General features: G+C 44.3%; 2 protein-coding genes across 6 annotated transcripts; one reads left to right on the forward strand and one right to left on the reverse strand.

Moving 5' to 3' along the window:
• Positions 1-18,287: 18,287 nt before the first annotated feature.
• banp (BTG3 associated nuclear protein) lies at positions 18,288-162,321 on the reverse strand. 4 transcript variants are annotated; one of them, XM_055649056.1, is made up of 14 exons: positions 162,168-162,321; positions 142,966-143,062; positions 138,945-139,051; positions 125,146-125,345; positions 114,374-114,496; positions 104,894-105,069; positions 75,007-75,246; positions 69,173-69,340; positions 67,742-67,879; positions 64,268-64,338; positions 57,987-58,031; positions 23,281-23,424; positions 23,148-23,182; positions 19,053-19,190 (listed from the first exon to the last, which is right to left on the reverse strand). In XM_055649056.1, the coding sequence occupies exons 2-13, from the start codon at positions 143,033-143,035 to the stop codon at positions 23,165-23,167; spliced, it is 1,500 nt and encodes a 499-aa protein (XP_055505031.1). In that variant the 5' UTR covers positions 143,036-143,062; positions 162,168-162,321; the 3' UTR covers positions 19,053-19,190; positions 23,148-23,164. The 4 variants fall into 4 exon arrangements, with proteins under 4 accessions (XP_055505030.1, XP_055505028.1, XP_055505027.1 ...); XM_055649055.1 differs by lacking the exon at positions 23,148-23,182 and having other exon boundaries at positions 18,288-19,190; positions 64,268-64,330; positions 67,743-67,879; XM_055649053.1 differs by lacking the exon at positions 23,148-23,182 and having other exon boundaries at positions 18,288-19,190; positions 67,742-67,876; positions 162,168-162,320.
• A 699-nt stretch (positions 162,322-163,020) lies between these two features.
• ca5a (carbonic anhydrase Va) lies at positions 163,021-226,010 on the forward strand. Of its 2 annotated transcripts, none has more exons than XM_055649058.1 (8): positions 163,021-163,213; positions 187,699-188,124; positions 188,442-188,630; positions 201,182-201,300; positions 210,238-210,333; positions 211,614-211,676; positions 219,128-219,283; positions 224,729-226,010. In XM_055649058.1, exons 2-8 carry the CDS (start codon positions 188,010-188,012, stop codon positions 224,885-224,887), a joined length of 897 nt encoding a protein of 298 aa, XP_055505033.1. In that variant the 5' UTR covers positions 163,021-163,213; positions 187,699-188,009; the 3' UTR covers positions 224,888-226,010. The 2 variants fall into 2 exon arrangements, with proteins under 2 accessions (XP_055505033.1, XP_055505032.1); XM_055649057.1 differs by having other exon boundaries at positions 163,025-163,213; positions 188,439-188,630.
• The last annotated feature ends 11,656 nt before the right edge of the window (positions 226,011-237,666 follow it).

Here is a 237,666-nt window from a genome sequence, read left to right on the forward strand (position 1 = left end):
GATACACAATTTTCTATTCAATCATATACTTTGCATATTAAATACCATGAACAATCGCAGATCCAGAGACATTTTATCTTTGAAACATTTATTGCATCCTAAAAATTAACGGACCTTCCCATTATCCCTAATCTGTCAGAATATTTTGACCAGGTTAATAATTCCTCCTTTGTCACAAACTTTAACTTAACAGCCTCCTGTATCAACTGAAAATGTAACGTATTCAGTCCTGAATTATAACTAATCAGAGACCAGCAATTTTCCATCCACAGATATTTGGCTAAACGTGTTCATAGTTTCCCAGTTTATTCCGATCATTTTTCTTAAACTGTCGAGTGACATCTGCCATTTTTCCAGCGTTTTTTTCATAATGGTAAACATTTTTGGCATCTGCCATGTTCTAACTTGCAACCAGTGGAATCGCAGTGTACTTCACAACCGTAAATATATCCAGGTATCAATTTATGTACTTCCAAGAAATTTTAGGTTATGGTCCTCATGATTTTTTTTAGGCCTCTGGTTTGCCATTCAGGTAACCAACCCACACTGTGTGCAAATGTCATTCCATATCAGAAAAGTAAGTACAACCATGTCACTTAACTGTTCAGTATTGCAGTCCACTTCACTGTGGAAGCAACTCTGTTCAGCAAACTCCTTGAAACCACAGACAAATCACAAAATGCACACACCTAGCCATTTGTGACAGCTGTAAGCATAGTCCGACCTCCTCCTTCACATCCATGCAGGGAACCCAGCAGCACTTACAGGCGAAACAGAGATCACGTACACCTCCTCTAACCGCATCCACTGCCGCCTCCTTAACACCTGCGAGACCAAGCATAGACTAGGGAACCATTTTGCTGAACACTTGCACTCAGTGGCGGACTGGGTCTAAAATAATCGCTTGCTGGAGACAAAGGGGGCCCACTTCATCAGTGGCCCACTTGCCATCGGGCAAGCTGACACCCTGGCCAGTCCTCCACTGTTTGCACTCTAGTGCACCAATTTCTCCCAGTATTCCCCCACCCTTTCCCCTGACATTTCACACCTATTCTCTCTTTATTGTCAGTCTTTAGTTAGCTTTCTCATTCTTGTCAACTGCCCTCACATGTAACACCAATCAGTTGCCTGGCTTTGTCTCGCCCCCACCTCTCACCCAGCGTTTTCCCTCCTACTAGAATCAATGTGAAGAAGGAAACTGACCCGAAACATCACCTATCCTTGTCCCCTGGAGATGCTGCCTGACCCGCTGGTTTCCTCCAGCACTTTGTATTTTTTGATGAAAATTCCAGCATCTGCATTTTACAAGGATGTTGCTAGGACTCGAGGGGCTGAGCTATTGGGAGAGGTTGAGCAGGCTGGGACTCTATTCCTTGGAGTGCAGGAGGATGAAGGGTGATCTTATAGAGGTGTATAAAATCGTGATTGGAATGGATCGGATAGATGCACAGAGTCTCTTGTCCAGAGTAGATGAAACGATTTAATAAGAATGTGAGTGTTAATTTTTCACACAAGGGGTGGTGGGTGCATGGAACAAGCTGCCAGAGGAAGTAGCTGAGGCAGGGACTATCCCAACATTTGAGAAACAGTTGAAGGTAGACAAAAAATGCTGGAGAAACTCAGCGGGTGAGGCGGCATCTATGGAGCGAAGAAATAGGTGACGTTTCGGGTGGAGACCCTTCTTCAGACTGATGTGGGGTGGGGGGCTGGGGGGTGGGAAGAAGAAAATAAGAGGCGGAGACAGTGGGCTGTGGGAGAGCTGGGAAGGGGAAGGGAAGGAGGGAGAAAGCAAGGACTACCTGAAATTGGAGAAGCCAATGTTCATACCACTGGGGTGCATAGTACCCAAGCAAAATATGGGGTGCTGCTCCTCCAGCCCGCAGTGGGACTCACTCTGGCCATGGAGGAGGCCCAGGACAGAAAGGTCGGATACGGAATGTGAGGGTGAGTTGAAGTGCCGAGCCACCGGGAGATCGGGTTCGTTAATGCGGACTGTGCAGAGGAGTCGGGCCAAGCCAAGAAACAGTTAGACAGGTACATGGATAGGACAAGTTTGGAGGGATATGGACCAAATGTGGGCAGGTGGGACTAGTAGAGCTGGAACATGTTGACCAGTGTGGGCAAATTGGGCCGAAGGGCCTGTTTTCATGCTGTATGGCTCTGTTCTGTCTGCAATCCTTTGTGCCCACAACTAATTATGCAAGTTTATTTAGCTTACATGTTGTTGGGCTGAAGGACATATTTACCAAGATAATGAATTGCAGCATCTAATCCGTCGGAAGGAGGGTCTTGACCCGAAACGTCACCTATTCCTTTTCTCCAGAAATGCTGCCTGACCCGCTGAGTTCCTCCAGCATTTTGTGTCTATAATCATTCTTTAAGATAAGTATTAAATTACAATGGAAAACCATTACTGCTGGTAGGATAAAACCTAATTGCTCTCTTGACTCATTGTATTTATGCTTTTGTACTCCGTAAATGTATGTAAAAGTTCATCAATCTGTTAAAAGTGCATTTTAAGGTTTCCAGATTGATCACTTATGTACTCTGACTAAAAAGCCCAAATGCAAGAAACAGCAGCTGACTCCAGCACACGGTTTGGCTTTGAATAAACTTCACATTTTTGGGGGCAATTTGTTCAAATGTTTCTAATAATCCCACAAGTTGTAGAAGTGATTGTCACAGCCCACAAATGGATCACTAAACTCCTGACGTTTTCTTGGTTCACCTAACAAAAATAATCAGAGGAAGAAAATCACAATAAATGTTACAAACATGAACACAGATGCAAAAAAAAACTCGATATAATCAACTAACCAGGCTATGGGTGTGACGAAGGCCTCACTGCCTGCTCTAGGAATGGCAATTACATGCTCTCCTCTACAACACAATTTCAATTTGTTTCCCTTTTCCTCATTTCATGTTCAGTATTATTATTTTACTGATTCTGTTCGATTGTTGCTTGCTGAGATTAGTCACAGAACCTTTAAACGTGTCAGATTGATTACTTTTCATTAAAACTAAGAAAGCTTAGAAATCTTAGCTGCTGCCTGAGGTGCTAAGAACCCAAGAACTTAGAGTAACAACGTTAGTTGATTTCAAAACTTAATGATGTTAAAATAATTGGTTGGCAAGGATTTGATAACATATTAAGATTGCATAGCAATTATCACAACTTAACACAATTACCACAACGTATCATAGCATTGCTAAATTTCTGGAACAATATTTCTTTCAGCTAACAAAAGTAATTAATAATTAGTCTGAGTTAGTCAATTAGTTAATGGTGCAGTAACGCTTGGCTAGCAGTCACCGTTGAACGGTATTCAATGTACTAGTTAAGAGGGAGAAAGGATGTCAGAAAACAAGTCTCTAAATTTATGTAAATTTTGGGAAAGTGAGGAAGAAGAGTAGACTATGCAGAACATTGACAAACAATGTGAAATGTTCCAAGATCATCTTGGTGATAGACGTGTATATTTTGAATTGAATTGAAATTATTTGTCGTTCAAAATGAATGAAACGAAATGAATGTTATCCCTAACAACTAAGTTCAGGTAGACAGTAACATGGACAAGGGAGAGCCAGTGGATGTAGTGTACCTGGACTTTCACAAAGCCTTTGATAAGGTCCCACACAGGAGATTAGTGCGCAAAATAAGAGCACATAGTATTGGAGGTAGGGTATTGACATGGATAGAGAAGTGGTTGGCAGACAAGAAACAAAGAGTAGGAATTAACGATTCGCTTTCAGAATGGCAGTTTGTGACTAGTGGGATACCTCAAGGTTCTGTGCTGGGACCTCAGCTATTCACAATATATATTAATGATTTAGATGAATGAATTAAAAGTAACATTAGCAAATTTGCAGATGACACAAAGCTGGATGGCAATGTGAATTGTGAAGAGGATGCTATGAGGATGCAGGGTGATTTGGACAGGTTGGGTGAGTGGGAAGATGCATGGCAGATGCAGTATAATGTGGATAAATGTCAGGTTATCCACTTTGGTAGCAAGAACAAGAGGCAAATTATCATCTGAATGGCAGGTAGATACAAAATGCTGGAGTAACTCAGCGGGTCAAGCAGCATCTCTGGAGCAAAGGAATGGGTGACGTTTCGGGTCGAGACCCTTTTCAATGCTGATGTCAAGGATGAGTCAGACAGAGATAGAATGCAGTCGGAGACAGTAAGACTGGTGGGTGGGTAGACGGAGGGGATGGACAGAGAGGGAAAGCAAGGGCTATTTGAAGTTAGAGAAGTCAATGTTCATACTGCTGGGGTGTAAGCTGCCCAAGCGAAATATGAGGTGCTGTTCCTCCAATTTGCGCTGGGCCTCACTCTGACAATGGAGGAGGCCCAGGACAGAAAGGGCAGATTGGGAATTGGAGGGGAATGGCGTGAATTTGCAGCTTTATCCTGCGCTACTTAATCCAAGGGCGAGCGAACGAGACAACAGACGGACGAAAGCAATGATCATAGAGTGGAATAGATGGCATTTCGGGCCAAGACCTTCAATTTTTTAGAAAGGTCCTTACCCCAAAGAGCAGGATTTGTGGCTCTGAGGCCGGTGTTTTGCACAATCCTGCAAACTTCGGGTTGAGGGCAGGTCTTATTATCTCCTGACGGAGGTTGTTTATCTCGTATTGGGTGTTGCACAGCAGAGCTAATGTATCACCTGGTTTGTGGTCATATCCACCCCATCCACGGAACGAGCATAAGAAGTAATGGCTGACGTCAGGAACCTGAGAATCCGCTGTCATTTTAATTCTTGGTTGCGGATGTTCTGCCCAACGTACCCCCAGATTTGGCTGTTGACGGCCGGTACGTTGAGCGAAGCGCAGTTTTCTGGGGACGAATACGCTCTAGTGCCTCATTGACTACCTGCTCTTGTAGGGGTTTGAAGGACAGGTAGTCTATGCTGGCCGCCTGTTTTGGCTCTAATGGCCGTCCTGCTCGTGGTACAGCCACGTAGCGGTTGACCACACCCAGCAGCTCTTCCTGTTCCTGTACCCCAAGCGTACTCCCGACATCTTCTTGACCAGCCCAGCCCTGGTCCCCAACGCTGCCCTCGGCTGAGGGAGAAGCGATGGCCAGTGCCTTGTAAGGCACTGTGGCGGGAGTGCCTGAACTCCCTTGGCGAGACTGCTCCAGCTCCCGAAGCAAGTCTCGCTGGAGCATTTGCTCCATGAGCCGTTCCATGTGGCTCAGGCGGCTGTGTCTGCCACTCTCGGGCGGCGAGACGTCCTCGTCGGAGATGTAGGACATTACCGGCCGGTTTGTCTTCTGTGTAGATTTACTTCCAGCCCGCTGCTCAGGCTGCGCTAGCGGCACTGGGCTCGGCTCGGTGTCAGAAATAGCGGACCGCAGCGTGTGCGGTCCTGCCGCCTCTCGCCCCCCACTGATGGAACGTTCCTCTGTTGGAGTCCAACGGGGGGCGGTCTTTTTTGCTTGCCTTGCTTTGCTCATTTTTCCCAGTTGTCTCGACCTGGTGTAGACAAAGCAAAGCAACGTTTTCGAATACGACCTCAGAATAAACTTACCTGACGGTCCGTCTTTTTAAGCTTGTAGCGGGAGCGCCCTGTACTCCCGTTCGTCGCTGTAGCACTGTGTGTACGCTCATGTCGCGCGTGCGTGCTGGACGAATTCTTCACGTAGTCACTCAGGTGACTCCAAAGTAAAATGGCCTCATTCTGCTCCTAAACATAGAGTATCTTCTTTTTCAAATATGTACTTAAACAATATTGGCTTGTGCTGTTGAGATAGATTTAGAAGTTGCTTCGCTGAAATCTGTTTACATTCCTGCAAAGGTGGTCTATAATTGAATTACTAGTTTTGGCATCAGCATGCTCCTTGATCCAAAAGGATATGGACAGTTCAAGCAATTTGGCAAAAAAATTCACAGATGGAGTAAAATGCAAGTAAAATGGACAAATGCGTGGTTATTCCTATGTTGGAAAGAATAGAGAGAAAATATATATATATACATATATATTAAAAATGGAAAATAAATATCAGTAGTACATTGAGAGATTTTGGCGTCCTTGTATATGATAGGGTGGTAAAGAAGGCTTTTGGTACATTGGCCTTCATCAATCAGGGTATTGAGTATAGAAATTACATTTACACAGGACATTATGTTACAGTAGCAATGTTACAAAATTTTGAGATTTTAAAAATCAAGTCTGCAATTTATCCCATCAGATAAAGCATAAAAAGATGTTTAATTTGACACCTAATTCACTTTCATATCTCAAGTAATTAAACGTTCTGGCCATTTTCATACTCGGAAATTAGCATCTTGTTCCCTATTGATTTTCTATGGACATAACAAAAAAGCTGTGATCGTGGGCAGTCAAAAGCCCATTACTTTCTTAAAAATTAAGATAACTGAATGAAATGTTCAGTTATCATAGATTGAAGCATTCTGAAACAAATATAAAATAATCTTACTTGGATGACATGAAATTAAAGCATATAATTAGTTAGTTACCCAATTGTAGCTAATTCCAAACTTCAATTACTAGATCTAAACATCTATCCATTTCTTAAGAAATGATTAACATTTTTAAATAGCCTAAGTGTCCAAATAATATTCACAATAAAACATGATTTTTTAATCTCATTTACATTAATTTATAGGCCAAATGGAAGGAATTTAGTGTTAAGCGCTAGCATGGTGTTGTGGGCTGAAGAGACTGGTTTCCAAGAGGGTTAGTATGGACATTGTGGGCCAAATGGATTCTTGGGCTGGCAGCTCAGTCACTGGGACCACTCACACACACTCACTCACACACGCACTCACTCATACACTCACAAAACACACACACATTCACTCACAAACACATATACACACTCACAAATAAAGGCACACACACACACACACACACACACACACGCACACACACACATATATCTGAGGAATGACATTCTTGCCATAGAGGGAGTACAGAGAAGGTTCACCAGACTGATTCCTGGGATGTCAGGACTTTCATATGAAGAAAGACTGGATAGACTTGGTTTGTACTCGCTAGAATTTAGAAGATTGAGGGGGGATCTTATAGAAACTTACAAAATTCTTAAGGGGTTGGACAGGCTAGATGCAGGAAGATTGTTCCCGATGTTGGGGAAGTCCAGAACAAGGGGTCACAGTTTAAGGATAAGGGGGAAATCTTTTAAGACCTAGATGAGGAAATCTTTTTTCACACAGAGAGTGGTGAATCTCTGGAATTCTCTCCCGCAGAAGGTAGTTGAGGCCAGTTTATTGGCTATATTTAAGAGGGAGTTAGATGTGGCCCTTGTGGCTAAAGGGATCAGGGGATATGGAGAGAAGGCAGGTACAGGATACTGAGTTGGATGATCAGCCATGATCATATTGAATGGCGGTGCAGGCTCGAAGGGCCGAATGGCCTACTCCTGCACCTATTTTCTATGTTTCTATCTATATACACACACACATACATACATACACTCACAAACATACACACACACACACACACACACACACAGACACTCACACACACACACACTCACACACTCACTGACTCACACACCCATATATATGGCAGTAAACTTTCTTGAATACTCATACGGTTGAGCGCGGCCTCTCCACTTTCGGGCTTCCGCAGTCAGCGGCACTTCCGCAATCAGCGTGACCTCTGCACTCTACCGGAAATTATGCAATCAGCTCGACCTATCCACTAAGCGGAAGTCACAAAATGAGCGGGACTTTCGAACTAAACACTGTTGGACCTAATAAAGCATTTATTCCATCCAAACACAGTCGGACCTAATAAAGCATTTATTCCATCCAAACACAGTCGGACCTTATAAAGCATTGCAGTTTCAAGCACAGGCAGGGCAGCAGGCCAAGCAACTCATGGCATTGTCATTAAGGGTAACAAATCTTTTATTGCAAGTACATTGTTCAAAGTTCAGTTGATTCACAGCTTAGAGTGAGAGTCATGGCCTCTCCCTCGCGATCTTGCAGAGTGACTGAGTCACGTCCAGGCATCCGGGGTTTTATAGTCCAGGCCACACCTCTGCCCCCCGGAAGATGCGTTACCTTAATCGCGGTGATTGACAGGTTAGAGGATCTCAAGGTTTTTTAAACACTCATAATTTTTTATTTCTCATCGATGAGAACAATCCTCGGGGCCTGCTCAGCGGAAGAGGGCTGTGAGTAAGATGGCCAAATATCATAGCAATATATGGTAGCGTTTTTTTCCTAAAATCAATACACAGCACAGACAGGAAGTGGTCAAGATAAGACTTTTAATTATATAGATTACCAGATGCAAATATTTTTAGCCAAAAACATAATTAGGAGTTGGCCACCTTGCTCCTGGGGTTTACTCTCCCATTTATAACATAAAACATAGAATCTAGCACCAGAACAAGCCCTTCAGCTCATAATATCAGTGGTGAACATGATGCCAAGCCCATCGCTTATCTACCTGTGTATAATCCACAATCCTCCATTCCCTGCATCTCCATTTGCCTATCCAAAGCCATATTGAATGTCACTATCGGACCTATTGCAACCTCCACCCTGACAGCATGTTCCAGGCACTCACCACCCCCCGTGTAAAAAAATTGCCCCGCAAATCCCTATACTTATAAAACTCTGATCTTGGATGTGTATTTATTTGTTTGTGTGTAATCACATCTTCGTGAAGAAACGACGTGGTAAAGGTAACATTTTACATACGGTATGATTTTTACCGTGGAGCCCAAAATCGTCTCATCTGACTGAACATTTCAGGCTTCATTTCTCGAGTTATTACTGAAAATGTCAAAAAATCTGACAAAACTTTGATGCCGTCACAATGGGTCTGCTCCGTGCGCCCTTCATCCATGCTTCAAGTGATGTCAACCCCCCGACCAATCCCACCCAACCCCCTCCCCTCTCTTTCCCTCCCCCTCCCCCCTTTCCCCCCTTTCCTCCCCCCCTCTTTTCCCCCCCTCTTTCCTCCCCCCCTATTCTCTCCTCACCCCCCCCCCCCCCTCTTTCCCCCCACCTCTTCCCCTCCCCTTCAATCCCCCTCTTTCCCCTCCTCTCCCCCCCAGGACCAGGGAGCACAATTTAAAAAGCATTTAGGTCTGAGAGGAGGAGAAATGTCTGAATTTAAAGAGTGTTTAGTCTTTGGAATTATCTAGCCTGGATCGTTGTTGAGGCTGGGTCATTTTCAACATTCAAATATGCCCTGCCAGTCCTTAATAACAATTTGAAATATTGTTATCATGACATATGTAAAATTAACCAGCCTGAAATGTTCTGTTCACAATCCCTCTTGAATAAAGACGTTACATTTATTATTTTCCACCAATGGAACTTTCCTAGGGACTTCTGTAAAAGTTTAAACGATGTAGGTTAATTGGCTTGGTGTATGTGTACACATTTGTCCCTAGTGTGTGTAGGATAGTGTTAATGTGTGGGGATTGCTGGTCAGCGTGGACTCGGTGGGATGAAGGGCCTGTTTCCGCAATGTATCTCTAATCTAAACTAAAATACATCAACTATCTCACTTGCTTTAGGATGTATTCAAGAAGGAATTGCAGATGCTGGAAAATCGAAGGTACCCAAAAATGCTGGAGAAACTCAGCGGGTGCAGCAGCATCTATGGAGCGAAGGAGATAGGTAACGTTTCGGGTCGAAACCCTTCTTCAGACTGAATGTAATTCATCAAGATCCAGAAATTTGTCCAGTATTAGTGTGCTGATGGTTATATTTCTACTCAGTTCCTTGCAATTCCCAATGTACAGCTATTGCTGGGAAGTTACTTGTCTCTCCTTCCTGTCACAGTATATTTACCATTTCTCATAAACACTGCCCTCTAGTCTTGATAATCATTTTTGAATGATCACATCTGCACAATTTCATCTCCATGTCCCTACGACTTCCTTCCTATTTTCCAATTATGCAGCTCACGAGCACACTGGTTTCAGCCTTAGAGCTTTTCATGGGATAGTTCTTATTTTCCCATTACTAAAATCTGTAACTAGCACATCAGTCTTTTCAGCCATGCATTTAACTCACTATTCACATTTGCCTTAATCTAACTTTCATGTAGTAATTGTTCTGAGAATACTTTCTTTGAAGGTCTGTTTACTCCTTAATTTGATGCCCAGCTCACACCATATAGTCTCAACTTCATGTTCAATCAATGGATCTACCCCCTCCCACTGCATTTAGTGTTATATCGCAATGACATCCACAAAAACATCTGCAGTACCATCTGCAATACATGGTACTAACACCATCATCAAGTATGCAGATGATACAACGGTGATTGGCCTCATCAGCAACAACGATGAGCTGGCCTACAGGGAGGAGGTCCAGCACTTAGCAGCATGGTGCGCTGACAACAACCTGGCCCTTAACTCCAAGAAGACCAAGGAGCTCATTGTAGACTTCAGGAAGTCCAGAGGCGGCACGCACACCCCCATCCACATTAACGGGACGGAGGTGGAACGTGTTTCTAGCTTCAGGTTCCTGGGAGTCAACATCTCCGATGACCTCTCTTGGACCCACAATACCTCTACTCTGATCAAGAAGGCTCATCAGCGTCTCTTCTTCCTGAGGAGACTGAAGAAGGTCCATCTGTCTCCTCAGATCCTGGTGAACTTCTACCGCTGCACCATCGAGAGCATCCTTACCAACTGCATCACAGTATGGTATGGCAACTGCTCTGTCTCCGACCGTAAGGTATTGCAGAGGGTGGTGAAAAGTGACCAAACAACTCCCGGTTCCACGTTACCCTCTATTGAGCCTGTCCAAAGCAAGCGCTGTCTGCGGAGGGCGCTCAGAATCGCTAAGGACTGCTCTCAACCAAACCATGGACTGTTTACCCTCCTACCATACGGGAGGCACTACAGGTCTCTCCGTTGCCGAACCAGCAGGTCGAGGAACAGCTTCTTTCCGGCGGCTGTCACTCTACTAAACAACGTACCTCGGTGACTGCCAATCACCCCCCCCCCCCCCCCCCGGACACTTATATATTTTTTTTAATTCAAATCGTTTGCTATGTCGCTCTTCAAGGGAGATGCTAAATGCATTTCGTTGTCTCTGTACTGTACACTGACAATGACAATTAAAATTGAATCTGAATCTGAATCTGAATCTGAATGTGTAAGAATTAAACACTTAATTGCTTTCCTTTTCACATACTACCTAGCAACTCCACTCATCACCTCATCAAAAACTGCACGGTGAACAGCAAAATTCTTGAGTACCACTATACCAGCCTCATACTGTGCGTCAGGAATCCCATTTTTAAACATCTAAGCTAAATCGCATATTTCAATTGATTTGTATTCAATAGTCCCAGGCTCCCAAATGGTGGGGTAGGATGTCACTCTTAAGGCTATTGGAAAAAAAGTTAAAAGTTAATTGTATCTTTAAATTAACTTTGACTTTAAAGTGACGTGTGACTTTAAACTAGACATTACTGATAATTTAAGAGAATTTAAGAGGGCGGTACGGTGGCGCAGCGATAGAGTTGCTGCCTTATAACGCCAGAGTTCTTGGACCCCAGTTCAAACCTGACTAAGGGTGCTGGTCTCTTTTCTTTGTCGGGTCTCCGTTGTCGTTGGGGCTGCAACGTGGAGCGGCCTCCAACAGGAAGACCGGGGGCTCTGGTGCCGACTACTCACCTCACTGTCGCGGAGCTGGCCGAGTCCAGAGCGGGTGGAGCGGTGGTGGAGCGCTGCTGCGGCCCGACCTCCGGAGATTCGGAGGCTGCAACTGCGGGTCTGGCGGACGGTGGCACCGGGGGCCCGCGGGTCCCTGGAGGGAGACCGTTTTTCAGGGCTCCCGCAACAGCGACTTCTCCCGCCCGAGTTGCGGGGTTGAAGAGCTCCTGGAGCAGGGCCTTACAGCACCGCCCCGCGCGGCTTGGAATGGCCGCGGGACTCTGCGAGCGCACGCCGGGGGCTCTAACATCAAGAACCCGGTGTGCGACCTTGCATCACCCGGCGTGGCTTTAATGGCCGCGGGACAATCGCCATCGCCAGCCGGGGGCTTTGACTTTGACTCTGACATCGGGGGGGTAGAGGGCAGTGGAGAGATAAGTTGTTTTGGCCTTCCATCACAGCAATGTGATGGATGTTTATGTAAATTATGTTGTGTCTTGGGTCTATTTGTTTGTAATGTATGGCTGCAGAAACGTCATTTCGTTTGGACCTCAAGGGGTCCAAATGACAAATAAATTGAATCTTGAATCTTGAATCTTGGTCTGAACGGAGTTTGTACATTCTCCCTGTGATCTGCCTGGCTTTTTTTTCCGAGATCTTTAGTTTCCCCCTACACTTCAAAGACGTACAGGTTTGTAGGTTAATTGGCTTGGTATAAATGTAAATTGTCCCTAGTGTGTGTGGGATAGTGTTAGTAGTGCTGCTTCAAGATTATTATCTGTAATCCAATTATACGTTCTGGATTTGGTGACCTTCAGTAAAGAGAACGCTTGCTCACAAATGAATGTACTGCCAAAGAAAACAAGCACATTCCATGATTCAATGTCGTACTTTTGGAAGCTGTTCTGATTCTTAACTGTAGAAATTAAGCAGATTTCCTTTCTGGTGTTTTTTGCAAAATAAGCAGACATTACAGGTCAACAAGTTCAAACAACAACCTTGCTTCCCACTGCCTCTGACTGAGCTGAGAATGTATCAGCAAATAACTTCAGTTTTCCTTCATCTCAACAAAGCTTTGAAAAAGCTTTGTCTCAACTTCAGAACATGCCTGCAATTTGGCAGGTGAGACCGATTCCACTCTGATCCACGATCACCTGTTCACTAGTTTTATTCTAAACACTACGGACAAGTTACAGAAGCCAATTAACCTACAAACCTGCACCTCTTTGGAATGTGGGCGAAAACCGGAGCATCCAGCAAAAAACCCACGTGGTCACAGAGAGAACATGCAATCTCCGTACGGCAACACCCATAGTCAGGATCGAACCCGGGTCTCCGACGTTGTAAGGCATCAGCTCTACCACTGTGCCAACTCAATGATTTGGATCATTATATTAAGTAATAAGGTCAAAAAGGAAAGCAAGATCTTACAGTCCATGAGCATCCTCTTAAAGGTTCAAAGGTTATTTTATTGGTCATATACACCTAGGTGTAGTGAAATGCTTCTTGCCAATACAGCACATAAAGAAAGAATACAGACATAACAGTAATAAAGAAATTTAAACATAAAAACATCCCCCCACAATGGTTCCCTATATGAGGGAAGGCACAATGTCCAGTCCCCATACCCAGTTCACCCATAGTCGGGCTTATTGAGGCCTCCACAGTTGCCTTTACGGAGGCCCGATGTTCCAGGCTGTTCTCGCCAGGTGATGGTGCTCCGGCGTCGGGAGAATCCTCTCAGAGGCTTGGGAACGGCCGCTTCCCTTGCCGGAGACCGCCGCTTCCGAAGCCAACAAGGCCGCGCTGGATGGAGCTCCACCACTGGTGATCTCGGCGAGAGATCCCAGGCTCCCAATGAAAAGTTCAGCGCCGCCGCCCGCAGCTCTGCGATGTTTTACTCGGCGGTCTCAGCTCACCAAGTTCCAGCTCGGCAACCCGGGCAAGGCATCGCCCACTCCGCGATAGCGCTCCAGCGCTGTGCCGCCGCCGCAGCTGAGGTTCTGGGCGGTCCCCGACAGGAAACACCGCTCCAGGCCCGCTGGTAGGCCGCAAGGACGGGTCGACGGTGCAGCCCAGAGCAAAAGCTGCCTCTCCGACCAGGTAGGGACCCTAGAGAGGTAGTTTCCCCCTCCCCCCCCCCCCCCACATAAAAAAAGCTAGAACTCCGAAAAACAAAAAACTCGACTAACTAAAAATAAAAAAGAGGAAAAACGGTCAGCTGCAGGCTGGGCAGCCATACCCGTACAGGATGGCGCCCCCTCGGATGGCATCACTCTTAGCATCATAGGTTTTGCTGGGGCTCATGTTGTCGACCTCCCCATGGCGAGCCCTGTCAACTGACCTCAGTCAGGCGAACGACAACAAACAGAGGCAGCAGCAGCGCCGCAGCTTGGCGCCAACCCGGAGCGTGCGCCCTTATTAGGGCGGGCACCTACGGATGTCAAACCGGATGGCATCACTCTGCTGCCTCAAACGCAAGAATATATTCCAGAAGAGAGGGTCTGTACATCTGGCCGGCCGCAGCGGCGACTGCGGAGGTTTATGGCCCCGACCACGGGGGAACAATGGAGGACTGACTGTACTTTGTGCCTTCCACCAGTGAAGGATGCTGTGGTGGATGTTTGTGTTTAATTTGTATTGTGTATTGTGTTCTTTTTGATTGTACCACTGCTGGCAAGTTCATTTCACTGCACTTTATTGTGTATGTGATGGCTTTCACCATCAAGAAAGCCTTGATTTCAGCAATGCCACCAACCGTTTCAGCATCTTAACCTGCTACAGCCACTTCATTTCTGCATGATGAATGACATAATATTGCTCAGCATCAGTTCTTTGTTTGAAACTAATGGCGTTGTAGATAATGTAATTTCATGAAGTTGACAATGGAGGTAACCACATTCATTATATGTGCAAAATATATTGGCCTCACTAATTTTGTTGAAGGATAATGGCGACACTGAATAAGAAGCTTCTCTTTGTCAAGTTGATACTGTTCCAGATGCGCAGAAACTTAGTTAGGGTCTGTTGTAAGAAAGAAAATGAGAGAGGTGACCAAACAGAAATCAATAAAATGATGAAATATATATATATATAAATATTCACCTGGTAAAATATCAGCCCCGTTATTCTATTCCAAACCCAAAAACTCAATTTTAGTAGAATGGATTGCTAGAAAACTTCAAACAAAGAAAGCAGACACTGAGAGCAAAAGGTAGAAAAAGCCACAATGGTATTCCACAAAGGTCATTGCTAGTATCAGGACTGTAACCATTGCTATTTACATTTTGCTGTCTACATTTTTCCGGATAGTCAGTTCTAAAAAGACACAAAGACGTTAATAAAGTTGAAGAATCACTAAATAAATTAAGGATAAAGCTCGGTACAGATAATCATTTGATGTTACATTTTGGGCCAAAGAATAGGGTGGTCACATATAACTTGGAAGTGGCAAGTATAGTGCAGTCCAGAGGATCCTGATGTACAAAACACCAATTCCTGAAAGATGCTTCAAGGGCAAGACAATGAAAAATAAATCAAACATTTTGATATATTTCTAGAACAGAATAGAAAATTAGGACAGATCTTGTCTTTGCTACATTTAGGGAATTGAGCATATTTCTGGTTGCAACTTTGATTTTAAAATAATCTAATAGTAGCGAAGAGAGTTCAAGGGGGATTTACGAAGATAACACAAGAAATGCAAGGGTAAGCATGTCAAGAAGGAAAGACACGTCAAGGTCTGTTGTAAGAAAGAAAATAAGAGAGGTGACCAAACAGAAATCTATAAAATGATGAAATATATTGATCTAATTATACTTGTCTCTGGGAGAGAACAGAATAACAAAGATCATCACTTAGAAATCCAACAGGGAATTCAGAAAAAAAACGTTCTTGATCTGAAGATCCTCAGAGATCTTGATTGGTGAGTATCAATGTGCTTCCTCTTGGAGAATCTAGAACAAGGGGTCACTGGTTTGAAAAAACGGCTAAGGCTTTTAAGAGAGAGTTGAAGAAAAAAGTTACTCTGTCAAAGGGTCATGTGCATTTGGAATTATTGTTTGTGGAGGCTGAGTCTATGAATATTTTTTAAGACGGAAGGAAATAAATTGTTGAGAAAGTACTGGGGTTAGATGGATGCACCTTAAACCTGCTCCCAATTTCCACATTCATACTTGGAAATCATTACCGCAATGAGGGAATGAAACAAATTGGATAATTTATTTTACGAGGAGAGTGAACAAGCAAGTGTGGAAGACAAACACCACGGGTTCTGCTGATTTCGATAGGAGGCTTGAGTGGGAAAAAAAACACCATCATAGACTAATATGGCTGATTTAACTGTTTCTGCGTTATGTATCCAATGACGTCCCAGACAACAGAAATAACAGTTGATGAATTATTCCTGAATCTACAAATAAGACTCTACACTGGACATTTTCTGTAATGCATTTAAGTTTATCACCCAACAAGGCATGGAAAATGGAGTCTGAAGAAGAGTCCCGACCCTAAACGTCATCTATCCACATTCTCCAGGGATGCTGCCTGGCCTGCCGACTTACTCTAGCATTTTGTGTCTTTCAATGGAAATCTTTGCCATTGTGGTGAGACATTAATAAAGCAATTCATTAAGAATGTAACAAAATTAAACCAATACTATTCGGTCCTTTGTGCTGCATTGCCATTCAGTAAGATAATAGTTGATCCTTTACCTCACTGCCACTTGCTTACAATGTAATTATCAGTATCCAGCCAACCCCTTTAGTCCCAATAATTTCCCCATTACTAGTTTTTGACCAATGCTAATTTATTTGAGCATTCTTTGCAGTATTCCATTATCTCTAGGAGTTTCTGTGTAGGCACAATATATTTATTTCTCAGTCTTTTTCTTATATGACAATATTATTATTCTTGTCTCAGTCTCTTAAGGAGCCACATTAGCATGTTAACCTTTTTTTGTTTCACGTATCAAGCATTCTTAGTTTGCTTTGCTTTTTGCTAGTCTCAAAACCTGGTTGCATTCTCAAAATCTAAGCAAAGCATCTGGCTGTTTTTGTTTGCCGACATCTTCAACCTCTCACTACTGTGGACTGAGTTTTCCACCTGCTTTAAAAGGGCATCAATGATACTGGTGTCCAAGAAGAGTAAGATGATGTGCTTCAATGACTATTGACTGGAGGTCTAATATCCGTGGTGATGAAGTGCTTTGAGAGGCCTGTCACGGAGCATATCAACTCATATCTCAGCAAGAACCTGTACCCATTACTATTTGCCTGCTGCCACAGTAGATTTAAGAATAAGGTGTTTAGAACGGAGACGAGGAAACACTTCTTCACACAGGGAATTGTGAGTCTGTGGAATTCTCTGCCTCCGTGACAGTCCTCTCAACGCACTTCATCACCACGGATATTAGACCTCCAGTCAATAGTCATTGGTGGAGGCCGGTTCTCTGGAAACTTTCAAGAGAGCTAGATAGGGCTCATAAAGGTAGCAGAGTCAGGGGATATGGGAAGAAGGCAGGAACGGGGTACTGATTAGGGATGATCAGCCATGATCACATTGAATGGCGGTGCTAGCTTGAAGGGTCGAATGGACTACTCCTACACCTATTGTTTATTATCAACGGGATGCGATCATGCCGACTCTCCACTCGACCATTTGGACAATAAAAACACATACATCTGGCTGTTGTTCACTTATACAGCTCAGTGTCCAAACTTGCTACCTGCTCAGGGAACTGAGTCTCTGGATCCTTAACTGCTTCATCAACTCAACACAATTGGTACGATGGCAACAACACTTCAGTCTTAAATGACCTCCCCTTTATTCTGAGACTGTGGCCCCTGGTTCTGGACTCACCCAACATTGGGAACATTTTTCCTGCATCTAGCTTGTCCAGTCCTTTTATAATTTTATATGTTTCTATAAGATCGCCCCTCATCCTTCTAAACTCCAGTGAATACAAGCCTAGTCTTTTCAATCTTTCCTCATATGACAGTCCCGCAATCCCAGGGATCAATCTCGTGAACCCTGTATCACCAATATCATTTAGGAGTCTATTCATAACTCTCAGCAATTTTGCACCATTTGTTGTTCCTTACCCAAATCGATTCTACTTCTTGATTTTCTAAACTCTGACTCTTCTTTTCTCTTCCATTCTTTAACATCAGGGAAGTTAAGAGCCAACAAACCAACCAATGCTAAATGCTAATTTAAACAATGATCTAATAACACCTATTTAAAAAAATCTAATTTAAGTGCAATACTAAGTGACTACTAGTTCCACATTGCAGATACTGAAAATTATACATTCGAAATATTCAAGAAAAATTAAATAATTTTATCTTACCAACGATAAACAATATCAGTAAGTTCTAAAAATATGCCTACTTTGAAGAAGTTCTTAAAATGAAGGCTCCCGAAACAAAACGGCACCTATCCATGTTCTCCAGAGATGCTGCTTGATGCGCTGAGTTACTCCAGCACTTTGTGTCTTTTTAAAAAAAACAAAATCAGTATGTTCTTCTCCGCATGGTAAATGAGACATGAAGCAAAAAATGACAGTAACAGAAACTAGCAATGCTTCAGCAATTATTTTTTTGGTCACGTTCCTGCTCGATGCTATCCATGTTAAAAAAAGTCAGGAGCATTGGCCTGAGTTTTGATTAATTTAATTGATATTTTTACACAAATGTTTCTATAGCACAACTGTCATTTAGTCAGATTGCAGAATATTGTAAAAACAGCATTTGCCATTTTCCTAACAAAATAGGCTGAAAGTAATACCTAGCTGAGACACTCAAAATAAGCAGTACATTGTTTTCACTGAAGGTAGAAAGGACTGCTTACACTTGGCTATTTTTTCATAATAATTGAAATTAATTTCCTTAATTATCTGCCATATTGTCTGAACAAAAGAAGTTACAAAAACAAATCTATTTGGTTCTGCCTTAAGTGTCTGCAACTGCAAATGATACCAACTAAATCAATTCCCTGAATTCTGGATATAATGTATACAATTCATAAATATCTCTTCAAAAGTTCAGTGTCATTCAGTATTTCAGACTGAAAAGTTCCGTAGCAGTGATGACAAAAACTATAGTTGTACCAACCCCTTGAAAATACAATGAGTATTAAAAGCTAACATGGTATTGTCCAGTTACAATAAATGTTCTTGTTTTGTACATGGTTAATAGCTGATCCCAATATCCAAAACAGTTAGATGTATTTTCATACAGAAAACAAATTCGTCAAATGATTGGAAGTCTGTTTATGCTTCTCAACAGGGCACAAAATACTTTATTCTTTTGTAATGTGATGGGCTTCAGGCTTGGCTGCTTTGTGGTGTAAACCTGCTGATTCAGGGCTGCTGTTTGTTTTTTATGCAGACTGTCTTTGTTCTCTCCTTTAGAGTTCCGATTGGTTATTTTTAACTACTGACAGAGTTAACTGGCATCTGGATTTGAACAGCTTCTCCAATCTCTCCTTGTTGACTTTGCATTGCTCCATGTTCAATTTGTATTTCAGGCTGAATTGTGGCGGCAAGAGCTTCTGTTTCCTGAAAAAGGGTAGAAAATACAAATTATGTCAAATTCCCCATAAAACTGTTCCCAAAGTCATTCAAAATCAGAAGTCCTTTCATTACTTTTATTTTATGTGATTTACATGGATTATATGCACATGTTACTGTTATTACTTTGGGTTTTATAATAAATAATCATGAAACTAAGGGATCCACTTTATGATGGTAAATTTATAAAGCTAATTACAAAATAATGAGAAATGTTAACAGAACATGTTTGATCTTAAATGTACCAATACAATATCTGAAGAATCCTGCTATAAAATGTATAAAATACGGCTTACACAAGTTCCTGCACAGAAGTATTATTTATGTACTTAGTTTTATAATACATCACATTCAGTTCCCGAGGGATTGAGATTCAAGACAGAGAATCAAAATTATGGAGACATATTCAAAATAGTATATCAATAATGAGAAGTGAAGCCTGTTAATGATTATTTATGCAGTCCTATTTAGAAACATAAAAACTTTTAGATTCAAATATGCCAAATTAACATGGAGCTCGATTCCATCTACGAGGACCTTCGAAAATATTTTGTCATTGGAGGAGTGCAGTTTCAGAAGGTTACCAGGAGTTCAAGGGTTAAATTATGAAGTAGAGTCACAGAGTCATACAGCACAGAAGCAGGCCCTTTGGCCCAACTTGCCTGTGCTGATCAATATATCCCATCAACATGAGTCCCACCTATCTGCATTTGCCCATATCCCTTTAAACCTTTCCTATCTATGTATCTGTCCAAATGTTTTTAAAATGGTGTTATAGTACCTACCTCCTCTGTCAATTTTGTTTAGTTTAGAGATACATTGCGGAAACAGGCACATTGGCCCACCAAGTCTTCATCGACCAGCGATCCCCGCACATTAACACTATCCTATACACACTAGGGACAATTTACATTTATACAAAGCCAATGAGCCTACAAACCTGTATGTCTTTGGAGTGTGGGAGGAAACCGAAGATCTTGGAGAAAACCCATGCAGTCACGGGGAGAATGTGCAAACTCGTCTCCGGCACTGAAGGCAGCAACTCTACCGCTGCACCACTGTTCATTCCATATACCCTATGTGAAAATGATGCCCCTCCGGTTCCTATTAATTTTTTCCGTCTCACCTAAAACCTACGTCCTCTGGTTCTTGATTCCTCTACTTTGTAAAAGACGTGCTTTCATGCTATTTATTCCCCTTATGATTTTATACATCTCTATAAGATCATCCTTCATCATTCTGCACTCCAATTAATATAGTCCTAGCTGGCCTACCTTCTCCCTATGGCTCAGGCCCTCAAGTCCTGGCAACATCCTTGTAAATCTTCCTGCACTCTTTCCAGCTTACCAACTTCATTGTTATAGCAGGGTGATCAAAACTGAACACAATACTCCAAATGCGGCCTCATCAACATCTCGTATAGCTGTAAGATAACGTCTATTCTCAATACCCTGACTGATGAAGGTCAATGTACCCAAAAGCCTGCTTTTCCTCCCTATCTACTTGTGATGCCACTTACAGGGAACTGTGTACCTGGACTCCTGGATCCCTCTATAACACATCTCAGGGCCGTACCATTCACTGTGTAATTTTGACTTTCAAAATTGCAACACCTCATATTCATCTGCATTAAAATCCATGAACCTTTCCTCAGCCCACTTGCCCAACTGATCATAATCCTGTGGTCTTCTTCTTCTTCCGTATGGCATGCACAGCCTAAAGTTCTACACACCAAAACACTACATCCATTTGTTTGTGCACATTGGGTTGATTGCATTAGTTGAAACAGGGTGGACCACGTGAAGGTTGCAATCTCCCACCCCAATCCTGTGGTAATTCTTCATTATTTATAACACCACCCATTTTCTGTGTGCAAACGTAGTAATCATGGCTTCCGCAATCTCATCCAAATGCGAATGTAAACCACAAAGTGCAATGCGCCCACCACCGATCTCTGAAAAAAAACAACTTTCCACCATCACCCTCTGCTGCCTTCCATGAAAATAAGCGAGTTCAGTATTCCGACTGCACATGCCCAGGCCAAAGGTCGCTATGCATAAACAGCCTTCGAAAGCAGTGGAGCAGTGGACCTTCATTTCTTCTGTTTTTTCCAGCTTTGATTCTACTAGGTACTTCTTCTAGGTATGAAAATATTGCTTTCAAATTATGAAACAGTTGTATTTATTGTTCTTTTGTTAAAAGCTAAGATTATTTTGACATTTTTATCGCTTTATTATGCTTTGGTGAGTGAGCGAGATCGTGCTTGTCCGTGGTCGGTGTTGGGTCCGGGTCTGTTGAGTTGCTGTTGGGCCATCCCTGTCCGGGGGCGGCGGGAGGTGTTGGGCCGGGCCAGGCTTGCAGCCGGCGCGGGGGGGAGGCCGAGTTGCTACAGTGCTTTGTGTGTACCCCTGCTGATGACTGGTGCTCGGCTTTCGCCTGCGCCGGGGGCGTTGGCTGGCGGTCCCAGGCCCGTCGGGGAGTGGGGTTGGGCAGGAGTCGGTCCGGGGCTGTCGGTTGGCCCAGCGGGAGTTGAGCTGGGGTGATGCCCGTACGCACTAGCACTATCCTACACACACTCAGGACAAATTCAATTAACCTGCAAACATGGAGTGTGGGAGGAAACCAGAGCACCCAGAGAGAACCCACGTAGGTACAAACTCTGTACAGACAGCACTCGTAGTCTGGCGCTGTGAGGCAGCAACTCTACCGCTGCACCACCGTGCCACTGCTTCTGTGTTGCAAAGGCAAGTTGTACAGGGTGGTAGCATGGGGTGGGGAGTGGAACGAAGGGGAGGGGGGGAGCTAGTTGGCAGCAGGGCCAGCCAAGGTCTGCACTTTATTGAAGTGTGGGAGAAAATCAGAGCAGCCGGAGAAAACCCATGCGGTCAGTGAGAATGTAGAACCTCTGCATGGACATCACCCATAGTCAGGATCAAACCCGGGTCTCTGGCGCTGTACGGCAGCAACTCTGCCGCTGCGCCACCCCCACATTGTAGCCCCTGACAGGACGTGCCTTCTTCATACGGCGCGACTAACAGGACGCGCTCGGTCACCAAGGGCTACCTCCCGTCTCACCAGCTGCGGCTTCATCCTGACGCTAGCGCTTTGTCCACATGGCCATCCCCTACCCTCGTTGCTGCCTCCTCTTCCTCCCGTCGCTTTGTCCACTCCGCCGCTCCCTGCTCCATCTCTGCCTCCTCCCCCTTCCCCCGGCACTTTCACCACTTGGCCTCCACCACCACCTCCTGCACCTTCTCCCCCAGAGTCGCCGACATATTCCACCTTGCAAGATGTGGGCAACTTCAGCGGACAAAGAGGAAGAGGTGGTGGGAGAGTGGACAAAGTGAAGGGTGACGGGGAGGATGCCCCACGGTTACCGAGCGCGTCCTGTCGGTGGTGGTGGCCTAAAGAAAGCACATCTTGACGGGGGGCTACAATGTGAGCCCCAACAACAGTCACACCAAAGAGGGCTCGCTGGTTCAGACCAACGGTATCAGCGCCTAATTTTAAGGTGAGACAATACAATGCGCTGGAGTTGTTCAGCAGGTTGAATCAGTTTCCCCAGAAATGCTGCATGACACGCTGAGTTACTCCGGCATTTTGTGACCTTTTGTGTATTAACCATCATCTACAGTTCTTTCGAAGATAGACACAAAATGCTGGAGTAACTCAGCGGGACAAACAGCATCTCTGGAGAAAAGGAACGGGTGACGTTTCGGGTCGAGACCCTTCTTCAGACTGATCTACAGTTCATTGTTTAATTTTGTGTCCTTTTGTGTATCAACCATCATCTACTGTTCTTTGTTTCAACTACATACAACAATACCGTACTCGATTATAGTGGACAATCGGCAATAGTGGACATGGTGCATTATGACAAGGATTTACTGTTATAATTTTATCAAAATTCCAACCAGAAGATGAAATAGAATGATGTATCTTTACCTATGTATCAGTTCCAATCACCCTTTCATCATGGGCTGTAATTGAAACTAAAGTTAAATCATTGTCTCTGCATTATGGCAAATAATGATGAATGGAAAGGTAATACACTGACTTAATTTGTATTCTTACTCACTTGAGCTGGTGTGGTGTGGTCTGTTACTGGAGCAAGCTGTACATATTGCACCTGAATGTCACTTCCCTGCAGTGGCGATCCATCAACTCCACTGGTTGGATGGTCAGCAGAAGCCACTGCAATTAACTGTGCACCTTGCAACACCTACAAAATACAAAAATTGCTCATGAACATAGTCCGTTAGCATATGTAGCTTAATACATTTTTAGGCTCATCTTCAGATTCTTGTTAAAACAGTCGATCAACAGAATGAAAGAAAAAAATTATTTGAATGTTACCAATAAAAGTGAAAGTCAACGTCCATCAAATGGCAAAATATTCCAGTGTTTGGAAAACCAGATGAAGATAGTTCTGATTGCTGAAGTTGAATAATTCACTCCTCATCCTCACAGGAGCTCCTCAATACACTGTTTTACAGCCAACCAACCTCTGCTGCTTCATCAAATCAAGTCGAGTAGGGAATGATGATGTAATGTTCATTTCTATTTGCAACTCCTCAGTAAATGAAGCTGCTGATGCCCACAGTAACATCACCTAGATAACATTCAGGAACCAGGTTGTGAACCAGGTTGTGGTTCCCCAACAAAAGGGAGTCAAATCATCGGCCCTTGGCAATTAATGGCATTGGCATTGCAGAGTTCGCACAATCAATATTCCAGGCGTCACCCTGAAGCAGAAACTCAGTTTAACACAATGAGCATGTTAATGACGTGGTAAATACCTCCAGATTCAGGGGCAGTTTCTTCCTAGCTGGTATTGGACAAATTAGCTGTCCTATCACCAGCTAGAGTGCGGTCCTGACTTCCTATTTACCTCATTAGAGACCTTTGAACTATATTTAATGGACACCGGATTTTATCTTGCGCTAAACGTTATACCCTCTATGGAGGACATGATTTTAATCATATATAGTCTTTTCACTGAATGGATAGTACACAACAAAAAGCTTTTCCCTGTACCTTGATACATGTGAGAATAATAAACTAAATTAAACTAAACATTTAACATCATCACTATGTTTACAAGAGCTGGATGAGTGCAGCGTGAACAAGAGTAAAAAAAAAACACATCACCATTCAGGATAAAGCAACCTGCTTGCTTGACATCATATCAACCACCTTAAACATCCATTTCCACCACAGAGGAGCATGGGCCATCTACAAAATGCACGTTCACACAGGCAACACAAAATGGTACATCCCACCCTGATTCCAAGAAGAACAATGTCAGCTCCTACACCATCCTGACTTGGAAAGGTATCTCCAGCCCCTCATTATCGCTAGCTCTATATCTAGGACCTTCCCATCCATTAGCATATCGAAGAAACTTCAGCAGAAAGGTACAATAGTTTAAGAAGACTGCTCATCACCACCTTTGCAAAGTCAAACAGGGATGGCCAAATCCCTAAAATGAATTAAAAATAATTAAATCTATAATTTAAGATGGTGATTTTGATTGCATAAAATGATAGTTCACTATTTGTTAGGTTGGTGAAAATACATCTTGGAAAGGCTGAGACCCAGTTACAAAATCAAGCAATGATTTTGATTAATTGAAGACTGCTCACTCAAAGCATAGAGTCGAACTTTTACTAAAATTAACACAAATAAATTGCCACAAATTTGTAACAAAATAATGTCCTATAATTTTCCTATAATGCATAGTTTACTTGTTAAAGTTACAGTAAATTTAATTAAGAATTAAACTGAAAATAATGTTACCTCCATAATCTTTATATCTGCCCTGAACTTCCCCTTCTTCCTCTCTACAAGTTAATACACAGTTGTCGTCCAATGTTTTCAGTTCTGATGAAGGATTATAAACCTGAAACATGAACTCCACTTCTACTATCACAGATGCTTTATGATCAGCTGGATGTTTCCAGAATTTTCTGGTTTTCTTTTAGATATGCAGTTTCTTTTTGCGTTAAGAAATAGTAGACCCTTACACAGAGCTGCAAAGTTTTGTCACAGCATTTCAGTATTCTAGTACCTGAAAATCAGTATTTTGCTGACGAAATGTCTATGTTTATGTTTCTATGAAATCAGTATTTTTACGCAGTGCCATTTTGCTGAAGAAAAAGTTTGTTTTTTAATAAGCCGTCATAACCATGTAAGAGTACAAGAATGCATATCTTTGCTACCAATTGACATGTCTTCTATGCACCTTACTTCACAGTGCATTAATTGCCATCTCTTTGTATACTGCTGTTTGAACGGCTGTTTCCTGCTTTTAGCACCAGATGATGATGTAGAATCCATTTTGGAAGCCTCCCTCTCCCTCCCTCGCTCTCCCTCCCTCTCTACTCCCTTTTTTCTCCCTCCGTCCCTCCCTCTCACTCCCTCTCCTTCCCCCTCCCCGAACGATCTGTGACCCATAGCGCTGTGGTCATAGCGCTATGTGTAAAGCCCATAGCACTATGTGTAAAGGCAATAGCGCTCCAGCTGGTGGCGCTATAATTAGAACCCATAGCGCTGTTTGTTTAAATTCTCATGCACTAAACTGACAGCGCTGTTTAAACCTGTAGTGGGACAGGCAGATCAAAGCATACAAAAATAATTATCCAATCTTGAAATATAAAATACTAATAGATTTAATCTGGTATAATTTTTAGAGGTACAGTATGACTTTTTATATCCTTGCATTCTTTAAGCAGCAAGATGAAACAGGAAGTCGGGCCGATTTTAAAAAAAAATCCGTATTTTACAAAGCAAATCCGTACATCCGTATTCTTATCGCATTTCCGTACAAAATACGGAAAATCTGTACTACTTGGCAGCTCTGCTTACAGGTCAGTACTGGAGAGATACATGAAAGTAGAAAGGTGCAGGGCGGCACGGTGGCGTAGGGGTAGAGTTGCTGCCTTACAGCACCAAGGACCCGGGTTCGAACATGACTACGGGTGCTTGTCTGTACGGAGTTTGTACGTTCTTCCCGTGACTGCGTGGGTTTTCTCTGAGAGCTTTGGTTTCCTCCCACACTCCAAAGACATACAGGTTTGTAGGTTAATTGGCTTGGTATAAATGTAAATTGTCCGTAATGTGTAGGATAGCGTTAGTGTACGAGGATCGCTGGTCAATGTGGACTCAGTGGGCCGAAGGGCCTGTTTTCATGCTGTATCTCTGAACTGAACTAATCTAAACTAAATTGAATTGTCATTTTGCGGAAGCCAACAATGGTCACCACTAAGATCCTCATGATGTAGAGGCTTTCTACATTGTAGTGTTCAGTATTTATAAACTCTGATGCCACCTCATTGTGCTAGCTTTCCACATAAGCTTGGAACAGTTCCACATCATATCACAGTGATCTTTCTAAGTGTGCCACGGCTGCTGGGAGGCTGTTCCTTACCTGGGGTAAGAAAAGCAGATGCAGATGCTGAATGTTCATGATGAGCTTCTGCTTTTAAAGGAAATTTCTGATTCCCAATTTCAAAAAGAAGCTAAAGAAAATATGAGTGCGAGACACAGATGAAGAGGCACTTGTAGGGGCCATTTGGCCTGTTTTGCATGTCATTGTGGATGGCATGTTCCTTTAAATTTTAGACTGCCCGTTATAATGTGGGTGGGATTTATGACGTGTCTTTGGGCGTGTTTATGCAGCTTAACTGCATGCGTGGTAGTTTAGTGGGTTAGATTCGTTTTGGAGTGAAGAGGGAGAATGTTAATCCTTCGACCATGTCAAGCCACATGTCGAGCATGTCGAGCCACATGTCAAGATCATGTGAAGCATGGCGACACGAGGAGTTTTCTAGTATCCGAAGTAATGAGCTGGAGTTCGAAGAAGATTGCCGGAATAAGTCGGAAAAACCTTGGATGTATCTTACTGTTTTATATCTACAATAAAGAAAATATTCATTAAAAGTCTGTGTGCTGAAGTTTTATGAAAGGAGAAGCTCTGAAGGTCTCTGAGGCAGCTTGCATGCGTACCGAAGATATTCCCCTTATCCCGTCTCACCCAATAAGTGGCTAGGGAGTTAATTTCCTGAAAGATTTGAAAAATCTGCCGCTACAGCACTGTCTGAGACCCGGTGATGACACAGGGAGGAGGAGTAGGTAAATAAATGGAGTAGGCCAAATATGAATGGATACATGCTACCAGTCCAACCTTTCATCAGAACACTTACCTATTCCAAGTATTAGTTGAGAAAGCCTGCTCTAAACAGCTTCCAGTAAAACAACATCCTTCCTTAAATATGGAGGCCAATACCTTGCACAATACTCCAGAAAATAGACACAAAATGCTGGAGTAACTCAGCGGGACAGACAGTATCTCTGGAGAGAAGGAATGGGTGATGTTTTGGGTCAAGACCCTTTTTCAGACTGAGAGCGAGGGGAGAGGGAAACTAGAGATATGGAAGGCTATGATGTGAAAATGGCAGATCAAAGCAGACAGTGATCAAGGAAATATAGAATGGCTGGGGAAGGTGACAATGAGGCACAGAAACAGTAAAATTAATCTGGACAATGAAGCCAGTCAGAGAACTAGGGTGGGGGAGAGACGGAGAGAGAGGGGAAGCAAGGGTTATTTGAAGTTAGAGAAATCAGTATTCATTCTAGGGTGTAAGCTGTCCAAGCAAAATATGAGGTGCTGTTCCTCCAATTTGTGTTTGGCCTCACTGTAACAATGGAGGAGGCCCAGGACACAAAGGTCAGTGTAGGAATGGAAGGGGGAATTAAAGTGTTTATACTCCAGAAGTTATCCCATCACTTTATCAATATATCTGAAGTATAACCTCCTTAAGGGCCTGTCCCACTTGGGCAACCTAATCCACGAGTTCTGGCGAGTTTGCCCTCGACTCATACTCACAGCATGGTCGACACAAGGTCTTAGGGGGTCTTCTTAACTCTCCTTCATGCTTGAGAGTGGACTACGTGTATTCGAGGCCTCAGCTAGGTCGTGGCGTTTTTTTTCAATATGTTAAAAAATGCCCGCGAGTAAAAAAAGGTCGCCATGGAAAAAATCGATACTTTTTTTACTCGTAGGTTTAGTCGTAGTAGGCCGGCATGTTAGTCGTAGGTAATCGAGGGTAGTCGTAGATAGTCTTCATCATAGTCGGAGGTCGAAGGAGGTCGTCATCACTCTCCACTATTCGGTGTCCAATTTTCCCGAAGTTAGTCGTAGCTAGTCTTCAACATATTCGAAGGAGGTCGAAGGAGGTCTTCTACATAGTCGAAGGATGTCTTCAGCATGACATTTTTTCAAACTCTTCTAAACTCGCCAATTAGGTTGCCCAAGTGGGACAGCTTTCTGTTAGCTCTCCTCAATAATTTTTGTACTTTATCTACTAAAAGCCACGATGATTAAAAAATCCTGCACTATCACTAAAATTATTAAGTCAAGAATGTTTTAATTGTAACAAGCATGCTTGCTTTCTTCATCTGACAATGTTACCATTTCATTACCTTAATAATGGACAATCAGGTATATGTTACTGCAATAATATATGCTACAAAAATATTTTGTTTATTTTAACCAAAGTACATATTTGGCCAGTTTTTAAACTATGTGCACAAATATGGAAGCTTATGGAGCTTGTGTATATGTATGTATATGTAAGCTTGTGGATATATATGTATCCCAAGTTTTGCTAGCTTGAATAATCAAATCTCAATTTCACAAGTATTCATTCCCAAATATGCCTAAACACAGTACTTGGCTAACAGGAAAGCACTGCGGCTGCTACAGACTGGTAATTGAGTAAGTGATAATGGTGGAGCCAAGATATTGAGTATTTATGTCCCTCATGCTGACAAAGATTTTAAAGCTTGCACCCCTTCTGATCCTGACAGATGTGAGGCTGCAATTCACTCCTCTTCGATATCACTATGCCCCAACCAATATATTGAAACAAGAACTCTGATGGGATACCAGGTCATGTTCTTAAAGCCTGTGCAGACCAACTGGCTGGAGTTTTTGCTTTCATTACTGAGGTATGAGGTTCCCACCTACTTTAAAAGGGCATCAATAATAATAAAAAGGGCTCAAGAATAGTAAGGTGACCTCAATTTCTTCCGACCGGTGGCATTAACGTCTGTGGTGAAGAAATATTTTGAGAGATTGGTAATGGCGCATATTAACCTCTATTTCAACAATAATCTGGACGTCTAGAATTTGCCTACTGCTAAACAGGTCAATGGAGGATGCAATCTCACTGGCTCTCCACTGGAGCACTTGGACAATAAAAACACATACGTCAGGCTGTTTTCATAGACTACAGCTCAACATTCAATACTATCATCGCCTCCAAACTGGTTACCAAGTTCAGGGAACTGGGTCTCAGCACATCCCTCTGCAACTGTATCCTCGACATCCTCATCAACAGACCACAATCTGTACGAATTGGCAGTAACACTTCCTCCTCAATAACCATCAGCACTGGAGCACCTCAAGGCTGTGTGTTCAGCTCCCTGCTCCTTCTCACTCTATATTCATGACAGTGTAGACGGATATAGTTCCAACTCCATCTTCAAATTTGCCAATGACACCACTACTGTTGGATGAATTACAGATCACGATGAATATTGGTGATCGTTCAATTGACCAAATGGTGACAGAGCAACAACCTTGCTCTCAACGTTAGTAAAAGCAAGGAAATAAATCCTTCCCACACATCGAAACAATTGTTGACTTTGGAAGAGGAAAGTCGTGGATCCACAAACTGTCTTCATCTACAGGAAGGTGGTGGAGTAAAAACCTACCATGTCCTGGGCGTACATATCTCTGAAAATCTGTCCTTGACCCAGTACATTGATGCAATCATAAAGAATGCCCATCATCCTCCACTTCCTTAGAAGATTGAGGAGATTCGATATGTCAATGAATATTCTCTTGAACTTCTACGGGTGTACAGTAGAGAACATGTTGGCTAGTTGCGTCATGGCCTACTTCCACAATTCGAATACCCAGGAATGAAGAAGATTGCAAAAAGTGGTCAACGCTGCCCTTCCATCTAGGGTACTGTCTTCCCCACCATTGAAGGAGTTGCTGCCAGCATCGTCAAAGAACCACACCACCCTGGCCACTCACTCATTTCACTTCTACCATCAGGAAGAAGCTATAGGAGCTTGAAAACTGTGAAGCCCAGGTTCAGGAGCAGCTTATTCCCTACAACCCTCAGTCTATTAAACACTACTACCTCCAAATAAGCTCCAAACCATATAGATTTGGGGCATTGTTTTTGTCTTTGCTCTGTTATTGTTTCTTTGATATATATATATATATATTTATATTTATATTCTGAGCATATTTTGTTATTTATTACGGTGTTCACAGAGTACTACATTTATATATCTGTTGTGCTGCTGGAAGTAAGAACTTCATTGCTCAGAACATATAACAATAAAACACTTTTGACTATCTTGCCTCTTGAAGCATGAGTTTGTTCAAGGACTCCCAATGCCATTTACATCAAGGCCTAATTCTACCTTCACTCAGCAACCATACGAATTATGTAACTGGAAGGAACAGAAGGATTTCATTTATTTTTCATCCAACTCCAATTATAGAACATACAATTTTGGTAAACCTGCCTTCCACAGTTAAAACAGAAGACCTACCATCGACAGAGAGAAGAGTGGGAACGGGAATTAATGATAAAAATTACGAAGGTTAAATGGGAAAAATACCTGATATATATTCACAAATGTTCAATTAATGTAAGACATAATCTAATACAATTTAAAATTGTACATAGATTATATTATTCAAAAACAAGATTGAACAAATTTTATCCAAATATATCCGCCACTTGTGATAAATGTCTAGCCCAAAAGGCAACTATAACACACTCCTTAGTTTCCTGCATAAAACTTTATAGATTTTGGAATGATATTTTTGAAATACTTACAAAATTATTCAAGACAAGAATGGAACCTAATACTGAAATGATTATATTTGGTGTAATGGAAGATGGGAATAAATTGAACACATCTCAAAATCTATTCCTTAATTATGGTTTAATAATAGCAAAAAAATTAATACTTAAATTTTGGAAGGGTACATCAATACCAACGCTTAAAATGTGGATTGCAAGTATGTTGGACACCGCTCATCTTGAGGAAATGCGATTCCTCCTAATGGATAAATCAGACCAATTCATAACGAGTTGGTCTCCATTCGTCGTTTTTTTGGAATCATATGGTGCAACACAATTGTAAAAAATAACTGTTTCAGGACTGGACGAGGGTTGGTCAAGACTATAAATAATGATCTCCTTTTCTTTTCACTATTTTCTCTCTCAACTTTCTTCATTTACTCGTTTTCTTTCTTCACACACTATATATTTCACATTTTTCTATCCTTTACTATCTAACCTCTTTTTCTTATTCTCATCTTTTTTCAATGTAACAAAAAAAAAAAGAAGTTGTACATAAAATGTATTATGAAAATATATATTAGGCACTTTGGTGCCATATGACTGTGCTTACTTCTAATAAAATAAAATTAAAAAAAAAAAAAAAAAAAAAAAAAAAAAAAAAAAAAAAAAAAACAGAAACCTTTGACGGTTTATTATATATGTGCACATACTTTATATGAACATAATTAAAAATATAAATATCATTTGGCCAATGGTATCTTTTTGTTCATAAATTGGAAAAAGCTCCAACACAGGACTACTGATAGTGGATGCAAATAAAACATGGGCTATAAATTCTTCTACTTGGGGGGGTGTAAAGTGGGTCTTTATCTGGTGGCATTGTCAGATTTGTGCAAGATTCCCAGGCAAAAAAAAGTCAATCACAATATGGAATATTTGGCCCAGATTATAGAGTATTAGAGGCAATCGGAATCATGGGTTCAGGATATAATTGAATGATGATGACAGTTCAGACATACGATTAGCTGGCGGAGGAGCTGGCTAGGTGGGGCGGAGACAAAACTGTAAAAATAAACACACGTGTTGAGGTGCAAGTCAAGGATGGGATACAGCAAGACTACATAGAACATAGAATAGTACAGCATAGGAACAGACCCTTTTGCCCACAATGTTTGTGCTGAACATGATCACCCAGCTGAACAGATCTTTTTCACTGCACAATCTCTATCTCTCTATTCCCTACACTTCCATGTGCCTTTCCAGAAGCCTCTTTTAAAACCATCTAATCCAGGTAGAATTCTGGTAAACCTCCACTGCACCCCCACCAAAGCATCCGCTTCTTTCCTGTAAAGGAGCGACCAGAACTGCACGCAATATTCAAGTGCCCTGGTTTAATAATGATGTGAGGTTACTATGTAGGAAGAAGTATGATGCATTTAAACATGGAGACATGGTTCAATACAACCTGCTGAAATATGAATTTCAGCGAGCTGTGATCAAAGCTAAAGCTTCCTACAGAGTAAAGCTAGAAAACAAATTACAAGCTAATGACATCAAAGGGGTGTGGCAAGGCCTGCAGGTTATCACAGACTATAAAACCAAGCACCATGTTCTAGACAGCGACCCCTCCCTCCCTGGGAGGCTCAATGACTTTTATTGTCGTTTTGACAAGGGCAACCATCAGTCTCCCTCTTTAACCACAGAGCTGGGTGACACTACTCCTACTGTCTCACAACATGACGTCAGAACCCTGCTCCGCCAGCTTAACACCAGGAAGGCAGCAGGGCCTGACGGTGTGGCGCCTGCTACATTAAGACACTGCTCTAATGGACTGACACCCGTCCTCACCTCCATTTTCAACTGGTCACTTCAACTCTGATATATATGATATGCCATTTATTGTCACTATACATGTACAGTGAAACTGAAAGCTGCTCGTACTCAGTGCATACATACAATTTTACACAAAAAACAAGAAACAGAAAAACAAAACAGAAGGGAGATGGGGGGGGGGGGGATAGGTGCAAAAATTCTACGGCGCTACATACATATATACATATATACAGATGGAAGTCCGTGTTGGGCGGTTGTAGTCAGTGCATGTGTGGATTTGAATTTATGGTAGATATAATTCTCGGGAAGCAGCTATTCCTGAGTCTGTTTGTCCTGGATTTGATGCACCTATAGCGCCTTCCAGAGGGCAGCAGGTCGAACAGTCCAAACGCAGGATGGGAGCTGTCTTTGGTGATCTTCTTTGCCCTGCTAAGGCAGCGGGAGGTGTAGATGTCCATCAGGGAGGGGAGAGGGCAACCAATGATCCTCTGCGCTGTCCTGGTTACCCTCTGAAGCCTCTCCCTGTCTGCCATGGTGCAGCTGCCATACCATGCTGTAATGCAGTATGTCAGCAGGCTCTCGATGGACGAGCGGTAGAAGGTCAGCAGCAGGTTAGAGTCCAGGTTGTGCTTCCTGAGGACCCTCAGGAAGTGCAGCCGCTGCTGAGCCTTCTTGATGACCGCCGTCGTGTTGTCCGTCCAGGAGATGTCAGCAGCGATATGGACGCCGAGAAACCGGAAGGTGTTGACCCTCTCCACACACTCGCCGTTAATGTGTAGGGGGACTAAGTCGGTGCTGTGCCTCCTGAAGTCGACAATGAGCTCTTTTGTTTTCCTGGTGTTCAGAGCCAGATTGTTTTCTGAGCACCAGGTTGTCAACTTCAGGACTTCCTCTCTGTAGGCTGCCTCGTCTCCCTTTGAAATAAGTCCGACCACAGTAGTGTCGTCAGCAAATTTGACGATGCGGTTGTTGTTGTGGGCCGGACTACAGTCGTAGGTGTAGAGACAGTATAAGAGGGGGCTTAGCACACAGCCCTGTGGGGAACCGGTACTCAACCTGCGAGTGGAGGAGAGGTGGGGGCCGAGTCTCACAGTCTGGGGCCGGTTTGTGAGGAAATCCTTAATCCAGGCACATGTGACAGTGGATTGTGCCTGCTTGTTTCAAGTCAGCTGTGATCGTACCAGTCCCCAAGAAAAATAACATCACTTGTCTTAACGACTATAGGCCTGTTGCCTTAACTTCAGTCATCATGAAGGTTCTTGAGACTGGTATGCAAACATCTTTCCAGCATTACACTTGACCCCTATCAATTCGCCTACAGAGCCAACAGAAGTGTAGATGATGCAGTGTCCCTCTGTGTGCACTCCATCCTCCAACACCTGGAATCCAGATCCACATATGCTCGCATTCTTTTTGTGGATTTTAGCTCCGCTTTCAATACCATCGTTCCTGTAAAGTTGATACACACTTTACAGGAACTGGGGGTCAACTCATCTCTATGTAAATGGATCTATAGCTTTCTATGTGACAGAAAACAGGTGGTAAAAATTGGTAACCATGTCTCACTGGCTAGGTTCCTGAACATCGGCGCCCCCCAGGGTTGCGTTTTATCACCTCTTCTGTACTCTGTATACACACATTTTTGCTGTTCACACTCTGACTCTTGTCTTGTTATTTAAGTTTGCAGATGACACATCTGTGGCAGGTCTTATTACTAATAACATCAAAACCGTTTACCGTAGTGAAGTAGAGGAGCTAGTAAGGTGGTGTGAGAACAACCTCATACTTAACATCTCAAAAACTAAGGAGCTGGTTATTGATTTCAGAAAGAGGGCCACCCCCCTCCTCCCTCTCTTCATCAATGGAGAGGTGGTTGAGAGGGTCACCTCCTTTAAGTTCCTCGGGACCACCATACATCAATCCCTATCATGGGAGCTCAACACCAGTCTCATAATCAGTAAGTGCCACCAGCGACTCTACTTCCCGCGGCAGCTCAAAAAATTCAGGGTCGGTCGACCAGCCATGACCCACTTCTATAGGTCTACCATAGAAAGCATACTCACATTCTCTATGCTTGTCTGGTATGGTCACACAACCTCGCAGGATAAGATTCGGCTGGAGAGAATAGTGTGCCGAGCTTCTAAGATCATCGGTTGCAACAGACTTCCCTCAGTGACATCACTTTACTTAACAAGACTCACCAGAAAGGCCAAAAAAATCATAGCAGATCACTTTCACCCGGCACATTACCTCTTTAATCTCCTCCCATCAGGAAGGAGATGTAGAAGCATTAAAAGTAAAACATCTCGCTTCAGAGACAGCACCTACCTCCAAGCCATCAGATATTTGAATTTGCACTAATCACTTTGCACTTTCTTTTACACTTGCACTTACGCTTAATATGACGCTGCTGGGTACTGTCCTTCCTGTATATATTGTCCTTCGTACGGTATTGTCTATTATTTATTGTGGTGTATGTGGTGGTTATATTGTACTGTATTGTATCTGTCTAAGAGCGAACCAAGACACATTCCTATCAACTTGTTGACATGGCAATAAATTTCTTGAATCTTGAAGTGAGGCTTAACCAAAGTTCTATTGAATTGAATTGAATTGAATTGAATTGAATTTGAATTTGAATTGAATACCTTTATTGGTATTCAATTCAAATTCAAGTTGCATTATGACTTCCTGACCCTAGTAATGATGGCAAGCATCCCATACGCCTTCTTTACCACCCTATCTACTTGTGTTGTTAGTGAGCTATGAACTTTGACACTAAGATCCCTCTGCACATCCATGCTGTTAAGGGTCTTGTCATTTACTGTATACTCCCTCCTTACATTCAACCTCCCAAAGTGCAACTCCTTGTTACTTGCTCACATTAAACTCCATCTGCCATTTCTTCACCTATCTCTGCAGCTGATCTATATCCCGCTGTAGCTACTGACAGCATTCCTCACCGTCTGCAACTCCTCCTATATTGGTGTAAGAAGGAACTGCAGATGATGAAGCGGACGAAATGTGTAAGGTATCTTACACTGCAACCGCAGAAGATACAACACCTGGTATTTTGTTGGTTCACATGCTTGATCAATGGTGTTTTATCATTAATGTTTTATTATTATTAATGTGTAGTATTTTCTGAGTCATTCGTAACTATCACAGCATGTCATGTTGTTACTTGTGGGCGGAGCACCCAGGCAAATTCCTTGTATGTGAATACTTGGCGAAAAAACGTACTTACTTACTTTAACACCTGTCCCTATAGCTCCTACCTCGACTCTGTCCAGGGACCCCGACAGTCCTTTCAGGTTAAGCAGAGGTTCACTTGCACCTCATCCAACCTCATCTACTGTATCCGTTGTTCAAGGTGTGGACCCTGATGCATCGGCGAGACCAAGCGCAGACTGAGCAATCGTTTCGCGAAATACCTTCGCTCAGCCCGCCTGAACCTACATGATCTCCCGGTCGATGGACACTTTAATTCTCCTTCCCATTCCCACACTGACCTTTCTGTCCACGACCTCCTCCATTGTCAGAGTGAGGCTAAATGCAACTTGGAGGATCAGCATCTCATATTTCGCTTGGGCAGCTTGTAGCCCGGTGATATGAATATTAATTTCTCTCACTTCGGGTAGCCCCGGCATTCCCTCTCTCTCTATCCCTCCCCCATGCAAGTCGCACTAGCTTCTCGGTTTCACCCTACAAACAGCTTACAATGGCCTGTTTACTTTATCATCTTTACTTTCTTGCATATCTTTCATTCATTGTTCTTTATCTCCCCACATCACCGTCTATATCTCTCATTTCCTGGTCTGAAGAAGGGTCTCGACCGGAAACGTCACCCATTCCTTCTCTCCAGAGATGCTGCCTGCCCCGCTAAGTTACTCCAGCGTTTTGGGTCTACCTCCAATATTGGTGTTGTGGGCAAACTTACTAACGGATGCATCTTCATTTACATCTGGGTTATTTAAATATATCACAAGCAGCAGAGATCCCTGAAGAACTCTACTGGTCAAAGACCTCCAGCCAGAATAACACACCACAACTCTCTGTCTTCTATAAATAAGCCAGTTACGAATCCATAGGACCAAGTTACCATGAATCCTGTATATCTACCATGAGGGACCTTATCAGAAACATTACAACATCCACCATCCTACCATCATCAATATCCTTTATTACATCCTCAAAAAGGCCAATTAAGTTAGTGAGACACTACCTGTCATGTACAAAGCTGTTTTGGTTATCAATTAGCCCATTCTCTTCCAAATGGGAGTAAATCTCTCCAATAGTTTTCCCCGCCACTAATGTGAGGCTAACTATAGTTCCCTGGATTCTCTCTACTTCTTTTCTTCAACAAAGCAACAACATTGGTCACTCTCCAATCCTCCTGGAACCCAACAAAGAAACAAAGATCCTCATCAAGGCCACCGCAATCTCCTCCTTCAATAACCTGGGATAGATCCCATTAGGGCCTGAGGATAGGGCCACCTGAATGGCATTTCATGGCCCCTTCTAATCGCCCACGCGTTCTTTCTTACTCACTTTGTATTCCTCATGAGCCATATTCAGTGCCACCTTCTTAAACCTGTCATATGCTTCCCTTTTCTTCGTGACCATGTTTACAAACTCCTTGGTTATCCACGGTTCCCTTACCTTACCATCCTTATCCCTCCTCCTTACTGTAACTCTCCTGGATAAGCCCAAGGTCGTCCAGCTGCAGCTCCAGTTCGCTAACGCGGTCTTTAAGAAGCTGCAACTGGATGCATCTCCTGCAGATGTAGTCCTCATGGACACATGAGTTCTGTGTTCTGGGATGTGGTTGGGTTTGCTCTCAGGCCAAAATTTGAGGGAGTGTGAGAGAAAGATTTGTCTGGAGAGTGACGCAGTTGCACTATTGACATGAGCATTGAGGGAGAGATGAGAAAACAAGGAAAACACTAAAAAGTTCTACCTGCAACAAATTGATGGATCTAAGATCCAGGTTTTTCCCCACTCAACTAATGGTGAAGCAGGCATTAACTCCCCAGTTATAGTTTACTAATAGCCCTGTCCCACGGTGCAAGTTAATTCCAAGATCTCTCCCAAGTTTGCCCTGATTCGGACTCGGAGATTTACAGTAATGGCCACTTGTCGGTACTCGGGACTCTCGTGGACATTTTTCAACGTGTTGAAAAATCTTCACGAGTCTTCCTGTGCTTACCTGCCATTAGCGAGTCATCCCGAGTACCTGCCGTTAGCGGTGCGAGCCGCTAAGAGACGTCCCCGAGCTCCGACGCATCCGCTACGTTCATTCTCCGTGCTTACCACGAGTTTGATTTTTTTTAAACTCGGGAGAGCACTTGAATGAACTCGCATCGGGGGACAGGACTTTTAGTGTGATTGGTAGAAACATAGAAACATAGAAATTAGGTGCAGGAGCCTGCACCGCCATTCAATATGATCATGGCTGATCATCCAACTCAGTATCCCGTACCTGCCTTCTCTCCATACCCCCTGATCCCCTTAGCCACAAGGGCCACATCTAACTCCCTCTTAAATATAGCCAATCAACTGGCCTCAACTACCCTCTGTGAGAGAGTTCCAGAGATTCACCACTCTCTGTGTGAAAAAAGTCTTCTCATCATCTCGGTTTTAAAGGATTTCCCCCTTATCCTTAAGCTGTGACCCCTTGTCCTGGACTTCCCCAACATCGGGAACAATCTTCCTGCATCTAGCCTGTCCAACCCCTTAAGATTTTTGTAAGTTTCTATAAGATCCCCCCTCCATCTCCTAAATTCTAGAAAGTATAAACCAAGTCTATCCAGTCCTTCTTCACTTTGATCACTGGAATTAATTTTGTATTCGTGAGATGTCTTTATCCCAACATTCTGGTGCTTTAATAGTTAACTCAAACCTAAAACCAGACAAAATATATCATATCCTATTTGTCAAGATATCCTACAAAAGGAATTATTTGGACAGAGATGTAAAATTATCAAGCTGACTTGAAGGCGATTACATTCGAGAGTTTTCACAGACTGCATAACAAGAAACAAAAACACACATTTTAATTAATTGTTTGGACATTATCGGACAGAGAGCAAAGAGTAGTAATAAATAGATCTTCATGTTGGCAGGCTCGTTTAAACACTGGGACAGATAAAGCCCCAAGCTATTTTGTGATCTACATCAACAAATTGGCTAAGATGAACATATTTCTAAGTTCTGATGACACAGAATTTGGTGGAATTGGAGACGGAAGGTAAATGTAAAATAACCTCACGAATGCAAAGTTTGAAGAGGTCCCGACCCGAAACGTCGACTATCCATGTTCTCTTGAGATGCTGCCTGATTTGCTGAGATACTCCAGCACTCTGTATCTTCTAAGGTAAATGTAAAGAGGCTTTTAGGGGATGTAGATAAGCTAAATAAGGGGGAAAGAACAAGGCAGATGTAATACGTAGGAAAATGTGAAATTATCCATTTTGGTGCAGTAGATATTAAAGCTGGGTATTTTTACAATGGCGAATGATTTGGTAATGCTATGTGCCTGAACATTGTCATCGATAGCCAACGTGTAGGTACAGCAGGTGATCAGAAATCATAGAATGTTGTTCTTTGTGAAAAGTACATATTTACCATTGAGAGTGTGCAGTGAAAATTTACTAGACGGGTTCCATGGCTGGCAGATTTTCCATACGAATAAATTTGATAAGGCAGATATTTGTTGGAGTTTGAAAGAATGAGAGGAGACATCATTGAAACTTACTACATTTTTGTAGGGTTGAACAGGCTCGATCGAGGGAGGTTACTTCTTCTGGCTTAGAAATTGGAATCAGAGTCTCCTGATAAGTGCAAATTGCTTCACACAGAGAGATGCAAAGGTTTAGTAATTAAGTATTTAGTATTCAAAACAAAGATCAGTAAATCTACAGGGACGGCATGGTGGCGCAGCGGCATAGTTGCTACCTTATAGCGCCAGGGACTGGGTTCAATCCTGATTATGGATGCTATCTAAATGGAATTTGTACATTCTCACTATGGCCATGTGAGTTTTTTGTTTGGAGAGACCGGGTCTGTTTTGTCTGGAGAGGAGTTTGTTAAGAGGGGACATAATTAATGTATAGAAAATGATGTAGGGTACAGCCCCTATGTGATGGGTAGAGCCAGGATGTTTAGGCGCTAAAAATCTCTGAAATAGGCAGGCAAAAGGGCAAAATAAAATTACAAAAAAGGCATTTATTGACAAAAAAGGCATGTATTTCCACCACCAAAATATGGTTAAAAATGATAATTACAACGGTATACTATATTGCCTGGTTGCACATAATTACTAGCATTTTTTTCAAATAATCTGGTGTTAAACTATGCTGTCTGTCACACAGAATATGCTTCAGTTGTGAAAAACTTCTTTCTACCCCAGCTGAGGTCACTGGTGCATTCCTGAAACAAGCTACAAACTCTACATTCATGTTGATATCTTGCGCATTACAACTACCTTTGAGAAATTTAGCTATGTTTTGTACTTCTTCAAGATCTTTGTTAGCTAAAATCCCCCTCTCACATTTTCCTTTACCAACATCGCCAGGAACTTTAAGAACAAAATACAGCAAGTGTAGATGTAAACAACTGAGCAATAGTTAAGCTGTTTGACTTCTCCAATACTTCCGATGTCAACAAATGCTCCTTTGATTGTTGACCTGCCTCCAGTGTACCAATGACCACATTGGCAACATATCTCCCCACAGCATCGATTGTCTCGTCTATTGAGATCCATATTTTGTTGCGTGCAACTTCATCTCTAATTTTCTGCACAACAATGTTGAAGTTGCTATCAACATAATTTTTCCGTAATGATGACTCGCTCGGTATATGTTCCTCTGGGTGTTTCTCTAAAAAACCTCTGAGAGATTTGTTTTCCAATTTCCACAGTGGAATTCCAGCATCAATGAATGCTTTGCACAGGTCACATGAAAACTCAGATTTGCGACTGGAGCCAGCAGTAAATGTTGTGAGGAGACAAGCTTGCGTATTTCCCGCCTTCAGTTTCTCTGCCGCCCGACTTGTGTTTAGCTGTCTGTACATGCTGGGAGATGAAATATTTCTTCTCATGATTCACTGCTTTCTCACATGCTTTGCAAAACAGCACACAGTTGGCTGTAGAGAATATATCACTCCCGTACACTCTCACCAAATTGTTCAGTTTTTTACAAGGCGTTGACTTGACTTTAGGCATTTTGACGTTTGCAGGTGTAGATCCCACAGGAACGGGGATGCAGACCTCTACAGGCAGGCCAAGTACAAGCTGAGAAGAGGAATCAGAGCTGCCAAGGAAAGGTACTCTGAGAAGTTGAGGGGCAAGTTCTCAGCAAATTACTTCTTCAGTGTGGAAGGGCTTGCAAGAAATCACAAGGTACAAGGGGAAAAAACTCTGCTCCTTGGACAATCGTCAGCTGACCTACGACCTGACCGAGTTCTACTGCAGTTTCGATAAACAGAAACTTGGGGAGGGGGTGTGTGATACCCCCACACACCCTCCCCAACCAACACTTCACAGCCTGACTCCAGTTTGAAAAGGCACGAACCTTCCCCACCTACATCTCCCCAATCACCACTTCGCACCTACTTAAAGCATGACTCCAGTGCAAAGTGGACCCTTTCCCATGCAGCCTTTTCCAATCACCACTTAACACCTATTTACAGCCGGGTTTCACCCGGGTAGTGTAGAATTTCTTGTAAGTTACGTTAAAAAAGGCAAAAAAAAGTCTGATTTAGGCACTCAATCGTGAAAAAGGCATTATCTTCCTGAAATCATCAAAAAAGGCATGAAAAGGCACATGGCATTCATGGCAAAATCCTGGCTCTAGTGATAGGGAACACTGCAAGACCATTTTCCCTTTATCAGGAGTAAATAAAAGTAGAGAGCACAGATTTAGGGAGAGATACAAGAGATTTAGAAGGTGACTGAGGATGACCTTTTTGAACTACAGGGTGGTAAGGATATGGAATGCACTGCTGCAGAAAGTGGTGAAGAAGAGTCGCTGACAGTATTTAAGGAGTACCTCGATGAGAACTTAAATTGCCTACGCATAGAACACTACGTGTTGGATGGGTGGTCACGAGTCACTGCCTAACCTGCTAAATATTTCCAGCACTTGTGAAGGAAGGAACTGCACAAATTGTTTTACAATTTACACTGAAGATAGACACAGAATGCTGGAGTAACTCAGCGGGACAGACAGCTTGACTCTGTCCAGATCCAGAGCATCTCTGGATAGAAGGAATGGGTGACTGTTCGGGTCTTCAATCTGAAGAAAGGTCTCGACCTGAAATATCACCCCCAATGCTGAGTTACTCCAGCATTTTGTGTCTATTTCCAGCACCTCCTGATTTTATAAGACTGACAATCCTCAGCCCAGGACATCAGGTCAAGCTAACAACAAAGTTCCCAGACCCACGAAGTGTCAGGTAAGCACATTTTAAAATACCGTGAAGCTTTGCTCCGGGACTACAGAACCATAGACCATATCCTAAAACGTGAACTACACCTCTATGGGTACTATTGGTGCCCGAGATTTCAGTCCTCCAATCTGTTTCCATATCGCCCTCACTTCAGCTAGAAGTAACATTGAAGATTGCACTTCTTCTTCTTCTTGCGTATGACATGCACAGCCTAAAGTTGTAGGACAACTTGTTGTATTTGATCTTATTTGATTGTGCACACCAGGTTGATTGCATTCGTCGAAACAGGGCGGACCACATGAAGGTTGCAATCTCCCTCCCTGAAGATTGCACTGGGGTCATGACAGTGGCTTCCACAATTCTGCTCCAATTTAAATCCAGGTTCACATTGCTCAGGTGATCAAAAACAAATAGACTCATTTACAAATGTTCAATGAAAATTTGTAGTCCACGTTTTAGCACAAATCCGACTGTCAAGAATGTTCATAGATGCATAGTTTTGATTCAGCCCATATGGGTTTTTTTTCAAGCAAATACTTTGGAACAGAGCTGAGAAAAAGCAATGGATTTTGTTTTCTGGAAAGGACAGTTAAAATTGAGGAGTCATCTGAATAATCTAGATATTATTTCAAACTGTGAACAAAGCACTCAGTAAAAGAAAAGAGATAAAAAGTATAGGGAAGGAGTTACAGACAGGGCAACAATTGAACTCTCCGCCTTGACAATACTAAGAACATGTTATTCCATATAAGCCATAAAACAGATTTCAGATCTCAGATGTGGATTAGCTAGAAAAAGAACCATCTGTTTTATGGATCTCTTCCCCTCACTCGTATCACAGCCCCTTGTTTCCTGTCCCCACTCAGGCCTCATCCTCCCCCTCTGCCTCTATCACAATGCTTCACTGGCAGTTTAGGTTTCTGCATAACTGCAAAAATGATGAGAAAATGTTATTCTAACATGGGAGGCAACATTGGTTAGCCTGTGGAGGTAAATCCAAGGATATCTTCAATGTTCACCAGACTACAGCCAATCCAGCCCTCACTACTTAATGCTATTCTCATTACAACATTTTCTATATCATGCCCTACCATACTGTTCTGCCACGGGTCATAAACAGGTCCTTTGGCACAACTTGCTATGCTGACCTAGTTGCCTCACCAAGTTGATCCCACTTTCTTATGACCGGCTCATAACCCTAAAAAACCTTTACGATCCATGTACCTGTTTAAGTATCCTTTAAATGTCATAATTGTAGTCTCCTCTACCACTTATCCTGGCAGCCTATTCCATGTGTGCACCACCTTCAGCTTTTCTATTCTCACCTTAAACATATGTCCTCTAGCTGTACACTCCCTACTCTGGAGAAAACAATGTGTATTGTATTGTATTGTATATCTTTATTGTCATTTCCTGAGTATTCGCATACCCAGAGGAAACAAAAAAACGTTGTTCAACCAGTGTCCATTCAGTGTGCATGAAAAATAAATAGAAATAAAAAAAAATACATGTATCATGAACAAATTTAACACTCTACTAAACATTCAACAGCCGTTCCGACCGGCAGCGGCACAACAGTGGCTCTGCTGCAGTGTGGGGGTTTGTGCGCGATACTTGGCAGGGGGCAAAGTCCATTTAACAGTCTTATAGCCTGTGGGAAGAAGCTGAGGAGCATCCTGCTGGTTTTGCAGCTAATGCTCCTGTACCTCTGCACCACCATGTGGACCTCATGATTCGATATACCTCCACAAGTTCACCCTTCAGACTTCTAAACTCCAGGGTGAAATTATCCCGTTTGTTCAGCCTCTCCTGATAACTCAAACCCTCCCGACCTGATAACATCCTTGTAAATCTTTGTTGCATCTGTCGAGATTTCCAGAGCTCCATTCACCAAGATTCTCTTGTTTTTTGCCCATGGCATGCAATTAATTATTTTATAATAATAATAATCTTATTTATATAGCACATTTTCAGTCAACTTGCATTGACCCCAAAGTGCTTCACATAATTACATTACATTACACACAGGCAAAGGTGGGTGAAGTGTCTTGCCCCAAGGACACGACAGCATGCACTCCAAGCGGGATTCGAACCGGCTACCTTCCGGTCGCCAGCCGAACACTTAGCCCATTGTGCCATCTGTCGTCCCTATTTTGTCTATATTTATTTAATTAAAGCCATGTTCTATATTTGATGAACATAAGATCGGTTTCAAAATGTTCATGTGGAAGTTCATCCCAGTTTCTGAAATGTAGAACATGTTGCAGCCGATAAAACACACCATAATTATTGATGCCGGAATGTTTGTGATATTAAACAGCTTTATTTCATAATAAAGTTTTCTGGTTCTGATTATATTGCGACTGGAAATAACTGATTTAGGAGAAGTCATACTATTATATTTCATAATATGGAGCGTGTTCCGAACTTTAACAGCAGTCTGTGAAAAACAGAAGTCTTACCCGAGGTACCAGGAAGATCTCCATATTACCCAAATCTATCTCTATCTCAACTTATCAGCTGCAAAAACATGCTTATTTATCTTTTTTTTAATCTACGAACATTACTATTCCAGTGTAAGCTTGGGAGATCTTGATCTACCCACTCTTCATATAAATGAAGACATTCTAATAGTGTCCTGATGAGACAATTTTAAGTGTCATTTTTAGTGGTAGTAGTATAGTGTAGGGCTTCAGCAGTGTACTGGAAATAATTGATGTTTGGGTTGGCCTCAAAATATGTCAAGCACATCCCAGAGGATTGAAGATAGACACAAAAAGCTGGAGTAACTCAGCGGGTCAGGCAGCATCTCTGGAGAAAAGGAATAGATGACGTTTTGGATCGAGGTCCTTCTTCAGACTCAGGGGAAGGGAAACGATAGATATCGATGGTGATATGGAGAGATATAGAACAAATGAATTAAGCCCCTGACTCTCAGTCTGAAAATGGGTCTCGACCCTATACGTCATCTATTCCTTTTCTCCAAAGATGCTGCCTGACCTGCTAAGTTACTCCAGCTTTTTGTATCTATCTTCAATTTAAACCAGAATCTGCAGTTCCTTTCTACACCAGAAGATTGAAGGCTTATTTTGTGCTTCTCAGCTTTGCATTGTGATGAGGCACAATTTGCTACAGAGATGGTTGAGGAACGATAGCAGCAGATTAATAACAAAATGTAGGGACTTTCTCGGTCCAGTTGCTTACAATATCAAGAATGCACTGAGTCCATGATCGGGGCATCATGAATGCTGATTACACCAATCGCTCTGCTAGTACAATTGAAGAAAACAAAAAGCAAGCAATATTCTAGAAAAAGACAGGTATATTCCGCAGAGACAGCTGCCATTCAACCAGATATGAGGGAGCACTTTGTGGAATGTACATAAACTCAATTATTGTTACTTGTTTCTTTTCCACGTATCTATTGATGCCCCAAAATCAAGTCAGGTACTAATTTATTCCAAGGTACACAAAAATGCTGGAGAAACTCAGTGGGTGCAGCAGCATCTATGGAGCGAAGGAAATAGGCAACGTTTCGACCCGAAACGTTGCCTATTTCCTTCGCTCCATAGATGCTGCTGCACCCGCTGAGTTTCTCCAGCGTTTTTGTGTACCTTCGATTTTCCAGCATCTGCAGTTCCTTCTTAAACACTAATTTATTCCATATTGGGTGGAAACTCGCCATTATACATGTGCTTAGTTAATATCATAATCCATGAAACAATTCTCTGTGGTCAGCCTCATTTCACACTTTTTTGAATAGATCAATGGAGGGGTATTTTTCTTTTTTTAAAAATACAGCGAACAGATTGCAAAGCACGTGTTAAATGGCTCCTTGCTATGCACTGTTTGTATCAGTACATTCAATGGATGTAGGGTTGCTCCGCTGCTCTAGATGTCAGCAGATCTATATCGGTGAGACCAAGCGGAGGTTGGGCGATCGTTTCGCCGAACACCTCCGCTCGGTCCGCAATAACCAAGCTGACCTCCCGGTGGCTCAGCACTTCAACTCCCCCTCCCACTCCACCTCCGACCTCTCTGTCCTGGGTCTCCTCCATGGCCACAGCGAGCAGCACCGGAAATTGGAGGAACAGCACCTCATATTCCGTTTGGGGAGTCTGCACCCCAGGGGCATGAACATCGAATTCTCCCAATTTTGTTAGCCCTTGCTGTCTCCTCCCCCTTCCTTAGCCCCCCTGCTGTCTCCTCCCATCCCCCAGCCTTCTGGCTACTCCTCCTTTTCCCTTTCTTGTCCCCCACCCACCCCCGCCCCCGATCAGTCTGAAGAAGGGTTTCGGCCCGAAACGTTTTAATGTATTTGCTAATAGTGTGTTCATTATTTTGTAAAAGAAGACTAATGAGAATGTTTCTATCTATTTGATGGTTATTTTGGGTACAAAGGAGAGGGCCATAGTGAAGTATATGTAGGTAGGTTGGTGAGTGCTGAAGACACCAATATTGGAGGAGTTGCAGACAGTGAGCAAGGCTGTCAGAAGATACAACAGGATATAGATCAGCTGCAGAAATGGGCAAAGAAATGGCAGGTGGAGTTTAACCCAAGCAAGTGCAAGGTTTCACAATTTGGGAGATTGAATGCAAGGAGCGAAAATATAGGTTTGCCAGGTCGGCTGAGGAATGGTTGATGGAATTTAATACAGAGAAAACAAGAAGCTAGTGCAACTTGGGTGGGGGAGGGATAGAGAGAGAGGGAATGCTGGGGCTACCTGAAGTGAAATAAATCAATATTCATACCACTGGGCTGTAAGCTGCCCAAGCAAAATATGAGATGCTGTTAAACGCAAATTGGAGGAACAGCATCTCATATTTCGCTTGGTTCTCGTTTTCACCCAACAAACAGCTTACAATGGCCTGTTTCCTTTATCATCGTTACTTTTTGTGTATCTTTCATCCATTGTTAATTATCTCTCTACATCATTTATCTATATCTCTCGTTTCCCTTATCCCTAACTAGTGTGAAGAAGTGGCTCGAACCGAAACATCACCTATTCCTTCTCTCCAGAGATGCTGCCTGTCCCGCTGAATTACTCCAGCTTTTTGTGTCTATCTTCGGAGAAATGTGAGGTGTTGCATTTTGGAAAGTGTAACATGGACAGAACCTACACAGTGAATGGAAGGGCTCTGGGAGGTTTTGTAGAGCAGAGGAATCTAGGAGTGCAGGTACATCGTTCATTGGGGTGGCCTCACAGGTAGATAGGGTGGTCAAAAAGCTTTTGGCACTATGGCCTTCATCAATCAGAGTATTGAATATAGAAGCTGGGAGGTTACGTTGTAGTTATACAAGGCGTTGATGAGGCTGCATTTAGAGTATTGTGTTCAGTTCTGGGCACCTTGTTATAGGAAAGATGTTAACAAGTTGGAAAGGGTGCAGAGAAGATTTACAAGGAAGTTGCCAGGCATCGAGGGTCTGAGATATAGAGAGATGTTGAGCAGAATGGGACTCAATTCCCTGGAGCGCTGGAGGGTGAGGGGTAATTTTATAGAGGTGGATAAAATCATGAGAGGAATAGATTGGGTAGACACAGCGTCTCTTGCCCAAGAACCAGAGGGCATAGGTTTAAGATGAAGGTGAAAGATTCTATAGGAATCTGAGGAGTAACGTTTTCCCACAAAGGGTGGTGGGTGTATGGAATGAGCTGCCGGAGAAGGTAGTTGGGACAGGGACTATCGCAATGTTTAAGAAGCAATTAGACAGGCACATGGATAGGACGGGTTTAGAGGAACATGGGCCAAACTCAGGCAGATGGGACTAGTATAGAGGGTGTGGGTAAGTTGGGCCGAAGGGCATGTTTCCAGTGCATGACTCAAAGATAGACACAAAATGCTGGAGTAACTCAGCGGGACAGGCAGCATCTTTGGAGAGAAGGAATGGGCGACATTTCGGGTCGAGACCCTTCTTCAGACTCAAAATAGTTGACACCTTTAATTTTAAACTATGCTTTCCTCAGACAGGGAAAACATCCTTTCGGTATCCATTTTATCAAATGCTCTTGGAATATGATTCGTTTAACTAGTGCAGTGATGGCTGTCTCACCTCTGGAATCAAATAATTGCTTTGACAGTCAATAATTCACTGCATTAGTTCCATGTCTCCTTCCCCCTTCCTACCTCTCAACAATTGATTATAATGGCTGAACAATTGTAATGTTTCAAAGAATGTTGGAGAATATAGATCAGAACAGCATGGGAATATGTCTTTTGGCCCTCAATGTCCCTGCCGAACATGATGCCGAGACAAACACTTATCTGCTTGCACATTTTCCATATCTCCCCATTTCCTGCATATCCGTTTGCCTTTTTACACAAGCCTCTTAAATTCCACTATTAAATCTGCCTCCACCACAAGCCCTTGCATTATTTTCCAGGCTCCCACCACTCAGTGTAAAAAAAAACTTGCCCCGCATATCTCTATTAAACTTTTCCCCTCTCACTTATCTTCCCTCTTGTATTTGATATTTACATTCCAGGGAAAGAGTTCTAACTGTCTATGCCACTCATAATTTTATAGAGCAATTGGGTGGAAGTGCCTGTTTCTGTGCTTTATGACTGTGACATATAAAGGAACCTATGTGAGTCAGTGCTTTGCTATTGCACCATATAATAATCCTTCACCCATGTTAACTTGTTTTATATTCCTTGCAGAATCAATCAATCAATCAATCAAGTTTTATTGGGCTCTTGCAATGAATTTGCCAGCAGCGGTACAATAAAAAAGAACACACAATACACAATAAAAAAATTTAACACAAACATCCACCACAGCATTCATCACTGTGGTGGAAGGCACAAAATTTGGCCAGTCCTCCTCCATTTTCCCCCATGGTTGGGATCTCAACCCTCCGTAGTCGCCGCTGCGGGCATCCAGATGTACAGATAACGTAAGTCCAGGTAAGTCCTGAATCGGTGCCTCCCCACCGGAGACCGCGGCTTCAAGTTGGTGTAGGCTGCAGGCCGGCGGTTGAAGATTTAAAGTCCCCGCCGCTCTGCAGCAAGAAGCACCGCAGACTGCAGGGCCGGCGGTCGGTGCTCCTCGCCAGGGATTCCCGGCGAGGGACCCCGCTCCGGATGGTAAGTCCCCGCCGTGCCCGCGGTGGAAGTAAGCCGCAGGCCGGCCTTCGGAGCTTCTTCTCCTCCGGGGTCCCCAACAAGGGATCCCAGGCTGCGGACTCTGCGTCATCTGGAGCTCTACAGATCGCGGCTTCAGGCTGCCGCGGGCCAGCGAACGGAGCGCTCCCCTCCGGCGACCCCTGGCGAGGGCTCCCCACTCCGCGAGAGTCCGCGCTGCGCCTGCAGCCTAAGCCCCAAGCGCGTCTCCGGGAAAGGCCGCACCGATCCTCGATGTTAGGCGACATGGAAAAAGTCTCCTCTCCGTGGAGGAGGCGACTGAAACAGTTTCCTCTTTACCCCCCCACACCACCCCCCACACAACACACCGAGAAACATTAAAAACATACATTAAGACATACTAAAAAAAAGTAGAAAAACAAACACGCTGCTGGCAGGGCTGCCGGCTTGCAGCGCCCCCACCAAATATGTTTAACCTAGTTGTGACTTACCAAACGTACTGCTGAAAATCTCAAGAAAATTAAGAAAGATTAGGCTTACATACTGATATGGTGGGCGGCGCGACCGACGTCACAGCGGCCTCTGCAGTCTGTCTGGGGTTTTTTTTGTCCCGTTGAGGGTATAGTTTGTAGTGGGCTTTTAAATGTGTATGTGTGGGGGGCGGGGGAAACTTTTAAATCTCTTCCGTGCACGGGGACCCGACCTTTTCCCTGTCGGGTCTCCGTTGTCGTTGGGGCCTAGCACCGTGGAGCGACCTCCAACCGGAACGACCCGGGTGTTCAAGTCACGGAGCCTGCGGAGCTGCGGACCTACCATCGTAGAGCTGGCCAGCTTCGGAGCGTGAGGAGTTCGGAGCGTGGAGAGCTGCGGTGGCCACGGGCTGCGACTCGACTCCAGTGGATGGTGACACCGGGAGCTCGCGGGTCCCCAGTGGGAGACTGCTTTGCGGGGTACCGGCAACAGCGACTTCTCCCGCTCGAATTGCGGGGTCGAGAGTGACCTGGAGCGGGGCCTTACATCGCCCGGCGCGGCTTTAAATGGCCGCGGACTTGCTAGCGCCCGCCGAGGCTCCAACATCAAGACCCGGGGCAGGGCCTTACATTGCCCGGCACGGCTTTAAATGGCCGTGGGACTTGCTAGCATCCGCCAGGGACTTTGACTTTGACCGGGGGAGGAATGGAGAGCAGGGAGAGACAAGACTTTGCCTTCCATCACAGTGAGGAGGAGATTCGCGGTGATGGATGTTTGTGTAAATTGTGTTGGTGTGTGTCTTGGTTCTTTTCTTGTATGGCTGCAGAAACCAAAACCTCATGTGAGGTTCAAATGACAAAGAAATGGTATTGTATTGTATATAATATAAAAATTAGGTGCAGGTGATGAAGTGGAATTTTAGTTAAAAATATAAAAAGATATTAAATTGGCTTCTGGGCTAGCTTACAGCATATATTTAGTCTCAAATTAGGCTTGCCTCAGGTTGCGGTATGTGAGATAATAAATACTATAACATTGTCTCCCAAGTGATAAGCAGAGAAGGAGCTACAGTCATCTCTTTGAAGCAAGATGTCATAAACCAGGTTTCCTATGTTTATGAGGGAGGAGGTGACAAGAGATGAAGCAGAGAAGTAGAAAGATAAAATGTCGTAAACCAAATGGCCAATGATTTTAATATATCTTGTACCATGTGACAAAATGCCTTTGATGTGATGCATTCTGTAGAAACCTTTTCCTGTACCTCTGACCGTGACTAATGTCTGTGGAATGTGCTAAGGTGACAAAGAAACACTATATAATGCAATATAATTCTGTTGTTCAGAGAAGTGGGGGAGGACACGGTGAAGTGTCTGTAATTGCTCACTTGACTTAGAGTTCTTCCTCCCTTTCATCGGCCGATAATAAGTAAAGTTTTGAACTGGTGTACCAAACAGTTTGTGTGGTGTCTGTTTTAAGAAGCGAACCTGTTTAGTGGTTATAAAAGTAGCTTTTTCACAGGAGTAGGCCATTCGGCCCTTCGAGCCAGGAAGTATTTGTTTTAATGGTTAAAATAATGGTATTTTTCTCCGCTGCAGGAAGAACATATGTTGATGAGAAGCAGGAACAGTAGTCGATTATTTGGCCCCATGAGCATCTATTAGATTACGTCTGATCCAGCTTTGGCTTCAACACCACTCTCTCTTTCTCATATTCTTGTGGTCTAAAGCAAAAAGACAAAGTGCTGGAGGAATTCAGTGGGCCAGGCAGCATCTGTGAAGGGAATGGACAGGCGGCATTCTGGGTCATGATCATGGTTCAAACAGATCCTGACCCAAAACCTTGTCAAGATTCAAGCATCTGCAGTCTCTTCTGTAGTTTAAGTATCTGTAAAGAACTTCCCTTTTAAAACATGAAGATTAAAATGGTATAAACTGCTCTTGGTATGTTTTCAGCAGCACCTTGTAAAGTTGTACCAAAGCCCTCCTATTTCATACTCCTTCCAATAAAGCACAATATTCCATTCATCCTCTGATTTACTTGTTATTCCTGCAGGCTAACATTTTATGTTTATTGTACTTGAATGCCCAGAACCTTTTGGCCCAGAGAATTTTGTAGTATCACATGTTTAAATTTATCTTCCTTTGTGTTCTTTTGTCTGATGCTTTTGAAAAACAGAATTCAATTTAATAACTGCAGAAGTAGAATATTCTTGTATTTTGAAGTGCACCGAACTTGCATTTTTCTTTGCTTAACTTCTTAATATTCATTAAAGTTCCACGGGATATTCACCAGTGGAGCAATTTTACGGCGTGGAAATAGGCCCTTTGGCTCAACTTCTCCATGCCGACCAAGATGCCCTATCCACACTAGTCCCATCTGCCTGCGTTTGGCCCATATCCTTCTAAACCTTTCCTATCCGTCTACCTCTCCAATGTCTTTTAAATGACTCAGCTACCTCCTCTGGCAGCTTGCTCCATATACCCACCATCCTTTATGTGAAAAAGCTGCCCCTCAGGCTCCTATTACATCTTTACCCGCTCACCTTAAACCTATGTTCTCTGGTTCTTGATTCTCCAAACTTTGAGTAAATCTGTGCATTTACCCTATCTATTCCCCCCATAATCTTATGCACCTCTATAAGATCCCTCCACTTATCCTCCTGCACTCCAAGGAATAAAGTCCTTGCTTGCCCCACCTCGCCCTATAGCTCAGGCCCTCGAGTCCTGGCAACATCCTTGTAAATTATCCATGCGTCTCTACAGTGACCAAAACTGACCATAATACTCCAAATTTAGCCTCACCAATGTCTTGTACAACTGTAACATCCCAACTTCTAGACTCATTACTCTGGCTGTTGAAGGCCAATGTGCTAAAAGCCTTCTTATTCACCCCATCTATCTATGACGCCACTTTCAAAGAACCAGGCACCTGCACCCCGACATCCCTCTGCTACTAAACTGACCTGAACTCTACAACACTGACCAAGGTCCTGTCTTTCACTGTGAAGGTCCTGCCATGGTTTGACTTCCCAAAATGCAACACTTCACATTTATCTGTATTAATTTCCTTTACCTATTCCTCAGCCCACCCGCCCAACTGATCAAGATCCTGCTGCAATTTTTCATAACATCTTTGCTATCTACGATGCTAGCCATTTTTGTGTTATCTGCAAACTTAGCAAATAAGCCACCAGCCTTTAGAACTTTCCTTGCAGACCAGTCAGTTGAACTTACGGTTGAAAGCGTTTTTTCCACAGGAACTTTGCAATGAAGGGAAGGTGGTGTGGTAAGGATTAAATAAATGAAATATTGTAGTCTTGGGGTAAGTAGAACCTCAGCACATAATAACATTTTGTGTTTGAATACTCTGGCTCTTTGTACAACTTGATGTAACCATACACAATGTTAGTCATCAAACTGAGGCCTATGTTGGGCATGTTTCTCCTCCTTTCATTGGAGACCAGTAGAGGCATCGAGTCAAACAGCATGGAAACAGGCCCTTTGGCCCAACGTCCATGCCGACCAAGAATCATCATCTAAGTTAGTTCCATATCTTTCTAATCTTTTCCTCTCCACATATCTGTCCATATGTCTTTCAAATACTGTCATAGTACCTGCTCTGGCAGTTCGTTCCATACACCCATTGCCCTCGGAGTGTAAACGTTGCTCCTCAGGTTCCTATTAAATCTTGCCGCTCTCATCTTAAACCCATGTCCTCTGGCTAGTCATTCCTCTACCCTGGGAAGACTGTGCATTTACTCTATCTATTCCCCTCATGATTTTATATACCTCTATAAGTTCAGCCCTCAGCTTCCTGTGCTCCAAAGAATAACCATAGACCATACCAAACAGTACAGCAAAAGAACAGTCCCTTTGGCCCTCAATGTCAGTGCCAAAGCAGCTTTTATCTGCCTCCACATAATCCATATCACTACATTGCCTGCATATCCATTTTCCTATCCAAAGTGGTTTAAATGCTGCTATTATAACAGCCTCAAGTCACCATCCTCATTGTAACAAAAACCTGCCCGCACATCTCCTTTAAACTGCACTCAGCAATGCGATGAGTTGCCTACTTCCTATTTCTGATAGCCTCCTTCTCACCATTCTGCTTGTGTGAGGGAGATGATGGCCTTCCCCTTGGTTCTTACACAATGCCAGTCGAGGCTGAGCAATGTACACATCCAGTAAATCGGGACCCATCCAATTCCATCAGGCCAAGTACAACTTAGACAGTTAGTTGTTGCTTCCGGAAGTTTTATTTGACTTAAGGGAAGCGGTGGAACATTTCAGCTCTCCAGGGTTGGTGGTGGCCCAGTCTCTCCCGCTACTGAGGATGGGTCACTCTGTGTAATTGTAAATTTTGGTTTACATTGTCCTTCAGAATTTTGTGCAATCATTGGCATTTGTCCTACCCCAACATCATTTTTAGACCAAAGTGCTGGAGTAACAACGGATCAGGCAGCATCCTGAGATGTAGTCGCTCGTTTCACCATTTTTAGAATGTTTAACTTCAAATTAATTTGTGAATCCTTTTCTCCCTTTTTAAAAAGTAGCAGAACATTAGCAAACATTTTGTCTTCTTGGTTTCATTCCTCCACCCTTTCTGTAATTTAAAACTAAATAGTTTTCCCTCTTTCCTAAGGGACTTTCACCTGAAACATTAACTCAGTTTTTCCCCCACAAATGCAGTTTGACCAAATCAGTGATCACCTAATTCTCAGTTTTTATTTCTGAAATCGAGCATTTGCAGTGTTTTACATTTCGCTGACAGTGGAAGGAGAGAACAGAAGTTCAGCAGCTCACCCATCGATGGACAAGACAGGCACAGCTCACTTCATAGATTACAAGTAACATCTAAGGAATCCAAATGTAGATTCAGTCCCGGTTTACAATAATGACAAGCTTTTCAAGTAATTTTGTGTGGCTGATTGCAATCACCATCACTTCAAGGTAATCAATCACAGCTGATTAGCACAAAACTTTGTAAATTATATTTACAATGGCCTTCATGATTTTATCCATGACCAATTGCTCCTCCGCACGACTCACACCGAATGTTTTAGGTTGACTATTCTTTAACTGTTTGGTATGCCCCTTGTTCAATTTCAAACCAATTGTACCACACTTGTAGAATTCCAATTCTCTGACATTATACTTGTGGTCAAATGTGATTGAATATGAAGGTTAGAACCATTGCCATTTACTCCTTACTTCCCCGTTTACTGGACCTGGAATCCAGAAGGGAGAGAGGCGAGGATCAGTGCAGTCATTGGCCATGGCCTGCGGGTGGTTGTAGTCTAAGAAAGGGTCGTAATTCGCGGTGACAGCAGCGTGGTGATGGTGGCGTTGGTGATGCGGTGGTGACAGTGGTGGCAGCGGTGCTGGTATTACGATGGTGGCAGTGGTGCTGGTAACTACGATGGTGGCAGCTGTGGTTGTGGCAACAGTGGAGGGCATGGCCGGGGCAGTGACAAGGGCTGGGGATGCTGCGGCAGCCTAGTCTGGCACTGAAGACCGGCAGGTCAGTCCATTAACCCGAATTCCGTTATATAGCGATCCGTAAATTGATGCTGCCTGTCTCGCTGAGTTACTCCAGTATTTTGTATATCTTCAGTAAAAGCAAGTGTTTACTGTACATTTAAAATTCCTAAATCAGTTAATATTTTTTTTAAACCAAACCCAGGTCTACACTTCTTCCCACCCTGCTTCCTGTAAAGACTTGATCCCCTACTCCCAATTCCTCCCTCTATGCCGCATCTGTGCCCAGATGAGGCTCTCACTAGGGTCTCCTCGATATCCCGCAGCTCCGCTCTTGCTCCCCCTCCCCCCATTCGTAACAAGGACAGAGTCCCCCTTGTCCTCATCTTCCACCCCATCAGCCGTCGCATACAGCATATAATCCTCCAACATTTTTGCCACCTCCCACAGGATCCCACTACTGGCCACATCTTCCCATCTCCACCCCTTTCTGCTTTCCGCAGAGACCGTTCCCTCCGCAACTCCCTGGTCAACTCGTCCCTCCCCAGGTACTTTCCCCTGCAACCGCAGGAGATGCAACACCTGTCCCGTTACCTCTCCCCTCGACTCCATCCAAGGACCCAAACAGTCTTTCCAGGTGAGGCAGAGGTTCACTTGCACCTCCTCCGACCTGCATCCGTTGTTCCAGGTGTCAACTGCCCATCGGCGAGACCAAGCGCAGGCTCAGCAAACGTTTAGCTGAACACCTCCGCTCGGCCCACCTCAACCTATCTGATCTCCCGGTTGCTCAGCACTTTAACTCCCCCTCCCATTCCCAATCTGACCTTTCTGTCCTGGGCCTCCTCCATTGTCAGAGTGAGGCCCAGCGCAAATTGGAGGAACAGCACCTCATATTTCGCTTGGGTAGCTTACACTCCAACAGTATGAACATTGACTTCCCTAACTTCAAGTAGCCCTTGTTTTCCCTCTCTCTCCATCCCCTCCGCCTTCTCCCCCCAGTCTTACTGTCGCCGACTACATTTTATCTCTGTGCCGCACCCTCCCGACATCAGTCCGAAGAAGGGTCTCGACCCGAAAAGTCACCCATTCCTTCTCTCCAGAGACGCCGCTTGTCCCGCTGAGTTACTCCAGCATTTTGTGTCAACCCAGGTCTTCCCGCATGGCTTACCCACTTGTTCATTTATTATTCCTTTGGTCTATATGTATTTCTAGAATATGAGTTTTCCTTGAGTTTACTTGCAATTTGTAAGTACTTTTTGGTATCTCCCATTTTAGTTTGAATTTCCTTGCCAAATGTTTTATATTGCTCTGGCTTCCTGTAGTATTGACCAGTTCCCATTTTACATAATATTCTCTTTGTTTTGCATCATCTTACCCTGGTATTACTTCAGCATTTGAATAGAGTCTCGCTCTATAAATTCTTGGGCTGCCCCTTAAACTATGTTGTATGGTTTTGTACTTGAAAACATCTGTTGCTGCACAAGGTAGCTAAAAGCTGGGGCTCATGTTGTCGACCTCCCCATAGTGAGCCCTGTCAACTGACCTGACAACAAACAGAGACAGCAGCAGCGCCGCAGCTTGGCCCCAACCCGGAGCATGCGCCCTTATTAGGGCGGGCACCTACGGATGTCGAACCGGATGGCGTCGCCCTGCTGCAGACTTCTGCTGCCCCAAACGCAAGAACAAGAAGAAGCTAAAAGCTAAATAAGATTAAGACATGAAATATGAATGAAAGGTGTTCTATTTCAGGCTCTTTGTGAGGCATGACTGCCACCAAGGACCGTAAACAAGGATGTAAAGTACAAGAAATATTTAGATATAGGTTCAAAGGGTTCAAAAGAAGGTTACAAATATACAGGCAGTCCCTAGGTTTCCTAAGGGTTCTTTTCCTGAAAACTGTCCAGAAGCAATTTTTCCATAAATTATAAATGTCAATTTTATATAGCTACCCATATCATATCACTAGACATACACTTTCCATAATGCTTTCATTTCATTGAATGCTGATTCAATTAGCTAATGCTAATGAACCCTAATGCTACCAATAATTAAACTAATGGAATGAACTCTGTACCTTGCCATTAATGATTACCATGAAACATTTTATTATTATTATTAATCACTTGAAAGATGCTTTAAAAAATATCAGACAAACTGCGTAAAGTCAGATTTTGACATGTCAGGACATCTAATACCCGGAGAGCTCCTGGTTACATGCATTGAAAATTCTGCTTAGTCAACCCAATAAAACTACTGCCTCCTTAATTTTTATCCACTTATGTTTTGATAAGTTATTTACTGAGTATAATAAGCCATTGTAAGACAGCACAATGCTATAAGAGATCAATGAGATGAACAATATGGTGTTGATCAACTCAATAAACAGCGTACCATTGTTTTTCCTTTATTTGAAGAAATCATTTTAAAGAAACAACACTGACTTTATTCCATAAAAGTGAAGTTTTTTCCTGCAAATTCTACTAGAAAATTTACATCAATTGGCAAAATATGTTTTGAAAATGGGAACTGTTTACTGTGGAATACTTGTTCAAGTATGTAAAACAACTTACCTGGCCATCTTGACTAACATGGACCTGATGTATTTGAAGATTGCCCTACGTAAAGAAATGAAAAAACAAACTTATTTTAACATTGATATTGATTACCCCTTTAATCACCTTATTTGTAATCTTTTTGATAATCCATTAAAACATTTGGTAAACTTAAGAAGATAAGGGATTGATTTCAGAATGAGGGAAAGCACATGGCCTATGTTCACTGCCCAATCAATGGGCTGAATCATGCTGGCAGGGCTTGGTGGTTCTGAAGATAATAGCTGGTGTTCTTCCACTCTCATTCTGTAGGCCTAAAATACATTGAATCATGCATGTTAGAGCATCTCTCTCTGCCTCGTTACCGGTTTCCACTTCGAGAGCTGTGGTTTTGCAGTGATTCTTAGCATCATGCTGTGGAATCTGCATCTCTCAGCTTGGATAATGAAAGAGGTTAATGCATTTTTACAGTAATAATTTATTGATTTATAAATGTTTTAATAGCATTTTAAATAGCTGTTTTATTTATTTTTTCAGTAATCATTTACATAAATGTTCATGTATTTTATATTCTTTTGGCAGGGCAAAAGGCCTGTCTCTGGGGTGTAGGTCGCCATGACATGATATACCAAAGATCTTTATCACAGATTTTAAATAAGCCCTCCAGATTTTGACAGGGGACAAAACTCTATCGCCATCCTCACCTCCTGTCAAAGGATTCAAGAGGCCAAGCCTGTGCAGGACACACCTACTGTGACCTTGCTGAGCCTCATAAAAGACTGCTGGCTGTTAGGGTGTCAGGGCCACTGCAGGAGGCAGGGACCAAGTGAGATGAACAAATCCAACACAATTCAGTACACAATGTTAATGAATTACACTTGCACTTAGATTGAAATCTTGACGAGTGGTTCAATTTTCAAAAAGCTTCACCAAAAATCACAACAGCACTCTACAATGATGAATCGACTATGATGTAGTACTGACAACTCAGCTGTGGCTCACAACTGCTGGAATTCAATAAAAACAAGAAAATATTGAAAATACACAGCAGGTTAATCAGGATATATGAAGAGAAAATCCGAGCCTCGTTCAAATGTGCATCCTTCATTGATGTTATATTTTGAGTTCAGTAACAAGCCATTATTTGTTAGGTAAACAATAAAATGTGCTATATTACTCAGTTATCACACTGGAGAGCAACCTCCAACTGTGGAACTCAAGTTCTGTATTAAGGGGAAAGAATAGTAGCTATATGACATATGTGCAAATCCTGATGTTTTCTAAATGAATTTGCCACCAGTGACAAGATTCACGAATAAAATAATTTGGCTGAACATCCAAAAGATTATGAGCTTTTATGGAAATTATGGACTCCACTAAGGGCTGTAAACTCGTACGCCTCCAGACCGCTCCTGCCACCGACACTCCACAACTGGACTGCCTGCAGGCCCCGGGCCTCAACGCTGCCTGCCCGAACACCACCTATCGCCCCCTCACCGATAACGCCGACCCTCGCTGCATCCTCGGTTCCCCCGACTATCGCCGCCATAATGGGACCGCCGAACCTCGCCGGGACCGCTGAATCTTGCCGCCTCACCGGGACTGCCGAACCTCGCTCCCTCACTGGTACCTACAACTAACGGTGCCGCACCGGGACCGCCTAACCTCGCCGCCTCACCGGCCATCCGCTGACCGGGATTTCCGACGCTTCGCCCGCTGACCACAGGCCATTCCCCACAGGCTTCCACCAGTGACTCTACCGACCCTCGCCACTCCACCGCCCTCCAGCAGGCCGCAGCCTTATCTGAGTCCTAGGCTCAGTACCGGGCCTGAAGTCTCCACGCTGCAGACTCTCACATCACGGGGTCTAACTGTGCTGTGCTGGGCCCTAGTGCTCCCCCCCTAACCCGGGGAACCTCAGTGGTCGTTCCACTTGATCTTCCCCTTCCCCCTTTAACCATGTGACTCCAGCTACTCCCCATCCACACTATGGTCCTCATGTCCCCCTCCTGACGACCCACCACCCCCCTACTAGACATCGCCTCGGCCTCCGTCTACTCACCTGCCTTCCCCCATCCTTGCCCTGTGTTCACCATCCCCCCTGACCTCCCCCTCTCTGATACTGAACGGTCTGTCCTCAGCAGAGGCTCAACTTTGTTCCTCTCCATCCCCACCTCAATGAGTTCCGCGCCCGCCACAATGTGGAGCTCTTCTTCCGTCGCCTCCGCATCCAAGCGTTTTTCCATGGGAAAGATTCCTCACCCCTAGTGATGACCCCCTTCTCCTGTCTCCTACGGACCCCCTCCTCTTGGACTCACCCTCATGGCCATCTACCTGCTTTAGACCTTTTTATTTTAAACTGCCAGTGGGACATCAACCGCCTCAAATTTGCCACTCCCCTTTCTCACTCTAACCTCTCCCTCCCTGAACATACAGCCATCGACTCACTCTGCAACAACCCAGACTGGATGATCAAACCTGCCGACAAGGGAGGTGCCATGGAAGTCTAGTGCACTGATCTCTACAAGGCTGAAGCCACGCGCCAACTCTCAGCCACCTCCTCCTACTTATCCTTGGACCATGACCCCACAGATGAGCACCAGGCCACTATCTCTAGCATCATCAACTCCGGTTCCCTGCCCCCCTCCCAAACCTCCAACCTCATCGTTCCCCAGCCCCGCATGGCCCGATTTTACCTTCTCCCCAAAATCCACAAACCTGACTGTCCTGGCAGACCCATTGTTTCTGCTGGTTCATGTCCCACCGAACTTATTTCCACATACCTCGACTCCATCCTATCCCCCCCCCGGTCAAATCCCTCCCTACCTATGCCCAAGACACCTCACACGCTCTTGACCTCCATGACTTCCGTTTTCCAGGCCCCCATTCCCTCATCTTCACCATGGATGTCCAGTCACTCTACACCTCCATCCCCCACCACGAGGGTCTAAAAGCCCTCCACTTCTTCCTCGACCGCAGAAGCAACCAATCCCCTTCTACCGATACTCTCCTCTGCCTAGCGGAGCTGGTCCTTACCCTCAACAACTTTTCGTTTGACTCCTCCCATTCCCTCCAAATCCAAGGCGTAGCTATGGGCACGTGCATGGGCCCCAGCTATGCCTGCCTCGTTGTAGGGTACGTCGAACAATCCGTGTTCGAGGCATACTGTGGCCCTATCCTGAACTCTACCTCCGCTACATCGACGACTGCATTGGTGCTACCTCCTGCACCCATGCAGAACTCACTGACTTCATCCATTTCAGCACTAACTTCCATCCGGCACTCAAGTTCACCTGAACCATTTCCGACATCTCCCTACCATTTCTAGACCTCACCATCTCCATCGCAGGTATTGACCGACATCTACTACAAACCCACTGACTCCCATGGCTATCTGGAATACACTTCTTCCCACCTGTACTTCCTGTAAGGACTCTATCCCCTACTCCCAATTCCTCCGTCTACGCCGCATCTGCACCCAGGATGAGGTGTTCCACACCAGGGCATCGGAGATGTCCTCATTCTTCAGGGAACGGGGGTTCCCCTCTTCGACTATAGATGAGGCTCTCACCAGGGTCTCTTCTATATCCCATAGCTCTGCTCTCACTCCCCATCCCCCCACTCGTAACAAGGGCAGAGTCCCCCTTGTCCTCACCTTCCACCCTACCAGCCTTCACATACAACAGATAATCATCTGACATTTTCGCCACCTCCAACGGGATCCCACCACTGGCCACATCGTCCCATCTCCTCCGCTTTCGGCTTTCTTCCACAGACCGCTTCCTCCGTAATTCCCTGGTCAATTCGTCCCTTCCCACCGAAACCACCCCCTCCCCTGGCACTTTTCCTTGCAGGAAATGCTACACTTGTCGCTTTACCTCCCCCCTTGACTCCATCCAACGACCCAAGCCGTCTTTCCAGGTGCGGCAGAGGTTCACCTGCATCTCCTCCAACCTCATCTATTGCATCCGCTGCTCTAGGTGTCAGCTGCTCTACATCGGTGAGACCAAGCGTAGGCTTGGCGATCGCTTCGCCCAACACCTCCGCTCAGTTTGCAATAACCAACCTAATCTCCCGGTTGCTCAGTACTTCAATTCCCCCTCCCATTCCGAATCCGACCTTTCTGTCCTGGGCCTGCTCCATGGTCCCACCGCAAATTGGAGGACCAGCACCTCATATTTCGCTTGGGTAGTTTACACCCCAGCGGTATGAACATTGACTTCTCCAATTTCAGGTAGGCCTTGCTTTCTCCCTCTTTCCCCTCACCTTTGCAGCTCTCCCCCAGCCCACTGTCTCCGCCTCTTCCTTTCTTCTTCCCGCCCCCTCCACCCCCACATCAGTATGAAGAAGGGTTTCGACCCGAAACATCACCTATTCTTTCGCTCCATAGATGCTGCCTCGCCTGCTGTTTTTCTCCAGCATTTTTGTCTACCGTAAAATATTAGCTACTCTCTTTCTGCAACAAAGGATTACGCTCGCCAGAACTTCACATGAAATAGGTAGAATATTCCATTTTCCATTCTATACTGCCATCGTAGAGTCTGTCCTCACCTTCTCCATCATTCCTTCACTCGTTTATTATATTGTTTACAGTGTACTATGCTTACATATTCAGTTGTACTGCTGCAAGTAAGAATCTCATAGTTCTATCTGGGACATGAAAATAAAACACTCTTGACTTGATATTCAGCAGTTATTTTTAATTTTTTGCCAAACATCAAAGTCACATGAACTGAATATATAAATTTTGAATCATATGCCTCCAACAAAACAAGAATATTATATAGTGTAATCATGCCCACTCCACCCATTGAGGAATTAAAGAATTACAGCAATTTAAAATTGAACATGATAACTTTGGAGAATGTATACAAAAATTACTTCATTGTGAATCATAGTGACAATATCTGCACCCGCACAAGTTAATAAAGCTGGTATTAAGGTCACATTCGCATGTAAGCCAACACCACTCTAACATCAATACAGGTGCACAACCTTTTATCCGGTGTTCCGGAAACCGAAAAACTCCGAAAACCGGCCATTTTTTCCAGGATGTCGTCTGCACACCAAAGCTCGCGTTTGGCGCCAAACTTGACCCGAAACGACCCACGGTCAACCCAGGTCTGTACTACTGTAGCGGCTGCCTCCTCCCCGGAGACCGGGGAGACACTTAAACATCTGTAAATCATTGCTTAAATGTTAGTCAGTTAGTTTGGAGGGCTTTTATGTGAAGGGGGGGGTTTGAAGGGGTAAACTTTAATTCTTAGTCCCCTACCTGGTCGGAGAGGCAGGGAGCGGTCAATGCCTTACCGGGTCGCCGTGCAGTAAGCTCCGCAGCGCTGTGGCCGCCAACTCCCAGCTGGGGCTGCGGGCGGCGCCGGTTGTAGCTCCGACCCCGGCAACTCTACCCCTGGCTGCGAGGCGCTCCAAATCCACCGCCGCCCGCGACCGGACGCCCGCAGCCCCAGCTCCACAAATGTTGGGAGTCGGCGGCGTCGCAGCGCTGGGATACCAGCGGGAAGCGGGCAATGCCTTACCGGGTCGCTGTGCGGTAAGCTCCAGGGCGCTGAGGCCGCCTTCTCCCAACGTTCGCGGAGCTGGGGCTGCGGGCGTCCGGCCGCGGGCGGCGCTGGATTTGGAGCGCCTCGCAGCCAGGGGTCGAGTTGCCGGGGTCGGAGCTACAACCGGCGCCGCCCGCGGCCGGACGGAGCCCCCAGCTCCGCGATGTTGGGAGTCGCCGACCAGGTAGGGGACTAAGAATTAAAGTTTACCCCTTCACCCACCCACCCCACCACCACCACATAAAATCCCTCCAAACTAACTGACTAACATTTATGCAATGATTTACAATGATTCCCCGGTCTCTGGGGAGGAGGCAGCTGCTCCAGACTTTTCAAGCCGCCCGCGCTACCTACCTAATCTACGCTAAAAATCTTCCATTCGGAAATCCGAAAATGTCCGAAATCCGACAAGTGTCTGGTCCCAAGGCTTTCGGATAAAAGGTTGTGCACCTGTACTAAGAATACAATTCTTGTACGTACCAATCTGACAACAACATCTGCAGGTAATCCTGATGGACGTTATTATAAACAATATTCATTATGCAAATTTTGTGGTTTACCAATGGTATAAAATTAGTGATAAAAAGCTTGATTTGATTGTATTTATGTATAATATTATCTGATCTGATTGGATAACATGCAAAACAAAGCTTTTCACTGTACCTCAGTACGTGACTATATTGATCCTGAACCTAAAGTGATCTAAAAACGCAAAAGAGAGAATCTTTGAAGTCTTACCTCACTATCCTGAGTGATTTGTACTTGTTCTCCCTGTGGTACCTGTGCGATATGCAGGTGCCCCTGTACAGCCAGTAGACAGAAAAGGCATGGAAAGGAAAGAGGAAAAAGTATTACTGACTGAAAATAGATCACAAGGATACAAACGTTACCAGAGGAGAAAGGCTGAAGGAACAAATTAATCAAAAATGTATTTAACGATGATTTAACAATACAGATGCAAAATATTATAAATGGCAACCACAAAACAAGACCACTTTAAAACAAAGAGATATTGCAAATATTCCATTAATTTTCTAACCATTCACACAAAGACTAAAATATTTCACGTGACAATGAATGATGGAAAATCAAGTGTACATGTTACATCTGCATAAAATTACGTCCCATATTGGAAGCTTCATTTTATAGAAAACACATTTCTTGGAAACCCATAGCATCTCTTTACATACTGTCCATTTGATCAAAAGCCACTCTCTAGGCAAGCCATAAACACAGGAAAACTTTTAAAGGGCAATTATTGGCAGTCCATTGCTGCTGCCTAGGCCATGTGGAACATAGAAACATAAGAAAGTAATGAAAGTAAGCATGCAGGTACAGCCAGCAGTGAAGAAAGCGAATGGCATGTTGGCCTTCCATAACAAGAGGAGTTGAGTATAGGAGCAAAGAGATCCTTCTGCAGTTGTATAGGGCCCTATTGAGACCACACCTGGAGTATTGTGTGCAGTTTTGGTCCCCTAATTTGAGGAAAGACATTCTTGCTATTGAGGGAGTGCAGCGTAGGTTCACCAAGGTTAATTCCCGGAATGGCGGGACTGTCATATGCCGAGAGAATGGAGCGTCTGGGCTTGTATACTCTGGAATTTAGAAGGATGTGATGGGGTCTTATTGAAACGTATAAGATTATTAAGGGTTTGGACACGCTAGAGGCAGGAAACATGTTCCCGATGTTTGGGGAGTCCAGAACCAGGGGCCACATTTTAAGAATAAGGGGCAAGGCATTTAGAACGGAGATGAGGAAACACTTTTTCACACAGAGCGTTGTGAGTCTGTGGAATTCTCTGCCTCAGAGGGTGGTGGAGGTCAGTTCTCTGGATACTTTCAAGAGAGAGCTAGATAGGGCTCTTAAAGATAGCGGGGTCAGGGGCTTTAGGGAGAAGGCAGGAACGGGGTACTGATGATTGTGGATGATTAACCATGATCACATTGATGGCAGTGCTGGCTTGAAGGGCTGAATGGCCTACTCCTGCACCTAGTGTCTATTGTTTATAAAATGTCTTCCCTGTTAAGTTATTTTAAACACTGAATGACACCACGTATAACCTGTAACAAATACACTGCCTTGTAATCTTTAATGTGGACAAAATGGAGCAACCTTGGAATTAAAAGTAATAGTTGATCTAGCAATCCTGATGAGTGTTTCTACAGATAACATTAACTCCTGAAAGACCTGACTTTAATTTTCAGATTCTGTACCTACCTCTTCTCTATCCAAACTGCAGAATTATTTTCTTTCTACACCATACCTCGCTCATCACGCAGGCTGTGTTCCCATGAATGATAGTACTGGAGGACTGAGTGTTAAAACGCACAGTGCTGCAGGGAAGCTGGCAGAGCGCCTGCTCTTCCGTTTACTGCATGCTGTGGTAACGAGAAGGTAGATGATGGGGGCCGGTGCAAACCGCCATCATCCTGGTTGTCTGTTCCTGTGCCAAGTACATGGCTCTCCTCCAGTAATAAATCACCCATGGCTCACTGTGGAGATGTTAGACAGTTTAGTGCAGGCAACACTGCTGCAATGTTGGGCTGAAGGTTAAATCTCAGCTAGCATGTTGTGCATGGACCATTATTGGGGAAGGGGAGCAGCAGCACCAAGTGTTGAAAGACTGCCTAGATCCTTGGATCTCGACCAACACTTGTGAAAGAGGTGCCACAAGAGCACCTGCAAATACAAGGTTCACAGCTGTAGACCAGCACAGCATCAAGCAGCAGCAGTAAGGACACAGCAAGTATCTGGCACAAAGAACAAGGTCATGTACCTCTGAGTGATTAATCTGAAGATCAAAGGCGCTATAACAAATAAGCACTCTGTGGAATAATGCTCAGCAGTGTACCAGAATATTCATCCCATCAATTCCCCTTAACAAAAAATAAATCAACACAATTATCCCTATTTGTTTTAAATTTCAGAAAGTATATCCCAGGTTTGTGTAACTTCTCATAACTCAATCATCACAGACGAGGTATCACTGATAAATCTACATTCCTCTCCAAAGCCGATGTATTTCGTCACGGGTATAGCGTCCAGAACTCTTCATTTATTCCATTTGCGATCTAAGAAGGGCTTCGGATACCTGCAGCATAGCTTTCATCTATATGGTTACCAGTTTTCTAAATACTCAGATTACTTTTCCATCCTTATCATTCGAATGATCTACCCCATATTAGGGCAGGGTGCCATTTCTGAGAAATGATCATAACCCAGACAGTTTGCAAGTTTGAGTTGCAGCCGTGAACTTTTATTTTGAAATAATTTTGTTCCATCCTTATAAGGTCCATGGTATTGGATGACCCCACATTAATATCCATCAGTTTTGTTAATTTTGCTCAATCTATTAACATCTTTATAATTTAAATGCTCCCATCTACACTACCTACAATGTCAGCAGTCCATGTGCTATCATGACACTTAATCCCAATCATCATGTCATTTACAAAAAGTGAACAATGAACTGTTTTGGCTGATCTGTCTGAAGAAGAATCTTGACCCGAAACGTCACCTACTCCTTCGCTCCATAGATGCTGCCTCACCCCGCTGAGTTTCTCCAGCATTTTTGCCTACCTTCGATTTTTCCAGCATCTGCAGTTCTTTCTTAAACAGTGAACTGTTATGAATTTCTCAATTTAAAGGAAGTATTCCAAAATGAACAGAAATTTTAAGATTGGAACAAAGACATCTCTGATGTTTAGTTTGGAGATACGGCGCGGAAACAGGCCCTTCGGCCCACCGAGTCCGCATCAAGCAGCAATCCCCGCACATTAACACTATCCTACACACACGAGAGACAATTTTACATTTGTACTAAGCCAATTAACCTCCAAACCTGTAATTCTTTGGAGTGTGGGAGGAAACCAAACTTCTTGGAGAAACCCCACAAGGTCACGGGGAAAACGTACAAACTCTGTACAGACAGTACCTGTAGTCAGGAGTAAACCCGGGTCTCTGCCGCTGTAAGTGCTGTATGGCAGCAACTCTACCTTTGTGCTACCGTGCCCCCGTAATGTAATGTTCTTAACCATTTTTCTATAACTGAGAAATGGAAATTAATTTATCCTGGGGATTTTTTATCTTCTTTGACAATTTATCAGTGGACTACACATGTGTAGGGATCATGGAACAAATTGACCGATTAAGCCCCGACATGGACTGGTAGACTAGATTAATTTTACTGAGGTATATCTTGACAATACTCACTACTTGTTGAACTTGTCCATCCTCTCCGATGCGATGGATGTGAACTTGCTGAGCATTTGCCAATGCATAGTGTAGTGTTTGGGCCTGGTTTTGCTGTGAATCTCCTGATGATGGCACTGACCCTTGCATTCCCCCTTCAACAAAGGAAAACAATTTTCAAATTCACGTTAGATAAAATTAGAACCACTCAAGATTCATACAGCATGGAAACGGGACCATCTCACAGCAAGCAAGATGCCCTATCTACACTAGTCCCACCTGCCTGCATCTGGCCTTTATCCTTCTAATATCAATAATAAGGCCTTTCATAACTTGCAGCCTATAGTTAAACACATGACATGTGAAATCCTGTTCACTGCCACAGCATTTGGAAAGCTAGACACTGTGATCTAATTATGAGAAAATCCTTGACCAGCCAAATAATGTTGAGTATTATCGACGTTGTGAATTTTATACTTGTTTCAACTATATTTAGCATAGATTTGAATCAGTAAGTAGGAATTAAGTATTTTACATCAGTTCCTTACTCCAAATGTTGCTGGGGACTCAATATAAAGGAATATGTGAAGAAAAGGCAGAAAACTGATTTAAAAAAAGCAGGTTCAAGATGGCAAACTTCTTAAACCTGGTGGAGAAAACACTAAAGAGGTCCTGGCCATAATTTTAAGGAGTAGAGAACTGTAAGGCTGATAAATATAGTAACTACAACCCAGTCATTTTAGCTTCACTGGTGGGAAATAATAATTATGGTTAGAATTAGTAACATGAACAGGGATCGATTGATATCGACAAATATAGGGCATACAGGCTATTAGAGGCATAGATAGTGAGAACCTTTCTCCCAAGGTGGAAATGTCCAACACTAGATGGCATAGCAATAAGCTGAGAAGGGAAAAATGTAATGGAGAAGTGTGTGCCGTTTTTTTATACGATCGGCTGCAGGAGGCGTCCCCTGGACACGAAGATGGCCAAACGGGCCGACGAGACTTTGAATAATGGCGTCAAAAATGGTTGTGCCCGCAAGAGTAATATATGCAAAAAGCAGTTGCTAATGTGACAAATAAAACACTATTGACTATTGAACTTCACCCCCTGCTTGCTTTGTTGAGTTATGTCAGCAGTTTGTTTTTTTGCTCACTTATACAGTTAATGGTTTAAATATTTCATGGACTGACATTTTCCTTTGTAGTCGACGGCAACTTTAGGTTTTTCATGATGTAAAACCCCAATTTGGTCATCACGAGGGCACAGGAGGAATAACAATGATGACAGAGCAAGTCTGCCTCAGTGATATGAGTCGATGGAAGCCAAAGTGCAGTAATGAAAGAAAGAACAGTTGAAAAAGTATTTAAACTCTGCATGAAAAATCCCGCTTAAAGTTATATATCATGGACTGAAGTCATTAAGCAACGAGAATTTGCCTCATCTACCTGATCCGCTCATGACCGAAGATGAGGGCGTCCTTCGGGCAAAACCTTTCACCGCCAAGCTTTGTCCACGCTGTTTTCTGCGCCATGCAGTTCGACATTTAGAGTCTATGCTCTGTTTTATTCGGTACCAATCCGATTCAGTGATTCCAAATTTATGAAAAAGATGACCTACAAGTGTTAAAAAGTTGCATATTTAACTTTGTACTAGATACACGATTACAAGCAAATTAGTGTAAACCTGGTCAGTTGAAAAAGCATCGCCACCAGTTGATCACGATGATTATATTTTATTGTCACTTATACCTGGCCAGGGCAGTGAAATTCTTTGTTTTTGCATACAAAGTACACAAAAGAGACGCCACAAAGGCGTTGCAAAGTTAAAATAAGTACTCATCCCTTCTTTGTCCCCCTCAACCTCCCCACTAGGTCCCTAGTTCTCAGCAGTCCCCCTCCCCCCCACGTCCCCCTTTGTTCTGTGGAGGTCAGTTTTGGCACACCCTATGTCACCCAGGTGCCATTAAATCTGAATCCACCTATGGCTATCCTGCACACCCAAAGTATTACAATATGCCGTGGCCCAAAAATCCAATATCAGTACAGCAAACAAGGCACTGGTGACCTCTGATCCCTTGTCTGTCTAATTTAAAACAATCTTCGAAAATGTTCACAACTTCAGTTTATAAACATTGAATCATAGGTGCCTTCATGTAGATAGTGAAGAGAATCTTGATACTAGTGCACTAAATGGAGGTGATTAAAAATATATATATATTCTGGTCATTTTGCAATGGACTGTGCTTGGGCTAAGGGCAGCCAATATTATAAACTATTCCAAGTTACAAATTCAGACCCTGAAACTAATAGCAAATGATCTAGGTCATGCATTGTTCATTTTCACAGGAAAATAGATGGTATAGCAATCTCACAATACAATAAAAATACACAAAAATAAACATTTTCGGTCATCATTAAGTAATGGCCCTCAATACAAAAAGCTGAAAGAACAGAAAGTCATCCCAGAACAAAAATCTGGCATTTGCAAATAATAGACAGAAATGCCCCTGGTCATGATGCTTTTGTTGAGACACAAGGAACTCCAGATGTTGAGCAAAACACAAAATGCCGAAGGAACTCAGCAGGTCAGGCAACATTTGAAAAAGTGTCTCGACCCGAAACGTCACCCATTCCTTCTTTCATGAGATGCTGCCTGACCCGCTGATTTACTTCAGCATTTTGTGTCTATTTGTCAGATAAGGATGCTTTGTCTCCATTTCACTTCTAGCCTTTGTCATTTCCTACACACATCTGCCAATCAAACCCCTCCTCATCTGTATCCACCTATCACTTGCCAAACTTTGTCCCATACCTGCTTTCTCTCCCCCACTACTATCAGTCTGAAGGAGGGTCCCAATCCAAAACATCATCGCCATTCCCTCAACTGACATTGCCCAATTTTATGGTAGACAAAAACACTGGAGAAACTCAGCGTGTGAGGCAGCATCCATGGAGCGAAGGAAATAGACAACGTTTCAGGTCGAGACCCTTCTTCAGACTCACTCTTTGCCCAACTTTATGATGCTTTTGTTACTTACTTCCTTGACATAAATTTTTTATGCGACTTTAAAAATTTTTTAAATTATTTTAGCTTAGAGATACAGCATAGAAACAAGCTCTTTGGCCCACTGAGTCCGCACCAACTAGCGATCACCCATACACTAGTTCTAACCTACGCGCGAGGGACCATTTACCGAAGCCAATTAACCTACAAACCTACATGTCTTTGGAATGCAGGAGAAAACCGGAACACCCGGAAAACACCCACGTGGTCACAGAGGGAACATACAGACTCTGTACAGACAGCACCCACAGTTAGGATCGAATCCAGGTCTCTAGCACTGTAAGGCAGCAACTCAACTGCTGCATCACTGTGCCGCTCATATTTGTTTTCCACCTGTTGATCTAGCTGGCACCACAAGTCAATTCCTAATTGATACTGAAGCGGAAAGTCATTGAACAGCCAACCACATAAGTGGGTTTGGAAACATAAATATGCCAGACGAGATAATGAGGGCAGATCTCATTTCCTGAAAGGCATTGGAGATCTGGTATTGTTTATACAACAATCCACTCATTTCATGGTTGCTATTACTGAGTCTAGCATCACTTTTCAAGTGCAAACGTAGTTAAAGTCTCCAATTAGCATAGTGCAAACTGGTTTTATGCATTTGGATTAACATGACAAAACTGTGGGTAATAGTGCAGTAACTTAGTCACTCTGTCAGCACTCCCCATGAGAAACAAGAAAACCAAATATTTAAATGCTGACAATAGTGTGTGATAGTTGTATACTTGAAGTTTAATATACATCTAACACAAGTTAATATTGGCTGCAAAATGGTGTGGGGCTGTATACCAGTCAACTTCAGTCAATAACACTTTCAGGCTTAGTGTTTTGTCACACTGACAAACATTGACATCAGTCAAATGCTTTATTCCTGGAATCATTTTACATAATTCTGGCATCCTTCTATTGAGAAAGCAGAAAAAGGATTTGTTCACATATCGTGGTAATGTCCCATTATCAAATATAAATGAGCACTCCAAGCAAGTTCCATTAAGATTGGCAGCCAAGTGAAATTCAACTCAGCGAGCCTTGAGTCAGCATATCTCCTGGAAGTCAGACTCACAATCAAGTAACAGTGATAAGACTAACATGACTGAAAGAATATTGTAAGCAAGCTTCCTTGGAGAACTTCATCCATAGCAGTACAACGGACATCGATCCTCTTAGTCCGTGCCAGTTCTCCTCAGGAACATTGAAGCTCATCACATTCCCCAATATTTTCACTGTAGTCCTGATTTTTTCCCCCCAATTGATCAAATTCTCTTTTGAATCGACCTTCACCACCCTCAGCTGATATATGGTAAACGCTAACCATTTGTTCTGTAAAAAGGTTATTCTTTTGCCAATCACCATAAATCTGTGCCCTATAGACTTTGACCTTCCCACCAACTGGAACAGTTTATCTCCAGTATTCTGACAAGACTCTTCATTAGAACAACACATTTACCCTAATATATTTGCCAATAATACAATTATTACCAAAGATCCCATTCCAAGGCAGATGTAAACTCAAATAGAGAAGAGTTCCAGGTGAAGGTATAGACCCAAAACATTGACTGCCTATTTCCCACATAGATACTGCCTGACCCATCGAGTTGCCCCAGCTGCTCTCTTTCATTGCTACGAATTCCAACATGTGTAGTCGCATTCCACAGCATAGTCATGCGGTATCATTCACAGTTAATGCTGGAAACATATCGCCTGCTCTGAAAAAAGATAGCATGAGACGTGCTAGGCAAATTACATCTCCCACCCTATCAAGGAACCCTTTTACTTCTGCTAATGACAACCCTTGATAGCCCAGAAATGAAGCAAATCACAGGCACTCCAGGATAAGCTACGAAATGTGGTAAGATTGGGTCGAAGGGTGGGAAGATAAACTTGTGGAACATAAACAGTAAGATGCAGTGGCTGGGGCCAGTATCTTTATTCTGTACTTTTCATTCAATATTACATATATTCTATTCTGATAATTCAATTTGATAATTGACAGCATCAGCGTTGACCTGTCAATAAAAAGTTCTAAAAGATTTGTCATGCTTAACTAGTAGAAATCCAAGAGACAATGGGAAGTTTCATGTTTAAGAAGGAACTGCAGATGCTGGAAAATTGAAGGTAGACAAAAATTCTGGAGGAACTCAGCGGGTGAGGTAGCATCTATGGAACGAAGGAAATAGGCAACGTTTTGGGTCGAAACCCTTCTTCAGACTTTTCATGAATAGTTTCATGAATGGTTGTTGTTGTACATTCATTTCTCAAAAAAATCCAAATCCCGAGAAATTTGGACGTATATCACATTGAGGATTCCACACTTGAGTACTTCTACAAAAAGGACACTAGATGTAGAGTCTAACTTAGTGCGCAACTTGGAAAAGGCAGTTAAGTTTGAGACTTCCTTGATCATGCACAAGCAAGCTTGGTGATATTTACTCATACCTCACACCATGAATGGTCAGGCTCTGGGGAGTGTTGGAGCAGAGGGATCTAGGATGCAGGTACATAGTGTCTTGAAAGTGGCGACACAGGTAAATAGGGTGGTCGGTGCACATCAGTCAGAGTATTGAGTATAGAAGTTAGGAGGTCATGTTGCAGTTATATAAGACGTCGGTGAGGCCACATTTACAATATTGTGTTCAGTTTTGGGAAGGATGTTGTCAAGCTGGAAAGGGTGCAGAGAAAATTTACAAGGATGTTGCCAGAACTCTAGGGCTGAGCTTTTGGAAGAGGTTGTGCAGGCTGGAACTTTATTCCTTGGAGCGCAGGAGGATGAGCGGTGATGTTATAGAGGTGTACATAATCGTGAGAGGAATAGATCGGGTAAACGCACAGTCTCTCGAAAACTAGAGGTCAGAGGTTTGTGAGGTGGGGTGGGGGGGGGGGGGATATTTAAAAAGAACCTGAAGAGCAACTTTTTTTTTACACAAAGAGTGTTGGGCATATGGAATGAGCTGCCACATGAGGTAGTTGAGGCAGGCACTATCGCACAGTTTAAGAAACATTAAGGTACATGGGTAGAATATGTGTGGAGGGATATGGGCTAAACGCAGGCAGGTGGGACCAGTGTTGATAGGACATGTTGGGCGGAGTGGGCAAGTTGAGCCAAAGGGCCTGCTGCCACGCTGTGTGACTCTGTGTGACATGATTTCTGAATCTACTCCATTTTCTCAATACTAATTCACTAAAGAAAGTCAGGCATGTTTCATTGCTGTTGTTAAGGTCTCAAATGTTCACTTTCCATGGGATAACTAACCTACACTTGGTCCTTTTCATAAAATTGCAATAAAAGCTCAAATACTTGTATCTGAATATTCCCTTTCACAAGTTCAAGGCATCCCAGAGCACTCTGATGTTAATAAAGTGCCATCGTTTGTTTCAAAATAGGAAACCTAGCAGTCAATCTGCATGCAGCAATGTGAACAGTGTCATCCTTAGTTTAGATCAGGGGTCGGCAACCTTGTTCTGCATAGGAGCCAGGACGCATGTCTGTGAGCGGAGGGCCGGCCGCATCTATCATGTCTACACGTGGATCCCGCCCCGGATGGCAGGCATCAAATCACGTGTTCACAGAAGGAGCACGGCCGTGCCGGCAGTTTTGCGCAGGATGCGGTATAGCCAGAGTTCGGCACTCGGCCGCTCTTCGGCGCGCCGGATGATTACAGGAAAATAATCCGCCTGCGGGCCGGATGATTTCGGCCGAAGGTTGCCAACCCTTGGTTTAGATGTTTGAATAGTAAACAGTAAGAAATTACTATTTGTTTAAGAATGCCATGGAATCTTTGGCATCCACATGAAATAGGTTGAATGCAATTACTAAATTAAATCAGAAGATAATTAAACAACAAATCTGGAATTACTGATTGGTAGAATAATATTTAAGATATAAACCAGCCTGAATTTTTGCCCAAAACAAAAATCTTTCTTTTTTTTCTTTCTTTCATTCTCAGTTTTTACCAATTTGAACAATAAATTTAAATGGCAAAGATATGATGCATATTGTTCACAGCAAATTATCTTTCGTATTTGTAACACACTTAAGTTATGTTCATACCAATTAATCCATCCCTAGTACTGCAGAAAAAATATTTGCCAATACTTATTATAATAGTTTATTTTATACTAAATAATAAATAGGTTAATGTAAAAAGAACACTATAATAGATGCAGAAAATAGCATTTTAACAGGTATGTAGAAAAAAAAATTGATGCATACATCTAATTCCGTAAATCATTAAAGGATCCAGCTGCTTTTTGCCATGTTTTCCTTGCCCTGAGAGATTGGACACAGCCTGTATCTCACGATGGAACAGATAATCCAAAAGTGTCAATGCCACTTTTTCGGCCGTTCTGCAGTTTGTGGCAACATGTTGCATATCAGCAGGAGTGATAGGACATCTGACTCGCATCTCGGGGTTGTTCTCATCACCTAACCATGTTCCATTTGGGAAATCCTCTGTGGAAAAAAAATTATGAAAATCAGAATTCAGGAGAAATACATAACAGCACCAATTAAACTATTTTAAAAACAATTCCTAAATCTTATTCCATAAAATTTGATTGGGTCTTGATTTGTTTTTCAGTATTATCCTTTTAATAAAAGCTTATTCATATTCATCAAATCAATATTGATTTTTATGGAAGTCATGACTATATGTAACATAAGTTGCTGGAGGAACATTGGGTAAAAAAAAGCAGCCATAATTCTCTTTAACTGATTGTTCAACAATATATTTTCTTGGAAATACATACATACATAGCATGATTAGATATGGCAAAATTATGATAAAATGAATATGAAATAACTGCAAAACTGATCAAAGCAGTCCAATTGTGTTGCCCATTCACCTCGCAAGGCATCATTTGGCCACTGCATTCTTCAAAAGTCCAGAATATTCCTTTCAGAGTACTCACCAAAAATCAAGATCATCAGTAAAACTAAGACTCAGATAAATTTCTTCCTTGCAGGCAAAACATATGTCTACACTCTGATATACATTTGATATTCATGATTTACAAAGATAATCAACCACTACCTCAGGGCATATAATTTCTAAGACAAAATCAGAAATGAACTTCAAGAGTATTTTGTTGTCATATGTACCAAAACGGAACAATGAAATTCTTGCTTGCTGCAGCATAACACAGTACTCAATAGATAATATAATAACAATTAAATAGTTCAATAAAACACCCAATATAGTGCAAAACAATAAGCCCAAAGTCCCTGGTGTAAGTAAGCAAGGTAATTTGGAGTTTAGTTGAAGTTCGTAGGGTTGTTGGGAAGAAGCTGTTCCTGAAACTGGACATTGCAGTTTTCAGACTTTTATACCATCTGCCCAATGGCAGGAGTAAAATGACAGCATGGCCAGGATGGTGTGGGCCCTTGATGATGCAGGCAGCCATTTTGAGACAGTATCTCCTAAAGATGGGTAGGTCAATAGCCATGAAGGACAAGGCTGAGGTTACCCGCCCTATCAGCCTCTTACCACTGTCAACCTGCAGATGTCAGCTCGCCTTTCCTGAGGGGATCTTTTTAGAAACATATAAAATTCTGAAGGGATTGGACAAGCTAGATGCAGGAAAAATGTTCCAGATGTTGGGAAAGTCCAGAACCAGGGGTCACAGTTTAAGAATAAGGTGTAGGCCATTTAGGACTGAGGTGAGGAAAAACTTTTTCAGCCAGAGTTGTGAATCTGTGGAATTCTCTGCCACAGATGGCAGTGGAGGCCAATTCACTGGATGTTTTCAAGACAGAGTTGGATATAGCTATCAGGGTTAGTGGAATCAAGGGATATGGGGAGAAAGCAGGAATGGGGTATTGATTTTGGATGATCAGCCATGATCATATTGAATGGCCTACTATTACACCTATTTTCTATGATTGTCTGAGAGTGAACCCATGGAAAGCTACTAGCCCATATGGAGATCCCAGCCACGTCCGCAGAACCTGTGCAAATCAGCTAGCAGAAGTATTTGCGGACATGTTTAACCTCTCCCTACTATACTCTGCTTAAAGAAGACCACTATCGTTCCAGTGTAACAGGTACATGGTCAAATGATCAGACGTTGGGAGACATAAAGTAGATCATGGAATTGTTTTTTTTAACAATTCTATTATTCTGTTATATTTAAAAAAGTCAAGATCAAAATAAGTCTTTTGAAAAGTTGAGATACTATAAAATGAAATTAAAAATTGGCAAACACGTTGGATGATTACCCTGCATAGGAAATTGAAAAAAAAAACAAACATCCTCAGGAAATTAATACTAAATCAGTAACAAGATTCCCCAAAATTAGCATAAACAAAACTTTAATGATGAAAGTTGTGGCAATCTTGAATGACAAATCTCAAAGACTGCATCATTTCCTAGAATTTAAAAGGAAGTATGTAGGAACAATGTAATGTCTAATTATAATTCTCCAAAGTTCTCTTGATGCAGTAAAAATATATTATATTTGAAAATGTATTTGTATCACTTCTCTTTTTAAAAAGTACAAGGGCAGAAACGAGGAAGCATACATAAGTTGCCTTAATATTTTTTTTGTTGGAAATTTAGTCAACATTAACAATAGAATGCCCTGACACCTTTAAAATGATCAACTGATCAGAAAGTGCCAATATGAATATTATTGAACAAGCGATTAAAAGTCAAGTATTTAAACAACAAACAATTTAACAGAACCATAGACGTAACACACAGGTAATATACAATAATCAAAAATACAATAAATTAATAACTGTAATACTAGATAACTATAATAGTGCAAAAACCAAAGTCAGTAGTGCAATCAAAGACAGTCTACACCAACCAAGATGTCCCATCTAAGTTAGTACTATTACCCGCATTTGGCTCATATCCTTCTAAACCGTTCCTATCCATGTACCTATCCAAATGTCTTTTAAATGTTAAGGCACCTGCCTTAACTACTCCCTCTGGCAGCTTGTTCCATCACCTCATGTGTAAAGTGTGGAATGGAAAGTAATGGATATGGAAGACTCTATACTTGTCAATTAACTGAAATTCCAAAATTTGATGCAGTCCATCCTCGGAGACTTGGCTAAGTTTGAAATTCATTTTATTTAGATAAATTATTGACCTGGTTAAAAAATAAGCAAATAGTCAGGAAACAGGATTTGAGCATCTTGCAAAATGTGATGATTGCCGTCGCAAAAGTATCTGTTTTGGTTTCAACCACTCACTCTCGGGATAGATATTAATGAGCTAGGGAGGACCTATATTCAGTTATTACAACAAATTTACCTGCAATTATTTAACCTATTCCTATAACACTCCAACCTTAAAACAAAAGTCTTGAGGATCTGTCACTCTTAAATCTAACAATTTTCCACCAGGGGGAGCTACACGGTGGCTGCCTCTCCAACGTTCTGTCTTCGTCTTTTCATTCTTTGTGTTATTAGTTTGTTGTAAAATGTATGTTTTTGCTTATCTTTAGTTTTTGTATTTGTGCGGGGTGGTAGGGGAAACGTTTTAAAATCTCTTTCCTCGACGGAGGTGTGACTTTATCCATGTCGTATCTCCGTCTACACTGTGGCCTAACATTGTGGAGTTGGCAGCCTCTTGTTTGGGACTTCTAGTGCTCCAAAACCGCGGAGCCTGCGGGCTTTAACATCTTGGAGCGGGCGATCCCTTTGCCAGGGGTCGGCCTTTGGTGCTCCAACCTGCGGGAGCTGCGGACTTTCACATCGTGAAAGCTCGCGTGCCCTGGTTAGCTGCCGATTTCGGGGACTGCAAGCCGCAGAAGTTTCAACCGTCCCAATGCGGGAGCTCAAACCGCCCCAAAGTGAGAGCTCGATCACCGGCTGCGGATGGTTCAACTCCCCCGACCGCGGGAGGAAAGGAGGAAAGAAGATAAGACTTTATTGCCTTCCATCACAGTGGGGGAATGTGGAGGAGCCGCTGTGGTGGATGTTTATGTCAAATTTTTTATGTAGTTGTGTGTCTTGTTGCTTTTTTGGTATGACTGTATGGCAAACCAAATTCCTCGTATGTTGCAAAACATGCTTGGCTAATAAATTACGTTTATGATTATAATTATTACAATGTTTTACTGATAATAAATTAATTAAACATGTGTTGGTTTTCTACCACAACTCACATGTATCCACCTATCAATTGCTAGGCTTTGTCCTGCCCCCACTTCCAGCTTCCTCCCCCCCCCACCCCCTCACCACAATCTGAAGATGGGTCCCCGACCCTAAATATTCACCAGGAATGCTGCCTGATGTTTTGTCTTTTGTCTTTTCTACCACAACATATACGTTAAATATTTACAATTTGCTGGTTTGTCCATTAACGATTCAGCCTAGGAATTGTTCCAATCAATTACTTCCTCATTCTTTCAAAGGCTGCTTTAATTAAATTTAAAATCTTGCTATCTTTCCCCACTCCTCATTCTCGTAAACCGAATACCGAATTTAATAATATTATGGTCAAACACTGCAAGCTGCAGTAAAACTCACATTAGCAATATTCCTGGCATGTTTCTGAAACTGATCCAATTTTGGTCATAGGCTATAATGCTGAGGAACAAAAATAGAACACTGCAATAGAGACAACACAAGTATGACATGTACAAGGTGTTGGTGAGGCCACAATTAGTGTAATATGTTCACTTTTGATCACCCTGCAATTGGAAAGAAGTTGTTAAGTTGGAAAGAGTGCAGAGAAGATATACGAGGATGTTGCCAGGAAAAGGGCCTGGGTTATAGGGAGAGGTTGAGCAGGCTAGAACTGCATTCCTTGGAGCATAGGAGGATGAGGTGATCTTATTAGTGTATAAGATCATGAGGGGAATAGACAGGGTAAATGCACCCAGTATTTTACCCAGCGTAGGGCAATCAAGAACCAGAGGACATATATGGTGAGAGGGGAAAGATTTAAATGGAATTTGAGGGGCATTTTTTTCAAACAGAGGGTAATGTGTGTATGGAATGAACTGCCAGAGGAGATAGTGGAGACAGAAACATTAACATAATTTAAAAGACAGTTGGACACGTACGTGGATGGGAAAGGTTTGAGGGATATGGGCCAAATACGGGCAGGTGGGACTAGTGCAGATGGGGTACTATGGCCGGCATGGGCAAGCTGGGTCAAATAACCTGTTTCTGTGCTGTATGAATCAATGACTATTTAATATTTAATTCCACATTAACATGGCCAACGTTAATTAATTATAGAGGAACAAAAGATTGCAGCGGGTGGGATTTGTAGCAAAAAAAGGAGAGCTGCAGGAGGAAATCAGACAGTCAAGCAACATCTGTAGAGGGAAATGGATAGTCAATGTTGCATAGAGGGAAGTAGCCAGGAGAAAGAGGCAGGACAAAATGTAGCAATAGCTGGATACAGGCGAGGGAAGGCTAATTGGCAAATAACTCTCAGGTGGGAGAAGGAAGCTCATCAACTTTGCTACTAACCTCCACCCTGTCTTCAAACTTGGACCATTTATGACGCCTCTTTCTTGATCTCTCTGTCTCCATCTCAGGAGACAAACTATTCACTGATACCTACTACAAACCCCATGATTCCCACAGCCACATAAACAACGTCCCTCCCCATCTTCAGACACAGCTCCCACACTGGGTGACGATTTATAGAACACTAGCTAACAATTTGGTGCAAATCAAATTCAGTCGGACTCTTCAAAAATAATTGGATAAATATTTAAAGGAGAAAACATTTACAGGGATGTTGGAAAATAGCGATGCCAGTGGGAGAAGTGGGAGTCACTTTTTTAAACAGTAGATGTAGATTCAATAAACCAATCGCCACCTTCTGTGTAGTTTTTTCTAAAACTATGGCAGAAGGTAGGAACCTGCTTCTAGACTTCTGCCAAAACCTTTCTGGCAAATTTACACATTTTATTCTCCCCATTGGAAACTAATTTTGAATCAGCACCCAATAAAAGTTTTATGATTTTTAGTCAACATTAAATAATAAACTACTTTAAGGTAAAGAAATTAAACCAAAGTAATTAAAAGCTTTCAGTTAATGTACATTAATGATTATTAAATAAGACAATTTTTGAAAGATACATTAAGCTATGGTTTCTATTTTCATTAGGTAAGTAAATAAAAATTAAATGCACACATGCGATTAACATTAGTATAACGATAGGTTCTATAGTATACCGGAGAGAAAGATCGCAACAATAAAGAAACATTGATAATAAAACAATTTGACAACAATCTATCATATCAAACAATGTTTTTTCATTCCAACTTAAAACTATCATAACCATGTTGTTAATTATAGTAAATTACTCTTGTGGTATAGATCTAGTGTTGACATCTTTTGCCATGCTGGAGTGGTCAGCTGTGCACTGGAGAATGAAGCAACATCGACAAGCTACTGAAGAACCAAAATATTCATTTTTGAAGTTATCACTGCATTAAAAAAACACTACAAATCACAATAAGGAATTTATGAAACTGCACTATTTCACATCGAATCTAGCACCGTGTCAAAGATACAAGACCCAAGAGAAATTATTGTTATGACTAGTATTGTTGCAGACAATAAATATTTCACAAATTCAATTCCTCCCTGAAATATTACTGTGGGCGCCATAGATTAAAAACGTGCAACATTACACACATCATGGCTAATCCCTCTATTCAGCAGCTCCGGATATTAATTTTGGTAACCAGAGAATATTGCAGGGCTCAAAGATCCTGTGAAGCTGGCATGTCTCTATTGGCCTCAAACACACTAAAACGAGTAAACTGGTAAAAATCCATGACTGGTAAGAAGGTGATGCATTGTTCTGCTTCGTGTGACAATTACATGGATGGTTTAAGGAATGTACCTTATCTAGGTATGTTACAAAACCTACCTGAATCTGAGATGAGAATCTGCCCCCAGGCAGTGTGCGCGATTTTGGCGCTGTTTAGAGGGGGCGGGTTTAAAACGCGATTTTTACTAGGCTGTTGCAATCGAAAATGTTCAGCCTAGTAAATCATTAACGGAAAATCGCTGAAAGACCCCGTCGCAAATGGTATTATTAGTTTTTATGGCCTTGTATAATAGTTATAGTAGTTTAAAATCACTCTCTAAACCCGCGACCTCTTGCAGCCCCAGGGTTTTATAAAGCAAACAATTAAAGGTATGTACCTTATTTTTACATTAAAAGGGGCTTCTTAAGAACCCTGTATATAAAGTTGTCTATAGCGAGTAGCTCATTTTGGGCTCTTTATATCCCGCAGTATTTTTCTGGGCATTTGAGGGCACAAATCCAGCGCAATGTGAACGTTCTAAACCAGCGCGTTCCACAGGAACCCACTAGAAAGCCGATTTAAAATAGACTTTAATTTACAGCAATTGAACACTAAATTCCTTCCATTTGGCCTATAAATTAATGTAAATGAGATTTAAAAATCATGTTTTATTGTGAATTATTTGTGAATATTATTTGGACACTTAGGCTATTTAAAAAATTATTAAGAAATGGATAGATGTTTAGATCTAGTAATTGAACTTTGAAATTAGCTACAATTGGGTAACTAACTAATTATATGCTTTAATTTCAGGTCATCCAAGTAAGATTATTTTATATTTGTCTCGGAATGCTTCAATCTATGATAACTGAAAATTTCATTCAGTTCTCTTAATTTTTAAGAAGGTTATGGGCTTTTGACTGTCCACGATCACAGCTTTTTTGTTATGTCCATAGAAAATCAATAGGAAACAAGATGCTAATTTCCGAGTATGAAAATGGCCATAACGTTTTTATTACTTGAGATATGAAAGTGAATTAGGTGTCAAATTAAACTTATTGTTATGCTTTATCTGATGGGATAAATTGCAGACTTGATTTTTTAAATCTCAAAATTTTGTAACATTGCTACCTTATCTAACGGAAAAACAGTCTAAATATGGGACATGAACACTGCTCTTAATTTTAGTGATGGTAATGGGTCAAATAATTCCATTATCTGGTGCGTCTTTAGAACCATTCTGAGAAAGTGTCTTAGCCCTGAAATGTTAATTCTGTTTCTCTTTCCACACGTTGCCTAATCTGCTTGGTTTTTCCATCATGTTTTGTTTCAGTTTGAGATTTCTAGCAGTCGCAGGATTTTTACATGTTTACACCTTCAGACCTGTTTAATCGCTTTGCCTTCCACACTTATCTCCTTTAATCACTCCTATCCTGCACTCCACCTTTTCTGCCCATTGCCTTCCCCAGCTTTTCAACAGACCACCATGAACTCCCACTTTAACTTTCATGTTTTCCTGGCTCTGCTCTAGGTTGTAATTGGTTGTAAATTATTCTGTCAAGATGAATGACCATCATCAATCTGAAGCATCTACTTCAGATTTACAGGTTTAGAGGAATTTCAATTTTGGCTTGCATAGCTGAAACAACTCCTGTTGAACACAAACAGAATGAATTTATTAATGGACAATATCTACAGGAGTGCCTGAGGTAAAAGGCAAGTGGGACCCTTTTCCCAAAGCTTAAGCTACTTGCCAAATGCAAAATGATAAAACTTTGTAAACTGCAATAGAAAATGAAAGATCTTCTTCTATGTGGGCAGTATCCGAAATATCTCCCTAACTTATCCAAACTAGAAAAAGATTAAAAATGCCCAATCATATCTTCCATTTTAATAAAACTGCACAATCTTTGCAATGAATACAATAATTTAGTACTACGCTTCTTTTGGTTAACTGAACCAACTAAACAGTGAAAACAATTAAAATTAAATTTAAAAAAGTGACAGGTTAATTAATTTGCTTAGAAATATTTAATATAATCTTCTTGAAATATATATCATTAAATGGTATTATTATCTTGCTGCCTCCCATTCCACATCAATTGAAATCAAGGGTGGAACAGTGACGCAGCGGGAGAGTTGATGCCTTGCAGCTCTTGCAGTGCTGGAGACCCGGGTTCGATCCCGACTACGACTGCTGCTGTACAGAGTTTGTACATTCTCGCTGCGACCGCGTGGGTTTTCTCCGAGATTTTCGGATTTCTCCCACACTTCAAAGACGTACAGGTATGTAGGTAAATTGGCTTGGTAAATGTAAAAATTGTCCCTAGTGTGTGTAGGATAGTGTTAATAGGCGGGCATCACTGGTCGGCGCAGACCCGGTGGGCCGAAGGGCCTGTTTCCGTGCTGTATCTCCAAACTAAACTAAACTAAACAATTGTTACAGGGCAATTTCTCTTTCAATTAAAGTTGGGATACTTTGGGAAATTCATTGTCAAGATCCTCAACTGTGTCCTCCCAACAGCCATTGAGTTGCTCTTCAAATAGCAAAGTGATTTCCATCCATATAGACACAATAAACATGAAACTCACCATGCAATAATTCTAACAGAAATTCAAGGACCAAATCAATCACTGTACATGGCCATTTTTGACCTCCTGACCCTGTCAGTACAATACAATACAATACAATACAATATTTATTGTCATTTGAGCCTCAGTGAGGCTCAAACGAAATTCCACAGCCATACAAACAAAGACAATTTCCTACAGACATACACACAATTTAATTCACACAAACATCCATCACAGTGAACCCACTGTGATGGAAGGCAAAGTCTTTTCTCTCCCCTGTTCTCCATTTCTCTCCCGATGTCCAAGCCCCAGGCCTCAATCAGAAGGGACTATGGAGGGGGAGGGGGAGAGGGGGAGGGGGAGGGGGAGAGGGGTAGGGGGGGAGGGAGAGGGGGGAGAGGGAGAGGGAGAGGGAGAGGGAGAGGGAGAGGGAGAGGGAGAGAGAGAACAGGAAGGTACACAAAATTGCTGGAGAAACTCAGCGGGTGCAGCAGCATCTATAGAGCGAAGGAAATAGGCGACGTTTCGGGCCGAAACCCTTCTTAAGAACGATCAGTCTGAAGAAGGGTTTCGGCCCTAAACGTCGCCTATTTCCTTCGTTCCATAGATGCTGCTGCACCCGCTGAGTTTCTCCAGCAAGTTTTGTGTACCTTCGATCTTCCAGCATCTGCAGTTCCTTCTTGAACATGAGAGAGAACACGAAGATTGGCGCTGTAATTAAGACGGCTAGCACAGTGTACGGTAAGTTCTTTAAAAAGAGGGGAGAAAGGGAGAGAAGGAGGAAAAGGGGGGAGAGGGGGGGAGGGGGGGGGATGGGGGGTGGACAACTTTTAAGAAGCCAGACAACTTTTAATGCCAGAGATACACAGTTGTGAAGTTCAGCGGGCATTTAACATTACCTGTCGGTTATTCGTTGGTTCTGAAAACTCGTGCTTACGTTTTTTTCCCCCAATGAGCCAATGAAAATGACTCAGCAAAGGCAATTAACTAAAACTACCTACGACTACCTATACCTACATGGCGACCCCACTACAACTGCACCTACGACTACAGGATTATTGAATTTCTCCATGACGACCAATTTTTGGTCACAGACAAATTATCAACATGTTGAAAAATTTGCGGCGACCATACTGAGGCCTCGACTAGTTCCCAGAATGCGGGAACTCCTCGCGACCATGAAGGAGACTCACCAGAGACCACCAGCGAACATGTGGCGACCATGTGGCGAGCGCAGAGTCTCCTGCACTCGCCTAAAAAGTCACCTAAGTGGGACAGGCCCACCTGTTTGCTTCATTGTAACATGCGAGATGTGATCTTAATCGATAGATGCAGAACAGGTCCAATCTCAATGCAGATTAGTACCCAACAAGGCATCTCTTGTCCCTATACTTCCTCCCTCACATCCATCCAGGGAGTCCAGCAGTTCTTCCGGGTGAGACAAAGGTACACATGCACCTCCGCCAACCTCATCTACTGGATTCAGTGTTCCCGATGTGGCTTCCTTTACATTGTCGAGACCAAGAATAGATTAAGTGACTATTTTGCTGAACACTTGTGCTCGGTCCATCAAGGCCTGCTGGATCTCCTGGTTGCTAACCATTTTAACTCCCCTTGCCACTCCCATACTGATCTTTCTGTCGTGGGCCACTTCCATTGCCACAGTGAGGCCACATGCAAACTAGAAGAGCAGCACCTCATATTCCACTTAGGTGGCTTACAATCTAACGGTATGCGCATTGAATTCTTCAATTTGAGGTAAATAACCTACAAAAAAGACCCCTACCCTTGCCCACCCGATATACACTACCACATTTTACTCTCACTCTCTTCCCTGTGCTCACCTGCATTCAGATACTTTTCTCCCCTTCCCCCTCTCCCATCCCTCTTCCATCTCCATTCGTTCTTCTGGCTTCACAATCCCCAGCTCCTCTATCCTTATCTCACACTTTCTGTCTTCATCTCTGTCATTTGTCCAACCACCCGCCAATCAAAGCTTCACTCTCACATGTATCCACCTCTCACTTGCTAGGCTTTGTCCCTGCCCCCCCCCCCCCCCCCCCCCCCCCCACACAACCAGCTTCCCCACAACCCCCCCCCCCCCCCCCCCCCCCCCCCCCCCACAATCTGAAGAAAGGTCCCAAACCCAAATATTCACCAGGAATGCTGAGTTACTCTGGCACTTTTTAATCTATAAGGAGAAGTTGTACATGCTTGGATTTTCTCCTTTGGAGTGCTGGAGTCTGAGTAATGACCTGATCGAAGAATATAAGATTATAAAAGGCATGAATAGGATAGTCTTTTTTTTCCCCCAGAGTACGAATGTCAAATACCAGCTTAAAGGTGAGCGAGGATAAGTTTAAAGGATATTTACAAGGCAAGCTTTATACACAGAAACTGACAGATGCCTGTAATGCGCTGCTGGGGGTAGTTGACAGAAGCAGATAAGACAGAACACAAATACATGAATAGGTAGGGAACAGAAGGGGGCTCATGCACAGGCAGAAGTGGTTACTTTAACTTGGCATTATGGTCGTCACAGACACAGTGGGCTGAAGGGATGTACTTTTCTATGCATCTATCTATAAAAAATCCCAACCTTGAAAATGTAATTCTCCAGTAATACCTTTCATGCGATTTTCTGTACTAATTTAGACAGTTTGAATTTTTCTTTTGGGTGGGAAAGCACAGTTAAACATCCTGGAAGCCACTGAAGTTAGATTGACAAATGTAATTCAGAAGCACCCTCTCCGACCTTTGCCTTGAGCATGCCTTTGATTTTGTATCCTGCAAGTGATGTGTTTGGGTGATTCTATTCCAATCATGCAGATATAATGTCTTTGCTTTGGCAAATAAAAGTGACTTTTGGCTTGTAGAAACTGAATGAGAAATATTTTAAGTGTGAAACATAATTCCTGTGTTATCCAGTAGCATTAGTCAGAGGGGATAAAACAGAGGGATGAATAGTATTGGTTGTAGCTTATGGTTCCAAAAGGTACCTTTGGTATTCAGCCACATCTACCCTAGTCCGGGGTTTGTGTAGATCCTCTGCAGATCCGTGGCATTTGATTAACATTCTTTTGTGCAATCTGTCACTCCCCTCCATGACTGGAATCACCAGGAAACCCGTGAATGATTCCTTTTTTGCGGAATCCTTTTCCCATGAGAATCTCTAATAATCTTCTCATAATTTTATAGTTCCATCAGGTCGTCACTCAGCCTCCACCATTCCAAGTTTGTGAAATGTCTCCTAAGAGCTAATACTCTCCAATCCAAGAAACATACTGGTGATGGAAAGAGCTGCTGATGCTGGTTGATACCCAAGAAAGACACAAAGTGCTGGAGTAACTCAGCAGGTCAGGCAGCAATGGGATCCCACTAGTCACATCCCACCATCGCCGCCCCTTTCAGCTTTCCGCAGAGTCCGTTGCATCACAACGTAGGGCAGCACGTTGGCGCAATGGTAGAGTTGCTGCCTTACAGCGCCAGAGCCCCAGGTTCAATCCTGACTATGGGTGTTTGCCTGTGCGGAGTTTGTACGTTCTCCCCTGCTTGGGTATACTCCGTGGTCTCTGGTTTCCTACCACACTCCAAAGACATACAGGTATGTAGGTTAAATGGCTTGGTAAAATTTGTAAATTGCCCCTAGTGTGTGTAGGATAGTGTAAGTGTGCAGGGATCGCTGGCTGGCGCAGACTCAGTGGGCCAAAGGGCATGTTTCCGTGTTGTATCTCTAAACTAAACTCACTGATTCGCTCATCCCTTCCCACCCAAACCACCCCCTTCCCGGAAATTAGCCCCTGCAACTGCAGGAGATGCATCACCTGTCCTTGTACTTCCTCCCTCGAGTCCATCCAGGGACACCTTTCAGGTGAGGTAGAGGCTCACTTGCACCTCCCCAAATTTCATTTACTGTATCCATTGTTCTCAGTGTGGGTTCCAATATATCAACGAGACCAAGCTCAGACTGGGCGATCATTTCACTCCCATTCTGTCTTGGCCTACGCTATCTCCCAGTTGCCAAACATTTTAACTCCCCTTCCTATTCCCACACTGACCTTTATGTCCTGGGCCTGGGCCACTGTTAGAGTGAGGCCACGCACAAATTGGAGGAACAGCACCTCATATTTTGCTTGGGCAGCTTACAAATCAAGTAACCCCTGCATTCCCTCTCCTCCACTCCACCCCACCCTAGACCTCTTCCCCAGCCAACAAAGGGCCTTAATGGGATCCACATTATATATTATGGGCCATCTGTTGCTGGCCCTGATTTGTTCTGGCCTTTTCCTACTGTCAGTCCCCCCCTCCCCACCTTATACTTTCAGTCTGAAGAAGGGATCTGACCCGAAATATCACCCATCTTTTTTCTCCAGTGATGCTGCCTGACCCACAGATTCAGATTCAGATTCAATTTTAATTGTCATTGTCAGTGTACAGTACAGAGACAACGAAATGCATTGTGCATGACCCACTGTGTTACTTCAGTGCTTTGTGTCTATCTTCAACCTATTGGTGAACCTGTTTTGCACCCTAAGTCTCCACATCCTTCCTATAATGTGGCCAAATATAGCCGAACAAATGTCTTCTACAGTTGCAACATGATGTCCCAACTAAATTCCCCGACTAAAGGGCCTGTCCCACTTTCACGACCTAATTCACAACCTTTTTTACTCGTGGACATTTTTCATCAGGCTAGAAAAACGCCCCGACCTACTTGATGCCACGAGTACGACTATCATCACGGCCTGCTATGACCTCCTACGACCTCGTGACGACCATGCTGCGAGTATGAGTCAAGGGCAAACTCGGCAGAGGTAGTGAATTAGGTCGTGAAAGTGGGACAGGCCCTTAATGAATGCAAGCACACCATAAGCCTTCTTTACCACCCAATCCACTCGTGCATCTACTTTCATGGAGTTATGAACTTGCAGGCTAAGATTCCTCAGTGCATTCATACTCCTGTATTTTGCCATGCACTGTATACTTCCCACTTACATTTGACCTCCCAAAATTCAACACTTCTCACTTGTCAGGATTAAATTCCATCTATCGTTTCTCCATCCAAAGTTCCAACTTACCTATATCCTGGTGTATCCTTTGATAACCTTCCTCCATATCCACAATTCCACCAATTTTTGTATTATCTGCAAACATGCTAATAGATCACCTACACTTTTAAGTCAAATCATTTGCAAACAGTGCATTGCAAACACAGAGGCCTCAGCACTGATCATTTGCTCCACCAGTCACAGTCACACAGTTGGAAAACATCCCTCTACCACCATGACCAAGCCAAATCTTGGATCTAATTTACCAACTCACCTTGGATTCCCTGTGACTTAATTTTCTGAACAGCCTACCACGAGGGATCTTGTCAATTGCTTTACTGAAGTCCTTGCAGATGCCAGCCACTGCACCACCCTCATCAATCATGTCCATCACATCCACAAAATTCTCAATCAAATTTGTGAGATAAGACCTCCCCTGCACAAAGACAGGCCGACTATCTGTAATAAATCTATATTCTTCCTTAGCATGAATTCAGTAAGGATCCTCTCCAATAAAATTCCTCTCACTGACGTAGGGTTCACCAGCTTATAAGTTCCTGGATTGCCCTTCTTAAACAATAGAATAACACTGGAGTGTTCTAGCTAAAGCGGATTCAAAGATCTTTATTAAAGCCTCAGCAATTTCCTCTGTTGCTTCCCTCAACATTGGGGAAATCCCACCTTACTGTTTTTTCAAAATACCAAACACCATCTCCTTCTTAGTATCAACATATTTTGGATTTCAAAACATTTATCCTTCATACGACATGATAGTTAACCATTTCTTCATGTTTTTCCCTTTTCCATTCTGTGCGTTCTTTATGGACTACAGTGCCAATATTACGTCTGGGTAGACAGCTGGAATTCTACTCCAGAGACTCTTCAGTAGATACATTTGTGAAGGGAAAGGGACTCGTGTTAAACCTCATCATACAAGCAGGGGTGAGAAAATTAGAGAAAGTATTGGGTTAATATTTTTCTCTCTAAAATCCAAAAGAGGCAGAAATCAGGAAATGAAACCCAGGCCAAGATCCAAGTCCTACATCTGGCAAACAATTCCAGTACCCAAGGGTGTAAATAATGTGGGAGTCTGAGACACCCAGACAGTGCTACACATCACAAAATTGTATGAAAAAACACCTGGCAAATCGAATGAGCTAAATTTCTGCTCAGTTGGAAATATATTCCAGCTGAAATGTGCATTATAACTTGCCATTGTTGCAACAAGGTAGTTTGCCTTTAGTATTTTGAACAAACATTCACAGCAGAAATGACTAAATATTTGCAATGTCTTCAATGGAAAATTGTCAGACATAAATCCTGAACTGATTTTATGATCTCAATTCCTTTTCCTTGGCAGAGGCATCTAATTTACACCATCACGTCATCAAGAGTGGAGTGAAGCCGACTTCCTGACAGTTTTATCTTTTTAGAAGCATAGAATTGTACAGCATAGAAACAGGCCATCCATCCACCTCAGTATCCAACATCTGGTCCACAGGTTCACCGACATCTCCCAACCGTTTCTTGATCTCACCAACCTCATCATAGGAGATAGACTATCGACTAACATCTATTATAAACCCACTGACTCCCGCAGCTATCTAGATTAAACATCTTCCCACCCTGCCTCCTGCTAAGACACTTTCCACTACTACCAATTCCTATGTCTATGCCGCATCTGAGCCGAAGGTGAGGTATTCCATACATAGATAGATACATAAAAAATAGGTGCAGGAGCAGGCCATTCGGCTCTTCAAGCTAGCACCGCCATTCAATGTGATCATGGCTGATCATCCACAATCAGTACCCCATTCCTGCCTTCTCCCCGTAACCCTTGATTCCGCTGGCCCTAAGAGCTCTATCTAACTCTCTTTTGAATGCATCCAGTGAATCGGTCTCCACTGCCTTCTAAGGCAAAGAATTCCACAAATTCACAACTCTCTGGGTTAAAAGTTTTTCCTCATCAGTTCTAAATGGCCTACCCCTTATCCTTAAACTGTGGTCCCTGGTTCCGGACACCTCCAACATCTGGAACATGTTTCCTGCATCTAGCGTGTCCAATTCCTTAATAATTGTATATGTTTCAATAAGCTCCCCTATTGTACTTCTAAATTCCAGAGTATACACGCCCAGCCGCTCCATTCTATCAACATATGACAGTCCCACCATCCCGGGAATTAACCTCATGAACCTATGTTGCACTCCCTCAATAGCAAGAATGTCCTTCCTCAAATTTGGAGTATAAGACCTCTTTGCAGAAGGACCTCTTTGCTCCTATACACAAATTCTCTTGTTATGAAGGCCATCTTTCTTCACTGCTGCTGTACCTGCATGCTTCCTTTCAGTGACTGATGTACAAGGACACACAGGTCTCGTTGCACTTTCCCTTTTCCTAATCTGACGGCATTCAGATAATAATCTGCCTTCTTGTTCTTGCCACCAAGGTGGAAAACCTCACATTTATCCAGATGTCCTCATTCTTTAGGGAACGGATGTTCCCCTCTTCCATCATGGATGCGGCTCTCACAAGGGTCTCCTCGATATCTCGCAGCTCCACTCTTGTACCCCTCCCCCCCCCCCCCCCCCAGTCGCAACAGAGAGTCTCCCTAGTCCTCACTTTTCATCCCATCAGCTGTCGCATACAGCACAAACCTCCGACATTTTCGCCGCCTCCATCCGGATCCCACCACTAGCCACATCTTCCCATCTCCGCCCCTTTCCGCTTCCGCAGAGACCGTCCCATCTGCAACTCCTTGGCCAACTCGTCACTTCCCACCCAAACCACCCCCTCCCCAGGCACCTTCCCCTGCAACCACAGGAGGTGCAACACCTGCCACAATACCTCCTCCCTCGACTCCTTCCAAGGACCCCGACAGACTTTTCAGATGAGACAGAGGTTCATTTGCACCTCCTCCAACCTCATCTACTGTATCCGCTGTTCCAGGTGCAGACTCCTATACATCGGCGAGACCAAGCGCAGGCTCGGCAAACGTTTTGCTGAACACCTCCACTCAGTCTGACTGAACCTACCTGATCTCCAGTATGCTAAACACTTTAACTCCCCCTCCCATTCCCGTACTAACCTTTCTGTCCTGGGCCTCCTCCACTGTGAGAGTGAGACCCTGTGCAAATTGGAGGAACAGAAACCTCATATTTTGCTTGGGCAGCGGTATGAATATTGACTTCTATAACTATAATGGGGATTGCTTTCCCTCTATCCCCATTCCTCCCCCTTCCTAGTTCTCCGACTAGTCTGACGGGCCCCGATTAAATTTAATCTCTGTAGGCTTCGATGTCACCTTCTCCTAGCTAACAATGATCTATTCTACAATTTCCTTGATCCTCATCCCCTTTGATATCTCGTGTTCACGCCTTACCCTTCCTTATCTCTGTGTCTCCCTCGCCCCTGATTCTCAGTCTGAAGAAGGTCGACCCGAAACATCACCCATTCCTATCCGGAGATGCTGCCTGTCCCGCTGAGTTACTCCAGCATTTTGTGTCTGCCTGATCCACAGCATGCTGTGCTCAAGTAAGTCAAGTGCTCAGTTGGGAACCTCTCAAATGTTGTCAGTGATTCAGTTTGAACCACTCAGTCAGGCATTAGAGGTACTTACTATTTTGGGTGAAGAAGATCTCCTTCATATTTCCTCTAAATCTTTTACCTCTTACCCTGATACAAGATAGTGCACATGACTTGGACTATGTGGAATTTGTTCACAATGACAAAGTGCTGGAGTACATCAGCAGGCCAGGCAGCATTGTTGGAGAACGTAGTTAGGTGACATATCGGGTCAGGACTCTTCTTCAGGCTAATGGTGGTGTGGGGGGGAGTTGGGAAGAAACTAGAAACGAGGTGGGGGTAGTCAAAGTCGAGCAAGTAATTGGTGAATAGAGGTGAGGGCTTTTTTTTATTGGCGGATGCTTGAACAAAGGCCAGAGATGAAAAGACAAAATAAATGCACCAATTGTGAAGCTATAGGAAGGAATATACTGCAGGTGGAATGGATGAGGGAACAGGAAAATGGGAAATGGGGCACATCCAGGTCCCATAGCGAAGAGAGGGGACAATAAAGGTAGGAGAGGTAATTGTAGGGTAGTTACCTAAAATTGGAGAATTCAATGTTCTTATCATTCATTTGTAAGCTACCCAAGTGGAATGAGAGGCACTGTTCCTCCAGTATGTGTGTGAGCTCACTCTGGCCATGGATAGCAACTGGGTGATCCAGAGGGCCTTGACAGACTGAGCACAAGTGTTTGGCGAAACAGTTGCCTAGTCTACACTTGGTCGTACCAAAGTAAAAGAAGCCACATTGGGAAAACCGAGCACTAATATTGGGTGTGTAATGGACACTGAAGAAGGTTGAGAATGAGCCAGGTAAATGGGCCAAGGAATGGCAAATAGTGTCAATTCTGTTAAGTCCAAAGTGTTGCATTTTGCGATGTGAAACCACTGTACAATTTTCACAGTGTACAGTAAAGCCTTGTAGAACACTTAGGAGTAAAGGACAATCTACTCTCGTTATTACAGATCACTTTATAACAGATTTTGGTTGTAGTGGATTAACGTGTCTGTTTGTGGTGGCAGTTAGCGGGCAGTGCACAGTGCAGTGTTTGGCAACAGAAAGGCGGCAGAGGGGAGAGAGTGAGCAGTAAAGCAGTAAACCATGGGGAAATGACAGGCTGGGAAGCAGCAGAGCCTCTGGCCCTACACATGGTGCACTGGGGCAGGCCCGATATTCACACCGCCTTCATGATGCTTGCTCTCTCCGCTCCCGCAACCGGAAGCATGCCACGTGGCACCAGCTCGATGGTTATCTGGCGGCAGATGGAGGCAGTACAACGAGAGCCTGGCATGGTTACCAGGCGACTGCGGCACGCGTTGTCACGGTGATGCAGATCCAGTGGTGTGCTCAGTGGCGGACTGGCCAGGGTGTCAACTTGCCCGATGGCAAGTGGGCCCCTGATGAAATGGGCCCCCTTTATCAAGTGGGCCCCTGATGAAGTGGGCCCCCTTTGTCTCCTGGCAACCAATACTTTTAGACCCAGTCCGCCACTGGGTGTGCTGCATCTGAATCCCTCAACTGGGACTTTGTTTTGTTACAACCGCTGCAAACCCATGTCAATGAAACGCTCTTGATGGTGCTCGGTGTCTTTTTGAGGCAGCGCCTCCTTTGGAATTTTATGTTATAGTTGTACATGACACTGATGAGTTCCATTTGAAGTATTAGGTTTTAGATTAGGTTACTCTTCTCCAGAAATGATGTAATTAAGCTGGAAAAAGTGCAATAAAGATTTACAAGAATGTTGCCAGGACTCAGGGGTCTGACATAGGATCTACCATTTAGGATAGTAGATTTAGGCCATTCGGCCCATCAAGACTATTCCGCCATTTAATCATGGCTGATCTATCTCTCCCTCCTAACCCCATTCTCCAGCCTTCTCCCCATGACCACTGACACCTGTACTAATCAGGAATCTATCTATCTCTGCTTTAAATATATCCACTGACTGCATCCAAAGCTTTCTGTTGAGCAGGTGGATTGGGGAATAGTTGATGGAATACAGTGAAATGTGAGGTTGTGCATTTTGGGTGTACAACATAGGCAGGACCTACACAAGGCTCTGGGGAATGTTGTAGAGCAGAGGGATCTAGGAGGACTGGTATATAGTTTGTTGTAAGTGGCATAGGTGGATAGGGTCAAAAGGTATTTTGGCACATTGGCCTTCATCAGTCAGCGCATTGCGTAGAAGTTAGGAGGTCATGTTGCAGTTGTATAAACGGTTGGTGAGGCAGCATTTAGAGTATTGTGTTCAGTTTTGGGCACCATGTTATAGGAAAGATTTTGTCAAGCTGGAAAGGGTGCAGAGAAGATTTACGAGGATGTTGCCAGGACTCGAGAGCCTGAGTTATAGAGAGAGGATTAGCAGGAATGCTAAATTCCTGCGTTCCAGTAATTCTATTCCTTGGAACGCAGGAGGATGAGGGGTGATCTTATAGAGGTGTACAAAACCACGAGAGAAATAGGTCAGGTAGACGCACAGAGTCTCTTGCTCAGACTAGGAGAATCAAGAACAAGAGGACATGAGTTTAAGGTGAGGGGGGAAAGGTTTAATAGGAACCCGAGGATAACTTTTTCACACAACGGGTGGTGGGTGTATGGAATGAGTGGCCGGAGGAGGTAGTTGAGGCAGGTATTATCGCAACATTTAAGAAACACTTGACAGGTACATGGATAGGACAGGTTTAGAGGAATATGGGCCAAACGCAGGCAGGTGAGACTAGCATAGCTGGGACATGTCAGCCTATGTGGGCAAGTTGGGTTGAAGGGCCTGTTTCCATGCTATTTTCCATAACCACTTTAAAATATACAGTGAAAATTACTATCTCAAAAGTGTGTTGCTACTGGCACGTTTTTAACTTGACCAACTGCAATACCCAAGTTTGAGTAATGCTTCTTCCCATGACCTACATACTGCGTCAATCCCCTCAAAAAATGTTGCTACCCTCCAAGCATTTAACGGTATGGCAATCCCAGATAATATTTAGTTATAGAAATTTGCCCAGTACAGAATGCCAACACCCTTTTTATGCCTCATCTTAACGCAAAGGGCCTTGTTTGATGAGCCTTCTAGGAAATCCTCCCTAAATAATGAAGTAATGCAATTTTTGATTGTGCAAGTGCAAAACCTCCACTCCTTTTACCTTCAAGCTGCAGCCCCCCACCACCATGCATTAACCTTAACACCAGGGTGCAGCATAACAACCTGAAGTCTCTTGCCTGGAAATTATCCAATGTGGGATATGAAGTTGCCAGTCCCACCCATCCTTCAGCCATATCTCAGCGATGGCAACAATATCATGCACCCCCATGTTAATTACAACTTTGAGTTCAATTACCTCAATTATACTCTTTGCATTATTGCATTAAAGTAAATGCAATTTAGCTTTGAATTCTCTTGAAGTTTACTCACTTGTTCTGCTTACTGGGCTTAGTATTTCTCCTCAAGGTGATGATATCTCTCCATTTGAACAACTACTTTGAGCCCTTTTTCCCTGCCAGCTAAGTTTAATTTATTTACCTTGATTAATCTTGTCCAGTTTATTTTTTCTTACTTTAACAGTTTATGTATCTTGACTCCACCATGCACCAAACATCTATCTTTCTTGGCTTTCAATTATTCAATAATTTAGCCTTCACAGCTCTGAGCTAGAATATCTTTGTCAAGAATATACCCAGTAAATGAACCACCACAGTCCTCTTAAATAGATAATCCCAAAGGTACATGCTTCTCTGCGAATAAAAAAATTCTTTTCATTTCAATCCCGATCAACTAATTATTGTTTTGAAACTCTTCCTTACTGTTATGGACACCCCAGACATGGGAAAACTTCATACCTAAAAATACTTTATCAAGATCCAGAACAAATTCAGAAATGAGATCACTTCTTATCCTTCAAAACTCAAGTATTGGCCCAGTCTATTTATGATGACTACCAAACCCCATCGACCTCCTTTACCAAGTACAATGTGCAGTTCTAATTTCTATTTTAAGGGATAACCTGCAAGAAGGTTTCTTGATAACAGAGTATTGCTGAGTAGATTGCATCTTTATTCATTGGAGATTTTAAGAATGGAAATTAACTATATTGAATCATGCGATTCTGATAGTGCTAAGGGGAGGTTTTCACTAGCATGGTAAAACCTGGCAGGGGGAGGAGCTAAGGGTATGATAAGGTCAGTCTTGATCTTATCATGCGGTGGAAGAGACTGACATGGTCACATTTCTAATGTCCTTAGGTTCAGTAGGCAAATCAGTTGCTGCTGAATCTTTGAATGGCTTTTCCTTAACTAGCGAACATTGATGAACATTCTGAAGAAAGTGGTGAAGTTCTGCTTTATCTGCCTTTGGTGGGCGGTGAATCCCAAGATTTGGGGAACAATCGTTATGGTCTTGATGTTATAGTGTGGTAATGTGCAGTAGTGCAGGCTGGGAGAGCACCTTTGCCTACTGAATTTTTTATTGGAAGGTTAATCCTCTTATCAGCTTCAGTGATGGGACGTATTTAATTATGCACATATGCAAATATTTTTTGTGTTCTGTAAATTGATATCTGAAATTGGACTGATCCAGGTTCTCAGATGAAGGAAGTAAATGTTAAACAGGTCTCTGCTCATCCTGTAGATTAAATCCACTCCCGAGGAGAATGTGTTGGAGATCAGTTGTAGCATTCCATCAAGAATAATTGAAAAGGTTGGCTTGGACATCTTTTCCTGACCCCAGTCTGTACTGGGATCAAATCTTTGGTAAAACCATTAAGGTCACAGCTTAGGTGACATTATGCATTTAAGTGGAATGATAATGAAATTATGTGGACAGCCAAATAAGAGGCATATGAATGAGGATAGAATGGTTAACTGATGGAACTTGGTTCAATGTTAGCTTGACAAACTGAAACTGGAAGGATTCTAGGGGGATCTCTGCCGGAGCTGCAACTATTTTCAATCTATAGGGTGATTTCACGAAAGGTCACTGGAGCGTAGATCCGCACCCACGTGACCGAAAATCTCAAGTGGAGGACATGCTAGACATCCGGTACATGTTAGTGGATGGAAAAACACGCACTTTCCCACCCGTTAAAAACATAGAAAACGGCCAGGTTTTGATCTGCAATTTATTGTGCCAGTCGGGGTGACCGTGAGGCACAGCTACCTAGATTTACAGTTAAAAAAAGATAGAAACTAAGGTAAATTAAAGAGGGAGCTGAAGGTGCCAATCCAGCAGAAGTGAACAGCGGACATTTGCCGTGGAGATTTAAAGGTCCAAAATATCGGGAATTATCGCGTTTGCTCGCTGAATTTCATCAAAAGTAAGTCAATAATGCCTTGCTTTTGATGAAATTCAGTACCTCTTTCCTGTTTTTTCCCCATATCCCTTGATATTGTCAGCCACAAGAACTAAATCTAACTCTCTCTTGAAAACATCCAGTGAATTGGACTGCACTGCCTTCTGTGGCAGAGAATTCCACAGATTCACAACTCTCTGCGTGAAGAAAGTTTGTCCTCCATCTCGGTCCTAACTGGCCCCCCCTTTATTCTTAAACTGTGACCCCTGATTCTGGACTCCCCCAACATCGGGAACGTTTTTCCTGCAGTTACAGTAAGTGAAAATCTAGCAGGCAAGCAGGATGCTTTCACCAACCACCACCCCCATTTGAAGTCCACTATCTTCCACCGTTTCTACTCAGTGCTTGGTACTTACTTCCAGCAGCCACTGGTTGTCCTCCAGGATGCACTCTCTTCTCCTCCCAACCCCCCTCTCTCTCTCCCCATCTATCTCTCCCCTCCATCTCTCTTTCCCCTCTCTCTCTCCCTCTCTGTCTCTCCTCTCACCCCTCTCTCCCCTGCAAATACACGTCAGCCCCGCAAACTCACCAGCCCTGGCTCCCCGCATCTGTATCCGCCCGCTGCTTCCATCCCTCCCTCAGCCCCGGCTCTCCAACACCCGCGGACCATGCAGTTTATCTGAGTTTTTAAATTTTTGTTGATCACAAAATTTCTCACCACAGAGCGTGAGAAATTTCTGATCAGCGTGAGGGCGTGAGAGTTTGCTTGAGGGCGTGATTCTCACGCTCAAAGCGTGAGAGTTGGCAGCCTTGTAACTTCTCCCTATAGCTCAGACCCTCTAGTCCTGGCAACATCCTCATAAATCTTCTCTGTACTCTTTCCAGGTTGATAACATCTTTCCTGTAATAGTCAAAAGATGGGTCTCTCCAGAGATGCTGCCTGTCCCGCTGAGTTACTCCAGCATTTTGTGTCTATCTTTGATTTAAACCAACGTCTGCAGTTTTTTCCAACACACTCTTTCCTATAACACATGTATATTGTTCCTCCAACGCGCGGCTGGTGGTGGGGGGGGGGGGGGGGGGCTGTGGGGGGCTGGGCATGCGGCGTCACACGCACTAGCCGCCCCCACACACACACTAACTGCCCCCCCCGCGCACACGCTAACTACCCCCCTTGATATTATATTAATATTATTAATTTGCTCCTTTACCCCATATCTGCCCTATCCACTGACGCATAGCACCCAACGGGCGAGTGAATGGGGCTGCGAAATGCGGAGGGAGACAGAAGCGGCTTGACTCTCTGGAAACCGGCAGCTGAGTGAGCAGGCAGGGGATGGGATGGGAGGGGCGGGGCTTCACGAGCTGCACCGGCAGTGAGGAGAAAACTTCTTCAGTGCGTGGGCGCCAGTGACCCCGCGATCTGCAGACCAAAGATCCTATAGCGGAGTTGAGCAGTAGGATCTTTGCTGCAGAACCTTCTCGATCTTTCTGCGCCTTTTGAAGAACATGGGTGGGTTAATGTACCTTCAAGCTGCAGCCCCCCACCACCATGGTTAACCTTAACACCAGGGTGCAGCATAGCAACCTGAAGTATCTTGCCTGGAAATTCTCCAATGTGGGATATGTAGTTGCCAGTCCTACCCATCCTTCAGCCATATCTCAGCGACGGCAACAATATCATGCACCCCCATGTTAATTACAACTTTGAGTTCAATTACCTCAATTATACTCTTTGCATTATTGCATTAAAGTAAATGCAATTTAGATTTGAATTCTCTTGAAGTTCACTCACTTGTTCTGCTTATTGGGCTTAGTATTTCTCCTCAATGTGATAATATCTCTCCATTTGAACAACTACTTTGAGCCCTTTTTCCCTGCCAGCTAAGTTTAATTTATTTACCTTGATTAATCTTGTCCAGTTTATTTTTTCTTACTTTAACAGTTTATGTATCTTGACTCCACCATGCACCAAACATCTATCTATCTTGGCCTTCAATTATTCAATAATTCAGCCTTCACAGCTCTGAGCTAGAATATCTTTGTCAAGAATATACCCAGTAAATGAACCACCACAGTCCTCTTAAATAGATAATCCCAAAGATACATGCTTCTCTGCGAATAAAAAAATTCTTTTCATTTCAATCCCGATCAACTAATTATTGTTTTGAAACTCTTCCTTACTGTTATGGACACCCCAGGCATGGGAAAACTTCATACCTGAAAATACTTTATCAAGATCCAGAACAAATTCAGAAATGAGATCACTTCTTATCCTTCAAAACTCAAGTATTGGCCCAGTCTATTTATGATAACTACCAAACCCCATCGACCTCCTTTACCAAGTACAATGTGCAGTTCTAATTTCTATTTTAAGGGATAACCTGCAAGAAGGTTTCTTGATAACAGAGTATTGCTGAGTAAATTGCATCTTTATTCATTGGAGATTTTAAGAATGGAAATGTAACTATATTGAATCATGCGATTCTGATAGTGCTAAGGGGAGGTTTTCAATAGCATGGTAAAACCTGGCAGGGGGAGGAGCTAAGGGTATGATAAGGTCAGTCTTGATCTTATCATGCGGTGGAAGAGACTGACATGGTCACATGCTCCCATTTCTAATGTCCTTAGGTTCAGTAGGCAAATCAGTTGCTGCTGAATCTTTGAATGGCTTTTCCTTAACTAGCGAACATTGATGAACATTCTGAAGAAAGTGGTGAAGTTCTGCTTTATCTGCCTTTGGTGGGCGGTGAATCCCAAGATTTGGGGAACAATCGTTATGGTCTTGATGTTATATGGCGGTAATGTGCAGTAGTGCAGGCTGGGAGAGCACCTTTGCCTACTGAATTTTTTATTGGAAGGCTAATCCTCTTATCAGCTTCAGTGATGGGACGTATTTAATAATGCACATATGCAAATATTTTTTGTGTTCTGTAAATTGATATCTGAAATTGGACTGATCCAGGTTCTCAGATGAAGGAAGTAAATGTTAAACAGGTCTCTGCTCATCCTGTAGATTAAATCCACTCCCGAGGAGAATGTGTTGGAGATCAGTTGTAGTATTCCATCAAGAATAATTGAAAAGGTTGGCTTGGGCATCTTTTCCTGACCCCAGTCTGTACTGGGATCAAATCTTTGGTAAAACCATTAAGGTCAAAGCTTAGGTATCATTATGCATTTAAGTGGAATGATAATGAAATTATGTGGACAGCCAAATAAGAGGCATATGAATGAGGATAGAATGGTTAACTGATGGAACTTGGTTCAATGTTAGCTTGACAAACTGAAACTGGAAGGATTCTAGGGGGATCTCTGCCGGAGCTGCAACTATTTTCAATCTATATTTGGATAAAGGAACCAAATGTATTATACCCAGTTTACCATGCAATACAATGCTATGTGTAAAAGATAGATGAATAAAGGAATCTGTAAAGATATATAGTGATAGAATTATACAATAATACAGCGTGGAAACAGGCCCTGCTGACCAGCATGCCCACACCGGCCAACATATCCCAGCTACACTAGTCCCACATGCCCGCGTTTGGCCCATATTCCTCCAAACCTGTCCTATCCATGTACATGTCTGTTTCCCTGGGGGGTGGGAGGAAGGTGTCCCCCTCCCATTGGAATTGTGCAATATGGCGCATACTGTAGCAAGTCTTTTAACTTACACTTGAATACAATATATATGCTTTAAATTGGATTGGAGCGTTTTTGAAAGGGGGGAGGCTGTGCGATCACTGATCACTGGCCTTGGGGGTACCCGGTGAGGGGGTGGAGCAACCAAGTGGGGAGAGGGTGTGGAAGAAGGGGGTCCCCCCTCCAAGCGTAGGGACTTTTTGAAATTTGATGTATTAAAATCATGTTTTAGTGCCCTGTAGAAGTATGATTTCAATGTTGTTTGTATGAAGTATTTTTAAGAGGTAACTTTTTAAGGGGTAACTTTATCCACACAAAGGGTGATGCGTGTATGGAACAAGCTTACAGAGGAGGTAGTTGAGGCAGGGACCATCCCAACATTTAAGAGAAAGTTAGACTGATACATGGATAGGGCAGGTTTGGAGGTATGGACCAAAAGCAGGTGGCGTAGCTGGGACATGTCGGCGGGTGTGGGCAAGTTGGGCCGAAGGGCCTGTTTTCACACTGTATCACTCTATGACTACATTATACCTCCACCATGCATGAATGCTTCAAAATCAAGTGATCGAGTTTTATTGCCATATACTCAAGCATAGAAACATAGAAAATAGGTGCAGGATCCAGCACTGCCATTCGAGCCAGCACTGCCATTCAATATGATCATGGCTATTCATCTAAAATCAGTACCTCTTTCCTGTTTTTTCCCCATATCCCTTGATGTTGTTAGCCCCAAGAACTAAATGTAACTCTCTCTTGAAAACATCCAGTGAATTGGCCTGCACTGCCTTCTGTGGCAGAGAATTCCACAGATTCACAACTCTCTGCGTGAAGAAAGTTTGTCCTCCATCTCGGTCCTAACTGGCCCCCCCCTTTTATTCTTAAACTGTGACCCATGGTTCTGAACACTCCAACACTGGGAACATTTTTCCTGCAGTTACAGTAAGTGAAAAGCTAGCAGGCAAGCAGGATGCTTTCCCCAACCACCCCCATTTGAAGTCCACCATCTTCCACCATTTCTACCCAGTGCTTGGTATTTACTTCCAGCAGCCACTGGTTGTCCTCCAGGATGCACTCTCTCTCCTCTCAACCCCCCTCTCTCTCCCCCCCCTCTATCTCTCCCCTCCATCTCTCTTTCCCCTCTCTCTCTCCTCTCTCCCTCTCCTCTCACCCCTCTCTCCCCTGTCTCCCCACCTCCTCTCTCTCCCTCCCACACCTCTCCCCTCACCCCCCTCTCTCTCTCCCCCCTCTCTCTCCCCCCTCTCTCTTCCCCCTCTCTCCGTCCCACCTCACTCTCCCCCCTCTCTCTCGTCCCCTCTCTCCCTTCTCCCCTCTCTCCCTCTCTCTCCCCTCTCTTTCCCCTAACTCTCTCTCCCCTCTCTTCCCCTAACTCTCTCTCCCCTCTCTTCTGCCACCTCTCTTCTCTCTCTCCCCCTCTTCTCTCCCTCCCCCTCTCTCTCTCTCTCCCTCCCCCCTCTCTCTCTCTTCCCCCTCTCTCTCTCTCTCTCCCTCTCCCCGTTTCTCTCTTTCTCCCTCTCCCCCCTCTCTCTTTTACCCACCCCTCTCTCTCCCATTCTCTCCTACCCTCTCCTCCCCTCTCTCTCGTCTTCCCTCTTTCTTCTCTCACCCCTCTCTCTCTCCCCCCCCCTCCCACCTCACTCTTCCCCCTCTCTCTCCCCTACCTCTTTCCCCCTCTCCCTCTTCTCTCTCTCCATTCACCTCACCCCCCCCCTTGTCTCTCCCCTCTCTCTCTCCTCTCTCACCCCTCTCTCTCCTCTCACCCCCCTCTCTCTCTCCCCCTGTCTCCCTGTCTCCTTCCCCCCTCTCTCTTTTCCACCTCCCTTTGAGAGTCTGTCCCTTCGGCACAGAGACTCTCACGGCAGCGGCACTTCCGACGCCTCCGACGGCCCGAGACACTCGCACTGTCCGGAGTGCTCCATGGCCGAAGCTGCAGCGAGCGACTCGCTAGCCGCGCAAATACACGTCAGCCCCGCAAACTCACCAGCCCCGGCTCCCCGCATCTGTATCCGCCCGCTGCTTCCATCCCTCCCTCAGCCCCGGCTCTCCAACACCAGCGGACCATGCAGTTTATCTGAGTTTTGACATTTTTGTTGATCACAAAATTTCTCACCACTGAGCGTGAGAAATTTCTGATCAGCGTGAGGGCGTGAGAGTTTGCATGAGGGCGTGATTCTCATGCTCAAAGTGTGAGAGTTGGCAGCCCTGTAACTTCTCCCTATAGCTCAGACCCTCTAGTCCTGGCAACATCCTCATAAATCTTCTCTGTACTCTTTCCAGCTTGATAACATCTTTCCTGTAATAGTCAGAAGATGGGTCTCTCCAGAGATGCTGCCTGTCCCGCTGAGTTACTCCAGCATTTTGTGTCTATCTTCGATCTGCAGATTTTTCCAACACACTCTTTCCTATAACACATGTATATTGTTCCTCCAACGCACGGTTGCGGGGGGGGCTGTGGGGGGGCGGCATGCGGCGTCACACGCACTAACCGCCCCCACACACAATAACTGCCCCCCGCACACACGCTAACTACCCCCCTTGATATTATCTTAATATTATTAATTTGCTCCTTTACCCCATATCTGCCCTATCCACTGATGCATAGCACCCAACGGGCGAGTGAATGGGCTGCGAAATGCGGAGAAAGACAGCAGCGGCTTGACTTTCTGGAAACCGGCAGTTGAGTGAGCGGGCAGGGGATGGGATGGGAGGGGCGGGGCTTCACGAGCTGCACCGGCAGTGAGGAGAAAACTTCTTCAGCGCGTGGGCGTCAGTGAAGGGGGCACGAGGAAAGGCATTGTGAGGTCAGCAGCTGGGCAACCTTAATATTTTTTTTAAATGTCAGTTTGTTGATAAATGTTAGTAAATACTAGATAGATAGATATATGATATATATGATGATATATATATGGTAAATAAATGGTGAAAAATATGGGGAAATGCACAAATATCAATTTTATTGGCAAGAATACTAATGCTGCCAGTGGCTTCTTTGCAGTAAACATAAGAGAAACAAACTGCAAGGAGTAACAGAATCAACATCTAGATGACATAATTGATAGATTAGAGGATGATTATATACTATGACTTGTTCACAGACATTGATTAGAGTTTTCCAAATGAACTATAAAGCTTATATAATAAGTCTTACCAATTTATTAAATCGTAAATTTATAAGTAAATTCTAAAATTATTAATATTGACTGTGCTATGCTTTTTGAAAGTTTATTTTGCCTACCTTCAGAGTTCAATGTGATAAGTGTGACATTTGGTGCCAGATTCTGACCTCCTGATTGACCACTATTGGAGACAGTATCACTTGTTTCAGATCCACTTTCTACATCTTCCGTATGGCTATCTTCGAGGCCTGGAATCTTCACAATTATTGTGTTCTGTCTCCTCCCTGGCAGAGAACTTTGTACCCAAAGAAAGAATGCAAAATTAATGCGGAGACCTTGCTAGGTTTCAAGTTACTGACTTACAGAAGAATCAGTAAGAATCAGATATATTTTTGGAGCTGTATAGTTCATCGATTATAACCAAATTACAACTCGTTAACGTTCGATTGTTCAGTCAATGTATTTCAGTGAGCGTGCAGTAGCGGGAGATTCCAAAAGGCAGCAATTGGATTGATTGAGTCTATTTCAGTGTCCGAGCCACAGCGAGAGATTTAAAAAGACATCTGTTGGAATGGTAGAGTAATAAAAATTGGTTAATTGAGCGGCCAATAAAAGGAAGACAATATGCAGCCTATTGGGAGTGAGGCTGTGTTGAGGGGGAGTGTGAGGCTTTGACTCAAGAGATTAAGGTAAGGAGGCTGAGCCCAGGAGGTCAAGGTAGTCTGCTATTTCTTGTGCGTGATTATGCTTTTTCTTCTCTTGGTTTTAGTCAAGTAGCAGTTGCAGGGGGAATGGTGCAATGTTCCTCTTGCAGGATGTGGGAAGTCAGGGAAACTGCTGGTGTCCCCAATGACTAGACCGGTTGTAACTGTGGCCAGGTCCAGCTCCTTACAGGCCGCATTAGGGATCTGTAGCTGGATGGCCTCAGGATGATCTAGGAGCATGAGAGCTTCATAGATGGGTGTTATAGTGAGGTGATCATGCCCATGGTACATGAAGAGGGTGGCTGGGTGACCACGAGGAAAGGGAGCAGACAGAGTGCAGGTGACCCCTGTGGCCATTCATCTTCAAAACAGGCATATCCTTTTGGATACTGAAGTGTTGGAGTGACAGCGGTAGTAGTTCGGCCTGGCTCTGAGGCACAGTGCGGAAGGGTAATGCCAGACAGAGCCATAGTGATGAGGCTTGTTAGTTGGGAGGGCAGACACCAGGATGATGTGTTGCCTCGCTGGTGCCAGGGTCCAGGGTGACAGAGTGGCTGCATGACATGACAAGAGTTAGCAGCCAGAAATCATTGTGCTTATTGGCACACATCACATGGGGAAAACATCAAATGATTCTGCAGAATAATTTTCAAAATGATTACAGAGAGTTAATCAAAAGGTGAAAAAACAGGACCTCCAAAGTAATGATCTCTGCATTACTCCCGATGGCATGTACTAGTAAGGATAGAAAGAGGAAGATGGTACAGGTGAATGCATGGCTGAGGAGTTGGTGCAGCGGGCAGGGATTCAGATTTTTGGACCATTGGCATCTCTTCTGGGGCAGAGGTGACAAGTGGGATGGGCTGCACCTGAACTGGAGGGGGAGATACAAAACAGGACTGAGGCAGTTAAGAGATTGGACGCCAGTATGGAAAATTATGAAAGAAATCTCAGTGGACAAAATAAGCAAGAGTACACCCGGGAGCAACAAAGAACCATTTGGATTAAATTGCAATTATTTTAATGCGAGAAGCCTGATGGTTAAGGCGGATGAACTTAAGCGTGTGGAGGGCTATGTGTGACCGGGACATTGTAGCCATTATGGAAACCTAGCCAAGAAAGGGACACGATTGGCAGCTAAATTTCCCTTGGGACGTGTTACAGGAATACAGTTTGGGATCAGAGGAGAGGGTGTAGCTTTATTGATTAAGGAGAAAGTCACGGTGGCAGTCCGAGATGATATTACTGATGTTTCGTCCTGAGAGGCAATATGGGTGGAGCTCAGAATAAAAATGGGATGATCACCTTGTTGGGAGGCGCCCAAATAGTCAACGGGAATTAGAACTCCGCGTGGGTTTTCAGGTGCTCAGGTTTCCTCCCACACTCCAAAGACATGCAGGTTTGTAGGTTAATTGGCTTCTGTAAATTATCCCTAGGTAATTAGTGTACGGATGATTGCTGGTCAGTGCGGACTTGGTGGGCCGAAGGGCTTGTTTCCATGCATTTCTAAACTAAACTAAATTAAGAGCAAGTAAGCCAGGAGATTGCAGACAGCTGCAGGATTAATATGGTTGTCAAAGGGGAGTTTAACTTTCCCAATGTAGACTGGAGCTGTCATAGTGCCATGGGCTTAGATACGGTGGTTTTGTCAAATGTGCTCGGGTAAGTTTCCTCAAGCAATATGTAGAGGGCTCTACATGGCGGAGGGCAAAGCTGGATTACGCTTGAGAAATTGGGCAGGGGAAGTGACTGAATTGTCCATGGGTGAGTCTTTTGGGACCAGCGAACACTCTTCTAATAGCTTTAAAATAGTTATGGACAAAGACATGGAGGGTCCTCAAAATTCTGAACTGGGACAACACCAATGGCATTAGAAAGGAACTTGCTCAAGTTGATTTGAGTAGGTTGTTTGTCGGCAAAGTCCGGTATATGGGATGTTTTTACAAGTGTGATGACGAGAGTTCAGAGTATGTATGTTCCTGTTAGGGTGAAGGACAAGGCAGGTGGGAGTGAGGAAGCTTGGATGGCAAGTGAAATTGAGGCTCAAGTCAGGAACAAATGGCATGAGACAGGTATAGGCAGCAGAAATCAAGTGTATCCCTAGAGTTTCAGGAACTAAGGACCATACTTATGAAGGAAATAAGAGGGTAAAAAGGGGGATGGATGGGACATAGCTCTGGCAGATAATGTTAATGGAAATCCAAAGGGATATTGTCAATAAATTAAGGAGAAAAGGGTATCCAGAGAGAGAATGAGGCACCTCAGGAATCAAAGCAGTCAACTCTGTGTGAAACCACAGGAGATGGGCAAGGTCCTTAATAACTATATCTCCACGGAAAGATGAGGACCGGGGAACCTGGTGCAGTCAATGGAAGTGTCTTGTGGGCAGTCAGTATTACATCGAGAAGGTGCTGCAGGCCCTAACATGTATGAAGGGACTGTACCTATATCTCTTGAGCATGGCCAGTCTCCGGCAGGCGAGTCAGGCCTACTGGGTGGGTGGGTCTTCAGTCCGTGACGGGCCAGTCTCTAGTCTTCGGCGGGCTAGTAAGGCCTACTGGGCAGGCGAGTCTCTCGATCTAGGAGCGCAGTTACACAGTTCCTTAAAAGTGGCATCACAGAATGATAGGGTGGCAAATGCGGTTTATGGCACATTGGTCATCATCAGTCAGAGAATTGAATATATAAATTCATGATACAGTTGTACAAGGCATTGCTGAGGCCACATTTAGAGCATTGTGTCCAGTTTCGCTCTTCCGTAGGAAAGATATTGTTAAGCTGGAAAGAGTGCAGAAAAGATTTATGAGGATGTTGCCAAGACTCGAGGGCCTGAGCTGCAGGGAGAGGATGAGCAGGTTATGACTTTATTCTTTGGAGCACAGGAGGATGAGGAGTGATCTTAGAGGTGCACAAGATCATGAGAGGAATCATAAGGTAAATGCAGTGTTTAACAGAATTGGGAAAACAAGAACCAGGGGACATAAGTTTAAGGTAAGAGGGGAAAGATTTAATAGAAACCTGAGGGGCATCGTTTTCACAAAAAAGGGGGGTGGGTATATAGAATGATCTGCCAGAGGAGGTAGTTGAGACATGTACTATAACAGAATTTAAAAGGCATTTGGACAGGCAAATGGATTGGAAAGATTTATAGGGATATGGGCCAATGTAGGCAGATGGGACTGGTGTAGATGGGGCATCTTGGTCAGCAAGGACGAATTGGCCCGAAAGGTCTGTTTCTGTGTTGTATGACTCTAAATGCTCCTTTAAGAAACTTCACCTTCACAAAATGGCTGTGAAAACATATTCAGATGTTGAATATTTCAAATTAACGACACCAGTAGTGCCATGAACGACAGACAAAAGTACACTTTCATACCAAACTTTAAAAAAAATGAAATAACAAAGCTTTGAAATCAGGATTAGATGATTAAGAAGTACCATCAGAATGCTAGAGTCTTTGTCGTATAATTTCAAAATGTTGTTCCATTTAAAGTATTAAATAAACTTTACTTTGAAACTTGTATTGCTGGACTATAACAGCATACTAATATTTAAAAGTCACTTGGACAATGATAGGAAAGGTTTAGTGATATTGTCTAAACATGGGCGAATGGGACTAGCATAAACAGGGAATGGATGTTTGGCTGAAGAGCCCGTTTTCATGCTGTATGAAATACTGCCATTTTATAAAAGTGATATCTCTATATAACTAAAGTCCGTCTTGTTTGTGCGTGTGTGCGTGTGTGCCAATCTGGTTCATTCCTATCTTCTTCCAAACACTAGGCCACAGCCTTCCCATTTTCACACATCCAACACACATTTAGTCCCTGGTGGCGATAAACATCTTCCCGTCGCATTTCCAAAGTTATTAATCATTGAAATTTTAAAAACAGCCCAAACCGTCTTCTCACAGACAGCTTCCAGTCATTCTCACAGTGATGATGTCACAATGCCTCTCACAGTGCACCAATCACAATGGACTCTCAAGCTGGCTTCCAACTGCCACAATGACATCACAATGGGACGTTGCCAATGGTAACGAGGTTGCTACCCCTCTACCAATATCTGAAGGTGCTGGTCACCAAGTTCTGGTTGTATTTTGGTCCCACGATCCTGGTGTTTGGGCACATGGCAGAAAGTGGGAAGGGCCAATCGGAGGGGGGGGGGGGGGGGGTAACTCTCATCAGTCCTCCCCAAACCCCCCACCCACCCGATCATTCTTGAAGGTGCCAGCACAGGAGGATAACATGGTTAAGTACAGGAATGTCTTGCCTTTGGAGATTTGCATCAGATACATGTTACTTTGATAACAAACAAAAGCATTGTTAATTATTACGAAACAGGGTATGAAGAGATGCTGATGTAAATGAAATTAACTGTATCTTGGTCTGAAGAAGAGTCTCGAGCCAACACGTCACCCATTCCCTCTCTCCAGAGATGCTGCCTGTCCCGCTGAGTTACTCCAGCTTTTTGTGTCTATCTTCAATTTAAACCAGCATCTGCAGTTCCTTCCTACACTTAACTGTATCTTAGACTTATTGTTTGCAAAATATGCAGTTGCATATGTGACAAATAAAGTGCAATTGACTAAGGAAATCAAAGGAGCAATAAGGGGGCAGGAGATAGCTCTGGCAGATAATATTGAGGAAAATCCAAAGAAGGGTAAGAGGGTGACTAGAGATAATAGTGCCCCTTAAAAACCAAAGTGGTCATCTCTGTGTGGCTCTGACGGAGATGGGCAAGGTTGTTAAAGAGCATTTCTCCTCTGTGTTTACTGTGGAGAAAGATGTGAAGACTGGCACAGTTAATGGAAGTGTCTTGAGGGCAGTCAATATTACAGTCGATGAGGTGCTGAACATCTTAAGGCGTATGAAGGTTGATCAATCTCCCAAGCCTAATCTGACAAATACGGGGACTGTGAGAAGCCAGGGAATTATGGGTGTCCAGCTAAGATACATAAATTCCAGGGTGAGGTGCTGGTAGACTGGAAGGTGGCTAATGCTGTGCCTCTTTTCAAGAAGGGCTGCAAGGAATTAGATGATTTCTTTTTGAAGAAGCAACTAAAAAGATTGGTGAGGGTAAAGCCATAGACATTACCTATATGGACTTCAGCAAGGAATTGCATACTGTTGCACATGGTAGGCTGCTAATGAAGGTTAGATCGCATGGGATCCAGAGAAAGCCAGCTGACCGGATAGAAAATTGGCTTCGTGGAAGGAAGCAGAAGATGATGGTGGAAGGTTGTTTTTCCGACTGGAGGCCTGTGGCTAGTGGTGTGCCTCAAGGTTTGGTCCTGTTTGTGATTTATGTCAGCAATCTGGATTGGAAAGGGTATATTTAGTAAGTTTGCAGATGACACAAAAGTGGGTGGCATCATATATAGTGATGGTTGTTATGAAAAATTGCAGCAGGATCTAGTTGAGTAGGTGGGCTGAAGAATAGTTAATTGCGTTTAATACAGATAAGTGCGATTGATGCATTTTGGGAAGTCAAACAAGGGCAGGACCTTCACAGTGAATGGCAGTGCTCTGGGGAGTGTGACAGAGCAGACAGATCTATGAGAGCAGGTACATATTTCTACTTACAAGTTTGCAGAAGACACTACCAGAGTCGGCCAGATCTCAAATAATGACAAGATAGAGTATCGGACGGAGACAGGGAACTCTATAGCATGGTGTCAAGACAACAGCCTCTCTATTTCAATGTCAGCAGAACGAAGGCGTTCGTACACATATTGGTTTATACTCCTACACATTGGTTTATACTCTCTAGAATTTAGGAGATTGAGAGGGGATCTTATAGAAACTTACAAAATTCTTAAGGGGTTGGACAGGCTAGATGCAGGAAGATTGTTCCCGATGTTGGGGAAGTCCGGGACAAGGGGTCACAGCTTAAGGATAAGGGGGAAATCCTTTAAAACCGAGATGAGAAGAACTTTTTTCACACAGAGAGTGGTGAATCTCTGGAACTCTCTGCCACAGAGGGTAGTTGAGGCCAGTTCATTGGCTATATTTAAGAGGGAGTTAGATGTGGCCCTTGTGGCTAAGGGGATCAGAGGGTATGGAGAGAAGGCAGGTACGGGATACTGAGTTGGATGATCAGCCATGATCATATTGAATGGCGGTGCAGGCTCGAAGGGCCCGAATGGCCTACTCCTGTACCTAATTTCTATGTTTCTATGTCTATGTTTCTATATTTATTTTTACAAGTGCACCGTAGAAAGCATGCTGTCAAGATGCATCATAGCATGGTATGACAACTGCTCTGCTCAAGACAGCAAGAAGTTGCAGCTTGTAGAGAATGCAGCCCAGCCCACCATGCAAACCAGCTATCTCCCCATCAATTCACAGAATCACGGAGTCATACCGCACAGAAACAGGCCCTTCGACCCAACTTGCCCATGCCAATCAAGATGTCCCATTTGCCCGTGTATATCTCTCTACAGCGTTCCCATCCATGTATCTGTCCAAGTGTCTTTTAAATGCAGTCACAGTACCTCCCTCAACTACCTGGTCTAACAGCTCATTCCATAAACCCTGTGAGTGAAACAGTCATCCACGAGATTCATGTTAAATCTTTCACCTCTCATCCTAAACCTACGTTAACCTCGCGTTTTGAATTCCCTTATCCTGCGTTCACAATCTATTCCCTTCATGGTTTTATACGTCTCAATAAGATCATCCCTCAGCCTCCTGTGTTCCAAGAATAAAATCTTATCCTGTCCAAGCTCTCCTTGTAGTTCAGGCCGAGTCCTGGCAAAATCTTCGTAAATCTCCTCTGCACTCCTTCCAGCTTAATGACATGCATCCTACAGCAGGGTACTCAAAACTGAACAAAGTACTCCAAATGTGGCCTCCATGCCCCTGGAGAGGGAGCAGGCAGTGCCCACAGGCACCTCGGCCGCTTTCCATGAATGCTGGGCGTTGCAGGAGCTTGAGTGCTTCTTACATGAATGTAACGTTTTGGTTTGATACTCAGATGTATTTTTGTTATTTTAGATAGATGTCTCCTGAATGGTGTATTCACTGTAATTTTGTACCTGTAAATAAACTTACTCTGGATAAAAAACAAGTGGCCTCACCAATGTCTTGTACAACTGTGGCATAACGTCCTAACTTCTGTACTCAGGACCTGACTCATGAAGGCCAATATACCAAAAGCCTTCGGGAGCACCCTATCTGTGACAACACTGTCAAGGAGCTATGCACCTGTACACCAAGATCCCTCTGCTCTACAACACTACCCAGAGCCCTAACATTCACTGTGAAGGTCCTGCCCCGGTTTGAATTCCCAAAGCGCAACAACTTGCACTTATCTGCATCAAACCCCATTAGCCATTCTTCAGCACACTTGCCCAGCTGATCACGATTCTGTTGTAATTTCTGATAATCATCTTAGCTTTCCACATTACCACCCGTTTTAGTGTTATCTACAAAATTATTAATCATGCCTTCTATATTGTCATCCAAATTGTTGCTATAGAGAGGCCTGGATAGAGTGGATATGGAGTGGATGTTTCCACTCGGACCAGAGGCCACAGTCTCAGAATAAAAGGACGTCCCATTAGGAAGGAGATTAGGAGGAATTTCTTTAGTCAGAGGGTGGTGAATCTGTGGAATTCATTGCCACAGAAGGATGTGGAGGCCAATCAATGGATATAGTTAAGGCAGAGATAGATAGATTCTTTATTAGTATGGGTGTCAGGGGTTATGGCGAGAAGGCAGGAGAATGGGGCTGAGGGAAAGATAGATCAGCCATGATTGAATGGTGGAGTAGACTTGATGGGCCGAATGGCTTAATTCTGTTCCTAAAACTTATGAACTCATAAACTACAAAGATCAATAGGCCCAGCACCAATCCCTGAGTCACACCATTAGACACAGGCCTCCAGTCTGAAAAACAATCTTCCATCATCACCCTTTCTCATTCCAGTTGGCTAGCTGTCCCAGGATGCCAGGTAATCTAATCTTCCAGAGCAGCCTACCATGCAGAATCATATCAAATGCCTTGCTGAATTCAGAACTTTAACCAAGGCCTTGTCCGTAATTATTTTAAATCTCAAAAACTGTGGACGATGGTCCCGAAGGGCTCACTCACTGACTTCAGTCACTTGCCCTTCGCAAATTCAAGCTTTGCCCTCATCTTTGTTGGGCACTCTACATATTGCCCAAGGAAACGTTCCACCCTGTCCAAACCCTTATCATCATGGCAGTCCCAGCCTATATTGGAAAAGTTAAAATCCTCTCCTGTGACAACCCTTTTGCAGCTGCCTGCAATCTCCTAGCATGATTGTTCTAATTCCTGTTGACTCTTTGGGGGCTAAGAGTACACTCCCAACAATACTCCACCGATACTTCACGCTGCTTTTGGAGAAGCAGTTAACATCATTAAAGATCACTCATACCCAGTCATTCCTTCTTCTCCCATCTTCCACAAGGTGGAGAATACAAAAGCTTGAAAGCACATACCACCACCAGATTCCAGAACAACCTCGTCCCTGCTGTTATCAGGCTCTTGAACGGACTCTCAAATGGAAAGAATGAATTCCTAATCTTCCAACCTATCCCGTTCAGCCTTTACACTTTTTTTTGTCAATCCACACTTTCTATGTAGCTGTAAGACTATTGTCTGCGCACTGTTTCTCTTTTGCACTACCGGATACACTCATGCATTCTATGATTTTCCTGGATAGCGTGTAAAACAATGTTATTCCACTGCATCTTGGTATATGCGACTACAATAAGCCAAAACCAATATATTAAATGTAACAAGTCAGACAATATTTTAGATGAATTAAAAATTTAACATTCTTACAGAGTGTAATAATTTAAACAGTGTAACTTATCTCTGCTAAATTATCAGTCAAATAAGAAAATAAATGAAAGGTTTACTAACTTGCTGAGAATATTATCCAGGGTATCTGTTCCTCTGAGTATACTTTCTTCTTGAGCAGAAACCTTGGAAACGAGTGGGTTCTGACAATCACTATTTAATATTACGGTCGTTTGTGGAACAGTGCTGCAAAAAATGTAATTGAAAAAGACATTTGAATACAATATACAGTGCATACTAATCGAGATCATAATATAAACATTTGATTTAACAACTATGTTTTCATTCCACTTTCATTCAAGGGGTAAAGATTTTATAGGAATCTGAGGGATAACTTTTCACACAAAGGGTGGTGGGTGTATGGAATGAGCTCTCGGAGGAGGTAGTTGAGGCAGGGACTATCGTGATGTTTAAGAAGCAAGTAGACAGGTACATGGCTAAGACGGGGTTTAGAGGGATATGGGCCAAATGCAGGCAAGTGGGACTAGTGTAAACGAGACATGCTGGTTGGTGTGGGCAAGTTGGGCCGAAGGGCCTGTCTCCACATACATGGAGATAATATTTTGAGAAATATGATGGGCATTGAAACTATGCATAATAATCGTAATTTGATCTCATACCAGTATAATCTCAGATCTTTATCCCCACTAACCCGCGGCATCTAAATAGGACTCAACTGTTGTTTGGTCCGCCAGAACAGTTTCTTGCACCTGATCTAATTTTCTTTTCTTTCTTTCATGCAATAATTGTCTAAATTTACAGTTTAACTATAACTTAGTGTAGTGCAGGTACATATTTCCTTGAAAGTGGCATCATAGGTAGGTAGGGCATCAGGGCGGCTTTTGGCACATTGGCCTTCATCAGTCAGAGTATTGAGTATAGAAGTTGGGAGCTGTATAAGACTTTGGTGAGGCCACATTTAGAGTATTGTTTTCAGTTCTGGGCACCATATTATAGGAAGGATGTTGTCAAGCTGGAAAGGTTGCAGAGAAGATATATGAGGATTTTGCCAGGACGAGAGGATCTGAGCTATCAGGAGAGGATGAGTAGGCTGGGACTCTATTCCTTGGAACGCAGGAAGCTGAGGGGTGATCTTATAGAGGTGTACAAAATCATGAGATAAATCAACAGGGTAAATGCACAGTCTTTTAATGTTCTTAAGCTGGAACGGGTGCAGAGAAGATTTACAAGGATGCAGCCAAGTCTGGAGAGCCTGACTATGGAGGGAGGTTGAGCAGGCTATGACTTTATTTGCTTGGAGCTCAGGACGATGAGGATTGATCTTATAGCGGGGAGCGGATAAGGCCACAGCTGACAGCAAGAAACAGCACCAGGAGAGAGGGGCTTGCTGGTGCACCTTGCGTGCCGGGAGTGGGGTCGAAAACCGCGGCTCTAAATGTCAGGGAAACAGAGCCTGGGATGGGTTGACAGGTCATTCCATTCACATTCAGTTGACATTTTATATTTGTTTAAAGTTTCTGCACTCCATGGTGCTTTAGAGACACAGGAGTGGTGTCATTAGTGGGCCGGGGGTGTATTGTCCTTTCATTATCACATGACCCCTGTTGGCTTGGAAAACGGATCATCCAGAAAGGCTCGGCAACCTGGGGCAACCTGGGAAAAACAGTTCAGCCTGTATATCATTGAATTAATAAAACTTCAGTTATTTACAATTATTATCATGGTACAACACTTGAAATACTTTTAAAAAACTCATAGCCAACTTGAGCGAGTCTGAACATATATTCAAATTAACTTATATTCACTAATGTGCAATGAAATTCTTGCTTGGGTGAAGATCAGAGCAAACAATATATGTGATAATGGTAAATACAACATTGAATGAAAAACAGCACAGTGGTGCAAAGATTGTGGCATCATTCAAAGTAGTGCAAAAGAATACCAAAGTGTTATTACAAAACAGAATGAGAGTTAAGAGCATGAGTACGTGGCAACACCTCTGGGAAGGGCATGTGAGAGGTTCAGGAGAATGACAGCACAAAGGGATTCTCCCTTCAATTGGCTGACTGTCTAGGTGATGCCAATCCTTCGCAACTTTGGTAACATCTGGGTCCAATTAGCCGATATTGGTTGGCCACAAATCTTGTCAGCCTACTCCCTATAAAACCCAGGCATTCTAACCAGAGGAGAGAGAGAAAAAAAGGTAGAAATAGTGAAAGAAAGGGGAGGGACGAAAGAAAAGGAAGAGGTGGAAGAAAAAGAAAGAAGAGTGAGGAAGGGAGACACAAGCACCTGAAGCTAAGGTTGAGCGACCTGGGCAATCCTGAGATACCACAACCTCTTCCTGCCCAGACGACGAGGGACTGGGCACACACACACACAGCACCCCCAATCAGTCCTGATCTTTCTTACCACTGTAAATAGAATCAATTGTGCATGCTCGCCATAACGTGAGTGCCAGTGTGATTACTGCTGAACCGCACCCCCCCACAGTGTCATAAAACACACAGCCAGCATGTCGGTGTCGCACCAAAGGCCAATAGAATTCCGCCAATGTACAATGTGAGGCAATATCCATAAATAGTTTAGGACTCGTTATTATCATTGTAGAGAGTTAACTGTGATGTTCCCGTCAGTAAAAGCTATATATGAAGAAACGTTGATATCTGTTGGGTCTGTTTCATTTAGAGATTAAAATAAAAGACACATGTAACTTGACAAGGTAAATCCTGGGAGGTTGTTCCCCACACGGAAGTCTGAAACCAGATTTCATTGTTACAGAGGCACTAATTTAAGACTGAGATAAGGAAGAATTTCTTCTTCCAAAGATTGCTAGCTTTTTGGAATTTCTTGCTCCATAAAATTGTGAAGGCTGAATCTTAAATGTAATCAGAGCTGATTTTTATAATTAGCAAGGAAATCAAGAGTTATAGACAGAGGGCAAAAAGTGCACTTGAGGGAAGTTGATTCAGCCATGATCTTACTGAATAGCAAAGGAGACGATAGGGACCAAATGACCTATTCCTGTACTTTAATATATATCAGTTTCACATCATTAAAAATAATATCCTGTTCGGTATTGGGTGGCACAGTGGCACAGCAGTAGAGTTGCTGCTTTATAATGCCAGACACCCTGATTCAATCCTGACTATGGTTGCTTATCTGTACGGAGTTTGTACGTATTCCCTGTGATCTGTACAGGTTTTCTCCAAGATCTTTGGTTTCCTCCCACACTCCAAAGATGTACAGGTTTGTAGGTTAATTGGCTTGGTATAATTGTAAGTTGTCCCTAGTGTGTGTTAATGTTCAGGGATCGCTGGTCAGCGTGGACTGGATGGGCCAAAGGGCCTGTCTCCACGTTGTATCTCTAAATTAAACTTTTATTCTAGCCACAATGTATATTTCCCAACATGACTCCACGTCATCTTCTTGCCACATACTTGTCTACATTCCTTTGCATATTATTTGCAGTCTTCTCACACGTTCTTCCATGGATGCCTTTTCTAGCCATGTGAGCAATTCCCATGAAGTCAAATGTTATATTTGTAAGCTTGTTATAGGTGATGCTGTAGTCATATGTTGGATTGTAATTACCCGATTTTTGTGACAAGACAAAACGTCCAATTTTCATGGACAAATGGCAGTGTTGTCACTGTACTGGAACATCTGGCTTAGCGGCACTGTTCTACATCATTGCTTGAGCACTTAACCATTCCAGAATTTCAAGGAACAGCTAACTGCGTTGAATACTGCAGGACAAATCAAATTATATTAAAGATTGGCTTTGCCATGATGGGGAGCAAAATATTCATGATAGCACTTTGGCCAAAACGTGAAAAACTGCAGATTAATATTCATTTCATTCATTCATCATCGTTGAAAACATTAGCGACGCAGTGGTGCTGGTTTCCAATGGGAACGGTGACGGACGCACCACACATCTCTGTCCTCCAGTTCCTGCGGGCTTCTGCCTCTGGAAGTATAGGAATCTTGGTGTGTGTGCTTTATCATCATTCCATACAATGCTGTGTACAGTGATCGCAACTTCTACTGAAGTGTGGATGGCCGTTGGCTCGCAAGAAGCTCATCCGCCCTTTGACAGGTCTTGTTTTTTGGTCCTGCTGGGGGTCCACAGCCCCCTCCTCACCTGGCAAACCAGGTGGGGGAGACAGTTTAGTCGCCGACTATCCGACCATGGAGCAGGTAGCACGGGATTACATGGTACCCATGGCGGGGGAACTCCCCCTGACCTGACCTGATGTTGAAATTGTTCATTAGGTTAATAAGCATCTGTGCTGATAGAAATAGAGCATCTCTGGCTTTAAACTGATGTGAATGCATTGTGATGCATTAAATTTGATTTTATTTCCCCAAATGATCACTATTGTTGATACAGATAGCCTTGGAACCTCGTGTCCTAAGAATTGTGGTTTTGACAGAATGTGGGTAAACTCAGAGATTTGATCTGTTGAGTAGCTTGAATGGTTACTTGGCTTTTGGCCTCTGCTTCTCGGTTTACTAACGTTAGAGGAGTTTAGAACATTCACCAAAAGATATAATTCTGTAAATATGGTATAGAATGGATCTTGGAATTATACCTGCCATTTTAGAGGTTGTGCTTCAGAAGTACTATTGAAGAAGCTTGGTGAATAAGCAAGTTCGGTATCTCGATAAATGCAAGGCATCATGGGATTTGTCGAAAATCAACACAAGGAACTCTTGAAATGTGGAGAAAAAATACATCCCGATCCCGTGAGATGGGTGGCTTGGAGAATCGAAAGGACTAAACTGCTGGCCTCCCACATTCATCGTCGACTGCCAAATCATCTTACCAGTTATGATGAGGTGAACCAGCCAGCTACTTCATTGAAGTCTCGCCTGCTTAGCGACTACAAAGGCAAGGCCCATAGCTATTTTGATGCTAGATGGCTGAAAGAAGTCTTCTTTCATCCCATATCTGATGATTCGGCAATGTATTTTTTGAAAGCAGACTGTACACCTTCTGAAAGAGTACGGTAAACTCTTCCATGGGTGTGCATCAAGAAGCCATCTAGGATTATTCACTGCTTACTGCAGCTGTCTTGCCGGGTAAATTGCAAAATTTGCGTCTTCATTCACTGGTGGTAGGGTCATATTGTTTGTCGTGCCATCTTGGGGTATTGTGCGCATCACATCAAACCATTTCATTTTCAATGTTTCCAATATCTTTCAGGCTCTGTTCTGTTTTGTACTACACAACTTTACTTACACATGTACATTCAGAACTCATTCAGAAGTCAACAAATGTGCATACAGCCCGTGGCCGTATAGTAAGAGGTGAAAACCTCCGCTCGCACTTTTTGCTTTCTCTGGCAATTTCTCATTTTTTGACTCCTCTTTGGGTGAGCATCCCAACAGACTTCCAGCTTGTGCCTTGGTATGGCTTCAGAATGAACTGAGGAGAATCACTCACTGCCAAATACTCAATCTCTGTCCTTTTACTATCTGTTCCCTGACCCTTGTATTGTGGTCAGTTACATTTCCTATCATAGGTGATACCCAGCAATTTGATGGTGGGCCAGAGGTTAATACAACTGAATTTCAAAATAAGGTGGCTAGACAGGGGGAAGATGTTTAATACCTACTTTTTCAGTGGTAGAAATGTTTCTTGCCAATTATCAAATTGATAAGGCCACCCATGTCATACTGCATTTGGTGTTAATTACTCCATTGCCCACTCATCAAAGATTCCATTGTGTGACTTCCTAATGAGAATAATGTCCACGATGAAACAGTTAATGTTGCAAGACCTGAAATGCTGCTTTGAGTAACTCCATTGGTGTTATCACACCCAAAGTCTAGGTGGTCGCCAGATTAGAGTGGGCTTTAGACATCCAACTTTATACAATTTCGCCAAAGCATTTTGAAAACATTTAAGCTAGTAGCAATTAGTTTAATTATGCGTAATGTTAGGGTGATTAATGAATTAAATGAAAAAGTTATCGCAAGTGTATACATAGCAATATAATATGGGTTACTAGAGAAAATGAACATTTATGGCATATGGATAAATTGGCCTATGAATAGTTTCCAGGAACTGAATTCTTACATAACCCAGAGACTGCCTGTATGTTTTGTCCAACCCACTACTAAATTCAATGCAGGATCAATTCCTCGAGCAACAGTTGATTTACTCCCTGGTAAGTTATTCATACCGTGTTGCTAATCACATATGCGGTTGCGCTGAATTACCAAATTCTTGGGTTCTTGATATTGTGGAAATTCAATAAATCGTTTCAATATCAACATAAACCATGACAGGAAATAAAAATCATTTCCAAGTACAGTAAAACTCTGATAATCCACATCAGATTGTTTGGAACTCCTGACAGTTCACCACCGGATTCACTCAACAGTCCAGATTGTGAGGCTGGGGTCCAGAGTACCGGTGGAGACTGGAGATAGAGATAGGGCGAGCTGGTGTGGCCAAGATTTGTCACAGTCATGCTAATAGTCAGGAACATGGATTGGTTTGCGGCAGGTGCCAGAATCCTGGGTGCTTATATATTTCCCACTTGCTTTAAATTCATCATGTTCACTGGAAAAATTATAATACTACTGGGTAACTGCAAAGAAAAGGTGAAACAAAAATAATAGAGTCATAGAAGTTGGGAGGTCATAAAGTGTGGAAGCAGGCCCTTCGGCACAACCTGCCCACAGTGGCCAACAATGTCCCAGCTACCCTTGTCCCACTTGCCCGTGCTTGGTTCATACCCCTCCAAACCTGTCCTATCCATGTCTTCCAGCATCTCTCCTGTACTCTCCAAACCTGTCTAACCGTTTCTTAAACGATGGGATAGTCCCAGCCTCAACTACCTCCTCTGGCAGGTACACAAAATTGCTGGAGAAACTCAGCGGGTGCAGCAGCATCTATGGTGCGAAGAAAATAGGCAACGTTTCGGGCCGAAACCCTAAAGGGTTTCGGCCCGAAACGTCGCCTATTTTCTTCGCTCCATAGATGCTGCTGCACCCGCTGAGTTTCTCCAGCAATTTTGTGTACCTTCGATCTTCCAGCATCTGCAGTACCTCCTCTGGCAGCTTGTTCCATACATCCACCATCCTTTGTGTGAGAAACTTTCCCCTCAGATACCTATTAAATATTTTCCCCTCCACCTAGAACCTATGTCATCTGGTCCTCCATTCCCCAACTCTGGGCAAGAGTCCCTGTGCATCTACCCGATCTATTCCTCTCAAGATTTTGTACAACTCTACAAGATCACCCCTCATCCTCCTGCACGCCATGGAATAGAGACCCAGCCTAGTCAACCTCTCCCTATACAGTAGCTCACACCCTCTAGTCCTGACAACATCCTCGTAAATCTTTTCTGAACCCTTTCAAGCTTGACAATATCTTTCCGATAACATGGTGCCCAGAAATGAACACAATATTCTAAACGCGGTATCACCAGCGTCTTATACAACTGCAACATGACCTCCTCTATTCAATACTCTGACTGATGAAGGCCAAAGTACCAAAAGCCTTTTTGGCCACTTTATCTACCTACGACTCGACCATCAAGGAACAATGCACCTGTACTCCTAGATCCCTCTGCTCTGCAACACTACCCAGAGGCCGACCATTTACTGTATAAGTCCTGCCCTTCTTCGACGTCCCTCACATTTCTCTGTATTAAATTCCATCAACCGCCCACCTGGCCATCGATCCAGATCCTGCTGCAATCTTTCACAACCATCTTCACTATCTGCAAAACCACCCACTTTAGTATCATCAACAAACTTGCTAATTTTGTCCTGTATGTTCTCATCCAAATCATTGATGTAGATGACAAACAGTAACGGGACCAGCACCGAACCCTGAGGCACATCACTAGTCACAGGACTCCAGTCTGAGAAGCAACCTTCCACCATCACCCTCTGCTTCTTTCCATGGAGCCAATTTGCTATCCATTCAGCTATCTCTCCTTGGATCCCATGCGATCTAACCTTCCAGAGCAGCCTACCATGCAGAGCCTTGTTGAATACTTTGCTGAAATCCATGTATACAACATCTACAGCTCTCGCCTCATCGACCTTTTTGGTCACGTCTTCAAAAAAATCAATCAGATTTGTGAGACATGACTCCCACGTACAAAACCACGCTGACTATCCCTAATCAGCCCTTACCCAACGAAATGCCCGTATAACCTACCCCTCAGAATACTCTCCAGTAACTTACTAACTACAGATGTTAAGCTCACTGGACTATAGTTCCCAGCATTTTCCCTGCAGCCATTCTTGAAATGAGGCACAACATTTGCCACCCTCCAGTCTTCCAGCACCTCTCCTGGATTTAAGGACGACTCGTAAATTTAAACAAGGGCTCCCGCAATTTCCTCTCTAGTTTCCCGCAATGTCCTCAGATATATCTGATCAGGCCCTGGAGATTTGTCTACCTTCATACATGACAGTACCTTCAGTACTTCTTTGATGGTAACACTGACAGCTCTCAAGACACTTCCATTGACTGCCCCAGGTTCCTCCGTCCTACAGCTTTCTCGGTAAATACAGAGGACAAATACTCATTGAGGACCTTGCTCATCTCCTGTGGCTCCACACAGAGGTGACCACTTTGATTCCTGAGAGGTCCCACGCTCTCTCTAGTTACCCATTTCCCCCTTATGTATTTATGTCTCTCCTGAAGCTCCTGTAGCCGGATCATTGAGCTGCCAGTCCTGCCCTTCCTTAACCAGGTTTCAGTCATGGCTACAACGTCCCAGTCGCTCGTACCTATCCATGCCCTAAGCTCATCTGCCTTATCCGTCAGGCCCCTTGCATTAAAATACGTACAGTTTAAACCAACCCGCCTTCCTCGCTCTCTGCCTTTCACCTGCCTGTTCTGTCCACTAACCTTTCCCACACCACCCTCTATATCTACTTCTAGCCTCTCACGTGTCCCCGTCCTGCACGAGATCCCACCCCCCCTGCCAATCTAGTTTAAACCCTCCCGTGTAGCATTAGCAAACCTGCCTGCTAGGATATTGGTCCCCCTCCAGTTAAGGTGCCATCCGTCCCTTTTATACAGGTCACCACTGCCCCGGAAGAGATCCCAATGGTGCAGAAATCTAAATCCCTGCTCCCTGCACCAACTCCTCAGCCACACATTCATTTCCCCTATCTTCCAGTTCTTACCTTCACTAGCACGAGGTAGTGGAAGCAATCCTGAGATCACTACACTGCAGGTCCTGCTTTTCAGTCTTCTACCCAATTCCGTAAACTCGTGTTGCAGAACCTCCTTCATCTTCCTACCTGTATCGTTCGTTCTAACAAGCACAACAACCTCCGGCTGCTCCGCCACACTCTTGAGGATTGCGTGCAGCCCCTCCGAGACATCCTGGATCCTGGTACCAGGGAGGCTACACACCATCCTGGAGTTTCACCTGCTGCCGCAGAATCTCCTGTCCGCACCTGACTATCAAGTCCCCCACGACTACGGCTCTGCCTGACGTCACTCTTCCCCGTTGAGCCTCAGCACCAGGGTTGGAGTCACCGCCCTGGGTACCATTCAATCTTGTCTAGTCGTCCGCTCCGACAGCTCCCAAGAGGGTGTACCTGTTTTCAATGGGCACAGCCACCGAGGGGTCCTGCACTCCATGTTTACATCTTTTCCTCGTTGTCACCCACTTGCGCTCTTCTCGTATCCTCAGTGTGATAACCTCACTGCAAGTCTTGTCCAGGAAACATTCCTTTTCCCGGATGGTCCTGAGGCCATCGAGCTGCTGCTCCAGTTCCCTAACACATTCATTCAGGAGCTGCACCTGGACACAATTTCCCGAGGAGTAGTTGTCTGAAGCACCAGCAGTGTCCCTGACTTCCTACATCTTGCAGGAGAGACACTGTAACAACTTGCCTGCCATTACTTCAGTGGACAAAATCACAAATGAGACACACTCAAAGGTGAGTGAAACTAATTCCCTTCCCTGCTGCCGATAGCCTCCTTCTGCACTGCAATACGTCACAGGTTTAAAATATCGGGGGGGGAACAGAACCAATTCAAGTGTAGCCTCCTTGTTCAGCCTCCTCACCGAAGACTCTTGAGCCAAAGACTCACACTTTACCTCCCAAGGCCTCTCCCCAATTGGGGTAATATCCAATAGGCTGAAGAAGGATCTCAACCCGAAACATCACCCATTCCTTATCTCTAGAGATGCTGCCTGTCGCACTGAGTTACTCCAGTATTTTGTGTCTAGGCTGATAAATCTGCTAGTTTAGCAACACCAATACTCTAAGGGCTCCATGTTATTGAAGTTTATCTATCATATGTATTTGTGCATACATGTATTTCATTAAGATTTCAATTAAGATTTCAACACAAAATTCAAAACTTATCTTGTCCAACTAACAGGGTAAACTGGATTTTCAGTTTACAACACAAAATATCTAAGAAACAGTGGAGAACTAAATCAGATGATTTCAGTCTATTTAATTTGGAATATTACTTTCTCAGATAAATCACATTTACAAAATGTGTGTTTTTATGCCAGTAGACTGCTTTTCAACCAGAACTCTGCATAAAACATTCCTTTTTTTGTGTGAAAAGAAAGGTCCCGACCCGAAATGTCACCTATCCATGTCTTCCAGAGATGCTTCGTGACCTACTGAATTTTTCCAGCACTTTGTGTTCTACACAAGACTCCAGCACCAACATTTCTTTTTGTTATGTGCCAAAGAACATTTTTCACCACACAGTCGCTCCTCTACATTGTAAAAGCTTCCATTTTTTTAAAACTTTGATGGAAACAGTCAAACTATTTAAATGTCATTGCTCTGTAAGAGTTGTATTCTACATGTTTTATTATATTATTTATGAAAGTATGTTTTTATTACATGTGTCTTACCTGCGCACTTTGTTCCATGTCTGTGTAGCTCCCAGTGGCGATCCTGCCACCATTGGAACCTGGATAGGACTATTTTGTTTATTAAGAGCCAAATCTATCTTTTCTTCAATAGCTTTACAAGTTGCTTCAACAGCCTGAATTTTGGCTTCAATGTTATCAAGCCGCAAACAAATTGCCTGATTAATGTCAAAGAGAACAGACTGTAAAAGAAGAGAGACAAAAAGAAATCAACATTTCTTCAAAATTAGACCACAAAAGATGGTAATTTGTAACAATTCAGCATTAAATTCAATAAAAACAAAGATATAATTAAGCATAATGAAACATTCAATTGGCCCATACATTATGTGCTCACAAAATAATTATTGAGAATCAGCTCATTTTGTTTATCTTGACAAATCTTGATTTTTTTAAATTTCCTTTGATCCATGTTATCAATTAGTTCCCACTTACTGACATTTGGCCCCATTTGAGAGCAAGATGTGCTCCAGACCATCTCCAAAAGTAGAGATTTCAAATTCCTAGGAGTCAATATCACCAACAACCTCTCCTGGACCATCCATATTGAAGCAACGTCCAAGAAAACACACCAACGCCTCTACATCGCGAGAAGGGTTAGGAAGTTTGGCATGTCCCCTACAACTCTCACAAACTTCTACAGATGCACCAGAGAAAGCGTTTTATCGGGATGCATACCAACTTGGTTTGGGAACAGCTCCATTCAAGACCATAAGAAATTGCAGCGAATTGTGGACGCAGCCCAGACCATCACACAAACCAACCTCCCTTCTATTGACTCCATTTATACCTCACGCTGCCTTGGCAAGGCCAGCATCATAATCAGGGACAAGTCGCACCCTGGCCACTCCCTCTTCTCCCCTCTCCCATTAGGCAAAATGTATAGAAGTATGAAAATGCACACGACCAGATTTAGGGACAGTTTCTTCCCAGCTGTTATCAGGCATTTGAATCATCCTACCACAACCAGAGAGCAGTGTTGAACTACTATCTACCTCTTTGGTGACCCTCGGACTATCCTTGACCGGACTTTGCTGGCTTTACCTTGCACTAAACTTTATTCCCTTATCATGTACCCATACACTGTAAATGGATCAATTTTAATCATGTATTTGTGTCTTTCTGCTGACGCAACAAAAGTTTTTCACTGTACATCGGTACACGTCACAATAAACTAAACTGAACTCGAGTCCTTATGTCTGCAATATGCCCAGATGGAAGATGAGCCATTGATATTGGCCATTGCTGGGAAAGTGTAGACTCCAAGACAGAGAGTACAGAATTGGAGTGAAATGGAGAATTAACATGCCAAAGACCTGGCAAAATCAAACATAGATTGGGAGACAACTTTGCATAAACCTCCATTCAGTGAACACGAGTGATCCTGAATATTCAGTTACTCATCACTTTAATTCTCCATAACAATTGTTTTTATCAGACCTGAGTTCATGTAAGGTCATTGGCCTGCAAAATTAACACATTCTGTCCTTTCTTCAGAGATGTCAGCCATTCTGCTGGGCATTTCAGGCAATGTGTTTCATGTTTCATGTGTTTCATATTTCCAGCAACTGCGATATTCTGCATCTCCGTTTGGGCATGCTCCTCTGTTTCGGTTTTTTCTCTTAACTCCAAACACTGAAAGTTTTTATATTTCCTGGCAATCTTGCTCTGCGTACGGTCACAGACATCCACCCTCCATATCTTCCCTTCCTGCAACTTAATACATGCTTGCTTGTAAAAAAAAATTACAGTGAAGGGTGATGGAACTGAAATGTTGGCACTCTCTCTCTCCACACACTGATACTACCAGACCTGCGGATTATCCCTAATCCATGATTATGTGTTTTTTTGTTTCAGATCGCATACATCTGCTATTTTTTGTTTCAATTTCAGCTTCTATCTGTATTTTTCCAATTCTCACTTTCTTTCATCTCCAGTTTTATCTTCTCCACCATTGATTGCTATCCTTCTAGTTGCTGAGGTTCGAAGCTTTGGAATTTATTCCACAAACTTCTGTACTGCTCCATCTCCCTTTCCACTAAAAGACTACAAATTCTTACTTACAGTTTTTCAATGTCAAATTGTGTTTCTAAATACTCCCTTGAAATACCTTGCTACTTTGGAGGCATGTCAACATTCATGACATTACTGCTAAAAATTAGCAAGGGAGCATTATTGTCATTGCAAGAAATGTTCAGAATTGTGCAGTCATTGACAACCAGAACAAAACTGGTGAAAAGAATCAAGAAAATCTCATTAGCTGTAGGAACAAATTGTATAAATCATAAATGTTGGTATCAAAATTAAAATATTATTTTGAACGATTGTGTTTTTTGAAAATTGAAGTCGACAGAAGAGTTGAATGCACAATAAACGGTAAAACACTAATAAAACATGCCCAAATTTTCCAGCAGAAAATATTTAAAGGAGAATATATGTGCTGATGATAAATTTTGCAAACCATTGTATTTATTTGCAATAGAGAATGCACAACTATCAGGTTTTTAAATTACACCCTATTATATGATGCTGCTTTAATGAGAACAAAATTCATTATATTTTGCAATTACCTTCTATAAAATATGATGTTAGTATATTTAGAAAGCAAAGTATTTTAATGCTTATACAGCTATTTGCAAAAACAGTGCATAAACAAGGACCTGCAGATGTTGGTTTATAAAAACAGACCAAATGCTAGAGCAACTCAACGTGTCAGACAGCATCTCTGGAGAACATGTAGAAGTGACTTTTTGGGTTGGGACCCTTCTTCAGACTGACACTTTCCCCAGCAACTGTAGGAGAAGTAACATCTGTCCCTGCACCACATTCATCACCTCCATCCAGGGACCCCAGCAGTTCTTCCAGGTGAGACAGACGTCCACATGTACCTCCTCCAACCTCATCTACTGCATCTGGTGTTCCCAATCTGGCCTCCAGTACGTCGACAAGACTTCAGCATTGTGTCTTGTTTTTAAACAAAAATAGTCTGGATATGTAGCAAGGTCGCCATCTGGTGTTTTAAATTTAACATGCAAGGTTACAATCACAATGCTATGGGTTTAGAATCTGCTAGGAAAATAAAAGGCACCAAGTCATATCATACAGCATGGAAACATGCCTTTTGGTCCAACTGATCCATGCTGACCAAGATATCCTATCTAAAGTTGTTCCATTTGCCCATGTTTCTAAACGAGAGTAAGTCTGAGGTCATCCTTCTCGGCCCCTCAGACTCAATCAAAACGATAGCAGGCAGCCTTGGAAGCCTTACCCCACTACTCAAACCTCACGTCAAAACCTTGGCGTGATATTTGACTCAGCACGGAAATTTGGCAAACAAGTCAATGCCATGGTAAAAGCTAGTTTCTTTCAGCTTCGGACGATAGCTAAAATAAAAAAATTCCTCCAGTTTGATGACCTGGAAAAGATCATCCACACATTCATCTCCTCCCGCCTAGATTACTGCAACTCCCTTTACACTGGCATCAGCCAATCTTCCCTGACCCACCTGCAACTGGTCCAAAACGCCGCAGCGAGACTCCTGACGGGCACCCGATAAAGGGACCACATCACCCCGATCCTGGCCTCTCACCACTGGCTCCCTGTGCGGTTCTGTATACACTTCAAGACCCTCCTCCATGTCTACAAAGCCCTCAATGGGCTTGCCCCCACCTACATAAAAAGTCTTCTCACCCACCACTCCACCTCCAGGCCCCTCAGATCGGCCGACTTGGGGCTGCTGAATACCCCGCGGTCTAGGCATAATCTCAGGGGCGACCGCGCCTTTGCGGTTGCAGCCCCTAGACTGTGGAACAGCATCCCCTTTCCCATCAGAACTGCCCCCTCCATCGACTCTTTTAAGTCAAGACTAAAGACTTATCTATACTCCCAAGCCTTTCCTGACATCCTCTGAGTGAGGGTTACATGTATATATGTATGTTGTTTGTTTTGTTGTGCTATTCTTATAACAAATGTAAAGCACTTTGGCCAACGAGAGTTGTTTTTTAAATGTGCTATATAAATAAATGTGACTTGACTTGACGACATGTAAGTATCCAAATGATGTTTAAATGTTATGGTAATTGCCTCAACGACATCCTCTGGCATATACCCACCATCCTCTGTGCAAAAAAGATGCCGCTCAGATTCCTATCAAATATTTCTCCTCAAACCTTAAACCCATGTCCTTTAGCTCTTCATTCCCCTACCCTGGGAAAGAAACTACTGTATGTGCTTTCAACCTATCGATACCACTCATGATTTTGTAAGGCCACCTTTCAGTCTCCTGTGCTCCAAAAAATAAAATCCTGGCCTTCCCAACCTATGTGCGGCACAGCAGTACACCGATAGATTTGCTGCCTCACAGCGCCAGAGACACGTTTACAAGCCTGGTATTAATACGGGTGTTGTTTGTACAGTTTGTACATTCTCTCGGTAACAGCATGGGTTTTCTCCGAGCGCTCTGGTTTCCTCCCACATTCCAAATATATGCAGGTTTATAAGTTTATTGGTTTCTGTAAATTTCTCTCGTGTGTCGGATGGAACTGATGTATAGGTGGACAGCGTGGGCTCGTTAGGCCAAATGGATAATTTCCACACTACAGGTGCACAACCTTTTATCCGGTGTTCCAGAAACCGAAAAGCTCCGAAAACCGGCCATTTTTTCCAGATGTCGTCTGCGCACCAAAGCTCGCGTTTGGCGCCAAACTTGACCCAAAACGACCCACGGTCAACCCAGGTCTGTACTACTGTAGCGGCTGCCTCCTCCCTGGAGACCGGGAGACGCTTAAACATCTGTAAATCATTGCTTAAATGTTAGTCAGTTAGTTTGGAGGGCTTTTATGTGAAGGGGGGTGAAGGGGTAAACTTTAATTCTTAGTCCCCTACCTGGTCGGAGAGGCGGGGAGCGGTCAATGCCTTACCGGGTCGCTGTGCAGTAAGCTCCGCAGCGCTGTGGCCGGTGGGGCCGCAGCGGCGCCGGTTGTAGCTCCGACCCCGGCAACTCTACCCCTGGCTGCGAGGCGCTCCAAATCCAGCGGCCCGCGGCCGGACGCCCCAGCTCCGCGAATGTCGGGAGTCGGCGACGTCGCAGCGCTGGGATACCAGCGGGGTGCGGGCAATGCCTTACCGGGTCGCCGTGCGGCAAGCTCCGGAGCGCTGTGGCCGCCGACACACAACATCGCGGAGCGTCGCTGGATTTGGAGCCGCGCAGCCAGGGGTAGAGTTGCCGGGGTCGGAGCTCCAACCGGCGCCGCCCGCGGCCAGACGGAGCCCTCAGCTCCGCGGCTCCAAATCCAGCGACGCTCCGCGAATGTTGGAAGAAGGCGGCCACAGCGCTCCGGAGCTTGCCGCACGGTGACCCGGTAAGGCATTGCCCACTCCCCGCTGGTATCCCAGCGCTGCGACGCCGCCGACTCCCGACATTCTCGGAGCTGGGACGTCCGGCCGCGGGCCGCGCTGGATTTGGAGCGCCTCGCAGCCAGGGGTAGAGTTGCCGGGGTCGGAGCTCCAACCGGCGCCGCCCGCGGCCGGACGGAGCCCTCAGCTCCGCGAGGTTGGGAGTCGCCGACCAGGTAGGTAGGGGACTAAGAATTAAAGTTTCCCCCTTCACCCCTACACCACCACCACCACATAAAATCCCTCCAAACTAACTGACTAACATTTATGCAATGATTCTCCCGGTCTCCGGGGAGGAGGCAGCTGCTCCAGACTTTTCAAGCCGCCCGCGCTACCTACCTAATCTACGCTAAAAATCTTCCATTCTGAAATCCGAAAATGTCCGAAATCCGACAAGTGTCTGGTCCCAAGGCTTTCGGATAAAAGGTTGTGCACCTGTATATCAATAAACTAGACTAAACTCTACATATAGTTCAGGTCCATAACTCCTGGCAACATCCTCATAAATGACTGTACTCCATAAGGCCTTACCAATCAATGTCTTGTACAACTGTGACATTGCAACCCAATGCTCAATTCCCTGACTGAGGAAGATCAGCATGCCAAAAGCTGTCTTCACCACCCTGTCCACCTGTGACACCACTTTCAGTGAACAATGCACTATGTGCTGGGTCTCCAGGATTCCTCTGCTCTACAACACTATACAGAAAATGTTATAAGACTTTCACTGTGACGGTTTTGCCCCAGTTTAAATTTGCGTACCCGATAGCGCTATGATTTTTCGCCTCCTTCCGCACAATTCTCCTGTGCTGCAAGTGCAATAAGTTTTATTCCGATCGGTGAAATAGTACAAAAGTTATGAAGGTTTAAAAATCGTAAAAAATGCCCCTTCCGGCACCCACTGTCAATCACCGGCGGCAAGGAGAATAAAAAGGTGAAGGAGTGGAGTGTGTTGAGCAGCGTGCGGAGAGTGAGCAGCGTGCGGAGAGTGAGCAGCGTGCGGAGAGTGAGCAGCGTGCGGAGAGTGAGCAGCGTGCGGAGAGTGAGCAGCGTGCGGAGAGAGAGCAGCGTGTGGGCAGAGAGAGCAGCGTGTGGGCAGAGAGAGCAGCGTGCGGGCAGAGAGAGCAGCGTGCGGAGAGAGAGCAGCGTGCGGAGAGCAGCGTGAGCAGCGTGCGTGCGGAGAGAGCAGCGTGCGGAGAGAGAGAGCAGCGGCGGAGAGAGAGCAGCGTGCGGAGAGAGAGCAGCAGCGTGCGGGCAGAGAGCAGCGTGCGGAGAGAGAGCAGCGTGCGGGCAGAGAGCAGCGTGCGGAGAGAGAGAGCAGCGTGCGGAGAGAGAGAGCAGCGTGCGGGCAGAGAGAGCAGCGTGCGGGCAGAGAGCAGCAGCGTGCGGGCAGAGAGCAGCGTGCGGGCAGAGAGCAGCGTGCGGGCAGAGAGCAGCGTGCGGAGAGAGAGCAGCGTGCGGGCAGAGAGCAGCGTGCGGAGAGAGAGCAGCGTGCGGGCAGAGAGAGGCAGCGTGCGGGCAGAGAGCAGCGTGCGGGCAGAGAGCAGCGTGCGGAGAGAGAGCAGCGTGCGGGCAGAGAGCAGCGTGCGGGCAGAGAGCAGCGTGCGGGCAGAGAGCAGCGTGCGGGCAGAGAGCAGCGTGCGGGCAGAGAGCAGCGTGCGGGCAGAGAGAGAGAAGCGTGCGGAGAGAGAGAGCAGCGTGCGGGCAGAGAGAGAGCAGCGTGCGGGCAGGAGCAGAGAGCAGCGTGCGTGCGGGCAGAGAGAGCAGCGTGCGGGCAGAGAGCAGCGTGCGGGCAGAGAGCAGCGTGCGGAGAGAGAGCAGCGTGCGGAGAGAGAGCAGCGTGCGGGCAGAGAGCAGCGTGTGCGGGCAGAGAGCAGCGTGCGGAGAGAGAGAGCAGCGTGCGGGCAGAGAGCAGCGTGCGGAGAGAGAGCAGCGTGCGGGCAGAGAGCAGCGTGCGGGCAGAGAGAGCAGCGTGCGGAGAGAGAGCAGCGTGCGGGCAGAGAGCAGCGTGCGGGCAGAGAGAGCAGCGTGCGGAGAGAGAGCAGCGTGCGGGCAGAGAGAGCAGCGTGCGGGCAGAGAGCAGCGTGCGGGCAGAGAGCAGCGTGCGGGCAGAGAGCAGCGTGCGGAGAGAGAGCAGCGTGCGGGCAGAGAGCAGCGTGCGGGCAGAGAGCAGCGTGCGGGCAGAGAGCAGCGTGCGGGCAGAGAGAGCAGCGTGCGGGCAGAGAGAGCAGCGTGCGGGCAGAGAGCAGCGTGCGGCAGAGAGAGCAGCGTGCGGAGCGGAGAGAGCAGCGTGCGGGCAGAGAGAGCAGCGTGCGGGCAGAGAGAGCAGCGTGTGGGCAGAGAGAGCAGCGTGTGGGCAGAGAGAGCAGCGTGCGGGCAGAGAGAGCAGCGTGTGGGCAGAGAGAGCAGCGTGCGGGCAGAGAGCAGCGTGCGGAGAGAGAGCAGCGTGCGGGCAGAGAGCAGCGTGCGGGCAGAGAGCAGCGTGCGGGCAGAGAGCAGCGTGCGGGCAGAGAGAGCAGCGTGCGGGCAGAGAGCAGCGTGCGGAGAGAGAGCAGCGTGCGGGCAGAGAGCAGCGTGCGGGCAGAGAGCAGCGTGCGGGCAGAGAGCAGCGTGCGGGCAGAGAGCAGCGTGCGGAGAGAGAGCAGCGTGCGGGCAGAGAGCAGCGTGCGGGCAGAGAGCAGCGTGCGGAGAGAGAGCAGCGTGCGGGCAGAGAGCAGCGTGCGGGCAGAGAGCAGCGTGCGGGCAGAGAGCAGCGTGCGGGCAGAGAGCAGCGTGCGGGCAGAGAGAGCAGCGTGCGGGCAGAGAGCAGCGTGCGGGCAGAGAGCAGCGTGCGGGCAGAGAGCAGCGTGCGGGCAGAGAGAGCGTGCGGGCAGAGAGCAGCGTGCGGGCAGAGAGAGCAGCGTGCGGGCAGAGAGCAGCGTGCGGGCAGAGAGCAGCGTGCGGAGAGAGAGCAGCGTGCGGGCAGAGAGCAGCGTGCGGGCAGAGAGCAGCGTGCGGGCAGAGAGCAGCGTGCGGGCAGAGAGAGCAGCAGCGTGCGGGCAGAGAGCAGCGTGCGGGCAGAGAGCAGCGTGCGGGCAGAGAGCAGCGTGCGGGCAGAGAGAGCAGCGTGCGGGCAGAGAGAGCAGCGTGCGGGCAGAGAGAGCAGCGTGCGGGCAGAGAGCAGCGTGCGGGCAGAGAGCAGCGTGCGGGCAGAGAGCAGCGTGCGGGCAGAGAGCAGCGTGCGGAGAGAGAGCAGCAGCGTGCGGGCAGAGAGCAGCGTGCGGGCAGAGAGCAGCGTGCGGAGAGAGAGCAGCGTGCGGGCAGAGAGCAGCGTGCGGGCAGTGAGCAGCGTGCGGGCAGAGAGCAGCGTGCGGGCAGAGAGCAGCGTGCGGGCAGAGAGAGCAGCGTGCGGGCAGAGAGCAGCGTGCGGGCAGAGAGAGCAGCGTGCGGGCAGAGAGCAGCGTGCGGGCAGAGAGCAGCGTGCGGAGAGAGAGCAGCGTGCGGAGAGAGAGCAGCGTGCGGGCAGAGAGCAGCGTGCGGGCAGAGAGCAGCGTGCGGAGAGAGAGCAGCGTGCGGGCAGAGAGCAGCGTGCGGAGAGAGAGCAGCGTGCGGGCAGAGAGCAGCGTGCGGGCAGAGAGAGCAGCGTGCGGAGAGAGAGAGCAGCGTGCGGGCAGAGAGCAGCGTGCGGGCAGAGAGAGCAGCGTGCGGGCAGAGAGCAGCGTGCGGGCAGAGAGCAGCGTGCGGGCAGAGAGAGCAGCGTGCGGGCAGAGAGCAGCGTGCGGGCAGAGAGAGCAGTGCGTGCGGGCAGAGAGCAGCGTGCGGGCAGAGAGCAGCGTGCGGAGAGTGAGCAGCGTGTGGAGAGTGAGCAGCGTGTGGAGAGTGAGCAGCGGGCGGAGAGTGAGCAGCGTGCGAAGAGTGAGCAGCGTGCGGGCAGAGAGCAGCGTGCGGGCAGAGAGAGCAGCGTGCGGAGAGAGAGAGCAGCGTGCGGGCAGAGAGCAGCGTGCGGGCAGAGAGCAGCGTGCGGGCAGAGAGAGCAGCGTGCGGGCAGAGAGAGCAGCAGCGTGCGGGCAGAGAGCAGCGTGCGGAGAGTGAGAGAGTGAGCGTGCGGGCAGAGAGCAGCGTGCGGAGAGAGAGCAGCGTGCGGGCAGAGAGCAGCGTGCGGGCAGAGAGCAGCAGCGTGCGGGCAGAGAGCAGCGTGCGGAGAGAGAGCAGCGTGCGGGCAGAGAGCAGCGTGCGGGCAGAGAGCAGCGTGCGGGCAGTGAGCAGCGTGCGGGCAGAGAGCAGCGTGCGGGCGAGAGAGCAGCGCGTGCGGGCAGAGAGCAGCGTGCGGGCAGAGAGCAGCGTGCGGGCAGAGAGCAGCGTGCGGCAGCAGAGAGCAGCGTGCGGGCAGAGAGCAGCGTGCGGGCAGAGAGCAGCGTGCGGGCAGAGAGCAGCGTGCGGGCAGAGAGCAGCGTGCGTGCGGAGAGAGAGCAGCGTGCGGGCAGAGAGCAGCGTGCGGGCAGAGAGCAGCGTGCGGGCAGAGAGCAGCGTGCGGGCAGAGAGCAGCGTGCGGGCAGAGAGCAGAGCAGGCGTGCGGCGAGAGAGCAGCGTGCGGGCAGAGAGAGCAGCGTGCGGGCAGAGAGAGCAGCGTGCGGGCAGAGAGAGCAGCGTGCGGGCAGAGAGCAGCGTGCGGGCAGAGAGCAGCGTGCGGGCAGAGAGCAGCGTGCGGGCAGAGAGCAGCGTGCGGGCAGAGAGAGCAGCGTGCGGGCAGAGAGAGCAGCGTGCGGGCAGAGAGCAGCGTGCGGGCAGAGAGCAGCGTGCGGGCAGAGAGCAGCAGCGTGCGGGCAGAGAGCAGCGTGCGGAGAGAGAGCAGCGTGCGGGCAGAGAGAGCAGCGTGCGGGCAGAGAGAGCAGCGTGCGGGCAGAGAGCAGCGTGCGGGCAGAGAGCAGCGTGCGGGCAGAGAGCAGCGTGCGGGCAGAGAGCAGCGTGCGGGCAGAGAGCAGCGTGCGGGCAGAGAGCAGCGTGCGGGCAGAGAGAGCAGCGTGCGGGCAGAGAGCAGCGTGCGGGCAGAGAGCAGCGTGCGGGCAGAGAGCAGCGTGCGGAGAGAGAGCAGCGTGCGGGCAGAGAGAGCAGCAGCGTGCGGGCAGAGAGCAGAGCAGCAGCGTGCGGAGAGAGAGCAGCGTGCGGGCAGAGAGAGCAGCGTGCGGGCAGAGAGCAGCGTGCGGAGAGAGAGCAGCGTGCGGGCAGAGAGCAGCGTGCGGGCAGAGAGCAGCGTGCGGGCAGAGAGAGCAGCGTGCGGGCAGAGAGCAGCGTGCGGGCAGAGAGAGCAGCGTGCGGGCAGAGAGCAGCGTGCGGGCAGAGAGCAGCGTGCGGGCAGAGAGCAGCGTGCGGAGAGAGAGCAGCGTGCGGGCAGAGAGCAGCGTGCGGGCAGAGAGCAGCGTGCGGGCAGAGAGCAGCGTGCGGGCAGAGAGCAGCGTGCGGGCAGAGAGCAGCGTGCGGGCAGAGAGAGCAGCGTGCGGGCAGAGAGCAGCGTGCGTGCGGGCAGAGAGCAGCGTGCGGGCAGAGAGCAGCGTGCGGAGAGAGAGCAGCGTGCGGGCAGAGAGCAGCGTGCGGGCAGAGAGCAGCGTGCGGGCAGAGAGCAGCGTGCGGGCAGAGAGCAGCGTGCGGGCAGAGAGCAGCGTGCGGAGAGTGAGCAGCGTGCGGAGAGTGAGCAGCGTGCGGAGAGTGAGCACGTGCGGAGAGTGAGCAGCGTGCGGGGAGTGGGCGGTGGGTGGACGTGCGGGCAGAGAGAGCAGCGTGCGGGCAGAGAGCAGCGTGCGGGCAGTGAGCAGCGTGCGGGCAGAGAGCAGCGTGCGGGCAGAGAGCAGCGTGCGGGCAGTGAGCAGCGTGCGGGCAGAGAGCAGCGTGCGGGCAGAGAGCAGCGTGCGGGCAGAGAGAGCAGCGTGCGGGCAGAGAGAGCAGCGTGCGGGCAGAGAGCAGCGTGCGGGCAGAGAGCAGCGTGCGGGCAGAGAGCAGCGTGCGGGCAGAGAGAGCAGCGTGCGGGCAGAGAGCAGTGCGGGCGGGGCAGAGAGCAGCGTGCGGGCAGAGAGCAGCGTGCGGGCAGAGAGAGCAGCGTGCGGGCAGAGAGCAGCGTGCGGGCAGAGAGCAGCGTGCGGGCAGAGAGCAGCGTGCGGGCAGAGAGAGCAGCGTGCGGGCAGAGAGCAGCGTGCGGGCAGAGAGCAGCGTGCGGGCAGAGAGCAGCGTGCGGGCAGCAGAGAGCAGCGTGCGGGCAGAGAGCAGCAGTGCGGGCAGAGAGAGCAGCGTGCGGGCAGCGGGCAGAGTGCGGGCAGAGCAGCGTGCGGGCAGAGAGCAGCGTGCGGGCAGAGAGCAGCGTGCGGGCAGAGAGAGCAGCGTGCGGCAGAGAGAGAGCAGCGTGCGGGCAGAGAGCAGCGTGCGGGCAGAGAGAGCAGCGTGCGGGCAGAGAGCAGAGCGTGCGGGCAGAGAGCAGAGTGCGGGCAGAGAGAGCAGCGTGCGGGCAGAGTGAGCAGCGTGCGGGCAGAGTGAGCAGCGTGCGGGCAGAGAGCAGCGTGCGGGCAGAGAGCAGCGTGCGGGCAGAGTGAGCAGCGTGCGGGCAGAGAGCAGAGTGCGGGCAGAGTGAGCAGCGTGCGGGCAGAGTGAGCAGCGTGCGGGCAGAGAGCAGCGTGCGGGCAGAGAGCAGCGTGCGGGCAGAGTGAGCAGCGTGCGGGCAGAGAGCAGAGTGCGGGCAGAGTGAGCAGCGTGCGGGCAGAGTGAGCAGCGTGCGGCGGGCAGAGAGCAGCGTGCGGGCAGAGAGCAGCGTGCGGGCTGCTTCTGCTGCGACCAGCACAACGAGCCGGGAGCTGCTGAGTTGAACCGGAAGTGTCTGAGTGAAGCCGGAGTGGGACCGGGAGCTACCGCGTGAGGCCAAAAGCTGAAGGTGCGGAATGAGCAGGGTCATCCCCACACCCCCCTTCCCCCCCCCCCTTCCCCCCTCTTCCCCACCACTCCTTCCCCCACACCCCCTCTTCCTCACACCACCCCCTCCCCCACACCCCCCCTTCCCCCACACAACCCCCCCCCAGATGATCAAGTTCCCACTGTAATCCTTTCTAAAAGCTGACAGAATTTTACAAAATCCCCTATAAATGGATATATTGTGAATTGCTATTCGATGCAAATTGCTGCCCAATTTATGTCACACAGATGTTGGCCCTGCAACCAACTTTACTGTGCATTTCAAATAACTGTTGGATTGTTATGGTAAATGACTCAAACCAGCTGCAGAAGAGTAGTGTGGAATGAAGCAATAATTTTAATAATTAGATTCATGTTCTTGTAAAACAACTTGGCCCAATAAAGGAACAAATGGAACTCTAGTGACTTACTTCGATGACTAGTAAATCTCTCCTATATGTTCCTTAAACTTAATCTTGTTTTACATTTCCTATATGGTTCTTGTTTCACTCTCACGCCATTCTTTTCATGATTTCACTTTTTCCATTACCTTGTTTGTCATTTTTTCTGTTTCTCTTCCCAATCAAAATGTTAATAAGTTAAACAGGAACCACTGGTCCTAACTTATACGGTTTATACTCTCGGTTGCCTCAAAAAACACTTTGCATCTTCAAATAGCTGGATGCAAACAGTGATCATACAGAAATTAGCAGGCCAAAGTAGTTAAAACCAGGCATCCTTTTATCTCGGTTTCACATTTTCACAAAAATGACACAATTAAATCATTCACATGACTGTTAATCCATAGTTGCACAATTCATCAAAGACATCAGTGAATATGTGTATGTTGAATGAATGCTTCTAGACAGAGAAAATAATAATAATAATACACTATGTAGCTATATAGAGTTTGAAAAAATGACATGTTGAAGACCTCCTTCGACTATGTAGAAGACCTCCTTCGACCTCCTTCGACTATGTTGAGGACCAGCTTCGACTAGCTACGACTAACTTCGGGAAAATTGGACACCGAATAGTGGAGAGTGAAGACGTTCTCCTTCGACCTCCCTTCGACTATAATGAAGACCATCTACGACTACCTTTGACTACCCTCGATTACCTATGACTAACATGCCGACTTACTACGACCTGCTACGACTAAACATACGAGTAAAAAAAAGTATCGATTTTTTCCATGGCGACCTTTTTTTACTCGCGGACATTTTTTAACATATCGAAAAAACCACCGCGACCTAGCTGAGGCCTCGAGTACACGGAGACCACTCTCGAGCATGAAGGAGAGTCACGAAGACCTCTTATAACCTCCTGTCGACCATGCTGCGAGTATGAGTCGAGGGCAAACTCGCCAGAACTCGCGGATTAGGTCCCCCAAGTGGGACAAGCCCTTAAATTTCCAAAGATTCATACGTTTGAGCCATAACTTTAAAACCGTAATTCTTAATTTAACAAAATAATACCTTTATCGTGCCATCTGGGACAGACTGTCCATTTGAAATTTCGAGATGTGGACGTTTAAGAGGCGGTTGTACAGCTCCATCCTCAGGCTGATGGTTCTCCAAAACTTCTGAAATGGATGGAATTGTTGTACATGTTCAATGTTTCATATAACGTTATCCAAGTATATTTATCCTGTGCATTTCATCAGTTATAATATGAAGTCTTTGGGCATCATATACAAAATGAATTGCTTCCACAAATGTATATAATAATTTAGAAATTTATATAATAATTTAGATACTAATGCAGCAGTGTTCCATAGTGCCCATGTGGAAAGCTTAGAGACATAGAATGAGAATTGCACAACATACACACCTCGTTCATTGTCCTTCGGTATACCACACAACACCCATGTCAACCACAGTGTACCAAAGCCAATTACCAGCATTTCACTGATAAATGCCTTGGCAATTCAAGTTCTTATCTATGTAACTCCTAAATGTTGTGAGAGTATCTGCATCAGGCAGATTCCACGCACTCTCCAGGTGGAAGAATTCTTATTGATCTCACCTATCATCTACCCTAAACATACACCCTCTTAGGTCTCATTCATTGACTCATCTGGTTTCCCCTGCTCACAGGACCCATGCAAGTCTGCCTGGCAGATTAAAAAAACTATTACTTACCTGTTATTTTTAAATATATACTAGACCAAGTACTCCCCCAACGCAAGATTAGACCACTCACCTGTTCTCCCAAAGCAAGCCGTTCCCCCAACGCAATATTTCCCCATATCCCCCAGCACTCTCTCCTCCTCCCCGTCACCCTCCCTTTTCAGGTAGAGGGAGGGGGGGTAGAGGGAGGGGTGGTAGAGAGTGAGGGGATACAGAGGGAGGGGGTAGAGACGGAGGGGGGCAGAGAGGGGAGGGGGCTGGAGAGGGAAGGGGGCAGAGAGGGAGGGGGGCAGAGAGGGAGAGGGGGGCAGAGAGGGAGGGGTAGAGGGAGGGGGTAGAGTGGGGGGGGGGACGGAGGGTAGAGAGGGAGATGGCGAGGGAGGGAGAGGGAGAAGGGGTATAGAGAGAGGGGGGTAGAGAGGGTGGGATTGAGGATAGATATCCTCCTGCCCTCCTATTCCCTGCCCCAGGACCTACCCAGGTGGTAGAGCAGCGCGAGGGCCTGGAAATCGGCCTGCCTCTCGTACTCGGCCCAGCCCTGGCTGTAGACTCCAGCCATCAGCTCGGCCGCCGCCTGAGCTCCAGTGCAGGGCCCGACATCATCTCCGGGCACGTCCCCGACCCCGAACCCAGGTTTGTCCTTGGTTCCAGCGGTGGCTTCTTTCTCGGCCCTGATCACGGCCCCATCCAAAGCCCCGGGCTCGGCCCTCACTCCATCTCGAGCACCAGGCTTGGCTCCAGCCAGGGCCCGCGGCACCACCCTCGCCACCGAGTGTCGGGTGCTGGCAGCCGCCACACGAGCGCTGAGGAGCCCCCCCCCCCCCCCCTCCCGGAGTGTCCCGTCCTGCCTTGCGAGTGCATTGTGACGTCACTTGGGGTTTTTTTCCCCCGAAATGGGTGAGTTTTTGGGGCTGTATTTTAAATTTAAAGGATTAATATCATCAGAAATATAGGCGGGAATGCAACGGGAAGACGTTTATCACCACGACGGGGGAAATGTGAGTAGGACATGTGAAAATGGGAAGGCTGTGGCCTAGCGTTTGGAAGAAGATAGGAAGAGCAGATTGACACATCGTCGGCACAAACACAAGGAAGAGTTTTAATATTATAGAGATATATATACATGTATAAAATGGAACTCATCACACTATGCTCCCATGTAAACGGCACAAGTGGAGGAGGATGGAGGGAGGGGAAGAAGGCTGTTGTGGGTTAGTTACTTAAAATTGGAAAATTAAATGTTGCTGAATCTACCGCTTGGTCTCAGCAATGTACAAGAGGCCTCGTCGGGAATATCGGATGCAATAGAGGAGGTTAGACGAAGTGCACATGAACCTCCGTCTCACCTTAAAGGATAACTGAGGTCCCTGCATGGAGGTAAGGGAGAAGGTATAGGGACAGTCATTACATCTCCTGCCTTTGCAGGGGAATGTACCGGGGAAGGGGCTGGTTGCAGTGGGAAGGGATGAATGAACCAAGGCAGAAAGGAGTGAAGATGAGAAGATGTGACCGGTGGTGGGATCACATTGGAAGTGACGGAAATATCGGAGGATGAAGTATGAAGTGTTGGATTGCAGACGCTGGAGGGGTGACAGGTTAAGACCAGTGGAACTCTATCCATGTTTTGTCGGGGGCGGGGAGGGGGGGGGGGGGGGGGTGGAGCAGAACCACGGGACACAAAGACAAGGGTGAGGGATCCATCTATAATATTGGGGGGAAACCACATTTGCTGAAGAAAGAGGTTTTGGATGTGCTCAAATGGGAAGCCTCATCTTGGGAGCAGATGTGGCAGAGCTGGAGAAAATGCAAGTAGGGGGCAGAGTCTTTGCAAGAGGCAGGGTAGTAAAAGTGCAGTCCAGATAACTGTGGGAGTGGATGTTGTTTAACTGGATTTTCAGAAGGCCTTTGATAAAGTGCCGCACCTGAGACAGCTAAAGAAGATGACAGCCCATGGTATTATAGAGAGAAGATACTAGTATGGGTAGAAATTTGGGTGAATGGCAGAAGGCAAAAAGTGGAAATAAAGGGGCTTTTTCTGGTTGGATGCAAGTGACTAGCAGTATTCCACAGGGGTTGATGCTGGGGCCGCTACTCTTTATGTTGGATGAGAGGATGGAAGACTGTGTGGCGGATGATACAAAGATAGGTGGAGGAGCAGGTGGAGTGGAGATATCAGGGACTCTGCAGAAGGACTGCAGGTTGGAGAGTGGGCAAATAAGTGGCAGATGCAATACAGCGGAGCAAAATGTGGAGTCCTGCATTTTGGTAGTAGCAATAAAGGCATAGACTATTTTCTAAATGGAGAGAGGATTCAAAAATCGGAAGTGCAAAGGGACTTGGGAATGCTGGTGCAGGATTCCCAAAAAGTTAATTTGCTAATTGAATCGATAATAAGGGAGGCAAATGCAAAGTGAGCATTTAATTTGAGAGGAGTCAAATATAAAAATAGGGTGAATACTGAGGCTTTTTTAAGGCACTAGTCAGACCAGATTTGTTGTATTGTGAGCAATTAGGGACCCCATATCTGAGGATGAATGTGTTGGCAATCAGAGGGTCCAGAGGGGTCCAGGGAATGATCCCGGCGATGATTGGGCCTGTACTCGTGGAGTTTAGAAGGATGAGGGAAGACCTCATTGAAACTTACTGAGTTGTGAAAGGCCTGGATGTGGAGAGAATGTTTCCACTAGTGGGAGAGTCTAGGACCAGAGGACATGGCCTCACAATAATAGCAAAGGAGACGAGGAGGAATTTCTTTAATCAGAGGGTGGTGAATCTGTTGAATTCATTGCCACATACGGCTGGGAATTTTTACGACGCAGATTGACAAATTCTTGATCAGGGGTTATGGGGAGAAGGCAGGAGAATGGGTATGAGAATGAAAGATAGATCAGCCACGATTGAATGGTGGAATAGACCCAATGGGCCGAATGGCCTATTTTTTCTCCCATGACTTATGAACATGAACCATAGAGCCTGTAGTATCTACCATTTGTAAAATGCATTGCAATTACTCATCCTGCTCCTGACAACAGCTCCCTAACCAGCAAACGCCACCGCCAAGAAGAACAAGAGCAGCAGATGACACCACTATCTGCAGATCCCTTTCCAAATCACACTATCCTGTCTTGTAAATATATCACTGGTCCATCATTGCTGGGTCTACATCCTGGAATATCATCTTAATTAGCAGCAGAAGGATTGCAGCAATTTGAGAGGATGGCTTATCACTACTTTGATAAGGATGGTGCAATAAATTGTGGATGTTCTTGCCAACAATGCCTAGTTCCTGACTGAATTGAAAAAAAAATGTCAGTCCATATCATAATTCCATAATTCCTCATAATTCCATCTATTATTTTGTTCTTACCTGCTTGATCAGGTGTAAAATCATCAACAACAATTTGAACCACGTCTGTCAAATCTTGTCCTGACATCATCTAGATGTCATCCAGGTTCTACGTGATCTGAAATATATCAAATATAAACAAAAATCATGATAACACCATCAAATTTACAGTGGTCTTTACGAATTAATTGCTGACCGATGGACCATCTCCAATAACGATGCCCAAGGTCAGTATCAAGATCCCTCTGGCCAAAAGGATCTCGATACTATGGTTGAGTGGTCACAACAATGGGGCATGCAGTTCAACCCTTCCAAATGTGAAACCATGCGTGTCACCAGAAAGAGGAATCCAGGCGAAACATCTTACAATATACTTGGTGCCACCCTTGAAGAATCCAAACAAACCAAGTATCTTGGCATCAAATTGCAGAATGATCTGCATTGGAATGGTCAGACTCATCATGCAACGGTGAAAGCAACAGGTGTCTTAAACTTTCTGAGGCGCAACTTTCATCATTGTTCAACTTCTGTCAAGGAGAGGCTATACTTCACCCTCGTTAGACCTCATTTGGACTACGCAGTTGCAGCATTGGACCCATACACAAATAAAAACATTTCTTCCATCGAACGTGTCCAAAGACAGGCAGCTCGATTTGTTACTAACACCTATGAGAGAGAAGCGAGTGTCACCAAACTTCTGAATTCTCTGGGGTGGAACCCTCTCCAAGACAGACGTGAAGCTCACCGTTTGACCTGTTTTTACAAAATGTTAAATGGTCAGCTCGACATAGATTACAAGACCTACACCAAACCCAAACCAATTAGGAGCAGACGAGGGCATTCGATCCAATTTGTGATCCCAGCTACAAAGACAGATGTATACAGCAATTCGTTCTTCCCCCGCACAATTGAAGCATGGAATGGTCTCCACCCAACTATAGTTACAAGAACTAAGAACCTTAATATATAACAGAAAATACTCAACACCATCAGTCCAAAACCCTAACCTGCTTTGCAACACATTTTGTGATATAAAAACAAAAGATTTGAGAAGGAAGTTTCTGCGGATCTTGTTTAAATAGAACTTAAGCAATTCAACATTCAGTTTAACTGGGTCTTAGTGGATGCAGTATGGCAATATTTATCTCACCCAAATAAATTAGAAGGAAAACTGTTCCGTTAGGATGTTCTTCTCAGAGTTGCTTCTAAAAACGTGTTAGTATTTCAATTTTAGTTACTTCTCTACACTAGAGATCATGCAAATATCGTTTTTCCTTCCCCAATTCCACCCTTTGCTAGATTTTCATTTTTTAAACTGAAACGTCTACTCTTTCTCCTGCTGCAGTACAAAGACACTTCCAAGGACATATTGGAGACACAAGAAACTACATATGCTGGAATTCTGAGTAAAACGCAAAGTGCAGGAGTAACTCAGCAGGTCAGACAGCATCTGTTGAGGAAATGGCTAGGAAGAGAAAGCTGGAAAAATTGTTGGGATGGGACAAAGTCTGGCAGGTAATCGGTGGATACAGGTGAGGTGGGATAAAGGCGAGGATAATGTGATGGGATGAATTGATCATGATCTGCATGTTCTGGGTCCGAAATATATTTCACATGCCACATTTTTAAGGGAAAGAACAACTGTTCAGGAGAAACAGTTTTACTTCTTGCGACAATGCAATGACTTCACTTTACCTCTGTCAACTGATCCTCGGCAGCCATTCTTCATTTGAGCCTACCTGGAGTTTCCGAGTTGCCCCTCCCCCCCCACAATTGCTCAAGGGAAGAGAGATGATAGAAGTGACCCGCAATTCTCCAAAAGACATGAAGCCAAACACAATGCCCCAAAGTAGCACACCTGGATAGGCAGGTTTGGAGGGATATGGACCAAACATGGGCTGGTGGGACTAGTGTAGCGGGGACATGTTAGTTGGTGTGGGCAAGTTAGGTAAAAGGGCCTGTTTCCACACTGTATCACTCTGTGACTATAATGGCTGCCAAATCAAACTAAGAATTTACTAATTTATAGAAAATGCATTGAAAGCTCAGGTTAAATAACACTGCAGAGAATGAAATTATTTCTCGGATCTGTATAGATTCAAGATTCAAGAGTTTATTGTCATGTGTCCCAGATAGGACAATGAAATTCTTGCTTTGCTTCAGCACAACAGAATATAGAAGGCATGAATACAGAACAGATCAGTGTGTGGGCGGCGCCACGATCGTCAGCAGCGGCCTCTGCAGTCCGTCTGTCTTTCTATTATTTTCTGTTTCGTTTCAATGTAGTTTTTAATTATTTTTGTCAGGGGATGTGTGTGGGGGGTGGGGGGGTGGGGAAACTCTAAAATCTTTCCCCTGCACGGGAGACCCGACCTTTTCTTTGTTGGGTCTCCGTTGTCGTTGGGGCTGCTACGGGGAGCGGCCTCCAACAGGAACGACCTGGAGCTCCAGTCGCGGAGCTGCGGACTTACCTACCATCGCGGAGCTGGCCGAGTCCGGAGCGGGTGGAACTGTGGTGGCGCGCTGCTGTGACCCGACCCCTGGAGATTCGAAGCTCCTACCACAGGTCTGTGGACAGTAATACCGGAAGCCCGCGGGTCCCTGGTGGGAGACCGCTTTTCGGGGCTTCCGCAATGGCGACTTCTCTCGCCCGAGTTGCGGGGTTGAAGATTACCTGGAGCGGGGCCTTACATCACCGCCCCACTCGGCTTGGAATGGTCGCGGGACTTTGTGAGCGCTCCTGGGCGCTCAAGTTGCCGAACCAAGCCACGATGCAACCGGTCAGCATGCTCTCTATTGTGCACCTGTAGCAGTTAGAGAGAGTCCTCCTTGACAAACCGACTCTCCGTAATCTTCTCAGGAAGTAGAGGCACTGATGTGCTTTCTTTATGATTACATCAGTGTTCTCGGACCAGGAGAGATCTTCAGAGATGTGCACGCCCAGGAATTTGAAACTCTTGACCCTTTCCACCATCGGTCCATTGATATAAACGGGACTGTGGGTCCCCATACTACCTCTTCCAAAGTCCACAATCAGTTCCTTTGTTTTGCTGGTGTTGAGGGCCAGGTTATTGTGCTGGCACCATTTGGTCAGTCGGTCGATCTCACTTCTATACTCTGACTCGTCCCCATCAGTGATACGTCCCACAACAGTGGTGTCGTCAGCGAACGTGATGATGGAGTTCGCACTATGACCAGCTACGCAGTCATGAGTATAGAGTGAATACAGCAGGGGGCTGTGCACGCAGCCTTGAGGTGCTCCCGTGCTGATTGTTATCGAGGCTGACACCTTTCCACCAAGTCGAACAGTCTGTTCATCAGTCCACCTGGTCAACTCTCCCCATGAGAGTTCAAAAATTAATGCCTGTCTTGGGAGTCTGGTGTCAAGCATGTGCATTGTATCATCTACAATGGAGTTGACAGAGCACAACGAAACCCTCAATACTGAAGAAACTGGCCTGCAGAAAGATAGGGCCATTGGTTCACTTATCATTTTCATTTTGCAGAGAGGTCAAAGAATAGCCTGATTTTCACTGACAGGTGGGCCCAGCACACGTGCTGGAGTAAAGGCCATCTGCAATCATAAATGCTACTCCGGACCAGATAAACCCGTGACCTCTCACACCAAGGAGGACAAGGGCATCAAGTACATGGAAATGCCACTACCAACAGGTTCATGTCACACTTTTGGAGTGGGGAAGACCAGAGGGAACTTGGTGCACATGCCCAAGAACCTTTAAAAGGCAAAGCAAGGAGATGAGGTGGTTGAAAAGGGCATCCAAACACTTGCCAAATCCTTCAATCAGTCTGGCGGATCCAAACCTGAAATATCACATGTCCATTCCTTCTACAGTTACTACCTGATCTGCGGAGTTACTCCAGCACTGTGTTTTACTCAAAGCATCTGCAGCACCTTGTGCTTCTACATGCTTTACTTTTCCTTCAGAAATATAGTGCAGAAACAGGCGAATAGCAATTGCCCCGTACACTAACCCACACACAGTAGCGTCAATTTTACAACTTACCAAACCCAATTAACCTACAAACCTGTATGTCTTTGGAGTGTGGGGAAAAAAGCAGAGCACCTGGAGAAAACCTAGGGCAGCACGGTGGCACAAGGGTAGAGTTGCCGACTCACAGCGCCAGAGACCCGGGTTCGAGCCTGACCATGGGTGCTGCCTGTGTGGAGTTTGTACTTTCTCCCTGTGACCTGCATGGGTTTTCTCCGGGTGCTCCGATTTCCTCCCATACTCCAAAGACGTGCGGGTTTGTAGGTTAATTGGTTTTGGTAAAGATTGTAAATGATCCCTAGTGTGTGTAGGATAGTGTTAGTGTGCGGGGATAGTTGGTCGGCGTGGACTCGGTGGGCCAAAGAGCCTGTTTCCGCGCTGCATCTCTAAACTAAACTAATAACCCATGCGGTCACAGGGTGCATGTACAAACTCCGTACAGACAGCACCTGTAGCAGGATCGAGACTTGGTCTCCAGTAAGCCAGCAACTATACCGTGCCTCCCTTTAGTTGATTGAAGGCAGCCAAAACTACAGATGCTAGAATCTTGAGCAAAAAATAAATGGAATGAGGGACAGTGGATCAGGCAGTATCTGTGGAGGGATCTGTCCATTTCATCCAGAGCCTATACATCTTTCCTTGTAAGGGGGCAACCAGAACTGCATGCAGTACTCCAAATGCGGTCTAATCAGTCTTACAAAACTACATCATGACTTCCTGACTCTTATGCACAAAGTCCCTAGCAAAGAAGGCAAGCTTCTCCAGTCTTTTGTCTTTTGCTTTAGTTGAATGACAGGTTTGTAGAACTGTGGTGTACATTGACAAAATTGTTACTTTAAAATATCATAATAAGGTGCGATAGTTAAGCAACATCACTCACTTGTTGATTAATGTCTAATGTTGATTTGGAAGGCTGAGTTATTCGGAAGCATGCAACATTGACATGTGTTTTTATATTCCATTTAGATTAGTTGAACTTGAGTCAAACTTCTGACATGCACCATTGCTGCCTACCTTTTGAAAAAAAAGTTTGAGTCCATATTCAAAGCTGAAATTCTGACTGGTTTGTTGACATAAATTGTATCTTGGATATAAGATTAATCCAGAAAATAAGCTAAATGCTTGGTATATATGATCTTTGAAGATAAATGCCATTGACTTGTTCCGTGAATTTGTAGTTTCTGCTTAATGCCAAATCACATTGTAAAATCTTAAACTGAAGAGATAATGTCAGAGTGGTTGTTCCTGGTGTTTATTACGCTGGGCATTAAGCATATAAGAACAGGAAAGTTAGCAGACAACTATACTGAACATTAGCTAACATTCACAGTGACATGGATCCAGAAATGGCTTATTCATACTTGTGGTGGAAGAAAGATATTCTGGCTGGAGATCTGTGACCAGGAGAGTTCCACCGGGATCCGTGCTGGGACCTCTACTGTTTGTGATATATATATATACATGACTAAATGTAGATGGATTAGTATGTCTGCAGACGATACCCACAATTGGATGAGGTGCAGACAATGAGAAAGGCGTTCAGAAGATACATATCAGTTGCAGAAATGGACCAAGAAATGGCAGATGGAATTTAATCCGAGCAAGTGTGAGGTGTTGCACTTTGAGAGGTTGAATATAAGGGAAGAATATACAGTTAATGGCAAGACCCTTAACAGCATTGTTGTGCAGACGGATCTTGGAATCCATATTCATATCACTGTAGGTGGCAGCACAAGTACTAATGGTGGTAATGATGGTGTATGGTAAGTCTGCCTTCTTTGCTAGGGACTTTGTGCATAAGAGTCAGGAAGTCATGAGTCAAGTCAAGTCAAGTTTATTTGTCACACACATACGAGATGTGCAGTGAAATGAAAGTGGCAATGCTCGTGGACTTTTGTGCAAAAGACAAACAACAAAACAACCAAACAATTTATAAACACAATCATAACACGCATATTCTTTTACATAATAAATTATGGAAGGAAAAATAATGGAAGGAAAAACGTTCTGTAGAGTTAGTCCCTGGTGAGATAGGCGTTTACAGTCCGAATTGCCTCTGGGAAGAAACTCCTTCTCAACCTCTCCATTCTCACCGCATGGCAATGGAGGCGTTTGCCTGACCGTAGCAGCTGGAACAGTCCGTTGCAGGGGTGGAAGGGGTCTCCCATGATTTTATTTGCTCTGGAGTTGCACCTCCTGTTGTATAGTTCCTGCAGGTGGGGTGAGTGAAGTTCCCATAGTGCAATGTTCGGCCGAACGCACTACTCTCTGCAGAGCCTTCTTGTCCTTGGCAAGAGCAATTGATGGTGCGAGATGGTAGATGTTCCCAGGACAAGAGGAGACAGATGGCCGCTGCGTCAGTCTCACTGGAGGATCCTCGAGACACTCTGAATTTCCTCAAGTGCCTGAGGTGGTAAGAGAGGCTGCCTTGCCTTACTCCCGAGGAACTGAGGCGTGTGATGAAACATGTCATATCCTCAGAGATGCGGACTCCCAGATATTTAAATGTAGATGTAGGTTTGTAAGACTGATTAGACTGCATTTGGAGTACTGCATGCAGTTCTGGTTGCCCCCTTACAAGGAAGGATGTAGAGGCTTTGGAGAGGGTACAGTGGAGGTACCAGAAACCTGCCTGGATTAGAGGGTTTCAGCTATAAGGAATGGTTCGATAAACTTGGATTGTTTTCTCTGGAATGTCAGTTGAAGGGAGACGATAGTAGTATATAAAATTATGAGAGGCATAGATAGCATAGACAGTCAGAACCTTTTCTCCATGGTGGAAAAGTCCAACACAAGAAGCAGAGCTACGTGAGAGGGGCAAGATTTTTGTTTACAGAGAGTGATGGGGGCTTGGAACAAATTGTCAGGGGTGATGATGAAGGCATATATGATATTGTCATTCAAGAGGATTCTAGATAGGCACATGGAAGTGCAAGGAATAGAATAATATGGACAATGTACAGGCAGATGAGATCAAATTAACTTGACATCGTGCACGACCCAAACATTGTGGGCTGAAGGGCCTGTTCCCGTGTTGTACTGTTCTGGGGGTGGGGGACAAAAGGGGGAGCCGGCGTGTTTTGCAACTTTGTCAGCACCGTAGGTGGCTGCTATTTGTATACATTGTGTAATCAAGCAAAGAATCTCACTGTGCCTAGTCACACGTGACAATAAAGTATTCCTATTCCTCCTATGTTCTGTTCAAACACAGCAAGAGTACTTTGTACCGTTCAGGTCACTACACTACAAATCTGCAGTGGAGATTCATGAGGATTTTGCCTTGGGTAGTGTGCTCAGCCAGCAGGAGGCTAGATAGGCTGGGTATGTGTTTTTTTCGGAATCTAGAAGGGTCTGACCATGGGCTACAAAACATATGCGGGGAGTAGATGACATAGATAGCAAGAAACAAATTGATGGGCAGCAGGGCCTGTTTCCATACATTATGACTATAGAGTATCTTCACCGGAAATTATGCTGCTTCAACGCAGCAGTTCGCCATCATCTTCTAAGGCAATAGGGTGCTCAATAAAAAACTGCCTTCACCCGCAATATCAAACTAACATAATATAAATTAAATTATTTTTCTAAATAGAAACAAGAGAAAAAAAAATCCATTACTCCCAATGCTAAATATGTTGGTGGATGTTGACCGATCTTTTTAAATATTTTTTAAAAGAACAAATGAAAATAAATAATGGTGTGAATGTGATTTATACGGATTTTAAAAGACATTGAATAACCCTTAATGAATTAAGCTATAAAATGAATGGAAACCAAGCAGAAGAGATATAATTTTCAAAATCTGAGAAGTGGCGTTCGGTCAAACCTTTTGCTTTTCACTTTAAGCACTGTGAGCTTGAGGTTGAGAGAACATGAAAATATCACAATAATACTGAATGGGGGTGTAAAGTACAGTTTGAATACAGATGATTGTCCTTTAGAGGCTACACGATGCAAAAATGCTGAAACTCAATAAATATTTGGATTACTGTAGCTGGACTTTGTTTGTGTTTTAAATGTCCAATTGTTACCACAGTTCGAGATGTTAAAGATCTTCCCCCAAGACACTGTTTTAAAAAGATTATAGAGTTCTCCAATAATTCTTTCTTTTTGTAGTTTTGAGGTTAATTTAGAGATACAGCAAGGAAACAGGTCCTTCGGCCCATCGAGTCCACGCCGACCAGCAATCACCCATAGACACTAGGACCATGTTTCATCTTACACTCCAGGGCCAATTTTACAGAATTGAATTAACATCCAAATCTGTACAATGTGGGAGGAAAAGCGTGGTCAGAGGGAAAACATGCAAACTCCAAACAGAGAGCACCCATAGTCAGGATTGAATGTGGGTCGCTGGTTCTCTGAGACAGCAACTCTACCGTTGCGCCACCGTGCACCCACTTTTTATAAATAACGCAATTATTATTTTTAAAATTGGAACTCTTAAAAATGTACTTCTACCACATTATGACAGATTAATAATATCCACAAGCTATTGGGTGCTTTGTCACTGCATCTGTTCTGCTCCATTTATAATTTGGCCAACTTGCCATACCTGCTATCTTTGATTAACTCTCTTTAGTGCAAGTTTGTGAGTTTGTGCAGGCTTAGCACAAGTAGGAGCTTGCATTCCCTGGGCCAAAACCAGTGCAGCTGTTAGTAACCCATTTCCTAGTTCGGCAGAAGAAAACACACTAAGTTTCTCTATTGAGACAGCAACAATAAACATATAAAAATTAAAACATTATTGGCTAGTCCAGGATTCCAATCCTGAAAGACCTCCAGAGGCAGCAGACAGTGCATGCTCCCTCTCCAGGTAATGAGGACAACCTTATCACTGGCAGGCAGGTGGGTTGGATAGATCCTTCATGCCAGGACCTGTGAAGTGGCATCCAGAGAACTGCTGACTAACTCACCCAATGTCTGCACTGGCTGCCCAAACATTAGAAGAATGGACTGAAGTGCAGCCTGATGCAGGAGAGCTACAACCTCTCTCACTCTATTTAACCAGGAGTCCCTAAATCTTAAAAAACATTTTGCTCGGAACAGCTTTGTGCATCGTCTGAAATAAAAAAGGGAAGACACCCTCAACGCAAGGTCTCCACTACAACTCCAATCAACCAACGGCAAAACAGACTGCTGTAGCATGTCCAGGGCAGTCAAGTTTTGTCAGAGCATTTCAGTATTCTGAAAATCAGTATTTTGCTGAGGAAATCTGTATTTTTATGCGGTGCCATTTTGCTGAAAAAAATGTTTTGTTTTATGTGTGGTCATACCCATGTAAGAGTACAAGAAGCATAACTTTGCTACCAATTGACATGTCTTCTATGTACAGTGCATTCATTGCCATCTCTTTGTATACTGCTGTTTGAACAGCTGCTTCCTGCTTTTAGCACCAGATGATGTAGAAGCCATTTTGAAAGCCTCCCACTCCCTCCCTTACTCCCTCCCTCGCTCTCGCACTCTCTTCCCTCCTTACTGTCTCTCCCTCCCTCTCCCACCCTTCCTCTCTCCTCCTTTTTTCTCTCTCCCTCTCTTATTCCCTCCATCCCTCCTTCTTCTCTCCACCCCTCCTTCTCTCCCCCTTGAGCCCACCCACCGTTCTGCAAAATAAAGGACAATCCCAATGTAAGTGCCATCCCACTGGTAACCTTTCACCACTGGGCTTATCCGGAATTCTACCACTGCCTGAAAAATAATCAAAGGCTCAAAGAGAATTCCAAAGACTCATTGTTATACGAGAATTTTCTTGAACAGCCTATGACCTATGTGTAAAGCCCACAACGCTATGTTTAAAGCCCATAGCACTCCAGCCGGTAGCGCTATATTTAGGTCCCAGTGCTCCAGCCGACAGCACTTTGTTTAAATTCCCACGCATTAAAATGACAGCGGGACAGGCAGCGACTGTGGAGAGAAGGAATGGATGACATTTCTGGTCAAGACCCTTCTTCAGACTGAACTGAAATTCATATTTAAAATCCGTATAGGGGGGTTGCACGTAAGGTCATCGGGTCAAAGGGCGTGACGCACGGAGCAGCTCAATCCATGTGGAGGACATGGCAGCCTACGGCATACACTGTTAATACATGAAACTCGTACTTTCTTACCTGTTAAAAACCACCAAAATGGTCAATTTTTGCACTGTAAATAATTGTGGAAATCGGGGTAACTGTGAGAGACATTTATCCTACTTCAGAATTCCAAAAGTGAGGAGAAATTATGGTAGAGAGAAGTGACAACTGAAGGACAACAACTGCTAAAGTGGTTGGCGAACATTGGCCGTGCAGATATCAAGATTGAAAATATTGGGAATTATCCCGTTTGCTCACTGCACTCATCACAGAAAGGCATTATATGTGTTTTTTCTTGATTCTTATAAAATTTTTATATTGCCCATGGTTCTCAAGTGGGTTTTTACATGCAAAATGAAAACGCTTCTGAAGCTAAATCTATCATTAAAATCTCCAGACTTACGAGTGGTGTGTGGAAAAGTAAGTTTTCTATCATTATGCTATTGAGATGTATATTTTGGCAAATAATAAAATGTCCTGACAGCTTAAACACCCAGTCCCTTTCAAAGATGTCAATTTGCTGAGGTTGATTATGTCCAATTAACAGCTAACAATTATGCCATTCCTTGGCTTGCATCTGTGTAAAAATGTAATTCAAAACCCACGTATGGTTTGCGATTTTTTTAAGCCGTGCCTGCACAGTTGGGGACTATGGGTCAGGGGTGGAATTTTGCTTTAGGGGGACAGGCCCAACGGGTCTGCACTTGGTCTAGTGGATTCTTAATATAGCACAACTGGCTGCAGCACTACGGGGTTTTAACATAGGGCCACAGCGCTGTGGGTCAGAGCCTTTGTTCTCATATAACAGGCAGTTAAAATTAAAAAGGTCTAAAGAGGGTAGAAGGCTGTCTGGGGGATCCAAGAGAGATATCGGTGCAGACGGGAGAAGGGGTCATCACTGGATGGCGAGGACTCCTTTCCAATGAAAAAGGCACAAAGGCGACGGAAGAAAACCTCTACATCGTGGCGGATCCAGAACTCGTTGAGGTGGGGGCAGAAGGGAACAAAGGTCAGGCCTCTGTTGAGGTGACTGTTAAGGGGGGATGGTGAAGACACAAGGATGCGGGTTGAGATCGGAGGGGAGGTAAGTGAGTAAACGGAGTTTGAGGCGAGCTCTGGTGTGAGGATGATGGGTGTTCCGAGAAGATGGGGGCATGAAGATTAGAGTATGGGTGGGAGTAGTTGCGATAAACTGGTTAAAAGGGGAAGGGAAAGATCCAGAGGAATCATTACAGAGGTTCCGTGTAGGGGGGGTGGGAGCAGAGGGACATAGGAGAGTCAGACCCCATGTGTGGGAGAGTGCAGTTGGAGGCTGTGGGCCTGATGCTGAGCCTGGAACTAAGGTGAGGCGACGGCTCTGGCTTGCTGGTGGGTGTTGGAGAGCCAAGTGTTAGCTGGTGGCGACCCAGGGGGGCTGGAGTAAAGGTACAGGTTGGCACACACAGCATTGCTGGTCCCCGGTCACCCAGGGAGGCGTGGAAGATCGGTGGCAGCAGCGTCCGTGGCCCTGGGAAAGCAGTGAATCGGCAGCAGCAGTGGTGACATTTGGCAATTCAGGCACGAGTACTTGTAGATCTCTCTGAACTTCACTGATTTGCAGTTTCTCTCCATTTAGATAATGATCTGTCTTGTAATACCACTCACCCATGTGCATGAACGTACACGTCCCTACATTACGCTCCATTTGACAGATTTGTGTTCTTAAATATACAGTGTCCTCCATAATGTTTGGGACAAAGACCTATCATTTATTTATTTGCCTTTGTACTCCACAATTTGAGATTTAGAATAGAAAAAAAAAAAATCACATGTGGTTAAAGTGTACATTGTCAGATTTTATTAAAGGTTTTTTTTAATACATTTTGGTTTCACCATGTAAAAATTACAGCAGTTTTTATACATAGTCCCCCCATTTCAGGGCACCATAACATTCCAAGTTGTAATATACATTTTCTGACACGGATGGTCTCCTCTACTAATTGGAACAGTTTACTACAAGCTCCAAGAATCAGGACAAAATATTATTTCAGTACATTTTCATCTGAGCTATTGTCAAAAAGCTCTACTTCCATGCTTGCCGTTTTGTCAGCATCGGTTCAAACATTCCACTTCATTCGAGTGGCATTATGGTTTGCTCCAGTTGCAGAGAAGGTTGTACAGCACACAATGAACCACTAATGAAAAAGACAGCCTAATACAGGATCCTATCCGACCTGTGACAAGGTAAATGTGACAGGCAGCATTAAAACAAGCTGCCAGCAGACAACAGAACTGTAGATCGAGGATGCTCACCTCCAAGATGGCTCTAATTCATAAATAGTTAAAAATAAATGCCTATTGTGCATTCACGGGACAATTGAAGTAAAAAAAATTAAAAAAAAACACTAGTCCTTCATCTCACAAAGAAACAAAGTAAAAATAAAGGTTAGAAAATAGGTACAATATAAATCATGGTTGTGTACGGAAACAGGCAAAAACTATCAGCAAGCTCAGATGTTTCAGACATTGCAGTTCAAGAAGCACTAAAAACACCTGAAAGCCCCAACCTAGGCATGGATAAGCCACTCAATAATCACCCAGAACACATATCTAAAACAAAAAGCTATCAACACATATTCCTCAAAAAACATAATGGAGAGCACTTATGTCTCACCAAAAATCAAAAATTCCTGCATGAGCTCCAGATCCAATTACAAAGGCCCCAAACCTGGGTCAGGTGGCATCTGTGGAGGGAATGGATAGACAATGTTGCAGGTCAGGGCCCTTCTCAAGCTGATGGGAGTAGTAGGAAGAAACCTGCAAAAGAGAGGTGGGAGCGGGGCAGCACCTAGCAAGTGTTAGGTTTACGCACGTGAAGGGAGGTGATTGACAGATGGTGGTGACGAAGGCTAGATGTGAAAAGGAGACATGGTGTCAGATTATGTAACAGCAGAGGACTAAGAAGAGGGCTGAAGGATGGATAAAAGGTGAATGATGGACTTGGGGGATGGGATCTGAATGGATATTGGAGGGGAAAGGAGCAGGGTGACTGGGGCATGCAGTTGGGGAAAATGGGTGCGCGCTGTGGTGGCGCACCAGAAAGAGAAAAGGGGTAGGGGCTGATCACTTAAAATGGGAGAATTCAAAGTTCATACATTCAACGTTGGGATATAAGCTCGCCAAGCGGAATTCAAGGTGCTGTTCGTCCAGTTTGCTTGTGGCAATGAAGGAGGCCCAAGGACAGAAAGGTCAGTAAGGGAATGGGGAAGGAGTTAGAATTATCTCTTTCCCCTCACCCATGTTCCCTTCCATCTACAACCCTCCCACTGACTTTGCATTTCACTCATCTGACATCCTTTTGATCTCTGTAGGAACTGCAGATGCTGGTTTAAACCGAAGATAGACACAAAATGTTGGAGTAACTCAGCGGGACAGGCAGCATCTCTGGAGAGAATGAATGGGTGACATTTCTGGTCAAGACCTTTCTTCAGACTAGTCATGGGAAAGGAAAACAAGAGATATAGACAGTGATGTAGATTGATATATAACTAATTAATGGAAGCTATGCTAAAAAGTAGCGATGATAAAGGAAACAGGCCATTGTTAGCTGTATGCTTGGTGAGAACGGGAACCTGGTACGACTTGCATGGGGGGGGGGAGGGGTGGAGAGAGAGAGAGTGCAGGGGATACTTGAAGGTAGAGGAAATCAGTACTCATACCACTAGGCTGTAAGCAGCCCAAGCAAAATATGAGATGCTGTTCCTCCAATTTCCAATTGGTCTCACTCTGACAAGGGAGGAGCCCAGGACAAAAAGCTCAGTGTGAGAATGGGAAGGGGAATTAAAGTGTTCGGCAACTGGGAGATCAGGCAGGTCCAGGTGGACTGAGCGAAGGTGTTTAGCGAAACCATCGCCCAGTCTGTTTGGGTTTGCAGTTCATTCCTACACCAATAGCTTTACATTTCACTCTTCATCTTTCCTCAGCTGACACCCTTTTATCTCCTTTTCACCTCAAGCTTTTGTCACTATCACCACCCCATCTGCCAATCAACCCCTCGCACTATCATCTTCCAGGCTTTACCCCACTCCACCTCCCTTTTCCTGCTTTCTCTCCCATCTCCATTAATCTGAAGAAGGGTCCCAATCCAAAATGTTGTCTGTTCATTCCCTCCACAGATGCTGCATGACCTGATGAATTCCTTCAGCACTTTCTGTTTGGCTCGAAGTACCTCTGGATATCTTCAAAAATTGAATGAATGCCCTCTTGCATTCAAGGCTGTGATACATGCAAGTGTTTTGGCATAATTCTATGCAGGAATCAGCAATGACTAAACCAAAAGGATGTTCAAATTATCCATAGCAGCAATATCCAAACTACAGCAGGGAATTTAAAATCTGCCTAGCAATTGAGAGACCAAATTAGGCAGATATTGAATAAGTTGTGGAAATCAGCAGCAGGTGAGGATAAGAGCACATTAATAATGATGGAAAGCTTAAGAGGAGCACTATTGAAGGATAATGGTCACTTTGGACTTGCAATCATTGTCCAATTAGAGTGAAGTCCCTTAAATGGGGCTGCACAATGCGCAGATGGTAGAGATGCTGTCTCACAGCGCCAGAGACCCATGTTCAATCCTGACCTCGGGAGCTGTCTGTGTGGTGTTTGCATGTTCTCCCTGTGACCGCATGGGTTCCCTCGGATACTCCAGATCCTTCCCACACACCATAGACGTGCAAGTTTGTAAGTTTATTAGCCTCTGTAAAACTTCCCTTAGTGTGCAGGGAGTAGATGTTAAAGTGGAATATCACAGAACTTACGTGAACAGGTGTGGACTCACTAGGCTGAAGGGCCTATTTCCATGTTATACCTCTAAAATATATGAAACTAAACTAATACACAAGTAAGTCTCAACACCCTAGTTAAGACCTCCTTACATGATCTCTGGGCCCCATTTGCACAGCAAAGTTTTCTGCAAGTGGCAATATACAAATATTTCATAAGATAGGACTTGACAGCCAGAGATACATGGACAGATTCAGAGTTCATTCCTTGGAAAACGAGACTGAGGGGTGATCTTATAGGTGTATAAAATGATTATAAATAAAATTAGATTTTTTTCCTGAGTAGGGGAAATCAAGAACTAGAGCGCAAATTTAAGGTGCGAGGGAAAAGATTTAATAGGAACCTTAGGGGCAACTTTTCCACGTGGATGGCAGAGTGTCGCAGCCTATGGGGGTAAGCTGCCGAGCCGGTCCCCCGCGGCCGAATCCCATGGACAGTAGCCCGAAAGGGGGAGCCCACCGAGCCGACATGTGCTCGTTCCCCGAAGACCGGAAAGATGAAGCCAGCGACGACGGCAGACACAACCTGCAAGGAGCGACGCTGGTAGGAGAGGAGGAAATTGGGATCTGGACTACTGTGGCTCTTAAGGTCAGTCGCAGCAGGCTTGCCCGGGAACAAACATGAATGTGCCACGAGAGGGAGTTTGGTTCACAGGACAAACTGTACTTCAAAGGGAAGGTGATGGCCGGAGACCTGCGGTAGCCTGGGCCTTGCCTGAATCAAGCACCACATAATACCAAGAGTGCAGAGTGGACTTTGAAAAATAGCAGCAAATCATGCCGCCTCTTGCATGCAAGATAATTAGACCATTTCCGTATAATTTTCTAATTGGGGATGAGCGTGGGTATGACAATGCTCTACTGGACTGTTTGTAAGAAGAGAATCTCATTGCGTGTTTGCCCTTCGCACATGTGCCAACCATGTGACAACCATTGAACAAACTGTCAGAGGAAGTAGTTGAGAGAGGGACAATAACAAGTTTTAAAAGACAATTGGACAGATACATGGACAGGAAATGTTTTAGAGGTATGCAGACCAGTCACAGGCAAATGGGATGGGGCATCTTAGTTGGCATGGACAAGTTAGGCCGAAAGCCCTGTTTTTTGCAGTATATGGCTAGTTTTTGTGCACTTCTGTGTTGTGCAAAAAGACCCATCAGAAACATACGTTGACATGGTCTTCTGCTCCAACTGGAAATGGCTGTCCAAGTTTTAACATCCCCCTTCCCCTTCAATCTAGACTCCAACCAATTTATCCTCACAGCAGAGATTCTTTAATTTAGTAAAATGTAGTAAATATTCAAATAAGACAGCATCTGTGGAGTGAGTTATTGCTCAGATTTTAGACCTATGATTCTTTCGTTCTGATGAAACATTGCCCCAAATAGGTAACCTGTTTCTTCCCTCTTCCCCTTTACCCATTCTCCCACCCCACCCACCCGAAGACACTGCCTGACCTGCATAGTATTTCCAGCATTCTCTGTTTTTATATCAGATCTCCAGCACCTGAAATTGTAATTTCCAATCCAATTTACAGATTGACTGATGGGAAAATTCTTCATTTGTTAACCCAATCTACTTGCATTCATCAGGAAAAAGGTGAAAGGTGTTGCAAGTGATGATAACAAACAGCAGTATTCAGTTTAACTTTTGCCTGTATCACTCAGCTCCAGATGTCACTCATGCATTTGACCAAACCAGAAAAAGAGCAACACCAGAGGCAAAGTGAGAGTGAGAATTTAAGGTACCCAAAAATTGCTGGGGAAACTCAGCGGGTGCAGCAGCATCTATGGAGCAAAGGAAATAGGCAACGTTTCAGGCCGAAACCCTTCTTCAGACTGATGGGGGGTGGGGCGGGGAGAAGAAAGGAAAAAGGAGGAGCCCGAAGGCCGAGGGATGAGAGGAGACAGCACGAGGGCTGAGGAAGGGGAGGAGACAGCAAGGACTAACAAAATTGGGAGAATTCAATGTTCATGCCCCCAGGATGCAGGTCCCCAAGCAGAATATGAGGTGCTGTTCCTCCAATGTCTCCTCCCCTTCCTCAGCCCTCGGGCTGTCTCCTCCCATCCCTCAGCCTTCAGGCTCCTCCTACTACTTTTTCCTTTCTTCTCCCCACCCCCCATCAGTCTGAAGAAGGGTTTTGGCCCAAAACGTTGCCTATTTCCTTCGCTCCATAGATGCCGCTGCACCCACTGAGTTTCTCCAGCATTTTTTTTGTGTACCTTCGATTTTCCAGCATCTGCAGTTCCTTCTTAAACAGAGTGAGAATTTCATGGTTTAAGGATTTAATAGCTCAAGGCGTAGTCACTGACTGTGGACCACCATAACTTTGGAAACGAAGTAGAACAAGAAAAGTTGATTAATATGACATTTCGAAATTCAAGTCTGCAACTAACTTTTAAGTCACTGATGGATTTGAGGGACTTGCAATGAACTACTCTTTGTTATCAAACCCAAATATTTCTGATGAATCCTTTTCTTCAACATCTTCTCCCACATTCTATTGCAGGATATTTTACATTAAAATATCACAATGCAGTCAAAAGTTAGATTTTCTTTAATGTCAAGGAAGCTATCCAAAACAGACATTTATGTAAAATTGTTTCTTCATAAATGTCTTTTCCAAAGCAGAGTTAATGGATTTAAAATATACCAATGTCAAAGTGTCACTATGATAGCAAACAAAATAGAGAGCTGCTGGAGGAACTCACCAAATCAGTCAGCATCAGAAGGAAAGAGTCAGTCGATCCTTCATCTGGATGGAAAGAGTGAAGGAGAATACAAGGGGCCTCTACTATTTCAGTACAAATGAAAGATCTCAACCATAAATAGTGTCAATTTCCCTCCACAAATGCAGTGGAGGAAAATTCTTCTCAGTTCTACTTATTTTTGCTCCAGATTCCAGCATCTGCAGCCTCATATCTCCTAGTAATTTAATATTTTCATGCATATATTTAAAATGTCATTTAGGCATTAAGATGACATACGTGGTATGTTTCACAGCAAATTCTTATTTATTAATGTTCTCAAAGGAACAGAAAAAAATAATTGTTTTCTCAATTACATAGTGAGAATAATATAGCTCTCATAACTGGAAAGACTAAAATAGATCAGTTGCAACTAATCCCAGAAATGTGGGTATTATTAATTTTTTTTAAAACGAAAATGTATAAATTAGTTAAATCATTTATTGATATAACATGAATCATCCTTTACAAATTTCAACACTTGAAATGCTAGGTTGGAAGATAATTGATTGTTCAACAAGCTCATGTCAACAACTTCCTGGTGTTTCCAGGTGAAAGACACGATGTTGGCGTTTTTTTTATAAAACTAACCTTTGTTTTTATGCCTCTCTAATAGCAAACGGGAGAAGCATTGCATTATCCGCTTCAGATACAGTATTACAATAGCAAGCATGAAGAACACTCTCTACTTTCAAGGCCCAAGCAACACCAGCCTTTACTTTCACGTTACAAGGAAAAACAGCTAACGTTCTGCAAGACTCTGGTTGGTCTCGCATTGATATTGAGAATTATGTAGCAGTGTCAGCCAGTACTTTGAGTACCGAACTATACTGTCACAAAACAACACCATAAGTAGTTGCTGCAACATAAAAATATACAATTGTATAAACAAAGGCATCGGGTGTAACTACGTAATAAGAAAAAAGCGGCCGTTTTTTTGTTATTTAATGAAGACCAACTCTGATACCAATGGAACTCATCCACAATCTAAATAATATGTTGCATTTAAAACCATGGCAAATCTTTGTATTTTTAAAATCAGCACGTGATCAAACCTCGTTAGGTACGAAAATATATTTTCCGAATGTATTTACAAATCTGCGTTGCGGTAAACGAGAAAGTCATTCACACAGGTAAACATTCAGAAAAAATGTCTGACAGCAAAGACATGATTTTACAATGACACGGAGCATTATTCTCTAGTTCCAGCAATGTAAAAAGAAAAACACTAAATTGAATACTGTTGTACCGTGGTAAGTTTTTACTAAGAATTAATAAGCGGTCACTTTTAAAAAATTGAAAGACTGATGAATCTGCAAACTAACGCCGGCCATATTACCACGCTCGGTTATTATCACCTTGTTTGTTATAGAAATCATAACATAAGTCTACTACGAAAATTTTAAAAAGTCAGGCGGATCTCTTGTAGGCCGCTCCACCTCAAAATCCCACTCTAGTATTAGTATATTTATAGACAAAGTCGACATATCCAGTCATGTCCCTGGGCAAAGCAGGCGCGCCGAGCCGACACACACAGTTTACAAACGAGAGCCGCACTATCGCGGTGGTGATTACCGTTCACTTCTCGTTTCTTGCTTGTTAAAAGCCGATAATGGCGGCCCCTTCCTCGCGAGAGAAGCGCTCCGGCACACCAGCGGCCGCGGGGAACAAAGATGGCGGCCGGCCGGCTGACTGACTGGCCGGCACGCGTGCGCGCGCGGGGGCAGCGGGCGGGCTGTGGCTGTGGCGGGAGCGCGCGCACACACACACGCGCGAGAGAGAAGCGGCAGTTGGGGCGTCGAGTACAAAGCGCGCGCTTCCTCTCTGTCTCCAGCGGTAATGATGATGAGGCAGCGACTACTCTTAACTTCAAGTAAAACGAATCTTTGAGTAAAACTAACTGAAAGAAGGGTCTCGACCCGAAAACGTCACCCTTTTTCCTTTCCTCCAAAGATACTGCCTGACCCGCTGAGTTACTCCAGCTTTTTGTGTCCAACTTCAAGTTAACCCTTTGTTTAAGAGGGAACTGCAGATGCTGGAGAATCGAAGGTAGACAAAGAAAATGCTGGAGAAACTCAGCGGGTGCAGCAGCATCTATGGAGTGAAGGAAATAGGCAACGTTTCGTCCCGAAACGTTGCCTATTTCCTTCGCTCCATAGATGCTGCTGCACCCGCTGAGTTTCTCCAGCATTTTAGTCTACCTTCAAGTAACCCTTGTTTCCCTCCCTCTCTCTCTTCATAGTTCTCTGACTCTGACACTGTCTCCCTGATTACATTTTGTCTCTGGATGTTGTTGGCTTCCTCTCGCTAACAATGATCAGTACATTTTCCATGAACCTCAATCCCTTTGATGTCTCGTTGTCACACCATACACTTCCTTATCTCTGTGTCTCCCCCTGACTCGGTCTCGACCCAAAATGTCACCCTTTCCTTCTCTTCAGAGAAGCTGCCCGTCCCGCTGAGTTACTGCAGCACTTTGTGTCTGTCTGCAGCAAAGGCAATCGGTATGGGGAGAGAGAGATTGTCCACACCCCTCAGCAACCATTCACTCAGCGGAGCGAATTCCGCCATTGCTGTGTTACACGTTTAATATTGAGCTGAACTTACCTGGTAATTTTATGGTAAGACTTATTTTATCACCTCGACCCCTATTCTAAAAAGTTACTCTAATAACTATCACGAGGAATCGAAACGCAACTCGCCAAACACCACCCTCGCAAACTAAAAATCTCGATTTTGTTGTTTAGTTGTCATTGAATGCTCACAATTGTGTTAATTTTATTTCCGGTTTGCTTTATTGCGACAAACTTAAATAAGTGGAATGGAAGGACGTTGCGGTGCCAAGGAGTTTAAAGTGAATGTAACCGAGTGTATTCGGGCTGATGTTGATGTTGATTTAATATGGTTCCGTCCGGTGCATGTCTGGAGAAAATGAATAGTGACGTTTTAGGGTCGATACCCTATAGACAGAATCAGACACCATAATAGAAACAGCAACAAGAGGTTCAATATATGAAATCAAACAATATTGTGCAAAGACAGAGAAAACTCCCTCGTGTAATCAAGACAGTTTGTAATACACAATTTAGATGGAGTTCGTAGTGTTCAATAGCTTGACGGTTGTTGGGAAGAAGGTTATCCTGAAATGGTTAGTACTAGCTTTCAGGCTTCTATACCTTCTTCCCAATGCCAGATAATGAAATGATCTCTGTGTCTCCCTCTCCCCTGACTCGGTTTGAAGATAATGAAATGAGGATTCAGTTGCAAAGGGAGGAGCAGAGACCCAGTTCCCTGAGCTTGGTAACAAGTTTGGACGTGTTGATAATGAACAACAACCTGATGTATGTGTTGCAATATGAGGATGGTGGCAGAGGCAATGAAGGATCATAAATGGTATGCACCTGCTTATAAAATGGGAAGAGAAAGACTCAGCTTCTACATGCTGATAACGTAAAATTTGAATTATTGGCAAGGGATGCGTTCTTAATTGCCCTTGTGAATTTGATGATAAGCCACTGTAGCTTGATAGTAGCTTTTACGATTTAAATCTAGTAGCCTTATGGCAACAAAGGAATGGCAAGGATTTCGGATGAATCTGTAGGTTCTGGTATTTCCAAGTACTTGCAAGTTTGCACTTGGTGGTAGACCTTGTGGGTTTTAGAGTTTGGGAGATGAAGTAAGTAACGACCGCAGAACCATCTAATCTTGGTCCTCAAGAGTCAAGAGAGAGAGTCAATTTAATTGTCATTTGGACCCCTGGAGGTCCAAACGAAATGCCGTTTCTGCAGCCATACTTTACACACAAATAGACCCCAGACACAACATAATTACATTTAACATAAACATCCATCACATAACTGTGATGGAAGGCCAAAAAAACTTATCTCTCCACTGCACTCTCCCCCCCCCCCCGATGTCAGAGTCAAAGTCAAAGCCCCCGGCTGGCGATGGCGATTGTCCCGCGGCCATTGAAGCCATGCCGGGTGGTGCGAGGTCGCACACCGGGTCTTGGTGTTGGAGCCCCCGGTGTGTGCTCGCAAAGTCCCGCGGCCGTTCCAGCCGCGCGGGGCAATGGTGTTAGGCCCCGCTCCAGGAGCTCTTCAACCCCGCAACACGGGCGGGAGAATTCGCCGTTGCAGGAGCCCCGAAAAGCAGTCTCCCTCCAGGGAGCCGCGCGGGGTCGTCCGAGCCGTCCGCAGACCCGCAGTAGCAGCCTCCGACTCAGCAGCAGCAGCATCGCCCTTAACAACTTCTCTTTCGACTCAATGGTAGCATTTATTTCAAGAGGGCTTCTATACAAAAACAGGGATGTAATGCTGAGGCATTACAAGGTGCTAGTAAGGCCGAATTTGGATATTGTGAGCAAATTTAGGCACCATAGCTAAGGTAGGATGTGCTGGCTCTGGAGAGGGTCCAGAGGGGGTTTGCAAGAATTATCCCACGAATGAGTAGGTTAACCTATGATGAGCGTTTGTCGGCACTGGGCCTCTACTTGCTGGAGTTCAGAAGAATGAAGGATGACCTCATTGAAACTTGCAGAATGGTGAAAGGCTTGGACAGAGTGGATGTGGAGAGGATGTTTCCACTACTGGGCGAGTCTAGGACAAGAGCCTCAGAATTGAAGGACGTTCTTTTAGGAAGAGGTTGAGGAGAAATTTATTTAGTCAGAGTGGTGAATCTGGAATTCTTTACCACAGAAGGCTAAGGAGGCCCTCAGTGGATATTTTTACGGCAGAGATAGATAGATTCTTGATTAGTACAGGTGTCAGAGGTTATGGGAAAAGGCAGGAGAATGGGGTTAGGAGGGAGAGATAGATCAGCCATGATTGAATGGCGGAGTAGTATTGATGGGCCGAATGGCTTAATTCTACTCCTATCACTTATGAACTTATGACTCCTCTCACTTCCTCCAAATAAAAGGCACAGCTCTGGGCACCCGCATGGGCCTTGGCTATTCCTGCCTCTTTGTAGGGTATGTTGAACAATCTTTGTTCCAGAACTTATCCCCAAACCCTATTCCGTCACTCCGTTGGTGACTGCATCAGTGCTACCTCCTGCACCAATGCAGAACTCATGGACCATTAACCACCGCTAATTTCCATCCGGCACTCAAATTCACCGACGCCTCACTCCCCTTTCTTGATCTCACATTCTCCATCGCAGGAGATAGACAATCAACTGATGTCTATTACAAACCCACTGACTCCCACAACTATCTCAACTACACATATTTTCACCATGCTTCCTGCAAAGGCTATATCCCCACTCCCAATTCCTCCATCTACGCCGCATCTGCGCCCAAGATGAAGTGTTCCATACCAGCACATCCAAGATGGTCTCATTCTTTAGGGAACAGGAGTTCCCCTACCCAAGTTACCCTACCCATCCTATATGAGGTTCTCACAGGTGTTTCCACAGTACTTCACAGCTCTGCTCTTGTTCCCCCTCCCCCTCGTCCATACAACGCATCGTCCTCCGACATTTTTTCCACCACCAAGGGGATCCCACCACTAGTCACATCTTCCCATCTCCACCCTTTTCCGCCTTCCACAGAGACTGTTCCCTCCCACTCCCTGGTTAACTCAACCCTTCCCACCCAATCCAGCCCCTCCCCAGGTACCTTCCCATGGAAATGTAACACCTGTCACACTAACTCTTCCCTTGACTCTGTCCAGGGACCCCAACAGTTGTTTCAGGTTTGACAGGGTGTCCCTTGCACCTCTTCCAACCTCATCTATTGTATGCGTTGTTCAAGATGTGGGCTCTTGCACATCGGTGAGACCAAATGTAGACTGAGTGATTATTTCGCTGAACACCTTCGCTCAGTCTGCCTGGACCTATCTGACCTCCTGGTTGCTAAACACTTTAATTCTCCCCATTCCCACCCTGACCTTTCTGCCCTAGGCCTCCTCCATTGTCAGACTGAGGTTACATGCAAATTGGAGGAACAGCATCTTATATTTTGCTTGGGCAGCATACAGACCAGTAGTATGAATATTGATTTCTCTAACTTCAAGTAACCCCAGCATTCCCTCTCCCTCCATCCCTTCCCCCACCCAAGTCGCATCAGCTTCTCGTTTTCTCGTGTTCCTTCAGGATCGTTACTTTTTTGCTTATCTTTCATTCATTGTTCTATTTCTCTCCACATCATCATCCATACCTCTCGTTTGCCTTTCCAGTAACTTTCAGTCTGAAGAAGGGTCTCTACTCGAAACATCACCCATTCCTTCTCTCCAGTGATGTTGCTTGTCCTGTTGAGTTACTCCAGCTTTTTGTGTCTATCTTCGTTTTAAACCAGCAACTGCAGTTCCTTCCTACACATATAGATAAGTAAGTAGCCTTGGTGAGTTGACTGCACTGCATTTTTAAGAAGATATATTTACTGCAGTTATGATGTACTGGTTGTCAAGGAAATGAATATCATGGTAAATGAATATCAAAGGGTCAGCCTTGTTTGTCCCCGATGGTGCTGATGTATATGAATGCTACTGGAGATGCAGTTAAACTATTGAGGTGCTGAATATCCTATTGTATTTTTGAAGAGGAAAGATTCAGAAAACCAAGATACGCAGCCTCTCATCCCTGCTTGTATGGCTACATTGGTTACATGACCTATCCCATTGAGTTTCTAGTCGAGATGTTGAGCCCTTGGCAGTGGGAATGCTACGAAATGTAAAGCAGTTTGATTTTCTCTTTTGAAATGGCTACTGCTTGGCACTTGTTAAGCGCAAAATGTTGCAATATATCTAGGTTATCCACCAGGTGAACAAGTGGATATCGTCACACATTTCTCATTATTATTCAGCAAGGAGATGGCTATGGAAGATGGAGAGTTGGGGGAGGGATGTGCCAACATTCTGAAACGTGTTTGAAGGAAGTGTTAAAGATATTAACACGCATTGATGGAGATGTTCATGCTGTTACAAAGTTTCTACCCTCAATTGTAACACACATCCTGCCTACATACATGTCTAACATTCTGCCTCTTATCCAATGTGTTTATGGACTGCTTGCATATTTATCATATGTGCAGAGATAAGCTTCCGCCCGAAGATCAGTAGGCTGGATGTTGTGCAGTATCTAAGCACGTTCACTATAATACACTTTAACTTGCAGAATGTGGCCAAAACCAATGTTATCGAGTTTTGACCAGTCTTCTTTCTCTCTGGCAGCTGGTTACGATATGGGCCCACCAATACCTGAAAAAACAAGAAAGTTACATTAACTCCACCTGAGCATCGATGCTCCCCAAAATTGTTCCAAATATATTCTTGGCACCAGACTTCACAAAGGATGGTCAAAGTATACGGTGTTGATTTGAGGAACTGTTAAATAGAATAATTGTGCAGTCATCAGTGAAATCCTCAGAAAGATTAAAATAAGTTATTTTTTATTGAAGGGCAAAGGAGCTTAAAGTAGAAATATTAAAATGAAACGAGGTCTGATGAGACTGGAGTTAGTATATTATGTACAATTTTGATTTCCATCTTAAGGAAGTTTATACAATTGCAAAGGAGGTTCACTTGGTTGGTTCCAAAGATGAAGTGGCGGCGCTGCCTTAGCAGCTGCGGCTCGCCTGCAGTCCATCTGTTCTTTTTTTTTGTTGTTTTCTTGTCCTGTTTTAGTTAGTTAATTTGAGTTATTAGGTTGTGTATGTGTGGGGGGGATGGGATAAACTTGTTTTAGTCTCTTCCTTCGGGGGGTGCGATTCTTCTCGTTGTATCCCCCGTCTCTGTCTCCGTCTGCGCTGAGGCCTAATGGTGGAGCTGGCGGCCTCCAACTGGGACCAGAGGCTCCGGAGGCAGAGACAGCCAGGACTTACCAACGCGAGGCTGGCCGACTCCGGGGCTGAGGTGGTGGCGGCCCGACAGAGCTGAGGCTGCATTCTGGCGGCGGCCCGACTCGGAGCTGTGGCTGCGTTCCGGCGGCGGCCCGACTCGGGGCTGAGGCGGCAGCGGCCCGACTTGGGGCTGAGGCGGCGGCAGCCCTACTCGGAGCTGAGGTAGTGTTCCAGCTTTCGGCAGCGGCCCGACTCGGAGTTGAGGCGGCGGCGGCCCGACTCGGGGCTAGGGCGGCGGCATCCCGACTCGGAGATGAGGCGCCATTCAGGCTTTCGGCAGCGGCCCGACTCGGAGCTGAGGAGGCGGCGGCCCGATTCGGGGCTGAGGCGGCGTTCCGGCTTTCGGCAGCGGCCCGACTCGGAGCTGAGGCGGCGGCGGCCCGGACTCGGGGCTGAGGTGGCGGCGGCCCGACTCGGGGCTGAGGCGGCGGCGGCCCGACTCGGGGCTGAGGCGGCGGCGGCCCGACTCGGAGCTGAGGTAGCGGCGACCCGACTTCGGAGGGAGCTCGCAGGTCACAGGTTGGTGACCTGGTTTTCCGGAGCTCCCGCAACAACAGCTTCATCCGCTGGACTGGAGGGTGGCAGCTTCGACCACCGGCGGAGTTTGAACTGGCCCGTTCGCGGAGCACGGTTGAGCCGCGGGACTTACCCGGTGGGGTCACAACATCGGAGGCCTGGATCGCCTCAGCACAGAGGGAGAGCAAGGAGGGAAGAGACAAAAACTTTACAACTTTTGCCTTCCATCACAGTGAGGAGGTGTCTGGTGAACTCACTGTGGTGGATGTTAAATTTGTGTTTATTGTGTGTTTTGATATTTTATCATATGTATGACTGCAAGGCAACAAAATTCCGTTAAGACCGAAAGGTCTGAATGACAATAAAGGATACTTTGACTTTGAAGGGATATGAGGAACAGTGAAAGGGATTGGTGATGGCACACATTGTTGCAACAGGTCCACATCTCACTGGCCCTAAACTCATCTCTGAAATACCTAGATAACAAGGACACCTACGTTTGACGACTCCTTATTGACTATAGCTTCACCTTCAATACCATAATCCAATCCAAATTAATCTGCAAACTCTTGGACCTAGAAGTCAGCATATCGTTCTGGCACTGCAGGGCTCGAAATTAACAGTTGCCCGGTTGCCAATGGCCACCTATAGTCCCGCCGGGCAACCTAAAAGCCATGTAATTTTGACCAGCTGGGAGGGGGAGTTGAAGTGCTGAGCCACCAGGAGATCAGGTTGGTTATTGCCGACTGAGCGGAGGTGTTGGGCGAAGCGATCGCCAAGCCTACCCTTGGTCTCACCGATGTAGAGCAGCTGACACCTAGAGCAGTGGATGCAATAGATGAGATTGGAGGAGGTGCCGGTGAACCTCTGCCGCACCTTGAAAGGCTCCTTGGATGGAGTCAAGGGGAGAGGTAAAGCGACAAGTGTAGCATTTCCAAGGAAAAGTGCCAGGAGAGGGGGTGGTTTGGGTGAGAAGGGACAAATTGACCAGGGAGTTACGGAGGGAGCGGTCTCTGCGGAAAGCCAACGAGGGAGGAGTGGTCAGTGGTGGGATCCCATTGGTAGACAAAAAAACTTGAGAAAATCAGCGGGTAAGGCAGCATCTATGGAGCGAAGGAATAGGCGACGTTTCGTGTCGAGTCCCTTCTTCAGATTGATGTCGGGGGGGGGGGGCACGAAACAGAAAGAAAGAGATGGAGACAGTTGGCTGTGGGAGAGCTTGGAATGGGACGGGAAAGAAGGAGAAAGCAAGGACTACCTGAAATTAGAGAAGCTAGTGTTCATACCGCTGGGGTGTAAACTACCCAAGCAAATATGAGGTGCTGCTCCTCCAATATGCGGTGGGCCTCACTCTGGCCATGGAGGAAGTCCAGGACAGAAAGGTCGGAATGGGAAGGGGAGTTAAAGTGTTGAGCTACCGGGAGAGCAGGTTAGTTATTGCGAACAGTGGAGGTGTTGTGCGAAGCTATCGCCAAGCCTGCGCTTGGTCTCCCCGAGGTTGATCATACGCTGAATAATCCAACCACATTTTTGTTTGGAAGTGGAAAGAAATAATATAAATTGCATTCATTGCAATGTGTAAAAAGAGTTGAGATACTGTATTATAATTTTGCTGCATGTCATTGTAGTATATATCATGTCTTGATTGGTGAATATGTTTAGTTTGTGACTTTATTTGAAGCTGAAATAAAATGTGAATGTTTCATTGAGCATAATTCCGACTGGTAACTACCCACTTCGTCCGAGCACATTATCGCACGCGTCATGCAAGCCATCTTAAATGACCACCTAAACTGTCATTTGGCAACTTAAAAAGCTGCCAAGGTTACCCGGCTGACAACAGAGAAAAAAAATTAAGTGAGAGCCCTGCAAGGTGTATAATATTTTTGACACTGTCATAGGCTTTCCTTACATATGCTGTCACAACGCACTGTGGTCTATAAACAACCCTTCAGTAATTTTCCTTGCCCTCCATTTCAGAATAAAAGTGTTTTAAGCCAATAACTCGACACTAGCACTGGGAATAAATAAATAAATAAATAAATAGATAAGCACAGCTTTCCAGCCCCTTATCTCATTGGCCACGCTCAGCTGCAAATCGGTGTCAATCTCGTGGACCATCTTCCTCTAGTCGTGGGGGTGGGGGATTGGGAGGAGCCCCACAAGTGGATCAGCTTAGGGCCTCTCTTCATCTAAATCCGGCCCTGATGAGGCGCTGTTCCACCAGCTTGTGTGTGGCCTCATTCTGGAGAAGGTCCAGGACAGAAAGCTCATTGCGTGTGATTTTTGAATTTTTACTCCAGCCAAATGGAATATGAGGTGCTGTGTGTCTACTTTCCTGCCTCTGGCTTCACGATCTCCAACTCTTCAAACCTGGCTCTCCCACGTTCATATCTCTGGCCTTTTTTTTCAATCATCTGCCTATCAACCCCCCTCCTCGCATATGTCGCCCTACGCCCTGACTCACTTTATGTCAAGCTCTGCCTCTCCCCTTTTCCAGCTTGCTTCGCTTCCCTCCTACAATCAGTGTGAATAAGGGTCTCGACCCGAAGCATCATCTATCTATCTTCGCTGGAGATGTTACTTGACATGCTGTGTTATACCATCGTTTAGTTTAGTTTAGTATTTTCATGAGTACTGAGGTACAGTGAAAAGATTTTGTTGGTCTTGGATGGAGCTGTTCCCAAACTAGGCTGTGAGGCATCCTGATCAAATGCTTCCTGTGACACTTCTGTAGAAGTTAGTGAGGGTTGTTGGGCACATATCGAACTTCCTAAGCCTTTTAGGGTGTGCTTTCTTAGCCATAGGTTTGATTGCTGGTAATATTTATTCCTGGGAACTTGACCATCTCTACGTCTGCACTATTAATGTATTGCTTCGCCTTATGAAGTCGATCACATTCTTCTTTCTCTTGCTGTAATTGAGGGAGAGGTTGGTGTCATGGCACGAGGTTCTCAATTTCCTTTCTGCACCCCGTCTCATCATTTGGTATCTGCCCCCAATACGATGGTGTCATTTGCGAACTTGTAAATTGAGTAATATTGGTATTTAGCTGCACAGTCATGAGTGCATAAGGAGTATAGTAGGGAGCTGGGAAAGCATCTTTGCCGGGCACCAGAATTAAGGATTATCATAGAGGATGATTTCTCACCTATCCTCACTGATTGTGGTTTGTTGGTCAGAAAATCAAGGATCCAGTTGCAGAGGAGAGTTCTGACTCCAATTTCCACAAGTTTGGAATGAGTATGGTTGGGAAAATGGTATTGAAAGCAGAACTATAGTCTATGAATAGGAATCTGATGAGGGTGTCATGTTTATCCAGGTATTCCAGGGATGTGTAAGGCCTTGGAGGTGGTATCAGCCATGGACCTGTTGTGGTAGCCGAACTGCAGGGGATCGAGGATGCTGGCAGGCTGGATTTAATGTGTGCCATAACCAGCCTCCCAAAGCACTTCATGATGGTGAATGTCAAGGTGACTGGATGATAGTTATTTGTGGCTTTATGTCCTTTTGTGTATTTGCAGAAAAAAAGCATCTGTAGTTCTTTGTTTCTAAAATATTTTAACGTCAACTTTGAAAACGGGTTCCATGACCAAGTTCAATGCTATTGGTTAAAGGAAAACGAAGCTCGAGTTCAATTCTGGAGTGTTAGTTTCAAAATCTGTGTTGGAGCTCTGTTATATTTAAGGATGTTCAATAAATTGCAATGGAGGATCCTGAATACCATGGATGGTTATCAAGTAAAAACCAAAGAATGCTGGAAACAATCATAGATCAGCCAATACACGTTGGAAAGAGATCAAAGGAATGTGGGCTTGAGGAAATTAAAGAGAGATTTGTTTGGGGGAGTGAGTAGGGAAGGTAGCTGATGATATGGATGGCCATGGACAGGTTTGAAAATGAGACAATGCCTTGCAATGTAAGGTACCCAGGCCAGGGATTATGGGGGAATGGGGTCTTGTCAAAGCTCGAACAAGTTGAGAGAATTTTAAATGTAGGAGAGCAGATTCAGATTCAATTTTAATTGTCATTGTCAGTGTATAGTACAGAGACAACGAAATGCATTTAGCATCTCCCTGGAAGAGCGACATAGCAAACGATTTGAATAAATAATAATAAGTGTCTGGGGGAGGGTGGTGATTGGCACTCCATTTTATACTGGAGAGTATAAAATGTACTTGTATTATTAAATGATAGAATGAATGACGACAACAACTAGGAGTAATGAAGATAGACACAAAAAGCTGGAGTAACTCAGCAGGACAGGCAGCATCTCTAGAAAGCAGGAATGGGTGACGTTTTGGGTTAAGAGAGTTAGATAGTGCTCTAGGAGCTAGTGGAGTCAAGGGATATGGTGAGAAGGCAGGCACGGTTATTGATAGGGGACGATCAGCCATGATCACAATGAATGGCGGTGCTGGCTCGAAGGGCCGAATGGCCTCCTCCTGCACCTATTTTCTATGTTTCTATGTATCTAAGACCCTTCTTCAGACTGGTTAAGGATAAGGGAAACGAGAGATAAAGAACCATGGAACCTCCCTTGTCGGCTGGTTTGATTATAATGTCATGGTCGCTGCAGAGTGAGCGGAGAGCTGTAAGTTCAGAGGGGGTGAGGTTGGAGTAGGTAAGGGGAGTGGAAAAGTTGAGACGGTTGATGTCACGCCGGCAGTTAGAAATAAAGAGGTCTAGAGAGGGTAGAAGGCCGTTCTGGGGAGTCCAAGAGGAGGGGGACCAGTGCAGACTGGAGAAGGGGGTCATCACTGGGTGGTGAGGACTCTTTCCCATAGAAAAATGGTAGACTAGAAATCATAGTAATGAAGACTAGAAATCATAGTTGCAAGTGGAGTGTGGTGGGAAGGAGGGTGGTACTATTGAGGTAAATAAAGACAGACTTGCTCATTATGCAGGTGTGTATTCCAAACCTCCTCATGGTGTCAAGTATAATATCAAGGTTATCCCTCACTCTGCTGTTTCACACTTTTTCTGCAAAATGATGAGTTGGTAGTCGGGATAGAATTTGCATTGGGGATTGAAAACATGGACTTTGACAGGGATGGGGTTGAGAAAGTAGTTGGAGAGAATTAGAAACGGGGATGTGTAATTAGCGATTGACAAAAGCCTGTGGTGCCACTTTTAAAGAAATACTAGAATAAGTGGGATCCGTTGGATCCCAGCATCACACGGGAGGGCTGGTCCCCTACCGCAATATTCCACCTCTCCACCAATTCCAATATTGGTGGCCAGTGGGGGGGGGGGGGGGCTTTCTGGAGCACTAATATGGGTGTTGTGGGCTGAGGGACTGGTTTCCAGAGGGCTAGTATGGACATTGTGGTCCGAATGGATTCTAGGGCTGGCAGCTCAGTCACTCAAGCCTGTTGTGCTGGCAACTCACTCACTCATGGCTGGTGGGCTGCCAGTTGACTCAAGGCTATTCCTTGAAATTCCATTTCAAGCAGGGTGCAAGGCCACCAAATTCAGTGCAGTTTCCTACCACTTCAAGCATGGTGCAAGGCCACCAAATTCAAGTGCAGTTTCATACCATTTCAAGCAGGGTGCAAGGCTACTAAAGACAGCGAATCGTGACCTCTCCCTCCTCCATCTTGCAGAGACTTAGCCACGCCCACACTTCTGGGTTTTATAGTCTCTCCCACCAGAAGGGGCGTGGCTTTCATGGCGTGATTGACAGGAGAGAGAATTTCAACATTCTAAACACTAATAACACTTTTATTTTTCATCGATGGGAAAAATGCTCGGCACCCGATGAGCGGAGGGGGACCAAGTAAGATGGCTAAAATCCACAGCCGTACGTGGTAGCGTTTTTTTCTAAAATCAATATAAAGCGTAAACAGGAAGTGGTCAAGATTAGACTTGGGCAACTTTAATTGGGCAAGGCAACTTTAATTGGGCAAGGCAACTTTAATTGGGCAAGGCAACTTTAATTGGGCAAGGCAACTTTAATTGGGCAAGGCAACTTTAATTGGGCAAGGCAACTTTAATTAGGCAAGGCAACTTTAATTAGGCAAGGCAACTTTAATTAGGCAAGGCAAACTTAATTAGGCAAGGCAACTTTAGCATTTCCAAACCGAAGGCAAGGCAACTTTAGCATTTCCAAACCGAAGGCAAGGCAGCTTTAACATTTCCAAACCAAAGGCAACGCAGCTTTAGCATTTCCAAACCAAAGACAATGCAACTTGAGAATTTCAAAACCAAAATCAACGCAATTTCTTGGTGGCGGCATGCGCACGCACACATGTGAGGCTTCGGCCATGGGCCCTGTGGACGATAAAATCAATATAAAGCGCAAACAACTTTAATTGGGCAAGGCAACTTTAATTGGGCAAGGCAACTTTAATTGGGCAAGGCAACTTTAATTAGGCAAGGCAACCTTAATTAGGCAAGGCAACTTTAGTATTTCCAAACCAAAGGCAAGGCAGCTTTAGCATTTCCAAACCAAAGGTAACGCAGCTTTAGCATTTCCAAACCAAAGGCAACGCAGCTTTAGCATTTCCAAACCAAAGACAATGCAACTTTAGAATTTCAAAACCAAAATCAACGCAATTTCTTGGTGGCGGCATGCGCACGCACACACGTGAGGCTTCGGCCATGGGCCCTGTGGACGATAAAATCAATATAAAGCGCAAACAGGAAGTGGTCAAGATTAGACTTTTAATTATTAGACTTGGGCAACTTTAATTGGGCAAGGCAACTTTAATTGGGCAAGGCAACTTTAATTTGTCAAGGCAACCTTAATTAGGCAAGGCAGCTTTAGCATTTCCAAACCAAAGGCAATGCAATTTCTTGGTGGCGGCATGCGCACGCACACACGTGAGGGTTCGGCCGTGGGCCCTGTGGACGATAAAATCTGGAACTGACCTGGTTGATGACCGACTCTGAACTCCAGCAACAGCAGCTTTGTCCGCCCGAATTGTGGGGCTTCAATCGGCCTGTTCGCCGGGCCTTTCATCGACCGGCGCGGCTTAAAACCAGCCGCAGGATCTTCCATCGCCCAGTGGGGGCTTCAACATTGGGAGCCTCGATCACCTCGATGGAGCAATTTGACCACGGGGCGATGGAAGATCCCGCGGCTGATTTTAAGCCGCGGCGGGCGATGAAAGGCCCCGCGAATGGGCCAATTCAAGCTCCGCTCTATGATCTTTGCTCCACCAGGACGTCTCCCTCCTCCAATCACCGCACTCTATCCTCAGTCCCACCCCCCCTACTTCCGCCTCTGACCGACACCTCCCTCCTCCAATCATCCCGCTGAATCATCATGTTCCCTCCCCCCCACTGCCTGCTGCCCGACATCTCTCGTCCCAATCGACGCCCTCGATCATCTGTCCTACCCCCACTGTCTTGCGGAAAGCGGACATTTTTAAATAGATTTTTTTTTCACCGAATTTCGAAATCCGGATTACAAAACATGGGGGGGGGGGATTGTCCCCCACCTCTCAAAGCATGGGGCGGGGAATGTCCCTCCTGTCCCCTCCCCTCCCCGGATTTCCGCACACATTCGCAGCACCGATGATCAGTAGAGTACTGACTTCTGATGCTCATTGTATGAATTTGATGTGTTCTCTCTGTCACTGCATGTGTTTCCTCGGCATATTCTAGTTTCCTCTGTCGTCTGAAAGGTTAGATTACTGTTTAATTTACAACAGGTTAGTTGTCTGTTGTAAATTGGCCTAGTTGTAATTGAGTGATGGAATGTGGGGATAATAACTATATGCTTATTGGATATGGGTTTTAGATGCTGTAGAGCAGTGGGCTGTATGACTACAATTCTCTGTCCATGATTGAAACATGGTTTACAATGCAAAGTTTGGGGGCAGGGTACGAGGATATGAAATTGAAGGAAAGCAGGGATTAAATTGAAACAGTGAAGGATGGCAGAGATTAAATAACAAAATGGATGGTGGAGGCAAGTGAAAGAATGCAATTAGAAGCCAGGGTTACTTGAAATTAGAGAAAGCCATTGGGTTCATACCGCTGGGTTGTAAGCAGCCCAAGTCATACCACTGGGATGTAAGGTCAGTCCGCCTTGGCTAACGCAATCTCCCGGTTGCCAAGCATTTTGACTCCCCTTCCCATACTGACCTTTCTGTCCTGGGCCTCCTCCACTGTCAGAGTGAAGTCCCATGCAAATTGGAGGAACAGCACCTCATATTTCACTTGGGCAGCTTACAACCCAGCGGTATGAACAATTTCAAATAACCCCTGCATTCCTTCTCTCCTCCCCTTCCCCCACCGCAATAGTTCCACTGTTTGAATCCCTGTATCCCTTTGTTATCACATCTTCCCCACCAACAATGGGCCATTATGGGCTCCATCCTTCCTTGGTCATCTGTTGCCAGCCCTGATTTGTTTTGCTGTTTTCCTACTGCCGGTTATCTGCACCCCTCCCCTCACTCACCCCCCCCCCCCCCCCCCCCCCCCCCCCCTATTTTCTGACTGAAGAAGGCTTCCGACCCAAAACGTCATCAGTTCCTTTTTTCAAGAGATGCTGCCTGACCCACTAAGTAGCTTCAGCACTTTGTGTCTACCAAAATAAGTAATGTTATTCCTCAAGCTTACCATGACCTTTGTAGGAACACTGTAGGAGAATAATGACAGCAAGGTCAAAGTGAAATTGGGATGGTTCAAGAAGAGGATACCAAAAGTTTTTCCAGATATATAAAGAGTAAAAAAGAGGCAAGAGTGGACATTGGACCACTGGAAAATGACGCTAGAGAAGTAGTAATGGGGAATAGAGAAATGGCAGATTAATTGAATTGATCTTCACAGTGGAAGACACCAGCAATGTGCCAGTAATTCAAGTCAGGGGGCAGAATTGTGTGCAGTGGCTATTACTGAGGATAAAGGTTTGGGACTTTGAAAGGTCTGAAGGTGGATAAGTCATGTGGATCAGATGGACAACACCCTACATTTCTAAAAGAGGTAGCTGAAGAATTTGTGGAGGCATTGCTAATGATCTTCCAAGAATCATTAGAATCAGAAAGGCTCCAGTGCACTGGAAGATCGCAAATGTAACTACAATTTTTAAGAAGGAAGCTGGGCAAAATAAAGGAGATTACAGGCTGGTCAGCCTGACTTCAGTGGTTGGTAAGATTTTAAAATCCATTAATTATTAAGGATGAAGTTTCAGGTACTTGGACACACATAATAAAATAGGCCGAAGTCAGCATGGTTTTGTGAAGGGGAGGTCCTGCTTGGCAAATCTGTTGGAGTTTTTTGAGAAGGTAACAAGCATGACGAACAAAGGAGAGTCAGTGTATTTTGTTTACTTGGATTTTCAGAAGAACTTTGATAAGGTGCTGCACGTGAGGCTGCGAAACAAGATGAGAACCCATGATATTAGCGGCAACGTACTTGCATGGATAGAAGAGTGGCTGACTGGTAGAAGGCCAAAAGTGAGAATAACGGGGGCCTTTTCTGGTTGGCTGCCATTGACGAGTGGCGATCCGCAGGTGTTGCTATTGGCTCCACTACTTTTCACGTTGTATCTTTATGATCTGGATGATGGAATTGATGGCTTTGTGGCCAAATATGCGGATGATATGAAGGTGGGTGAGGTGCAGGGCATGTTTGAGGAAGCAGGGAGTCTGCAGAAGATTGCGAGAGTTGGCAAAGAAGTGCCAAATGGAATACAGCACAGCAAAGTGTATAGTTATGCACTTTGGTAGAAGTAATAACAGCATGGACTGATTTCTAATGGGGAGAGGATTCAGAAATCAGGGGTGCAAAGGGACTTGAAAGTGTTGGTGCAGGATTCCAAAATAGTTAATTTGCACTTTGAATCAGTGCTAATTAAGGCAAATGCAACGTTAACATTCATTTCAAGAACATAAAACCAAAGATGTAAAGCTGAGGCATAATAAGGCACTGTTGAGGTCACATTTGGAATACAGAAAAGCCCTAATTTTAACAGACCTCTCTGTAACGATTTCAGTTATAATGGATCGCACCGTCTCCCCGGCCGTTTACAGCGTTGGTTTCCGATGGCCTGGCCTGACTCGCGAAATGCACCAGCGAGCCCTTCTTCTAGCAATGTTACAAAATTTTGAGATTTTAAAAATCAAGTCTGTAATTTATCACATCAGATAAAGCATAACAATAAGTTTAATTTGACACCAAATTCGCTTTCATATCTCAAGTATTAAAAAAGTTATGGCCATTTTCATACTCGGAAATTAGCATCTTGTTCCCTATTGATTTTCAATGGACATTACAAAAAAGCTGTGATCTTGGATAATCAAAGGCCCATTTCTTAAGGAAAGATTAACATTTTTAAATAGCCTAAGTGTCCAAAGATTATTCACAAATAATTCACAATATAACATGATTTTTATATCTAATTTACATTAATTTATAGGCCAAATGGAAGGAATTTAGTGTTCAATTGCTGTAAATAAATGCCCATTTAAATCGGCTTTCTAGTGGGTTCCTGTGGCACGCGCTGGTTTAGAACGTTGACAGCGCGCTGGATTAGTGCTCCTCAAATGCCGAGAAAAATACTGCGGGATATAAAAAGCCCAAAATGAACTACTCGCTATAGATAACTTGATATATGCCCCATTTAATGTAAAAATAAGGTACATACCTTTAATTGTTTGCTTTATAAAACCCTGGGGCTGCGAGATGTTGCGGAATCAGAGAGTAATTTTAAAACTATTATAACTATATTATCGAGGCCTATAAAACTAATAATACCTTTTGCGACCGGGTCTTGCAGCGATTTTTCGTTAATGATTTACTAGGCTGAACATCTGCGATTAGTACAGCCTAGTAAAAATCGCGTTTTAAACCCGCCCCCTCCAAACAGCGCCAAAATCGCGGACCTGGCTGTGGGCAGATTCCCAATGGCGATTCAGGTAGGTTTTGTAACATACCTACTTCTTCACTCACTGAACAGTCCAGTAGAAGCGGCTGTTGTTGAAGGTCACTTTGTAGTCCCTGGGAACAGTGCTTTCTTCAGACCGTGCCACTGACAGGCCACGTTTGGATACCTGGGGCTCCCTCCCCTCTCGCCAGTTGCTGCTTCGTCGCTTTGTCCTTTGCTTTGTCTTCTCGACTGCTGCCTTCAACCGGCTCCTACTCCTTTCATTCTGTCTACTCGGACTTTCATCCCACCCACCGCCTCTGCCTTCTCCCCCGGAGTTACCAACACATACCACCTTCGAAGCAGCAGCAGGTGAGAGAGGAGGGAACCCCGCGGAGATTGAGTGCGTCTTGTCGATGGAAGTGTGCTGAAGAAAGAACTGATGCCTAGGGGCTGCATCATGAACCGTAACAACAGCCACGTGAACCGGTGAAGAAGGGCTCGCTGTTGCAGACCAGCGGCATCGGTGACAACGTTTAAGGTGAAACAACAAAAAATGCTAGAGTAATTCAGTAGACTGAATCAGTCTGATGGATGGTCCCGCCATCACCTATCCATGTTCTCCAGCCATGCTGCCTGACCCGCTGAGTTGCTACAGCACTTTGTCTCTTTTTGTGTATTAACCATTATCTGCAGTTCTTTGTTTCAACTACATACAATAATAATACCTTACCCATTTATAACGGACAATCAGCAATTAGAGACATAATTTCAACCCCCTCCCCTACCTTGTGGTCCGTTAAAAAAATGAAATGATTCAATTTATTGTCATTGTCAGTGTACAGTACAGAGACAACGAAATGCATTTTTAGCATCTCCCTTGAAAGGGAGACACAGGGCGTCGCGGTGTGCCCGCGCCTGCCGCCGTACATTCCATTACAGGCAAAGGTGGGTGAAGTGTCTTGCCCAAGGACACAACGACAGTATGCACTCCAAGCGGGATTTGAACCGGCTACCTTCCGGTCGCCAGCCGAACTCTTAGCCCATTGTGCTATCTGTCGCCCCTATAACAAGGGTTTACTGTGTTGCGAGCACCTTCGGGCACCATATATGAGGAAGGATGTGCGGACGTTGGAGATGGTCCAGAGGAGGTTTACAAGAATAACCCCGGGGATGATTGGGCTAACATCTGAGGAGCTTATGATGGGTCCGGGCCTGTACTCACTGGAATTTAGAAGGATGAGGGGGTATCTCATTGAAAGCAACCAGAAAATGAAAGGCCTAGATAGAGTGGACATGGAAAGGATGTTTCCAGTAATCGAAGATCTAGAATCAAAGGACATACTTTTAGAATGGAGATGTGGAAGAATTTTTTAAGCTACATTTGGTGAATCTTGAATTCATTGCCACAGATGGCTGTGGAGGTCAAGTCATTGGGTATTTTTAAGGTGGAGTTTAATAGGTTCTTGATTAGTAAGGGCATCAAAGGTTACAGTGAGAAGACGGAATGAGAAGGAAAAAATGATTGGCCATGGTCGAATGGCAGAGCAGACTCGATGGGCTAAATGGCCTAATTGTACATCTATGCCTTATGGAACTGTATCTCTCCTCTATCCACCCATCACCTGCCAGGCTTTTTCCCCACTCCCACCTCACTTTTGCGACTTTCTCCACCCAACTACAATCAGTCTAACGAAAGGTCCCCACCCGAAATGTCGCTTGTCCATTCTCTCCACAGACGCTGCCCTCCAGCACTGTGTTTTGCTCATGATTCCAGCATCTGCAATTCCTTGGCTCCATTGAATTGTAATCTTATTATGAGAATAAATTCATTAAACTTAGCTAAATCCAAGCATATCACTGTTACTGAAAGCTGTTATTAAATGAATTGTGATTTGGACATTTATTGCTTTTCATTATTGCTAGATCAAATATATGGAACTTCCTGTCTAACAACACTCTTTGTTTCGCCTCATCTTCAAAAAAGAGGCTCACCATCGGCTTCTCAAGAACTATTGGGGTTGAGAACTACTGGACTTGGCAATGATGTTGAAAAATTTCCTGTGAATTTATTAAGACTTGTTTGCAAGTCTGTTTCCTTGTTCTGATGAATCCTGGCTTTAAGAGCTTGCTTAAGGTATGCAAGAAAGGGCAAATATTAAGAAATTATGATATTTACATCATGTTTAAAAGTTTCCAAACAATTAAAATGAGAAGTTTTAAAGAAGATAAATACATGAAAAAACTAAAAATCTATAAAAACAATGAACAAAAGTATTTTTTTTTAAATGGATTTGACCTCCATCTACAGACTGACAGTTCCCATTGAAATGGTTAAGATCTCCATTGTAACCTCAGCACTTATCAGTTTGTCAGTGGGTCCATACAAGTCTAGTGTGACAACATCCAAACACCAGTATTCCCAGGAATTTTTTATTTCCCTTTTTGTTTGGAGCACAGTGCTTACACTGGTCCCATGCTGGTTACGGCTGTAATGTTTCAAATGTGCCTCATCATTGAGAGCTCTTAATGGTACAACTGAGGTAACTAATGACCATCCAATTTGTGATAAATTTGCAAAACCAAATCAAATTCACCATTTGTGGGAGATTTTCATAATCCAGTATTTCAGCAAATTAGACGTTTATTATTTCAACATATCGTGAACACTTCAAAGATTTTTCTGGTATAACAATATTTACGCGAAGAAGGGTGGCATGATGGCGCAGTGGTAGAGGTGCTGCCTTACAGCGCTGGAGACCCGGGTTCGTTCCCAACGACGGGTGCTGTCTGTACGGAGTTTGTACATTCTCCCCGTGACCTGCGTGGGTTTTCTCCGAGATCTTCGGTTTCCTCCCACATTCTAAATCTTTGTCCAGGTATGTAGGTTAATTGGCTTGGTAAATGTAAAAACTGTCCCTAGTATGTGTAGAATAGTGTTAATATTCGGGGATTGCTGGTCGGCGTGGACCCGGGGGGCCGAAGGGCCTGTTTCCGTGCTGTATCTCTAAAGTAAACTAAACTAAAGCAAATGATAGAAATGTAATCGTCTATTTTACAATTGTAATACTTGGGCAATCACAATTTTATCTCTTACAGAGCTTAACAATTTGAGCTTTATTTATGTTGTTATTTTTAAACAATGTTAATCTATGTTAATCTTATGTATGCCATCTGATATCAGTTTTTATCTGCTATTTCTGTGTGCAAAGGCACAGAAACATTCCTGGTTATTTAATGTTGCTTATGTCTGGCAGAGAAAATATCACTGCTCACTACGTAAATAAAGTTGTGTACAAAATATTATAGCCTAGAGTAGATAGATCCGAGCAAAATATGAAAAATATCTAGCTGCAATAGCTAACATCTGAAACAAAAACAAAATGCTGGAAAAATATGGGGTCAAGCAGCACCTGTGGAAATAAATAGAATTGGAGATTAGAAACATAGAAAATAGGTGCAGGAGGAGGCCATTCGGGCTTTTGAGCCAGCACCGCCATTCATTGTGATCATGGCTGATCGTCCCCAATCAATAACCCGTGCCTGCCTTCTCCCCATATCCCTTGATTCCACCAGCCCCTAGAGCTCTATCTAACTCTCTCTTAAGGCCCCGACCTCGGGTGGACTATGAGGGGGAGAACTGGATATTTTTGGTGCCTTCCCTCACAGTGAATTCTGCTGTGGGGGGACGTTTCATGTTGATTTCTATAGTGTACTGTTTCTGTGTCTTTTTTCTTATTCTCTTTTTTCTCTTTTTTTGATTTGTATGGATTTATTGCATTGATCTGTTCAATTAATTTAATCAACCTTTGTAAAGCACTTTGGTTCAAATACTGGTTTTGTTGAAAAGTGCTATATAAATAAATATTATTATTATTATTATTAAATCCATCCAGTGATTTGGCCTCCACTGCCATCTGTGGCCGGGAATTCCACAAATTCACAACTCTCTGGGTGAAAAAGTTTTTTCTTACCTCAGTCCTAAATGGCCTAATTCTAAGACATTGGCCTTTGCATAAAAATATAAATAGGGTGATTTTTTAATTGCTTGAGGTAGAATTGGTTACATTTCATAACCGATTAATTAGCTTGTGTGAATTGTTAGCAACGTTGTCAATTCTGATACACAAATTTGATTTTTTTCTGCAATGCAACACTGAAAAAAAAACAACCTCCATTGAACGTTTACATTCTTACATAGAGTCATGGAGCATGGTAATGAGCCCATGCTGACCAATAAACCAATCCCATCTGCCCTCATTTGGCTCAATCTTCTAAACCTTTCCTATCCAAATGTCTGTTAAATATTGTAGTACCTGCCTCAACTACCTCCTCCGGCAACTCGTTCCATATATCCACCTATCTGTGTGAATAATTTGCCCCGCGGGGTCCTATTAAATCTTTCCCCTCTCACATTAAACCTATGTCTTCTAGTTTTCGATGCTCTGGGTAAAAGATTCTGTGTATCTACCCTATCCAATCCCCTCATGATCTTGTACACCTCGATAAGATCAACCCTCAGCCTCCTGTGCTGCAAGGACTAAAGTCCTAGCCTGCCAAACATCTCCCTACAGCTCAGGCCTGAGAACATCCCTATTAATCATCTCTGCACTCAGCTTAACATCTTTCTTATAGCAGGGTGACCAAAACTGAACATAGTACTCCAAATGTGGCCTCACTAACATTTTATACGTGTAACATTATATTCCTACTTCTATACTCAGTTCCCTGACTGATGAAGGCCAATGTGACTAAACCCTTCTTGACCACCCTATCTACCTGTGACGCCACTTTCAAGGAACAATGTCCTGCACTCCTAGATTCTTCTGCTCTGCAACAGTCCCCAGAGCTTGCCGTTCCCTGTGAATGTCCCGCTCTGGTTTGACTTCCCAAAATGGAGCACCTCGCAACTATCTGTATTAAACATCATTAACCATTCGTCAGCCACTTGCCCAACTGATCAAGATCCTGCTGTAATGTTTGATAGCGATCTTCGCTATCTACAATACCACCCACTTTAGTGTCACCTGCAAACTTACTAATCATGCCTTGTACTTTCTCATCCAAATCGTTGCTTGAAACCACAAACACCAATGCACCCAGCACCGATTCCTGAAGCGTACCACTTCCAGTCTGAAAAACAACCTTCCACCCGAAACGTTCCAGTCTGAAAAACAATCTTCCTTCCACCATCACCCTCTGCTTCCATCCACAAAGCCAGTTTTTTATCCAGTCGTCTAGCTCTCCAGAGCAACAATGTGGTACCTTATCCGGCGCTGCCCTAGCAGCTGCGGCTCGCCTGCATTCCATTCGTCTTTCTTTTTTTGTTTTCTTTTTGTCCCGTTGTCACAGTTTATTTTCAGTTTATTTTAGTGTATATGTGTGAGGGGGATGGGAGAAACTTGTTCTAGTCTCTTCCTTCGGGGGGGGGATGCAACCTTTTCTTGTCGTATCCCCCGTCTTCATCTCCGTCTGCGCTGAGGCCTAATGGCGGAGCTGGCAGCCTCCAACTGGGACCAACCTCGAGGCTCCGGAGACAGAGCCAGCCAGGACTTACCAACACGAGGCTGGCCGACTTCAGGGCTGTGGTGGCGTTGCGGCGGCGGCAACCCGACTTCGGGGCTGTTGCGGTGGCGGTGACCCGACTTCGGAGGCTCGGCTGCGGGCCCAGTGGATGACATCGTCGGGAGCTCGCAGGTCCCAGGTTGGTGACCTGGTTTTCCGGAGCTCCCGCAACTGCTTCATCCGTTGGACTGGAGGGTGGCAGCTTCGACCGCCCCGGGCCGCAGAGTTTCAACGGGGCCCGTTCGCGGAGCTTGGATTCGGCCGCGGGACTTACCATCAAAGCCTGGATCGCCTCAATGCAGAGAGGAAGAACAAGGAGGGAAGAGACAAGGACTTTAAGACTTTTGCCTTCCATCACAGTGAGGAGTGCCTGGTAGACTCACTGTGGTGGATGTTAAATTTGTATTTATTGTGTGTTCTATTATTTTATTCTATGTTATGACTGCAAGGCACAAAATTTCGTTCAGACTGAAAAGTCTGAATGACAATAATGGATACTTGACGATCAAAGGTTGCTGATCCTTACTGAAATTCATTTCGCCCATATTTAATGATGATTCATATATTTCAGCCAGGGTGCCTTGAATTTCATCTCTAACTTTTCACAGTATTCTCTGATATTTCTGATCAGGCCTGGGAGATTTAAAATGCTTTAGGGACATTCAGCACCACCTGGACCATAGTACTGACTGTCCTCAAGAACTTTGATTAACTGTTCCAAATTCCCCAGTCTTTGTACAATAAAAACGGGGTAGAAATACTAATTGCGGACTTTGTCCATCTCCTGTGGCTCCACATAGAGATGACTGCTGTGGTTTCTGAAGGGACCTATTCTCTCTCGTGTTGTCCTCTTTCTCTTAATGTAAATTCTCTTTGGATTTTCCGTAATATTATCTGCAATGCCATCTCCTGCCTGGACAAGGGGTTTTGCCTTCCTGATTTTCTTCCTAAGTATGCTCCTCAGTTCCCAAACTCCAGGGATGCCCTTTATCCCAGCTGCCAATACCTGTCCCATGCCTCCTCCTTTTCCCTGGCCAGAGCCTCAATTTCTCTTGTCATCCAACCTTCTTTACACTGAAGATAGATACAAAATGCTGGAGTAACTCAGTGGGTCAGACAGCATCTCTGGAGAAAAGGAATAGGTGACGTTTTGGGTCGAGACTATTCCTTACATTAGCCTGCCTTGTCTTCACTCTAACAGGAACATGCATGCCCTGAACTCTTGTCACCAAACTTTTAAAAGTATCCCACTTTCTGGACCTTCCATCGTTTGCAGACAGCCTACTGCAATCAAGTTGAGCAAGTTCCTGTCTAATACTATCAAACTTGGCCTTGCTCCAATTCTGTGGGTCAGCCCTTCTTTATCCAGTAGTTTTTAAGACCCAAAAGGATCACCATGAACAGTTCAGTCATTTGCCCGTCTCAATTTCCTAAGAATAGATCCAACTCTGCCATCTCCCATATAGGACCCTCTACATATTGCCTGAGAGAACTTTCCCGAATACATTTGACAAATTCCACCTCATCTAAGCCTTTTGCACTATGATAGTTCCAATCTATATTGGAAAAATAAAAACTCCCCTACTGTGCCAACCCTATTGCTCTTGCAGTTTCTGCAATCTCCTGGCATATTTGCTTTCAAATTCCCATTGACTCTTTGGGACCTATAGCCCAACAAGGTAATCATTCCCTTTTTATTTTTCAGCTCCACCTCAGTGGATCAATCGTCACTAACGTCATCTCAGATTACTGTCCTGACATTCTCGTGAAAGCAACAACTCTTAACCAGCATCGCTATCTCTCCTGTAGCGTCGGTACCTTGGAACATTAAGCTGCCAGTCCTGTCCCTCTCATAGCCAGGATTCCATAAAGGCTACAACATCCCAGTCACACTTTAGCTTTGATGTTGTAAATTAAAGACCTAGATGTTTAAATTTAGTATATTGTCCCGTCTAAAGTGAAAAGCTGTTGTTGCGTGCTAACCAGTCAGTGGAAAGACAATACATGATTCTAAACGAGCCATCCACAGTGTACGGATATACACGACGAAAGGAATAATGTTTAGTGCAAGATGAAGCCAGTAAAGTCCGATCAGAGAATGTCCGATGTCTCTAATGGTGGGTTGTAGTTCAGGAATGCCTCTAGTTGTTGGTAGGATGGTTCAGTTGTCTGTTAACAGCTGGAAAGAAACTGTCCCTGAAAACACTTTTTGTGTAATGTGTGTTGACACTCAAGAGTAGTGCAAGGGAGGTAACCTCCTATCTGGTACAATAGATTAGAGTCACGCTTCAAGTTTCTGTGGCACAATACAAAACTGATTCTATGTCCTTACTATAATGAATTTGACACTGCTCATTTATTGTTTCTAGGCGATCTAAAGTCACCGACGCCACACGTCACCCTCATTTGCTTGCGACGAAAGCTGTTCCTGGTGAAATTTGAGTGCTCCGTGGCCGGATTCGCTGACTAAGGAGCGCATGCGCCGTGGTAACTCGTTCACTTGGATGGGTGGGTTCGTGCAGCGAAAGCAATTCTGCCGGAAGGCCAAAAACAAATAGAAGCGCAAAACAATTTTGCAATAGATGGATTACTGCATAAACTGGTTGCCTCAATTACAATTCAGCCTTGACCATTTCGGATCAGATGTTGATCTGGTTTGCTGTCTCACCACAAAACCAAAATGGTATTTTCTTTCACGTCAGTTCTCGCTTTTACCAAGCGTTTTCCAATAAGGCATGCCTGGATCCCGGTTAGGAATTGCAACCTTGCATCTTGCACACATACTGAGACAAGAAGTAAGTAATCATCTTGGCATTCCAACAATTTGCTGTTCCCACTTAATTGTCTTTTAAAGCTTGAATAGATAGATACATTGTTTTCAATATTATTCGAGTAGTCTAATTCTGAGATGCTCTTTTTAGTCAATTAAACTAGCGTCTCGCCCAAAGTTTGGATTTTAAAATGTATTTTAAGTTAATTTGGTTTGCCTCTGCCGTTACATCTGTGCGTACTGTCAGCAATTTTCATACGTTTATTCGAGGAAGCAACCATCTGTGATCTGCTGACGGTTACCCTCAGATTCAATGTTTTCATTCATCTTTCTTCCCAGAAGAATGGCAGAATTGCACACCAGTCTCAAACGGGGCCCGGCAATCTCCGATTGACCTAAGCTCTGTCAGGAGTGTGTATGATGCACAACTGGAGCCTTTACACATCTCGTATGACCCAAATAGTTGCCTTCGAATCAGAAACAACGGCTATTTTTTCCAGGTGGAATTTGAAGACTCCAAAGACAACTCGGGTAAGAGGAATTATATACTCTTGAGTTGTTAATGTCTAAAAGGATACATTGAGAGTAAGGGTCACATAGCTTTGGGGCAAAGTTACAAAGTATTATTTACCTTCCTGATAGAATATTGAGTTAAACATTTAACCATGTGCTTCTCCACCTTTACTGCCATACTTGTTGAATGTTTCCAGCACCTTCTGTTTTAAATGTAATTTCCTGCCAGATCCAGGATACAAAACGTACTGTGTATTAATTCGGTGAATTATAAAACATCAGAAGAAATTACATTAACAATATTAATTGCCAGAGTTCACCATTTGAAAGATGTCAGACAATTTCAGCAGACCCAAAGATGCTGTTTTATTTGAAGTTTAGTTTAGTTTATTGTCAAGTGTAGTGAGAAGCTTTTGTTGCATGCTAACCAGTCAGCAGAAGGACAAAACGCGATTACAATCGAGCCATTTACAATGTATAGATGCATGATAAGGGAATAACGTTTGGTGCAAGGAAAAGCCAGCAAAGTCTGATCAAGGATAGTCCAAGGGTCACCATGAGGTACTGCTCTCTGGTTGTGGTAGGATTTTGTAATGTTTTGTAATTGAATTATTTGTACGATGTTTGTTGTATGGGTCTGGTACGTTTCAGGTTTGTATTTCAGCTTGCTTGGAGGAGTTTCCCTTGTTTTGCATTCAACTTACTGCAAGTGTTGTTGTAACTGCCAGCAACCCCACAGTGCTAATAGCCTCCGGCTGCTTCTCGCTATTTGACCGTTTTGATGGAAAAACATCTTGATTTAAGGCAAATTAGAACATTTTTACAATTTAGAGCCAAAGTCAACCCCTTCAACATGCGACTCAACTTGTGCCTTTACTGTATGTGGTCCATATACCTAAATAATACGATGTTCCACGCTTGGATGTCAAGATCCATGGCTAGAATTGCTCCACCTGGAAATGTTGTGGAACAAGATTATTTCAAGCAACAACAACAGCAGATATGCTTGCTAATAGACAGTTCACGTGTGTAATCGGGTGACAGGCGCAGAGTGTGGCTGGATGACTTTTCTTGCTACTTTCCAATAGAAGGCAGCGAGCACCTATGATGTTGAGCTGCAATCATTCAAGTATAAAATGTTTTTATCAATAGTTTATGTATGGCCCTGATGTGATATAAATTCACGATTGCTTTATGGAATGTTTTCACAGGTAAATTTTGAATTTTCCCCCTTTTGATAAAACTGAAAATCCAAGCTCATAATTTTAGCTACATTTATGCTAAAATGTATTTTCCCCATAAGCTTCCCCCTTTGTTAAGTGTATGTCTTTTACAGCATTAAGTCATTTGCAAAAAAGTTTCCATGAATCCAGGGAGAGCTTGCTAACTGGATACAAAATTGGCTTTATGGTAGGAAGCAGAGAATGGTGGTGGGAACCCATTTTGGGACTGCAGGCCTGTGACTGCAGGTTTGCCTTAGGGATCATTGCTGGCCCTAGTGCAATGATTTGAATGCGAATATACAAGGCATGATAAATAACTTTTCAGATGATACTAAAATACTTGGTATCGTAGACAGTGAAGATGGTTATCAAGAATTACAGCGGGATCTTGATCAGCTGGGCAAATGGGCTGAACAATGGTAGTTTAATTCAGACGCGAGTGAGGTGTTGTATTTTGGCAATTCAAACCATCAGGACAAGATGTTCACAGTGAACGGTAAGGTCTTGGGGAATGTTGTAGAACATAGATCTTGGAAATTCAAGTCCCTGAAAATGCCATCTCAGTAGATACATTAATAAAGAAGACTTGCTGGCCTTCATCAGCCAGGGAGTTGAGTATTGAAGTGGGAAGTTATGTTTTAGTTGTACAAGATGTTGGTAAGGCTACATTTGGAGTATTGTGTTCAGTTCTGGTATTCCCACTGTTCCTTGTGGGAATAACATAGAGGCTCAATGACTGATCAAAGTGTGAGTGATTCAGAGAATTAAAGCCACATTTGACTGGGCGGTTGGGATTTAATTAAGGTGTTCTGCAAAAAGGTAATTCAATCAGTATTTGCTTTTCCGATGTAGAAGAAAGGAAATCATAAGCTCTAAAGCAATACTTCAGATTGTAATTAAATACTGCTTCATCTTGCAGCACTTTCTGGGAGCCTGAAAGGTGAGAAGGGGTGAGGTTCAAAGGAAGATGGTGTAACTTTCACAGTTCCTTAGAAAGTTAATGAGACTGGTTCATGGAGATAGAGTGCACGAGGGAGTCATGGAAATAATGTTCCCTGTGGAATTCTTAAGGAATGGGGACGATGAGTCTGGCAGTGGAAATTCCTTCTGTATTACATTAGTACAAACAGATAGGGTAGATGCACAGAGTTCTTTATCCAGAGTAGGGGAGTCCAGAAACAGAGAACATGGTTTTAAGATGAGAGGAGAGAGATTTAATGGGAATCTGAGGGGCAACATGTGACCTCCAGTTTGGGACTGGAGGTCACAGCCTCAGAATTGAAGGGCGCTCTTTTAGAAAGGAGGTGAGGAGGAACTTCTTTGGTCGGAGGGTGGTGAATCTGTGGAACTCATTGTCACAGACGGCTGTGGAGGAAGACACAGATCAGTGGACATTTTTGAGGTGGAGATAGACAACTTCTTGATTAGAGCGGGTGTCAAGGGTTATGGGGAGAAGGCAGGAAAATGGGATTAGGAGGCAGAGATCAGCCAGAGATTGAATGGTGGAGTGGACCCGATGGGCCGAATGGCCTAATACCTCTCCTATAACTGGTGAACGTGAAACCTCTGCGTTAAAAGCCAGGCCCACTCATCTCTAAACTCTGGCCCTTTCATCTGAAACCTATTCCTCATTACCAGTCCTTAAAACACATCTGTTCAAAAGAATTACAGATCCACCACCTGGTGGTCCGAAACCTCCTTTAACCAGGGCAAATTTAATGGGGTGCACTTGAAAATCCCCCCTGGATGTCCCCCCCACCCCACCCCAAAATGTAGCCCCCAGACCGGGTGCTGAAGCAATCGCGTGTGGGACAGGCCCTTTACAGTACATTTAGGTAATCGGTTCACACATTAGCATTCAGAGCAAAAGGATTTGAGTATAGGAGCAGGGAGGTTCTACTGCAGTTGTACAGGGTCTTGGTGAGACCACACCTGGAGTATTGCGTACAGTTTTGGTCTCCAAATCTGAGGAAAGACATTCTTGCCGTAGAGGGAGTACAGAGAAGGTTCACCAGACTGATTCCTGGGATGTCAGGACTTTCATATGAAGACTGGATAGACTCAGCTTGTACTCGCTAGAATTTAGAAGATTGAGGGGGGATCTTATAGAAACTTACAAAATTCTTAAGGAGGTTGGACAGGCTAGATGCAGGAAGATCGTTCCCGATGTTGGGGAAGTCCAGAACAAGGGGTCACAGTTTAAGGATAAGGGGGAAATCTTTCAGGACCGAGATGAGAAAAAAAATTTTCACACAGAGAGTGGTGAATCTGTGGCATTCTCTGCCACAGAAGGTAGTTGAGGCCAGTTCATTGGCTATATTTAATAGGGAGTTAGATGTGGCCACTTGTGGCTAAAGGGATCAGGGGGTATGGAGAGAAGGCAGGTACAGGATACTGAGTTGGATGATCAGCCATGATCATATTGAATGGCGGTGCAGGCTCGAAGGGCCGAATGGCCTACTCCTGCACCTATTTTCTATGTTTCTAACATATGTAATGAGCTGCCAGAGGAAGTAGCTGAGGCAAAAACTATAACAATATTTAAAAGACATTTGGATAGGTAGATGGATAGGAAAGGTTTAAAAGATATGGGGCAAACTGGGCATGTGGGACGTGTAGATGTGGCTTCTTGGTTGGCGAAGGCAAGTTGGGCTGAAGGGCCTGTTTCTGTTCTGTATGACTCAAGTGGCCAGGGAAAAATTGAGGGAGAAAGCAAAGGTTAGCTTACTAGGAAAAGAGAGCCAGACAAGATGAAAAATATGCTTTCAGTGTTTTTAGTTTCTATTTAGGATTAATTCTTTTTTTTGGATGTGTGCCATCCCAGTCCCTGACTTTCCTTTTTTCGCCAACGGGTGTTGATGGAGACGGGATCAAAAGGAATCATTTGAGCCAAACAGATTAAAGGACTTAATTGGCAGGCAATCTGGAACACATTTAAATATTATGCAACATCAAATGTACATACTTATAGATTTGAACCATTTTAACCACATGTCTTGTGATGTAAGAAAGTTACATTTCAAGAATTAGATTTGGAAGATTAGATCATTTGCACATTGCTGAGCAGCCCATTAAAATTCACTTTAATGTTCGTGTAATTTAGCATTAATGTTCAAAATATTTTATAGTGGGGCTGTAAGTACCTTGAATTCATTTTGCAGCTCGAGTTAGTTAATTTTCATAGTAAAGGCCTTTAATGTTAGATGTACTGGATCACAGCTCAGGGAATTGTTGCGGTAAGATACAGCTACAAAATTGAAAATTGCTATCAATTTCAACTGATTTTCCATTATCACCCAAAATTTAGGTATGTATTAATTAATAAAATACATGTATAACTTTTGGAGCTTTTAGCAAAATATGTTGTGAATATAGTTCCAAAAAATGCAGATATTTAATTTTTGAACAAGCTGAATTAAAATGCATGGAATGACTAATGCTCCTGACAGAAATGTGTTTGGTAACTAACTTAATTCTGAAAACATCACATGAAAGAGAAAATATGTAGATGGGAGATTCTAGAATGTAATATGAAGGAATTATATTGTTCAGTTGGTCACCCTGTTATAGGAAAGATGTTGTTAAGCTGGAAAGAATGCAGAGAAGATTTACGAGGACTTTGCCAGGACTCAAGGGCCTGTGCTATAGGGAGCGATTGAGCAGGCTAGGACTTTATTCCTTGGAGCACAGGAGGATGAAGGGAAATCTTATAACTAGTATTTTACCCAGAGTAGGAGAATCAAAAACCAGAGGACATGGGTTAAGGTGAGGGGGGGAAAGATTCAATAAGAACCTAAGGCGCACAAAGTGTGTATGGAAAAAGGTATATGGAATGAGCTGCCAGAGGCAGGTACTATCACAGCGTTTAAAACATTTGGACAGGTACATGGATAGGATAGGTTTAGAGGGTTATGGGACAAACATAGGTAGATGGGGCATGTTGGACTGCGTGGGCAAGTGGGGCCGAAGGGCCTGTTCCCACACTGTATGACTCCATGATCCTATGACAAAATGGCAAATATTTGCTGTTTATTGAAAATAACTAAGATGAAATAAAGTTGATTTTTTTTTCATTCACTAATCTTTCCATGGTATACTATTGTGCCCTTAATTATCTTGTTTTGTAATGGCCATTCATAATTGGTTGTGACTTTTACAATGGCAGGTTTCCAGTTGCAGATCACAACTTGATGCCTCAAGATTTGATCAATCTTCCAAATAACTACTGCTCAAATTCCCAACTTTTGGTATTATTTGTTGTCGCTTTAATTCATCATTGCACCTATTCTAATGTCTGTCTTTAGTTTTTCTCATTGTTACAACAAAATCCAATACAAACTTGATGAACAGGGCCTCCTGACTGTTTCTAACTGGACATTAGACTTTAGACTCTGGAGATACAGCGGGGAAACAGGCCCTTCAGCACATTGTCTACATTGACCAGCGATCACTATCACTATCCTCAGTACTAGAGACAATTTACAATTTTTACCAAAGCCAATTAATCAACAAGCCTGTACATCTTTGGAGTGAGGGAGGAAACTGAAGCACCCGGAGAAAACCCAGGGAGAATATACAAACTCCATATCGACAGCACTTGTAAACGGGATCAAACTCAGGTCTCTGGCCCTGTAAGGCAGCAACTCTACCGCGACGCCACTGTGCCGTCCCAACATGCTATACAATGTTCAGGATTCAACAGTGAGAGCATTTTCAGATAACTGGCTTTAACAATTTATGTAAAGCAGGCCAATAATATTAACTCTGTTTTTCACTCTCTTACTGGGCATTTCCAGCATTAGGATATTTTGTTATCACATGAACTTCTTAATGCAGTTTAGTATCAATGTCAAAGTGCAGTCAACATGGATCTTTAAAAGATTCATGGGTTGGTTAGGCTTCAAAGGATTCATGCATTCTGCAAAATATTTGTGTCCCGTTAGTTTTGATGATTAATCTAGGAAGCCATCTATCTATCCACAACTATGAAACTACTTGTGATATGTATAATTAACTTTGTATGTACTTGGTTAATAAACAGATGTTATCAGACCATGTGAGTTTGCAGTTTTAACATTGTGTCCTTGAACACGTAACTGGCTGGTGCACATGATGAGAATAACATTTAACAAAGTTTAATTGAACATTATTGTAATTTTTATCTTTTAAATCCACATGAGAATCTGGCAAAGATTACCTGGAGATAATTGTACCAGTATGCATTGGTCTCATCGGCACTGTCTCTTTTCTCACTTTTATGCAATTTAGTATATCTAGTCTGTAGATGGTGGAAATCTGGAATATAAAATGTAAGTTGGTAGCCTTTTGTAAAGAAAGAGTTAACCTTTCAGGTTGAAGGTCATTTGGAACAATTGCATACATATAGGTAAAGTGACAACCAGATTTTCACCCTGACACAATCATTTTGGTTCTCTATCCACGGGTGATGCTTGACCTCCTGAGTAATTCCAGGTATTTCTGTTTTTATTGGAGGCCCAGGGCAGAAAGGCCATTGTGTGTCATTTCTGAAATTTTGATCGGTTAGAGTTTGGAGGCAGAACATCAATTTCTGTCTTTAAAGAACAAATGTCATAACTTTTCAAACCAAATTAACTTTCCTTAATTTTCATTTTGCATTGCAAATGAAATCATTTTCAAAGAGCAGAAATCCACATATGTTTTCAACACAGCCAGATTCTATGTTTGAACATTAGCAGTAGAGAAACCGATTTTGTACAATGATTAACAGACTTAGCCTCTTGTTGTTTTTGTAAGAACTCATGACCACATATGATAAGCCGGTTCTGAATCCAAACAATCAGGTCGTCGTGAATCCTGTGCGTTTTAATCTTTTGGATCATGCTACCATTGGGGACTTTATCAAATGCCCTGCTAAAATCCATGTAGAAAACATTCACCATTCTATGATCATCAATTACCTATGCCAACTCCTGAAAATAAACTCGATCAAGTTGGTGAAACATGATCTGCCGTTTACAAAGCCATGCTAATTGTTCTTAAGTAGCCCATTCACTTCCAAATGGCAGTAAATACTCTCCCACAGAATCCTCTCAAGCTCAATGACCTATAATTCACTGGATTATCTCTACTTCCCATCTTACACAAAGGAACAACATTGGGCACTCTACAGTCTTTCCAGACCTCGCTTGTGGCTAGAGAAGTTGCAAAGATCTTCGCCAAGGCTCATGCAATGGGCGGCACGGTGGCGTAATGGTAGCTACTGCCTTACAGCGCTTGCAGCCTATAGACCTGGGTTTGATCCCGACTACGGGTGCTGTCAGTATGTAGTTTGTACTGTCTCCCTGTGTCCCCGTGGGTTTTCGCTGAGATCTTCCGTTTCCTCCTGCACTCCGAAGACGTACAGGTTTGTAGGTTAATTGGCTTGGAATAAGTGTAAATGGTCCCTAGTATGTGTAGGATAGTGTAAGTGCGGGGATCACTGGTCAGTGCAGCATTCGGTAGGTCGCTGCATCTCTAAAACAAAAAAGTAAAACAATCTCTTCTCTTGCTCTCTTAACCCATGATCCCATCAGTTTCTCCACCTTAAGGCCCTTTATGTGCCCCAACACCACCACCTTGATCTTAAACTGCATGTTTGTGATCCCCATACTGATCTTATTGTCCTCAATTTTCTTCACCTATGAATACAAAGTACTATACTCGTTTAGTGCCTTGCCATATCCTCTGACTCCAAGCACAAAATCACTGCTTTATCCTTGGTTAGCCTTTTGCTTTTACTGTATGTATAAAATACCTTAGGATTTGTTTTAACTCGTCAAAAACATTTCATGAACCCTTTTGGGCCTTCTAATCATCTATCTTGCAGGAAGATTGTTCCCGATGTTAGGGAAGTCCAGGACAAGGGGTCACAGCTTAAGGATAAAGGGGAAATCCTTTAAAACCGAGATGAGAAGAACTTTTTTCACACAGAGAGTGGTGAATCTCTGGAACTCTCTGCCACAGAGGGTAGTTGAGGCCAGTTCATTGGCTATATTTAAGAGGGAGTTAGATGTGGCCCTTGTGGCTAAGGGGATCAGGGGCTATGGAGAGAAGGCAGGTACGGGATACTGAGTTGGATGATCAGCCATGATCATATTGAATGGCGGTGCAGGCTCGAAGGGCCTACTCCTGCACCTAATTTCTATGTTTCTATCTACATGTCCTTTCCTACTTTCTCTATACTCCCTAAAGGCCATCTCTGTAGAACATGGATAAATGACGTTTCAACTCGGGACCCTTCTTCAGATGTATCCCGACATGAAACGTCATCTATCCACGTTATCCAGGAATGCCGCATGACTCTGAGTTATTCCTACACATTGTCTTTTTACGTAAACCAGCGTTGGCTGTTCCTTGTGTCTCCTCGAAGGCCATGTCTAATTTTATCTTCTTAAGCCTTAACTATACAATTCCCATCTCTTTTTGACCATTTAATACCTCATTGGTCGTCCGAGGTTCTTTTACCTTGCCATCCTCATCCCTCCTCCTTACTGGAACAGGCCAGTCCTGAGCTTTGATCAATTGGTCTATAAACTATTCTCACATGTCAGGTGCAGACTTTCCCAATAGCACCCAATTTACTAATTGCTCCCAATTTACTCTCCCTAGCAACTCCCTCATAACAATGTCATTTGCCTAATAACAATCCTAAAACTTTTGTTCACTATCCCCAATATGTTGTTCCACTGAAACACCAGTCACCTGGCCAGGCTCATTTCCCCAATATCAGGTTCAATATGGTCCATCCTCAATTTAGACTGTCCACATACTGTTTTACAAAGCCATCTAGGATACACCTAACAAATACCTTCTAAGGCAGGGGAATCAAGAAACAGATGACATAGGTTTAAAGTGAGAGGGGAAAGATTTAATCGGAAACAACAAAGCTCTGAATGTTGAACTGCCAGTCATTTTGTTCTCACAACTTGGTCTCCATTATGGCACAATATCATAATTCCTAACACTGATCAAGGTTCTAAGTTCATATACTTTACCCACGATTCTCTTTGCTTTGTTAAGTTACCAGCATGAAGCCAAAAATGATATCTTACCCCATTAGGCTGGTAGAAAACAAACTCCTCATTCCGTGTTAATTGTTTGGAAGTTAATTTCTTCATGGTGACTGCGGACCAGGTGATTTCCACCAACACAATTTCTGCGGTACCTCATTTTTACAAAGAGGCCTCCTATTTCTTGAGACCCAGTGTGGTCAGTTTCTTTAATTAAACTATGAAGTCAATGTGTATGTTAATAGATTTTTGAATCCATGACCATGCTCAGGGAATCGTTTTCTCAATAAAGGTAAACCTCTTTGCATTTAACCTTTGTATTATGTTCACACACCACATAAATAGGTTCAAGCAGAGAGTGTACAATTAATACCATGTTCCATATAACAGTTTTTTTCTTAAGATTAATGGAGGGATGGCATTAAGTAGGAAAGGGTGCAGAGGAGATTCACCAGGATGTTACCTGGTCTTGCGGGCTTGAGTTATAGGCTGGAACATTTTTCCTTGGAGCATAGGAGGCTAAGGGACAACCTTATTGACTTGTAGAAGATCATGAGGAGCATGGATAAATGAATGCTCATAAAAGGACACAAAGTGCTGGAGTAACTCAGCAGATCAGGCAACATCTCTGGAGAACATGGATGGGTGATGTTTTGGGTCTTCTTCTTCTGTAATAACCAACACTTTGTGTCCTTTTGTGTATTAACTAGTTTGTATAGTTCTTTGTTTCTACAAATGGACATTCACAGTCAATTTCCCACGGTAGAGGTTTCAAAAACTAGAGGGCCTAGGCTTAAGACGAGTGAGAAGTGATTTAAGAGGGACCTCCGGGACAACTTTTTCCATTCAGAGGATGGTCCTTATCTGGAATGAACTGCCAGCGGAAGCTACAGATGCAGATACAGATACAATTATTAAAAGACTTGTGGATACATTTTGGATATCTACCAGGGATAGATAGGGTTTAGAGGGATATAGGCCAAATGCAGGCAAATGGGACTGGCCCAATATGCCAACTTGGGCGGCATGGTCAAGATGGGCCGAAAGGTCTGTTTCCATGCTGTACAGCTCTGTGACTGAGATACGTCCTTTGCCCCCACTGGTTCCCTCTGGTTCTTGAACTCTGCTAATGTGAACAATCTCTCTATTTATTCCATGCACTGGTCATAATCTTGGACACATCCATCAAATATTGTTTCAACCTCTGTATCTAGCAGGAGAACAGACCCACTTTCTTCTGTAACTTGTAACTGCAATCCCTAATCCCTAGAACATTATAATTAAAATGTCCTTAATCATCTTGGTCTCGTGCATCCTTTCTAAATTGTGATATCCAGCATTGGATGCAGGACACCAGTCAAGGTTAAATAGTGTCTTGCCAAGGTAATCATCCTATTTTTGTACTTCATTCTTGTATTATTCCAGAATCTCATTAGAACTGTCACTTTTTGGATTTATGGCTGAACCCCATAGAATATTTAGTCTATATTCTGTTAAATTCTTTCTGGGTGACACCATATTGCTGCACGTTTGTCTCTTGAAATTACATCTGCAGTCAGTAGTTATCTTCCTCGGTGTTTATCGTATCCACAAGATTTATGTCATCTGCAAATGTTGACATTTTATTTTGTACACCTAAATCCAAGTCAATAAAAAACAGTGATTTATTGTCTACCCACTGCCATTTGAATAAATTGTTTATTATGACTGCTTTCTGTGACTTTATACGGCATTCCCTTTGCTATTTAGTCAAAAATGTAGGGGATGTTCACGACCAGCTTTATTGAATATAAGAGTCTCCACTGTTGTTGGGCAGAGGAGTTACAGGATTCAACTCTAGAGATAATGAAGGAATGCTAAAATTTTAAGGGGCCATAGAGGTGATGACATTCCCAGTTATTTATTGACCAAAACCTTGGTGATAGTGGTTATGTATTTTGGAGGTGGTGTTGAAATTGCTGACAAACTGCATTTTGCTGGTGGTACATATTACAACCTGCACTTTGAGGAATTGCATGTTTGGGCTGGTGATCCGAGTACTAATGAGTGTAGAGGTTGGGGGAATCTAATTGCGGTACTGCTTGAGAGTTGTTAAAACTGCATATATCTAGGCAAGTGCTTTGTAGATGGCGGAATGGCTTTGGGGAACCAGTAGGTGAATCAGACACTTGGCCTCTGCCTTGTGACGCTGGCCCAACTGAATTTCTGGTCAATGATCAGTGCCAAACATTTGATAATGGGGAGCATGAAAAAGATCATTCCATTTGAAAGAGCAGTATTGTTGCTTAAACACACTGTTCGTGTTTTGTTCGTGCTGGTAATTGCTTTGCACGGAGAGCATGAATGGTGCTTGCCACCGATCACCTCATGCCTGAATGTTAGCCGTGTTTTTTGTATGTAAGCACAGGCTGTTCCTTTTTCCAACCATCTGGTTCCTAATGTAAGTTGTGTGGTTTTCGAAAGACAATTGAGGAGCTATTTTGTGTTTGATGTAGTAATCTATTTTTTTAAGAATTCATCACCTGACAAAATTAAATGAAAATCCAAGAGTAATTCTTCATGGTTTATTTTTGAATGCATTGTCTTGCAATACATATCACAAAATTATGTTCTGACGTGGTTTGTAATAAATTCATAGGTTCTAAGAGCAGAATAAGGCCATTCGGCCCATCAAGCCTACTCTGCCTTTCAATCGTGGTTGATCTATCTTTCCCTCTCAACCCCATTCTCCTGCCTTAGCCCCAGAACCCCTGACATCCTTACTAATCAAGAATCTGTCAATCTTCATTCATTGACATGGCCTCCACAGCCATCTGTGGCAATGAATTCCACAGATTCACCACCCTCTGACTAAAGAAATTCCTTCTCGTCTCCTTTCTAAAGGTACATCCTTTTATTCTGGCCTCGGGTCCCACTAGTGGAAACATCCTCTCCACATCCACTGTCCAGGCATGTCACTCACTACTCAGTATATTATACAACATTTATACAACAAATGGGATGAAATGGCTAGTTTTTTATTTCAAACTTGGCAGAGTGATGTTAGGGGAAATAATGCAAGCTGTAATTAATTTAGCATGCCAATTCCTGTGCGCTACATTTAATTCTTGAGAAGGTGATCGGTAACTTTCATCTTCTTTTCCGCTCTGTATGTACAGGTCCAGATAATCCATCAGCAACACCATGTTGGCAGGCCAAATATACCTAGTGTTTTGGTTCATTTTGCATCTGCACTGATATGAATGATTTTTAAAGAAATAATGACAACAATATTTATCTAAATGGTTTTTGGAATTTTTTCATTTTTGTTTTGTAGTTATTAGCAATGGACCACTGAAAAACCAATACAGATTGAAGGAATTCCATTTTCACTGGGGTGCTGAAAATGATCGGGGATCAGAGCACACAATTAATAATCAGTTCTATCCTGCTGAGGTATGTTTTTGACACTTCCACATTTGTTCCCCAAAATTTTATTTCAAAAGCTTGGTTGAGAAAAGTTGAAGAGAATTTGCCTGAAAAATATTACATTGAATTTGTTTTCCTCCTCTATGCTGTTCAACATGCAAACAACAGGGCAAGCAAGGGTGCAGATTCTACCATAAAAAGTAATCATGAAAGGCCAGTATCATAGGATGACTATCACCCTGAGCACCGGCACACCACAGGGCTGTGTACTGAGCCCCATGCTCTACTCCCTCTTCACTCACGACTGTGTTCCTGCATTCGACACCAACACCATCGTGAAGTTTGCAGACGACACAACAGTGATTGGGCTGATCACCAACGGTGATGAAACAAAATACAGAGCGGAGGTGCAGAACCTGGCGGACTGGTGCACACGTAACAACTTGTCACTAAACACCTCCAAGACCAAGGAGCTGATTATTTACTTCAGGAGGTCCCATAATGGAGAATAACGCCCCAATCTCCATTTACAGGGAAAGTGTTGAGAGAGTGTCCAGCTTTAAGTTTCTGGGCACTCACATTTCAGAGGACCTCACATGGTCCACCAACACCGCTGCGCTGGTCAAGAAGGCACAGCAATGACTGTTCTTCCTGAGGACATTAAAAAAGACTGGTCTGCCCCAACAGCTGCTGACAACGTTCTACCGCTGCACCACAGAGAGCATATTAACATATGGCATCTCTGTGTGGTATCTCAGCTGCACGGAAGCGGAGAGGAGAGCTCTTCAGCTCGTCGTCCACAGAGCGCATAGGATTATTGGGGCACAGCTACCAGCCTTGGGGGGCATCTACCACACACGGTGCCTCAGGAAGGCCGTCAGCATCCATAAAGACTCCTCACACCCTTGTAACGGACTGTTCGAACTACTTCCCTCCGGCAGACGTTACAAGGCCTTCTACGCCCGAACCTCCAGACTTAGAAACAGCTTCATTCCCAGAGCTATAGCGGCTCTGAACCGGCCCTGCTGAGTGCCCCCCATCCCCCCTGGACTGTCTCCCTCGGATGGTCACGTCACACAGCTTATTTATTTATTTTACTTTTCTTTTACATCGGTTGGAAGCTGCATACTAAATCTAGCTGCACTGATGTGCAATGACAATAAAAGATATTATTATTATTAGTATGACATTGAAATCAGAATTAATTATCAATGTAAACATTTGCACATTAGGTATTTAGGTTGTGCTTTTGTCTGTGCTAGAACTTGTCTGTAGAATGTAATGGAATAAGGTGAGATCATTTTATTTTGTATGTTTAACTGGTTTGATTTTGGAACGAAGTAAGGATGGCATTTATTTTAAATGAAAATAGAAATTCTGAAAGCACTCAGCGGATTAAGCAGCACCTGTGAAAAGAGAAACAAACTTCACATTTCAGATTTAAAAAAACGTTATAATCTATTAACAGTTTCAGAAGTAAATGAACTGAAACATCACACAGCACAGAAACCAAATTGCACACACAGGTCCACAAACAGCAGTGGCATAAATTGCCAGACTTTTAGTTTTTAAATAATTCATCGAGGGTTAAATTTTGGCAAGGACTTGGAGAGATTTCTAGTTGCATTCATAACATACCATGTTAACCAATACAGGTATTAGGTATTAATTAATATGTAAAAGGTGTTGTGTATTAGTTACTCAGCTCATGGACAAAAAGTGGTGGGGTAACTTGGCAATCAGTCTGATGCAGGGTCACAACCCGAATAGTCACCTGACCATGTTCTCCAGAGATGCTGCCTGACCTGCTGAGTTACTCCAACATTTTGTGTCAGTTCACCTTAAAACTAGGTCTGCACCAAGGCAAGGCAAGGCAAGTTTATTTGTATAGCACCTTTCTTCAACAAGGTAATTCAAAGTGCTTTACATAAAACATTAAAAGCATTGGAAAGAAACACATATAAAATGACATTTAGATGTAAAACGATTATTAGATTATTCAGATAAAATAATTACAAAATTAAAAGCAATCAAATAAAATATTTAAAATAGAATTAAACCAGGAATAGAAGTTACAGTGCAGTATAGGTAATTAATAAATTGTATTGTTTACTGAAAGGCAGCGGCAAACAGAAAAGTCTTCAGTCTAGATTTAAAAGAGCTGAGAGTTGCAGCAGACCTGCAGTTTTCTGGGAGTTTGTTCCAGATATGTGTTGCATAAAAACTAAATGCTGCCTCTCCATGTTTAGTTCTGACTCTGGGGACACAGAGCAGACCTGTCCCAGACGATCTGAGAGGTCTGGGTGGTTCGTAGCTAAGCAGAAGATCAGAAATGTATTTTGGCCCTAAACCATTCAGTGCTTCGTAAACCAACAGTAGTATTTTGAAATCAATTCTTTGACAGACAGGAAGCCAGTGTAAAGACCTCAGAACTGGAGTAATGTGATCTACTTTTTTGGTCTTAGTGAGGACTCGAGCAGCAGCGTTCTGAATTAACTGCAGCTGTCTGATCGACTTTTTAGGGAGACCTGTAAAGACACTGTTACAGTAGTCGAGCCTGCTGAAGATAAATGCATGGACAAGTTTTTCCAAATCCTGCTGAGACATAAGTCCTTTAATCCTTGATATATTCTTTAGGTGATAGTAGGCTGACTTTGTGACTGTTTTTATGTGGCTGTTGAAGTTCAGGTCTGAGTCCATGACTACTCCTAAGTTTCTGGCTTGGTTTGTTGTTTTTAACATTACCATTTGAAGCTGGGTGCTAACTTTTAATCGTTCTTCCTTGGCTCCAAAAACAATTATTTCAGTTTTTTCTTTGTTTAATTGGAGAAAATTCTGGTTCATCCAATCGTTGATTTGCTCAATGCATCTACTCAGTGCTTGTATTGGACTATAGTCTCCTGGTGATACTGTTATGTAGATTTGTGTGTCGTCTGCGTAACTATGGTAACATATTTTGATGTTTTTCATGATCTGAGCCAGTGGAAGCATGTAGATGTTAAACAGAAGAGGCCCCAGAATGGAGCCCTGGGGAACTCCACATGTTCTGGGGAACTCCACCAGCAGGCCCTTCTTCATCAGCTGCCGCACAGTCCAGTTGATCTGGCTGTTGTTGCAGCTTACGTTGTAGACCCTGGTCGACAGTGCTTTCTTCAGACTGGTGCCACTGACAGGATGTGTAGGAAAGAACTGCAGATGCTGGTTTAAATCGAAGGTAGACACAAAATGCTAGAATAACTCAGCAGAACAGGCAACATCTCTGGACCAAAGGAATGGGTGATGTTTCGGGTCTGAGTAAGGGTCTTGACCTGAAACGTCACCCATGCCTTCTATCCAGTGATGCCACTGACAGGATGCACTCGATCTCTTTTGGATTCCCTCCCCCTCACTTGATGCGGCTTATACCTGTCGACCATTGCTTTGTCCGCTCCCCCATCCACTGAAGCTACCTTCTCCATGGAATTTGCCAAGAAGATGCCCAGGGGAGGAGGAGGAGAAGGTGGTAATTGAGGGGGGAGCGGATAAAGCGACGGCCAACCGGAAGAAGCAGTAGCTGGTGTGAGTGGTGGGAGCTGCACAGTGCCAGAGCACGTGCTGTCGGTCGGTGACTGCAGCCTGAAGAATGCGCTGTTGGCCAGAGGCTACAACATGAGCCACAACAAGAGTCGCTCAACCAGACGGTGCAATAGCTGGTGAAGAATGGCTCGCTGGTGCACCTTGTGGAAGATGTTGGCGACTCAGCCAGGAATTGCTCTCCTGCCTCCCTTGTTTTCCCTCACCTTCCCAGTGTCGCACTGACAGTGGCTGAAACTGGAAGAGCAATGAAACTGGGCAGCATTTTTATATCTATGAAGCAGAAGGGAAGCCCTCGCCATCTTTCCATTGCAATAAGACAAGTCATTTAGGAAATGGAGCCACTATTGTGAATTGTTTACATAAGTCCAAGGTTAATTAAGTCACCGAAGGCAAATGCAATGTTAGCATTCATTTTGAGAGGAATAGAATATAAAAGCAGGGATGTAATGCTGAACCTTTATAAGGCATTTGTCAGACCACATTTGGAGTATTGTGAGCATTTTTGGGCCCCATATCTCAGGAGGGATGTGCTGGCATTGGAGAGAGCCCAGAGGACATTTACAAGAATGATCCTGGGGATGATTGGGTTAATATATGATGAACATTGGGTGGAATGGGTAGTGGAGAATATGTTTCCATTTGCGGGAAAGTCGAGGACAAGAGGGCACAGCCTCGGAATAAAATACGTACCTTTAGAATGGAGATGAGGAGGAATTTATTTAACCAGATGTTGGTGAATCTGTGGAATTCATTGATACAGACTGTTGTGGAGGCCAAGTCATTGGGTATTTTTAAAATGGAGGTTGACGGATTCTTAGATTAGTAAAGGTGTCAATAGCTACGGGGAGAAGGCAGGAGAATGGGGTTGAGAGGGAAAGATAGAAAACCCATGATGGAATGGCTGAGTAGAACCGATGGGCCGAATGGTCTAATTCTGCTCCTTTGACATGAAAACACTCACATAATTAAGGGTGACCAGGAGAATGCAATATTGTTATAAAATACATCTGATTCATCAATGTCATGCTGTCCCTGTGCAGCCTTACCAAATGCAATTCAGACACGGCAACATGGTTGTTTCTGAACTGCTGTCTGAAATGGCATGTGAACCATTAAATTTAAGTAGAAATGAAAGATAAGAAAAATAATCCAATCTTGCAAGTAATCTCCAGATCCTTGAATTATTAATAGATGAAATGTGTTACTGAACTCCCCATTTAGCCTTGGCTCTACGCACCATTCAGCCTCCCATTTACTACTCTGCAAACCTGAGTTCATACAGAATTTCGTAAGCTTCAACATCCTGTTCATCCACTTTCCACGTGCTTGTGGATCCTGCTTTTGATTTTGTATTCATGTCTGGAATTTACTGGCACAACCAGAATTAATGCAGTGAACTAGCTTGGGAAGTTTGCTTGTTGTGTAATTCTCCTTGAAGGGGTGGTATTCCCAAGCACCACTTGCTGTCGTCCATCTTGATAGACAACAAGATAAACACAAAATGCTGGCGTAACTCAGCGGGTCAGGCAGCATCTCTGGAGAAAATCATCATGTGAGAAATAGATCGAGTCTCTTGCCCAGAGTAGGGGAATCGGGAACCAGAGGACATAGGCTTAAGGTGAGGGGGGGGATGATTTAATAGGAATCTGAGGGGTAAGTTGTTCACACAAAGGGTCTGAGTGTATGGTCCAAGCTGCTGGCGGAGCCAGGTACTATCACAATGTTTTAGAAACATTTAGACAGGTACATGGATAGGACAGATTTAGAGAGATATGGGCCAAATGCAGGCAGGTGTGAATAATGCAGATGGGAAATGTTGCCTGGCGTTTGCAAGTTGGGCTAAAGGATCTGTTTCCACACTGTAAGACTCTATGACTCTAAAAGGAATGTGATGTTTTGGATCAAGATCCTTCTTCAGACCCAGAATCAGGGGAGAGGGAATCTAGAGTTAGGAAAAGGTACAGAACAAATCACAGCCGGCACCGATTACCAATTGTTGGCTGTGGAAGATGTGGTAATGAAGGGATACGAACCATGAAACTAGCAGGACGAGTAGGGTGGAGGAGGGATGGAGAGAGAGGGAACGTAAGGGTTACTTGAAAATAGAGAAATCAATATTCATACTGATATTCATAAGCTGCCCAAGCAAAATATGAGGTGGTGTTCCTACAATTTGCATTGGGCTTCACTCTGACACTGCAAGAGGCCCAGGACAAAAATGTCAGTGTGGTAATGGGAAGGGGAGCTACAATATTTGGCAATTGGGAGATTGTGTAGGTCAAGGTGGGCTGAGTGTAGGTGTTGAGAGAAACGAGCGCCCAGTCTGCCTTCATCTCGCTGATTATATAGGAGTCCACACCAAGAGTAACAGATACAATAGATGAGGTTGGAGGAGGTGCAAGTGAACTGCTGCCTCACATGAAAGGACTGTCGGGGTCTTTGGACGGAGTCATAAGAGGAGGTATAGAGTCAGGAATTGCATCTCCTGCAGTTACAGGGAAGGGAGTGGTTTGAGTGGGAAGTGAAAAATTAACCAGGGAGTTGCAGAGGGAACAGAAAGGGGTGGAGATGGGAATAAGTGGCTAGTAGTGGGATCCCGTTGGAGGTGGCGGAAATGGCGGAGGATTATCTGTTGTATGCGACGGCTGATGGGATGAAAGATGAGGACTAGGGGGACTCTATCCCTGTTGTAACTGGAGGGATGGGAAGCCAGAGCAGAGCTACGGGATACCCAGGAGACCCGTGTGATGACCTCATCTATGTTGGAAGAGGGGAACCATCGTTTCCTAATGAAAGAGGACATCATGGATATCCAAGTATGGATCACCTCATGGTGGGTTCGGAGGCGGCAGGAGTGGGGGATAGTCTTTATAGGAGGCAGGGTGGGAAGAAGTGGTAAACATTATAGCTTTTAGAAAATTTGACAAAGAAACTGCTGGTTACAGCCATGGTGTGCCATTGGTAAGGGAATGAAGGTTTGGATTGATTCCTTGATTAAAATAACCCTTATTACTGGAGTTTTATTCATTTAGCCAATTTGTTTCATTACAGTGAAATGTTTTGTAGATAGAACATAGAACAGTACAGGAAGGAGCCCTTTGACCCATAAATGCTCACGCCAAACAGGATGACAAATTAAATTGATTTTGTCTGCTTGAACATGAACCATATCCCTCTATTACCTGCACTTCCATGTGTCTATCTAAAAAACTCTTAAATGTCACTATCATATCTGCCTCCACCTGACAATGCATTCCAGACCCCTTATTTATGCAGCTGTTCCATATCCCGCTGTATCTTCTGACAGTGTGTGTGTCTGTGTGTGTATATATATATTTGTGTGGGTACATGTATGGATATATATACATACGTCCTAGCACAGATCGCTGTGGAACTCCACTGGTCACAGACCTCCAGCCAGAGTATTTTCCTTCCTCCACAACTTTCTGTCTTCTATGAATACATCAATTCCGAATCCACACGACCAAGTCTTTGTGAATTCCATGCATCTTAGTCTTCTGAATCAGCCGTCCATGAGGGGCCTCATCAAAAGCTTTACGAAGATCCATGTATACAACATCTACTGCCTTCCTTCATCAATCTCCGTCATCACCTCCACAACAAACTCAAACAAGTTAGTGAGACACGACCTTTCCCGTACAAAGCCATGCTAGCTATCCCTAATTAGCCCTATTCTCTTCCAAATTAGAGCAAATCCTACCTCAAAGAATTCTCTTCAATAGTTTCCCTACCACTGACATGAGACTCATCTGACTATAGTTCCCTGGATTCTCTTTACTTCCTTTCTTAAACAAAGGAACACCATTGGCCACTGTCCAGTCCTCCAGGACCACACCTGTGGCTTGTGAAGAAACAAAAACTCATGTCAAGGCCCCTGCAATCTCCTCTCTTGCCACCCTCAGTAACTTGGGATAGATCCCATCAGGCCCTTGGACTTATCCACCTTAATGTTCTTCAAGAGCCTCAGCACCTTCTCAATCTCAAACTGCCCTAGCATTTTTTATGCTCCACATTGATTTTGCTGTCCTCCAAGTCCTTGGTGAATACAGATGCAAAGTACTAATTTAGTACTTACCTACATCCGCCAACTCCAAGAATAGGTACCCTCCTTTATCCTTGTGCGGTCCTATATTTTTCATGGTCACCAACTTGTCATTAACATAGGTATAGAAAGCATTGGGATTTTCCTTAATCCGCCTCTCCAAAGACATTTCATGGGCCTCCTAATAGCTGGCGATTTCCTACCTACTCATTTTTATATCCCCATCTGATTGCCACTTTCATATTGCTGACATACACTTCCTTTTTCTTCCTAACCAATATTACATTCTCCTTGGTCATCCATGGTTCCCATGCCTTGCAATCCTTACCCTCCTCCTTACTGGAACATGCCCAATGTCACTGGAACACTCCCACATGTCAGCTGTGGACATGCCCAATAACAACTGCTCCCAATCTACCCTCCTTAGCTCCCGCCTAATGACATTGTAATCTGCCTTGCCCCAAATAAATACCTATCCCAGCATCCAGACCAATCCCTTTTCAAAACAATCATAAAATCTATGGAGTTTTGATCACTATTTCCAAAATGCTCTTTCACCGTAACATCAGTCACCTGGCCCCATCCCTTTTCCCAATACAAGGTCCTCGAGTCAAACTATCCACATAATGTTTAAGGAAACTCTTTGGATACACCTAACAAATTCTGCTCCGTCTAACCCTATTGCACTAAGTAAGTCCCTGTCAATATTGGGGAACTTATTGCTTTTGTATCCTTCTGTAATCTGTCTACCTATCCTCTATCTCCTGCTGGCTATTGAGTGGCCTATAACATAATCTCGTTGGAATGATTGCTCCTTTATTTTTTAGCTCAACCCATAATGCCTCAGTAGAGGTCTACTGCCGAGCATGTTCTCTCTGAGTACTGCCATGACATTCTGCCCGATTAGTAAAACTACCCCTCCATTTCTTTTACCTCCCTCTTTATCACATCTGAAACATCAACATCCTGGCACATTGAGCTGCCAGTCATATCCCTCAAGCAAATAAGTTTACGTAATGGCCACAACAGCATAATTGCAAACACTGATCCAGGCTGTAAGTTCATCAGCTTTACCCCCAATACTCCTTGCATTGAAGTAAACACACTTCAGCCCTTCATTATCCCCATATTCACAAACCTCTCCCTGCCTGTCCTTCATTTGAGTCTTCCAATGTGGTTTTCCATGGGTGATAAATTAATGTTAGTGCATTAAATGTTAACAGATGCTGATTTCACCAGGTAATTCTTTCTTTTGTTTGGTGGTATTAATGTGTTAAAATGCAAAGTTCCACCATGATCTACCGCATTTATTGTTTGTGTTTTAGCTTCATCTCGTTCACTGGAATCCAGTGAAATACAAGAACTGTGATGAAGCTGTTCTCTCTGAAAATGGCCTTGCAGTTATAGGAGTTTTTTTAAAGGTGAGTAAAATAATTACTGATAGAAAATCTGAATACTTGGACAGTAAATATTTGTATAACATATTCTAAAATGTTGAAAATACTCAGTAGACCAAGCAGCATTTGTGCAGAGAAACACTAAGATAACAGAGTTAACAGAACGATGACCATTCATTCATCTGAACGTTTAGAAGTAACGTGTTTTATTTATCTCCGAGTAACGCTTTTTCCTGTGATCTCTTGACCATTCAACTGCTATGTTGAAATGTATCCCTGATATTCTTGATTGCATGGCCTACTTGAACTGTACTCACAGGCTTGTCCTGTGGGAAGCCTGGGTGCTGAGAAATCAGAAGGGAAAACCTAAGAAGAGTTACAAATCTGGGGGGTGGTTTTGACTGTCATATCCCTAGCTCGGGGACAGCAACAACCAGGGCTCACAAGTGGTTATAATTTCTGGAAAGGAGCAAGGAAGATTTTTCACAACAAATTTTTTTCTCAACAGTTCTCATTCCGTGCCAAAACTTCATATAGCCCTTGCTTTCTCTGTCCATCCCCTTCCCCTTCCTAGTTCTCTCACTAGTCTTACTGTCTCCGACTACATTCTATCTTTGCCCGCCCCTTCCACTGACATCAGTCTGAAGAAGGGTCTCGACCTGAAACGCCCATTACTTCTCTCCAGAGATGCTGCCTCATCCGCTGAGTTACTCCAGCATTTTGTGTCTACCTAAGGAAAATTTAAACATCGCCCTCAGTGGCTCTCAGCCTAACTTTCGAAAACCCTACTCACAATCAAGGCCAAGCCTGTGGATATTAATTGGAAAAGAATCATATCAATTCTACTGGATTTTCTCTTTGTGTAGAAGTCTCATGAAATCCTTGTGCAATGAAGTCAGCAGACTCTGAATGCAAGTAGACTCCATCCCTTTTTCATCTTTCCCAAGACTGTGTCAGATTCCCACACATCGGAAGGAAGAAATTCTCCCTGCTTAAAATTATTTGATCAATGAAGGAAACTGTGTTCTACTTAGTGTAATCAACATTCCAAAGATCTCTGAACTTGATGGGTACAAGATGTGCCAGAAATGTGGTGACCCTTGTACGCTGCCTCAGTGTAATCTCTGACTCCTACACTCTTGTACTTAAGTATGATTGTGCCTAAGGTAGAGTAGGATTGTTACTGAAAAAGACTTTCACCGTAACTAGGTACATGCCATACATAAAGTACCATTTAAAATAATTTGACAGCATATTTATTTTTGATTTGTATAAATGTTGATAATATTATGTTTTATTGGAAGCTTGGAAGAAGGCACGATAGTCTGCAGAAACTTGTGGATGCTCTACCAGCTATTAAATATAAGGTAAGTAGGATGATTAGTTTGCTATCTCTATTTTTCCACCACATCATTTACCTCCTTTATTCCAAAGTGAATCTTAGTATGTTGGACTTTGGTGAACATCTAGACAATACTTAATTAGGGCTTAATTAGGAAAGGGAAAATAGATTATGAAAGAAAACTGGCAGGCAACATAAAAACTGATTGCAAAAGCTTTTATAGATATGTGAAGAGAAAAAGATTAGTTAAAACAAATGTAGGTCCCTTGCAGTCAGAAACAGGTGAATTGATCATGGGGAACAAGGACATGGTAGACCAATTGAATAACTACTTTGGTTCTGTCTTCACTAAGGAAGACATAAATAATCTGCCGGAAATAGCAGGGGACCGGGGGTCAAATGAGATGGAGGAACTGAGTGAAATCCAGGTTAGCCGGGAAGTGGTCTTAGATAAATTGAATGGATTAAAGGCCGATAAATCCCCAGGGCCAGATAGGCTGCACCCCAGAGTACTTAAGGAAGTAGCCCCAGAAATAGTGGATGCATTAGTGATAATTTTTCAAAACTCTTTAGATTCTGGAGTAGTTCCTGAGGATTGGAGGGTAGCTAATGTAACCCCACTTTTTAAAAAGGGAGGGAGAGAGAAAACGGGGAATTACAGACCAGTTAGTCTAACGTCGGTAGTGGGGAAACTGCTAGAATCAGTTATTAAAGATGGGATAGCAGCACATTTGGAAAGTGGTGAAATCATTGGACAAAGTCAGCATGGATTTATGAAAGGTAAATCATGTCTGACAAATCTTATAGAATTTTTCAAGGATGTAACTAGTAGAGTGGATAAGGGAGAACCAGTGGATGTGTTATATCTGGACTTTCAGAAGGCTTTCGACAAGGTCCCACATAAGAGATTAGTATACAAACTTAAAGCACACGGTATTGGGGGTTCAGTATTGATGTGGATAGAGAACTGGCTGGCAGACAGGAAGCAAAGAGTAGGGAGTAAAAGGGTCCTATTCACAATGGCAGGCAGTGACTAGTGGGGTACCGCAAGGCTCAGTGCTGGGACCCCAGCTATTTATGATATATATTAATGATTTGGACGAGGGAATTGAATGCAACATCTCCAAGTTTGAGGATGACACGAAGCTGGGGGGCAGTGTTAGCTGTGAGGAGGATGCTAGGAGGCTGCAAGGTGACTTGGATAGGCTGGGTGAGTGGGCAAATGCATGGCAGGTGCAGTATAATGTGGATAAATGTGAGGTTATCCATTTTGGTGGCAAAAACAGGAAAGTAGACTATTATCTGAATGGTGGCCGATTAGGAAAGGGGGAGATGCAACGAGACCTGGGTGTCATGGTACACCAGTCATTAAAAGTAGGCATGCAGGTGCAGCAGGCAGTGAAGAAGGCGAATGGTATGTTAGCATTCATAGCAAAAGGATTTGAGTATAGGAGCAGGGAGGTTCTACTGCAGTTGTACAGGGTCTTGGTGAGACCACACCTGGAGTATTGCATACAGCTTTGGTCTCCTAATCTGAGGAAAGACATTCTTGCCATAGAGGGAGTACAGAGAAGGTTCACCAGACTGATTCCTAGGATGTCAGGACTTTCATATGAAGAAAGAGTGGATAGACTCGGTTTGTACTCGCTAGAATGTAGAAGATTGAGGGGGGATCTTATAGAAACTTACAAAATTCTTAAACGGTTGGATAGGCTAGATGCAGGAAGATTGTTTCCGATGTTGGGGAAATCCAGAACAAGGGGTCACAGTTTATGGATAAGGGGGACATCTTTTAGGACCGAGATGAGGAAAATATTTTTCACACAGAGAGTGGTGAATCTCTGGAATTCTCTGCCACAGAAGGTAGTTGAGGCCAGTTCATTGGCGATATTTAAGAGGGAGTTAGATGTGGCCCTTGTGGCTAAAGGGATCAGGGTTATGGAGAGAAGGCAGGTACGGGATACTGAGTTGGATGATCAGCCATGATCATATTGAATGGCAGTGCAGGCTCAAAGGGCCAAATGGCCTACTCCTGCACCTATTTTCTATGTTTCTATACTTCAATTTCAAGTTTTTTTTGAGAATCTGAGTTTAATGTTTTCTGTGGTTCAAGGTTGCAAATCTTACCAAGTTTTTGAAAAAATTATTAGTACAGGTTGAACACTGATTTTCTGGTAACTGATCGCCCGCCCACCATTATAATCCGGATAAAATTATGACAGCTCAGTTGAAATTCCCTGAGCGGCCACAGATGGCGTTGCGAGTGGCAAGCGCTCTTTTCGGTCTTGTCCGTCTGTCATGAAAGAATCAACTATGCTCTCAATCTTCCCTCCTAACTGTCTCACAAAGACAAATTCCCTGCCGACCCATACCCAGCTCTCACCGTCTCCCTGGCCGTTTAGAGTCCTGGCCTCCGACCCCACTCCCGACTCGCAAGGTTCACCAGCAAGCCCATCTTCAGATCTAGGTGCCGATGCCACTGGTCAGCAACAGCGAGGCTTTCTTCATCCACCAAAAGCACACAAAGTGCTGAGTACTTCAGCGGGTCAGGACCCCTGAAGAACAGGAACAGGTGACATCAGGACACTTCCTCAGACTGATTCACTCGCTGATTTACTCCAGCACTTTGTCCAAGAGAGTCAAGAGTGTTTTATTGTTTTATGTCCCAGGGAGAACAATGAAATTGTTACTTGCAGCAACAAAACAGAATATGTAAACATAGTACACTGTAAACAATGTAATAAACAAGAAAAAAATGTTCAGTGTGTGTGCATATATATATATATGCGCATATATACATACATACATATACACATATATTGTGCTGTTTCACTTTAAAACTAGGCGTTGATGCTGCTGGTCTGTACCAGTGATCCCTTCTTCACCAGTTCAAATGGCTGTTGTTACAGCTCAGTTTTTAGCCCCTGTGGACGGCGTATTCTTCATTGTCCCCCACCGAAAGAACACACTCAGTCACTGTGCGGTTCCATCCCCTCTCACCTGCTGTCGCTTCCAAGGTGGAGTATGTCGGCGACTCCAGGGGAGGAGGAGGCGACGATGGTGGTGAGAGGAAGGGGGGGGGGGGGGGGGATCAGCGATCCGACGAAAGCGCTCGCCAGGTGCTGCAGCATCAGTCGCAACAACAGCCGTGTCAGTGGAACAACCGGTGGGTGAAGATGGACTCGCTGGTGCATCTTGCGAGGCAGGATGGGGGTCGGAAGCTGGGGCTCTAAACAGCCGGGGAGATGATGTGTTGGGGATGGGTCGGCAGGTCATTCCATTCACATTCAGTTTACATTTTATGAAGAAGGGTTTCGGCCCGAAACATTACCTATTTCCTTCGCTCCATAGATGCTGCTGCACCCGCTGAGTTTCTCCTGCATTTTTGTGTACCTTACATTTTATATTTGTTTTATTTAAGTTTCTGGCACTCCATCGCACTTTAGAGACACACCAGTGAAGTTATTAGCGGGCCAGACGTATATTGTCATTTCATTATCAAGTGACCTCTGGTCCAGAAAAACGGATAATCCAGAAAGGCTCTGGAACGGAGGGTGCTGGAAATTTGATGCTCAACCTGTACTGTTTTATTCATTTAATTCAGTAATGGCCCCGGCACTGTAGTGCAGCAGTAGAGCTGTGCCTTAAGGGGCTGTCCCACTTGGGCGACCTCATCCGCGAGTTCTGGCGAGTTTGCCCTCAACTCATACTCGCAGCATGGTCGACACGAGGTCGTAGGAGGTCTTTGTAACTCTCATTCATGCTCGAGAGTGGTCTCCGGGTACTCAAGGCTTCAGCAGTAGCCCCCGTGTACTCGTAGGTTTAGTCATAGTAGGTCGTAGTAGGTAAAGGGGCTGCCCCACTTGGCCGACCTAATTGGCGAGTTTAGAAGAGCTTTAGAAGAGTTTGAAAAAATGTCATGTTGAAGACCAGCTTCGACTAGCTATGACTAGCTGTGACTAACTTCGTGAAAATTGGACACCGAATAGTGGAGAGTGAAGACGACCTCCTTCGACCTCCCTTCGACCTTCCACTATGATGAAGACTATCTACGGATACCTTCGACTACCCTCGATTACCTACAACTAACATGCTGACCTACTACTACCTACCTCAATTAAACCTACGAGTTAAAAAAAGTATCGATTTTTTCCATGGTGACCTCTTTTTGCTCGCAGGCATTTTTCAACACGTTGAAAAATATGCCGTGACCTAGCTGAGGCCTCGAGTACGCGGAGACCACTCTAGAGCATGAAGGAGAGTTACAAAGACCTCCTACGACCTTGTGTCGACCATGCTGCTTGTATGATTCGAGGACAAACTCGCCAGAACTCGCAGATTAGGTCGCCTAAGTGGGACAGCCACTTTACAGAATCAGTGACCTGGGTTTGATCCTGACCTCAAATGCTGTCTGTAGAATTTGTACATTCCAGAATTTCCTACATCAGCAATTATTCTCATCCTTACACCAGAATTCAGATCTTCTGCACTTAGTCCAAAATTATATGGTGAGTTATTGTTTGACAATGCTGTTGAGACTGCTTAGATCCTTTATTTGTCATTCAGACCTTTTGGTCTGAACAAAATGCCATTGCCTGCAGCCATACATGTAATAATAAACAACAAAACACACAATAAACACAAATTAACATCCACCACAGTGAGTTCACCAAGCACCTCCTCACTGTGATGGAGGCAAAAGTCTTAAGGTTACTGTCTCTTCCCTCCTCATTCTCCCTCTGCGCTGAGGCGATATCTTGTTACCCCACCGGGTGATGGTAAGTCAGTCCCGTGGCTCACCGAGCTCCGCGAACGGGCCGGTTCAAGCTCCGCGGCCCGGGGTGGTCGAAGCTGCCGCCCTCCAGTCCAGCGGACGCAGCTGTTGCCACGGGAGCTCCGGAAAACATGCACCAGCCTGTGACCTGTGACGATGTCGTCCACTGGCCCGCGGCCGAACCCCGGAGCAGGGGGGATACGACAGAAGAGTCGCATTCCTCCGAAGGGAGAGACAGAAAATCATGTTTCAGCCCCCCCCCCCCCCCCCCCACACATGTTTTGCTACCCAGAAGGTGCAAAACAAATAATTTGCCAGATTGGGTTTGTTCTTTTTTTTGTGAACATGTCATGCTTGGTGAGTTTAGCACTACTTGGCTACAGGTTTGGTTTAGAGGTACAGCATGGAAACAGGTCTTTCAGCCCACCGAGTCCACACTGACCAACGATCCCTGCACACACACTCAGGACAATTTACATTTAAACACACGTCTTTGGAGTGTGGGAGGAAACCGACAATCTCGGAAAAACCCCACGCAATGGAGAACGTACAAACCTGTAGTCAGGATCGAACCAGGCTCTCTGGAACTGTAAGACAATAGACAATGGGTGCAGGAGTAGGCCATTCAGCCCTTCGAGGCAGCACCGCCATTCAATGTGATCATGGCTGATCATCCCCAATCAGTACCCCGTTCCTGCCTTCTACCCATATCCTCCTTTTTAAGAGCCCTATCTCCCTCTCTCTTGATAGCATCCAGAGAACCTGCCTCCACCGCCCTCTGAGGCAGAGAATCCCACAGACAAGGCAGTAGCCACCTACGCCAAAGTGCTGAATTTTCTATAGGAATAAATTTCTGCAGCGCATTAAGGATTTGGTACCCAGAGCCCTTGCTGAGATATACTCAACCACTCCTTTCAAAATCACCCGCAGTCTCTTGTTTCCAAATTCCTTCTGTCTTTCTGCTAGAGGTTAGCATGGTTCATATCTGAAGATTCATCCCTAAGCATAGCATATTCTATCATTTTGTTTTATCTACAGTAAAAGATCTAGTATGAAAAAGGTGTATTAATCCAGTGACGTTTTACAATGAACACTTCATTGTAACGCTTTAGAGGGGGAAAAGGCATTTTGAATTGGATACAGCATATATTGAATAATAGAATGTAAACAAATCATAGCATGGAAGGTGGCATTTGTCCTTACTGTACTTAACAGTGGGACATGAGGCATCTGGCCATGTCTTATTTTTCTAATCATGATCTAATATCCCTGCATTCTAACCCACTTTAATCACACCGCAAGAGTTTTTTCAATAAAGCAAAGCAGTTTTCCTCTTTCACTAGAGGTTTTTTGATTTTATTTTAATTTGTCCACCTTTCATCTGTTCGCATGGCTGTTCTTCAGACTTAGCAAGTTCCTTGCAAATCTGTCTCAGAGTTACAGGCTTTTTCCCAATAACTTTTTCCCAGGGTGGAAATGTCAAACACTAACGGGTAGTTAGTGGGGCAAAGTTTAATGGAGATGTGCAGGGCAAATGTTTTGCACAGAAAGTAGTGGGGGCCTGGAACATATTGCCAGAGGGTGGTGAAGGAAAAATGATAGTGCAGTTTAAGAGGCTTTTCGCTAGTCAGAAGTGCAAATGTCAAAGTCTCGATCCGTAATTAGACTCAAGGAATTGATTCATTAACCATCAGCAGTTGGTTTATTTTACTTGCTCAAGGGGAAATGTGGCTCAGTCAAAGACTGTGATCACATCTGCAAAGTTTGTTTGCACAACAAGATATTTATACACACAGAAGACGACTCGTGTGATGTACATAGGTTAATAAGTTCAATGGTGATCTACAAAGGTTAAGTAGTTAATCATCAGGTCTGCACGTAAAACACAAAGGAGACGACTTTGATGATATTAAGTAGATCAATGTGTTAATCACATTGGTGAGTTTGCATCAATCACCCAGCTTGCACAATATTGTGTCAAGTATCCTATTAGGTTTTGCAAAACTAAAGGTTTTACTTCTTCACTGGGAATAGATGGATTATGGATCATACACAGATAATTTAGATCAGTTTAATTTAGCATCATGTTCAGCACAAACATTGTGGTGAACTGGTCTATGTTCTAACTCCACGTATTTTCCAAACTAACTGGTTACTGTACAGTTATACCATAACCTGTGTGCAGTTTATACAACAACGTGAAGGAAGAAAGACAGGCATTCAGTAGAATAATGACATCACTCGTGCCGCAAAGCTCTAAGGAACTGAAGATCGATACAAAGTACTGGAGTAACTCAGCGGTTCAGGCAGCAACACTGGAGAAAATATGAGTGACCTTTCGGGTAGGGACCCCTCTTCAAGGAACCAAGTTATTTTGGGCAGATTTGCAATGGAAGTTATCCTGTACTGTAAATATGTTTTGCCATCATTTCACAACATCCTTTTATAATGAGGATGTGTTGAAAGTGCACTGTCTGTGCATTGCATGCAAAGACATCAAAAGACGTTCGTCCACCTCACCACATTGATTAAATGTATGGAGAAGAAACTTCTAAATTTGTATCTTCCTAAAATTGCCAGTCACTTCTAAAATATTTTTTCATGATAAGAGAAATTACCTAATTATTAAATGTCTGAAAGTCAAGAAATCATGTGAAATTATGTATTTCCCTTACCCAATGTGACTAATTCTGTACCTGCAGGACTCAACAGTTGATTTCTTCAATTTTGATCCGATAAGTTTGATTCCATCTCGTTCTGACTATTGGACATATCCTGGTTCTCTGACCACACCACCATTGACTGAATCTGTTACCTGGGTCATTATGAAAGATCCCATTGAAATTAACCTTGAACAGGTAATGTTTTTAGCTATCTCTTAAATCCATGTAATTCAAACACTTTGTTTAAAACAAAACAACGGTGGCCTTCTGCAGTTAGTGTGGGGCTGTCATAGAATTGTAAATATATAATCCAGGCTATACTGGAAATTAGAAACCAAACATGAGGGTGTGTCACTGGCAGTTTGCCCACATGCTTGTTGGCAGGGAATATTGCTTTGCTGCTTTTATGTTTCTATGGTAGTTGGATGAACTAGAACAGGAGGTGGGGTGGAGGGGTGGGGTAGTGTAGGACCTGATGAAACTAGTTGTAATTGTGGCTGGCAGCTGCTTGAGAATTAGGGAAAAATCATGTAGCTCCATCGAATGATATTTTTTTAAATTATTCTGGTTCTGTGGCAATCACTGGCCAATCTGTTCCCATGTTTGAAAGCCTGAAGAAACGACGTGTTTTTAAATATGATGTTGGCCCCTGAATGTATAATAAAGCTAGGACCTTTCCCATTTCATGTAATTGTGCTGTCATTTCCCTTCCCCCCTCCCACCCTGCATTTGGTAGCTCTTTACTGTGATCTACTTTTACATCAAGCTTAAAGATGGTGTGCTTGTCTATATCTCTCTACATCCATGTCTATATCTCTCGTTTTCCCATTCCGCTGACTCTCAGACTGAAGAAAGGTCTCGACCCGAAATGTCCTTTTCTCCAGAGATGCTGTCTGACCTGCTGAGTAACTCCAGCTTTTTGTGTCTACCTTCTGTGACTTTTCTTCCCCAATTTCCCATGATTTTGTTACATTGCCATGATTGCTAGATTGGACTCAGAATTACCACCTATAGCCCTTGAGTGACTCTACTTGGCTGGAATAGATGTAGAGGGTGTCGTTCTCACCGGTCTCCACAAATCCAGCTGCACAGTATGGGCAGTACCTGGTTGTGGGTGATGGTCCAGAGGCTCTTTTTGTAATACCTCATGTAAGCTCTGTTCAGAGGGCAAAGCTGGGGAAATTGCTCTGTCTTCTATCATGTCTGTCTTTGATTTTAACAAAATAATGAAATATTGATGTTTAATCTGCTAGTACCTTTAAAAATGATGAAAATTTGGAAATTATGTTATATAGTACAAAGAGCAAAATCAAAAATTTAAACTACCTTCTTTGCTGTCTAATGTGCCTTTCATTCATTTAGTTTAAAGATACAGGAAGGAAACAGGCCCTTTGGCCAACCGAGCCCACCACGACCATTGAGCACCCGTTCACATCCAGGTTCTACACACTCCCTGCACACTAGGGGCAACTTACAGAGTCCAATTAACCTAGAAACCTGCATGTCTTTGGGATGTGGGAGGAAATTGGAGCACTCTGTGGTCACAGGGAGAACATGCAGACTCCACACAGTCAGCACTTGAGGTCAGGAAGGTACTTGGGTCTCTGGTGCTGTGGGACAGCAGCTTTACCAGCTGCATGACTGGTAAATGTTATCCATCAACTGCTAATGCATTGTCTTTGCACTTGCTGATCAATGTTAGTTCCCCTTTGAGTATTTTGGTTTTGAAAAACATTCTCAGCTAATCCTTCCACCCCCTAAGACCCCTCCAATGTCTCAGTAATTTCTTGATCCTTGTATCAATTTGAGATATTTGATTTCTAAATTGGACATCTTACAAATTGCAATGTAATACCACCATTTGCTAAATTGAGCTTTGAGCAAGCTAAATTGAGCTTTCACCATTGAGCTTTGGAAATCTCCCTGACAGCATTAGTTGTTGCATTAGGTCATTCCTGAAATCGAGTTCCGCAAGGTCATTTATCCAAATATCTTTAATGTGATCTCATTTTCCTTTACAATGTACTGTGAAACACTTATTGTCACGTGTACCCTGAGGTACAGTGAATTTTGATTTTACCATACAGTCATACCAAAAAAAAGCAACAAGATTAAAATTACATACAAATTAAACATAAACAGCCACCACAGTGTGAGAATCCGTAGGGCACACAGCATAAGCAGAGACCCACAGCCATCAGTCCAATGTCCGGGCCACACACACCATGATATGACCAGAGTTGCACCGACCACTTGTCACTCTCTCTGCAGTCCCTGTCCACCCAAACCACGGGGAAGCCACCTGTACTCGCACCAGACTCCAGGATGATCCCACGGCGCGACGTCCCCACAAACACCGAATCCACCACATTCTTGGCAATCCCCCCCCCCCCCCCCCCCCCCCCCCCAAGTCCTCACCAGCGCAGGCAGCCCGTCCATCTTGCTTTCGGTGACCCGGCACTCCTCACTGTGATGGAAGGCAAACAACTTTTACCTTCTTCCTCCCTTACTCGTTGGGGCAATCGAAGCATCCGCAGTCGGGGCGATTGAAACCCCCGCAAAGAGGCGATCAAGGCTCCCGTGATCGGGACGGTCGAAGCTCCTGTCGGGTTATGCTTGTAATAAGGCTCGTACCACGACATAAACAGAGTATACCTTTAATCTGTACAATAACAGCAACTGCAACAGCCTCCTGTGTAAGCCCAGGCAACTCTCTAACTGCCCACACCCTGGGTTCCAGTCACATCCGGTTACTGGAGCCTGGCTTCTGGCACACAGGGTCCTAGTGCCCCTCTGCTCAGTCTTACACTATTATTGCATAATACCACATCTCCCTTTCTTTGAGAACAAAGGGTGGACTACCTTTGTCTCTGCAGGTCTTAAGGGGTTTATTCTGCCCTTTTGCTGGAAGACCTGTCCCTGATCTAGGCATGCAAAATAGAAATAAAATAACTTACACGTTACCATACTGTGAACTATTCTTTCAGGTTTCAGGTAAATGTAACAGGTTTACAGAACAATTTCACATCACATTTCACTCTCTCTGGGTTCCAGTCACATCCGGTTACTGGAGCCTGGCTTCTGGCACACAGGGTCCTAGTGCCCCTCTGCTCAGTCTTACACTATTATTGCATAATACCACAGCTCCTGCAGCTGGTGCTCCCGCAGTCAATCCCTAACAAAGGAACCGCCAGCTCCACGATATTAAGGCCACAGTGCGGTCGGAGATACGACACGGAAAATGTCGCATCTCCGTCGAGGAAAGAGATTTTAAAAAGTTTCCCCACCCCTCCACATAATACAAAAACTAAAGATTAACTAAAACATACAAATAAAACAGACAAAAAACAACAAAGAAGAAAGGGACAAGACAGTTGGCGAGGCTGCCATTCACGGCGCCACTCGGTGGTTGACTGGATGCAATGCAAATGCTGATTTCAGGTGCAAAGCATGTTGCATCGCCAACATATGTGAAGCCTAACTGTTTTCTACCCCATCTGATTCTGAACTCAACCTGTCGAGTGGCTAATGTTGTGCCGTTATTTAAGAAGGTCAGCAAGAACAAGTCAAGAAACTACAGACTACTGAGCCTGACGCCTGTGGTAGGAAAGTTGTTGGAGGGGATTCTGATTAAGGATAGTCATCATCAGCGTGGAAAATAGTGTTACGAATCTGATTTTTTTTTTAAAAGGTCATTAATAAGATTAACGAGGGCAGGGCAATGAAAGTTGTCTATGTGAGATGCATGGAAAGCTAGTTTGGAAGATAAGATCATGTAGAATCCAAGGTGAGGTAGCCAAGTGGATTTAAAAGGGGGTTGGAATGCAAGGATAGTTGTAAAGGGGTGTTTTTCAGACTGGGGGCTTCGGAGTGCCACAGAATTTGGCGCTGGGCCCAGTTTTGCTTGTGGTCAAAATTAATAATTTGGATAACAATGTAATTAATGTGAATACATTTGTAGGTGACAGCAAAATTGTTATAACAGACTATGAAGAAGGATATCTAACTTTACAACAGGATCTAAATCAGTTGGGAAGGTGGATAACCTTATTGAAATATACAAAATCATAAGGGGCATGTATAAAGAGTTATTTCTGGGTAGAGGATTCAGAAACTAGAGGGCAGATATTTATGAGGGACTTCAGAGGCACCCTTTTCACAGAGGAGTCTGTATCTAGAAAGGACACATTATGACTTTCAAAGGACATTTGGACAAATATATGCATAGGAAGGATTTAGAAGGACACTGTATGAGTCAAATGGGACTAATCCAAAATGCCATCTTGGTCGGCATGAACAAGATGGGTTGAGGGATCTGTTTCGATGCTGTATAGCTCTATAACTCTAAAAGTCTAAGAACATGAATGGAATTCTGGTTTCAAGTAAATGACCCAGAGCCCAGAAAGTAATCTGAGGGTAGAGGGTTGTAGTGGATGCTGTTATTCTGACTGGAGGTCTGTGATCAGTAGAGTTCTGCAGGGAGCTATGTTATGACCTCTTGTTTGAGATGCACACACACACACGACTTGGACGAAATGTAGATGTGGTAGTAAATTTGCAGATAACACCAACATTGCTGGAGTTGCAGACAGTGTGGAAGGTTGTCAATGTTTACAGCAGGATCAGCTACAGAACTGATTGAAGAAATTGAATATGGAGTTTAATCTGAGCAAGCGTGAGGTGTTACACTTTGGGAAATTGAAGTAAGAAGAAGGTATATAGTTGATGGCAAGCCCCTTGACAGGATGGATATGCAGAGAGAGCTTGGGGTTTCATTTCATAGCTCCTGAAAGTGGCAACACAAGTAGATAGAGTGATACAGCAGATGTATGGTGTGCTCGCCTTCATTGATCAGGGCTTTGAGTAATGCAGCTCTATAAGACTTTGGTTAGGCTACTTTTGGAGTACTGCAGTTCTGGGCACCCATTACATGAAGGATGTGGAGACTTTGGATCGGGTACAGAGATGGTTTACCAGAACGCTGCCTTTATTAAAGGCAGCATTTTATTGTAAGTTGGACAAACAGATTGTTTTATCTGGAGCATCAAAGGCTGAGGGGAGACCTAAAAGAAGTACCGGTATATAAAATGATGAGAAGTGTAGTTAGATATTATCGGTTGAAGGGCCTGTTCCAGAGTCTGAAGAAGGGTCTCGACCCGAAACGTCACCCATTCATTCTCTCCAGAGATGCTGCCTGTCCCGCTGAGTTACTCCAGCATTTTGTGTCTATCTTTGGTTTAAACCAGCATCTGCAGTTTCTTCTTACACGCTGTTCCAATGCAATACTGTTCTTTGGTTATCCGTTAACTTCATGGTTGGTTGGTTGTTTCTCCATGATTATTTCCTCACTCTGCTTAGAATTTGCAGCCTTTTCTCTTGGATTTCTGTGTCAGAACAATTTTTCATTTGTACCTGCGCACTCACCCTATCTGTTCCCCTCGTGATCTTATACACCTCTATGTTCTCCCTTCACCCTCCATGATTGAAAATTTAAATTCCTTTTTTTTACAGGTATACAATACGTTTTGGGTATTCTGTCCACTTCCTTTTAAACAATAAACTGGTTGCCTTTTAAATAGCAATCTGAGAGGAGTTCATAGTTCCTTTTCATTTATTTTTTTTTCTTTTTCTTTTTAACAGCTGGATGTGTTTCGTAGTTTGTTTAGCACAGCTCGTGGGGAACAGCAAAAACTTATGGTGGACAACTACCGATCATTGCAGCCTCTACTGAAAAGAACTGTGTATACAACAATCCCATCTTCCCATGAAAATAATTCTCAACAGAATACACACAGCTGAATGTTGAAAACTTCAAATGAATATACCTATGTGCTTTTGTTATATTATAAGGGCTTCAAATTTTCTTTTATGATGTGGTGAACTGGAAAAAGAAATTACTTCAACTTTGGTGCTTACATGTAATATCTACTTTAAGATATCAATAACCAAGCACAGTTTAGAAGATACTTATATATTTGGGTGCTTTTTATCATTTGATATAATTAAAATATATGTTTTATTATTTGCAGATGGAAATAATAGCTAATAAGGTACTTGTATCATTTTGATGACAAAGATTGTTAATGTTTTACATAGAACACTAAATACAACCTCTCAACCTTGGTCTCATATAAGCTGAACTTTTTTATCAATCTAAAACTAATATAGTGTTTAGGATTTAACTGAGCATTACAGTGATGGTCTCGGAAAATTTTGTTGACTAGAAATGTTAGTGCAGTTAATGGTGCATGTTAGAATGGTGGATGATCACTGTTGGCATTTGTATGAAAATAATGTCTTCTGTTCTTCTGTAAGTAGCAGCATGAGGCTATTCGGCCCCTGGTCTATTGTGCCATGCAAAAGGATTATAGCTGGATATTTATCACCATGCTGCTTCTCTGTACATATCCATTGACGGTCTATTAATCTGTCTTGAATATATTCAGTAGTGGAGCCTCCACAGCATTCTTGGGTGGAGAAGTTCAGGGATTCACCACCCTCTGGGTGAAGATATGTATTATTTACTCTCTCTCCTGAAAAGTCAACCCTTCATTGAGATTGTGATCCCATAACACCACATACAGTATATATCTTTTCAAGCCCAGAAGGCATTGATACATTTTAATGAGATCACTCCTCAATCTTTTAAACTGAAGAGTATAGGCTCAGTTTCCTTAATCACTCTTTGTATGCCAATCCTACCATCACAGGAATCAATCAAATCTATCAAATATTTGTTGTACTGCCTTCATCAGTTCTACCCTTACATAGGGAGGTCTTAACTATGTACAGTATTCCAAATGCAATCTTATTACAGTGCCTCACAAGGTACTGTATGGTAACTTTTATTTAAAGAACATCTGACAACTCTTGTACTCAAATGTTGCTACAATAAAAGTAAACATATCTTTGCCTTCCAAAATGCATACTGAACTTGTGATTTCCCTCTTACCCCCCTCCACTCTAAGACCAGTTCTCATTTTGTTATGGAGCCATACAGCAGCTTCCCCATACCAACTAAGGTGCTCCATTTACATAGACACAAAATGCTGGAGTAACCCAGTGGGCCAGAGTATGGGTGATATTTTGGGCCGAGACCCTACTTCAGACTGAGAGTCAGGGGAGTGGGAGTCTAGAGATATGGAGGGGTAAGGTGTGAAAACAACAGTTTAAAGCAGACAATGATAAGGAAATGTAGAATGTTTCATTGTTAGCTGAGGGGAGGGTGACAAGGAGTATCTTTCAATCAGTAAAATTAATCAGGACAGTAAAACAAGTCAGAGAACTAGGGTGGAGGAGCGATGGAGAGGGGGAAAGCAAGGGTTACTTGAATATAGAGAAATCAATATTCATCCTCTAGATTCTAAGCTGCTCAAGCGAAAAATGAGGTTCTGTTCTGCCAATTTGTGCTGGGCCTCACTGTGACATTGGAAGAGGCACAGGACAGAATGGTCAGTGTGGGAATGGGAAGGGGATTAGTGTTTTGCAACCGGGAGATTGCAAAGGTCTAGGCAGACTGAGCAGAGGTGTTCAGAGAAATGATCTTGTTCTCTCCGATATATAAGAGTCCACACCTGGAACAGCGGATACAGTAGATGAAGTTGGAGGAGGTGCAAGTGAACCTCTGTGTAGTGGCAGATTATTATAACATTCAAGGAATCTTTCCTCTAGCCACTATGAAGACAGGGGTAAGGAGATAAGAATTGATAGGCATCCACGAGATCTCCACGAGACATTCAATGCCGTTAAATGATAAATCTTCAAAACAGTCTCTAAATTAATAGTTTTTTTATTGTCGTAGTAAAAACAGTAAGATATTCATCCAAACTTCTTCTTGTAGAAGTACATTTTGATCTTACTCGTAGTCAAACTCATGCATGGTGGAACCCCTGCATGGTCGAAAGCTGTGACCTCTTCCCATGCTTCTACAAACTAAAACTAAAAACTACTAGCGTCTGAGCGAGAATCCCAGCCGCAAACACGCCTCCAAGTACGTAATAAATCCCACCTACATAATTACAGGCAGATAAAATTTAAAGGTAAAGGTAACTGAGTTAAGCCAAATGACTACTACACACCGGCCCCTAATTGTTCTGAGTATATAATGAGGCAATTACTAATAGACATTTAAAAAGGTAGCTATAAAAGCTTAACATATATCAAAAAAACAAAAATAGCATGCATTATTATCTGCATTTAGCGATTCTTCCATCTTCACCTTTGCCTTCTAGAAGCAAGCATAACTTGGTTATTGGTCTTATTAAAACATTGTTCTTAGTCTGAAGTCGTACCGTGCGCACCAAACCCTTAACGTCAGGCAGATGCTGAAAAGCAGGACCTCCAGGGTTGCTATCTCCGGTTTGCTTCCAGTTCCTCGTGCTGGCGAGAGCAGGAACAGGGAGATACTGGACCTGAATGTGTGGCTGAGGAACTGGTGCACGAGGCAGGGATTTAGATTCTTAGATCACTGGGATCTGTTTTGGAGTAAGGGGGAACTGTACAAAAGGGACGGATTGCATCTTAACAGGTGGGGGACCAGCATTCTGGCAATCAGGTTTGCCACTGCTACACGGGTGGTTTTAAACTGAATAAGGGGGGGTGGGGTGTCAAATGGAATAGTCGAGCATGGAGTTAAAGGGAAAGGGTTTCTTAAATGTGTGAGCGGAGAGACAGAGTGGTGTAAAATGAGGGTAGAAGCAATAGGTAACAAGGTGAAAAGTAAAAGTGGCAGGCAGACAAATCCAGGGCAAAAATCAAAAAGGGACACTTTTCAACATAATTGTATAAGGGGTAAGAGTGTTGTAAAAACAAGCCTGAAGGCTTTGTGTCTCAATGCAAGGAGTATTCGTAATAAGGTGGATGAGTTGAATGTGCAGATAGCGATTAATGACTATGATATAGTTGGGATCACGGAGACATGGCTCCAGGGTGACCAAGGCTGGGAGCTGATCATCCAGGGATATTCAATATTCAGGAGGGATAGACAGAAAGGAAAAGGACGTGGGGTAGCATTGCTGGTTAGAGAGGAGATTAACGCAATAGAAAGGAAGGACATTAGCTTGGAGGATGTGGAATCGATATGGGTAGAGCTGCGAAACACTAAGGGGCAGAAAACGCTAGTGGGAGTTGTGTACAGGCCACCTAATAGTAGTAGTTGGGGATGGCATCAAACAGGAAATTAGAAATGCGTGCAACAAAGGAAAAACAGTTATATTGGGCGACTTCAATCTACATATAAATTGGGTGAATCAAATTGGCAAGGGTGCTGAGGAAGAGGATTTCTTGGAATGTATGCGGGATAGTTTTCTAAACCAACATGTAGAGGAACCAATGAGAGAGCAGGCTATTCTAGACTGGGTATTGAGTAATGAGGAAGCAGGGCTCGAAATTAGCGGTTGCCCGGGTGCCATTGACCACTCAAAGTTCCGCCGGGCAACCTAAACACAGAGTCATTTTGCCCGGCTTGGCAACCAGATGCTGGTTTGTACCGAAGATAGACACAAAAAACTGGAGTAACTCCACGGGTCAGGCAGCATCTCTGGAGAAAAGGAACGCGACATTTTGTGTCGGCGGTGACGACAGCATTGCGTGGGAAAGATACTAGATGCGGGGTGACGAAGGGTCAGAGCGAATGACGGCCCCCGAACAGCGACAGCGGCTCCATCTCCTTCTCCTCCCACCCGCCCTGATAATGGCCACTGCTTGCAAATCTGCTAACGGCGCACTTTCAAAACAGCCGAGGCCGGGAGGATGGAGGGAGGGGGGAGGCCTCGGCATGTGGGAGGGTTTGTTTTAAAAGCAGTTATCGCCGTTAGCGAGTTTGCAAGCAGCGACCACTATCAGGGAGGAGGAGGAGATGGAGCCGCTGCTGCTGCTGTGCGGGACCTGTCATTCACGTCTACACTTCTGAAGCAGCTGCACCATAGATCCTATAGCTATAGGACCTTTGAGCTGCACCACTCGGCCCCGCACCTTGCTGTTGGCTGGCGGAGGAGGGAGGCGGTGGTGAGGAGTTCCCAACGGCCAAGGCAGCGGGCGATGCCGTCCGAGGAGCGCTGACCTTCCTTCCTCCCCACCTCGCCCCCCTTCTCTCCCTCTCTCTCTCTTGTATGACACCTCCACCACCTACTTTCCCCCTTATCCTTTGACCCCTCCCCTCCATCCCGCCCCGATCCCCCTTCCCGCCTCTATTCAGTCCCCACTGACATCCCCTGCGCTCCCCTTCCCGTCGCGTCTCCCCCCTCCCAATCTATTCATCCTGCGCTGATCACCATATCCACCTCGCATTGATTCTCCTGCCACTCACCCCCCCCATCCATCCTGCACTGGTTCCCCAATTCACCCTGTACTTACCCCTTTCCCCATCTATCCTGCACTTCTCCTCCATCCATCCTGTACTGATCCCCCATCCATCCTGTACCAATCCACACATTTATCCCATACTGACCCACCCTCCATTTACCCTGCACCTTCCCCTCATTCATCCTCTAGTGATCTCCCATTCATCCTGCACAGACCCTCCGATCCACACTGTATTGACCCACCCCCACCCCATTCATCATGCACGCTCTCTTTCCTCAGGGAAACCTCCCCCCCCCCCCCCATCCCATCCTGTACTTATCCTCCCATTCAAGAAGAATGGGGGGAGCAGTTTGAAGAAGGGTCTCGACCCGAAACGTTGCCTATTTCCTTCGCTCCATAGATGCTGCCTCACCCGCTAAGATTCTCCAGCAGTTTTGTCTACCCCCATCCATCCCGTACTGATCCCCCCCCATTCAACACCACACCATTGACATCCCCACAATGCTATCCCCAACACGTCACAATTGCCTCACCTACTCCAACCAACACGTACTAATTCACCTGCCTCAATCCATCCATTCTGCACCGACTGCCTTCTAACCCCCCCCCCCCCCCCCGGCCATTATCCACCCCGCACTGTAGGTCCATTGCAGTCAGAAACAGGTGAGTTGATCATGGGGAACAAGGATATGGCAGGCCAATTGAATAACTACTTTGGTTCTGTCTTCACTAAGGAAGACATAAATAATCTGCCAGAAATAGCAGGGGACCGGGGGTCAAATGAGATGGAGGAACTGAGTGAAATCCAGGTTAGCCGGGAAGTGGTGTTAGGTAAATTGAATGGATTAAAGGCCGATAAATCCCCAGGGCCAGATAGGCTGCATCCCAGAGTACTTAAAGAAGTAGCCCCAGAAATAGTAGATGCATTAGTGATAATCTTTCAAAACTCTTTAGATTCTGGAGTAGTTCCTGATGATTGGAGGGTAGCTAATGTAACCCCACTTTTTAAAAAGGGAGGGAGAGAGAAAACGGGGAATTACGGACCAGTTAGTCTAACATCGGTAGTGGGGAAACTGCTAGAGTCAGTTATTAACGATGGGATAGCAGCACATTCGGAAAGTGGTGAAATCATTGGACAAAGTCAGCATGGATTTATGAAAGGTAAATCATGTCTGATGAATCTTATAGAATTTTTCGAGGATGTAACTAGTAGAGTGGATAAGGGAGAACCAGTGGATGTGTTGTATCTGGACTTTCAGAAGGCTTTCGACAAGGTCCCACATAAGAGATTAGTATACAAACTTAAAGCACACGGTATTGGGGGTTCAGTATTGATGTGGATAGAGAACTGGCTGGCAGACAGGAAGCAAAGAGTAGGAGTAAACGGGTCATTTTCAGAATGGCAGGCAGTGACTAGTGGGGTACCGCAAGGCTCAGTGCTGGGACCCCAGCTATTTACAATATATATTAATGATTTGGACGAGGGAAGTGAATGCAATATCTCCAAGTTTGCGGATGACACAAAGCTGGGGGGCAGTGTTAGCTGTGAGGAGGATGCTAGGAGGCTGCAAGGTGACTTGGATAGGTTGGGTGAGTGGGCAAATGCATGGCAGATGCAGTATAATGTGGATAAATGTGAGGTTATCCTCTTTGGTGGCAAACAGGAAAGTAGACTATTATCTGAATGGTGGCCGATTAGGAAAAGGGGAGATGCAACGAGACCTGGGTGTCATGGTACACCAGTCATTGAAAGTAGGCATGCAGGTGCAGCAGGCAGTGAAGAGAGCAAATGGTATGTTAGCATTCATAGCAAAAGGATTTGAGTACAGGAGCAGGGAGATTCTACTGCAGTTGTACTGGGCCTTGGTGAGACCACACCTGGAGTATTGTGTACAGTTTTGGTCTCCTAATCTGAGGAAAGACATTCTTGCTATAGAGGGCGTACAGAGAAGGTTCACCAGACTGATTCCTGGGATGTCAGGGCTTTCATATGAAGAAAGACTGGATAGACTCGGCTTGTACTCGCTAGAATTTAGAAGTTTGAGGGGGGATCTTATAGAAACTTACAAAATTCTTAAGGGGTTGGATAGGCTAGATGCAGGAAGATTGTTCCCAATGTTGGGGAAGTCCAGAACAAGGGGTCACAGTTTAAGGATAAGTGAGAAATCTTTTAGGACCGAGATGAGAAAAACATTTTTCACACAGAGAGTGGTGAATCTCTGGAATTCTCTGCTACAGAATGTAGTTGAGGCCAGTTCATTGGCTATATTTAAGAGGGAGTTAGATGTGGCCCTTGTGGCTAAAGGGATCAGGGGGTATGGAGAGAAGGCAGGTACAGGATACTGAGTTGGATGATCAGCCATGATCATATTGAATGACGGTGCAGGCTCGAAGGGCCAAATGGCCTACTCCTGCACCTATTTTTTATGTTTCTATGATACCCAGTTTGTAGTCCAAAACACAAAAGTACAAAGTTTTGACAGCATGAAACTTCTTCCTCCATGTCCGATCCATTCATGAATATGTCGTAACAATAATGTTGATATGTGAAAGTCCTTCAAGAGAACAATAGGATTTTTAGCAATAACGTTGACTGATGTTTTGGTTAATTTCCGGATTATTAGCAGAGATTTCCAATCCCAGCTCAAGCTTTGGCCATTCTCTGTCTGGCTTCCAGAGAAACTTGTCCATTGATAATAATAATAATACATTTTATTTATGGGCACCTTTCAAGAGTCTCAAGGACACCTAAGATCCATCTCTTATTGCTTATGAAGTGGTCTGCTGTTCTCTAGAAGCTTCATACTCAGGATTTTCCTTTGTGTTAACATATTTCCACTGTGAAACATCAGTAACTCCCAATGCAAAAGAGATTCTGTTTGCTACAAATGTCAAAAAACGTTTGTTCTAATTGTTGAAGTATTTAAGCACTGTAGTACTATCAGTCCAGAAGATTTTTCCAGTTGAAGCTGTAGTTCTTATTGCAGCAATATGACAACTTTAACAGCTAATTCTACGGCAGTAAGTTCCATTCTGGGAATTGTCATTTGTTTCAATGGTGCCACTCTGGCCTTTCCCATTAAGAATGCAACATGTACTTCCTTGTTATCATTTTCCAGTCTTAGATATGAAACAGTACCGTGGGCATTTTCACTGGCATCTGAGAAATGATGCAGCTGTGCACTTCTGATCTTACCAAAGCTTGTAGGCTTCATGCACCGATCCACTTTGAATTCTAAGATCTTGTTGAGATCTGCTTACCACTTGGCCATCGGTGAGAAGAAGTTTGTGTTATACTCTCAACCCATCCAAATTTTTCCTTCCAAAGATCCTGCAAAATCAACTTGGCTAGCAGTGTAAATGGTGCCAGAAATCCCAAAGGGTTGTAAACAGAACCAATCACGGATAGGATACCCCTTCTATTACATGGTCGCTCTTGAATCAAGATTCTGAACTTGAACACATCTGTTTCAACGCACCAGTGCAGTCCCAATGCTCTTTCTATTGGCAGATTGTCTTTGTCCAAATCCAACTCCCTGGTCTCTTTGGCTCTATCATCTGGTGGAATACTTTCCAATACAACACGGCTGTTGCTGATCCACTTGGAAAGCATAAATCCTCCCTTATTGCAGAGGGAAGTCAGATGCTTTACCATTTGAATTGCTTCCTGCTCCGTAGACATGGATTTTAAGCAATCATCCACATAGAAATTATTCTTCATAGTGGTTATCACTTCTGGAAAGTGAGCTTTATTGTCCTCTGCGGTCTTCTTTAATGCAAAGTTTGCCCAACTTGGTGATGACACTGCTCCAAAGAGATGTACCTTCATCTGGTATTCAACAAGATCAATGTATTTTCTGAAACGTAAACTTGATGAAACATCGCTTTAATATCAACCATCAAAGCAATTGGATCTTGTCTGAATTGTCTGGATGTGGAATCGGTATGGGTAGAGCTGCGAAACAATAAGGGGCAGAAAACGCTGGTGGGTGTTGTGTACAGACCACCTAACAGTAGTAGTGAAGTTGGGGATGGCATCAAACAGGAAATTAGAAATGCTTGCGACAAAGGCAAAGCAGTTATAATGGGCGACTTCAATCTACATATAGATTGGGTGAATCAAACTGGCAGGGGTGCTGAGGAAGAGGATTTCTTGGAATGTATACGGGATAGTTATCTAAACCAACATGTAGAGGAACCAACGAGAGAGCTGGCTATTTTAGACTGGGTATTGAGTAATGAGGAAGGGTTAGTTAGTAGTCTTGTTGTGCGTGGCCCCTTGGGCAAGAGTGACCATAATATGGTTGAGTTCTTCATTAGGATGGAGAGTGACATTGTTAATTCAGAAACAATGGTTTTGAACTTAAAGAAAGGTAACTTTGAGGGTATGAGACGTGAATTGGCCAAGATTGACTGGCAATTAATTCTAAAAGGGTTGACGGTGGATATGCAATGGAAGGCATTTAAAGACTGCATGGATGAACTACAAAAATTGTTCATCCCAGTTTGGCAAAAGAATAAATCAGGGAAGGTAGTGCATCCATGGATAACAAGGGAAATCAGGGATAGTATCAAAGCAAAGGATGATGCGTACAAACTAGCCAGAAAAAGCAGCATACCGGAGGACTGGGAGAAATTCAGAGACCAGCAGAGGAGGACGAAGGGCTTAATTAGAAAAGGAAAAATGGATTATGAAAGAAAACTGGCAGTGAACATAAAATCTGACTGCAAAAGGTTTTATAGATATGTGAAAAGAAAGAGATTAGTTAAAACAAATGTAGGTCCCTTGCAGTCAGAAACAGGTGAGTTGATCATGGGGAACCAGGATATGGCGGACCAATTGAATAACTACTTTGGTTCCGTCTTCACTAAGGAAGACATAAATGATCTGCCGGAAATAGCAGGGGCCCGCGGGTCAAAGGAGGTGGAGGAATTGAGTGAAATCCAGGTTAGTCGGGAAGTGGTGTTGGGTAAATTGAATGGATTAAAGGCCGATAAATCCCCAGGGCCAGATAGGCTGCATCCCAGAGTACTTAAGGAAGTAGCTCCAGAAATAGTGGATGCATTAGTAATAATCTTTCAAAACTCCTTAGATTCTGGAGTAGTTCCAGAGGATTGGCGGGTAGCAAACGTAACCCCACTTTTTAAAAAGGGAGGGCGAGAGAAAACGGGGAATTACAGACCAGTTAGCCTAACATCGGTAGTGGGGAAACTGCTAGAGTCAGTTATTAAAGATGGGATAGCAGCACATTTAGAAAGTGGTGAAATCATTGGACAAAGTCAGCATGGATTTACGAAAGGTAAATCATGTCTGACGAATCTTATAGAATTTTTCGAGGATGTAACTAGTAGCGTGGATAGGGGAGAACCAGTGCATGTGGTGTATCTGGACTTCCAGAAGGCTTTCGACAAGGTCCCACATAAGAGATTAGTATACAAACTTAAAGCACATGGCATTGGGGGTTCAGTATTGATGTGGATAGAGAACTGGCTGGCAAACAGGAAGCAAAGAGTAGGAGTAAACGGGTCCTTTTCACAATGGCAGGCAGTGACTAGTGGGGTACCGCAAGGCTCAGTACTGGGACCCCAGCTATTTACAATATATATTAATGATCTGGATGAGGGAATTGAAGGCAATATCTCCAAGTTTGCGGATGACACTAAGCTGGGGGGCAGTGTTAGGTGTGAGGAGGATGCTAGGAGACTGCAAGGTGACTTGGATAGGCTGGGTGAGTGGGCAAATGTTTGGCAGATGCAGTTTAATGTGGATAAATGTGAGGTTATCCATTTTGGTGGCAAAAACGGGAAAGCAGATTATTATCTAAACGGTGGCCGATTGGGAAACGGGGAGATGCAGCGAGACCTGGGTGTCATGGTACACCAGTCATTGAAGGTAGGCATGCAGGTGCAGCAGGCAGTAAAGAAAGCGAATGGCATGTTGGCTTTCATAGCAAGAGGATTTGAGTATAGGAGCAGGGAGGTTCTACTGCAGTTGTATAGGGTCTTGGTGAGACCACACCTGGAGTATTGCGTGCAGTTTTGGTCTCCAAATCTGAGGAAGGACATTATTGCCATAGAGGGAGTGCAGAGAAGGTTCACCAGACTGATTCCTGGGATGTCAGGACTGTCTTATGAAGAAAGACTGGATAGACTTGGTTTATACTCTCTAGAGTTTAGGAGATTGAGAGGGGATCTTATAGAAACTTACAAAATTCTTAAGGGGTTGGACAGGCTAGATGCAGGAAGATTGTTTCCGATGTTGGGGAAGTCCAGGACAAGGGGTCACAGCTTAAGGATAAGGGGGAAATCCTTTAAAACCGAGATGAGGAGAACTTTTTTCACACAGAGAGTGGTGAATCTCTGGAACTCTCTGCCACAGAGGGTAGTTGAGGCCAGTTCATTGGCTATATTTAAGAGGGAGTTAGATGTGGCCCTTGTGGCCAAGGGGATCAGAGGGTATGGAGAAAAGGCAGGTACGGGATACTGAGTTGGATGATTCATGTTGCAGCTCTATAGGACTTTGTTTTGGCCACATTTGGAATATTGCGTGCAGTTCCGGCCACCCAATTACAGGAAAGATGTGGAAGTTATGGAGTGGGTGCAGAGCAGGTTTACCAGAATGCTGCACGGATTACAGTATTTCAGCTATAGGAAGAGGTTGGATAGACTTGGATTGTTTTCTCTGGAGCATCAGAGGTTAAGGGTAGACTTGATAGAAGTATTTAACATTCTGAGAGGCATAGATAGGTTAGATAGTTAGAACCTTTTCCCAGGCAGCTGGGATGCGCCTCAGAGCCGAACAACCAGCAGGCTGAGAGCAACCCAGCAGGTTGCACCGCTGAGGATGAAAGACCCAGCGGGGGGGGTAACTGCGGCCACGTGCAGTGGGCAGGCCTGCTTCATCACTGCGACAAGATAAGGCTGTAGTAAGAACTTACTAAACTTCGTCAGCGCCAGAAATGTGGCGCCTCTTTGTGTAAAGTATGCTGTGTGATTTTACTGGATGGTATGCCAAAACAAAGAGTACAAATGACAATAAAGTATCATTGAGTCATTGAAATGTCCAACACTAGAGGCCAAAGCTATAAGGTGAGAGGGGGAACATTTAATGGAGATGTGTAGGACAAGTTTATTATACAGAGGGTAGAGGGGCCTGGCATGCTTTGCCAAGGGTGGTGGTGGAAGCAGACACGTCAGTGGCGTTTAAGACTTTAAGCACATGAAATTGCAGGGAATAGAGGAATATGGATCATGTGCAGGCAGATGAGAACAGTTTAGCTCGGTATCATGTTCAGCCATGCTCGGCACAAACATTGTGGGCCGAATGGCCCGTTCCTGTGCTGTACTATTCTATGTTCTAATTGCCCAGTTGGAAAAGGTACCCGGTTCACATTTCATAAACACCGCATGTAGTTGCTCCAGATCCCAAATTCCCACTGCTACAAACGCTGGGCTTCAATCCTCCAACGCCACCGCTGCAAACGTGTGATTGAGCCTCTAGATTCCACAGTCCATATCAGGTGTAAGTTATGGGCCTGTCCCACTTAGGCGATATTGCAGCAGACTGCCGGAGACTGCCAAGTTGCCAGCAGTCGCCTGAAACACCGGCAACTGGAACGGCGACTGTCAGCGTGGAGAACACACACACACACATCGCTTCCTTCACCAGCCCGTTATGCAGGCGGGGGACAGGGCAAGCGGGGAGAGCGCTGTCTGAGTGAAATTCACACGGTGCAAAGCCAAGGTGATACAGACACACACCACGATGGACAGGAAGGTTGGCGCTGTCATTAAGATGGCTAAGCACAGTGTACGGGAAGTCCTTTAAAAGAGAGGAGTGGGGGGGGGGGGGGGGGGGGGGGGGTAAAACAACTTTTAAGATCCCAGGGATATACGGCTGTGAAGCTCGGCGGACATTTCCTCGGTTCTGAAAACTTGGTCAGTTCCTTGGTTCTGAAAACTACTGCTTACGTTTTTTTTCCCCAATGAGCCAATGAAATTCACCGGTCAGAGATTCGGAATAAATTCTTAGTTTGCGAAAGGTCCAATCTAAATGAGGAAGATGCTTTTCTTCAGTCTGGTGATATTCACATTAATGTACAGGCAACTCCTGCACGTGATATTCACATTCTGATTTAAAAATTAAAATATAGCCAGCTGCAAGGTGAACTTTTGTTTTCAAGTGTTCAGACTCATGAAATTTAAACGTACCAATGAATAAGACACATGAATGAAAGAGGACAAGTGTAGGAGATTGATGATATGTATAAGGCTGC

The sequence above is a fragment of the Leucoraja erinacea genome, chromosome 17, assembly GCF_028641065.1.
Source record: "Leucoraja erinacea ecotype New England chromosome 17, Leri_hhj_1, whole genome shotgun sequence".
Taxonomy (NCBI): Eukaryota; Metazoa; Chordata; class Chondrichthyes; order Rajiformes; family Rajidae; genus Leucoraja; species Leucoraja erinaceus.

What these genes read in the sequence shown, in the direction of transcription:
- banp (XM_055649052.1), bottom strand. Translation starts at nt 143,035, where the DNA reads ATGATGTCAGGACAAGATTTGACAGACGTGGTTCAAATTGTTGTTGAT. An exon ending in TATCACATTGAACTCTGAAG is followed by an intron (nt 75,247 to 104,893) that starts GTAGGCAAAATA and finishes TTTTTTCCACAG; the next exon opens with AGGATTTCCCAAATGGAACA. An exon ending in TTCGGTCATGAGCGGATCAG is followed by an intron (nt 67,880 to 69,172) that starts GTAGATGAGGCA and finishes TTTCCTTTGTTG; the next exon opens with AAGGGGGAATGCAAGGGTCA.
- ca5a (XM_055649057.1), top strand. Translation starts at nt 188,010, where the DNA reads ATGGTATTTTCTTTCACGTCAGTTCTCGCTTTTACCAAGCGTTTTCCA. An exon ending in TACCAGCTATTAAATATAAG is followed by an intron (nt 211,677 to 219,127) that starts GTAAGTAGGATG and finishes CTGTACCTGCAG; the next exon opens with GACTCAACAGTTGATTTCTT. An exon ending in TTGAAATTAACCTTGAACAG is followed by an intron (nt 219,284 to 224,728) that starts GTAATGTTTTTA and finishes TCTTTTTAACAG; the next exon opens with CTGGATGTGTTTCGTAGTTT.